Source organism: Ambystoma mexicanum, chromosome 1p (genome assembly GCF_040938575.1).
Source record: "Ambystoma mexicanum isolate Mex_15411 chromosome 1p, UKY_AmexF1_1, whole genome shotgun sequence".
Lineage (NCBI taxonomy): Eukaryota > Metazoa > Chordata > Amphibia > Caudata > Ambystomatidae > Ambystoma > Ambystoma mexicanum.
The window spans coordinates 75,234,695-75,523,052 of NC_090921.1; the positions used below are offsets into that span (position 1 = coordinate 75,234,695).

General features: G+C 47.0%; 1 protein-coding gene across 3 annotated transcripts; it reads left to right on the top strand.

The window, feature by feature from the left end:
* Positions 1-44,853: 44,853 nt before the first annotated feature.
* On the top strand, positions 44,854-178,092 carry LOC138566243 (protein SPT2 homolog). 3 transcript variants are annotated; one of them, XR_011301879.1, is made up of 4 exons: positions 44,854-46,435; positions 174,401-174,474; positions 174,816-174,974; positions 175,241-178,092. XR_011301879.1 is itself a non-coding variant. In XM_069643323.1 (2 exons), exons 1-2 carry the CDS (start codon positions 45,053-45,055, stop codon positions 151,943-151,945), a joined length of 1,473 nt encoding a protein of 490 aa, XP_069499424.1. In that variant the 5' UTR covers positions 44,854-45,052; the 3' UTR covers positions 151,946-155,286. The 3 variants fall into 3 exon arrangements, 2 of the variants coding, with proteins under 2 accessions (XP_069499424.1, XP_069499434.1); XM_069643323.1 differs by lacking the exons at positions 174,401-174,474; positions 174,816-174,974; positions 175,241-178,092 and adding an exon at positions 151,877-155,286 and having other exon boundaries at positions 44,854-46,456; XM_069643333.1 differs by lacking the exons at positions 174,401-174,474; positions 174,816-174,974; positions 175,241-178,092 and adding an exon at positions 151,877-155,286.
* The last annotated feature ends 110,266 nt before the right edge of the window (positions 178,093-288,358 follow it).

The window sequence follows — 288,358 nt, forward strand, 5'->3', positions numbered from 1 at the left end:
CGCTATAGGTTCTGTTGCTTTGGCCGAATAGTGCATAGGTAGTGTCTCTTTTGCATCATCACCTCACAGACCCCTTTTACTAGGTGCTGCACCGCCACCCCAGTATGCCTCAAACCTGTGTCCTGGTCGATGGTTGCTGACTCATCAATGAAGAGTGAATCCCCCCTTCGAGTGGGATGTCCCCTGCTTGCAGCATATTGTCCTCTTCTCCCTCAAGTGTTACACAATCGTTAATCACAAGATCTTCCCCTGTGCATGGTTCTGTCAAAAAGGTGGCGGGGTTAACAGTTTTACACTTCACTATATGAATGTTTGGGCTGGACAAGATGATCTCATATGCGGTTGCCCATTGTGTAGTTAGTGTTGATTTGGAGCGCTCAAAGATGGTAAATACTGCATGCTCTACATACAATGTTATGGAACACCCCATAACAATTGTGGAACTTTTTTCGAATTGCAAATGCAGCCGCAGCAAGAGCCTGCTCACATGGGAACTGGCCCTGCATCACAGAATCTTGCACCCCTCTGTAGTAGGCCAATGGCTTCTGGCCTATCGTGCTCTTTTGTGTAAGTACCGAAGTCATCAACTGGCCATTGGAATGAGAGAACAGATAAAACTCTTGCATCTAATCAGGGGTCACTAGCACTGGGGTCGTTGATATCACCCTCTTAAAATCATTGAAACTACTGACCATATCCTCTGTCCATACAATGTTATGGTCTTGTTGCTGGGCCTCTTGAGGCCCTGTAGCAGGGCCCTGGTGCACGCTGCATAAGTTCCATGCTCTACAATAGTTACACAACCCTAAACATTTCTGCATTTCTTTGACTGTTTTGGACTGCGGAGTACTGCGCACTGTGGTAACGCGGTCAGGTATATTTTTATTCCCATGACCGAATATCAATTGACCTAAATAGAGTACTTCTTGGAGGCAATATTGCACCTTCGGCTTGTCTACCGTGTACCCCTTGGACCCCAGCAGCTGCAGGAGGGTGATAGAGACCGTCCAGCATGCCTGCTCACTATCACTGCACACCAAGAGGTTGTTGCATGCACTTTTCTGTTGCAGAGGCTGGGGATTTGCAGTACTCCTGATGCAATCTCGTGTGCTCAAAATGCATCCCCCATAGTGTAAACATAGTGAGGTACTGCAAACCGGTGTGCAATGGTATGGAGAAGAAGGTTAAGATCCACCACAGTGAAATGGGTCTATTCTTTGGGAATGCCGCACAGTATCATTGCAGGGTTTGGAACCACCAGAAATTCTGCCTGAACAATGTCATTTAGGGGACAAAGGTCTTCGATCATTCTCCAACTCCCCCCTTTTGCCTTTTTTTATTGGATAGATAGCCGTGTTGCATGGAGAGATGGAAGGCACTATTATTCCCTGGCTCAGGAGGCCCATGGTGGTGTCCCGTATTCCCTCCTCTGCCTCTATAGATAACTGATATTGCTTCGCTCTGTGCAACACTGTGCCTAGCTTGAGTGTTATTTGCACAGGCTCTACTCCCTACAAGAGCCCTACATCCTGGGCATTGGTTGTCCATAACCTCTCTGGGACCTGCTCCAGGTCTGTCTCTGTGAAGGGGGTGGAGCAACAAGGGCCATCAAGGTACATTGCACCTTACGCTACTGCACCATGATGTCACAGAGTATAGAGATTGCTAACAATCTCTCCATCATCAATCCTGTACTCAAACAACTCTGCATCTGTCATTTCCTTCAGGGACACCATTGGGTCAATACACAGCACCATCCGCCATTCGCACCATTGGATATCTGGCCCGACCACAAAAATCCTTTTGGCTGACCCAACCAAACCCTGCAAGTTGAGGGACAGTATTGTACCTGCCACGAGCTCTGGTGTGACCACAGGGTGAAAGATTACATCTTTGGGTACCTGCCAACAAACCTTACCAAACTGGGGCACCACATCAAGCAGTACTATTATTCAATAGAGAAACATGCCCGGGTTTACGGGGATGCTGCGGACCACCCTCTCCCCTCCTCGGGTCTGAATGATGATGATGATTGACCTTAAGGCACACATGCCTGGGTTGGCACATACCACCCCGCTGTCCGTGAAGGAAATGGTCTTGTTCAACTTACTTAACAGATCCCCTCCAAAGAGGTTTATGGGGAAACTTCTGAGTATAGTAATGGTGCATGCACCACTTTTAATTCTAATTGGATAGCTACGTCTTTTGTATAGGGAACCATCATGAAAGCCTCAGAGAATGCTTGTGTGTCAAGAGTTTCACCTGATAGCGGGAAGTTTATCTCACGATGCATGATTTAGTGGCACCCATGTCGACCATAAAGATGATTTGGTTGTTACCTATCTCAGAGCCCACCAAGGGTTCTTCGTCGGGGTGGGTAGTCATGGACAGGAATGGGCACGCAAGAGCTTCCTATGGGCTGTCCTAATTAGGGTAGGTGTTAGTACCTGGGAACATGAAAGGATTTCCCCCCATGACACTGAACCCTCGATACAGTGCTACCATTCCGTTTGGCATTGGATGTGGGTATTTGGCCCCTGTATAAGGTATTCCATTTGGCCATTTGTGGTTGTACATTAGGCAGTGCTTGTGTCTGCATGTGTGGTTTTTTTTTTGCCATAGCTGGGTGTAAGCCTGGTGTATTTCATAGAGGATTGAAGTAAACATCAGGGGTGGGAGGGGACACAGCTGTGGCTCCTCAGGGGCCGGTTGGTTGTACGGTTATATCCTACTCCCTGCCTACTTCTACACTCTCTTGCAAAATGTCCCCACTTCCCACAGCTCCAACACTGAGAAGGTCCCATGTCACCAAACCCTGCTCTGCCCCCCGTAAACGCCCCTGCTCCCTTGGAACCCTCTGCTTCCCCGCTGCTGACCTTGGTGCCATTCAGAATACTGAGATTGTGGTCCACTGCCCAATTTCCCCTGTCCTCCACCTGGCCAGAACGCTGTTATTCTCACGTCGGGCCGCATAACAGTCTGCTCCACCTAATCTGTTTCTGCGCTTGTTGTCACCACCCCTTCAAGTGCTATTTTAGCGAGCTTTTTCTGTACTCGTTTTGCTTCCTTGGCCTGCACCCTTTGAGCTGTTTCCTTTTCCCGTTCCTTAATTCTTTCACAATGGTGTGAAATTATTGTCTGATTTTTGACCCACACCTCCTCTACCCCAACTATCTTATCGAGTGCTTTCTGAACTTCCTTTGGTACAGCCCTCTTAATGACAAAATAGAAAAGGGGAACTGATCGGTACCACTGGTTACTCATCTCCACTCTCCACATCTCCTGCACTTTTAAAATGTACTTGGTGGGGTCTTCATCGTCACCCATAGTGTACTGCATTATGGACTGCAAGGTGGGGGGTACATCCACCATAGTGCATCCCACACTTGTGCTCTAATATTGTTAAAAGGGGCTCTGTTGTGCGCCTCATCATCTAGTTTTAACTCCTGGATACCCTACCTTGACTCACACGTCCCCAACCTGATCTCCTATAATTGCAACAAGTACGCCAGAGGAATCCCAGTTGTCTGTTTCTCAAAGGCATATATCCACTTCCCAGCTTTGGAAGTAAGGGGTGGGAGTGCTTTCATCAAATCATTTTTGTCCTCTGAGCCCATGGCACATAGTGCGGCCTTCCCAGTCCCTTATGCAATAGTGGCATTTGCTTGCTCACTCCTCGGCCCGCTCTCCACCACCCTTTTTCCTTGCCACAGCTACCCGCCCAAATCTATTCCCCAATCGTGGTCCCCCAAACTCTCAACTCTGGTGCCTCCTGGGCATCCATATCCTCCAACTCGCCCACAGTAACCCACTCCCCTTCCCACATTTCCACATCCCACTCTGACCTTATTGTCCCATAACCTACACTTTCTGCTCCGCGATCTCCCTCTTTCCACGTAAACATCGTTTATAGCGTTGCTATCCAGTCTGAACAAAATGTCCCCAACCCTGCACTCATCCAGGCTGCGTCCCAGTTTGCTCTCCCATTCCTTGACATCAGATGGGCCAGCTCTACTTGCAACGCCTCCTTCAACTCTTTCTGTGATTTACTGTCCCGTGGTGTAATGCTGTTTGGTACCAGCACATTTGGGGGTAGAGCAGTGGCACACAGGTGCACATACTTGGATTGGTGTACCCTGAGGCTGGCCGGGAAGTAAGTGGGTACAGCCTCTCCCTGGGCGCATGCTGTGGCGCATTCTCCGGTGCTGTTGCATTTACTATGCTTGAGGCAGCACTATCATCTCACCCAATGGTATCCTCTATGTCCACCACCATCTTCGACAAATCTAAAATCTCTTTTCGTTTCTGCAGTTGTTTTCCCCTATATTTAGCTGCTAGGAACATACGCATGTGCTCCAATATTTTTGTTATTAGTCCCTTGCTCTAACCAAAGGTGGGGCATCCCCCCTCGGTCTCTGTCACCCACTGAAAGTGATACTTCTCTATTCTATGCTTATACAATGGTAATGCACTATACATGTATTCTAACGCCATCACCCCCATATTGACAATCATATTTTCAAGAAAACACACTTTTTGTTATACGTCACACACAATATTTGTACGCCAGTCACTACTAGTCCTCTGGTCCCACCTCCCAAATGCCCCCTGTCCAGTCTCCTCCCGTACACACTGCTGCACTCCTCACTGCACGCACTCACAACACTTCCACAGGACCTCCTTCAAATTCCACTAAATTCCCATTAATAATTCAATACACTAAAACAATAAGCTAAAATAATATGTTAAAACAACCACTATTTTGCCTCCTTACCCCACCGGGAATATAATGGGGACAGGAATCCAAGCTCTCTAATTATACAGAGCTCCTTCTTTTGTATTCGCCTTATCACAATAAAAATGGCACCACCTTCTCCCCTCACTCTGGGAGATTCCCACACTCCTGTTTTTATCTGTGTTATCGCCTCGATAATAATTATATTAAAAACAAACCCTTGCCACATGGCCTTTCACACTTACCTTGCACGCACATATACTGCACCCCCCCAATCCATCCCGTCCCCCGTTGTTGTCGCTCGTAAGAGGTGTACTTACATCAGCGTGTTCAACCGAGCTCCTCCATCACAGAGTCCCAATAATGGCCTGCACTGTCCTTGGATCCGCACCCTGCTCCTAAGAGCATACAGGAATTCTGTAAAAATGGCTCCTGTACACCACTGCGGGTTGCACGCTTGGAACTGGTCACTGTAGGTGGGCGCGTCCCCTCTAGGGATGCGGCATGGAAGCCTCTTTCTTTGTAGGGGTCAATGGGATCACGTCGGGGGTCACAAAAAATTTTGAGAAACAACTCAACGCCACACCAGAAAGAATGCAACCTGCTAGGGAAAAAGGCCCAGCACACCTCTTGCAAGGAGAACAAGGTTTATTTCCACAAAATTAGAAATGCGTCAGCAAAGCACGCTGCTGCCATGGAACGTTCTGTCGAAATCGGTACAAGCAACACGTTATAAAGGCAGACAGCGTCATCAGTGATGTAAACTGCATATTGTACACATCCAAATGACTGGTTGATTGAGACCCTATACATAGGCTACCGGCTCCATAAGGGATGCTAGGCGATTGGTCCCTGCCCCTTATGTCCATCTTCTTCCACATGGGCTCCTATGTGCGTGTCATCAGGCATAAAGTGGCAACTAATTGGCAATTATGTGAAGAAAAACAATACTGTCTCTATCTCTAACCTGATGTGCACCTGGTACGGCAGACATGGGCTAAGCGACGACTTTGAGGCCATCGCTTCTAACAAACTACAGCTCGATTCCAGATACGTTGGCACCCAACCAAAGTTCCCCACTCTTGTTTTGGTTATGTTGTTTTATCCCTGCCGACACCTCGAAGCACAAATTACGTGACCTATGGTGAAGGCAACTGATCCCTGTTTTTAGATCTTTTCTGATTCATTGGGGAGGGGGTTTACCAGTTTTATGGTCGGTGGTCTGGGACTGACTGTTACCTTTGAATGCTAAGGGTCTTGGGATGGGGGCATCTGAGAGCTATTACGAAGCACTGAGACGTGGAAGGTCGGAGGCTCATGCCCTTTTTCTCATTGGATCGCTTTTCACAGAGTGCTCTCAACCCCCTTGTGGCATTGCAGGGTGCATTCCTTCTGGGGTACGGATGCTGGCAACATGACACAATGATGGCTCCATGAATCTCTTTAGCCCTGGTCTTTTTCACTGGTACCCACACTACAATTTATTCCCTGTTCTTCGCATTCACACACGTATTTCCATGTGCATGTGGCTCGAGTCGCAACCCTGGCTGCGGTGCAGAACTAGGCCTCGATTTCAATATGGCTCCTACTATTTAAAATGTTTTGTTTCCTGGGTATAATAAAGCAAAAATATACACCTCCTTCCCCGAACTATAGTCCATGTGAATACCACCTCCCCCCTATACCCTTCCGGACTCCCTACTGCACACTGCAAGGCATCTAACTCATCCGAAATTGCTCTGGGGCCTGGTGCGTTCGTCCCTGGTCAACAAAACAAGTATACTTGCAGCTCACACCGTCATGGAGAGGCACATGATAATTGGCGACATTACATTCAGACATTCTTGCAGTTCCTGAAGTCCACCCCATGATAGCACCAACTTCTGTCGAAACCCAGACAAGATGACCCCCACCTCAGTCCCCACAAACAAGAAGAAAGAAGCGCTCACTGCATAGTAAGAAGAGGCGATCGAACAACCTGTCTGAAGTCTCTTCCAAGTATCGACTATACACCAAGACGGATGTCATCTTTGCCTCCCTCATGCTGCCATGGGTCCAGGCCACAGCCAATGCCAAATGGCTTCAAATAATAAGATGGAAAAGGATCCAATTGGCAAAACAACACCGAAGAAAGAATTGAACACGATCAAAAGCGAAATGTGGGTGATCTGGTTGATAACTCTCCAAAACAGATGTGTCTTAGATTTGCTGACGGCCATGAAACACTTGTGTACGAGCGCGATACAAATAAATTATCATATCATGTGCAAAGAAATTGGACTGACCTGTTGCACATGCATACCCTCCAACGATGCAGAGAATGGGTCCCTATCACACAGCATAGGTGCCCTGCACAAGCTAAAGACATGCATGGAAACTGAAGCAGGAGTCGAAGCGGTAGACTGGTCTGATAAAATGTTCTTGTGGGCACCATCATGGCTCGGAGCACTGGTGAAGATACTGTCCCTTATAGTAGTACTCCTGCTGGTGATGTTTTGTACTTGCCAAAAGATCATTTGGTGCTGCGTAAAAACTCTTGCGAACAGTGTAGTGATTCTTTTCGATTGGGGGTAAGTGGTTCATCTCCTAGTACAAAAAATGGGCATGCTCATACGGATGACCCTAAGAAACCTCATTTGGTGAGAATTGAGAGAGTCATAGACCCTCCAGGGATGGTAACTACAACCCCACTGGATCCAGAGAATTCTACAGAACATTGGGTCGACTTGTCAAGTGATGGGGGGTGTATTTATGTTACTTGTACCCCAGAACAATATGCCCAAGCAGTTGACAGCTTGCGTGATGTGTGTAAGGTATGGGTGCTTAAGTAAGGCTCCTGTTGAGCACGAGAAGCAGAGGAGTTAATGTAGGATTAAGTAAGAGGGGGATGTTGGGATGCATGTTCAGCTCCCCTATCCCCCAAAGTGATTAAGAACACAAAGAAGTAAAATGGGGTGACTGTAGGGGGCAGAGGAGTGAGCAATAGGTGAAATAAGGGTAAAGTGTGGGGCCAGACCGCAGGGGATTATGTGTCTTGAGAAGGCCCAAGGGTGGGGGCAAGGGGGGGGGTGTACATGCGTGTTTATATAACATAGTAATAAGATAACAAGAATGGTTAAGGTAATAGACAGCCCTGTTCTGGATCAGAAAACACTGTAGCACTTCCAGATTAAGATCGAGGCCCAGAGTGACACAGGCTGCAGTAAAGACAGTAGTGCATCCTGGCACCCAGCTCCGAAGCTGTTTCCCACCCCCACCTTCAGCCCAGGCGGTAGACGAAAGGGCCTTCTGACCAGATAGGTGGACTGTCCGTTGTCTCATGTTGCAGACCTGTGAAATCAGAAAGGAATGCGAATAGCCAAGCATGGGTAGGGCTGCGCCTATCCCCGAAGGACAATCTCCTGGGAGCAAGGTCAGACGTCTTGAGATGCCAAAACATTCCAACACATGATTAAGGGCACTAGCACCCCCGTGATAATGGTCACTCTCTTTGAACTGCCAGGTGCACACAAACAGCACCCCTACATCCCTCACAACTTGATTAATTAGTGTGATTCTGAAGAGATCCAAGTGAAGGCCCGGGTGGAGTTGCTGCTAAGGGGTGAAGCACAGAGCATGTTGTCCAGTGATTTTTACTACGAGGTGCATGGGGTGATGCCAACAAATGTAGTTCTCTAGGGGGTGCCTACATGTCTGGGATCCGAAGAAGCGCCTCTTCTCTTAGAGGGACAATTTGACCTCAAGAGTATCCACTGAGCTCATGTCCAATTACCAAGTGCACATCACGTCATTTGTCCATGGGGAGGCAAACAATATCAAATTACTCACCAATCATATTCACAGGACTCAAAGTGACAAAGTCGAAGACCACATGGAAGGGTATTGGCATAGAGTAACTAAAACCAATTGGCCGAGGGCCTAGAGGGAATGGGTGATATGTGCATAGGGGATAGCTAGTGCGGCTGGGGAATGAGCACTATATACTGTTTGCATCATGGGTGATGACATTGCCCATTATAATGTGTTGTTTTCATTGAACTAACCAGTGCGCTCTGTGGCAATCTGGATTAAATGCCCCTACTGACACGTTCTATCTTTTTTGTATCAGAAATAAAACTTGTTTTCCTTGCAAGAGGTGCACCAAGTGTTTTTCCTTACAGGATTGTTTTAATTATTCTGGTTGTTGGTGGTCCGCACTTACACTGCCATGTACAAATTAGGCTAAATGTGAGATAAGGCTAACTTGTACAATTTAGGCTAAATGTGAGGTAAGGCTACCTTGTACCATTTAGGCTAAATACAAGATAAGGCTACCTAGTACAATTTAGGCTAAATGGATAGGTATACGATATTAGGTAGTACGAGTGGTGGGGATTTACTGGAGTACAGTAATGGCTGTACTCCCCACCCAGACCACATTTACCTTATCAGTCTTTGCTGGTTGACTGAGGCAGGCTTCCCAGGCGAACACGGAGTGGAACTGCTTGGACGGGAGCTGCCCTTTGCTTTGTGGCCCTTAGCCGTAGACTGCCCAGGTAGGCAGCCCTAGCACAGCCGTTGATATGGAGCTTTCTGGTCCCAGCGACCAATCAGAATGGGGGCAGGGTGGGATAAGGGCGGAGTGGGGGGTGTGGAGGAGGAGCGAGAAAGGAGAACGTCTGGGCTCAAGAAGAGGGGTAGGAAGGGCACATTTAAACAAATTCGGCCGAAAATGGGGTTGCAAGGCCTCACCTGGGGTGGATGCAACAGGAGCTGCTCACTCGGTTTGCAAAGCTCAAAAGACTGAGCCTCAGCAAACATGCTGGCACTATGAGTCACTTTCTTTCTGAGGGCATTCTTAATGTGGTGTGTAGGGAATTTAACTTATTTACACATAATAGCGAAACTCTTCTGGCATAGCTTCTTATTAAAAGCAGCCATAACTCCCCCCTTCACATCTGAAACCAGACACTTAAGGCTGCCAACCTATTAACCTTTTGAGTTTTCAGGAAAAAAAAGGATTTTGTTTTTGCTGGATGAGACCTCCATTGACGTCTATGGATGGGAAGGGGGATTGGCAAGGGATTGAACTGACAATATGGTGGGTGTCAACCACCAAAAGCAGATGAGTTGACAAGTATGCTTAAGGACTAATGTGAAGATGGGTTGTCTCCTTTGACAGGTATCTAACATCGATTACAATTGTCGAAAATTGCATGTATAAGAAAGCCAGTTGTTGCTGACAATGAAATATTTTTAGAAGTAATTGATGGGCTTCACAGCCCCAAGCCCTGTTTATACACTTCAACGTGCTCTCACCTGCTGTGGTCAAGTCATTATCACCTAAGGTCAATTTCATGCATTTCAGTTCAGGCCCAAGCGGACACATTCAGTACACCAAAACTACACGCATCAAAATTCTCTGGAGCTTGCGTGCGCACACACACCATTTTTTTTATTGTGGCCCTTACCCAAATCGTCTATAAACACATAATTAACAGCAAGTTGAAGACACACATTTTAAATAACAGTTAATGATCTAAAAGTCCAAAGACTTTAATCTAAGAATAAGATACAATACATAAATTAATATCAATATAACAAAATGAAACCAATTTGACTCAAACACTTCAACGCAGCAATAGGAGCGTGGACTTTTGGCCACTCAAAGGTTCTCATCAAACAATGTTGGTTAATTATGGCTAAATCCTGTGGATCTACATGATTAACGACAGAATATTTTCACGAAGACCCTGTGATGTGTAATCTCCCATGTGTATTGCTCCTTTACGATGTGGGTCCCTCCCAATGTGTATTGACCTTTTAAGATGGGCCATGACCGGGTCATAGCCCAAGCTAATAAAAGGAGCCCCTGAAGGCACGTACATCAGAATGGATGACCTGCCATGAGCGACACCGGAAGAGTCTTCAGATAGTCCAGAACAAGGCCCTGTGGATATCGTCTGGAGCGCCAATCTTCACAAGGATAGCAGACCTTCACAGAGACCTGGACATCGAGATATTGGATGAACATCTAGGGAAGCTGAGTAAGAACTTCTGCCAAGGACTGGATCAGAACCCAACCTTCTGATCAGCAGACTCACTGCCACCACTGCAAACCCCTTCGACCACTACCCGCGGCCCATCACTGCGAAGACCCTATGAAACCAGCCCTACTGTGACAAGACGACACAGACCAAGAAGAATACAAACCCACGACTACATACTCATACCGAGAAGATGGAATAATGAGGCTCAAGCCTCGGTATCCAAAATCACAGCTGATGGATAAAAATCTATCAGCAAGAAGAACAAGCGCACGTATATCAGAACGTTTGCAGACTTCAGACTTCTAAAGAAGAACGACTGAGTCCACAATCCATCTCTTATTTCGGACTGCAGGCCCACACCTTGTGAGCACGGGTCTGCAGGCAATGATGTCGTGGGACCCTCGTGCCAGCAAGCTGGCTAGGGTCTGCATGTTCTGTGTATGACCCACCCTGCCCCACCACTTCAGGCACTGGGCCTCTACGGTGCTGATGTCTGTAGCACCAAGGGGGTCGGCTTGATTCCAGTAGCCGGCCCCCATAAAAATGGCAAAGAGGAGGAAGTGGAGCCCCTGCGATGTTTCCCCATCCCGCTGTCCCTAATTTTCTTTTTCTTTCTTTCTTTACTCAAAGAGAGGGGTTAGCAGGGAGAAAGGAGGAGGTGTCATCCGCCGGCCTGGAAAAGAGGGGTGGCTGCCTTCTCCCTTCTCGTGGCCCTCTAAGAGGAGGGTGCTTGTGAGGCCAGGGAGAGCGTCTGCCCACAGCCCCTGCTTCATTCACCGTGAAAAGTGAAAGTAACTCTGCAGCCGCTGATGCGTGTCACAAGGTGGGTGAAACATCCCCAGTACAAAGAGAAGCCTGCCGGGGAAAAGAAGGGAAGGTGAGTGGTTGCCCGCCTGGCCACCACAAGCGGCACCATCACCAGGTGTCCAGCAGAGCTGCTAGGCCCGCAGACAGTGCACAGTGTTACGGGTGACGTGTGACCCCCACGGCCCACCCGCACACACACTCGCACGCAGTCAAGCATGGACAGCCGTGGGACGCAATCTGCTCCTACGGGGTCCTGGCTGCAACTGGCGACTGGGACCTCTTTTATTAAACAAAGCATGCGCGAGCCATAACAAGGCTCGCGCATGTTCACATGGTGTGTCTACTACGCAACATTCCTCCTTTTCCCCCAAACAACAAACACATGTAAACTGTAGTAATGATGACCTCCAGTACTTCAGGTAGGTTCTTAGTATCTTTAATGTCCTTGTCCTGTACTCCTCCACAAGACACGGGGATGGTAGGGGACACAAGATCACAAGGGAAACACCGGGCTCACCCCAGACCCATCTTCTCTGCTCACAGCTTTCTCTCTCTCTGACCAACCATCACCCAGCAGAACACTTCCACCCAAACATCACACTAGCAGATGACCTCACACACACTGCTACAGACAGCTACTCTGTAAACCAGATTACTACACTTCTCCTCCCCTAGGAAACACATAAGCCAGATTACTACACCTCTCCCTCCATAGGGAAATACAAAGAATGACTAAGGTAATGTGACCAGCACCAAACCTTAAAATTCCAACACAACACAGTACCTGAAATTCCACAACACAGCGGCCGCCTATGCACAGAACCCCTGGCAACTTCAATTAATAGGAACCACACAAAAGGAAACCATTCACAGGGCAAACCGGACCAAATAGAAAAGGCCAACGGCACACTAACTGCACAACAAAACACACCCCTTGGTTAACACCTCGATACCTCAAAAATAATAAAAAGAGCACTTCAGCCTGTCCTGAGCTGCCCCTCAAGACCTAGGGCTGCCACCCCTAGACGCATTATTGTTAGACAACTCTAACACCACAACTTAACCAACTTACCCATCTTCGCAAAACACCTTCCACTCCGGTCTGCCACCCCGAAGTATCAGAGCTGCCCCTCTGAGCACAAACCAAACCACCCCCAAAGGAAGCAACAACAACCGAGGGACCCACGTTGCACAACCCTGACCGCAGTATAAAGAAGAACCGCATCCCAATACTGCTCGTCTCCCACAAAACCGTTGGCCATTCCTCTTACTAACAACGCACCTTTTCTAAAGCACCAGTGATGACCTGATTTGCCAAACTCGGAATCAGAAGGTAACTAGCAAAATTCAAACCCCAAACCCATAGAGACCAACCTCAGCCCTTAGACCAAACACTATGGACGACTCGAGAAATCCAACACAACTCAGGCATAGCGACCAGAAATGAAGTTAAACAAACACTATGAAATACACTGCAGCAAAACAACTGTCCCGAGAACAACACCCACGCCAAAAGTGACCTGCCCTGATAACCATCAGGCACTAATGATCACAACACCAATGCCATAACCACCATATCAACTCCAACCACACACTCAGGAATGATGCACAACTGGGACCAAACACCATAGCCACCTACCCTGGGACCAACCAGGCACTATGCACCCACAGATAAACATTTCCCTGAGATACACCACAAAAACATAAACACGGGCACTACAACTCAACCCATGACCATACACACAACGACCGCTACAGCACACATACCGGGCGCTAAGAACTCATTGCAGTAAACAAAACATGTAACCACAGGCGCGCCAAACTCCTTGTGTGCACCCATACACCGCACTCACCCCCAACACTGATAACATTAAGCATGCACAAAATGACATTCTGATAACATTGCATAATAACATGAAAGTTGAATGCAGGCATCATGAAAAACACATGTTCAAAGCTGAAAACATTGCATAATACATGTGAATAAATTGGATGATGACCCCCAGCACGCCCACAGATGCAAACCGGCATGAACTCCTGGGCACCACGAATGTCAAATTTGCAGGTAAGTCGGTGTTCCATATGACGAAAGTCATTTTAATACAATTTCTTCCATAAATAAGATCAAATCACACTTCTAGGGTTAACATTACCCAGGAACTAAGTTCCACCCATCCAGATGAGGCGACGCCCCGGTGTAATTGACACTTTACCAGGTTAGTGTTTTTGGCCGTATATGTGTGTGTGAGAGAGTCAGTATATGTTGTGGCCCATGTTAGAGGGATAGGTGCATGGTGTCCCCATTTTAGGTCCACTCTTTGCTCCAGGTCCGGGAACCATACCTTTAGTCTTAGGAGCGCCTTGGTGTCCCTTGTGCGCAAGGTGTAGCACCTTGGTCACCAAGGTACGCGGGATAATGATCTGGCGGCCTCGCAGCAGAAGGCTGTCCTCCGTTACCGAGATCTCATGGCGCACCCTCCATAGTGCCTGAAGGTCCTTCTGAGCTCCGGCCTCCCGTCTGGCATTGTTGGCGAGCACCTCCCTCCATTCGCCACTTTTCATCGACTCAATGATGACCAGGAATATTTTGTCCTCTCCGGAAGCATTTGCAATTTCCTGTCGCGCCAGGGCCGCCTCCACCACATTGTGCACCATCTCAATGCAGTCCACCACTTCAGCGGTGTCGTGGGGACGCCCGGCCCCTGGATGTCTGGACAAGTAGTCCGCCGGGTTGTGGCTACCCAGGCGATACAGCAATTTGACACTGTACTCCATCAGTGACAACATCGACCGCTCAATGCGTGGAGGTGGCTTGGAGGAGGCGCCCGCCATGATCAGGATGAGTGGCTTGTGGTCAGTGATCACCACAACTGGCTTTCCAAGGATGTACATCCTGAAATGTTTGCAGCCCCACAGAATGGCCAGGGCCTCCCCCTCGATCTGGGAGTATCTTTTCTCCGTTTCCGTGAGCGCCTTGCTGGCATACGCTATCGGGCGCATGAGTCCTTGTGAGTCCACCTGCATCAGCACTGCCCCTAGGCCAACTGGGCTGGCATCCACCACTATCTCCGACTCCTTGTTTGGGCTAAAGTAAGCCATGGTCTCCTGACCCGACAGGGCATTTTTCATCTCTGCAAAAGTTCTCTGCTCCTTGGGAGTCCATACCCACACAACGTCGTTCCTAATCAGCGCCCGCAAGGGCTCTGACAGCAAAGCCAGGTCGCGGATGAACCGTCCGCAGTAGTTCACCATGCCAAGAAAGCTTCTTACCTCGGCCGGTAAATCCGGGGGGGGGGGTGGGTGCCTCACGAATGTCCCTCACCTTCTCCGGGTCGGGCAAGATGCCCCCAGCATGGAATACGAACCCAAAGAACTCTATCCTGTACTTCAGAAACTCACACTTCTTCTGGTGTAGAGTCAGCCCCAGACTTTTAAGTCTTTCCAACGCTCTTTCCAATCTCTTCAGGTGTTCGGACTCCGACTGGGCAAAGACCAGGATGTCATCAGACATGTTAATGACACCTTTGAGTCCCGCCAGGGCTCCACGGATGACGTTCTGGAATACTTCTGCCGCTGACGAGACACCAAAACTAAGTCTTTTAAACTGATATAGCCCTTCATGGGTCATGAATGTAGTAATGTATCGCGACTCCGGATGGAGTTCTAGCTGATGGTACCCTGACCTCAGATCGAGCTTGGAGAAATCTTTCGCTCCCTTGAGCTCGCCCACAATTTCATCCAGCATAGGCGTGAGGTGGCGCTCCCTCTTGATGGCAGCGTTTGGCATTCTCATGTCCACACAGATGCGGACAGCCCCCAGTTGCTTGGGCTTTGGCGCCACAACTATGGGGAAGACCCACAGAGTTGGACCCTCCACTCTCTTGATAATGTCCAGGTCAATGAGTGAGTGGAGTTCCTTCTCCACCTGTGCCCTCAGATGAAACGGAATTCTGCTGTGCTTGAGAGCTGTCGGTCTCACTGATCCATCAATGTGGAGTCTAATGGGGTCACCTTTCAGCTTGCCCACACCCTGGAAGATGCTTTTGAACCGATGCAGCAGTCGATCAATGTCTGTGTGGTATACTGCCAGAGTGAAATGCACAATGTCAAGGGCCTTGGAAGCGACACAGCTCAGCAGGGAGTGCAGGCTCACCTGAGTCACAAAGAACCTGGCCTTGATTTTGTTCGCCCCATTTGACACGGGAGCCACAAAGACCCCTTGGATGGGCAGGGGCGTGTCCCCGCCAAAAGAGTATATCCAAGCTTTTGACTCCTCTAGCTTGGGGGTTCCGGGTAGCGCCTGATAGTGTTCAGGTGCCAGGACGCAGACCGACGCTCCTGTGTCAATCAAGACGGGGATGGGCACCTCACCAATGTTCACGGTGCATGTCGGTTGCCTGCTCTGCTTCACCCCCATGGCAATGCTGGAAATGAAGATCTCCTCTTCATCTTCCTCCTCCTCGGCAATGTCCAAATCCTGCACCCCTTGCTCTATCATGGACACGCTCCTCAAACGCCTGGGGTTTTCCCCCTACTGCTCTTGCTGCCCCCCTGGACGCCGCTACTGGAGTCGTGGCTGTACACACTCTCGCATAGTGTCCTGGCGTGCCACACCTTCCACAGACTCTTGTTTTTGCGGGGAACTCTCCCACATGTGGCAAATCGTATCCGCAGTACGGGCAGGACTGTTGATTACCAGGTGCTGAGTTACTGTCCGCTCTCTTGGGACCCCAACGTGACCTCCCTGTGGCAGAGCGCCCGACCGCAAAAGCGTCCTCACTTTCCCTGGATGCACTGCAGCGTCCATTTTCGCACCTCTCGACTCAGCTAGTTCATAGGCCCTTCCCGTGTCCAGGATTGCGTCAGTGTAAGGCCTGGTTCTCTAAGCACTTGCCTCCACAATTTCCCGTAAGTGCACCCCTGTATCAGTTGATTTCGCACCATCTCCTCCTCATTCACCCACCTGCAGGTGCTAGCGAGGCGCCTCAATCTTGCACAGAACTGGTCCAACGATTCTTCTGTTTCTCGGCACACATCACGAATCTGTCGAAATCGCCATTCGCCATGGGTAGGAAGTGATCCTGAAGGGCCTGTTTCACCGCATCATAGGTGACCACCTGAAGGTTAAGCAAGTCAAAAATCCGATGGACCTCTGGGCCAGCTGAGTACACCATCGTGGCCACCTTAGCGTCATCATCCGTCTCACCTGAGGCCCTGAAAGACATTTCCAGTTTCTTCACCCACAGTAGCCACTTCGGCCCCAGTTTGGATGGTGGGCCCGAGGTGTCAAATTCGGGCATGGGCGCCAGAGTGCTATGCATCCTACGTGGGACTGGCATGGTGTATTGCTCTCCCCTGAAAAGTGCACGGAACAACCATAAATCACCAATGCAATTATAGAGCAAATACTTCAACCCATAAACAGACAGACACAATAACTCTTTCGAAGCCACGCACTCTTTCGAAGATAATCAGCTCTTTACGGCTATTTATTCAAAGATTACAAGTACATAGAAATAACTCATAAAACTAATATGGACATAGAACACAGAAGAAGTAAAGAAGTCAAAAAGAAATACATCACCGTGAGCGTAATATAATTCCTCATCTCGTCCAGAAGCGGCTGGAAGACCCCGGGGACAGCCAGGCCGAGAGTGCCACAGCTCACAGGAAGGCCAGACTTAGCGTCCTTCTCTGGCTAAAGTCTCACCTGACCCAGCATGTTTGTCTCAGCACTGTGAATCTAACACTTCAGCAAAATGTGTGCAGTCTTTCACTGCAGAGTGAAGTAAATATCCAACATGGCTCTGAGCGCTCCCAGAATGCATTGCGCGCCCGTGCCATTTTGAATCGAGCATAAATCAAGCATAACAATTCCACCCTTTAGATATTTATCTTCCGTAACCTGGTGGCACTGGAACCGGTCTCTGAAACCTACGAAATGTTAAAACTAAATTGGGAATACATTGAATGCAACAACAACAAGCAATTATAATAGACAGTATAATAAAAATGCAAGCAAAAATGTAACGTAGTGTACCCCCAATATCAGGTATCGGTCACGATGCCTGCCCCCGGAAAGCCAGACCAGGCCCAGCAACCCCGGAAGCAGGCATCATGCCACTTGAAGCATGCCCAAAAACCCCAGTTAGGGGCTCTTTGGCTACAGTCCTGGCGCCTATGGCGCCAGGCTCATAAGAATTAAGTCAGTCCTGGCACCATGGGCGCCAGGCTCATTACAGAAATCTTACCTGTTGCAGACCATGCTGCATACCTACCTGATGCAGACCATGCTGCACGAAGCCACAAGCCAAATGAGGCTTAAAGGGACTACTTTACCTCAGGGACTCCTTTCCTCTCGGGTGGGGCTGTGGAAGAATACTTACCTGGGACTTCTTCCAAGGCTATTTAAGCCACACCTGGACAGCCACACGTGCTTCGCGTTATTCTGCTTGCTGCAGCATAACGCCCACCGTGTCTTCAGCAGCTCCAGTCTTCAGCCACGCCCGCTTCATCCCTGGAACACCTGAAACAAGAAAAGGAGAAGGAGAAGAGGTCAGAACAAAACCCTTACCTGAATCCTTGATCCAGCACATCGTCGATCTGGAAGAGAGAAGCCTTCTCAGGTGCATTGCCACGCACCTCGCAGAGCCGCGCTCAACTCACCATCCGGGGCTGCATTCCTTTACTCCATCGCGAATCCAGCATCTCCAGGCCATTCTTCAACACCTGCGGGAGACAAGAACAGATAGGTGAGCAAGGGCAATACAAACCACCCCCAAAGACTTACCTGATTTACCATAGGGGGGGTACTCACCTCATCTCGGGTCAGCGTAGTCAATTCCGCATCACCGCCGCACCCCGGCCCCTAAGGGGAAAAAACAAGGACAATACAAATCACCCCCAAAGACTTACCTGATTACCACAGGGGGGTACTCACCTCATCTCGGGTCGGCTCAGTCAATTCCGCATCACCACCGCACCCCGGCCCCTAAGGGGAAAAAACAAGGGACAATACAACCAAAACCCCAAAGACTTACCTGATTTACCACAGGGGGGTACTCACCTCATTTCGGGTCGGCGCAGTTAATTCTTCATCATCGCTGTACCCCGGCCCCAAAGGGGAGAACCACAATAGACTTACCAGGATCTTACCAATTGCCACTTGGAACTCTTCTGGTGGTTTAAATCCGCAACCTGCAAGGAATCTGGCAGAGTGAAGATCAGACTTTTGAACTCTTACGAACAATTGGACTTAGGGTCAATACTGGAACTCACCAATTCTCCCACGCCAGTGAAGTAACTGGTCGTCTACGCACCCCTGCGCTCGACGCAGGATGGAGAGCTCATCTTTCCAAATCTTCAGGTGAGATTAAGAGGGAACTTCAGGAGTGTTCTGTGGGCAGACAAGGGGAGTGGGAAGGCGGGTTAACGCTCAGATTACGGGAGGTTAATTCCCTTTCTCCATTGCAGAAAGATATTCGTACGAGTCCAACAAACGAAGCTAAGTGGGTCTGTCCAGTCTGTCATCTCGGCTCTAAGTGTTACTCTGGTGGAAGCAACAGTGGTCCAGTCCAGATCGACGCCCCCGTGGGAATCAGGTGAGTGTAACAGTATCCATGAAAATAACCAATCCCACCAGTTTTTGTTACGATCTTGAGACACTTGAGAAATGAGATCCCTCAAACCTCGAATATGACTTTCGATGGATCGTGAGTGGTCACTCAAATTGAAGCAACACATACTTTCAATGGCATTACACCCTACATTATGTTTCAGCAATAAGTAATCAACAGCAGCTCTGTTCTGTAAAGTTGCTTTTCTAATAACTTGACTATCAAGGAGTAATTCTTCTAAAGCCTGCGAAGTATGATTAAGACTTTTAACTACTAAACACGCTAATTTCATCAAAGATTTGTAACCTCCAGCAGCTAAACCCCAAACACCTACTAATGAAAGGGTTAATGCTAAAACCTCAGCTTCTGATAGCAAATGTACATGTGAATCACAGTCAGGAGATAGCCCTACAGATTCAAAAGTTGACCTTTTACCTCGAGTTATCGCTGAGTGTAAAGGAAACATCATTAGTCCTAATCGAGTTAAAGCACATGGACCTCCAGAAATGTTAGCTGGAATATAAGTATATGTAATGTTACCACATGAAAAGAGCCATCCTGTTGGAAGTTTCACATGATTCAAATGACTAGCAGTTATCACTGTATGATTGCAGGACATAGTGTTATTTACACTGGTGCTTTTGCGTGACATTCGTAAACACAGTCTCCTCTCGAATGTAGTATGATTGTATTGATCGGTCAACTCTATTTGTCTGCATTTACCAATTTCTTGTGCATTGCATGTCATAATGTAGCACACATCACCTTGGGTTATGTTGTACGTGATAACACGAGTCAAATTTCTCCATTTCTTGTCCGTCTCTTGGCAGAACCTACAGTATTCGTGGACTGAAAAAGATTGTCTAATGTCTGAGTCTTGAACTAAAGAATCATTATGTGTGACGGCGAAAATATGCTTTAAAACCGGAACAGGCGTTGGCACCGCTACTAAACATGTAGTCAATAAAGCTTCAGCATTGGGCACATCCGTAAAACAAAATGTGATATATTCAGTACTTGCTGTGCTAGATATATCCACATATTTTCTTCTTGAGTTATCATAAGAGAGTGTTTCCTCCTTCCTACAAAGGTCTCCTGCACGGCTGGCATCAAGGTTGTTTTCACTTGCTCCTGATGTGTTTGTCGCATTTCACGAATCCATGTCTTCGGTCTGGCTGGCTTTTCGGCACTGGCATAAGGCTGCTTGGGGACAACATTATTCATCACTATTAGTATCCCCTTGATCACTGGCACAGATGTGACATTTTTCGGTTGTAACAGCAGATCTCTTAATTCGCCCAAATGGAGTCCATTTAGTGCCACAGCTACACCAACTAGACCCAGGATCATCAAAGCAAACCCAGAAAAGAGATATCAGTGTTGCACATCACTCTCTCAGGTAACATTTGTCTGCGGGTACATATTGCCATTTCTTTCTACCAGGCTCCATAACTAAAACCACTTGATCTTTGCCTGATGCAATGACATCTGCTGGCACTGGTGGGCCACTTGGCTTTTCCACCCACACTTTTGCACCCGGTATCATGCTGTATGAAGAGCCAAAACCGCGATCCCCACGGGTAGTTAACAATGTAGGAGGCTCCCCTTTCTTAATCATGGACAACTTAATGGGAATGACTATCAATTGGGTCACTTGATCACCCTTGTGATTGATAACAATTGATCCCCACTATTCATTAGGATGACTTTAATCTCGCCTTGGTAATCAGCATCAATTACCCCTCCCAACAATTGAACTCCCTTCAATGCTAGGCCAGATCTAGGGGCAATCCATCCCATATGCTCTGGGGGAATCTGTACTCCAATTCCGGTTTCAATAACAACTATTCCTCTTGGGTCTAATCTGATTTCTTCATTGGAATGCAAGTCTACCCCTGCTGACTATGGAGTTGCCCGATAGGGAGCTCATGAACCTGGTGTGATTACCCAGTATAATAGTGTTTCTCTGACTGAATTGGGTTGAACCTGCAAAGTAGGAGTCATTAATCGCATCAAAGGAGTTTCATGTTCATACACAGGCCTATTGTTTAACACTTGCACCGCATCAAACACACGATCACGCCAGCCTGCCAAACTGCCGTCTCCAGATTTGCGCAACTGTTCTTTCAGTAACCCATTCATTCGTTCAATTAGCCCTGCTGCAGCTGAATGGTAGGGAATGTGATATATCCACTCAATGCTCTTTTCCTGACAAAACTCCTGGATTAGTATGCCTTTGAAATGTGAACCATTGTCACTTTGAATCTGCAAAGGCACTCCATAATGTAATATGATCTGATCTAACAACCTGATAGTATTCAATTGGGTTGCACGTTTGCACGGCAAAACCATCAAATATCCCGAGTATGTATCTACAATAGTGCATGCATACTGACAACCTCTGCTGATTGGCATAGGACCGATATAATCAATCTGCCAAATTTGACCTGGTAATTTTCCTCTTCTCAATGTGCCTCGAACAATTTGAGGTATCGGTCTATGTAATTGGTGTTGGCACACAGGACATTGCAAAATAATGGTTTTCACTAGTTCTAACGGAAGACTGATTCCTCGAGCTTGTGCCCACCTGATAGTAGCCTTTTCTCGAAGGTGCCCACATTTCTGATGGGCCCATTTGGCCAATCCCTCCATATTGTCTTCCCGAGCCTCTGTATCCACTGAGGAAATTTTGGTGTGTTCATCTGCAACTGAATTAAACCAACGTTCTAATGAATCTTTGGCACAATGTGCGTCCACATGATACAGTGACTTCACTTTGTAACAACATTTCTGCAATATCTTGCCACAGTTCTTTTCCCCACAACTCTTTTGAATTAATCTTCCATCCATTCTTTTGCCAAGTTGGCAACCACACTGCCAATCCATTCGCCACTGGCCATGAATCTGTGTACACATATCATTGACCAGGGGTCTCTTGTTTCAATGCTTGGTAAACTGTGTAAAGTTCTGCAAACTGACTGCTCTTTCCTTTCCCTGTCGTCGTCAACATCTTTTTTGTCTTGGGATTGTACGACACTGCTTTCCAGTACCGCTCAGTTCCCATGTATCGGGCTGAACCATCTGTGAACCAAGCATGCTCTGTTTGTGCCACAGTCAAATCGCTGTAAGGTACTCCCATTTCACGGGAGAATTACGTTTTTCAGGCACCTCCGGTGGTATGTAATCTGAGGGCGGTATGTTGGCTACTTGCTCATGTAATTTTGCCACTCCATCCTTTCCTGATTTGGCTCTGTCTTGAATATACCATTTCCACTTAATTATGCTGGCTTCTTGAGCATGTCCTATTCTATGTGTTTTAGGAGAGCTCAGTACCCATTGCATGATTGGTATTTCTGGCCTAATCAATACATCATGGCCCACCGTCATTTGCTCAGTATCAACAAGGGCCCAATAACATGCCAGCAATTGCTTCTCAAACGGAGTATATGAGTTACCAGCATCGAGCAACTTACGACTCCAAAACCCTAATGGCACACGTTTCCTGTCTTGTTTCAGCCACACACTCCAGTTAGCATAATTGTCTTGCACAGACACATTTAATTCCACTTCGCCTTACTTCAAGGGCCATAAATCAAGCACCTGCTGCACGGTGTCGTTTGCCATCTCAAAGGCTCTCTGCTGCTCTTCCTCCCACTGAAACTCATATTTCCTTCGTTTCACCTTGTAGAGGGCGGTCAATATCTGCCCTAAATGCAGAATGTGCTGTCTCCAAAACCCAAACAGTCCTATAAAATGCTGAGCTTGCTTTTTGTTCGTTGGAGTGGTGAATTCAAGCATTTTCTGTCGAGCTTTTGGCACCATTTCTCGATGCCACTGAATCCCTAGAAATATCACTGTTTCAGCTGGACCTTGAATTTTACTCGGATTAATCTCCCACCCTTCCTTTTTCAATCCTTCCATAAGGACATCTAACTGACTTTGCACGCTGTGCTTATCCTTGCCCTGAATCAAAATGTCATCAATGTAATGAGAAATTTGTATGTCAGGTTTACACGGTATCTTGTCTAAGTGCTCTGCCACCAGCCGGTGACAGATAGTCGGACTGTGCATGTACCCCATGGGTAGTCTCGTGAAAGTGTACTGACGTCCACCCCACGTAAATGCAAACTGCTGTTGACACTCATCAGCAATTGGCACAGAGAAAAATGCATTAGCTAAATCGATCACTGCATACCAAGTCCCCTCAAACTTTTGGACATTCTCAATCAAGGTAATGGCATCTGGGACTGCGGGCACTAAGGGAGGAGTGTGTTTATTCAACTCCCTGTAATCCACCGTCATCCTCCACGAACCATCCCCCTTTTTAATAGGCCAGAGAGGATTGTTCCATGCGGTGGTAATAGGGCGTAACACACCCGCCTCCACGTACTCTTTGATGGTATCTGAGATTTCCTTGTGCCCCCCAGGAATGCGGTATTGTTTCATTGCTATCCGCTTGGTTGCTATTGGCACTTGCACTGGGGGCATCTTCAATTTGCCTACAGTAATTTGGGTACAAATCAATGCACTCCCCCCAAACTGGTACGTTTTACCGCCAAGTCCCAAGGTTGGCCCTTCCAAAATGTCAAAGCCAATTATATACTCCGGTATCGGGACAATCAACACTTGGTATTTCTGCCTCTTTAAATTGCCTATTTTCATCTCCACTCGCGTTTGCACTGCGGGGGTCTCCTTTCCCCCTAAACCTGTAATCGTAAACTGTTTGCCTTTAAATTGTGTCGGATTACCATGAATAAAAGAGGCCTCCGCCCCGGTGTCTATCAATGCTCGTACCCCTTGTGTATTTCTTGGCCCCCAAAAAATCTTAACATCAACATGAGGCCGCCTATCCACTTTTATGCGGGCAGACGCTGCCGGAGCTTGGCCGAAGCCCTAGTCAAATTTCGAATGAGTGTGACTCGACTCTGCCTCTAACATCGCACTCACCACCTTTCTCAAATCAGCATATGTCGGCTGGTACGGGGAAGGTGTCCCCATAGACCCTTCTTCTTGTTCTTCCGCAGGGGGAGCAGAAGGTGAGGTATCCACCTGTGGCGTGTTGACTACTTGCTTCTTAACCTGTTTATAGCGCTCTTTTGCTGCAAGTCCTCGCTTTTTGTATAATTCATACATTACTCTGATTTCAATGCCATCAATTTCTTCATGTGGCACACCATCTTTTAACAAAGCCAAAAACATGTCTTTTCGGGACACGCGGGAGACTCTGCTATCTTGCCTCCTGCCTTCAGTTCTTCTCTCACTACGCCCTTCTCTCTCCCGTGGCTTATCATCACTCTTGTCCCACTCTCCCAAATCTGCAAGTTGCCTAATTGCATCTGCTACCTCATCAGTAGCCTTGCCCGTCATACCTACGAGCAAAGTCATAATGATACTTTTGTATGCGGGTGGCGCAGTTCTAATCACCATGTTGCGAGTTGAAACTGAGAGTGGCACGGCTCCCATGTGATCAGGAGCATCTATGTGAATCGCCTCTTTCATAGCGTGCTCTCTGACTTTTTGAATTGCTTCTCTCAATGTATACCACTTTGTTTCTTCACTAGGCCAGTCTGTGGTAATGGAGTATTTACGGTTGCATGCTTGGGCTATCAGGTGCAACAAAGACACCTGCGTATCTTGACCATTTGCATCAGGGGCGGCCCTGCTCTTAAGACCTCCTGTACATTGGTGTCAATTGACAGGGGTAAAAAACGTGGTGAATCAGTAGAATCTACCAACAACCCACCAGCACCCCCATCTAGCAATCTCACCATCCATGCCAATAAAGCTTCCCCTGATTTTTGCCTCAAACGGGTAATAATTTCCCCAACCTCCTGTTGTGTGTAATCTTCAAAAGTGCTTAAATCCACCATACCACCACCTGGATTCTGCTGGTGTGGTCTGGCTCGCCACCTTCTAACAGGCTTCGCCGCCACTGTTTTCTGTTTCACCTCTGGTTTGGGGTCAGACTCTTCTGCAGAACTACTTTCTAGACTGGTCGAATCAAAAATATCACCATCCCACTTGTCCGGATCCCAGTCTGCGCCAGCGGTAGCGATTACAGTTGCCACCTTTCTTTTGTTGACCCCTCCCCGTCTTTTCCTATACTTATAACGAGCTACTCTGACTGCTGCCCTCTCGGCCACCGCCTGATATGTGTTGGCCTTATCTTTAAACAGTTTCATTTGAATCTGCTGCATTAACGCAGTCTGCCGTTCTGCAGCTAGCTCTTTCTCTAATCGCAAAACCTCTTTTTTATGTCCAAATTCCTTTGATGTATTTTCCTATAAGCATGCAAAAGAACCCAACCTCGCCTGCCTAATGCTGCACATTCTTTACCACGTTCTACTGGAACTTGTTGCAAGCATGCAATTACATCAGCCGGATCGGCATCCCCCAATCCTTGATCCCAAGTCTCACTCAAACCGGCACCACATGCCCATGCCTGAGCCAACTTATCATATGGATTCTTAGTCCAGCCTGGAATGATAACATCAGAACATTCACCGCCAGCGGGAACACTCTTTTTCCTGAACAAACTATTAATTACTGCAAAATGGTACAAAACCTCTTTATATCTATTTTGTTTTCTTTTCTCACTGCAATCACTCCCACAAGCACGCACACACCAGCAAGGGGAAAAAAACAGCTTAACACAGTTCAACACTCACTGCCAAATTACTTTTGCTTGCAAGATAACCGAAGCCTATCTACGTTCAAACAGATTCTTGAATATTTGGAACACTTCATCACAAATACCCTGCTCACAGCACCAAAATGTATTGCTCTCCCCTGAAAAGTGCACGGAACAACCATAAATCACCAATGCAATTATAGAGCAAATACTTCAACCCATAAACAGACAGACACAATAACTCACAGCCACGCACTCTTTAGAAGATAATCAGCTCTTTACGGCTATTTATTCAAAGATTACAAGTACATAGAAATAACTCATAAAACTAATATGGACATAGATCACAGAAGAAGTAAAGAAGTCAAAAAGAAATACATCACCGTGATCGTAATATAATTCCTCATCTCGCCCAGAAGCAGCTGACAGACCCCGGGGACAGCCAGGCAGAGAGTGTCACAGCTCACAGGAAGGCCAGACAGAGCGTCCTTCTCTGGCTGAAGTCTCACCTGACCCCCTCGGGTTTCCGCATATATAGACACTCCACAAAGGGGAGTTAATGCTCGAGCCTTCTGGAAATTGCACCTGCGCAGTTGAGGAACAGCCGTCGGTTTCCAGCTGGGTCAATCGAGAGCTCCCCTCAAGGAACACAGGGCCTCCCTGCTCTAAAAACACGCTCCACGGAGAACAGTAGCAAGCCATAACAACATTAGCTTTCCCAGCAGAAATGGCCTTGACTGCATACCAGGTTTTAGAAAAGCATGTTTGTCTCAGCACTGTGAATCTAACACTTCAGCAAAATGTGTGCAGCCTTTCACTGCCGAGTGAAGTAAATATCCAACATGGCCCCGAGCGCTCCCAGAATGCATTGCGTGCCCGCGCCATTTTGAATCAAGCATAAATCAAGCATAACACATGGGTGCTCCCTCTTCTCCATCCTCTTCACCTATGGTGTCAGTTGGGGTGGAGTCCACTAACCTTTCCTGTGCAGAGAGAGATGCCTGCTGTCAGATGGCCCAGTCTGGTGATGTGGTGGGTCTGCAGCTGCAGTGGATGATGCCTGGGGGTCTCCCAAGTGGAAAATCCAAGGCTCCTTTAACTTTCAGGGTCCTGGAATGTCCAAATATGTACTCAGAAGTTGTGGATCACGCCCAGCGCACGAGAACCCATGTGGCCCACAACCGCCGTGATCCGTGTGTTCACAAAATGGCAGACGGCCTCCTGCGTAGGTCCGTGACTGCGTGGGGAGAGACACTCTCTCCGACAACCAGCTGGAGCAATGTCGGGTTCTCCGCCACTGCGGATCCTCGTCGCCAATGTTACGGGTGACGTGTGACCCCCGGGAACCCCCCCGCACACACACTCGCACGCACACGCAGTCAAGCATGGACAGACGCGGGACGCGTGTTGCTGGTACGGGTTCCCGGCTGCAACTGGCGACCGGGACCTCTTTTATTAAACACCGCATGTGCAAGCCATAATGAGGCTCGCGCATGCTCACATGTTTTGCGTACTACGCAACACGCAGTATCCCTCAACAGCATTCCCGGGCCTTCCGGCGGTGATATGCGAATAAGCTCCACGTCAGAGCGTTAACAACTAAATGCACACTGCCTTCTAATAACACTGGGCCACATTGGTGGTAAAAATAACGTGGCGCTCTGCCTAGAGCATACCCGGCCCGCCTGTGGTGATCAGAGCTCCATGTCGGCGCAAGTTATAGTAAATCACTCTCACGGGTCAGAGCCTTGGAAAGGAGATGGCCCGGCACAAATGAGAACCCGGGCCAGTGCTCCGGTGTCGGAGCTGTGAGCACAAAAGCTCCAGCAGCATCCCGGGCCAGGAGGCGGTGAATGCTTTGAAGTGCTCCGAGGCCGAGCAAATTGAAGCAAAAGCAGCTCCCAACGTGATCCCGGGACGCTGGCGGTGAGCTCTGTGCCATCTGGATCGTAGCGCTGGCAAATGATGCAGTGTTCACAGGTCCCAGTGAGAACCTGGGCTGACCAGACGGTGAAAAGTAAAGAGCTCCGTATCGGAGCAATGTAGAAATGTAAAGTGCCCTCACAGATCCCACCGAGTTGCTGGTGGTGAATTGTGATAAGCGTCACGTCGGAGCACGCAAAAAAAATAAATAGTAAAAGGGTCCTCTGCAAATCCAGGGCCCAGCAGTGATATAAAGCACAACATTTAGCACAAAGCTGCACAACACGCCAGTAATCCTGGCCCACCCAGTACCTGGTGTCTCTCAGTGGCACATCATACCAGTGCCAACAGCCCGAGACCAGCAAGAAGAAATGACCTGACAACCTGCCACCAGAGTAGGTTTGCTTCCTGTCCACACTCCTGCCTGGAAGATACGGGAGGGAGAGCCCTACCAAGACTCAGGACTGTGGGCCATTAACAATTGTGTACACACTCCTGCCTGGGGCAGAGAACTAGGCAGCAAGCGGCCTCAACGCCCTGCCATTTTTCTCGCCCAGCCTGCACAGTAGGTGGCCCTGCCACCCTGCCACCAGCGTCACTGCCCCCAGTGTTTCCCTGCCCTAGTGGATGCAGGAAAAGGAAAGAAAAGAGGTGTGAGATACCACAGATTGGAGAGAAGAAAGAAGAAAGTGCGGCGTGTCGGAGCGAATGTGCAAATGCTCAGACATTGTGAGATAGGAGGAAACCCGCGTCGTGTGTGCTCACCAGTGCTGGCAACCCCATGTCCCCCTGCCCCCCTGTAAGTTTGGGCCAAGTGGTAGTAACTATGAGTGGAAAGGCCTCATGATCGGACTGCGAATGGAAAACAAAAAGTCCAAGCACGCACTCTGCCAAGCTGACAGAGATATCGAAACGTAATTCAGTATTTCTGTGCTCCAGTTTTTCTGACTAGTGGTCTCCTGCAATCCGATGACTGGCAAAATCACTGCGCAGAAACCTGTGTGAGGGGGCATTGTCACGTCTGTCGTGGACCAAGCACTCACTCTCTTGCCAGCATGTCCTTGCCTCAGTTGACATTGTGTGCACCCGGCAGAGGCTCCTTCACAACACTAAGGGCCTAAACAGGGTGTCTCAAGAGGATCAGGTGGACTAGGTTCTGTCATTGTCATGCACTGTGCCTACCACTGCAAAGAAGAAACAACCTTAAGACACACCTGCCTGGGGGGGGGGCAAAAGAAGACAAAGCAGTGGCCCCAGCACCCTGCTACAGGTGGGCGCTCTCTGCTACTGGCAGCTTCCTGCCCACACTCCTGCCTGGGGGAGAGACCTAAGCAGCAAGTGGCCCCAACGCCCTGCCACTAGTATCGCATTTCCTGCCCTGCAGGTGGCCCTGACACCCTGCCACTAGTGTTGTACTGCCTGCCCTGAAAGTTGCCCTGACGCTAGTGTTATGTTAGGCAGAAACCTGTGCAGTTCCCTTAGGGAACACTGCAAACGATGTAAGACTACAGGTGGTTGGCAGTAAACCCAATTGGTAGCAGTCTGTACCAACCAGGTTTACCTGGTAGCTGTGGCTGAGCAGTCAGACTTCTCTCAAGAAGAGTTAGGCAGTATACAGAGTATTCACAATAGGTCAAAAGAACACAGTAGAACAAGCAAACACTGACCCGAGCTTGGTGTAAAAGAGATATAATACCTAATCCCCCACACTAGCGTGAGATGGGGGTTTAGATTCTATTAAAGACAAGGAGGCGAATATTATGCATTAGCTTTCTTTACTCTGACATACACAGCAGCAAAGAAATAAAACATTTTTATAAAACTTTTGAAAATTTTTGTAACACAACTTCAACAAATACATTTATAAATGTCCCATTCCAAAATGGCGGACAGGTCATACCCCTTTGGTAGCCAGTGGGCATGCAGCCCAGTCCATAAATGTCCCTTTCTCCAATAACAAATGCTCTTTCTGTTGCTGTCCTTTAAGATAATTCACTGCAGCCATCCTTCACACGATTCCCAGAACGAAGAATCCATGTACCAGGCGAACTTGAACCTTCTCCATAGAACCAGAGCCAAACTCCTTAAAGCAGGGCTTCTCACCCGAAATCTGAAACAACCAGAGCACAATTAGGGCGGGTGGGAGTTCTAAAATTCGCCTCCTTGTCTTTAATAGAATCTAAACCCCCATCTCACGCTAGTGTGTGGGATTAGGTATTCTATGGCAAGACAGGAGGCTTCTATTATGCAAGTTCAAAGCCCTTGCAGAACATTAACCGCTACGTGAGCAATGCGTTTATGATAAAACGTTTTGAAAGTTGACTCTCTTGACCTATCAGCTGCTTTAAGGATCTGTTCTAGGCTGCCGCCCAAAAAGGCAGCCTTAGAGGCCATAGCACCCCTAACAGAATGGGGACCAAAAGAGGAAGTGTCAACACCCGCCTCCCGCATAACCCATTTAATCCATCTGGCTAAAGTGCAAGGGGATACCGGTTTATGTGGTTTCCTATAGGAAATCAACAGCTGAGAGGTATTAGGAGGTCGCAGAGTTTCAGTTTTTAACTCAAAACATTTTAAACATGCTATAACACACAATTTATTGTTTTCAGGGAAGGCGGGATAAGAAATAGAGGAAGTCATACACTTTGTTCTTCTTGAAATGAAAAAGGTAACTCCCTGCGGGGTAAACATTTTGTTATCCACATCTAAAGCTCTGATATCGGACACTCTTTTAATAGACACCAGGCACAGCAGCATTGCTAATTTTGAAAAAAGTTGTTGCAAAGACAGATCTTCGTTTGGGGGCCAGGCTCCAAAGAGATCCAATACTAAATTAACATCCCAAAGAACTGAATATTTAGGCTTTGGAGGAATTTTAATACTAAAAGACTTGAGAGCTCTACGCACCAAGAAGTGTCTACCCACTGGTTCCCCTTTAACCAACAGATGGCCTGCAGAGATAGCGGACCTGAAGCCATTAATGGTCCTGTAAGCTTTACCTTCTTTAAATAAACCTACTAAGAAATTAACTACTTCTACAGGAGGGGCAGAAATAGGATTGAGGTGCCTAACCACACACCAGCTAGACCAGCGGTTCCACGCTGAAGAGTATCCCACTTTGGTAGAGGGGGCCCAAGAGTCTCTGATGACTGACATAGAGTCCTGCGAAAGGCCTCAGAAGCACCAGGAAGCGCTGAAATCTTCCACGCCATAAGGGAGAGGTGCCCCTGAAGGACCAACTCGTGAGGAAAACCCCCCGGGTTCGTTAGTAACTGAGGATGACAGGGAAGAAGATGGGGAATGTCCACTGAGAGCTCTAGGAGCGCCGGAAACCATATCTGGGAAGGCCAAAATGGGGTTAGAATCACTAACATGACCTCCTGCCTGCGTACTTGTACCAATACTCTGGCTATCATTGCAAAGGGAGGGAAGGCATACAGCCGCTGACCTGACCAATCCTGAAGAAAAGCATCGGTAGCTAGAGCGCCAGGATCTGGTCTCCAACTGAAGAACCTGGGCACCTGACAGTTTAGCCTCGAGGCAAACAGATCTACTGTAAACGGACCCCAAAGGCATTCTCTCTTGGAAAAGAGGTCCTTGTGTAACATCCAGTCGCTCTTGTCTTGGAGGTGTCTGGAGTTCCAATCCGCTACTTCGTTGTTGATGCCGGAAGGTACTCTGCCCTCAACACAATATTGTGGTCTAGACAGAAATGCCAGAACTGCTTTGCCAGATCCACTAGGACCTTGGACCTGGTTCCTCCCAGACGATTGACATATCTCACTGCTGAGACATTGTCCATGCGTAGGAGCACACAACAGTTCCCCTGATCTTTGAGGAAACTGCGGACTGCAAAAGAACCCGCTAACAATTCCAGGCAATTGATATGGAGATCCCTCTCTTCCTCTGACCATTTTCCCCCCGTGGAGACCTGACCTAGCCTGGCTCCCCAACCTGCTCTGCTGGCATCGGACTCCAGAACTACATCCGGGGAGGGACCAAAAATCGCTTTCCCATTCCAGGCCTCCATGTGTTTGAGCCACCAAAGGAGTTGCAACCTGGCCTCCGTGGACAGTTCCACCATCTGAGAGTAAGAGAGACATCCGCGCAGATGCTGAGCCTTCAGGCGCTGCAGCGCTCTGTAATGAAGAGGGACTAGGAAAATTGCTTGGATGGACGCAGACAACATCCCCACTATCCTGGCTAATAACCTGAGAGAAATGTTGTCCCTTCTGAGGATACCCTGGATCTCTTTCTTTATCTTGGACACCCTGCTGTCTGGGAGGAGAAGGATGCAATCTTTTGAATTTATATCGAAGCCTAGAAACTAGATACATTGCTTAGGCTGCATTATGGATTTTTTGACATTTATCACACACCCCAAACTCTGAAGAAGAGTTACCGAAAACTCCAGATGAGATAGTAAAACCTGAGAGTTCTGGGCCAACAGGAGCATGTCGTCCAGATAAACAATTATCCTTATCCCCTTGGACCTGAGAAGATCCATCACAGGTCTCATCAGCTTGGTGAAGCACCATGGGGCCGAGGACAGGCCGAACGGGAGGGATGCAAATTGCCAAATCCGACCCCCCCATTGGAACTGGAGGAACTCTTGGTGTGGAGGGAACACGGGAACCACCAAATAAGCGTCCTTGAGGTCCAGCTTGACCATCCAATCTGCCGGAAGGAGGGTGTCCCTGAGAAGGTGAATTCCTTCCATCTTGAAGTGGTGGTAAACCACAAAGGAATTGAGGGCTTTTAGATTTATCACTGGCCGGAACCCTTGATCCAGTTTTGGGACTAGAAATATGGTACTCAGAAACTGGGATGCCCTGTAAGAGGCTGGTACCACCGCTCCCTTGGAGATGAGGTCCTTGACCTCCACATCTATCAGTGACTGCTTTACACTGTCCAGAACCAAACGGGCGGGTATTGACAACTGGCAAGGAGGGGAATAGAACTCTATGTGATAACCTTGGACTGTCTGCAACACCCAGGGGTCCGATGTGAGGGATTTCCACTGTGGGAGAAACTTGGCCAGCCTGCCTCCTATACCTTTGGGGGAAGAAATATTTAACACTCGAGAAAATACCTGATGCACCTCTGGACCTCCTGGTACCTCTGCCACCACGTCCTCTCCAAACCGAATTCTGTTGTGGGAAGAATTGGGTATATGCACCTCGAGCAGAGGATGAATTGTGGGCGCCTCGTGAGGCAAACTGACGGGGGCGGGAATCTGCCTCGTCCGGCCCTGGGGAAAACCTTTTGGGTGAAAACTTTCTTTATATTGGCCTGGGCCTTATCCAAGGCTGTAAACGTATGGACATACGCAGACAAATCTTTGAGGAAACTCTCACCAAACAAAGTTCCTTGCGCGGAAGAGCCCACTTCCCTCTCTGACATATCCGCCAGCTTGGAGTCCAGCCTCATTAGCAGAGACTTGCGCCTCTCCTTTGACATAGCCGCATTGGCATTGCCGAGCAGGCAAACACTTCTCTGAATCCAACCTCTTAACATGTGCATATCGACGGGGGAATTGGAGGCTGCCGCCTCCTCAGCCATTTCAAAAATCTGAGTCACAGGACCCAGATAATCTAAGAGCTTGTCCTGGCAGCCGCGCCAGGCCTTATCCACCCCCTTCCTGGGGTCTTTGCCTTTCTGAGACAAGAACACTGCCATGGGCTGATCAGTCTCAGGAGTATACGCTACCTTGTCCTGCAGGACTGGCCTAGGGCATTCCGATCTCAACTTGCTCCTGTCCCCTTTAGGCAGTGGGCGCCTGATCCAGTACTCTAGGAACGAGGCAATCTCTGGAGAGGGTTGCCACTCTGTCGATCTGGGATGTGAAATGAGGGCCGGGTCAAAAAAGGGAACCCCATTAATGTCCAATACAGGACCTTCCTGTGTGGGAACGGGAGCAACTTTCCTCTTACGCCTCTTAGGGGGCGAATCAGAGTCCTCGGAAGAGTCTGAGGAAGAGACAGGAATAGGGGATATCTGTGCGGGGAGCTGCGCATAAGAAGGGCAAGGAGTTGAGGAAAAGGGCTGAAACTCATCCCGCTGGCGCTTTTGGGCTCTACTAGGGGAAGACTCAGGGGAAGTGACTGGGCGAGGACTGAGTTGTCCTGAAATATGCTTCACTTTTCTAGTACACTTTTTCGGGGCGTGGGGCTCTTCAGAGGGACCAGCACCTTGAGGAGGGTGAAAATCCGCTATGCAGTGAATTAGCCGGTCAAATGCTGAAGCCAGTGTGTTATTAAGGCCAGACAAGGCTGAATCAATGGATGACTGGATAGCTTGCTCCACTGTAGGCTGTAAATTCGCCTGCCACCCCCATTAACTGTTTTCTTGGAAGGGCGCACCTGTGTACTGGCATCCGCTAAATTAGGGGCAACATTATTACTTCCCATGCCAGACTTATCCATCATTGGTCACCACAGAATTGTAAAACTTCCAATCAAGACAGCCGAGCAGGCTGTGTGGGAGAAGCACCCAATTTAGCCGAGCAGGCTTAAACAATAAAAGCGTACACCACGCAGGGTGAGAAACTGGTGACAGCCGAGCAGGCTAAATACACCCGAGCAGGGTGAAGGAGTGGGTATAGCCGAGCTAGCTGAGCAAAAAAGGAGCACAAAAGGAAATAAAGGGAAACAGAATAAAATGAAACTTAACCCACTCCTTTTAGGTGCAATGAAAATAATGGAAATAATGGAATGCTCCTGCACCTTCACACACCAAGGCACAAACAGGCAGGCCTAGCCTGAGGGCCACCAATGATACGCGAGCAGCGTATAGAAACAAACACACACTTTGTGTGAAAGAAATGCCCGTAATTGCAAATGTAAATGCCGTGACCGTGTCAGGAAGAAACAATGCTTCAGTAAATAAACAGCAAGCTTCACTGGCCCGGCTGCCAGAAAGAGCGCGAAGCTCTAGAAGGCCCGGCTATGCAAACAAAACACCACTCATGAGGAGAAATTCACACACGCGCCGCTGCCTGGTTTCCTGGAAGGCAAGCGGCTAACCAATTGTAACAAATAGAACGGCGCAAACGCCCAGTTCAAATTAAAGGCAATGAAATAAATCAATTAGCAGGTGCCCGAATGTAACACTTCTGACCTGAGGACAGCGTTTGAACGAACGCAACTTATAAAGAAAGAAAAAATGAAATGACAATTTCACCAATGATACAAAACAACTCAATATGAAATGAAGTAACACCAATTAACACTCTAAAGTCTATAGAATGCACAGTAAGGCACGAGCTAGAGAGAGTAACTTAGCTGTGACAGTCAGCAGCAATGAAAGAGGATTTGTTATTGGAGAAAGGGACATTTATGGACTGGGCTGCATGCCCATTGGCTACCAAAGGGGCATGACCTGTCCACCATTTTGGAATGGGACATTTATAAATGTATTTGTTGAAGTTGTGTTACAAAAATGCTCAAATGTTTTATAAAAATGTTTTATTTCTTTGCTGCTGTGTATGTCAGAGTAAAGAAAGCTAATGCATAATAGGAGCCTCCTTTCTTGCCATAGAATTATTTATTTAAAAACACATCTAGTTAAACACACTGGCACTAATGTTAAGCAGTTCAGAAACACGGTCACTAAAAGATATACACTCCCTTCAACGATTATTAGACAAGTCTTAAGTAAGGCAACACTTATTTTCAGACAGCGGTGAGCGCTTGACGAAGATGGCACTCTAATCAATCGGTTTAAAAGGGAGAGAAAGGCAGAGCAAAGATAGAAACAGATCCCAACACTTTCGGAAGAACACAGTAGGAGAAGAAGGCAGGTTAAAACCGTAAAGTCAAAGTTAACAAGGCCGGACCCACTTTAAGAGGCTCTGGTCGAAATGTGTCCAAGGTCACACAGTTAAAAGTGCCCAAAAGTCTCGCAATAGTTTCAGAAGGAGTTGGATCAATAGAAAGGGACCAGTAAGATGGTCAAGGCAGCCAGCCCAGTCCAGAAGGTTAAGGGATCATTGTTACCTTGTAGCAATGTTTAGAAAGGGAGGCCTGGCGGACACGGTACCTTAAAATGGTGAGAACGCTCCAGCGGGGCAGTTGTTCCTGGCAGCGGGTGCAAGTCGGTGCTTCGTCCGGGGGAAGAGAGGATCTCGTCAGGGAGGAAAGCAGGAGTCCGTTGCACTGCCAGGGAAGAAACCAGCTGCGAAGTTCTCAATTAAAAGGAGCGGACCTTTTATTCGCGGTCCAGGGTTCAGTGGCTATCCAGTTGCGTGGGTGCTTGGCACGGGCAATTCGACCACAAGACGTCCTGGGATGCGAGCAAAGAAGGTAAACTGGTTGTGCCCACCAGTCAGGGGAAGAAGACTCTCCAGCAGGGAGATCTCCTCTGTCGTTGGGAAGTGGTGAGTCAGTTCAGCAGGGCTCCACCGGTGGTGTCGTCGTAGCAGGTCAGCTCAGCTTCTCCCTCGTCGGATTTTCAGGTCCTGTGGCGACTTCTGAAGTTCCAGTCCCAAAAGCCCTGCTTTTATGCAGAACACCCCCATTCACTCAGCCTAGCTGTCAATCAAACATGCTAAGTGGTGAGCCGGCCGGCTCACCACTTGGGCCGATCACACAAGAGTGCGACTTGAGTTGCCAAGGCAACTCAGTCCAGGGTGCCTAAACCCCCTCCCACACTCCCTGTGGTACCCAGACAGAGTGGCACCACTTTTGGAGGCTTCTGTGGAGAAGCCCGCCAAAAAGTGGAACAAAGGGCTCGACCTTTCGTTTGGAGTTACAGAGGCGAACACAAACGCCATTTTAAAACCGAGTTCTGGCAGAAAATACCAACCGGTGAATTAATATTAAATAAATAAACCGGCGGTATGTTAGAGGCTATGTTAAAAAGTATTAGCCTCGAACAATGGGAAAATCCCATAGAGATATATTCGCGGTTGAATATAAAAAGTAGTATCCACTGCCACCAGCCAAAACTCGACGAGGGGGGACGGGACAGTGCCCCCTCGAATAACAGAACTATGGGCAATCGAATTGCCCCTACCAGTACGTCCACAATATGATGGTTTGTACTGGTTCTGTTAGTAATTTGGGACTAGTAAAGCCAATGGTGACTTTACGTGCCCTGGGAGACAGTAGTCAGTCCCAGGGTATGGAGTCTATGGTGGGGGGTCACTATGACACCCCGGTGTTACTGCACGGAGGGTGCGGTGTAACACACATAGAAAAAACATATGAGACCCTATGGAGTAAAAGACCCCATAGCCCATGAAACACATTAATATTCAAAGGAACACCACAAAAGAGTGGGAGAAAGAGTCTCACTCTTGGCAGGAGAAAAACACAAACTCCAGAAATCCAGCAAAGCTGCTGGGGGACTCACTAGGTTAGGGAATTCAGCCTAAACAGAGAATGTTCTCCCTAACATGTTGCACTGCCTTCCCTGCAAGTGGCCTGGAACCCCTGCCATTAGTGTCGCCTGCCCGGGTCCACCATCCATGGCCCAGGCTGATGTGGCCCCAGGTGCTATTCCTGCCAGCCCTGAACTGGGACACAAACTGCCCAATTGTTCTGCCTGGAAGAAGGGAAAGGTGGACTGGCCTGGACTACTGCCCCACCAAGAGCAGTGACTCCTGTCTGGGGAGGAGAGGGTGTGGCCCAGATACCCTGTCACCTGTGTCCGGTCAACCAGCATCCTGTGGCCCTGACACCCATCACCAGAAGGAGGTGTAACAAGCAAGGAGAGTTGCAGCTTTTCACGAGTGCTTGTGCGCCCTCCTGTACCACTGCAATAAAGTGACACACCTGCTTGGGGGAGCGTAACCAAGAAAAAGGGGGGTTAGTAACATGCTTTCACCCCATGCCCTGTCAACATCCTGTGGCACAGCCTAGATGCCCTGCTACCAGCGTCTCGCTGCCTGCCCCAACGTCAAGGGACTTAGCCGATGTGGCCCCTGGAATCCCCAGGTGCGGCTTTGCCGGCCTTTGAACTGTAAGCGCACCTGGACCCGTGGTAGTGACTATCCTGAACGGGCACTGAAGCAAAGTGAACGGGTCCCCTGCAGTCCTGCAAGTGCTCAGAGAAGACTCAGTAGACATGCGTTTAGATGCTGGGGGTCTGCATGTAGATTGTATGCTTAAAGTCGTCCCAGTTAAATTAATGTGATGATGTGCTCCCATAGTTTCTAGGCATGTTCTAAATGGTGCCAGCAGCTAGCAATGGCGTAAATTCAGTGGTTGAATTTCCACTTACCCAGGTTAATAAAGGGTCTTATAAAATGTGGTAGAACTGCCAACATTTCACCGGCGGTCCGCAAACCGCAACTGTCACCCGCTGGTTATGTTTAGAGTGTGCTGATATGTGTTTTATGTCTGTAACTATGTGAGTCCCTATGTGTGTAGCAGTGGCATATCCTACTAGTCGTCTACCCTACAATTCCTAAGTGGTATACGTATTGTTGTTCTCTAACGGGGGGATCATTTTGTGTTTCAGCAATATTTTTTGTTCCTTATGAAAAAGGAGGAGTGTGATTTGTGACCCGCCCATGTTTATTGCCCCTTTAAGATCTGGGTCCCTCTCAACGTGTATTGACCTTTTAAGATGGGCCATGACTGGGTCATGGCCCAAGCTAATAAAAGGATCCCCTGCGGGCACGTACATCAGAATGGCTGCAGACTCCCAAAGAGGAACAACCGAGTCTCTCTCTCATTTAGGCCTGTAAGCCCACACCGTGTGAGCATGGGCATGCAAGCCATGATGTTGTGGGACCCTCATACCAGCAAGGTGGCTATGGTCTGCCTGGTCTGGGTATTGGCCGCCCTTCCCCCATGTAAGACAGGGTGTTCCCCGGCAACCCCCTGAGGCCTTGGGCCTGTACGGTGCTGATGTCTTCAGCACCAAGGGGGCCTGCTTGATGCCAGTACTAGCCGCCCCTTAACACCCCCACCCCTCATAGTTATTACCCTAACTTAACCCCACTGCATATATTTGTTGGAAATAAGTTTGAATAATTGTTGTAATGGTGTTCGATTAAATCTTCTGCGATGTAATTGTCAAAGCAATACCAATCCCGTAAATTGGAAGTATCGTTTTTTAGCTAACGCAGGACACTATGTCGGCGTAGGGTGTGCCAATGGGGCTGCGCGTGGCGCAGTAAATAAATGGAGGAGCCGGAGCGTTCTGATACGGCTCTTCTTTATTCCCCTTACACACCAACACTGCCCAGCCCGCCTCCCTCCACCCGTCACTTCCCTTTCCCCGACTGTCACTTCCCTCATCCTAAACACCCGCCCCTAGTAACTACAGACACATCAACTTGACATCTCCCCCCTTTTTAAACAGGTCCTTCACAACGGGTGAATGTCTGATGGGGTTTGCTAACCCATTTCCTCAATCCAACGGCGCGGCTTGTTTTGGGCCCGCTGAGGATGTGCACTTGCAACCTCTGGAGGGTTTCCACTAACCTCAGTCTCGGGGAATCCTCCCGGGTCCGACTCCTCCATCTCTCCCTGGTCCCTTTGATACGGATCATCCGAAGCATAGTTAATGGGGAGGGCCATGGGCCCGCTCAATGAGTGCGATCACAATAAGGGAGTTTCTTTGAAATGTGAAGAGTTCCGAGTGATGGGTCCTGCTGTGCCTTGTGCCGTGATCATAGATCCCTTCTGTGTAACCAGCAGGGACTCCTCCTGGAAGACCGAAGTGTGTTTGTGGGTCTGAGGTTGCTTTACAGCGACGACATCGACCACTTCAATCTGGGGTGCTCTCGCCCCTCGCCATTGATCTGCATATTCCTTCATGCGTTCCTTAGCGGTTGCGTCTCGTTCTCTTAGGTCCTTGTCAAGGTTCTCGGGTGGACCCTCTGGTCGGGCCTGCAGAATCCTTGTTTGAATGTCTCTTCCGAACATCACCTCGGCAGGGGTTCTCCCGGTGGTACTGTGGGGAGTGCCCGTGTAGTCTCATCAGCTGATTGAGCACTTGCTCGTAGGGCTGCCCCATGAATTAGGCTATTTGAAGGGCCCTCTTCAGGTTGGCCATGAATCTTTCCATCATTCCATTTGCCTGGGGCCATAACGGTGTTATCTTCCAATGATGGAATCTGAGGTAGTTTGCAAATTGTGTGAATTGATGGCCATTGAATGGGGGCCCGTTGTCTGTCTTGAGCACTCTTGGGATGCCATAGGCAGAGACTATGCAGTCAAGCGCTGGTATTACATGATGAGCTGCTATCGAGGATATGAGTTGTGTTTCTGGAGATCGGGAGTACTCATCCATCACCGCCAGGGCTTCCTTCGATGGGCCCAAAAAAGTTGCCGGCTACAGCTTCCCATATGCCTTGGGGAAGCTATGACATCTTTAAGGGTTCTGGGTGTCGGTTGAGCGTGATGAGGCTACACGTAGGGCATGAATTCAAAGCTTCCTCCAGTCGGGAGTCCATGCCGGGAAGCCAGACCTTCTGACACAGCATGCGCTTGGTCGACACCATCCCTCTGTGGTTCTCATATGCGAGCTCGATGACTTTCACCTGTAGGGATGGCAGGATCACCACCTTACAGTCTTTTAGGAGCAGGTGTTTGTTAGACGAGGCCAATTCGTCCTTCACCTGTCCCAGTCGCTCGACCTCGATGTGCACCTGATCCCCTGCAGCTCTCCCTCTTTCTCTGGCACTCCTCCACATGCCTGATTCAAGGCCTTAACAGATGATTTGGCAGGCCAGATTGTTTTCTGTCTCTCGAGCTACTGTCGCGATGTCTATCCCCTCTGGGGTAGTCTGATGAATGAGGTACCGAATATACCTGTCCGCTACAGAGGGTTTTGGCGGGCATCCCTCCCGGGGCCTTCTGGACAAGAAGTCTGCTGGATTCTCACCTTTCCCTGGCCGGTGCACGATTTTGAATGCATAGTATTGCAGTCGTAGCCCCCATCTGGCTATCCGAGGTGGAATCTTTTCCTGGGGGTTCCCATACAAGAATAGCAACGCCTGATGATCTGTGATGATTCGAAATGGTTTGCCATATAGGAAAAGGTGAAAATGTTTGCATGCCCATACCATAGCGAGGCTTTCCTTCTCCGCCTGCGAATATGCTTGTTCAGTGGTCGAGAGGCTCCAGCTGGCATATGGGACGGCATGCGTTCTTGAAGGGTCTTTTGGGACCACCTGAGCCAGGATGGCTCCCAGTCCTACGGGGCTGGCATCTACTGTCAATTCAGTTTGGCGGCTGGGGTCGTAGTATGACATGTTTTCGGCCTTCGCCACTCTTTCTCAGATGATCTCGAAGGCCTTTTGGCACTCTTCCGTCCAGCAGAAGGTGGCATCCTGTCTGGTTAAGAGTCTTAGTGGCTCGCTTACCGTCGCGATGTCCTTGATGTAACGCGTACAGTAGCTGGCGAGCCCTAGAAATGACCTCAGCTTGATACATTTGCGGGAGGTGTGGTGTCATTGAGCGCGGCGACCTTATCGGGATCTGGGGTCATGCCTGATTCTGAGAAGATAAGTCCAAAGAACTTCAACGTGCTCTTCCAGAACTCGCACTTATCCCGAATGAGCATGAGATTTGCCGCCTCCAGTGCTTTTCCCACTTTCATGAGGGCCTCATCATGCTTGTTGGTATCTGCGCCGAAGGCCAGGATGTCGTCGCTATAGTAGAGGCAGTTCGGTATATGCTTGATGACGTTGTGCACCACGGCTTGGAATATCTCCGCTGCCGCGGACACGCCGAAGCTTAGCCTTTTATAGCGCAAGAAGCCCAGATGCGTGACGAAGGTGGTGATGTTCCTGCTCTCTGGGTTTAACACGAGTTGGTGGTAGTTTTTCGTTAGGTCTAGCTTGGAGAATACTTTGGCCCCGTTCAAGAGATGAATAATGTCTGAAATATGTGGCGCCTGATGTCTTTCTCTCTGTATGACTTGGTTGGGGCGCCTCATGTCCATGCACAGTCGAAATGCTTCCGATCCTTTCTTGGGTACCGGCATTATGAGGGATACCCAGGTGGTGGGGCCGGTGGCTGGCTCAATGATGTCTAGCTCGAGCAATTTGTGTAGCTTGTCCTCTACATTCTTTTGAATGTTGACGGGATCCCTCATTAGTGTTGGGCTACGGGGCGCATGGAGTCGTCTATATGCAGCTTGATGGGCCTGTTCTTTAGTTTCCCTATGCCTTTGAAGATGTGTGGATAGAGGTTGTTGATCATTTAAACCGGGTCAATGTATTTGTGGACCATGTTGTTGTACAAGATGTGGATGAGTCCCATATCGGCCGCTGCCTTGAGCTCAGAACAGACCCACTGTCTGTTTCTGTTGCTAGGACGTGAATGGGTTTCTTCTCTTGTGTCCTTTGTATCGGCAGGTACCCCTCAAACTGTCCTAGACACTTGAGGGGTGTCTTGGCGCCACAGGCATATATGTCCATCGCTGCGGGGCACAGTTTTGGCTCTGAAGAATGTCTCACTGATGACATTGACCGTGGCCACTGTATCGATGAAGAATTCTGTGGGCTGCTCATTCAATTTGATGATCAGTGTAGGGCTGTGTGCTGTGGCAGTCGGGTTTCCTAGGGCATAGACATATGCCTTCTTCTTTTGATCACTTCCCGACGAGCTGGGGCCAGAGTCAGATGGTGATTATTCCACAAGATAGCGCACATGACGCCTTGCTCGCTCGCATCACATATTTCCTTCTTTCCCTCCTCTCCCTGCTTTGCCTGTCATCCCCTGATTCTCTTTCCTTGGAGTCAAGGGGCATTTGGTTTGTCTGTCCTGGCATGGATGTACCGGGGTGGTTCCCTGAGGAGGGGCTGGTTTTGGATTTGGGTCAGGATGACGGCTCCCTGATCCGCTCCCTACCTTTGTCGCAGAACAGTCTGCAGACCGCTTTAAAGTAGCCTTCTTCACCACACGTGGCACATCGTTCACCAATCGCTGGGCAAGTCACCTTCATGTTGGTAGTCGAACCCACATTTGTAGCAGAAGAGTTCCTCCAATCTTCTTTCCTGCTATAATCTGTGAATGTTCTCACCCGGTGTGGGATTGTTAAAACTCTCTACCTGGGAATCTATGGCCCTTTCAGCTCGAGCTAGCAGCAGAATTTCGTCCAGTGAGCGTTGCTTCTGCTGCAGCTTCCTCCTGAACGTCTGAAACTCACACCCAGCTATGATCTGGGATCTGAGCGCCTCAGTGTTGGAGTAGTTGGCGGAGCCGCAGTGTTTCATTTTTGGGCGGAGCTGCATAACATAGGCATCCATGGTTTCACCTGCGATCTGCTTGGTGCTGTGGAAAAGGTGCCTTTCGTAGTCCACGTTGGTATGGGGTGTAATATGCAGCCAGCGCATCCTTTAGGTCTTGGATGGAATCATTGGAGTCAGGGGGCATTTCGTCGATGATGTCACGTGCTGCAGAGCCCACTGCCAGCTTTTAAAAGACATATTTGGCAAGCATCCTCTATGGGATCTGTGGCACCCATGTAAAGGTCAAAGTCTCGAATCCATTTGGTCCATCTGGGACCCATGTTGCTTGTGCCCATAACATCGATCGCCCCTGGCATCTGTGCCGCCAGCGTGTCTGGCAGCCTATAAGGGACTTGATCCACCACCTGTGGGCCTTCTCCCGGTGCCTGCGCACCTTGAGCATTGTCTTGGCCTGACATGGTTCACTCCGGCCTCAGTGATGGGCGTGGTGTGCTCCCCTCTTTATGTCTCCGCCCTGAGGGATGGCAGCCTTACTTGGCGCAAAACACCATCAGTGTCCAGGCTGTCTCACTGGGTGCACCTCTGTCCCTCAGGGGACAGGGATGGCTGCCTCTAATAGGCATGAGCATCATCCGTTGGGTTTCCTGTGTCTATAGGGCGTTTTAGAGGTGCTGGGACCTTCCCTTGCTTCCTCACGTGAAAATGGCTTCTCTGCTGTTATGCTGTGTCGGTGCTGTGCTCCTTTCACAGCTGCGGCTCAGGATTGCAATGCCTGCAGAGTTGTCACTCGCCGTGACCCGGATCCTCTCTCTCCCCACGTGGGGATGGGCTTCTCATGTGCGCTCGGCATACATGCCAACATTCCGATGCCCCTGGTAGGGAGATTTCGTCAGGGAAATCGGGAGATGTACATTTCTCCATAGCAATACATTGGGGATAGAATGACTACAGGCGGGAGAACAAGAAAAATAGATTTTTTACCTTAAAGTCGGGAGTCTCCCACCTAAATCGGGAGGGTTGGCATGTATGCTTTGATGGAGGTCAACTGCCAGCTCCACCCCCTCTGAACTTTGCCTCCTCGGAACTCCGCCCCATCCTTCAAACTCTGCCCCCACCCCAGTCCTTGTGGGACCCCCACCACATTTTTCCATTTCCACCACTGTTCACATGTAGACTTGCACTGTATGCACTAGGTGCTCCTGCGCCACACACGAGCAGGCGCCAGCTGCTCGGCAGGCTCTCCTCATGTTGCAGAGAGGCCGCCCGCCTCGTCGCCAGTGTTGGGGTGTAGGGTGTGCCAACGGGGCCACGCGTGGCACAATAAATAAATGGAGGAGCCGGAGCGTTCTGATACGCATATTCTTTATTCCCCTTACACACCACCTCTGCACAGTCACGGCCTCCCTCCACCCGTCACTTACCTTTACCCTAACATAACTTCCCTCATCCCAAACACCCGCCCCCCGTAACTAGAGACATCAACGGGACACGCTAGACCTCAGCGCTGAGACAAAATTCACAGAGTATTAATCACCACCCACACCTTTGAACGAATACAGCCATAATGTCATTCGTTTTCAACAAATTGAGTCTAAGGCGCAGGAATTGGTCCCTCTGTAAAGTTAACTGTACCCTGCATAGATTTTCCCGACAGTACACCCTCCAAAATGAATTAGGGAATGTATGTAAATATGTAGGAATACTTTGTTTAATCATATTTGGGTAGACTATTACAGAGCCTAAAACACGCACATCTCTACTGCAGACATAAATGGGCAGCATTCAGCAAGACACTACACCAAATGTTCTCCCTTAAAATGTATTTGTTCTAATTTTGCTTTGTTACTTAATCATCAAGTATGTATGAGCTATTGCTCTTTATTTCTGAAATGTGTGCGCATTGTTGTTTACGGAAGTAAAGCGGAAGTCACAGCACCGCACGCTGCAATGTCCTTTCCTCTAATGCTAGGCACTGTTGCCCTGCGGGTGCCCAATGCCCGGTTCTGTTGTGTAGGGTTCTGTGATCCAGCTCTTGGCTGAGGGGCGCCCATTGACATTAGTGGCCGGGCCCCCTGAGCTGGAATAGGCGGCACCCCGACATTTCAGGAGACATTGGGCAGCAGTAGACCGCACCAGGGGGACGTCCAGCAACTCAGCATGAGGCGGGGGCCACCGGCCCGGAGCCGATCACCCCAGGGGGCATCCAGCAACAGTGGGCAGTCCTCCAGAATAAGCCCGTCTCCCCGGGGGGGCTGTAGCAGCAGGAGCCCGTCTCCCCGGGGGGCCTGTAGCAGCAGGAGCCCGTCTCCCCAGGGCGCCTGCAGCAGGAGCCCGTCTCCCCAGGAGGCATGCAGCAGGAGCCCGTCTCCCCAGGAGGCATGCAGCAGGAGCCCATCTCCCCAGGAGGCATGCAGCAGGAGCCCGTCTCCCCAGGAGGCCTGCAGGAGCCACTCTCCCCAGGAGCCATGCGGGAGCCCATCTCCCCAGGGGGCATGCAGGAGCCAGTCACCCCAGGAGGCCTGCAGAAGCCCATCTCCCCAGGGGGCCTGCAGGAGCCCGTCTCCCCAGGGGGCCTGCAGGAGCCCGTCTCCCCAGGGGGCCTGCAGCAGCAGGAGCCCATCTCCCCAGGGGGCATGCAGCAGGAGCTGCATGGGTCCAGAAATATCAGATACGAGGAACAGTCAGATATCTCCTGCGTCGGTGTCTGTTAACCAAAGTAATGGGAATGTAGCGAGAGCCTCTACAGCGTCCACAAGAGTCGAAGAACAGGCCATCGCACCTTCATCGCCTAGTCTTCCCGTGAGCTTGTATGCAGTGAAGGTACGTTATTTCGCAAAACACTTAAAAAATACGGACATAAAATCGTTTCTCACCGAAAAGTTCATGTTTTATGGAAAAGTGGTGTCCGTTACTGTCAATAAAAATGGAAGGAGTCGGTATGGCCTGGTTTTCTACAAGCAAAGCCATGAACGAGACAGAGCTTTGAAAGCAAACATAACTGGTCCCTCTGGAATTAAGCCTTTAATACTGCCATGGAATGGCCCGCCTCCGTGTATTTTTGGGATTAAGATTAAAAACATTGATAACAATGTGTCGGACCTTCCCGAGAGAATACAATCTGAGTTTGGTATATTTGGGGATATCGCCTTGGTTCAAGGCTACGGTCCATCTGAGAAACGTTTTTCCCTGGTGTTCTACAGATATCAAGAGGGACAGCAGAAGGCTCTTGCTTCACCTAACCCGTTCCAAACCTCATTCGGGAATGTTTTTGTGTCTCCTTGGAATAAACCACCAAAACCCGAGAAAGAAATGCCTTTTGCCATCCCACCTTCTCAGCAGGGGGCATCCAGAAGGCGCCCCTTTCCCCAGAGGGAATCCAACAGTATCTCAATAGGCCCAAAGATATCAAACACGAGCAACCGTCAGCTGTCCCCTACGTCGGTGTCCGTTAACCAGAGTAATGGGAATGTAGGGAGAGTCTCTGCAACGCCTACAAGAGCCGAAGAACAGGCCATCGCACCTTCATCGCCTAGGCTTCCTGTGAGTTTGTATGGAGTGAAGGTAGCTATTTTCGAAAAACAAATAACAAATATGGACATAAAATCGTTTCTCACCGAAACCTTCATGTTTTATGGAAATGTCATGTGTGTTACTGTCCATGGAAATGGTAGGAATCGTTATGGTCTGGTTTTCTACAAACAAAAGAATGAACGAGACAGAGCCTTGACTGCAGACATAACTGGCCCCTCTGGAATTAAGCCTTCTATAACACCTTGGGGTGGCCTGTCGCCGTGTATTTTTGGGATTGTGGTTACAAACATTAATAACGATGACCCGGATCTTCGCGGCAGAATAAAATCTGAGTTTAGTATATTTGGGGATATAACCTTAGTTCAGATCCGTGGTCCACCTCAGCAACGGTTTGCCCTGGTGTTCTACAAATTTCAAGAGGGACAGGAGAAGGCTCTTGCTTCACCCCGCCCGATGAAAACCTCACTCGGGAATGTTACAGTGATTGCGTGGAATAAACCTCCACCATCCCTATCAGAAATGGAGAATGAAGACTCCATCAAGATGCTTAGTTTTCATATTACATCCACGACTGCGCCCTCGAAGAAAGACGGTCAGGAGCCACCACCAGCTGCTATGTGCAGTGGGCCACCAACAGCCATGCCACCAGCAGCCACCCGACCCCCTGTGTGGCGTGGTCCACCTGCAGCCACCCGACCCCCTGTGTGGCGTGATCCACCGGTAGCCACCCGACCCCCTGTGTGGCGTGATCCACCGGTAGCCACCCGACCCCCTGTGTGGCGTGGTCCACCAGCAGCCACCCGACCCCCTGTTTGGCATGGTCCACCAGCAGCCACCCGACCCCCTGTGTGGCGTGGTCCACCAGCAGCCATCCGACCCCCTGTGTGGCATGGTCCGCCAGCAGCCACCCCACTCCCTGAGTGGCATGGTCCACCAGCAGCCACCCGATCCCCTGAGTGGCATGGTCCACCAGCAGCCACCCGATCCCCTGAGTGGCGTGGTCCACCAGCAGCCACCCGATCCCCTGTGTGGCGTGGTCCACCAGCAGCCACCCAACCCCCTGTGTGGCGAGGTGCACCAGCAGCCACCCAAACCTCTGTGTGGCGAGGTCCACCAGCAGCCACCCAACCCCCTGTGTGGAGTGGGTCACCGGGTGCCTCTGCACCACCTGTGTGGAGTGGTCCCCCATGGAGTGGGTCACCGGTTGCAGCGGCACCACCTGTGTTGAATGGGCCACCGTTTGCCACCGCAGCACCTGTGTTGAATGGGTCACCGGTTGCCACCGCAGCACCTGTGTACAGGCAGCCATCAGTAGCCTTCCAACCAGAGCGTGTGTCCTCTATAGAAAAGAAATACGAAAATAGTCAATTGATGTATTCTTCTTTAGCCAGATCCAACTCCCCCCATACTTCAAGTAGAGACAGCAGAAGTCCGTCACCTTTCTCCAGACACCCCAGGAGTAGGTTACGTGTGTCCGAAAACCCATCTCCCCATAGTAGAGCAAGGTACAGCAGAAGTCGGTCACCCTGTTCCAACCAGCTGTACTCGGAATGTTGGCATAAAGACGAGAAGGTTTCTGAACAGAGCTCACCTCAGAGAGAGCAAAAATCAGTGGGTCAGAGTGAAGTGTCGGCATCTCTTCACAACCCATCATTGATCCGTTGGATTGACGACTTGGAAGAAACCATCTAGTGCCGACTTCTGAGCTTCAAACCGCCTTTAAGCCTTTTGGGGAGATCGAGCAAATAAACAATTAAATAAGACTTTAGGACTAATGGTAAAGAAGTATTCGTGCAGTACAGTAGTCGCTCTAGTGACACTAGAGCGATTTGTCACATGGATGGCACTTTTATTTTGAATTGCAAACTCCAGGTAGAGTTTGCCTATCCCCAGCAAGCTACGAACTGTGGGTGAATGGTCTCCGATTTTTCCGATTTTTTCGTTGTCACAGAGCAGTATTTAAAATATGTTTTTGGGCATGTGCAAACATTGCTGCACGATCCGGGGAACGGCGCGGTGCTGGTGTTTTACATGGACACTGATTCAGCTGTAAAAGCTGTGGGCATGAAGACCATTGCTGGGCACTCTGTTGGGCTGGGCTTTGAGAATCGAAGATGCCAGCTTGACTTTTGCCATTCCATGGGATACTAGCACGTTCAAGCCTTCAATCAGATGTTCAAAGAAACGGATGTAAACCGCCTGGAAAGCAAAACAATTGTACTAACAACACCTAGTCATTTTGGTTGGGGGTGCTCATGCGGTCATATTTGATACCGTCATGTAAGGGGTGTGTGAGAGAAGTTTTGAACCCAAGTGTAAATGTTTAGCAAACTGCACAATTATCCATGTTACATTTTGGTTGTTGAATCTACAAATCTTGCATTTATAGAAGCTCAACAACTTATTTTCATATCTTTATTGAACAGTGTGGCTAGTGAGAGATCATCCCAACACCGACCGATTCCTTTTGTTAGGGTTGGGGTGACCGCATAAATGTGTATGCCGTGGCAAGGTTTGTTTTTCCCATTTGTTTTTTTTGTTGGTAGCTCCATTTGATTCAACTTGGGATTCTTTAGTGAATGTGCTTTGGAATAGCTAAATACGTGTGTCCTGAATCTAAGTCTTCGGGAGACTAGACGTTTGTAATCACAACTTCTTGTTAGCAAAACTCACTGGTCAGATATTAAACGTTATTTATAAGCCAGCTCTCGTTTGCCTGGAGTTCTTTTTAACTCACTATATTGCATATTCTGAAGATACTTTTTAAGTTGTGCAATCTTTTTCCTCTGTATTCTTTTATAGTTTGGCTGAAAGGTGACATTTAGGAAACCTATATTATCGGTGCAAAAGATGAATGGCATTCATAATGCATATCGCAGTCATTGGCCTGCCTTCACGTCCATTCCTTCTATTAGCCACACCCATCGCACAAGTATCTAAAAATCTTGCAGGACTGAGCATATCTGTCGTCGAGGACCAAGCTCAAGCCCGTGCACCGTAGAGCCTTTTTTCCATCCCATATGCGCTTCCCAGACCATGCTTTGAACCTCATTGCCTTCCTCGGTTACCCGTTCACCATCCAGCAATAATCCAAGGGTCGGTTTGCATCTATAATAGCATTCAACAAAGCCGACGTCAACAGGACATGACGACGCATACAAACCCAGATACCGTTGTCCAGACGGCGCGCAGAACAACCCTCGCCCTCACTGGAATACGTTGTTTGTATAGCTTTTGTTTAACATAGACCTCTATGGGAGGGGCATGCAAGAAAAAAGTCAATGACGACAATTTAAATATATCCGGTTTTCACCTGCCTATTTTACAGTCTTCCCACAGGTAAGCAGACGCATTTTAACTACAGTCTCACACTAGGTGTTGGGGGGGGTTTGGGAGGCCTGGATCACCAGGCCCCCACTCGCTCTGTATCCATGCAGAGGGGCGGACCAGAGGGGGCACCCTCCAGTATCCGAATCACAGGATGGAACCTGGCGGACCACAGGGAGCATCCTGCGGCCTCCTGGGCTCCGGGGCCCCGGAGCCAGACACCCATCAGCCCCGGCCCTGGGGGCACCCAGGCCGGGTCACCGCAATCGACGTGATCACACGGCAGCACCATTCAGTATCGGCGTTGTTGCCCAGCAGGGGCACCTTCTTCGTGTCGGGCCACGTGGCCGGCCCACGCCACGCTGCGTCGCACCAGCATGGTGCACAGAGATACAGGAGTCAGTTGGTGATCGACTGACGAGCCGGAAGCGGCTCGTCCTCTTATTTCCTTGATCACATGGTTACCCCCATGTGACCGTGACACACTCATGGGAGATACCATGTCCCCCAGAATGGGTGACATGCAACACTGGGTTGTGGACTCCTCGCAACATGGAACAGGAGCATATTGATAGTGTTAAAGCAGGTTGGCAGTATTTAGTCCAGACTATGGTTCTCGCAGGGCCTGTGCGGTGCCTGGTCCGCGTAGTTTTGTCAATCTACACAATGGAACCGTGTAGCTGAGCAAAGAAAGTGTGAGGCGGTACACTAAATCTCACCTGTCTGAGCCAAAACAGAAATATATATGAACCGAGCAGCATATTTGTTTATTATTTATAATGCGTGTCATACCCAGGGGTAACAGGGCGCAGCGGATACAGGAATATGCGAAGCTTAATTACACAAAAATTATACGAAAGGTATAGAAGACTTACATACACAACATTATACAAGATACAAGCATGTAGGAATTAAATACAAAGAGGTATATTTACATACATAATATACAGAGGACCGAAGCAGGAGATACAGATTAGAGTGGCTAGTTACAAGTTGGCCTGGTCATATAGGTAGACTTCACTGCTTAGGTTAGGAAAGTTGGTTGTCGAATCTTAGCCATATAATAGTGTTGGTTCTGAATGTGTGGTAGGTTTGGTTCATTCTTACACTAGGAGGCAGATTGTTCCATAATTTGGACGCTTTCACCGGGAAACTGTTGCCTCCAATTGTGGCCCGTTTGAAGCTGGGTATGACAAGACAGTCTTTATAGGCAAATCCTATGGGTCTAGTAGACGTCCGCTTGTAAAATTTCTCTGCTAGATAAATAGGTGCGGCATTATTGAGAGATTTGTGTGTCAGTGATGGAGTTTTTAGGAGGACTTTGTCGTGAGTTGGGAGCCAGTTATGCTGTCGACTGATCTCGGAAATGTGGTCCTTTCGGGACATGCCTAGGGCCGCTTTCAGGGCATTGTTTTGAAGGATTTGGATTTGTTTGATGATGGCTTTGGGGGATCCTAAGTAGAGGGCATTACAGTAGTCCAGACATGAGGATGATGGCTCTGGCTAGAGTAATGCAGCTATTATCTGAGAGGAATGGTTTACCAGTGCGTATCAATTTGCACATATAGACTGGAGGATGCTAGGGAGTTAACCTGTTTAGTGAATGATAATTGAGAGTCGAGGTAGCGGCCAAGTGTTTTTACCTCATGCTCTACTTTTATGATGTTGCCATCGATTGTGAATGATGAGTATTTGGGTCCTAGTTTTTTTAGGTTGGATTGGGTGCCTAGGATGATGAGTTCAGTTTTATCATCAATCAGGCATAGGTCGTGAGGGGCCATCCATGCCTGGATGATGATATACACTCTATTCACCAAGGCCAAATCCTTTTCATAATCCCCGGAAAGCGGGAGGAGGATCTGGGTATCATCTGCATAGTTAGTGTAGGTGACACCAAGATGATCCAGATCATCGAAAAGGGGCTTAGTGAAGATGTTGTAGAGTGTTGGCGAGACACATGATCCTTGAGGTACACCACAGGTGATGGGTATAGGGTCAGCGGCCGCTAGCAGCGAGAAGACCCTCATTGTTCTGCCATTTAAGAAGGATCTAATCCAGGGTGATGGCTTGATCGGAAAAGTGTGCTGCTGTATTTAGATGGTTACATAAGATGGAATGGTCGACAAGATCGAAGGCAGCTGAGAGATCTAGGAGGAGGAGTAGTGCTGATTTCCCCTTGTCTTTAAGCTCATCGATTTGGGTTTTTCAAATCGATGAGGGCAGTTTCAGTGCCATGGTGGGGACGGAAGCCTGATTGTCTAGCTCCTAGCAGATGATGATGTTCCAAGTGTTTTTGAATTTGGGTATAAACTACCTTGTCCAAAATGTTTAGAAGAAAAGGCACCGTAGTAATGGGCCTATAGTTGGTAGGTATAGATGGGTAGAGAGTAGGTTTTTTTTAGCAGTGGGAGTACCCACGACTGTTTCAGGTTGGTGGGAATAGTGCCAGTGGTGAAGGATGCATTAATGAGTTTGGTGAACAATGGCGATAGGTCACGGGCCGCATCCTTGATAAATTGTGCCGGGCATATATCCCCCTGACAGTTCGTCGGTTTAAGGGATAGAATTATTCTTTCCACTTCAATGACGGAGACCTTAGTGAAGTTAAATTGCGTGCCATCACCTCTACTGGTTTTACCCGTAATATTGGAGGCAGAGGGATCGGTTAAGCCAATTCGTTTGCAGGAAATTTTATTTTGTAAAGTGGCTATTTTATTAGTTAAGACGAATTGAATGTCCTCACACCATTTTTTGTCTTTTATACAAGTGTCAGGTGGTGCTATTGGGGTCGCTACTTCTTTAAGAATAGTGAACAATTCCTTTATGTTAGACTTGGCATTAGATATACGTGTGTCAAAGGATGTACGTTTCGCAAGGTAGATTTCTTTTTTTATACAAGGACAGTTTAGCAAGTTTGAGTTTATTGGCTTCAGATGGATGTTTGATCCATACGGCCTCGCATTTTCTATTTTGTTGTAAACTTTTTAGGAATGGTGTAAACCAGTTGTTCAGGTGAGTTTTTTGCTTGCTTGGTCTTAGTTTCGCAGGGGCAATCTGGTTCAAGGAGGTCGTCATGATTTTATTATATTCTTCAACCAAACTCTCAGGGTCGGAGTTATCATGGAAAGAGTTAAGAGTTAAGAGTTGGGAGTAGTATCGGTAGGAGTCTATCCACAGTAATGTTTTTTTTGTTTCTTGTTCGAGTGGGGGGAGCCCTAATGGCCCCAGTAGGTGGAGGTTTGTTGGTAGAGAGTAAGGACGACACTAAGTAGTGGTCCGTCCAGGCTAGAGGCAAGATGGATAGGATGTTGGCCTGGCAGTTATGGTCTGCCACTCCATCAAGAATCCTGCCTTTCTCATGGGTTGCAGTGTTACTTCTTTGGGTAAATTCAAGGCCTGATAAGGTGTTAGCTACAGTTGTGGCAAGCTGGTCTGATCGGTCATTGAAGCCCATGTTCAAGTCTCCAAGAAGAAGTACTTGTGAGGAACTTTTAAGGTTATTGGGCCTGGTGGACGGTATATCAGGTGGACGTTTAATGTTTGGTCGTTAGATAGGGGAACTTTAACTGAGAGTGATTCACAAGACTGGAGGTTGGACTGGGTGGCCAGTCTCATGTTAAGGCCGCATTTGTAGATAAAAGCCATACCTCCGCCTCTGGCATTCTGTCTGTCCTGTCCTAGGATGGAGAATCCCTCGGGGACTGCTGGCATGATCATAGGGCCTGCCACAGGGTGTAGCCATGTCTCGGAAATGGCGAGAAAGTCTAGATCCTCATTCAAGATCAGATCGGCTACATCAGTAGCATGTGCTGCCAATGATCTGGCGTTAATTAAGGCGCCTTTTACCTGGGGGCTGTAGGATTGAGAATGGGGGGCACGGGTATGTGTAAAGCTTTGGCTTTGCTGTGCTTTATTGAGGTTTTTTTTTAGAAGGATTGGGACTGCACAAGGGTGCCAGGGGCATGCTACGGGTCCTGGCGGCATAGGATATGTTTAGCGACATAATAAGAGGCTCATATATCTTGGCAAGTCTCGCTCTGAGACGTACATTTCTGTCTGAAGTTGGACATGGCTTGTAAGATAGGAGATTTATGGAGTCTGTCGGGTTAGGGAGGGACGCGGTAATCGAGCTTGGTGAAGTGGTAGGTGTCATAGATGGCAGTATCTTATTAGTAGTGATAAGTGCCATGGTGTGGAGCGTGATAGTTGAGGCAAGGGGTATCAAATAGAGAGTCTGGTTAATAGCAGATAGGGGCATGCTGATGCTGATACCGTAAGGTATAGGTAGTTTGTATGAGACTGGGTAGCAATAAAGTTTGATGAGCTATGGCATGTGTGGCACGTTGTCTCAATATTTAAAGTCAAGAGCTCTCATGGATTCGGTAAGCAAAATTCACAGTCAGTGTAGCACCAGGAATTAAAACCAACGATGTATGTATCAATATGCAATGTGCCCAGTCAGAGGGCTCCTAGATTCAAGATATATAGTGCAGGCTACCGGGCAATGCAGATGAGGCAAAATACAGTGTGAATAAGCAGTGTTACTGCTAAATTCGAATGTTTGCCATCCACAGTAAGGGACAATGTATAAGCGTCTCATGTGCGGTGATAATCATTCTTCATAAATAAGGGCATGCAGTGCAGTGCCTGCGACAGTAGACATTTAAGCTGGGGTCATGGAGTGCCTAGGTCACAAATATACATTGCAGGCTTAGCAAGCAGTATGAGTAAGTCAGTAAGAGGGGTACACAATCAATCGAGCAGCTAAATGTATGAGTATACCATACCGGCTGGACACAGTAACAGTAAAGAATACCATAGACAGTCATTATCGAATTGGACTGCTAGAAGAATACAGTACATCCCAGTAAAATCGGAGCGTAGAATAGTGTGGGCACTCGGTTAGCATATAGTTGGGCCATGCATATAGTGGGAGTATAGATTGTCACTGGACAGTATAATTCTTACCAGTCTAGGGTAGAGAAGAAAAATGTTCAGGCAGCTGAAGATCATGCAAGAGATGTCTTTCAAGTCCAAATACACGTATCGTGGTTGAATTGTTCGCAGAGCAATGTCCAACGCCGTGGCGCAGGTGCAGACAGGAATGGGCCTTAGTCGGAGTGGGCCTTGGGAGAGGTGGGCCGGCTTCCGCCTCCGGCTTACCTCGCTCCCTACGGCCATACGGCGAGGTGGTTGCGAGGCAACCAAAATAAACAAAAGCGGGCCACATCTTGACACTTACTTTGGGACGCATCTTGGATAGAGCATACACACAACTACATTGGTTAGGTCTATTCAAGGCAGCGTAGTAACACAGTTGAACATAAAACTAGTAAGACTTTTCATTTTCTTTAGTGCATAGGGATCATTAAATATACAGCACCACGTTATCCACCACAAACTCCAATTGGACCATCACTCCAGTCTCAATTCATCTATACATTCAGGAACATACATTTCATAATATCACGTATTATGGTGGTGCAGCTCTTCAGTGATTTTCATTAGATACAGCATTTGTATTAAGCACCCAGAACAAGAATGAGTATCAGAATGGCAGTGTGTAAAATGGATGCTCCCAAGAAGCCAAGAGAATTAGAGAAACAAGACTATAATGTTTATCCCTGGGTGTTCTAATCATGCTGGGCAGCCACAGTTTTGCATATGTGGCAGACCATATCGGAATTATGTATGCAAGCGTAGTTGTTGCCTTTTGATGCCAGAAGGGTGTCTTATGCCATTGGATTCTGCAGCACCATGATGCTACCTCTTCATGCGAGAGCAGTGAAAGAGATCAGGCAATATCCTTTTGCTTTTTCCTCCAGTAATACAAGCAATTTTGATAGTCGGTTTCATCCCAATCCAGGGATGGATCTATCCCATACCATCAATGAAACTCTCCCATCCGCAATCTCTTTTACGGCGCAGGAATAAAGGAAACCTTTTGGAATGACGTGTGGGGGCAGGCCCACCTCTTAAGAAGCGAGTGCACGCTTTGACCATAAAGTTTATTGTACAAATGGCTGGGAGGGGATAGATGACCCTCTAAGTCAAACTAACCCAAATCTCTCTGAACCACACAAGTTGACACATTATATACATTTTTTCAATAGTTAAAACACGCCCATAATTTTTATTACAAGCCACCCCCACACGATTGGTTAAAACCTATTTAAAGAAATTCCATCTTTCTCCAATTCCCAATTTTCATTGGTAGCTGTTATCTTAACTACCACCTTCATCTCATGTGTAGAACACATGTCTTTTTAGGATTTGTCCGTGGTAGGTCATGACATCATCATACAGTTATACATTCACATACAATCATAATTCATTACAAGTCCCAGCTGGTCTGAGACCTCTTAATCCTAAATGTAATTTGAACATGGTTTGCAAGGATACTTCAAACGACATGAGAGTGAGAGCAGAATAAACAGGTTCCCTTTAAACCTTCGATAAATGATCTCACCCGCCCCTATTTACTGGACGCATTGGAAATTTTCAAATCTAACGACTACCAATTCAGCACACATTGGCACATCCTGAAAACAATCGCAATACAGAGTATCGGTCAACCCTGGCCTCAGGCGTCCTTCACGCCATATTTATTGTTGGTCAGCAGCAAATGTTTGGATCCTTTGTGCAAGCCCCCATATTCTTGAAAAAAGAATATATCTGCCTTTGCGATACTACCAGGCCATAAAATCCCTGGCTGGTTTGTTAGCTGAGCTGTGATCTGCTAAGGTGGTAGGTACTCATTTACCCTTCCTCTGGCCTCAGAATGTGCAGAACCAGTTTTTCCAAGTCAATCAAAATTTATCAAAACTCAAGCCCGCGTCTCGGCGGGATCTAATAACTTGCCTGAACTCTTTAAAATCTGCAAGGAACTGGCAAATCCTGCTGCAGTCTCTACCTCTCCTTTCCCTTCCCAGGCCCTCTGCACGGCACTGGCTTCTCAATTCATCTCTAAAACCCAGGACATCTGTCCTCACTCTCCCCTCCCTCCCTATACCCCCTGCTCTTCCTCTGACCCTTCTGCAGCCACCCCTCCTTCCTCCTTCTCTGCCTTTCCCCTGTTCTCCGCAGACAAGGTTTCTAGACAAGTCTGATCTATGGAAGGCTCGTCAAAACAGGTTCACCCCTGTTCCTCCAAAACCACCAAGAACTACATTGACACCCTCCTGCTCTGGCTGACTTCTGCAACCACTCCCTCGCCACTGGAGTCTTCCCATCCCCCCTGAAGCACTCCCTTGTGCACCCTCTTCTTAAGAAACGCTCTGATGATCCCTCCTGCCTGGGCAGCTATCACCCAATCTCCATCACTCCCTGCCCGGGCAAGCTCCTGGAGAAACTGGCCATCTCCGAGCTTAATCTCCACACTGAATCTGTTGGTTGTCTTCATGACCATCAGGCTGGCTTCAGAGCTGCCAGAAGCACGGAAACTGCTCTCCTGAACATCTGTGAAGACCTGCTCTCCAACCTTGACTCTAACACCCTCTGTGTCCTCATCTTGCTTGATCTCTATTCTGAATTTGACACTGTCAACCATGCCATCCTGCTAAAGTGTCTCTGTGATAACCTAGGTATCACCGGGCAGGCCCTGGCGTGGCTGACCTCCTTCCTCTCTGACTGACCATCCCAGGTCCAACTTGGGTTCTTCATCTTTGCTATCTTTTTCTCTACCTGTGGTGTCCTCCTGGGGTCTAACCTCTCTCCCTGGCTGTGCAACCAATACCTTGCACTCCTTGCCCACCGCATTGCCACTCTCTGCCCCAACTTTTAGTGCTATGCGGATGACACTCAACTAATCTTCAGGCTACCTTCAGCCACCTCTTCCCTTCCCTCATCTCTGATTGTCTGTCTGCTATCCAAGAGTGGTGTGCCGCCAATGACCTCTGCCTTAATGCCAGTAAGACTGAGATTCTCCTCATCGGCACATCCACTCCTTTCCTGTAGCTCTCTGGCCGGCCTCTCTTGGCCCTCTTCCTGCCCCCACCTGCAAGGCTAAAAACCTGGGGGTCATCTTCGACTCCACACTCGGAGGTATTCTTCCTTTCCTCTGCTTCCCCCTGAAGCTCACTGTCTCCAGAGCTCTGGTTCTCTCCAGGCTGGATTACTGCAACATCCTCTTTCTAAATCTAACTGCTTCTACTCTACGTCCTCTGCCACTCATCCAGAACAGCACTGCGAGACTTGTTCTTGGTCTCAAGCCCAGGGATCGTATCTCTCCAGGACTGAAATCTCTGCACTGGCTCCCTGTGGCTGCGAGGATTAACTTCAAAACCCCTGCATCGTCCACAAGGCCTTCTGAGGCCTGGGGCCTCAATACCTTCAACTCTCTCTTCCTAAATATCTCCACTCTCAAGCTCTTCGCTCATCTGCCTCCAACTCCCTCAGGGTCCGTTGCTTCTCCAAGCAACGAGTTGGGGGGGTAGATCTCTCTCTCTTCGGCTGGGGCCTCTCTCTGGAACAGCCTCCCTGCCCCCCTGAAACTTGAGGAGAACCATCTTTGGTCCTGAAAGCACCTTAAAACCTACCTCTTTCGTTCTGCTTTCTACCCCCTCTCCACTGCTGAAGTCCTGGCTGACAATGAGACTGCACAGGTTCCTGGCCACCCATCTGAACTTGGGCCCTAGCCCTGCCAGTTGCACGCTTGTGCTGCCCCTCTAGCAACCCTGCACCGGGGGACTGTTTTCTGTATCCCTACATTCCCCTAACCAGCACTTATGTTTGCACTTACCCTGCACGTGCTACCAGCTGGCCGTTCTTTATTTTATGTGATTATTATTATCCCATGTACTGCACTCCACCCCCCCCTGCACTTTCTTTCCCCCTTCCGTTGCACTTGCGCGATCTGAATGACACCTGGCGTAGTAAGATCGTGTGTCGGTCTTCCCTCTATTCCCCCCTCCCTTGCCTCGTCGCGCCTTGAAACACTTGTGTATAGGTGCGTTATAAATGCCATATCATATATCCTATCTTGCGAAACTGTGACTGCCGAGTTTAATCCATTTATTAAAGAAATCACTACATGTAGATTCATAATTCCCTGTGTATGTGTATCAGTGTGCATGCATGTTTAATAACTGCCATGTTTTCTTCATAGTGGCTTCACTATGACCAGTCCCCTTCCTTAAATGTGCATTATGAAACTACTTGTTGCCCAGCTTCTAGGCACTTCATAGCACACCATATCTGGTTGGTGTTAGTTAATTTGGCGATTTTGACATTTATCTTGCTACGTGCGTGCAAATCTAATATGTATCAACTTGAACAAAAAGTAACACTTAAAGTAACACATCCCATTCTCATTTAACTACACTAAATACTGTAAGGAAGGCATGGTATCAATTGGGTTTGAAACACGCCTATCTAAACCTAAAACTAATATGGGAGCAAGCTATGACCAACAAATAAAAATGCAGTCCTAGTGGTTTCTTGTCAAAATAAAAGGGCCTATACTAATAAATCTATTGCGAGTCCTTACTTCTAAATACAAAATAGTGTGGGAAACAATGTTATGCAAAAGAAAAGTGTTTAAGAAATGATATGTCGGCATAATTGAACCGTTATCTTCCCTTCCCCGCGTTTTCAGCATGGGACAAGGCGGCACACTCGAGCTTAACACACACCCTGGCTTCTCCAGCACGAGGATGCAGTTCCAAAACAAAAGTATCAAGGCCTTATGTGCCAAAGTCTCTTTATCATTCAAAGTCTCTTATCTCAAAGGGCCTTATGCGACAAACATTGAAGGTCCTTTCCTCTCAAGATTTCACATGTACAACTTCTCAGGTGATTCACTGTCCTCCCTGGGCCCCCCTCCGCTGGGCTCAAATCCACGTTAACACAATGTTTTCAATTTCAGATGACTTCTCTTCTCACCCAGGGTACCCCTCTGCTGGGCTCAGACCCACTTTAATGCTATGGTTTCAATTGGTCTCCCTCCGTCGGGCTCGGACCAAATCTATCTCAAACATTTTTTACTGTATTAAAATCGAAGCCTTTCGACTGTGCGCAGGATTTTGCTTGACCCTTTGCAGGACCACTTCGATTCACAATTCTTTGCTTTCTTCTTAATACAACTCTTTAACTTTCACTTCGCTAGCTTCTCACCTGGATACCTTACAGAAACCTTCGATTGAGCGTGCATGCGGTGCTGGACCACTCTTTCAAAAGTATTGTATCTTTTTCTTTCAGAGTTCAAACACGCATCAGCAGTTTAACTTTACTTGCGTTTTTTATCACACGCTTTATAACAATGTTCATTCCAGTGCTCGCCATACAACGTTTCTGCTTGCAACCTTGGCTTTAGCACAGACCGGTCTTCTATCGGTATCCTCAACTCACTGGCTGTGTTGATATCACTGATGCAGCTTTGTTCTTGGAGCCAAGGACGGTACCACGGCGGCTGCTGCTTCACCCCGCCTTGACTACTGACGTGGGAGGGCCTCGGGTATCTCTGACACACAATGCAGAATTCTTCAGCCTGGCGTCCTGGTCTTGCGCTTTCCAATCTCGAGGGTTATTGAAAGTAACAGTTTCTTTTGAAAAGTCATGGAAATTTCCCTCCTTGCAATCCCCTTCTGTTGTGCCATCTTTCTTCTCTCATTCCGCTGCCTACTCGAAACTGCTGTTTCCTCGTGTGCTTTTATTCACTCATAGTGTGTTTGTGTACCGCCTTTTATCCGTGTGGGGAAATCTAATGGAAGTCAGGTGCAAGTAATTGTCAGTAATTGCCTGACCTCACCATACCAAGGCATTGGGACATGTCGGGTATACTGCTTGGGTGTTAGTCTGTTTTCTCCTGTGTGAAAATATTTGTGTTGGAAAAGAGGGGGTAGAGTTCCTACGTATCCTATCTGGTAGGATGGGGGTAAAGGTGTTGGAGTAAAGGGGATACCGCGTATCGCTATCCGGTGTCCCACTGCCCGAAGACCCCTCACCCACGTGATCCTCCCGCACTGGTCTACCCCTAGTAACTGGATCCAAAAGCGATGGCCCTATCCTTGCCACCAGGATGACAGATCCCCGGGGACTAGTGGGTGAGAAAGCTTCTGGTTTCTAACAATACATATCTAAAATTGCAACCGTGCGCTAACGTTGCCGCACCCGCAGTCACAAATATGGCACACGCAACATGAACCTTTCTATCTTGGCAGGACCTTTCCTGACCGCCCCAACTTCGTCTCCTTTAGTTAATACTTTAACTAATAACCTAATTCTTGTTCTTTAAAACCATCTTCTCGGAGGGAGGTGGGGAATGGGGGAAACCCTACCATCATCTGTCACATTGGTTCCAATAGGGGCATACTCCTCTGCTGGACAAATCCAACATGTCCCCACACCATATCTGCAATCTATCCGCTGCTCCACGCAATCATCCCAACTTGTTGGCGGACACAAAACAGCTTCAGCCTGAGTACCCATGTGATATGAAATGGTAGTGCTTCTAGCTTTGGACAGGGTCACAGCCATCATGGCAGCTGCTTTTGTTACCTGGGCAGAACAACTTTGTAATAGCATTTGACAGGAACAAAAGATAATAAGAAAAAAAGACCAACATTGGTACTAGAATTCTCACAACTAGGCTCATCCAAGACAGCACACAGGGAAAATAGGGAGTCATTTGTGATTCCTGCCTCATCCTCCATAAACACTCTGAGCTTATGCAAGGTGGCAATAGTTTGGGACCCATTCTCCAAATCATTGGGAGGCACAAACGTGCAGCATGTGCTCCCTATCTTCTTGCAAACTGCTCTCTCCATAGTTGTTAGGAGATCACGAACCTCAAGTCTATGAGCCTCTGAGCCTGCGGTTCTTCCTTGATGGCACTGAAAGCTTATTCTGAAGAATTGACAAACGGCAGCAGTTCGTACTGGATTACCTGGAGCCACTTGGCTTGGACGCCAGGTGCTAGTAGGGATGAAAAGATGGTCTCCGTGCTCTGCAACTCTTCACCCCTTGCTCCCATTGGCTATTGGTAATAATAGCCTCTTTTAAAACTCAATTGGAATCTTTGCGTACACCGAACATTCTTCTGCGCTTTACGATCTGCGCTGAACATTCTTCATCTACAGGTAAAATAGATGCTGTGACTAATTACCCTTTGAGCTTCCCTCCCACCCGCCACAAAGCTGGATGCATTAGACACTGTGCGTCTGCTAACTCATTCGGGATAAACGTCCTCGGGACACCATAAGAATGTGGGATGAGAGGGAAGATGTAGCAAAATCCTACAGATCTCTCCCCCAACCCTCCACATGTGGTTGTACCATATATTATCTGCTGCAAAACCATATGCATCTACTATTGCGTCCCCATTATTCACGAAATCAACATCAATATTCATTTTCGGCCTCAATAATATATCCTCAATTTTCATGATACTTGATACATTTAAACTATTCATATCCACATTGCAAAACAAAGGGGGTTCTAGGAATCTCTCTACCAGCACAAACACAGCCCAATGATCTGTTCTTGGGTGAATAACACCTGGTAGAGACTCTACCGAGTCTTTAGCTCACTGTCCCTTTCACAGAGAAGAAATGTCCCCGCATAGCAGTCTTTGTCCTGCCCAGAGGCAGTCCAGCACCGAAATGCTAGGCAGTTCTCCTCTGAACAAGAGTACCAACAGCAACCCCATACACATGTTTCAAGCCTTGTTGGGCATCATCAGAGAGGTGAAAACTGTGAAAAGGACAGTGAGTTTAAGACTTGGTAGAGTCTCTCCTCTCCCAGGAGGCATCCACCCAAGAACAGGTCATTGGGCTGTGTTTGTGCTGGTAGAGAGACTCCCCTTTGTTTTTCATATCCACATTGTTTGCCATCTCTGAACATGATGGTAAAAGAAACACAAAAACATGTAAACAATTATCCTAATATACAGTATTATTCTTTTTATCATTATATAGTTGAAACACAAATTCAACCTTTAATAAGTTACATTTCAAGTAATATAGTCTGAACATATATTAAAATCATTACTGTGGTACATTCCGTAACTTTCAGTACATTTCATATATCCATCAATAGATTTCATAAAAGCAACAAATCAATAGTAAACACATATCATTAAAACATACAGGATACATCTTCAGGGTTCCCAAGCGCACTAATAAGATAAAAATAATACAATAAAATACAGAAGCAGAGTCGGTCACAGACCACTACCTTCTACTCCAATAAAAAGTCTGCCAATTTCAGGGCTTTAACAAAACCTATTACATCAATTCCTATTGCTGTAGTTAGGAATTGATATTTTTCAGCCTGCAAGACAGAATTACCATATTTGATTGTTACATCCCCTATGTTAAAATGTGTAAACTTTCTAAAAAAACGCATAACGCAAGATTACCAATTTCTTACAGTACACCAACCACTGTTTAACTGACTCCGGATCTAAATTACAAAATAGACAAAGGTCATGAGCCACATCAATCCTACCGTAACAAACCAATACTTGCTTTGAGGCAAGTCGATTCCTACGGAATCAAAGAAAAGTTAATTGTACAAATCTATCAGGATAAATACTCAGGAAAGGTGCTAAGACTACTCATTTTTTTTGTTCACTCTACAAGTGCAACAATAAAGGATAAGAATGGATAAATTCCTGCGTATTCATCCAATCATACCTATATAGAATCAATTTTGCTCTCCCGGGAGCTAGAATCAATTCAATTATAGAGCTCCCAATGCTCGACAGTATCAACATACTTAAATCCTGGATATCTTTTATTCTTGGGAAACCCTAGGCCAGATAAATAGCATTAAAGTATTCATATAAAGAATTCTTAGCAGGACATATCTTTCTCAATAATGATGGGATCCTCCAGCGTGCTCTTTCCTTAAGTGAAACTGTTTCCCAAATCATATCTTATTGCATGCATGAGAAAAGAGGTCGGAATATTCAGAGTCCGTTTCCATATTTTCCCTTCCGAAACGGAGAAAATCCAGCATTTTAAGAGGATAGGTCTCTACCATATGCAATTTTGTAAAGACTTTTGTTTCATAATGTAGAAATGCTGGTTGAATAGCTGTGTCAACTGAATGGGTTTTCAACCACTGATAAAGGTTCACTCTACTAGGGCATGCGTTGATCAGAAAAACTAAATAAATAATTGATTGCACTATAGAGATTCTGGCCTTCCCAACAAACCAAATATTCTTAGTTTTTTTTCTAGATTTAGTTAGATGCATCATTTTTGTCTTTTCTGGATTGACCCTCAGCGACAGACTTTCCACACATTTCACAAATGCGTTGATCAGTCTCTAAAGGCCAACCCCAGTATTTTAATCTAGGCTACAATGATCCAGTGGACAAATATGCAACAATCATAGCCAACACCATCAGCGCATCTGGATTGACTCAAAAAGTAAACAATCCTACGCATATTAAGGGAAAAATATTAGACTGGGTAGCAGATCACTATTGTTCAGCAGATATCTCTTCTATCTTGTCCCAATCTTGAACAGATCACTCACTCATGTTCTTCAATGTTGCAACCACTAGATATACTCCCATGGCCCCACCTACCTATAACTAGAGATAAAAGGAACATGACAGTAGACAAAGTGGTCCTCGCTATCCTACCTACTCTAAATGCATTGCCAAACAACCTGGACCCTAGCACATTGGTCCATGAATACAACAAAATTATGCGTGCTACTATGGATGAAATTGCCCCACCTAAACTCAGAACAAGTAAACCCATAGCTCACCTAAATAAATGGTTTACGCCCAAACTAAAGAACCTACGTCTCATGAAAAGAAAATGTGTCACTGCATGGAGACAATGTCCTTCCAATGAGAATAAAGCTAACCTAATGTCCATCTCCCGGAAATATAAAAGTGAAGTTTGCCTAGCCAAACAGAACTCTTATAATGACCGTATTGCCACATCCAACTCAAGTATGAAATAACTCTTCTCCATACTGAAGGAACTGGAGACTCCTATTGCCACACCTGATACCTGCACTAAGGACAAGACCTGGTGTGCGGACATCCAACATGCGCTAGCAAATAAAATAGATATACTCCAAAATAAAATAAAACTTAAAAAAGACACTCTGAACTCACAGTACCAATCCAAAATCTCACCATGTACTGAGACATCTACTAGCCAAACTCATAAATTTTACTTCTCTAAAATGTCTGCCTTAGAGGTAGAAAAAATAATCCTATCTATTAAACCATCAAACTGTAAGGGTGACATTTGCCCTGGGCAGATAATAAAAGATGCAGCCAGAGATCTATCACCCTTCATTTCCAAACTGATCAACGCCTCTTTCACCTCCGGTACCATTCCTGCAAAAACAATCCTGGGTGCTTCCATTTATTAAAAAGCAGACATTGGATCCTCTCATCCCCACCAATTACCGTCCCATTACTACAGTACCATTCTTACTTAAAATACTGGACAAAACAGCTTAAGTCCAGATTCAAAGGCACTTCGAGCTACATAAGCTCCTAGGAGCTAGACAATCTGGCTTCTGCCCACTACATGGGACAGAAACTGCTCTAATCGATTTAAAAACACAAATTGACGAGCTGAGACACAAGGGGAAGACAGCACTACTCCTCCTACTTGAACTCTCAGCTGCATTAGATCTTGTGGACCATAAAGTCCTTTGCAAACACCTGGACCTAGCAGCTCACTTCTCCTCGGAAGCCATTAAATGGATTGAATCATTCCTGAGCAAGAGAACTATGAGAGTGTTCTCCCCGTCGGCAGCAGCAGATCCTATACCCATCCTGTGTGGTGTCCCTCAGGGTTCTTGCGTCTCCCCTAATCTATATAACATCTTCACCAACCCTTATTCGATGATCTGGACCTTCTGGGTATCACCTACACTAACTATGCAGATGATACACAGATTCTCCTCCCGCTTTCTGGGGATCATAGCAGGAATCTGGAGTTGGTGAACAGGGTATATCTCATCATTCAGGCATGGATGGCTACACATGGCTTATGCCTGAATGATGACAAGACAGAGTTAATAATCTTAGGCACACATTCCAACATCAACAAACTAGAACAAAAATATGCCTCATTCAACATCGATGGCAATATCATAAATGTATCTAGGGAAGTAAAAACCCTTGGCTTTTACCTGGATTCAACTATGACTTTTGACAAACAGGTGAAAACTCTTGCTTCAACCACTGCCTACACCTGCAAGTTAATAAGAGCAGGAAAGCCCTTCCTTTCTGATGACAGTTGCTTGATTCTAGCTAGAGCCCTAATCTTATCTAGACTTGACTACTGTAATGCTCTCTACAGTGGTGCCAGTAAGGCTACTATCCAGAGACTTCAAACTCTTCAAAATAATGCCTTAAGAGCTGCGCTTAGCATAAAAAAGAGTTCACATCTCCTCCACTAGACGCCAACACAAATGGCTCTCCACTGACGATAAAATTCAGCTAAGAATGATCTCCCTGACTCACAAAGCTCTTAATAATGCTGCCCCCAGCTACCTCATGAACAAATTCACCAAAAGAACATCCACTAGACCGAGATCGGCTAACACCAATTGTCTTGCAGTTCCAAGATACAGACTAAGGCTGGAGGCAACAGGTTCCCGGTGAAGGCTGCTAAACTGTGGAACGCCATGCCTCATAATCTAAGAGTAGACCAACCCTACCTACTCCTCAGAAGGAACTACATTAACTACCTCAAGACCAAAGATCCCTAGACACTTTCTTCTACACTTATACCAACACTGTTTTAGTCCGCTAGTCTAAGATTCATCTGTATAATTCCTGCATAAACTGTATATTTCCTGTATAGTTTGAAAGATTTAAGTATATTTCCCTGGCGCATATTTCCATGTAGTTATGGTTAAGTTGGTGTTTCCATAGAAGAGCACTTTTTGGGCGGCTTATAACGTTGCTCCCCCTGGACGAATCCACACCAAACTTTGCAAAAAAAGTATATGGCCCACTCTGGATTTCTTTGCAAAGTTTGGTGAGGATTCGTCCAGGGGGGGAAAGTTATAGGGGGGGGTCCCAAAATTTATTTTTTTCCCATAGACTGAATGGGAAAATTTTTTTGCTCGCGCCTACAGCCCAAACCGCTGGACGGATTTTCCCCAAATTTGGACCAGGAGCAGCGGCGTGGTCCCGAAAGCGTGCTTTTGCAAATTTGATGAAAATCAGTCCAGTATTTTTTTAAAAAATGACCAAAAAGTAGGTAAAAAAATGTAGTGATATCTGTGTTCGGTCCGCGGACACACTTCCCTGTTTGTTCCGTGGACAGTGTCCTGTTTGGCCAATCGGCTTGCGTGATGTCTGCGGACATGCAACGTGTTCGCTGATTGGACGGTGTTAAGCGTGAAGCACGTCAGATTTTCGGTAGCGCCCGCCATCTTGGATTCGCGGACGTCCGCGGACAGCGTGGTGAAATGTTTGTTCAAAATGTGTACTTAGTAGAGTGTGTTGGTGTGTAGAAGTGTTTGGGGGGATGGGAGGGTATGAGATAGGTTAAATGTTGTGCTTTTTTATGTGTTAGACGTTCTTTTTGTGTTCGATTTGTCTGCGGACATCACGAGTGTTCTGAAATTTTCTAAATAAACTGAATGGGGGGGTGTTCTGAGGACTCAATATGTGTCCGTCTTGTTCGCAAGCAAGCTGAAACTGTTCTAAGAAAACTCGCGGTGTCCTGAAATGTTCGCAAATAAACAAAATGGGGGTGTTCTGGGGACGCTGTCCGTATTATTCTGTGGCAAGTTGAATGTGTTCTAAGAACACTTGGGGTGTCCTGAAATGTTCGCAAATAAACAAAATGGGGGTATTCTGATGACGCTGTCCGTATTGTTCGTTGTCAAGTTGAATGTGTTCTAAGAACACTCTGGGTGTCCTGAAATATTTGCAAATAAACAAAATGGGGGTGTTCTGGGGACGCTGTCCGTATTATTCTGTGGCAAGTTGAATGTGTTCTAAGAACACTTGGGGTGTCCTGAAATGTTCGCAAATAAACAAAATGGGGGTATTCTGATGACGCTGTCCGTATTGTTCGTTGTAAAGTCGAAAGTGTTCTAAGAATTGTCTCGGTGTCCTGAAATGTTCGCAGGGGGTGTCCTAAAGACGCTGTCCGTATTGTTCGATGGCAAATTGAAAGTGTTCTAAGAACTGTCTCGGTGTCCTGAAATGTTCGCAGGAGGTGTCCTGAAGACGCTGTCCGTATTGTTCGGTGGCAAGTTGAAAGTGTTCTAAGAACACTCGGGGTGTCCTGAAATGTTCGCAAATAAACAAAATGGGGGTGTTCTGAGAACGCTGTCCGTATTGTTCCTTGTCGAGTTGAAAGTGTTCTAAGAACTCTTGCGTTGTCCTGAAATGTTCGCACATAAACAAAATGGGGGTGTGTTCTAAATAAACTGAATGGGGGGTGTTCTGAAGACTCAATATGTGTCCGTTTTGGTCGCAAGCAAGCTGAAACTGTTCTAAGAACACTTGCGGTGTCCTGAAATGTTCGCAAATAAACAAAATGGGGGTGTTCTGGGGACGCTGTCCGTATGGTTCTGTGGCAAGTTGAATGTGTTCTAAGAATACTCGGGGCGTCCTGAAATGTTCACAAATAAACAAAATGGGGGTGTTCTGGGGACGCTGTCCGTATAGTTCTGTGGCAAGTTGAATGTGTTCTAAGAACACTCGGGGTGTCCTGAAATGTTCGCAAATAAACAAAATGAGGGTATTCTGATGACGCTGTCCGTATTGTTCGTTGTCAAGTTGAAAGTGTTCTAAGAACTCTCGCGCTGTCCTGAAATGTCCGTAGGGGGTGTCCTGAAGACGCTATTCGTATTGTTCGATGGCAAGTTGAAAGTGTTCTAAGAACTGTCTCGGTGTCCTGAAATGTTCGCAGGGGCTGTCCTGAAGATGCTGTCCGTATTGTTCGATGGCAAGTTGAAAGTGTTCTAAGAACTGTCTCGGTGTCCTGAAATGTTCGCAAATAAACAAAACGGGGGTGTGCTCTAAGAACACACGCGTTGTCCTGAAATGTTCGTAGGGGGTGTCCTGAAGACGCTGTCTGTATTGTTCGATGGCAAGGTGAAAGTGTTCTAAGAACACTCGGGGTGTCCTGAAATGTTCACAAATAAACAAAATGGGGGTGTTCTGAGGACGCTGTCCGTATTGTTCGTTGTCAAGTTGAAAGTGTTCTAAGAAGTCTTGCGTTGTCCTGAAATGTTCGTAGGGGGTGTTCTGAAGACGCTGTCCGTATTGTTCGCTGTCAAATTGAAAGTGTTCTAAGAACACTGGTAATTTCCGCGAACATTAAAAGTTTCCATAGGCCATAGTTGAAATGTTTTACTCTATGGGTGTGATATGCTGCGGTGGTTGTAGCCAGGGCGTAGAGTGTTGGGTGCATGCCCGTTTGGCCATGCACCCAACACTCTATGCCCTGGCCACAACCACCGCAGCATATCACATTTATAGTTGCTTATAACTTTGGGTCAAAAACAAATTTATAAGGAACAAAGTTATAAGATACTGTGGGTGTGATATGCTGCGATGGGTGTGGCCAGGGCATAGAGTGTATAACATACTTACTGTTTGGTTTAGTAACTGGAGTACATGTTTTTCTTGTTAATTTCTGTGATAAAAGAAAATAGCATGTTAGTATTAGTATTTTGTAATGACTTTTTACATTGTATAATTAGCATTTTTTTTTGGGACCCTCATATTTAGTAGATTACAAACCAGAGTACTGTGCAATTTGCTCAGTGTCTGTGTTCGTTGCTAAAATCATTGGGTCTGTGGGAGAAAAAAAAACTATGTTGGATTTAAAAAAAAATCCTTTTTGTGTTATGCTACAGTTTTTGTTTGTTTGTTTTCAGTGTTCATTTGTTGTTTCTGGATAATGCTTTATAAATTGGGTTGTTGCCTTTTTTTTTAGCAGTAACATATTATTTATTTGTTTGGATATTATGAAATTTTGGAGCAGTTAGATACCAGTAGACGTATTCTAACTGTCTATTTTTTGATATATTTTAGTTGTATTGATTTATCTGTTTGGCTATTGTTAAATTTTGGGACAGTTAGCTACCAATTGGCGTATTCTAATAGTCTATTTTTTGCTCTAATTTAGTGGTATTCATTTATGTGATTAATTGTTGTAGAATCTTTGGGCAGTTAGATAGCTTTTGGAATATTCTAACAGTTTATATTTTTTACTACAAGTTTACTTGAGGTTTAAGTACAGTGTAGTTATAAAATTTTGGTTTTAAGAACATTAAATAAGCGTTTGTAAGATGTGCTGGTAATCAAACCATCCACTTTTCTTTTTTATATATGCAGTGTAGTGCCCTGAATTGGTTGTGGCTCCTGCGTGGTAGATTATACCTATTGTTGTGAAGGTTTTCTTACCAAGTGATATTTGACCATGTGTGAATCCAGTCAGCTTGCAGTTGTTTTTGGTACCGTCTGCATTGTAACGTAGAAGCATTAGTATTACGTATTTACTATGTGTTTGTATTACTAACGTGGAGCGATTATCTGAATTGCCGGTAGAACATAATCTACCATGGTTTGCATTTTGTACAAGTTGCTGAAATGGAATGGATTCACAATTAGGTATTGATATATATACGAAGTGTTCATTGGGGATTTCTTCTTGTGTCACATTGTTGCAGAGAGTGCATGTATGTTTCCACATGTATGAAATCTGGAAGATTTATAGGTATGTTTTTGTTTTCCAGTACTTGTAGTAAGTACATTAGAAATTCTTGTGGATCTTCCTGTGAGTGTATAGTGAATTTCACCATTCCAGCACAGTAGTCCAATTGTTGTCTTATTCCATAAACACTATACGGGTTGTCAGGATTGTTTGCTGCATTTCTGTGAAGTACTAACATTTGCATACACAATGGGTCTGTACTGTGTAAGTAAATGTTGTCAACAATTGGTGGTAATTGAAATAGAATATTCATTGCTACATTTCTTTTATAGCGTTTTACTTTTTGTGGAACAGAATATGTGTTTAGATGGGGAATGTACAGTGAGCGAAGTCTATTGTATTCTAAAATGCAAGGAATATCAGCGTTTATTTTACTTGCATCAAAGTTTAGAAATAGACCCTCAAGCGTACGTAAGCGTGATAGTTACCAATATCTATCATTGCTTTGTCTAGGGTAAGACCTTGTGATTTATGAATCGTGACTGCGTATGCAAGAGTTAGAGAAAATTGTTCTCTGCGTACATACATGTCTTTGAAGAGAAGGAATCGAGCTGTTGAGTGTCCTATCCTTTTAACTTCTGAAAGTTTGTCAAAGAGTATATTGACAAACTGAATTTTATTGTCACGTGGGTATGTTTGAAAGCCAACAACTGTACCCAGTGCTCCATTAACTAGTCCTTGGTCCACGTCAAGTTTACGTTTAAGCATTACTCTGCAATTTAAGGATAATTTTAATATCTTTTCTAAGCCTGCCATGTTTGAGATTGATTTTTCTAAACTATTTAGTCTTGTTGTGTCTTGGTCACAATAGGTAGTGTCATACCATGTACATCTAGCTTGTCTGTGGCGCTAATTTCCATTATTGGTTGCATTTCTTTACTTAACATTATTTAATTGAATTTGAAACAGCTTGCAAGAGTTGGCATTAAGGCCGTACAATTGACATTTTTGTGGGTTAATTGTTCCATAACATCTGTAGCACATGCATTATCGCCATAAAGTGTATTAATTTGCCGGGTTTTCAATATTGTTTCTGCTTCTTTAGAGAGTATACCAACTCTGATACTTTTTAAGATGTTGGCATAAGTGTGATCTGCAGATTGCCGCATGTTTTCTGTTAATTCTCTGTATTGGAAATGTTGCCAAAGGTTGACATTTCCAATGCTGCCAACAGTTTTATGGCAGAGTTTGTGTCCTAATGTTTTAAAAATAGGCTCACCTTTTACTGGTGTCAATTGAAGAAGAACAATAATGTGTTTTCCTGCAAAGAGCTCTTCATATTTTGTTTTCAGTACTTCTTGTAATCTGAGGTGAATCAAAGCCAACATTAGGTTGGAGACCATGCTCACTTCATCTATTAGTAGCATTTTCATTTGTTTCAATACTCTGCGTAGTTCCATTGCAGCTTCTGCAGAAAGTTTGTAATAGTCTAATTTGTTCTGGTGTTCTACTGGCAATAGTAGTAATCGGTGTAAAGTGACACCACCTATGTTGTAGGCAGCTAAACCTGTGGGGGCAGTGACAACAGCTGACAGTTTGTTGTTTGTCAATTGTTGAAGGAATTTACTGATGATTTTGATTAGGAATGTTTTGCCAGAACCAGCTTCACCACTGACGTACAGTAGTATAGATTTATAATTATGGCAGGAACATTCTTTATTTTCATGTTGTACACCATGTGCAATTTGTTTTGTTACTTCTTCAAAAATGCTACGTTGTTCGTTGTTTAGTTTTGATTGTAGTATAGTTAAGTCTTCTTTATCTTCATACTGACACATGGTGTTTTCTACTTCTATCATAGCTAATTCTGCCTCATTTATTATTAGTGGTTCTCCAAGTGGTTCTTGGCTTCCTCTTACAGAAGGTTGACTACTGTCAGGAGTGTCTTTATCTAGTTGGGCCTGGAGTTCTTCTTCATGTTGTTGTTCATTGTGCAACATTGTTTTGTATTGTGTAAAGTTTACATCAGTTATAGTGCTTTCATTTGCTTTGAAAGCATCTTAATATGAGTCATAGTTTTCTAGTATTTCTTCTTCTTTTCTCCCTGGTTTAAAGAGTTGTAGCAGGGACATGTAATATATTTCTTTATGTTGAGGAGTCTTCAATGACAATTTGATATGATTAATTAAATTTGGTTTAGTGAGTTTAACTAAGCTGCCTTCACAGTTTGTCACTCTGTATTTACCTTTTTTTTCATCAGGTTTTATATTATTTTTGTATGTGTAGTTTTTGGCTATGTGGTATAGACACATGGTTTCCAAAGTATTACTTCTGTTTGGGTAGTATGTGCCCAATAAATTGTTTTTTAAAATGTCTTGGCTGTTGGGATCATGTTTGGCTATTGTTTCTATATCTTTGTATGTTTTTAGAACTTTTTCTAGATTTAGCTGGACCAAGACTTAGCCATACCATATTTTCAGATTTACCATACAATGCAGTACCAGTTAAACGATCAGCTGCTTCATATGATCCACATTCTCTATGGGAGAGCATTTTGATGCCCAAGCTGTATAATTTCTGAGACACTGTTTTATCTGATGACGGCTCATTCCAGAGGTCTTGGAGCTCTTGTCTTTTCTGCTTTGGTTAAGTATGCTGTGACATATCGTGCAACTGCAGTAGAATTGCCTGCAATGTACTGCACATCTATGTTTGCATTCCATAAGTGGGCAATGATTGCATTATAATCATTGATATATTTTTCTTCTTCTTTTCTTTTTATGTAATATGTATTTTTAGGTGACTTACCTTTAACACTATGTCTAACTGAAGACATGAGGTTGTTCATTTGACCTGTATTTGTAACTGGTCTAGGGAAACCAAATCGGCATTTGGTGTAGTATTTCCCTTTGTTTTTGTATTTGCGACGACAATATTTGTCACATTTATGTCTTTGAAATTGTAAAATGTGTGCATGAAGATCACTGTTTGTGGATTCCGATGTAATTTCACAAGTGACATATTTTTCAATAAATTGTAAAACAGTGGCATCACTGTCTTGACCAAATTTAGGAGCATCTTTAATCCATAAAAGCATGTGGATATTTGGTGCTCCTCTGGCTTGGTATTCATTTCTCCAAAAGAAGTGTTGCACTTCTCTGAGGGGAGGAACAGTTTTATTACAAATAAAATGTAGCATAGCAATGAAGCAATGGTGAAAATATCTTGAAACATTAACAGGATCCAAAGAACAATGTGCGCCTGGTGTTAGTATATCTGTTTGTTTTGTTTTTATTTGATATGCGTAGGAAATCATGTAAATCTTGCCATGCATATTCTGCACAACTTAATGTAACAAACCAAGTGGGTGGGCCAAGGTTTCTGATCATACAATGTACATCTCCATGACGTCGAAACCAGTACTCTTTAGTACCACGTATATTTGCTAATAGATTTGTAATATTTGATTGTAAAACCTCATCCTTTTTGTTGCACTTTTTGTAATAATTGTGTAGCTGTCATATTTTGAAAGTGTGATCCTGATTTTAATATGTGTGCAACTCCGTAACATAAAGTTTCTAGTTCACTTTCAAAGAGTAGGTGGAATATGTATTGCACATTTTGTCTAAATCTGGGATCTTCAGAATACATCCGTAATGAGCGGTATTCTGAAGCTGATATTTGAATAGGTCTTTCATCATACCTTCCTCCTTTGCCATTAGGAAAAAGTAGAGGAAAAGCACGTGCTTCTATACTTTTTTCCCATATGCTGATTGGTGATCCTTTTGTTTGACGCATTTGGTATGTTTCCAGTGCATCTTCTATGGTGTCATTAGAGTGCAAAGGATGAATTGTATAATGGTCTAAAGTATTTGATATTGTAGCAGGATCTAGTAGCTCAAATTGACCAGCTTCTTGTGTTTCTTAAATTATTTCAGTTGTATCTTTCAAGTTTTCTTCAATATTAATTTCTTTGTAATATTCATTATTCTCTTTAAGATATTGTAAGGCTTGTCTAACTTTATGTAAATCTACCAGCTGTTGCCATATTTTTTTGTCTTTTGTAGGTACTCCATTTACTAAGATAATTAAAGATTGCTGCATTGGACGTTGCACTCCTAGAGTATGCACATTTTCTTTTAGATCTAATGGTAAATAAACTACTTTTCCAAGAATGCCTTTTACCAATTCAAAGGGAAGTAATTTTGCTGTTTTTGGTTGAAGGCGTATTATTGCTTGAAATGGGTGTACTGTTTGAATTATGATGCTCTCATATAAATTAAGTTGTTGTAGGGGATTTGGTAGTGGGTATAATTCCAAATTATTTGTGATAGCACGTAAAGGAGTTTGGTTGTTGTCAAGTTTTGTAGTGCAGTAACTGCAAAGTATTAAGGGGTCACTTATTTCGTATTTGTTTTCTGCTACAAGGTAGAGAGCTAATTCAAACCATTTAGAATCTTCATTGTCTTCTATTTTATATGATGGGTCTACAGTTTTTGTGTTACTTTTATAAAAAGTTCTGCGGCAACATACACATACATGGTTTGGTACGTCAGCTGATGTACTTTTACATTTTATTATTTCTTTTTTGTATGTGTTTAGCAAAAAATTGCCATGTGTAGAATTGTTGCTAATTTGGTTTAAAGCTATTTCATTCTGTAAATGGCTTTTACTTCCAAAATATTTTTTTCTGGATATAGTGAATTTCTTGAAGTAGGTCTTTCGCTGTACCATGTAGAAGAATGTTATTTAAATTTGTTAGTGCTAAAGAAGGACTTTTTGCATAGTACATCTTATAGACTAGATTTCCTATAGTTGAATGATGTGTTGATATTCTTTTGATATCATGGAAGGTGGTTTTACAAGTAGGTCCTGTAATGCAGGCCAATGAATGTCCTTGTAGTCCTGTGTATTTGCGCATTGGACAGGTATCCATATTTTGCAGTAGTTTAATTTTGATTTTGTCTTTGCTTTTTATATATTGATTGAGGAATTGGCGTAAAGACTTGAAAAATTGTTTGGGAATGTTACATATTGACGTGCATGGCCATTTGTACGCTAGACGTTCTGATTCAGTTGAATGGAGGTGTAATTCTAAGTTTTCAGGGCATATTTTTGTAAGGAGTACTTCTTGTTCCATTATGGTATTATTCACTTTTTCATAACCTCGACCACTGCTATGTATGGCAATTGTATTTGTTTGCTTTTGTTTGTACGCTTCTTCATTAAAGTATGGTTCTGTGCTCGTAGTGTGACTCCATTCACCTCTGCAGATACTTAAGAAGTTCTTTCTGTTGATTTATTGAGAAGTCTTTTTTGTAATTTAGTTATTAGTTTTGTTAGTGGTTTCATTTTGTTTAATAACTTTCTTTTGAGAAGAATTGCACTATCTATCAATGCTTCTAAAATTAATTTCCACCGATAGGTTTTAAGCATTGAACCTGATTTCTCTCCTGTTTTTATAAGATTTTGAAGGACTTTGTGACGGAACATTTTGGCTAAAATACTTTTCTTGGTATGCTTACTTTGCACTATATTAAAATTTAAAGAAGCAGTTTTATCTGTAGTGATAGCTGATTTTCTGTTAATTGTTTTTTGGTTTGTTTTACATTTTGATAGAGGAGGCAAAGTTTTTGTACTTGAAACTTCTTGTGCTTCACTAAATGACTATTAGCTGTTTTGTTTCAACTTTTATTTTACAAATTCTGCTAGAGATGGATGCTTATGTTGGACACTTTTATTTTCATTTGCTCTACTTCTGCGTTGCTTTCTACGGACTTGACATTTGGTAGGCATTCTTTAGGGTCTGTTGAAAAAAAATAAAGAAGGTATGGGTTGGGGTGTTCTGCAATGTATGTGTGCTGTGTGCATGAGTGTTTGAGTAAGATGATGTATGTAATGGTGTCTGATTTTGCATTGGGAACTACAACTAGTAGGGATGCGCATTCTTCAATTAATATGTACTAAACTCAGGTTCAGATGACAGAAAAAAATAAGCTAGTGGTGTGGAGAAGTACAAATAGTAAATCTAATGTATACAATAAAAACAGTTGTTTGTTCTATAATATGAAAATTCTAGCGGTTGAGTTGGGTAATTTGTGTGTCCAAAATTAGGAATTTGTGCGCCATTCTGGCTGTAAATCGCTGTTTAAGACATGGGGATTTTTGGACAGAATGGTGCACAATCTCTATTTTTAGGCACAGAAATTGCATGAATTAACTTTACAGTATGTTTGAGTAATAATACAAATATTATGGTGATATTCTACTTACTTGTTTTCTAAAATGAACAGTTTAATTCTTAGTTCTTCTTTGTTCTTGACATTCAGCTGCTTCTTTACAGGAGAATGGTCTTCACTGCAATTGTAAAAGAAACAAATTAGTAATTTTGTTTGTATATAGCACTGTTTTTAATTTAGATATTGATTTTGTTAATTGAAATCCTCAGCGCCTTCCTTAAAACCATTAAAACTATCTTATTCACACAAGATACGTCGCACCAGTTCAATACATATGATATGTTCTTAATGAACAAATTGTATTGCAATGAGTAACTGTAACAAACAAAATATCTTTAGTATGTCTTGTGAAATTCATAATGTACCACTGAATACCACTATTTCTGTAACTAAGCTGTTCTAGGTAATAGTGCCTTAATGTCATGCTTAAAGTAATCACATAAATAAATAAAAACAATGTAATTGTATAAGTATTATTTTTTGAGATTTGAACATAGAGTGTGCATGCATGCAATTCTGTTTGAATATATGTAGTCTATAAATTTCATTTAAAAAATGTTAGTTTAACATGATTTGATAGTGTGTGTATAAAGAAAGTAAATAGTATAAAGGTTTATAAGTGATAGTTGATTTTAGGAAATTGGAAAAAAGACAGTAGATTCATTTTACAGATTACACTAGCTAAAAGTCAGTTTGAAAATGTGTTCATGTACTGTACAGAAAATATGCATACCTGTAGTTTGTGTTCATGCATATGGATATGCATGGAGCTGCAAGTAGAAATCTTGGAGACTTGTACAGTATTTCTTGTAGATGGTGCTTGCCAATGATATGACACTTGTACTCAGAGAGATTCACAGTACATTTGCAGTGCTGATCTATGATGATGCAGTTAGATGTAGAGGTATTGAATGTGATTGGTGCATGGTCATGTGAGTTCTTAGCTACATCCAATGAGGTAATGGCACAGAGAGTGATGTGGAAATGGTAGAAGGGCTGTTCATGTTACGATATGTCCGCGGACATGGCGGTAGTTCGCTGACATCGGGAGTTACATCCGGGGATTTTTGGGTTCAGAAGTCATGCAAATGAGAATGAGCAGTGAAAGGGATTGGTCAGGAAAGTTTAGTAGGTGTGTTGTGCCAGGAGAGAGTTTCTCAGATACTCTTTATGCTGAGAGAACAACAGATAGCTATAGCTGTGTGTTTCAGAAAACAGATTGTTTGGATTTTGGGAGATTCGTGGATACATTGGTTGAAGGTGCATGCAGAAAGCTGTGGAGTAGCTGTAGATCTTGGATTTCCACATGTGGAAGTACACTGGCATGGAGTACATGGAATGACGTGGTTGGACTTGCTACCTCTCTGTGCTACTTTGGAAACAAAGCCACATCCAGACATAATTGTAATTCACTGTGGAGGGAACAGTTTAGGACATGTGTCTAGAATTTCTTGGGAAAGTCATGGACATGTTTCCTAATTCTCAAGTAATATTTTTACGGATTGCGCAGAGACAAATGTGGCTTCGTTCTTCTTCATTTGGTCCACAAATGGAAAAAGCAAGGCGCAATGTTAATAAGGCTTTTTGTGCATTGCTAAGAGATTTTGGTATGTCCTCTTTTAATAATGAAAATATTATGTTTCGTAGTACATACATTTTTCGCAGAGATGGAGTCCATGAAGCTGGACTACTGTAACAGCCTCTATCTTAATCTGCCTGCCTCCACTCTCCGCCCTCTGCAACTCATCCAGAACAGAACTGCGAGACTTGTCCTTGGCCTCAAGCCCAGGGACCGTATCTCTCCAGGACTGAAATCTCTACACTGGCTCCCAGTGGCTGCGAGGATAAAGTTCAAAACCCTCTGCATTGTCCACAAGGCCTTCTGGGGCCTGGGTCCTAAATACCTTCAACTCTCTCTTCCCAAATAACTTCCTTCCCGAGCCCTTCGCTCATCCGCCTCCAATTCCCTCAGGGTTAGTAGCTTCTCGAAGCAACGATCTGGGGGTAGATCTCTCTCCGCGGCAGGGGCCTCCCTCTGGAACAGCCTTCCTGCCTCCCTGAAACTTGAGGAGAACCATCTCCGGTTCCGGAAGCACCTCAAAACCTTCCTCTTTGCTTCTGCTTTCTCTCTCCCTCTCCCCTGCTGAACAGCTAATTAATTCTTCACTGAAACTGCACTTAACCTGCAACTGGACCACTCTAGATGGCCTCGGTCCTTGGCCCAGCCACTCTCCTCTTGCACTGATGCCCTGGAACCCCTTTGCACTGCGGGACTGTCTCTGTATCCCTACAGCCCCCCCCCCTTCCCCAGCACTTGCTCTGCACTTACCTCGCACTTGCCACCAGCTGGCCCTATTTATTATTTATTTATTACTTTACGCCACTTACCTTGTACTGCACTTGCCCCCCTCCCCCTGCACTTTTCCCCCTCCCCCACCCCTGCACTTGCGCGATCTGAATGACACCTGGCCTAGTAGGATCGTTGTCTGTCTCCCCTTGTCCCTCCCCTCCCTGCCTCGTCGCGCCTTGAAACACCTGTGTATAGGCGCGTTACAAATACCATATCATATCATATCATATCTTACTTATGTTGGCAATCAGATTTTTCTGAGAAAAGTACAAAATGCATTGCGACCTTTTATAGAAATACAGCATCCATTTTGAAGTAGGTGTTAAGTATTTATAATTTTTGACCACTTCCTCCCAGAGAAAAATGCAATGGTTACAATAGGGTAGCACCCCAATTTTTTTAATGTTTGCGAACTGTCCGCGGACTTTTAAGAAATACAAAGGGCCCTGCTTTATTTATCTTCACTTCTATTTTTTAACTGTGAAAGGCGGCTCTAAAAAGAGCCTTATTTTTTTTTATTTTTGTAATTTTGTATTCTTTTTTTATTTTTTAGACACGACACACTAGGAGAGGAGGGGAAAGGAGGGTAAAGGGGGGGACACCAACCACAGGGATAAGAAAGGGTGAGCTGAGAGAGGAAGATGTAGAGTGGGTTTTATTTATTTAGTCGCTCCCCCCTGCAGAGTACTGTGTCACAGTACATACATACAACTGTGACCCTCGAAAGGTAAGGGTCATCAGAATTCTGTATGGCCTGTGAGGCAGCTTGAGGAAGACGCTGTCCCACAGAGGTGGTTCTTGTGGTGACAGGATCAGAAACAGAGGATGAAGTAGAGGGAATTAACCTACTACGTTCTTTGCAAGGTACAACCTTGCGAATAGCCCCAGAGTGAAATGACCTAGGTGTCGCTTCATGGTCGTGGTCCTAAAGCTGAACGAACCATGCTTCCTGCAACTGAGTATCATTTTGCACTCATTGCAGATAACACGGTTCGCACGAGCCTTAGGACCATTCCCATAAATGGAAAATAACCGCCGCACCCAAGACTCACGTCTAGTGCGGGTAGTAGGGATTTCATCTACCTCATTCTTGTCATCCTCTTCTTCCTCCTCTGCATCCTCACTCCTGTTCTCCTCTGCAGGCCCTTGGGAAGGTGGTGGTGCTGGAGGGGGTGGGGGTGGTGCTGAAGCAGGTGCAGCACCAGGTGGCAGTTCTGCAGCCAGGGATGCCATCTCGATGGTGTAATCAGCAGGTTGCTTGCGAAATAGCTGTGCTCTGAAGAATAGCAAGGAACACAATGAGAATAAGCTCTAGGCCGTGGTCTTTTATAGGGGTGCTTGTACGTGGTTCGCGGACATGCACGCTGTCCGCGGACAGATCGAACACAAAAAAGGGTTCAAAAAGCTTCAGAAGATATGTAGAAACTCAGGATTACTATGTGGGACTTGTGCCATGATGAGTTTTTTATGGAAAAATTTTGTGGATTACTCGAAAATGTACTTTTAAATTGTTCGGGGACACGAACAGTGTCCGCATTCAGAACACGCGATCAGCATGGGTGCGGTCACATGATCCCTTCGCGAACATGTCCGCGAAGGAAGCTCCTGTCCGCAGGACACCAAATGCTCGGACATTGGTTTGCGCATGCGTGTTGATGTTCTACGGACAGTGTTCGGGTCCTGAATTAATTAAAAGTGCGTCACACATCAAACGAACATTTCTGGACATCGCGTGTGTTCTAGAACAGTTTAAACCTGCTAGCGAAGACTACGGACAGATATAGTGTTCTTTAGGACACTTCCATTTTCGTTTGATTACAAACTTTTCAGGACACCCATGGGTTCTTAGAACAGTTTGAACTTGCTAGCGAACAGTAGGGACAGGTATAGTGTTCTTTAGGACACCTCCATTTTCGTTTATTTACGAACATTTCAGAACACCCACGCTGTCCGCGGACATCTACATTGTTTTTAAAAAAATAAAAAAATGGGAAGTAATTACAACACAATATAAAAATGTAACTTTATATCACATATCTTAATAATTTATGACCGAGAAGGTGAGGCAGATACAGAAACAAAAACAGGAGAATTAGGGGTTTCAACATGATTGGTATCAGGTGAAGAAGGGATGGAAGTCTTATCAAAACGTTTTGGATTATGGAGCGGGTTTGGGGATAATTGACTGGGATATGGTAACGGGGACAAGTACATGTGGGACAATGGTATGAGGTTTTTGTTTTAAAATGATCCTCAACAAAAGTTTTCAAATTATTAAAATTGCTCAATAATAAATCAATTTTTTCTTTTAAGCTGTCAAGCGTGTTTTCCATAACAGTTTCTTCAGACATATTTTCTATTTTGGTATGCTCTGTACAAAAAGAAATATATATGTTAAAAATATATAAAATAATAACAATTAAATGGTTTATATTGTAAAGTGTGTACCATTAGCTTCACTATTTTCGGACATTTCGTCATGTGGGAAGTGCTCCTCTGGCCATTTCAGAGTACTAGACATTTCTGTGAGAAAAAAAAAATATATAATATTTTTTTTTTAAAATCTAACACAGAAAGTTTATAAAGATATGAGTAAAATGATGTACACTTAACTATTTCAGGTAAGATATGTTCTGAGTACTCTGTAGGTCTGGTCTTGGTCTTAGTTGTGGACTGTCTGTGAGGTAATTATGTTGGAAGCCTATTTATCTTCTCTTGGTATATTCCATTTTAGAATATATTGTATTTAAATGAATGGTTAGTGCGGTACATATATGGGTTACATTTCTTATGTATTACTACATATAATATGTATGTGAACTACTTTGTGAATTTTTTAAATGTTATCATGTTGTAATATAACAATTAAACATACCCCCCACCCAGACTTTTTATGTAGTGGTACTGTTGTCCGAATATGTCCGCGGACATCAAAAATGTTTGCAGACATTACATTCAGTAGAAGTGGTTCAGTATGTTCCATATTACATGTACATAAAGTCATAGTTACTATTGTTAAGCTTTGCTACTAAAAACCTATGAAATTCATTGAAAAAACTTTGTTAAAGGGACGTTACGGTTAAGTTGTGCTACTAAAATCCTATGAAATTCAGTGAAAAAACGTTGTTAAAGGGACGTTATGGTTCCAAGTAAAACCGAAAAACCCTTGAAATTCGCCAGTTATGGTAAGCTTTTCAACCATAACTCGCGCCACCACCGTGCACTGCTAAGACTAACACCCAGGTGATCAAAGATGACATCACAAATGTCATTGATGACATCACATGTGCATTTATCTTTCATGAAAAGTCTGTACAATGGTTTGTTATTGTAATGTTAATAAAAAAAATTGTCAAGGATCCTTGGAATAAATATCAAGTGCTAATTCGTCCATCCAGCATACTAAGGTGCTCATGTAGAAACATAGGCATTGTGTGCAGCATACATGATGGAGGTGCAATATTCATAAACCTGCCATGTTGAATAGTGAAATGAAAACTGTTTTCTTATTAGACTTTTGCATACTGTGAAACATGTGATAAGTAGATAATAAAACCCACTTACTACATAATTGCATTATTATAGACAAAACACAGAGACAACACCACATACAAATATGAGTATATACAAGGAAATTGAAGTAAGAAAAAAAACAGCAGTAGTAGCAAAAAGTGTTCATAACCTAACAGATTACCTTTTTGCAGAGAAATTATTGCTCTGTTTCAAACCTGCTACTTACCCATATTGCTCTGTTTCAAACCTGCTACTTACCCTATATATATATATATATATACATACATAGGGTATCACATGATGTGCCTGGACTCTAAGGAAAGTAGCGTGAATACAAGATATAAAAATAGGAACATATACAGGGAAAGTACAGTAATAAAAGACAACAGAACTATCAGCAAGTGCTGACAACGCTACTGATTATTTTAATGCACAGAAAGGATTGCTGTCTTTCAAGCTTGTGTCTTCCCCTATGTATATGTTTCATATGATATGACTGGACCCTAAGGGAATTATTGTAAGAACATACTTGAAGGATAAGTCTACAAATATACTAACTTTTCCACTTTTAATTCCTGACTGTTACTGAAGAAAACCATGTGGCCTAGATATGTCGGTAAAGGAAAAAAGGGGGAGCCAGACATGTGATGTCATCAGTGATGTCATCAATGACATTTGTGATGTCATCTTTGATGTCCTGGGTGTTAGTCTTAGCACTGCACGGTGGTGGCGCGAGTTATGGTTGCTTAGCTTACCATAACTGGCGAATTTCAAGGGTTTTTCGGTTTTACTTGGAACCATAACTTCCCTTTAACAAAGTTTTTTCACTGAATATATATATATATATATATATATAATGTGTACATATATATCCTGTATAGTCTGAACTTGCATTGTAGTACTGCTATAATGCCACATATTATTATCATATTACCTTTGTTGATTGTAAATGTATGTGCTTGGTTGTGCCTTATTTGTAAATATGTAAAAAGTGTAACTTGTAAGCTTTGCATCTTCTTACTGCTGCGCCCTTCTAACTCCGGGTCTCGGTGCGCATTAAAAATAAACAAACAAACAAACAAACAAACAAAACAAGTAAATTTAACTCCTGGATTTCTATCAGCACCCCTTTTTGCACTGGAATGAACTGCAAATCCTTGGGGCATGTTTAACTTTGAGGCTGCTCCTGTGCTGGTGAAGGGGTCCCAGTATCTCTTCGTATATCGCTTATGTGTATCCAGCTCTTGTTTTGCCCTCCACTTTCACAGCAGTCAGAGTCACATCAATCACACAGTGCTACCAATGGAAACGATGTTTATTCCAGCAGTGTTCAAAGGTCTGGATGTAAATCCAGTCTCCCAAGGATTACTAGTTGCTTGTGTTGATCGACGGTTTTCTTGCCGCTTCCTCCTGTAGACTGTTGGTGAGAAGACACTACTTGTGCAGATATAATCTTGACACTTTTGGTTCAAGCCTTAAGGTACTCCCTAAACTCCTCACCTGGGACGTCTGCGGTCTTATGTGCATCTAATGCAGTGCGTGCAGGTGAGAGCAGTGTGTGTAATCTATGCCCGTCACGATCTCTTGAGGGCTGAGGTGGTGCTCTTTCCCCGGCTAATTTTTCAACTGAAACACCACCAAAGGCAGGCTGTACAACCATAATTTTCTTAAATCATTGCACATCTTGGCCAGCCAAACCTTAAGGACACTGTTTAACCTTTCCACAATACTGCTGACCTGCGGGTGGTTTACTGAACACAGCCTATGCTTGATTCCCAAGTGCAAAGTAATTTTTGAGAACAGGGTATTAAAAAAGTGGGTTCCATTGTCAGAGTTCAAAACCTCACAAATTCCCACCTTGGAAATACCTCTTTCACCAGATATTTTGCTGCAGACCTGGCATTAGGGTGTACACCGGGACCAACCTCAAACCACCGGGAGAATGGACAAACTATCACAATAAGATACGGATGTGATTACATTTCATAAGCATATCAACAAAGTTTATATAGAGCTCCTGAAAAGGCCCAGAGGGCTTCAGCAAAACTCCCCTTACTGGCCCCATGGTGTTTCCAGGTTTGAATTATCTACAGACTATACAGTTTCCTACAAACCTACTGGTATAACCCATTCCTCCTGGAGCTCGGCTGCAATTTGTCATTGAGAAGTAAACAACGGGTAATGTAGTTGCTCTAGAGCCACAAGAAGTAGTTTTACAGGCATTGCTACCTTCCCAATCCTCTCCTGTCTCCACAGCAGATCTCTGGGCAAGAAGGCCCATCCTCTCTTTGCGAAAAGCTCCTAATCCTCTTAAGCGCTCTTCCTAGCATTTCTATGGTTTGAAACACCAGGACTGCAGTATATGGAGCTGGCAACTATGACTACTGGGACACGGCTTCCATTTTCGGGGAATCTGTAAATCCAAATATGCTGCCTCTTTCGTCGTACTGTCTGCAGCATCATTTCCATATGCTATGGAGTAAGTGCGATCAGTATGTGCAGCAAATTTTACAATGCATACCTCTGTGGACAGGGTTACTGCTTCGATTAGTCTGGATAACAGCTCAGCAGGCTAGACAGGGGTCCTGTCAGATCTCCTAAACCTGCTTCTCTACCACCTTGATAACCCTAAATGCACAGTGGAGGTTAGATACGCAGAGTCAGAATTAATTAGTGACTGCCTTCCTCTTACTCATTTCTACCGCCTCTATAAGTGCCACTAGTTCCACCGCTGGTGCGGAGTAATGTGGAGTCAACTGGAAAAGTCTGACCTGGTATTCCCCATTCACAAAGCCCACAATGGCTGCACTTGTGTGCCTCTCACCAATGTCCTGATTGATGGTTGAGGACCCATCAACAAAAGTACCTAAACTCCCTCCAAAGCATCCTCCTTAACATTTATCCTCTCTTCCTCATCTCCCTCATGTGTTGAACAAGCATGGACAATGTCATTAGGTCTCACTGGCTCAGCTACAAATGTCGCAGGATTGACTCAATGACACCATACAGGATGCATTGATGTATTCGATAAAATAACCTCATACCCCCAAACTCTTTGGGTTGTCAAAGTCGACTTGGATTTATCCAAGATCGCAAAGGCTGCATGCGCCACGTACGATGTCAGTGGGCAACCCATGGTAATGTTTGAAGAATTCTGAATTGCAACAGCGGCTTCCGCTAAAGCTTGCTGATAAGGAAACTGTCCCTGCATCACTGGGTCTAGGAGTCTGCTATAGTATGCTAAAGGTTTATGGCGGAGCAAGGTTTACTGTTTCAGGACTGCTGTCATCACCTGCCCGTTCGAGTGAGAAAACAAATAAAATGGTTTCTTGTAATCCGGGGTTGTCAGGTTCGGAGCATTGCTGATCGCCGCCTTGAATCCCGAAAGTAAGTTACCGTTTCTTCAGACCATTCTATCAGACCCTTCACCTTTTGTGTTTTCATAAGTCCCTGCAGTAAGGGACTCGCCTAACTAGAGTAGACAAAGATCCAAGTTCTACAATAGTTACAAAGCCCTCAAAACTGCTGCATTTGTTTCACTGTGACTCGCTGAGGCGTATTCTGAACTGTGGTGGCTCTCTCTGGCATTACCTTAATTCCGGCGGGCGATATCACTTGCCTCAAATATACTACCTCTATCTGACAGTACTGCAATTTTTCTTTGTCTACTTTGTACCCCTTCTCTGCAAGCAGGGTGAGGAACGTTATTGAATCTCCTCAACACTGCTCGCCTGAAGTGCTACAGACTAGCAAATCATCCTCATACTGGATTACTTTATTGTACACATGTAAATTCCCCAAATTCATTAAACCACCCTGTTGAAAACACTCACAGTAGCCCTGGGGCAACCTTGTGTGCTCAAATCTCTGACCACGATACGTAAACGCTGTGATTTACTGAGAATCGGGGTGCAATGAGACAGAGAAAAATGCGTTCTTCAAATCACTGTGAAGTGAGTCGACCCAGTAGGGCTATTACATATAATGATAGCAGGATTTGGTACTAATGGAAATCCTGCAATAATATTATTGATGGGGGTGCAAATCCTGGATTATCCTCCAACTGGACCCCTTTACCACCTTCACCGGTGTTTTGCTTTTCCAAAAAGTGCATGAACATTATCGTTCTCCCCAGCACACTAAGTGAAAAAACATTGTACATTTGAAAGGCAATGATTCTCACACACTCCGCTAGATTATAAAATGGCTCTTTATGGCTATTTATTACATTAATGAATACAACAAAATACTACATAAAAAGGTTAATTATATACCGCTGTTAAAGCACCATCCATCAGACTTCTCCTCATCTCTGCCAAAATCTTCACTGGGAAACTCCAAATCAGGTGACACAGAGAGATTTGTGCTTAACATTTCCTGAGAGGTTCAGTATGCATGGGCTGTGTGTACCAATCACTTGGCATGCAGCGGGGCCGCCCATGAGGTCATGTCAGCTCAGGAGTTCCGCGAGCCCTCCTGCTGGCGAGCGCTAATGGTAACTCCTCATAGGGCGCCAGCAGAGACGATAGGAAGCAGAATCTCCAGACATTCACGGAGGGCACCAACGCCCTCTGTCGAGTCAGGGACGCAAGCCCCAACCCATAGGCCGTCCACCTATCGGGGGGGATGGCAGTTCTCTCTCCCCCACCTGGGGTCGAGAGAGTGAATCCAAGTGAGAGCTAATGAGCACTTGGCAGGGATAACACGATCTGCCTGTGTCAACCCCGGTTAACACACGGGCAGTTTTTGGATGAGAGTTCTTGAGGTAATATTCACCGCTCCTCGCTGGTGACTCTGTGGAGTCGTGTGTCCTTACAGTAGCGCAGTAGGTGTGAGCACTCGGGCAATTCATGTGGTGCAGAGGTGGGTTTGAACGACCCAGGAGGACACTTCGCGTGAAGACCCATTGGTGCCCTGTAGGGGTTGGTCCACTGTTGAGGGGCCAGGGTCCCGCCATTCTCTTGGAGCCCGCGTCGACCTGTTGGGTCGTGAGTAGTATCGTTCCGCCTCTTTCAGTTGCCACCGCTCTGGGGGCAAGTATATATCTCGTCAGCGATTGGCTCTTGGCCTGCTCAGTGAGGGAGTAAGGTTTCCGCCAGGGTAGAGGAGGATCCAGGCCCGGTGGTGTCACGGTGTGAGTGTGGCGTTTGGGGCACTAAGATTCTCACCCCAGTGCAGGGAGCAGCTACCAGTACTGAAGGGATTTTGGCCCTACAGAAATGATTATTTATTTATCCAATGTGAAAGCGTTCATTCTCAGGTAATCCCTCTGACTGAAATTATTTTTTATTTATCAAAGGTGAAATTGTTTATTCTCAGGAAATCCCTGTGACAGAAATTATTATTTAGTTAACCAATGCAAAAGTGTTCATTATCAGGAAACCCATGTGACAGAAATGGCTATTTATCAAATGTGAAAGCATTTATTCTCAAGTAATACCTCAGATGTGAATGATTATTTATTTATCAAATGGGAAAGCGTCTGTCCTCAGGAACTTACTCATGACAGTCTAGATTAGTGCTGAACCTCACATGACTGTGCATGACTTCAGGTGCTCCCATGGAGATACCATCGTTTTTTTAATCAAATTTGAACGCCTTTTGCTCTTTGGAGAGCCCAATGCAAGGAATGCCTATTTGTTTATCACATGCCAAGCGCTAGTCCCCAGGAGATCCTCATGGATCCACATTATTATTTATTTAACCAATGTGTATACAATGCTACGTGAATGGAGTAAATGACAACTGTAAAGAATTGTTTCTTTCATGTAATAGCAGGGAGCAACTCTGTTAGGAGCCTAATGGTGTAGAAGTGATCCAGTGTATGTATTATTGGTTTAACATATTTCATTACATAAATTACAGCGTATCACGCTGAAAAAAGGATAAGACTGTTTGTTTATTTGGCCAAAGGTACCAGAGATGCTGTCTGTCCTCAAGGGCAAACCCACTGAGAGCTCTCATTAGGTCTCTCTCACATGGCCACCACCTTTTTTCCACCCTTGGGCTACCCATTAAGAATAAACTTAAAGGGAAAAATAACTTAAACGTTTTGGAGGCACTGCTGAGATCCCAAAAGGGGGAAAGAATCGCCCAACTGGGCGTTGTAAAAGAAAAAAAATACACTGAGAAAAATAAAATCACTATGCATTATATTTACACATAGTCAAGATGGCACAGCAATATGTGTTGCAATGGATTTGAGCTGAGGGAATTAGCCCTCAGGCCTGTTTCCTCATAGGTGCGGTTCCCTTACACGTTACCACAGATGAAATATTAGCCAGGACTGGTCCTTTAGAATCGGTCACTGGTAAATTGAAAAGTGTGGGCCGCATACCAGGGCATGATACCAAAGGTTATATGCTATGTTATGGTGGAGTTTCTATTGCCGGTAAAACCTTATCCACTGAAATTCAAGGCTGAGAACCCGTGTTTACCTGCCCGGTGTGGCAGCTAGACTCTTGGCCTGGAATACCTCCACACCCAGAAGGTACAAACCCCACCAAGGATGCCATTGTCATCGCTGCTGCGGTGGCTGAAGCCGTTAGGGTGACTATGGAGAGACAATCACTGTTGCCCATGATTAATGAACATGGAGCCTACACCCGGTTGGGCCCCTTTTCAGGCGGAAAACCGGTGCCCAAAAGAGAAGAAGGGTATGAAGTGTAGGCTGACCTCACTCAGCTCATGCTTCATGATTGGAAAGTGTCAGGTCAAGAAAAAAGGAGACCTGTGATAAAGGCATTGCGAGGACCTGCACTACAGACGGTACAGTCCCTGCACACACGGAGTCTGGATCCAACTTCACTGCAAGTGATGGATGCACTGGAAGGAGAGCTCGGCACTACCGAGCCTGGGGAAGATTTGATGATGAGGTTCCTTGCCACCTCACTGAAGCAGGGAGAGAAGTTATCTGAATTTCTTGTGAGGATTGAACAGATTTTGCACTTGGCCCTCCATAGGCGAGGAGTAGAGACTTCCCTACTGATCCGGTGTTGCTTGCAGCAGATCCTTATTGGGGCCAAAGATGCTGCCATACCCATCCTCCAACTGAGACTGCGCGGAAAGCTGGTCTCCCCTCCTCCGTATGAAGAGCTACTAAGGTCAATAAGAGCTTTGGAAGAAGAAATCGGCAGGTCAGTGCCCTGAGTCATCCTGTCCAAAGCAAGATCCCAGCTCCCAACTATGCCCTGTCTCAACAGAAACAGATTGAGGACATGCAACAACTGGTGAGGAAATTACAGACCCAGTTCCTACCAAGGGAAAATCTGAATGTAACTCCACAGCGGGGTAGATACTTTTTCCCCACTCATCACGTGACAGAGGACATCAAGTATTTAGACAAGCTCAAGAGCCTCGAGAATATGTTACCTCATTGTCTGCTCCTTTGCCACCTTGGAGATTTTGCCATTGATGTGGGGATGACCGCCACTGAACTTGTCAATGCCACCAAGACCAATACTATGCTCGAGTAGCTGCTCGATTTACTGGCCTGAAACCAACTCCAGCCCGAGCATTGGCGGGAAACACACAGGAGGTTGTAGCGGAGGAGCAGCTAGAACCTCGAGTACAGGAGTAAGCTCCGCTGACAATAACTCCTGTATATCTGTACGGGCATGAAATTCTGACGTGCTGACTACCAAGTACCCAGTTAAGGCTTAGGAGGTTCCCACAGCTGACCATCTCCGTTTAGTCAGTGAGCTCTGCAACACCCGGTAAATGTCACCAGCGTCATGCAACAGACGAACTCAGGCAAATTCTTCCAGAGGCATTCCTGAGGGCTTGATTGGACCACCCATGACAATCCCAGTTGAGCTTGAAGGGCTTAGGACTACAGCACTACTAGACAGTGGCTCCCTGGTCACCATTGTCTATGAGCCCTATTATCGCAAATATATGTCACATCTGCCCTTAGAACCACTGGAGGGGTTAAATCTGATGGGGGTCGGCGGCAATGCCGCTTGCCGCTATCTAGGGTACAATTGCGTGAAGATCCGCCTAGATCAAGAGGTGGCTGGAGTAAGCACCACTTTGACCGCGCTGGCATTAGTATGCACCCCCAAGAACCAGTATTCAGAGGTGCCCCTGGTCATGGGCACCAACTCCGCCCTGTTTGGTACCTTAGCCAGGATGTGTATGGAGATGGTAGGCCCGCAGTTTGCACATTCCTATCGATGCACCCTGCTTGCCAACAAGTCTACCTTAAGAAAAGTATGGAGAAGGTGGTGCACCCCGATGGTCCCGTGGGAGAAGTGAACACCACTAACCAGTCAACTTGACATATCACCTGGTCAGACCATCATGGTGCCTGGGTGTGTACGACTCCAAGGGCAAAACCGCTACCGAAGATTGGTGATGGAGGCTCACGAAGGTGAAAAACTGCTTGGAGGCCTGATGGTCCAACGCACGTTGAATGAGTGATACTGGAAGTGACCCACATACGAGTACCCATTACTAATGTCACTTATAAAACAGTTCATCTGCCCGGAGGTCGAACAATTGCGCAGTTACACATTGCTGACTCAGTGGCCCAGAGGGCTACAACCAGGAGCTCATATTGTACCTTGAATGTGGGAAAGATAAACTTTGGGGACTCCTCGTTGTCAGAACATGAAAAAAGTAATCTAAGAGACTAACTGGCCATGAGGGTAGATGTGTTTTCAACCAGTGACTGGGATTTGGGTGGTGCCAAGGGAGTGCAACACCACATCCATTTGAGCGATACCAACCCATTTAGAGAAAGGTCGAGAAAGCTGGCACCAGTGGATGTAGAGGACGTCCGGCGTCATCTCAAAGAATTGCTGCATGGCTCTGTAATCCAGGAGTTGAGAAACCCCTATGCGCGAAAAAAGAACCAAGATGTGCGGCTATGAATCGACTACCGGCGGCTGAACAGCAGAACCATGCCAGACCAATATACCACCCCCCGAGTGGATGAGGCCCTGGACTGTTTGGTTGGGAGCAAGTGGTTTTCTGTCCTGGATCTTCGGATTGGGTATTACCAGATTCCCATGTTATCTGAAGATAAGGAGAAGACAGCGTCCATCTGCCCGCTAGGATTTTACCAGTTTATCCGAATGCCACAGGGGATATTGGGAGCACCCCCCACATTTGAACACTTGATGGAATGAAAAGTGGGGGATATTAACATGCTTGAGATGCTAGTTTGCCTAGACTATGTGATCGTGTTTGTGAGTACACTAGAAGAACATTACCAAAGGTTGCTGAATGTTTTGGATGGTCTTCAACAACAAGGACTAAAGGTATCTCTAAATGCCAGTTTTTCACCACCAGTTGAAGTATATTGGCCATGTGGTGTCGGCTGACGGAGTGAGGGTGGATCCCACCAAGATGGAAGCCCTCGATATTTGGCTTTGCCCGCGGAACCTGCGAGAGATGAGAAGCTTCTTGGGGTGCTGTAATTATTACATAAAGTTTGTGCCTGGCTTTGCCAAAATTGCCCGTCTGCTCACTGAATTGGCCAAAGGTTATCCAGCTCTACAGAAGAAGACAACTCTCAGGGGAAATCAGTCCGCAGCCCTGTATTATCCTAAAGAGGTCTTTGGCCAGCGCTGGAATGAGAAGTGTGAACAGGCCTTCGCCCAGTTAAAAAAAGACTCTTATTGAGGTGCCGGTACTGGCCTACGCTGATCCACACCTACCGTATATCTTACATGAGAATGGCAGTTCCGATGGACTGGGTGCCGTATCAAGAGCAACAGGGAATTGTTAGACCCGTGGGGTTGCAAGTTGCAGGCTGAGCCCCGCTGAATCGAGCTATCCTGCCCATAAGCTAGAGTTTTTGACCCTGAAGTGGGCCATGTCTGAGAAATTGCCTGATTACCTTGTACAGAGCTGCTTTCACAGTGAGAACAGACAACAATCCACTAACATACATCTCAAGTCCGTCAAGTTGGATGTCACCGGCCACTGATGGTTAGCAGCATTGTCCACATGCAATTTCCAGCTAGGATATCGTCCTGGAGTCAACAACATAGATGCTGATGCACTGTCCGAGATAGCCTCTGTGGCTGCCATGAAAGCCATCCTCCAAATAGGAACTGGCCAGTACGCCGAACCAGCACGTTGTATGGACTGCTTAAGAGGGACTGAAGAAGGTGTTTCTGGGAGCTATTGTGATGCCTCCAGTCTAATGGCTCCGGAACTGTCGCACCTGAACCAGACGGAACTGAAACAAAAGCAGTTGCAAGATGAGGAACTAAGGAAAGTGCTGCTGGGCAAAGAGAACGGTGCAAGAGACCCACCAGAGAGCAGAAACCTGCCAAACTATCAGATATATTACAAAGAATGGAAGTAGCTGGTGATGGGGAGAGGGGTGCTGTACAAGGAGAGTCAAATCCAAGGGCGCCTGATACATAGACTTGTGGTGCCATGCTCATTGTGGCCCCTGGTCCTGCACACTCTGCATGACCAACATGGACACCTGGGAAGTGAACATACATTAGATTTGGTACAGAATCGATTTTACTGGCCTCGCCTAGGCCCAGAAGTGGAGGAGTATTGCCACACCTATGCACGATGCATCGCCCGAAAAACCCTCATCCAGCTGCATCCCATCAACACCTACAGAGCTCTGGACCCGTGGACCTAGTTTGTGTGGACTTCCTGAACCTTAAAACTGACAACAGGGGATTCCGAACATTTTGGTTGTAACTGATCACTTCACTCGCTATGCCCAAGCATATCCCACCAGAGATCAGAAGGCAATGACCATAGCAAAAGTACTCTGGGACAGATTTCCTGTGTATTATGGGTGGCCTACTCAGCTACACTCGGATCAAGGGTGAGACTTTGAGTCCAAACTGCTCAAAGAACTTAGGCAGTTGATTGGAGTAAAGAAAACCATAACCTCTCCTTACTATCCACAAGGAGATGCACAAGCCAAACTTTTTAATCGAACATTGTTGGGTATGCTGGGGACACTGAGTGCCATAGAAAAACTAAAATGGAGCCAACATGTATCCACTCTAGTCCACACCTATAATTGCACCAGGAATGACAGCACTGGATTCACTCCGTATCATCTAATGTTCGGCAGGGATCCCTGACTCCCCATAGGCTTAAGTTTTGGGGTCTCTTCTGATGGCACAGGGGTAGAAAGCTACCACAAGTATGTGAAGGACCTTCAAGACCAATTGCCCAGAGCCTTCCAACTAGCGCAAGCCTCTGCAGAACTTAATGCACAGCATAACAAAAAATGGTATGATAAGGTCGGTTCCACAACCTGCAACCCGGGGATCGGGTGCTCATCAGGAATTTAGGGACGAGAGGGCGAAACAAGCTGGGCGACCGCTGGGACTCGCAACCCTATCTGATTGAGCGACAGCTGACAGGGTTGCCCGTGTTCAGACTAAGAAGGGAGGGGACCCTGAGGGATGTGAAGACCTTCCACAGAAATCATCTCCTGCCCATAGGGGATGGTGTAGAAATGGATCCGACTGTTGCTGAAGTTCCTTTTTCCCCCCAGTAATAGGAACACCAGCGGTTTTCAACAGGCCCACCTACTGCACTGTCTGTAGCCTCCACGTCAGCAAAGAAGAAGGATGCAGAAGATATAGTGCCTACTACCATTGAAGTAGCCCTAAGGCCCTCAGACGGTTCAACTGGTACAGAGGAAGAGGAAGAAGATGAATGTGCTGAGGGTTTAAACTTTGGCTACTGGTATGGAAGCGAGGATACACATCCAGTTTCCTACGAACATTACGAGATAAGGAGAGAAGTATCATAGTTTGGGGACTCCGACACGGTCCTCCCCATTCAAGGGGAAAGCCAACCAAGGCCAGACTCGGTGACTACGGACCGATCACCTGCATCCATAGACTCTCAAGAAACAGCACCTGAGGATCATTCAGAGGTTGTGCATGAACTATGACGATCTCAAGGAGAAGTCAGGCCAGTCAGAATTTTGAGCTACGAAGCGCCTGGAACCCAAACTGGAATTTTCCGAATGGGACTGTCTGTTCACACAAGTGCATGGGCAGTTATGTATACTAATGGGCCAATGAAGTGTTCCAGATAATGGTGGACAAGGATTTTGAAGGAGAAGGGGGTGAGTGTAAACCCACATTTCCTGTGGGGTTCAGTATGTATGGGCTTTGTGTCCCGATCACTTGGCAGGCGTGTTTGTTTATAGTCCTTCCTTGTTGTCCGTTCCTCTGAACGGCGTGAGTTTGGGGCGTGCGCATAGTTGTGAGACCCAAAGATGGTAGGCTCCACCAGTAGAGGGGAGCGGGGCCACCCGTGAGGTGATTTCACCTCAGGAGTTGCGCGAGCCACCCTGTTGGTGAGCGCTAATGGTAACTCCTCATAGGGCATAACAGCCCGATGGAGTTCGTCTTGGGAGAGCGCCAGCAGAGACGATAGGGAGCAGAATCTCCAGACCTTGCAGGGCACCGAGGCCAATGGTCGAAGTGTACAAAAAGAATTAGTGGAGCTATGTTTCCTGCTTGCCTGAACCCACAAAGCACATCACCACGCGCCCTCCCACACACAATCCAAATCCCAAAACTCTTGCCCCTGCTGTTTAAGGGAACGTTCAGTGCAGTGCACTGAAAGTGCAAGCTGCAATGTCTTCCTACACTTTTATTTTAAAACGAACCCATTCCGGAATGGTTTCTTTTTCAAATAAAAGTATAGGAGCTGTAAAACGTAATTTAAAGAAGTAGAGGAGCACCGCTCCCGACCGCCAGGCCCTCTGTCGATTCAGGGACGCCCGCCCCGACCAATAGGCCATCCGCCTAGCGGGGGCTGGCAGTTCTCTCTCCTCCACCTGGGGTCGAGAGAGTGAATCCCGCGTCTGCTTATAAGAGAGAGGGGGAGCGGGGTCAGGAGCGGCGCTGCATTGTTCAGTCAGGTAGGAGAGGGAAGAAGTGAAACAGGGATACCACAACCTGCGTGTGTCAACCCAGGTTAACACACAGGCAGTTTTTTGATGAGAGTACTTGCGTTAATATTCACTGTTCCTGGCTGGTGACTCTGTGGAGTTGTGTGTCCTTACAGTAGCACAGTAGGTGTGAGCGCTGATGTAATTCATGTGGTGCAGAGGTGAGTTTGAACGACTCAGGTGGACACCGTTCGTGAAGGCCCCTTGTTGCCCTGAAGGGGTTGGTCCACTGTTCATGGGCCAGGGTCCCGCCCTTCTCCCAGAATTCACGTCGACCTGTTGGGTCATGAGTAGTATCGTTCTGCCTCTTTCAGTTGCCACCGCTCTGGGGGCAAGTATTTGTCCCGTCAGAGATTGGCTCTTGACCTGCTCTGTGAGGGAGTAAGGTTTCCAGTAGGTTAGAGGAGGATCCAGGCCCAGTGATGTCTCTGTGTGAGTGGGGTGTTTTGGGCACTAAAGTTCTACACCCCAGTGCGGGAAGCAGCTACCAGTACTGAAGGGATTTTGGCCCTACAGAAATGATTAGTTATTTATCCAGTGTAAAAGCGTTCATTCTCAGGAAACCCCTGTGACAGAAATGATTATTTATTTATCAAATGTGAAAGCATTTATTCTCAGAAATTACCTCCGACGGGAATGATTATTTATTTATCAAATGGGAAAGCGTGTCCCCTCAGGAACTTACTCATGACAGACTAGATTAGTGCTGAACCTCACATGACTGTGCATGACTTCAGGTGATCCCAAGGATATACCAGATTTATTTATCAAATGTGAACGCGTTTTGCTCTTAGGAGAGTCCAATGATCTGATATGATATTTTATTTATATCGTGCTCGTACACAGGCGTTTCAGAGCGTGACCAGGCAAAGGGAGGGGGAACAGGGGAGAACAAAAACAACGATCTTACTAGGCCCAGTGCCATTGAGAACGTGCAAGTGCATGGGGAAGGGAAAAGGGAGAAAGTGTATGGAAGGGGGGAGAAATTGGAAAGTGCAGAACGTAGGAGAGGACAAAATAAATAATAAATAATAAGTAAAATAAATAAATAAAGGTGATAAACGGTGGTAGTGCAGCCAGCAAGTGGCAAAGTGCTAGGTTAGTCAGATAGGGTGTATCTGATGAGTACAGAAGAGGAGTGGATTTGGGATTGTATGAGTACAGATACAGGCCCCAGTGCAGGGGGTGGCCCGGAGGCAGTGCAGGAGGGTGGCAGGGTGAGCAGGTACCTGGCCCAGAAGGACAGAGGGTGGCGAGGTGCACACTGCCGAGAGAGAAAGCAAATCAGCAGGGGAGAAGAGTGGCAAAGGCAGAATCGAAGAGGAAGGTCTTGAGGTGCTTCGGGAACCGTAGATGGTTCTCCTCAAGTTTTAAGGTGACAGGGAGGCTGTTCCAAAGGGAAGCCCCAGCCGAAGACAGAGATCTACCCCCAGCTCATTTCTTTGTAAAACGACTGACCATGCAAGGATTGCCTATCTGTTTATCAAATGCCAAGCGCTAATCCTCAGGTGATCCTCATGGATCCATATTATTATTTATTTAATCAATGTGTATCCAATGCTATTTGAATGGATTAAATGACAACTGTAAAGAATGGTTTCTTTCTTGTACTAGCAGGGAGCAACTCTGTAAGGAGCCTAATGGATGAAATAGTGATCCAGTGTATGTATTATTGGTTTAACATATTTAATTACATAAAAGACAGCATATCACGCTGAAAAAAGAATAAGACTGTGTCTGTTTATTTAGCCAAAGGTACCAGACCTGCTGTCCGTCTGTAGAACCTGATAATATAGAGGCCTGGTTTGTTATCAGTACAGAATCATTACACACCATTACCCATCATTACCTATTATTAGAGAACCATTATTTAGTATTACCCATTTAGGAATCATTCCATCCTGTTTAGTTATCCATCATATATTCTGATTAGTAACATTACACTATCCACTTATTAGACTGCCACTTTGTATGCCTTAGCCATTTGCTTATAGAATGACACACTGTCATATTTGAAATGCCATGTAGTGCCATTTAGAGACACGGTATATTTGTAGTTACACATGTAGAGACTGTTATGTATTATGTATGCATTGTAGAGACACCACGCACTGAGTGTGCACTTAGAATATGCATGAGTTGGCATTATGTAGTGCTTGGGTTTGCGAGAGAAAGCGTAAACGCTAGGTAGCTGGCTCCTAAGCCATTTTGAATGGAGACACACAGAAGCGCCACAGAGTGCGAAGTTGTTATGGTACACTGTGAAGAAGGAATTTGTAAACAGTTTGGTTGATAAGAGGTCACCTTTGCCTTAGTAGAGATGCCCTGGCTTAGCAGAATGGCTTGGGCTTGTGTGCTTCGCAGAGACAGAAAAGGTGGGAGGGAGGGAGGGAGAGAGGGAGAGAGGGAGAGAGGGAGAGAGGGAGAGAGGGAGAGAGGGAGAGGGGGAGGGAGAGAGAGGGGGAGGGGGGGAGGGGGGCAGAGGGGGAGAGGGGGAGGGGGAGAGAGGGGGGGGAGAGAGGGGATATGGAAAGGAATGCTGACGCTTGCATTAGGCTGCATTAGAATCACAGGCTTGCTTTGGAAGCCTGTAAGGCTTATAGTTATTGCATGGTAGATTTGCACCAAAAGCATAAAAGGTGCAAATTCGATATTTGGAAGATATATTATTGTTTGCATCATGCTTTGCTGTGCATGAATAAAAGTGTTATTATTGTTGAATCGATTCATGTGTTTTCTTTGTGTCTTATGTTATTGTGCCCATTGAAGGAGTAAGATAGGTGTATGTTGTTAGGAGTAATCTAGAAGTAACACAGTGCACATAGGCCCTGAGATACGAAAGAAGGGGGGGCATAGTGATCCACACCCCCCTAGGAGATTGTCTAGGGTTGGCTAGGGATGTCTAAGACCGGTACAGGTTGCTGAAGGGGGGCTAGATAATGATAGGATTTGTTTTAGGACTAACACGTCCTCAAGGGCAAACCCACTGAGAGCCCTCATTAGGTCTCTCTCACATGGCCACCACCTTTTTCCCCCTTGGGCTACCAATTTTCCTTGCACATGTGTGCAGTAAGGTATTATACTCCTAGACTCAGGTCTCCTACAGGTAACTACTCACTCATTCTTACAGAGAAGAATAAAATTAAAGGATGAAACACCTTACACTGGCAATAGAAAGCAATAAGTCTATCTTTTCCCTGAAGCTTCTTCTGAATCTTCTAATCTGGTGTTCTCCAATTTAAACCTCCCACAAATGCAGGATAGTAATTTGCCAGAAATTTCACCTGTTGCAAGCCTCCATGGGCAGTCAGCCGAAATGTTTTCTCCTCGGGGCGCAAAAGACAACTTTCGTCTCTTGCAACATTATCGGGCAAAACGGTCCTTGAAACACTGCGAACTAACATAGGCGGAAAGAAACATGTTTTTCTAGTGAGTCAAACAATGCAAATGGTATTCAGAGCTCACATTAAAATGCAGCCTTCACTGAACCTTGAGGAAAAGATCCATTGCTGCACCCAGAATGCATTTCAAACAGACTCCTTGTTTTAGTCAAAGATATGACATTTTTAAAGCATTACAACAGGATAGATGGCCATGTTACGCCTTCTTCACAGGGTAGATGGCCTTGCTACATGGAGACACAGAAGGTTGTATTATGCCTTGTTTCAACGTCATAATGGTCTCATAAATTCCCTCATCCGCCTCTCTAGACATGTGGTACTGCTTAACCTGTGGTAATATGGTACCAGGTTTCAATTTTATTTGCACTGCTCCAACACTCTTTAGCAGCCCCAAATCATGAGTATTGCTGGTCCATAAATGATCCGGCGCCTTTGCCAAATCCTCCTTCCAATATGGCGATGTATTTCTAACGATGAGCATGGTCTGTGGTACTTCTCTTTGCTCTATAATTATCTGGCAAGGCACACCAATCTCAAAAAACCATCGCTCTGTGTCTTCGAACCATTGCTCGTCGGACACCTCTCTTAGCAATAAGGTTGGATCGATACACAGAACCCTTTGCCATTCTCTGCCTTCCTCATCAGTGCAAGATAGAACCACCCTGTTCTTCTTGATCACTACTACCTCTAGGAGAATCTTAACAATGGTGCCCGGTGTTATCTCCTGCGGCGCAACAGGCCAAAACAAAAACCTAATCGGTACACGCCATGTCTGATCTCCCATTCCTGGGACCCATCTCAACAAAATCATTATTCCATAAAGGAACAAAGTTGAATGTACAGGCACCCCCCCTTATCACACGGTCACTACAGTATGCATGCAAACGTGCTGCTTCTCTTACCGGATGCAATCCTGAAATAGATCATACTATGCTGTCTTCTGTGTAAGCGATTGACATTCAAAACTTGCTCAAGAGATCTCTGCCCAAGAGATTTGCTTGTGTATCTGTGCAATACAACAAAGGAGCAGATGTTTTTTGTATACTTACCTTGATATGTAGATCTTCAGTATAAGGAACTGTCGGGATAGCCCCAGAGAATCCGTGTGTGTCCCTCATTTCACCTGACAAGGGGAAGTCGCCTTCCTTGATGCAAGATTGTGTAACCCCTGTATCGACCATGAATGAAAATGTTTGGTCACCTATCTGCACACCTACCTATCTGGGGTTCCTCTTCCAGATCAGTGGTAATGGACAGGCCTGCACACCTCAGAGATCCCTGTCGGCTGTCCTACGCCTGGTACATATTAGCACCAGGGAGCAAAAAAGGATTCCCTCCAAAAAAACTTGCTCCACTATAGTGAATTACTGTTCCTTGGGGTAAAGGATCTTTCTCCCATGTCTGTACTGGTGCCTGTGCTGGCATGATAAGTGGGTTCACATAGGCCTGTGCAGCCCTAGTCACTTGGTTCTGTTCAACCTGTACCTGCTGCGATTGCACAGAGTCTGGGACATATGGCATGGTCAGAGAATATATCTGCTGAACACCCACGTTAAAATACAGTAACCTGTCTCGACAATCTTGTGACATGTGTCACATCTTTCTGCACAACCAACACTGAATACCATACAACCCTACATAGTTATTTCTCATTGGCCGTTAACCCGGGCCCCATTCAGCCGAACCCGCCAAATGACCCACTTCCTCATAAAAATCCTCCACTACCGCTTGGAAACCCTTTCATTTGCCTTGGACCAGGAGCACACTCACCCATCCACCCTTGTCATACCTGATTCACCATGTCCCCGTTGTCCCAGTTGCCCCTGCTATCCTTCCATTTCATTGCCCCTTCTAAACAGCTTTTTGCTCACTTTTTGTGAACAAGCTTGACCTCTGCCTTTTGTGCCTGTTCTATAATCTCCTTTTTCTTCTCTTGCCTCCGCTTACAAAAATACACAATGTGTGCCAGAATTTCCAGGAATTCTGTTCTACAATTTGTGAAAACTATGCTGCCTTTTTTGCTTCTGTGTCTGCTGCTTCAATACCACAAGAAATTAAATCTGTGCCATTAGTATGGGCTGCACATTTCGCCACTGCAGCCGCCGTTGGGTGTGCCAGCACTTGGATCAATCTTTCTAATAATGCGGCATGCTGTATGGGCCTCCTATCCCTACTACTTTACCTAGCTCATGCTGGACTTCCTTGGGGAGTCCCTTCTTTAGCATGTGGAAAAGAAACACCACATTCTTATCCCACAATTCTCCCGTCTCTGCCCTCCACATCTCCTGAATGAACTGGATGTGAGTGGCAGGATCATGGTCCAACTTCATTGTTTTGGCTAAAATCAAATTTAAATACTGCGGTTCGGGATACATAATTGCAGGGCCCCTCATACCTGCACCCTGCAATTATTAAAAACTTCTCCATTGTGAGCTTTTGAGTCCAACTGAACTCTCAGATACCCTGCTCTCCTCCAAGGTTCATCTGACCGTTTTCTCCCATTAGAGTCTTGAATAAGGTTATCATATCCCCAATGCCCAACATTACACCAGCGGTGTGTTAATCTAATGCATAAATCCACTTCCCACCCCTGCAGTGAGTGAAGGGAGTGTCTTCATCAAATTATTACGGTCCATGTGTGACCACAGGACATAGTACGCCTTTCCCAAACCCTCTGGAGCAATGTAAACTGAGTTATACCCACTTTTACTTGGGCTTTCCCCTCCTCTCTCCACTGATACTTATTACGGCCATGCAAGTACCACGGCCTGTTCTACGATTCCATGTTATACTCTGTCACTGCAACTGGAGCGGGATGTGGGGCGGCTACTCCCTGCTCAAAATCAGATTCCCATTCCTCTTCATCTCCTACTCCTGTTATCACTTCCCTTGTTGCTTCTACAAGCATGGGAGCATACTCAGAACTACCGTAGGGTGCAGGCTCATGTGCTCCATGCCAGAACCCTAAACCCAAAGCAATATTTCTTTTCTCTGATAATCGATTCATCCAACCTAACACAAACTTGCTGATGCCGCCACTTTCCTTCCTCTATGTCCTTTGCCTGTCTATTCACTTCTTCCCGCTCTTCATTTCTCTGCTGCCATAACAGCACTACCTCTTCCTCCACTAGCCGCAGTGCTTCTTCCAATATTTCCTGTGCCTGTGTATCTACTGCCATTCACAACCTATCATCTATCCTAGCGGTAAATGGCATAATCTTGTCTTTCTTCCTCATTGTCAACCCATCATCTGCTCTTCTAGCTGCCAGCCTCACTCACTCTCGTACTACCACCCTTAATCTCTCTGCTAACCTAGCAGTCGGGGTAATTCTTCCCTTTCAGCTTTCCATTCTCAAACTTTCTTCAGTCCTAACCATTGAAGGAATTACCCTACCACTTTCCCCGCTATCCCACTTTCTAGGCATTGTAGCTGATGGAAGCATTACCTGTGTCCATCTTGCAATCACTGGAGTGGCCGCTGGAGAAAATAGAGGTCTGAACTCGGGGTCTGTATACCTCTCTGCGGGCAATAAAGAATAGCACCCATAATTGGGCGGTGCGGAAAAAGTTCCTGCACCCTCCTTTTTGGCACTTCATCTGAGACTTAAACATTATGGGCCTTCCTGCATTTTTCATACATTTTCCATAGCTCTAAGATGTTTAACCATTTCTATAACTCTGAACCATTGTGTCTTGTAGTTAAAGAAATATGCAGGTTTTCCAATATTTCCTTATCATGGGTCCCCTCAGTAGGCCAAGAATTGAGCATTCTACCCTTAGTTTCCCACAGCTATTCCTGAGGGTATTTTAAAATCTTCTTTAGGAATTGAAAAATAGAATTTAAAAGGACAGGTCAATGGTGAAAAAAAGTAACAAAAAAGTTTTTTATATTTAATACATTCATAAAACAAGTATTAAATCATTAAACATCAATTCAAAACATCTGTCGTCAAAAAGAATGTTTGTGACATATAGCCATTAAATGGCTAACCTTCAATTGGAGCGAAGAAAAAAGGCAGGAAATGATAAATCATTGATTGTTGTCATTAGTATCTTTACAATTAATGTTGATATTAAGGCTCTGTCATTATACAGAGACATCTAGTGTCGACATGTTTCAGTTCCAAACAGTCATATATACAGAACTTTCATCAGGAGGAAGTAATGTGCATCAAATTCCTATTCTGCATCCAGCTTTAGTGAAGGTGAACATAAACAAATAACCACGACCTGTCCAGGTTAAAAGAGAAAGAAAGAGATTCTGTAAGATAATACTGCTAATGTCAGTCCCTATGATTTAATAATTTAATACTTGTTTAATGAATGTCTTAAATATTTAAAACTTTTTTTCTTAAAAATGTTTCACCTTTGGCCTGTCCTTTTAAGTTCTATTTTTCAATTCCTAACGTCTATTCCTCCCCGGAACAGATAGAACTGCCACTATTAGCAGGTGCTTACACAGTGTCAACTGGGTTTGCTTCTATATCTTTATATATTTCAAAATCTTCACCTTATTTTATTTATTTTTTGCATTTATTACACGCTCAAACCCGGAGGTATCACGGCGTAGGTTACATAGGCTTGATTCTCTGGTTACAGGGTGATTACAATACAGGTAAGATAAGATGCAGAAACATTTGTTGCAAAGCAGAGGCTGGTAGTATGGATTTGAATGGATGGCTGCAATATAAACAATAGCATACGAACAGAGGGTGCCGAGTGTTCATTGAGGCACGGTGTGGTTACACCTGGTTAGAATTTGTTGAAAAGCCAGGTCTTGGTGAGGTTTTTAAAACGCTGACGTGAAGGTTCATTTCTGATATGCATGGGGTGGAGATCCAGATTTGGGGTGCCACTACAGGGAAGTGGACACCCCCTGCTCTAGAGCTCTTAAACCTTGGGACAAATAGGTGTGTGCTGGAGCTTGATCTGGGGGATCTGTTTGACCTTTTTTGGGAGACACAGTTGAGGTATGAAGGGGCATCATTGATGATACGTTTGTGTGTGATAGTGAGTGTCTTGAATACATTTTGGCTTTGATGGGTAAGCATTGTACTTCTCTCCTGATGTGCGAGATATGGTAATTTCTTTTTAAACCAAAAGCTGCTCTTAATGCTTTATTTTGAAACAGTTGTAGTTTGGCCAGATTCGTCTTAGAGGTTCCTAGAAGGAGGATGTTGCACTAGTCCAGTTCGATAGTATGAGGGCACAAGCAACAGTGAGGCAGTTTTGTAGGGTATGGAATTGGTGACTGAGTGCAATGAGTTTACTAGTGTACGCTGTAAAGAATGAGAGGGAGCTAATGTGTTTGGTCATTGTAAGGTTTGAGTCTATGTAGACACTCAATGTTTTAACCTGATTGAGTACTGGGATGGTTGTACCATCAATGGAAATGGCTGAGTAGTCAGTATGAAGTGATTTTAGTCAGGATGGGGGACCTAGGATGAGAATCTCGGTGTTTCCATTGTTGTGACATAAGCTGTTGGACGCCATCCTGTTTTGAATAATGGCATAGATCTTGTTAATGGTGTCAGAGTCTTGTTCATGGTCACCGGTAATGGGGATAAGGATCTGGGTGTCGTAGGCAAAGTTGGTATAGATGACACCCATGGAGTCAAGATCTGCAGGTAGCAGTTTAGTATATGCATTATATAGAGGGTAGGGGATAGGCATAAACCTTGGTGGACTCCTAGGGGACTGGGATAGGCTTGGCGGCTCTAGAAGACTCTAGAAGTTCGTTCAGAGCGGAAGGACTTTATCCACAAAGTAGCATCTGTGGAGAAATTGAAATTATCTGACAGGGCCTCGCAGAGTTTGTCATGGTCCACCAAGTCAAAAGCCACAAATAGATCAAGTAAAAGGAGGATGCATAATTTTCCACAGTCTTTTATGGTGTCCATTTGGATTTTGAGTTCTAGTAATGCTGTTTCTGTGTTATGCTTGGGCCGGAAACCAGACTGTCTGGAACCCAGGAGGTGGTTACTTTCTAGGTATTCTTGAACTTGGGTGTAAGATATTTTGTCTAGTATTTGTAACAGGAAGGGCACTGTGGTAATGGGTAAGTAGTTGGTGGCGGTGTCCAGTCATAATATGGAATACAAAATTTCGAATGGCAAAAAAGTTGAATCAAAAATGTCGAAAAAAAAAATGTCGAATTATTTTTTTTTTCGATATTTTTTTTTGGGCTCTAGTTAATATAAAAAAATAGGTAAAAACAAAAAAAAAAGAAAAAACGGGGGTTGGGGGAGGAACCCCCCCATTTCGAAAAAAAACGTCATAAAAAATAAATTCGACATTTTTGTTTTCGACATTTTTTTTTCGAATTTTTGACTTTCGACATATTTGTATTCGAGATTATGACTATAAACCGTTGGTGGCAATAGCAGGGTCCAGAGCAGGTTTTCTTAAGGAGTGGGCTGACCCAGGCTTCTTAAATACTAGCGGGACATTGTTGGCAGAGAAGGATACATTAATGAAGTTATTAATAATAGGTGCTAGGGTGGGGGCACAAAGTTTAACTAAGCATGCAGGAAAGCTGTCACCTTTACAATTGGATGGCTTCAACGTAGCAATGGTATTCAGAACCTGGTCTTGGGAGACAGCTGAGAATCTGAATTGGGTGTAAGTTTTTCGGTGCCATGGGGGGCGTACTCTTACCGGCTAATAGTTTCTTTTTCAATAGAATTATCTTGTAGAAGAGAATTTTAGAGGCTAGTGCATTCTGGATAGTCGTGCACCAGGTTTTACTTGAATTGATGGGAATGGAGGAGGGGACGTGGGCTTCCAGTTCTCTAAGTATAGAAAATCTTTCTTTGGTGTTGGTAGAGAAGGTATTGATACGTGTATTCAGGGAGTTCGCTTTGTGCGTTATGACAGCAGCTTTGTAGGTTTTGTTGGCTGTCACAAATGAGTTTGCCGAGTCCAGAGTGGGTGTCTTTTTGTGTGCATGCTCCAACGCTCTCTTGTTACGACGAAGAGCAGTGAGCTCCTCATTGAACCAGTAGTTTGTTTGTTTGGCAACTCTGGGTGTTTTAAGCATGAGCGGGGCTACTCCATCAATGGAAGATTTTAGACAGTTGTGATAAATAGAAGAAATACTCTCTGGATTGGTATTTATGACTGAAAAGGCCTTGAGGGCATCAGACAGGATAGGGTATAGATTTTCTACTGTGATTTTATGGGTGTTTCTGACTGCGATTAGGTGGGGTGGGGAAGGAGGAGAGCCCTGAACGGCCGTTGTGCCTATGTTGAAGCTGATAAGGTGGTGATCTGACCAGGAAATTTCAGAGGTGGATTCTAGTGAGAGGTTAACGTTTGATGATAGGATCCAATCCAAAATTCTACCTTTGGAGTCGGTAGAGGTGTTTATGATTTGTGTAAACTGCATTTTTGGAGGGCTGTGTAGAATGCTGTAGCTTTGAGGTCAAGTATATCATTAAATCTGAGATTAATGTTACCAAGAATAATTAATTTAGTCTTAGGTTTAGGAGGGGAGGTGATAAGTAGAGGGATGTCTGATTCGGGGTGGCTGGTATTATTTGGCGATCTGTAGATGATAAAAAAAAAAAGTCAATTGTGGTCTTGGGGTCAGTGGAGAGTTTGTGTAAAAGAAGTTTGTATCCGATCACTGGGTCTAGAGGGCAGGCTCTGAACTGTAGTTTGGTCTTAGCTATAATGGCTACTCCTCCTATGGTATCCTGGCGGTTAGCCCTAAGGATGGTATAGTCAGAAGGGATGGCCAGCGCCAGTAGAGGTCCTGAGGCTTTGTGTAGCCAGGTTTCTGTGATGACTATAAAATCTAGATGGTGGTCAAGGAGTAGATCATGTATGTCAATGGCCTGTGCTCCTAGGGACCGAGCATTTAGAAGGGCGCCTTTAAGGCTGAGGTTGGACTTTAGTGGTGGCGCAGTGATAGTGGGGGTGATATGCGGGCTGTGAGTTTTAGGCCAAATGTGATCTTGGTCGCACCATACAGTGGTGGTAGCTGTGGCCTGTCTCTTAGGCTGTGTAGATTTCTGGTGGAACTGTAAAGAAGGATAGGGGGTGATGGGTGGGAACCCACAAACTGATGCCTAGGGTGGTGGAGGCAGGTTCGGGAGTCTAATCTCGCAAGCCTTGTGATGCCGAGGATGGGGTGGGTAGAGGATGGAGGGGTTTTCTTGTTCTTGCTCTAAGGCGTTCGCGGCAAATGCTCCTACACACGGGGTCGAGGACTCTGGAGGGGTTGCAGAGTGGGTGGATAAGGTAGTCTCGGTGGGGCTGGCTGGGTGTTTGGGGCTTAATGCAGCTCTTGGGCTGAGATGAGGTTATGTCGTTGCAGGGTCAAGTTGCTAGAGGTGGGAAGGGAGAAGCTTTGGGGAGGAAGGGTCTCGGTTAAGGTAGTGGGTGGTGCCGGGGGCACCCCAGCCGAGCGAGGACATTTCCAATCTGGGCAAAGGTGCCTGTTGTGCAGGGCAGTGGTTTAGGCATGTTAAGGGCAGTGTAGAGTCTGTCGACAGTAGACTAGAAGCAACCTGAACAGGGTGCCAGTGACAGGCCCTTTGATCAAGGGATGGCTTCGTACTAACAAACAATGGGGGGCATGTTTTGTGGCGCTAAGGCCGGCACTAGCATTGTACACATTCTAGCAGTAGCCGTTCCGCTATAACTCGAATAAAATGCTAGCTAATGAGCAATATGCGACATAGTAAACAATAGCTGAGCAATTCCTTATAACCAGGAAGTACCCGACACCTCACAGCCTCTAAAATAATAAATTAGGTAAAAATATAGAATTTAGACACCCCCATTACACTAGAGGAGCTGGAAATAGTGGTCAGACAACTACCAACGAGCCTAGCCCCGGGGGCGCACTGGCTCCCCAATGAGTTCTATAAAACATACAAGGCAGAAGTACTCCCACCTCCCCCGCTACTAGCGATGCTGAATGAGGCCTTCAAAAGAGGGAGACTACCAAATTCTCTGAGAGAGGCAATAATTATCCCTCTTCTCAAACCAAACAAGCCCAATACGGATTGCTGATCATACAGGCCGCTATCCATGTTAAATCAGGATAGTAAAATACTCACAGCGTTACTAGCAAACAGACTTAGATTGGTTATAGACAACCTCATAAATCACGATCAGAACGGATATGTTCCGCACAGGAGCATAGCCGATAATCATAGACTGCTCCACTGCGTCATAGAACAGACCGAAGGAGATGCAAACGAAGTGGTGATAGTCTCACTAGACACTGTGAAAGAGCCTTTTATTCAGTGAGGTGGCCCTGGTTGATGGCAGCCCTGAAAGAATACGGAATGGGGCCTGGGTACCTGAGATGGGTGAAGATGTTGTACAGCTTGCCACTTGCTAGAGTCAAAAAGGGAGCGATCATTTCGGATGAATGGCTGCTCAGTAGGGGCACTAGAGAGGGCTGCCCATGGTCACCCATGCTGTATATCCTTGCACTGGAACCCCTAGCATTATATTCAAGGCAACAATACGAAGAGGTAGGCGTCTACACTAGAGAAGGCCTGCACCTAATATCCCTGTATGCAGACGACATGCTGCTGTATCTGAGATATCCAGAAGAAAACCTGCAATACATCCTAGAAGTGATGGAGAGATTTGCATCATTCTCCGGTATAGCGGTTAACCCTAGGAAGTCGTGCATATTCCCCCTGGGGAGATAGAAAGGGATTGCTAAAAATAACCTGCCAGTCTTACAAATGCCCTAGGAGACTAGTACATTCAGATACGTATGGATCGATATCTATCACGATATAAAAGATGTACACAAATATAATACAGAGAAAGCAGTAGCCAACATTGAGAACAGCATGAAGTTTTGGGCCAAACTCCCCTTAGCCATGATGGGAAGGGTAGCATTGTTGAAAATGGTGGTACTTCCCAGGCTGTTGCGCTTTTTTGTGAACATTCCATACATGTTGCCCAAATGCGTCTTTAATAGGCTACAGAGCACATGCAGAAGTTTTGTCTGGCATAATACTAGGCTCTATGGAAGCTACATAATACGTACGAGAAAGGAGGCATAAGATTACCCAACTTCGAAATATACCACCTGGCTGGGCAACTACAGTATGTGGCCAAGTGGCTAACTGAAGATACAACAGCAGAGTCTAGACTGCTGAGATCTGAATGCGCACCCTTCTTCCTGAAAGAACTAATATGGCTGCCCAAGTCGGAGCTGAAAGGGAGATCTAGGTTGTTAGAACTGGGATGGCAGACATGGCGCAAGGCGTGTCGAGTCATGAAAAACACGTCTCCATGCTCCCCCCAAGTGCCGCTAGTGGCACTGAGGGGAGCGGATATACAACTGAGGAAGACGATCCGTAGACACTGGGAACCGGTGGGCATAGCAGCAGTTGGAGATGTGTGGCAGGAAGGAAAAGCACTAGAATTCACAACTCTAATGGAAGACACTGGCATGCACCTCGGGCAATGTATCACCTACATTAGACTGATAAAGCAGATAAAAGCCACTTGGTCGGAAGTATCATTAGAAGATTAACCAGATTTGGCCATAGAGACAATATATGATATCTCAGAAGGAGGGCATGAGGTATCCCGGATATACGAACTAGTAATGTCCAGGGTTGGGAAAGAGGTGACCCAATTGAGACCGGAATGGGAGGAAGATGCAGGGGAGCCTATGCAGGATGGACAATGGGAAAGAGCACAGAGGTACCATAAGAAGGTGTCCAGGAATGCGAGGTTACAACAGATCCAGCTATATGTGGCCGATAGAGCGCACATGACCCGATTTAAGAGCACCATGATACAAACATGCCCCAAACGTGGAGAAGTGAATGCGGGGATGACACACATGTTTTGGGCATGTCCGGAGGTTCGCAAATTCTGGGGGGAGGTCACCCACCGACTCGCTGAGAAGGGTATCATGCTGGATGTGGAATCAGTATGGGCGTGCATGGTGGGAGGATTCTCTAAATGAAGCATGTGTGCAAACTTAAGGACTTGGCTTATATCTTGGCCAAACGCAGAATAGCTATGGGGTGGAAATCGAGTCAGAGACCCAGGATAGAGGTGTGGTGGCAGGACCTTCTGAAATAGGTTGAAGCGGAAACGGCAATATGGTACGAGACAGCCTACGAGGGGGGGAGGAGGATGAAGTGGGAATACTAACAGCGTGGAGACAGCTAGTGGCTACACTAAGCAAACCCACCCAAACAGATCCAAGTGACCATGAAACCTCTAGGGGTATGGAAGGAATGGTACCCCTGCAAGGGATCACATAGAAGGCGAAGGAGTAAGCTTGAGTTAAGGGGGTGAGGGTATGGGAGGGTAGTGGTACACACACATTAATGCAAATGATGTTGAATATTGTAATGTTCACTTTCGGGTGTGCTGTGGAGTTTGTAAACAAAGAAAACAATAAAAATGTTTTATTATTTTTTTTTTTAAAACTTTTATTTTTGAACGGCAGAACTACACAAGGCACACACAAGGCAGTAGGTACATAGCATTTACATCTTGGAGCAACACATCAAAAGGGATACAGCAATCACAACATGAACAGCCGGGCGGTATCTGAGAGGGGGCATAGCAATCCAAAGACAAGGGAGCAAGGTGGGGGCTCACCCAGTGGGATCAGAGCCCGACGGGGCAGGAGACAGACCAGATTCGGGGGTGGCCTCGTCCCGGATACTAAGGTAGGTGTTGAATGCAGCCCAAATGTTCCTGGGGCGAGACTGGGCGGGGAGCATGGACAAGTATTCCTCTTTGCAATTGCGCGACCAGGTGAGTAAGCGCATCCATTTCTGAAAGGCCGGGGGAGCGGGGCTTTTCCAGCTCTGGAGTATGCACTTTTTAGCAATCATACAGCCTATGTTTAGGAACTTAGCTAGGCGCCTGGTTCCATCAGTTTTCCAGACCCCAAACAGAATCGACAAGGGGTCAGGATCAACCACAGTTTCAGCTATGTCAGAAAGCGTTTTCAAGATGCATTCCCAGAACCCAGATAGCTCCCTGCAGAACAGAAACATGTGCAGGTGATCAGCCCCCTCAGATCCACAGCGAGGGCACCCGGTCGCAGTGGCCCGGGCGAACGCCGAGGTCCTGTGTGGAGTATAGTAGAGCCTATTGAGAAGTTTGTACTGTATGGCTCGGTAGCGGAAATTGAAGGAGACTTTTTGAGTATGTAGACACATTGCGCCCCAGTCGCCATCAGACAACTCCAGTCCCAGCTCAGTCGCCCAGTCGTCACGCGCCCTAAGTGCTGGAGTTGTGATGGACTCCTGAAGGATCCTATATAGTGAAGAGACGACACTACGGGCGCCGCCTGAGTTGGCAATGTATGCGATCGCCGGGTTATCCGGGGGCTCATCGGGAAATGAGGGCCATGCAGTGCGGAACGCTGCCCGTAGCCTATAGTACTGGAGGGTCTCCAAGGCGGATCTAGTGTGGCCCTGTTTCCATGTTTGGGGGTCAATGAACTTGCCCTCCGGGTAGAAATCGGACAGCGCTTGATACCCCAGCATTCCCCAGTGTTGGGCCAGGGCGTTATCGTGTGTAGGTTCCAGAGCAGGCAGGCGCCACACCGGGAGCCATCTGTAGTAGGGAGGGGACCCGTCCGTCGGACTTAGCAAGCGTTCCCATGCGTGGATGGTCGTGGCGACGGGGTCAATGGGTGAATCAGGTGTGTAATGGCGATGTAATATAAGGGACATCATGTTGGTACCGGCGGCTGCTAGTCGCTCTAACTTGACATGTGGTCGCGTTGGGGAGCCCGGGTACCAATGGGTGGCATGTTGAGCCTGGGCCGCAGTCCAGTAGAGTAACAGATTCGGAGCGGTGAACCCCCCTTGTTTATAGGTGAGCGCCATGTCAGACCACTTCTTACGCACTGCACCGGAGTGCCATAGGAACTGAGCGCATAGTGTATGCAATTTAGTGAAGTAGGCCTTCCCGGGCCACACGGGAACGTTGCTAAAAGTGTAAAGAAGCTTGGGGAGCAGGATCATTTTAATTAGGGAGAGACGACCAGCCATGGATAGTGGGAGCGACCGCCACCTTACATCTTGGCCTCGGCAGTTTGCGCTGCGGTGGAGTAATTGTCGGTTATCAGAGTAGATTTGGTCAAGGATATCTGCACCCCCAGATATCTGACACCGTCCGGAGACCAACGAAGGGGGTACTCAGTGGTAGGTTGTTGGGTAGATTTCGTGAGCGGGAAGATATCCGACTTTGAGTAATTGATCGTGAAGCCAGAGTAGGTACCAATACGGGTGATGTCCCTAAGTATGGGGTCAATGTGGGTCGCGGGCTCTCTAATGTATAATAGCACGTCATCTGCATATAAGGATATGATTTCGGGGTCATCCTTCAGCCGTATCCCCTTGCGGGCATGCCGAGCACGGACATAATCCGCCATTGGCTCAATTGCGAGGGCGAAGAGGATCGGGGAGAAGGGGCAGCCCTGCCGGGTACCCCTGAAGAGTGTGAAGGGGTCGGATGTCAAAGAGTTGGCTCTGACCCGGGTCACAGGGGAGGCGTATAGTAGCTTAATGAACTCGATCATGTTTGGGCCAACTCCCATCGTCTCCAGCACCAGCCACGTGTAGTTCCAGGAGACCATGTCAAAGGCCTTCTGAGCGTTCAGAGTGACCGCCACGGCCTGGGCCTCTTGATTTATAAGAGACATGACATTGAACAGTCTTCTTATATTATGTGAGGTGGACCTGCCGGGAATAAAAATGTTTTTTTAAAAAAAACAAATAGGTAAAAATATAAACAAAAAAAGTTCCCTCCTTCAAAGCATTTGTCCTTTCAACCGCCGTAACCTCAGCTGACTTTATGCACCCACTCCAACTGTGCCCTTACAAAACCCCTTAAAGGAAAACCCTCTTTTTCCCCTATTTCCCCTCTTCCTTTACCCCCCAAAACGTGAACCCGAAGCACCCCCGAAGTGGTGCTCCGTCAATTCATCTTGCACAGCTGGATCAGGGTACTACACCTCCAGGGAACAGGCAGGCCTTTTACCAATATGGCTCCCATAAACCTCTCTATTTCACCGTAAACGGAAGACTGGTCCCCGCAGAGAGTAGTTGCAGCCGAGTTGTGCGGACAGGATAACCCCAATGTCTCGGAAAGCCTGTTATCCCTTTGTGGTCACGAAAAATGTAGGGGAGGGCCTCCAATCACCTTAACCCAGAGTAGGCCCACCTCTTACAAAGCAAGTGCATTTTTTGTCCATAAAGCAAGCTTATTGTACAAATGGTCGGGAGGGGCAAGATGACTCTATGGAGTCAAACTAACCCAAGTCTCTCTTAACCACAAAAGTTGACACATTCTATACATTTTTTCAAAAGTTTAAACACTCCTATATATTTTATTACAAACAACCCCCTACGTGATTGGTTAAAACCTATACAAAGAAATCCCATCTTTCTCCAATTCCCCCATTTTCATTGGTAGCCGTCATCTTAACTGCCATCTTCATCTTATGTGTAAAACACACCTCTTTTTAGGATTTTTCTGTGGTAGGTCATGACATCATCATACAGTTATACATTCACATACAAACATAATTCTGAGACCTCTTAACCCTAAATGTAATTTGCACATGGTTTGCACAGATACTTAAAACGACATGAGAGATAGAGAGAAGAATAAACAGGTTCCCCTTGAACTGTCCATAACCATCTCACCCACCTTTACTTACTGGCATCATTGGAAAATTCTAATCTGACTACCAATTCAGCACACATGGCACATCCTTAAAACAATCGAAACACAGGGAGTATCAGTCAACCCAGGCCTCCGGCGTCCTTCACGCCACTTTGGTCAAAAGCAAATGTTCAGATCCCTCGGCAAGACACTTAACAAAAGGTTACATCTGCATTTGCACTACTACAGGCCATGGAAAGCCTCGCCAGTTTGTTAGCGGGGCTGGCCATCTGCTAAGGTCGTAGGTACTCCTCTAACATTCCTCTGGCCTCTGAAACTGCAAAACCAGTTTCTCCAAGACAGTTAAAATTCATCTTTTGAAACACTGACTGCTAAGTTTATTCCATTTGTTTTTAAAAACACTCCATGTCGATGATGTATTAGTCCCTGTGTATGTATGTCATTGTGCATGCATGTTTAATAACTGTCAAGCTTCTTCACAGTGGGTTCTCTATGATCAATCCCCTTGTTTGCATGTGCATTATGAAACTCTTTACTACACTATATCTGGATGGTCTTTATATTTCATTTGGCGATTTTTACATTTATCTTGCTATGCAAGTGCAAATCTAATATGTATCAATGTGAAAACAAAGTAACACATCACCTTCGCGTTTAACCACACTGGATCCATATATGAAATTGCAACCTTGCGCTAACTTTGCTGCACACTAGTCACAAATATGGCGCGTGTAACATGTACCCCCTTTATCTTGGTAGGGCCTTTCCTGACCACCCGTACAACGTATATCAGGCAGAACATATCCCATGTAAAAACGTCCTCCCCAGTCATGGGTAACCATGAGTAGGCATTGACCCCACAAATTAAAGATTTTCCTTTTGTATGTGGCGTACCCCAACATCAGTGAATGGGAATTCTTTATCAAAGATGAAAGTAACATTGTTGATGCAAAACCCAGCAAGAGAAACCTACCAGAAAAGCTTTGAGTACAACCACTAATGTACTCCAGGAAGAAAGAAATAAAGCACGTTACTCTAATCACCTGATATCCCATAACTACCAGCATTTGGCTTACTCACATAGGCTAGCCTTATCCTGCATGTAAGTAACCTAGCTGTGTAAATTAGCCACCTCTACAACTTTTTTCTATTTTTTGTAGTTTGTCAAATTTAGATAAGTGAACATTTTTTAAACGTGCAGAGACAACTATTTCTGAAGAAAAACAATCAACTGTTACTTTGGAGTTATTTTGAAAAACAAATGACTATGTTTTCCAAAAATATAAGGAGTAACCCTTGTAACATGGGTAAGCATACAAATATTTTCTCCTTTCGTAACAAAACATTTCCTTTGATTGTGAAACTAGCTAATACAAGGTAGGCAATGCAATGCATACCAAAAACTGTACTGTCACAAGTATTAGACTTTTTTACCATTTTCTTTTTGATTTATTCAGGCACAGTAAATGAATAGAATTGAATAGCAAGAAAATCTCTCCTGATAATCCATTCTATAACGAAATCGGATGGTGAAACACGTGTAGAGAGACTGAAATAAATGCATGTTAAACAGAAAACAAAAAAAGACCTGAACTACTTTATTTATCCGCTGAATTTGAATTTCAACAAGCAAAGGAGCCTAAATAATAATAGTTGGCGCAATAACAATTTATCCCAACTCTGCACCACCTCCACAACTACCCTTATGTGTAGGCTAGCCACATTCTGTATCTAGTCTAATGATATGCCATTTATAACACGGCTGTACACAAGTGTTGCTGGGTGCGACGAGACAATGAAGGGAGGACAGAGGGAGGACAAAAAAAGCGATCTTACTAGGCCTTGTGTCATTCAGATCAAGGAAGTGCCGGGGGAGGAAGGAGGAGAAGTGCTAGGGGGAGGCGGACAGGAAAGTGCAGGTAGCTCAGTAGTGCTGCCGGTAAGTGGCTCATAAGTGCAGAGAATCAGGGGCCTGTAGGGTTGCAGATACAGACCCTTAAGTCCTTGGGAGCCCTGGAGGCAGTGCAAAGGCAACTGGACATGCAGGTGCCTGGACCCGAAGATCAGTGGGTGGCCAGGTGACCAGTGTGCGGACATCAGCAAGGCAGAGGGAGAGAGAAAGCAGAAGCAAAAAGGAAGGTCTTCAGTTGCATCTGGAACGGAGGTGGTCCTGCTCAAGTTTGAGAGAGGCAGGGATGCTGTTCCAGAGGGAGGCCACAGCAAAGTAAATAGATCAAGCCCCCACTCTCTGCCTGGAGAAGCATCTGACCCTCAGAGAGTTGGAAGTGGATGAGCGGAGGGCTTGAGAAGGAAGATGCCTATGAAAAGAATGTTAGAGGTAGCATGGGTCCGGCCCCAGAAAGCCTTGTGGACAATGCAAAGGGTCTTGAACTTCATCCTTGCAGCCACAGGGAGCCAGTGGAGAGATTTCAGAGCTGGAGAGATATGATCCCTGTGCTTGAGGACGAGGACAAATCTCACTGTCCTGTTCTGGATAAATTGTAAAGGTCCAAGAGTATAGAGGCAAGTAGATTTAGAAAGAGTCTATTGCAGTAGTCGAGCCTAGAGAGGACCAGGGCTCTGGAGAGCTTCTGGGGGAAAGTGAGAAAAGGAAGAATACCTCTGAGGAGGTGCAGTTGATAGTGTGACTTCTTAGAGATGTCAGAAATGTGAGGAGAGAAGAAGAGGGTGGGGGTCGAAGAGGACACCAAGGTTCTTAGCCTCACAGGAAGGAGCCAGAGTGAGAGAGGAAAGGAGGGAGCAGGTGTCCCAATGAGGATGATCTCAGTCTTACTGGCATTAAGGCAGAGATCATTGGAGGCACGCCATGCCTGAATTGCGGACAGGCAGTCTTGTATGAGGGAAGGAGCAAAAGTGGCTAAGGGGAGCCTAAAGGAGAGCTGGGTGTCATCCGGACAACACTGAAAGTTAGAGCAGAATGTAGAGATGCGATTAGTGAGAGGTGCCAGATAGTGGTTGAAGAGCCAGGGAGAGAGGTTAGACCCCTGAGGAACACCAAAAATAGAAAGAGAGATAGAAGAGAGGGAAGACCCAAGTTGGACCTGGGAGGGTTTATCAGTGAGAAAGGAGGTCAACCAGGGCCTGATCAGAGATACCAAGGTCGTCCCAGAGGCAATTGAGCAGGATTGTGTGGTTGACCGTGTCGAAAGCAGAGGATAGATCAACAAAAATGAGGACAGGAGGAAGTTTAGAGTCAAGATTAGAGAGCAAGTCTTCACGTGTGTTTAGGAGAGCAGTTTCCGTGCTTCTGGCTGCCCTGAAGCCAGACTGGTGGTCTTGGGGTGGCAGTGCTGGGGTGAGGTTAACCTGAGGGGTAGAGAGACGGGGGTGGAAGGAAAGAAGAAAGTGGTCACTCCAGGAGAGAGGAGTGGTGAGAGGGTTGGTGAGAGGAAGGTCTGAAGAGATCAGAACATCCAGGGTGTGCCCTGCAGAGTGAATCGGGCCATAGGGAAGAATATATATATAGAGAGAGAGCAGATGTTGCGAAAGAGCCCCAAAGAGGGGCTAGTAGCATCCAGGTGGATGTTCAGGTCTCCAATGAGGAGAAGTTGAGATGTAGAGGCCACGAGGGAGGAAGAGAGGTCAGCCCACTCAGAGAGGAAGACGGCGACCTGGCCAGGCGGCCTGTAGATGGTGGCCACAGTGAGAGAGGCCAGGAGAGATGGAGAGCCTGCAGACCAGGCATTCAAAGGCGGAGTGGTCCAGTGTTGGAATGACAGAAGTGGGATCTACTCTGGAAAAATCAGGGTGTCATGGGTACCAGGCATGCAGCTGGGGCAAGCTGGGTGGAGGCCTGGCAGGCCTGGCATAGGCACACAAAAAACCCATAGCAGACACCTTTTAATTCATTTCTGGTGTTTGTGATAACTTCCTGGTTACCACTTCCCATTGCATTACTGTCCATGAGCTCTCTAGTGTTTGGGTGTGGCTGGCTATATAAGCCACACCCAAGATCTTTCTAGTGCTTTGTGTTGCTTACTGTGAGCTGCATCAGCAACACACTCGTAGAGCTCTGGATCAACCTGCTTCTCCTTACCTGCTCTTGATCATCCTGCTTCTGCTCACCTGCTCTGGATCATCCTGCTTCTGCTTACCTGCTCCGGATGAACCTCTTGCTTTCTCCACACCGCAGCTTTCTCCAGTCAAAAGGGGACTCCTACACCGGCACCTGTAAGCACAAAGAGAACTGCATTAGCGTGCGCACTTCAGTAACGCTGCGCATACTCACTGAATCTTTCCGCTACGCTGGAATCCTCCAGGTCAGTCGTCCGAGAACTCAAGGTCCTGCTAAAGAAAGCATGGGGACTTTATTCACTACGCTCCCTCCAATAATGCGGTGCATACTTACCTAAACCTCTGTGCATACTTACCAGATCACCGAGTCTCCAGTAACGCTGACTCCAGACTCGAGGCGCTAGTACTCCATAAGCAACACCTGCAAGGGGTAGGAGAGACATTATCAGGTGCGCTTAAATCAATGACGCTGCGCATACCTACCAGCGGCTGACTTCTACACGCAGCCCTACTCACCCACAATTACCATGGCAAGTAAAGACAATACGGACATTCTGGACACTCAACATCCTCCGCGCAACGTTCACTTGTGGAAAGGACTTTCTAGCTAGTGAAGAAACAGGCACATTGAACACTTTGCCTCGCTGTGAAGGCATATAACAGCGTGTGGCATCAGACCTCTGCCAACAGACATTGGCATCAACCCTACGAGTGAATCGCGCCCCTGCGAATGCAGGATGGAGTGCGCACCCTATTAAAAATCAAGGTAAGCCCTTAGGGGATATCACAACAGACAGTAAAGAGAAGGGAAAGGCCCAGGGGAATCAGGTGAATTCCGGTCTGAGTGTACATCTTGTATTTGACAGGTACCCCTATGGGCGAAACAGGGGAAGTGGGAACTCGGGGTCAAAGTAGGCACACCCATCGCTCCTGCAGAGACACAGGTGAGTGTGACACAGGGCTACACCCCGCTGGGATGGTTGGTTCCGGGTTCTGAGAGGATGTTGTAGCCATCAGGAAGGAGAGGCTCAAAACCTGTGACAAAGCTGGCCATGAACCAAATCTCGGTACAACTGAGTACATCCACATCAAGCTCTTACAGGAGACGTCAGAGGAGTGTTTGACAGCGGAGCAAGAGTTAAGGATAGCGATGTGGAACATATTGCCAGCTTTGCAGGACTTACGTGGAGGGGTACAGTCATGAGGTACGCCCTGCGGAAGTGTTAGAGGTGCCAGAGAATAGGCAGAGGAGGAAAGAAGAGATGGCAAGGTAGTCGGAGAGGAAGAAGAGCATGGTGGAAAAGGTGGCGGAAGGAAGAAGAAACAGGGTGATCAGAAAAAGCAGCGAAGGGTGCCAGAGAGGTGACGGAGGAAGGAGGCAACAGTGCTGCCAAAGAAGCAGCGGAGGGTGCCAGAGAGGTGGCAGAGAAAGCAGGCGGCAGACGAGCCAGAGAGAGGTAGATATGAGTAGCAGGAGAAGAAATAAAGTTGATCAGGTGCAGGAAGCGTCTATCAAAAAGGAGGAGATTGGGCTGAGGGCCCTGGACCAGGACGGTACCATTTAATAGTCATTAATGATGGTCTTAGAGGAGTGGAAGGGGGTCAGGTGGGCCTACCACCGGGTTCCACCATTAAGGGGAGGGGAGGAAAAAGGAGAGAGAACAGAGACCATATGGAGGGTCCATAGGGCTGAAGAGGGAGCAGCAAAGAGGATGTCGGTAAGGGTCTGTCTGAAGGGAGCACTGATGTAGGTATAAGCGATAGGGAGGCCTGGGTTGGACACCAGGATGTCCCTTTTGAGCTTCTTCCTGTAAAACCTAGTGAGAGGGATGGGATAGTCGATAGAATAGCAATTAGAAGACAGGGGAGACAGAGAGCACCATAGAGGGTGCAGGTGGAAAATATGGAGGGTGGGGGAGCATAAGCAGGGGGTGGGAGGGCCACACGCTTGGGGAAACGGGAGTGAGGCACAACAGGGGGAACAGAGAGATCCTAGCGAAGGTGGAGAGACAATGCAAGCAACAATAGTAACCCAACAAAGCACAATGTCCTGCATCCTCCTGGATCAGCTGCTCCTCAACTCTTTCATCCTGCCTTGTGGTGCTGCAGGCACTCGTAACTTCTGATCAGCTGTTTGCATGTGAGTACGGTGGCCCATATGCTTGCAGCGTGCATTTATTTCAGCCCTGCTCAGCTTCCTGCGGAAAGCCCCTCTGGACCACGCACTTGCAGCATGCACTTTTACTAATTTTGGATCAGCTGCTCTTTGAAAGCCTTCCTGGTCCGTGCGCTCGCAGCGTGTATTTTCACATTTACAAATCAGCTGCTCCTCTGAATGGCTCAGCAGACCTCGCGCTCGTAACACTTACTCAATCTGAATTCTGGATCAGCTGTTCCTGAAGATTTGTTTTTTGTTCTATCCTGCAGCCACTTTCTGTGAAGGTAAGCCTCATGGCTAATTGCTGCTTCCACAGGCCCTGTGTACCTTTTCACTTTCAATATGTTTTTAAGGCAAATTTTGATGTGAAGATGTGAAGATACTTGAAGGTTTTCTCGGCCAGTCACCATTTATTTAAAGCAACCACTGCCACACATGTTTTTCCCTGCCATCTAAAATCGTGTGTGCACTTTAATCTGTATGTGTACAGTTCCATTGGGCAGCATTGCAGCAGCCATTGATCAATTCCAAGATGGCTGCCTGCTTCTTCAGTGGCTCTCTGTAGCCTGGGCCTGCCCCACTCCCATTGGCTAATCCCTCATTTATTTCCTGAATAGCAGGACATGGAGGCGGGAGCCGGCCCTTTGTTCAAAGGCCCATCTCTAAGGTTCCTATCAGCTTCCCGTACGCTACATGGTGGTACTACAACAGCCAGACCCTCCCTGGAGTTGCCATCTCCCTCAGCTATGAAACTGGACTTCCAAGACACTCTTAATTCCCTCACTACTGGCTGTTTCCTTCCTTCTGCCTACCCTTTTCGATTTCATTAATTCACCTTCACTCTACCTTCTTCTTGTTTACAACCTGTCTTCCCTCCATGCTCTCGTCTAAGCACTCACCTATAATCCAACCTCATTTCTCTTACCTATTGGTGCCTTAGCAATTGCCTTGAAAGTCAAATTTGGGTGTGTTTGGGAAAGTCAAATTTGGATGTGTTTGGGAAAGTCAAATTTGGGTCTGTTTGGGAAATTCAAATTTGGGTCTGTTTGGGGAAAGTCAAATTTGGGCGTGTTTCTGTAAATCCAAATTTGCTGTGTTCTTTTTCTCACCTTACGTAGGCCCTCACTTTAACCTGCTAGCACAGTGACTGCTCCATACCTCTGATCTTGTATCTCTCTCCTACTGCCTCCTCTCTGTATTTTCGCATGGCGTTACCTGTTTCTCTTTTCTATTCGAATTCTTTCTCTATCAACTTTCCTTCCCTTCTCACTAAGTCTGGTAAGAAGAAATTCAAAAAGGATATCTTGGCTTCCAACCCTGGGTTCCCCATCGCTGATACCTATTCCAGCACCTCTGCCAGACAAACCCTCACTGACATCCTCTTTTTCGTTCCCTCACCAGATCTCTGGACCCCTCATATGATCTCTATGCTCTGTCCTGTCTCCTCCTCTCCCATTAGTGGTGGCACCCGTTGGGAAGTCTGTATGGATCTCTTTGACTCCTCCAGAGTCTTCATTAACGTCTATCTAAATAGTACTGTCATGGTGCAAGGCCCTCAGGCTAATCTCCTCCTCTTTGATAGGTGGTTCCCTCGCCTCATCAACTTCCTCTCATCTCCAGCTGTCCCCTACACTCTTCACCTGGCTACTTTGCTGTCCTCTACATCCTCCTCTGCCCCATTTCAAGCTCCTTCCACACCTCCACAGGGCGTACCTCTGATCTGTACCCCTCCCCGGAAGGTCTTTAAGGCTGGCAACCTTCTCCATCTCGCCACTCTCAATTCTCGCTCTGCTATTAAACACTCCTCTGATATCTGTCACGGTGTCCAGTCAAATGGTCGAAAACAAAGGATCGAATGACCATTTGATCGACAGTCAAATGGTCGGAAAAAAAGGGCGAATTTTTTTATTTATTTATATATATTTTTTAGTTTGGGTTGGTAGAAAAATGTTTTTAATAAAGAAAACCGGGGGTTGGTGGGGTACCCCCCCATAAAAAAAAAATTGACCCTTTTTTTCGATCATAACTGTCGATCAAAAGGCATTCGATCCTTTTGTTTTTGACCATATGACCTACAACCATCTGTCACCTCTTTAAGAACTCGACCTTGATGTCCTCGGTCTTACCGAGACGTGGTTCACGGCCAGCTCTGTCACAAGTTTTGACATTCTCCTCCCCGACGGCTACAAGATCCTCTCAGCCCCAGATCCAAGCGGCCTGGAGGTGGTGTAGCCCTGATCTTCCCTGAAAGGATTCCTGCATCTCTCATTCCCACTCAAGCGTACTCCTTTGAATGCCTAGTCTGCAGGCTCCCTCTCGCTCCAAGCCACTCTCTTACAGTTGCTACCCCCTGGTCATATCACCTATTTTCTCTCCAAGTGGGCTGACCTTTCCTCTTCCCTCTTGGCCTCAACCACTCAACTTCTTCTACTTGGTGACCTCAACATCCATCTTGATTCTACCTGTCCCACAGCTGCACTCTTTCTCGACCTCTGCAATTCACTCTCCCTCTCTATCCTTCCCTCCGGCCCGACTCACTCTGCTGGGCACACACTTGATGTCGTGATCTCATCCGGCCTCCCCCTCTCTATCCCTTAATCACTCATCTATCCTGGAGTGATTACTACCTCCTCCCATCTTTCCATCTCCTCCCCCCAAGCCAAGCCTACTCCTAGATTGCCACCCACCTTCTCGTCCCATGAAGCGTGTGTCAGTTGAGGCCTTTGCTGTAACCTTATACCCCCCTCCATCACCCCAGGCTGACTTACACCTTGACACGGCCCTCTCTCTTCTACACTCCTATATTTCTGCCACTCTTGATACTCTTGCCCCGTCATGAGAATCTGTTTGAAGTCCAAATCCAAGTGCAATTCTTGGAATGACTCTGACCTAGCTACACTTAAAGGGAAGTGTAGGGCGACAGAGAGGAAATGGAGGTCTTCTTGCTCATCCTCTGACAGACTGGCCTGCCGCCTACTCCAAAGGCAATACCGACTCGCTGTCTGCACTACGAAGAGAGTCCACATACAAGCCCGCGTCTCTGCGGCATCCAGCAGTTTGGCTGAACTCTTCAAAATCTGCAAGGAGCTGGCCAACCCTGCTGCAGTCTCCACCCCTCCTCTCACGGCTCTTTGCAATGCCCTTGCCTCTCACTTTATCTCAAAAACCCAGGACGTTTGGTCCACCCTCACCTCCTCTCCCCCTCCACCTCCCTCTCCTTCTCGTCTTGCTGACCCTCCTTCAGCTTCCCCTCCCCCTTCATCCCCCTTTGTCCCTCTCTCCTCCTTTCTCCTCCTTTCCTCTTTTCTCCCCTGATGAGGTAGCTAGACAAGTCTGATCTATGAAAACCTCATCAAAACAGGTCCATACCTGTTCCTATAAAACCATTAAGGACCACATTGACACCCTTGCTCCGTCCTTTGCCAATTTCCGCAATCTCTCTTTTGCCTCTGGCTCTTTCCCCTCCCCTCTTAGGCACCTCCTTGTGCACCGTCTCTTCAAGAAATCCACTGCTGATCCATCATGTCCAGCAAACTACCGCCCAATTTCCATTACTCCCTTTTTGGGTAATCTCCTGGAAAAGCTGGCCATCTCTCAGCTTAATCTTCATTCCGACTCCGTTGGCTTCCTCCATGACCACCAATCTGGCATCAGAGCTGCCATAAGCGCAGAAACTGCTCTCCTGAACATCTGTGAAGACCTACTCTCCAACCTCGATTCTAACATTCCCTATGTCCTCATCTTACTTGATCTCTCCTCTGCGTTCGATTCTATTTCCCTCTCCACATGCGGTATCCCCCTGGGGTCTAACCTTTTGCCCTGGCTTTTCAACCAATACCTGTCAAACCTCACCTACTGCATCTCCATTTTCTGCTCAACTTTCCAGTGCTATGCTGATGGCATGCAACTAATTTTCAATCTTCCCTCAGCCTCCTCCTCTCCTTCACTCATCTCTGATTATCTAATCGCCGTTCAAAATTGGTGTGCCGCCAACGATCTATGTCTAAATGCCAACAAGACTGCGATCCTCCCTATTGGTACACCATCTCCATCCTTTCCTCTCACTCTCTGGCCGGCCTCCGCCTACCCCCACCTGCGTGGCCAAGAACCTCAGGGTTATCTTTGAGTCTACACTTTCTTTCTCCGCACACATCTCTGACGTCTCCAAAAAGTCAAACTTTTTATTGCACCTCCTTAGAGGTACTCTGCCTTTCCTCTTCCCTCAAAAGCTCACTGTCTCTCAAGCTCTGGTTTTCTCCAGACTGGATTACTGTAACAGCCTCTTTCTAAATCTACCTGCCTCCACTCTCCGCCCTTTACAACTAATCCAGAACAGGACTGCAGACTTATCCTTGGCCTCAAGCCCTTTGACCGTATCTCTCCAACCCTGAAATCCCTTCATTGGCTCCCAGTGGATGCAGGGATTAAATTTAAAACCCTCTGCATTGTCCACAAAACTTTCTGGGGCCTGGGCCCAAAATACCTTCCACTATCCCTCTGTAAATACCTCCCCTCTCGAGCCCTTCTCTCCTCTACTTCTAACTCCCTACGGGTTAGTCGTTTTGCAAAGAAACGAGCTGGGGGTAGATCTCTGTCCACTGCTGGTGCCTTCCGGCCACCTTGAACTTTGAGGAAAACCATCTCCGGAAGCATCTCAAGACTTTCCTCTCTGCCTTTGCCCCCCTTCTCCCCTGTTGATCTGTTTCTCCTATTGGTATCGTGCACCTGGCCACCCTCTGTCATTCGGGCCCAGGTACCTGCTCACCCTGCCACCTGCACTGCCTGCAGGCCACCCTTTGCACTAGGGTTCTGTATCTATACCCATACAGTCCCCTCCCACTTTTCTTCTGCACTTCTCAGATTTACCTTATCTGAACAACTTTTACCTGCCACTTGGTGGCTGCACTACCATGGCTTTATCACCCTTATTTATTTATTTAATTTAACATTCATTCTGTTTTTCTCTTCTCTGCTCCGCACTTTCCACTCCCCCCTTCCATGCACTGCCCTCTTTTCCCTTTTCTATGCACTTGTGCTTTCTTAGATATCACTGGGTCTAGTAAGATTGTTCCCCTCCCTTTTTGCCTGGTCGTGCTCTGAAACACTTGTGTACGAGCACAATATAAAAAAAATATCATTTCATTACAACCACTGGCAGACCAAGGAACCTAGAAGTAAGGAAGTAAGGAAATACAGCACTTGTTGAATAACTGTAGTAACCCAGCAAAGCACAAACAACACAACCACTGGTAAGCCAAGGAAACCTAGAAGTAAAGGAAATGCAGGCAATGCAATGGGATGACAATACAGTAGAGAAATATGGTATTGACGAAAAATATAGTTTAAAAAAAAAAAACAAATGGGTGAAAAGATCGGATTTCGGCTGTACCAAAATTACACACAGTCGAAAATGCCAAACATTTCAACCATTCGGTTTTCATTATAGCGAATTATAGTCAACAAGGGAAGCAGGAGTGTCCTCCGCAGCCAAAACAACAACGTTTTTGAAAGAAAAAAAAAAAAGGACCCTGCAGCGTCAATTCCCATCCACGGAAGTGAAGTGAAGGGAACTGGTGCTGCAGGGACTCAGCGGCACACAGCGAAGTGTGCCGCCAAAAGGTAAGTAAGGAGTGTGTGGTGCAGGGTCTACAAAGACTATTTAGCTGTGGGAGGCTCATTATGAATACGAACATTTAGAATTCAACATTTTCGTCTTCGAAATGTTCGAATTCGAAATAATCATGTACATCCGAGAAATACAACACACACATGCACAATACACAACAATGGTAGTCAAAGGAACCTAGGAGTAAAGGGAATGCAGGCAGTTCAATGGAATGACAATACAGTAAAGAAATACAACATTCACATGCACAATACACAACAATGGTAGTCAAAGGTACCTAGAAGTAAAGGAAGTGCAGGCAATGCAATGGAATGACGATACAGCAGAGAATACAAACAATGGAATGACCGGGGAAAATCACAATGGAATGAAAGTACAAAGGTCAGAGAACAAAGGGGTGCAAGGATGTGAGAGACGTTCAACAATGAACTGGATGCGGCTCAGGGGATCCTGAGTGGAAGGAGAGGAGGGGCCGGGTCGGGAATGCGGGGTAGCAGCGTGTGAGAAGGGTGCGCTAGGTTGGGTAATTGGGGACAGGTTGCATAGGGTAGAAAGTGAGGGAGCGGACATGGCCTAAGTTGCGGCAGAGCACACGCGGCCTGAGTTGCGAGGGAACACACACAGCTTAAGTTGTGAAGGAGCAACTGCTTCCTATGTCCTGTCTTGCAGATTTACTGTTGAGTCTTTGTGTTTGTGTTCCCAGTGCCCTAATGCCTGCGGGCTCCTGTGCTATATAAATAAATAAAATTTAAAACATTTTTTAAAAAGCACACACAGCCTTCGTTACGAGGGAGCACACGCGGCCTAGGTTGCAAGGGAGGGTACGCGGCTTGAGTGGCGAGGAAGCACACACGGCCTAAGATGTGAAGGGAAGCCAAGTGGAATGGGGAGATGAGCGAGCGCGCAGCCAGAGGGGACCGGTTGCAGGGGGAACAAACGCATGTGCAAGAGGGAGAAGTGGCACACCGTGTGGGGGGGGTTGCTTGGAGTGTAGTAATGCTAACTTTCCCCGCACCTTCTTACTTTGCGGCCGCAGAAAGGAGGGTGAAGTCGTCCGCGCTCACAATCTGCGCCGCTACTCCATCGCCGCCAAACACCTGCGTCGCCCAGCACTGCAGCCTTGTCCTGCGATGGCTTTGCTGCCCATGGTCCATACCTCAGTTCTTAAAGGCTCAGAAGCATGGACGTCGCATTGCGTGTAATCGGGCAACATCTCCTGCGCACCTGCGTCACTCAACACCATGGCCTGGTCTTGTGAGTGATTTACCACAGAGGGTCCATACCTAGGTTCTTAAAGGCTCGGAAGCGTGTGTACAAGAGGGCAGAGCATCCTCTGACGGGCCCATAGGTCAGAGCTCACCCTCAGGTACCTGTAAGACAAGATAGCTGCACCTTGAGGAGGATGGGATGCAGGATTCACTTACTCCAACACAAATCAATAAGGACAACTCAATGGTTTGGCAAAGGGAAGTCTGTTTAATAACAAGTACAAGAAACAGGGAAACACATGGAAATCAATGCACGCAGGACTAGCGCGCTGGAAGAGGAGGGGCTACCTCCAAGCGGACGGCATGCCAGTGCAGCACGCAGCCTTATTGGACAGGCTGATCAAGGCACTACAGCTCCCAGTGGGCATAGCGGTCGTGAAATGTGCCGCCCATACTCACGGGACAGATTCCGTGTCACGTGGAAATCACGCAGCAGACACGGAAGCCAAGCGTATGGCATCAAAAAATGAGACGATCATGGAAGTAGAAGTGCCACGCACCCATGAACGTATGATGATAGCTCGAGCCACACCAGAGGCCTACAGTAATATTGGGCAAACTCAATTGATGGAGCTTCAAGGGGAGGCACCACAGGATGAAAAGAATTTGTGGAAGCGTAGATGGTGTTCTTTAAACCCCTCAGATGGATTGTGCAGGCAAGACAGCACTGGTAAACCAGTAATGCCTGTAGCCCTACTAAAGATAGCATTGGAGCAGTTACATAACCCCTTCCATATGACAAAAGAACATCTAGCTGCAATGCTCGCAGAAGATTGGTTTATACCAAATTTAGCAGAGCATGTTGCATTCTTTCTGGTGAACTGCATAGTCTGCCAGCAGTTCACCGCTGGGCACACATTAAAAGTAGTGAGAGGATTCATCCCCCGGCCAAATGGGCCATTTCAGCACTTGCACGTCGATTATGTCGACATGATTCAAGTATGTAACGGGTACAGGTACTTAATTGTAGTGGTGTGTCCATTCTCCAGATGGATAGAAGCAGGTCCCTGTACACACCCAGACTCAACCTGTGTTGCCAAATTCCTGGTGAGGGAAGTGTTCCCTAGATGGGGGGTGTGTGAGGTAATGAAATCAGATAATGGGGCCCACTTTGTAAACTCGGTCTTTGAACAGGTCAGCTTGTTGCTTGGTATAAAGCACAAGTTCTCGTTGGCATATCATCCAGAGGGAAATGGCATATGCGAGAGGCTCAACGGCTTGTTAAAGGAAAGGATAGCCAAGTTGAAGCTTACTCTAAAGAAGGGATGGCTGCACTGTCTACCACTGGCATTGTATGCTCTTCAGAACCAACAAGATAGTCATGGGAAAAAGAATGAGGGCCCCCTTAACCCTCGAGATAGAGCTAGATGTGATGCCCAGTCCACCCAAGAGGTCCGCGGAACCGAGTTGTCGGAATATCTGAACTGCATGACATCAAGCCTTGCTGTCATTTCAGACTGCCGAAAAGGTTGCAGCACAACACCAGACCCAGCCAAGATTCAACGGCCCGTTCATCGTAGAGGACTGCACTCCCTCAGCTGTCAAACTGCAGAACAGGAGAGCTTGGATCTTCCTAAATGACAATAAACCTTATATCTGTGAGATCCCTTTAGCTGCACCCCACCGCGAAGAACAGACAATGGGGAAGACCCTCAGTACGTGCAGACCAGATCCATGGCGAGGAAGAAGGACGCATGAGAAATCAAAAGCCAAGAAAAGGAACTCCTGTGCAAATTGTGGCTTAAAAACAGGGACAGTTCCCACCGGAAAAAGGGGGAATAAGGACATAATACGGACACTCTATGCATCATAGTTGTAGGGTGAAGAGAATCGCGCATCTAAGCCATTGCACACTGACAAAACAATCTTTTGAATCAAGCCATCCTTAAGCATTGCTGAAAAACAAGACTCTGATAGACTGTGAGCAAAATACTTTTCCAGTTATAAGCAAAACAGTGTCCTGAAGCAGCCAATACCAAGACTTTGCTTCACAGAATACATGGTATCACCCGGCAGAAATCTCACATGGGATGTATTGACATACTTTCAGTTAGTGGTAATTTCATATCCGTCACTTGTAGGGAGAGTCTCGTGTCACAGACTTTATTCAAGATCCTGCTAAAAAGAAAGTAATCTGGCAACATCCTGCTAATAAGAAAGTAATCTGGCAACTACTGACTGTCATCGCGGAAGCCCTCGCTGAGTTGCCCAAATACAGTAATAAGGACACACATGCTTCCACCATAAGTGATCATCGATGAACTGACATACACGCTTTTCGTACGCATTATAGAGGAGTGCCCAGGACTCATCGGGAGAACCACAGATACACTAACCTACATTAGAGATCCAAGAAACAATGAATATCTGAACCAACTGTGGATCAAGCTCAACTACGTGGTCGCAATCTACGCCACAGGAAAGTGCAAAGACTGTTCACGCCAAAAGAAAGGCCTGTGACCCAGAAACCCACCAAGCAGGACAAATGTCCCTGTCACCCGAGGACAGCCAGCTTGCGCACAATGTCCTGTTTCGTCTAGTCACTGACTATCCAGAAATGGTGGGAAGGCCTGCAGAGCTTGACATCATCACCGTCCTCAGAGATCCGGCCAACACTGCACACATGGGAACACTCCTCCATGGCATCATGCTCCAGCTGGAGCTATCCAACGTTCAAAGAGAGTACCTAAGGAGATTCCAGTGAAGTCTTCCGCCGCGGGACAGATCCAGGAGACAGAGACACTGTTCATCTTTCCGCCGTGGGACAGTTCGAGAAGAGCAGAGAAGAGGACTCCACCGTTCTGTTTTATTTTTGATTTTTACATTTTTATTTTTTGTTTTTATTATACTTTTCTATTTTACCACTTTTTCAATTTTTCGCATTTGAACAGGTTTCAGCATGTCCTTCCGGAGTGAAGCAGATTCGGGGAGTGCATTGGGAATTGACCTATTTCGAATATGCATAATGAACGTGCCTCACCAAATGTCTTAGTCTAACCTTTTTCCATAGTCTAGAAAGGGAACTCTATTCCATAACCAGAGACGATCATCGCCCACAAGAGGGGGGACACTTACGAAGCGCAAGACACTTTATGTTACAAACTTTCTGAGAAACAATAACGGAGTGAGGAAAAGAATTAAAACTCTGACATTTGACTCATGATCGAAATGGGGGCCCAAAACAGTTGCTTGGTCCTCCCGCAATCAGAGGGGCGCCCCCACTTTCCTGGAAGAAAATGTTGCAAGTTGTCATATCGAACAATAATGTGCATATGTATAGTGATTATTATTGTTTTTCTGTCACTAGCAATTAGAACTGCCTTTTTCATTGGTGCACGAAGTGTCCCACTTTCAGTGCACCCACCGAATTAGGTACACATGAGTCCCACAAAGGCACCTAGACCCTATATAGTTATTCCAGTCCCAAGAAAATCTGATGATAAAGTTAATGAACTAAAATTGAATGTAATTAGCAGTGATTCATACACACATGAGGTAACGAATGAAGAGAAAAGCTGAAGACAGGGTCAGCACGAAATGAATGAAAACGTAGCACGGAAGATATACACACACGCACATACACGCACACGCACGCACACACACCTGCAGAACCTCGAACAAGGACGGCTGAGAGCACACGGCTGCCTATCGAACGATCAGTTCCCGAAAATATTAAAGGTAAGGTGTCCAAGAAGAAGCAAGCGAAAAGCAGACAAAGGAAGATTTCACAAAAGCATTCCAGAAGACAGACGCAGCTACAAGATAATTCACTGCAAGGACACAAATGTTGATAGACAATGTATTCCCGTTTATAGCTACAGCAAAGAAGCTACATGAGGAACTAAAAAATAAAACCATAGAGACTTTAGAGACAAGCACCAGGCCCACAATGTGATCATACATTGGGCAGAGGTCAAATGAATGGTGGTTGAAGGAGCGCTACGAGAGAATACAAAAAGAGAAGAAAAGAAGCACAGAACCTTCTCCTACCACAGCGATACAGATAATGGAACCTGCTCCACCGATCAGAATGACCGAGAGTTCCTCAGCTGGGAAACGTCACACCGACGCGTTCCGAGAGGTAGTCATAGCTAACTACAAAAAGACACTAAGAATCAAGAGAAGCACACATGAAGATAACAGCAAATTAAATGATTACCTGGACAGCACAGCACAGCACATCTAGGAAATAACATTTGGTATCAACACATGAAAGAGGTCGGAAGAAGAAAATCAGAAGGAGAATGCTTCGTCTGTGCACTACTACCATACAGCATGGGACATTCCAAGATCTTTGTGGCTGTAGAAATTGATGTCCCTACAGCACACTGTGTGTCACACATAGCAATGTGCAACACCAGGGGACATTTTATGGGGAAAGATGCTCATTGATATGGGCAACTGAAAAGGATTACCCAGATGAAGACGGTTACGTCCAGGATATCAAGACAAGAAACTGCGCATACCAGGAATCACGTGATTAGGTATACAAAGCCAGAAGCACAAGGAGCAGGAACAAGATGGGAGATAAACCCGAGACTGAACGTCCAAGGAAAAACTCCAAAAGAAGCAAACGTTTGGAAAAATAGAGGCCAGATGCAGATTTGGGGAACATTTGGGGAAGCAATAAAGAACTCACAAAAACTGTGCAAACCTCTATGGCCAAAATTGGTAAAATTACTTACGTGGGCCGAAGACAGAGGTGGACCCCTGCAGATAGTACCACTGGAGAGCCCAAAATTAGGCTTCAGAAGCAATGGCACTAGGAAGATGGGAGAGAATTAAAACTGCGGATGAATCTTTGAAGCTCCAGGGATGACTCAAGGAACCGCAGTAATTATGGACCATTACTGGGTGTGTGGATCCAAGACATACATAAGACTGCCGAGAAACTGGGGAGGCATATGCACAATAGTAAATGTCCACGTTCCTGCACTGGTGATCCCAAAAAGAGACCTGAGTATTGGCAGTTTCCCAAAAGCAGACGCTCACCTAAGGAAAAGGAGGTCTGTGGAACTGGTATCTCGAATGAAGAGAGAGAACTACTTTTCTGTTAAATCAGAAGAAGCATTTTATGCAATCCCATATGAACACAGGCTGTTTAGCCTCACCGCAACAGTTTTCACAACACTACCCTTGCAGCACATCCAAGTTGGAGTAAACACTAAATGGTTGCAGATGGGAGTTATTGAAGACCATCAACACCACCATAAAAGGATTCAACGCAATCAAAGAAGAATTAAGTGCAATCCGATTGATGACCCTCCAGAACAGATATGTACTTGACATGATCACAGCAATGGATGGAGGTGTTTGCGCAAAAATCAGAGAATCATGTTGCATATTTATACCTTCACATGAAGAAGGAAATGGAACCTTACAGAAGCCATAAGTATGCTGACAAACTTGCAGAACCAGATGACTGATGAAACTGATGAAATAGAAGAATTAGAATTATTCTCATGGGTCCCACAATGGATGGCGGACATATTCAAGTTTCTGGGAGCCCTTCTGGGAGCCCTTCTACTGATGATACTATTAGGATGTTATGTTATCAAAATAATCACCACAGAGTGCCAGAAAACTGCAAAGAAAGCCATTGGGATGAAGATCATGGTCGATGTCGAACCAGGATGGAAGCCCCGAGACCTGAAATAAGAGACCTTGTGAAGGGCAGCAAATTTGTGCCAAAAGGAACAAAGTTTGCATATCCCAGTAAACGAAGAAATTATGAAGGAAAATGGATCTACTGTAGCCCAAATGGACAATGTCAGCTCATGACCTGGAACAAAGACGAACATGTAAAAGCAGCAGGAAGCTTTTAAGGTGTGATAAAGATATGGACTCCAAAGAAGCATATGTTCACACCATCATGTTCGAACCCAGAAGGTGATGAACAAGATACAGAAGAGCTAAGTAAGACGAACCAAAAGGAGGAAGCAGAAGTGGTCGATGATCCGACCAGAGGGGGGAGTGAAGAGGAGGTCCCACTAACTTTTCCTGATAAGAACTACAGTTTCGAGGCCATCCTCAGCCAACTAATTGACACATAGCCCTAAAGGTACTGATTGATGGAAGGGAGGCAGGGTGAAACTTGGGGCACTCCGCATCTGGGTGTCCATTCTGCATGCTGATAATTAAAGTGGAGATTTATGCCTAGGGGTGTAACCCACCCAATCACAATGGACCAAATAATCTAGGGTCCTATAGCTTGTAGAAACAATTAGACGTCGTGCATGTGGTGATGTCTATCACGAGTGACGTAGTGGGAAGGGCATGGACGCCCACCCGATAAGAATTATCCAATCCTAATGCTTTATTACCATATACAGATATAGCACCTATGCTTAAGTTACCTTTCCCAACCAATAGAATTGCATGACAAACTTATGAGTGTTACACGTCAATGATGACCAATTCTGCCTATAATAAGTGCTGTTCGAATGAACGTCACATAGGCGGAGTCACTGTACACCGTTACTTCCTGGTCTGCATGATCTCAATGGCGAGTATTAATGCCAATAATTCTGCAGCCTGTGCTGAATAATGAGATGGTATTCGTGCACCAACGAGTACTTGAAACTCTGTTTGCTATATGTTTCATTACGGCAACGCCTGTATATCTTTGTCCGTCTTCTTGGTCAATTCTTGAAGAACCATCAATGAAAACGATCTCGCCTCCTGCCAGGGCATTTTCTTTCACCCTGGGGATTTCATCATAGAATTCTTCACAATTTGCGCAGTCATGTATCAGCTCTCCTTCAGTGACTGGCTCTGCTATGAACTTGGCTGGGTTCACTGTTTTACATCGAACAATTTTGATCGATGGATTTGATATAATCACCTCATAGGCAGAGGCCCTTTGAGATGTCGGTGTACCTTTTGGTTTCTCTAATATGGCAAATGAGTGCTCGACGTATAAAGTCATGGAGCATACCATTACAATAGTTGTTGTCTGTTCTACGCCAAACGCTGCGGCAGCTAAACTTTGTTCCCATGGGAAGTGGCCTCTCATGACTGGGTCAAGAACCCCACTGTAGTACGCCAGGGGCTTGTGCCCCAACAAGGTTTTTTGAGCAGGTACTGCCGTCATAACGTTGCCATTCGTGTGCGAGAATAGGTAGAATTCCTCTGCATAATTAGGAATCCCGATATCTGTGGCCGTGCAAGTTGCTCTCTTGAGTTCAGTAAACCCTTTGTCCATAGCATCAGTCCATTCAATTTTTTCCTTTGTCGCCTGGGCCTTCTTTAGGGCCTGGAGCAAGGGCTTGGTATACGAGCTGTAGTCGAAGACCCATGCTCTAACATAATTGCACAGGCCTAGGAATCTCTGCGTTTGCTTTATCGTGAGCAGCTTTGCCGTGTTCATGATAGCTTCAGCCCTTTCTGGGGTTACTTTTTTCCCTTCATGTGAGTTCAGCTGGCCTATGTCTGCCTATGTATGCCTCTTGTTGACAATATTTGTCAACCTTATATCCTTTCTCTGCCAGTATGGTCAATAGCTGGATCGAATCGCGTCTGCATTGCTCTTCAGTGGTGCTGCAGATCAGAATGGCATCCACATACTGCAAAACAACACTGTCTACCGCAATGTTGCTTAGGTCCATTTGCAGGACTCTGTTGAAAATGGACGGGGACTCACAATACCCCTGCGGCAACCTCATACTTTTTAGGTGCATTTGTCTGAAAGTGAATGATGTCAGATCTTGTGAGTCACGGTGCAGCGGGATTGAGAAAAAAGCATTTTTCAAATCAATCAGCGTGACGTATTTCGCCTCAATCGGTATGTTACACAAGATCGTAGATGTATTAGGGACTATAGGGAACTCGGCTTCAACAATATCGTTTAATGCTCTTAAATCTTGATGGGGTAAATCACTGTATAGCAGGGTGATTCTGACGTCACAAGGATGCCCTGCCCTGCTCCTTCATGGTGGAAATTGTCTTTGCGATCCCTTCATCCGCTTCTCTGGACATGGGATATTGTCGTGCTCTTGGTAAAATTGCTCCTGGTTTCAATTTAATTTTCCCTTCTCCTGCCCCTTTCAGGAGGCCCACGTCATAGGGTCCTGTAGTCCATACTGAGTCCATACTGAGACAGGTACCTGGGCCATATCGTCTTCAAAGTATGCGGGGCGGATCAGCGCCAACATCATTCTCTGAGGCACTTCTCGTTTGATCATTTTGACTCAGAATATGAGACTTACTCCTACCCTGCTCTCTTCTAAGTCAGGGTGCTATTCGAACAGATCCTCATCGGTGACGTCAGTCACTCGGTACCCTTCTTCAATGGCGATAATTGCACACCATTGTCTGCCCTCGTCATTGTACCCTTTGACCAACGCTACTTTCCCTCGTACTGCTGCAGTATGTATCATCAAGGGAAATACTTGTCCCTCCTCTTCGTGCATAGGTATTCTTGGTCTGAATAGAAACTCATCAGGGGTTCTCATAGTTCTATCTGTGAGGCCTGGCAATCCTGCCATAGCACACGTATGCCATATAGCTCATAGCTGTGTGTCCTGAGTAGGCCCTGATCATTTCGCACACGTTAGAATAATGCATTCCTGGAGTGGAGCATACTATGCCCTCCTCTGTGAACGATATAGTCATATTCAACTTTGTCATTAAGTCTCGACCCAGAATATTTACTGGGGTCTGGCGTAAATATAATGAAGGTACATTCATTTCGCACTCTCCTACGGAGACTGGGAGATTGTCCGTAAAGGGAACTCGACTATGAGCTCCTGTAAAACTCTGACTATCTATGGCCTGGCCGGACAAGGAAAACTTGCCTTCTCGTATGCATGAGCATGTTGCATCTGTGTCAACTAAGAAGGAATATTCTTTCCCACCCTGAGACATTCACCCTTGGTTCCCTGTTAGGGTCTGGCGTCATTGATAGGATAAGAGCACATCAGAGTTCCCAGTGAGCTGTCCTATTTCATGTATAAATTCGGTCCACTGTATACTTGTGGATTTCCTCCATTTCCGGGGTTGACTCCCCCTGCTGGGTTTGTTCCCTGTGATATTTGCGGCGGTAACTGTTGGGCTTGCCCCTGTGGCAAGTTCCCCATGTTCGAGGGTTGAACCCCTTGCTGTGCACCTTGCTGCATGCCTGGTGCTTGCTGCTGCACTGTGTGATTCTGTGCACCGCGATGTTGCGGGAAGACAGGCTGGCTCACCATGCCTGTTCGCATTCCTTGTCCATTTTGCCACGCGCCTTGGCTTCTGCACGCGCGTACCACATGTCCTGTCTTTCCACACAGCGAACACACTGGCGGTGGTCGGGCCATCTGTCCATTTGGCATATCTGGACTGCCCATTTGCATGTTTAGAAAACCCCCTTGATTATTCTGAAAACCTCCCGGATTACTTTAAACCCTCCCTGATTACTCTGCCATCCTCTTCCTCTAAATCCCCTTCCCCTCGGGTAAAATCCCACGTTACTCTGGTTATTCTGCTATGGGTTAGTCGCTTGTTGTGCACTCGGTTCAGCCGGGCTTGTCAACATGGCTCCTTCCAGAGCATACTTTGAGAGTTTCTTTTGCACCAGCTTTGCTTCCTCACCCTTACGAGTTGCCTCCTTTTTTCGATTCTTTTCTTGCGACAATCTACAGTAGTGTGCAATTGTCAACTGTATTTCAGCACAAGGTTTAGCCTCTATTCCTACTAATTTCTTGAGCTGTTTCTGCACTGGTTCTGGTAACCCTTAGCACAATATATGGTAGAATACAGGGATGGAATGTGTCCAAGATTCATACGTATTGAGCACCCACGCGTCTTGAAAATTCTGGATATAAATCAACAGATCTTCTGACTCTTTCATTTTTCGAGTCATTATAGCTCCCATATTGGAAGTGTCTGGGTACAGCACTCGTAGCACTTTCCACACTGCTGCTCTACAATTATTAAATGGCGCTCGTCATGGGTAGTGTTAATTATGTTTACACCAGGGTACCCAGCTCTTTTCCATACATCGTCTGCCCTTTCACCAAGTATGGCGATCAGGAGACCCTTAATGTCCCCTAGTGTTAACGTGCACCCCCTGTCATTTCTTCCAACTCGTGTATCCACTTCCCGGCTCCTTATGTGAACATTGGAAGCTTGTTTTTTAGGTTCTCTCGATCCATGTGTGGCCATGAAATATATTGCAGTCTTGCTCCACCCTTTTCTAAAAGCAGGAACTGGAACACGCAGTCTTCCTTCTCTTTCCCCATAGCTCTTCTTTCTATCACTGGGGTAGCATTCCCGCATCACTGTCTACTTGGCAATGTCCTTAATCTGTCTACATAGGTGGGTGCTGACACCCCCCTCTGACCGCGGGGTGTTCCCTCATGTCAGCCAGGCTGCGCGGCGGACTCCGATGCCCTAGGTTCCCTAGGTGCGGACTCGCTAGCATCTGACCATCGTACCTCTTGGTCCCTTGGGAGCCGCTTCTCGCGCCATCTCCTATCTTCGTGTGTCTTGTCCTCCGTATCCACAACGGAGTCGGACGCTGATTGTTCCCAGTCACGCAACTCCTTGCACCTTCTTCATTCTTACTAATTTCTAGCCTGTCCAGGGACAGTCCCCTGCTCCCACTACTTCGGGTGACATCCTCAGTGTCATATAGTTGAGTGCTTTCCAAGCGCTCGTCTTCCCTTCCCCCTTGGGGAATTTGTTCCAGACCCATTTCATTGTATATTTTATCAATCGTTTCCCTGATGCTTCTGGTGTCGAAGTCATCTTCAATATTAACCGAATCCGTGCCTGACACTGACTCGTTGGCAGGGAAGAATTCTTTAATGTCTTCCCATTCTACAATAGGACCGGGTTTCTTAACTTCCCGCTCCAGATATTCGAAATCGCGTGCTCTCTGTCTACGCTTACGTTCAATATCATCATCAAATTCTTTGCGCTTCCTCGCCTCTTCTATGACTTTATCTTCTTCCCTTCTCCTCTCATTTCTACGTTCATCTACCCTTTGATTTTCCTCATCCTTTCGCCTCCTTATCCTTTTCTCACATACTCTTTGCTGTTCTTCCAACCTTTTCTGATTCTGTCTGTACTGATCATAGGCTGCCTTCTGTTTGCGATTGACCTTTTTTTCTTGCTCTTCGCGATATAGCTGTTCTCGCCTCAGCCTATCTCTCCTTTTTGTCCTTTCATCCCTTATTTCCTTATCCCTTTCTTTCTCTCTTCCTCGTGTTTCATCAGACCTCTCTCTCGGTCTCACATCATCACTTCCCTCTCCATCAAGTTTCAACAATATCTGTCCTCCCATCCATTCATCTTTTGCGAATGCTATCTCATCAGCTCTATCTTCATTTCCTTTCCATCCTGTTCCCTATCTCTCTTTATTGAGGGGTTCACTTGTCTGTGCCTGATCCTTCCGTTCATCATCACGTCTCTCCTTATCCCTCGGGACTGCGGAGGTAATATTAACTACCTGCTCCTTCTCTTTGATTTCGTCACTCATACGCAGGATTACTATATCCCGTAGCCACCTTTAGCTCTATTAGCGGGTATAGTCCCTCTGTTTTACTTCCCTCGATTCTGGCTCAGGCGGGGCCGGCGGCGTGGTAGGTGTCTCACCCCCCTCCGTGCATATGTTTAAAATCCAGTCTGCGGGAGGCTCTTTCTCCTTTGGCTGTTCGAACATTTTCCACAGTTCTAGAACAGCAAGACGTTTCTCAAGTTTTTTGCCCGTATATGTGGCATGTAAATAAGTCGTCATATGTTGTAAAACGGCTTTAGATAAAGACCCGTTCTGTGGCCAAAGCATAAACATTTTGTGGGCGGTACCCTTGACCCATTCTGCACTATACTTTTTAAGCTTTGGTGCATGTTTGGGCAATTGCTTGCACAGATGAGCGAGTGGGGTTATCTCTTCCATGCTTGTACTCTGGTTCTAGCAATATTTTCACGCACATTCACCACTCCTGACAGTATGAGCGAGCACCAATACCGCAAGCCCCAATCCAATCTTTTTTCATCAAATTTTATACCATTAATCTACTTCAAGAACATCAATCCGTGCGCGATTCCCTCTCAGCTTCGGAATCGCGTAAAACCCAACTTCATTTCACACAATCAATGATTCAGTTCTTTACATTGGACATATTACAGGACACGCAGGACAGACATTTGACAGACTAGACGGACACTAGCTGGACACACATATACCTGCCTTCTAATCAATACCCCGACATGGAGTTTAAACGAACCCCTTTAATGCCATCTTTAATCGTCACCGTAGTCTAATCGTCCCCTATTATATGGGCTCTGAGTTCACGTTTCTTCTGACCGCTGTATTAAAGCGTAGGAACTAGGCAAATCCTCTTACTTTTTATATCAGGTGTCCCTCCTGGTATCCTTCTCGTTTTCTCTCAGGTGTCCCCCAGGTAACCACTTGTTTTTCTCTCAGGTGTCTATCCCGGCAACCACTATTTTTCTCTCGGGTGTCTATCCCGGTAACCACTTTTTCTCTATTATACTCGAGTCATTAACCCCCCACAATGTTGAATTTATTGTTTCAACCACCGCTCGCATCTTTCCTCTCTGGATCCTCGGGATCGCGGCCTCTCTTTTACGCCTCCTTCAGCCTTTTTCGTCCGATAGGCTGCCCGTAGGAATGAGAAGGGTTAATGCTCAGTAAGGCAGGTTCCTTCAGACCCACTGCAGTTTTATGGGTTATATATCATTGTCCACGGGAAGTTTCTCAGCCTACTTCGGCCGAATGACGAAGGACTCGGGATATTGCCGAAGACGTAGGGTTGCTTCGTGTCGACGGGTCAATAGGTGTCTTAATAGTTAATCAATAGTCGATGGTCACAACCGTCCTCACGCTACCAAGTGTGCAAGAGGGCGGAGCGTCCTCTGATGGGCCCATAAGTCAGAGCTCACCCTCAGGGACCTGTAAAACAGGATAACAGCACCTTGGGGAGGTTGGGGTGCAGGATTCACTTACTCCATCACAAATCAATAAGTACAGCTCAATGGTTCGGCAAAGGGAAGTCTATTTAATGACGAGTACAAGAAACGGGGAAACACATGGAAATCAGCAGTGTTGCGATCGCCTTTCTCGCTTCAACTCCTAAATTCTTCATTCGAACAACACTTATTATAAGCAAAATTGGTCATGCAATTCTATTGGTTGGGAAAGGTAACTTAAGTATAGGTGCTATATCTGTATATGGTAATAAAGCATTAGGAATGGATAATTCTTATCGGGTGGGCGTCTATGCCCATCCCACTACGTCACTCGTGATAGACGTCACCACATGCACAACGTCTAATTAGTTCTACAAGCTATAGGACCCTAGATTATTTGGTCCATTGTGATTGGGTGGGTTACACCGCTAGGCATAAATCTCCACTTTAATTATCAGCATGCAGAATGGACACCCAGATGCGGAGTGCCCCAATTTTCACCCTGCCTCCCTTTCATCAATCAGTACCTTCAGGGCTATGTGTCAATTAGTTGGCTGAGGATGGCCTTGAAACTGTAGTTCTTATCAGGAAAAGTTATGGCATCCTCGGGTTCTGGGTGACATCAGACATTGGTACCTCTTTGCCCTTGGCTGGTCACATGTCTGTTCACCGTGAATCTGCTTCATTTTCCCTCTTTTCGCCTATTTAATTCTTCCATAGCCTCGCCACGTGCCTGGGGCCTCCTTATCACGACCTTCACTGGCTGGCTGGTATGCTCTTAAGTTTCGTTTCTCCGGAGATACCGCTCTCCTCCCTTCCTGGAGTTGACCTCGATTTCCTAGTCATTGAGCTGCTTCTTACCGAGTTTCGACTCTGCTCCTTCCTTCGGCTTTGGCTGGAATATGAATCTTGGCCTGTTTGCCCCTTGCAGCCTGGGCTGTATTCTGCTTTACAAAATGGAGTCATACTGTATAGTGTACTTCATTGAGGTAGATATGTAATTGGTGCTTGCCTCTCTATTCTTCTAATAAGCATCGCAAGCAGTACCGTTTTCTTAGCTTCTTGCGTTCACAGCCTATTTACATGCATTCAGTCAGTTGCACAATTCGGTCCTGGTTACATTCTTTGTGCTGCAATGTTGTATCTTCTTATACGTCTATCACATCATTATTCTTTACATTTCGTCCTTGTGTATCATCTTTTGCTCGTCGTTTTATGTACGCCACGTCCGTCTGGGTTCTTATGTCGTCATCATTTGCCTTCCATTAAGGCTCTGTGTGCCTCTTCGGGGACTGTCTGTAAGTAGTCTTTGTTTCATGTCAGCTGCTGGTATGGTTGTCTCAACGGATACTGTACAGCCCATGGTTGTCTGGTGATAGGTGCTTCACTAGTTATACATGTCCTTCTGATAGGTACTGCACAGTGCCCCACTGTGTCACTCTTTTGGTTTATATGCTCCTTATACGTCACATACCTTGGCGAATATGCTTTAGGTACCTCAAAATGCAGGTCTGGGGTGCAGGCCATTTCTGGGACCTCCTCTACACATGGACATAGCGATGCGTGCTACTTGTAATTGTGCAGCGTCTCCTGCGTAACTGCGCTGCTCAACTCTGCGGCCTTGTCTTGCGACAGCTTTGCTGTAGAGGGTCCGAACCTCGGTTCTTAAAGACTCGGAAGCGTGACGTAGCATTGCGTGCTACATGTTATCTGGCAGTGTCTACTGTGACCCGGGTCGCTCAAAACACTGCCGCCATTGTCATGCGAGGGCTGATAGTATAGCTAAGCCTTATGCTCCCTGCTGCACTCTGAGACAGGCATTATGTAACTTCTGTATGGGTTAATTCAGATGGACTGTGTGGGGTGGAAAATGCATCACACGTCGATAGGCTGTTTGGGGCAGGAAATCTATCACACCCGGATAGATTGTTTAAAGGTGAGGAGTGTGTCGCATCGTGATGGATTGTGAGGGGTGGAAGATACGTCACACGTGGATGGGCTGTTGGAGACGAGAAGTGTATCACACTTGGATGGAGTGTTGAGGGTGGGAAGTATGTCTCACATGGATGAACGCTTAGGGGAGGGGTATGTATCGCACTTAGATGGAATGCCAGAGGTGAGAAATGACTTGCACTTACAAGCATTGGTTAGGGGTAGAAACCGTGCTGCACAAGGATTGAATGCCGGGGACAGGGAATGGATGAATTGCTGGGGGTGGTTAACACATTGCACTAGACACCTGAGGTAGGGTTCAATTATTTACACACACAAACAAACCCTCAGCATCATGGTGCTGTGGTCAACCAGTTACATGCAGCCCAGAGGCGGTGAAATACATACACAGTAGATACATATAGTTACGCATCACGATTAAATTACATCAGCTATAAAGTGACAACAGATTCTTACATGCTGAGCAGATTACATGCAAAAAGCCAGGTTTTGAGGGCTCTGTGGAAGGCCAAGTAGGATTCTTGGAGGCAATGACTGGAAAGCTTGACCCTCCAGCTTTGGCGCGTTAGAACTTAGGTTGTACAAGTCTGTGGGTATAAGGGGTTCTGGTAGGTCTAGTTGTCTGATTCTTTGCATTTTCCTGAGCAAGATAAGGTGGGGCGGATTTGGAGCTGCACCTGTGCATGATAGTTAGTGTCTTGAATGAGATCCTTTCCTGGATGGTGAGCCAGTGTACTGCTCTATGGGCAGCAGATATATGTTCTGATCTCGGAATGTTTAAAGTGTCTCGCATGGCATTGTTTTCAATAGTCTGCCAATTTTGTAGATTGCAGTAGTCCAGCCTTGCGCCAACCAGTGTACAAGCGATCGTTAGGCAGCTGTCTACAGAGAGATAAGGTCTGGCGGGCATTGAGGAGTTTAGTAGCAGCTAAAGAGGATATGGCATTTACTTGGCATTACTATGGCATTTACTTGCCGGGTTAGGTAAAGTGTTGCATCAAGGGAAATTCCTAGAGTCTTTACCGCTAGTGAAACTGAGATCAGCGTGCCATCAATGTTGAAGGCTGAGTATTCTGGTTCCAGTTTTTTTTAACATGCAGGGGGGCCCAACGAGGAGAAGTTCAGACTTCTCTTTGTTGAGGCAGTGGCCATGGATCACCATGGTATAGGTTGAGTTCAGCGATGCAGCTTCCTTAGTGTAGTGCCAAGGAGGGGGAGGAGAATTTGGGTGTCGTCAGCATAATTAGTGTATGCCATGCCCTGGGCATCTAGGAGGTCAAAGAGAGGCTTTGTGAATATATTGTACAGAGTCGTTGAGATGCATGATCCCTGGGGTACTCCACAGCTAATAGGGTAGGACGCAGCACAGGCATTTTCCGAAATATTTTCATTACTCTCTCTTCTAGGAAGGAGACAATCCAAGATGCTGCTGGGGAGAAGGATGCATTCTGTATGCTGGCGCTCCATGCATGGTATTTGATCAAGGTGGATGTTTGGGGAACTGGGGCTTCCAGTTCCCCAAGGATGGCGAATAGTGTCCGTGTTGGCGTTTGGTATTCTAGTGGTAGCTTAGGCTAGGATAATGTTTGTTTTGTATTGTTTAGCCAGGTTAGAGAATTTCTGTTTAAGGGCATTGGAGGGTTTATTTCTCCAACTGGTTTCCGCAAGTCTTTTTTTCTTTAGATCTAAGGTCAGATAGTTCCTGGGTGTACCAAGAATTGGTGTGAGCTGCTGGTTTGGCGTTTTATGGGGCTATGAGGGGCGATAGTATCAATGGTACTAGTTAGTATTTAAGTGCAGGGCAATAGGGAGCAAGAAGGTGGGTTATTGACCAAGGACAAGGGGTATTGGACATACCTGAGTTATAGCAGTTGAGGTCCTATTCAGGATGTGCCCTTTAATGTGCGTAGGGTTGCAGACGCGCTGTTTAAGGCCTAGGGCGGTTAGAGAATTTGCTTGAGAGAGAGCCTGTAGGTCAGTATGGTCATTAAGGCCAAGATTGAGATGCCCCAGGAGAGTCACTTGCAAGTGGGGCTTTACATTTTGTCCTAGGGTATGATGTAGGTCTTCCTCAAATGTCAGGATGGGGGCCCGGCGGGCGAAAGACCAAGTGGTTTGTAGAAGTGTTGGTGGGGGAGCTGGTCAGTTTTAAAGAGAGGATGTCACAATTTCCGTTGAGCAGGTGTTGGATTGTCTGATGCAGCAGTGTTCTTTGGCTATGAGGGTGACTCCCAACTCCTCTGGAGTTCAGTCAGTCTGCCTTTCCTGAAGATGGTGAAGATTGGTGGGGTGGTGAGAGATAAGATCAGGTCTGATGCCAAGATTGGTGTAGCCAGGTTTCTGTGATGGCAAGGGCATCGAGATTGCCTACAGTCGGGAGGTCAAGAGCATGAGCAGGAAGAGAGTGGGTGTTGATCAGGGCTAGATTGAGAGCTGGACCCAAGGGTTTTGTCAATACCTATGAATAACTGGTGAGGGACTTTTTGGTTGACACCTTTTGTGAGTAACTCGCGTTCTGATGCAGCTTGTGTTGGAATATTTTTTTTTTATAAAAAAAAATATTAATGGAAGATCCAATGTCGCATCCGAGTAAGCTACTACGGAGACATACAGACCCTCAAATCCGTTGGTTCAAAGTAGTATGGGTTGGGTGAGTTTACAGTTTTCGATGCGCCGAAAAAGAAAGAGATGAGAAAATCTTTTTTTTTTTTTTTTTTTTTTTTTAAACTTTGGTTTTATTGGCATTTTAAAGAATATAACAAGCAGGCAGTGTTTGTAATCCTCAGTTGTTCACGATGCACTTGCCCAGCAAACTCCCCCCCCCACCACCCAACCGCCCCCCCTTGAAACCCCCCTCCCCCCACCCCTCGTTTTACCAACTCGAACCATGACATAGGGAGATTTGGACTTTTCTTTTGCGTCCATTACTTTGGTAGTGAGTGTGAGCGTCGGCATTCTCTGGTGGCCGACGGCCGACCGAATGTCCCCGGGCCGTGGGCGCCCATTCCGTCCATGGGGTCCCTGGTACTTTATGGTACAGTCTTTCGGCTTAGTCCCCCCGAGCCCCGCTCGGCCCCCCCTCAGGCATCAGTGCACATCCCATCCCCAGGCCTCCCTTACCCCCTGCCAATTTTCAAGGAATGACCCAGAATCATTGTTCACCATGGCCGTTAGTTTGTCCATTAAAAACAAGTTTTTCAATTTCTTTAGCCAGTCAGCCTTGGACGGGGTCTCCGGGCTCTTCCATTTCTGTGCCAATGCCACTCTCCCCGCCCGTAGCATCGTTTCCCACATTCTGGAGTACCTGTAGAGGTCCGAGGTCTCTGGCGGGAGGCCCAACAGCACCGTCAGGGGGTCCTGGGGAAGCAGTTCCTCTGTGACCTCAGCCATCCAGCCCCTCACCTCTGCCCAGTATGCTTGCACCTTCGGGCAGTGCCACCACATGTGGCCTCGTGAGCCCCTCTGGCCGCAGCCCCTCGGGCAATCGGGGGACACCGCCGTAAACATTTTAGACAGTTTCACAGGGTCCCTGTGCCATCCCTGCAGGATCTTAAAGTTATGTTCCATATCTGCCGTGTACAAATTACTGTGAAAAGCAATTTTGAAGATCCTTGCCCATGCGTCTTCCGAAATCACCTCCCCTGCGAGATCGTTCCAATATGAGCAAAAGCCCCTCCGTTCTACCAAATTCACAGTGTTGAGGATTCTATACATTCCGGAGACGGCTCCCTTTCTTGAGGTCGCCATATCAAGGAACTTCTCAAAGGGGGTCAACTGCCTCCTCAAGTTCTCTCCCCATGATTGGTCGCCGAGGATTCCCTTCAAGCGTAGATACTCAAACACGGAAAGAGACCCCCGCCCAATGGCGTCCCTTAGGTCCTCATAGGGCAGGAATTCCCCCTCCCGGAACAGCTGTCCCACCCACTCCAGACCCGAATCAGACCATGCCTGTGCCTTGGAAAAACCCCTGTTACCTAATCTGAACGGGTGTCCCCAGAGAGAGGACATTGGGGATGGCCACGTCGTTAGGTGCGCCGTCTAGGGCCCTCCCTCCAGACTGCCCAAAGGACGCCCAAGGTGGGATGGGATTTCAATCTGTTCGGGATGAACTTGTGTGGCGCCCAGAGAAGATCGCGTACCTTGAGGGGGTGAGCGTCCATGTCCTCCAGGTAAGACCAGTAGGTGCCCATCCCCTCCCTCATGTGCTCCAGGAGGACTCGCAACTGGGCGGCTCGGAAATAGAGCTGGAAGTCAGGCAAGCCGAACCCTCCCTCCTCCCTCGGCAAGGTCAAGACCGCCCTCGCAGTCCTCGGGGTCCTACCCTGCCAGATAAACTCTCGGACCGCATTCTGTAGTGTCCTCATGAGGTGGTCGGGAATGTTGGATGGGAGAGAGGTAAAGAGATACAGCAGGCGCGGCAGCACGTTCATCTTTACTGCCGTCATGCGGCCGTACCAAGACAAGATCATAGAGCTCCACCTCCTGAGGTCCCTGGTAATGCTAGCCAGGGCCGGGTGATAGTTAGCGGGGGACAGTTGGGATAAGTCTCTGGTGAGGACTCCCAGGTAGCGTATAGAAACCCTGCCCACTGTGATCCCATGAAAAGTTCCCACGGGGTCCAGAGCCGGATCGTTTACCCGCATGGGGAGAAGGACCGATTGGAAGCGTTAATTTTTAGCCCCGAGAAGTGCCCAAATGCTTTCACCAGGGACAGGAGGGGGGGGGAGGGAGACTCCGGGGTCCACCAGGTACGCCAGGATGTCTTCGGCGAACAGGGAGAGCCTGAATTCCACCTCCCCCCTCATTATCCCTCTGATCTCCGGGTGCGACCTCACCGCTATGGCCAAGGGTTCCATCGTAAGGATATACAACAGGGGGGACAGTGGACAACCCTGTCTCGTGCCCCGAGAGAGGAAGAAGGGGTCCGACAGCCTGCCGTTCACTTGTACCCTGGCCTTCGGAGCTCTGTAAAGAGCCGTCACCCAACCCCTGATGTGTGCACCGAATCCCATTCTCTGGAGGAGTAGCTCCATATATCGCCATTCGACCCGGTCGAACGCTTTCTCCGAGTCCAGAGAGAGGAGGCTTGCGTCAAGATCGGAGTTCTGGGCGTGGTGGATCAAGTTTATAGTTTTACGGATGTTGTCTGAGCCCTGCCTACCCCTTACAAACCCCACCTGGTCTCCATGGATCAGTGTCGGCAGAATCTTCTCCATCCGTTTCCCAATGATTTTGGCAAGGACCTTGACATCAATGTTTAGTAGAGACATAGGGCGATATGAGGAACAATCAGTGGGGTCCTTACCTTCCTTGGGAAGGACGACAATTATGGCCTCCATCATGGAGTCCGGGAGGGTCTCCCCCTCTAATACTGCATTGAAAACCTTTGCTAAGTGTGGGGCCAGAGTAGAGCGGTACCGTTTATAGAAGGACACTGTGAAGCCATCTTCCCCAGGGGAGGTCCCCGCCTTCATCCCGCTAATAGCATTGCCCACCTCCTCCTCGGTCACCAGCCCCTCCAGTCCCTCGGCCATCTCCCCGGACAGGGCCGGTATCTCCTCGTCCCGCCCGTCACATTCCGAGGTATAGAGTTTTTCATAATATCTCCGGAAGGCCTCTCCTATGTGGGGAGTGTCATGGCCCATGGTCCCCTCCTCACTCCTCACTGCCTTTACCATTCTTTCCCTCTGGACCTCCCTCAGTTTCCAGGCTAGGATTCTGTCCGCTTTGTCCCCCTTTTCGTAATACTTCTGCTTGACCAGTTGGAGGCCTCGCTCCGTTTTGTGTAGGAGGAGGTCTCGCAGCTGGAGCCGATAGTCGGCTAGTGATTCGAGCCGACCGTGATCCAAGGGGGCCGCTCGGGGCCCCACCGGTTGCAGTTGGGCAATTTTCCCCCTCAGGGCTTTCTCCTGGGCTTCCCTCACTCTTTTGGCCTGAGCGCTCATTTTAATGAGAGAGCCCCTTATTGTGGCCTTGAAGGCGTCCCATAGGGTGTGTGGGCCCACCTCGCCATTGTCATTAAATTCAAAGAATTCCGTAATAGCCTCTAGCACCTCCTGGGCACGGACCTCATCTTTCAGCAGGGAATCGTTACATCTCCATCTCCCTCTGCGGTCACTTAGCCAGCCCCTTGCAATGGTGGTTCGAACCAGGTCGTGGTCCGACCAGGGGACGGGGTCGACTTTGTGGCCCGAGACATACGAGTGCAGGGACTCGTCCACCAGAATGTAGTCAATTCTAGAAAAGGACGAGTGGGTGGACGAATAATATGTGTAGGAAGGAGTACCCGTTCCGGGGGAGGGGAGTGTGTCCACCAAGCCCAGCTCTGCGTTAACCTTCCGGAAGGACCGGGCCATGTGGACATCCGTGGGCCTGGAGAGCTGAGGGCCAACACGCCTTCTGTCTAAGTCGGGGTCGATTACCATGTTGAAATCACTGCCCACCACCAACCCCCCCCGGACAAAGAGCTTGAGTTTCTCCGCCACTCGCTCCCAAAACTGGGCCTGGCCCTCATTGGGACCGTAAATCCCCGCCAGGGTGAGCGGTGAGCCCTGTAGGGATCCTCGCACCAGCAGGAATCGGCCTTCCGGGTCTTTCACTATTTCCTCTTTTACAAAGCCCACGTTTCTCCCCAGAAGGATGGCCACCCCCCTCTTCTTGGACCTGTGGGACGCGCAGAACACCTCTCCTATACCTCCCCCCCTCATTGTGGGTTCCTTTCCTCTTGCCCAGTGAGTCTCTTGCAGGAAGAGGATATCAAGACCGGCCCTTCTGAATTCTCTAGTGACCAGGGACCTCTTCGTGGGGGTGTTCAGGCCCCGTACATTGAGAGTGCCCACCCCCAGGGCCGGCAGACCCTCAGCCGTCATCTAGCTGCTCCGCTCTCCGTGTCGGCTCACCTACACCACCTATGTTTGGATACTCCCATGGTTGGATCCTTTGCACCCCCCCCCTCCCCACCCCTTCCGGGGGGCCTGTAACTATTCCCCAACTGCCCCCCGGACCCCCCCCAAACTGAAACCCCCCAACTCCCGCGTTAACCCCCTCCCCCCTCCCCGGCGTCCAGCCAAGTTGTCCCGCCATATCTGGCTTTTGGCTGAACCACCAGCCCGCTCCCCTGGCCGGGCCGATCGTTTTGGAAGCTGTTCCTCCTGAGCCCCCCGGGCCCCCCAGGGCCCCACCCCTTCAATACATCCCGTATACTTGCTGTTCGTCGGGGCGTAGGAATCGGTACACCCACATGCACCTGACTGAGCTGTCCCAACCTGTGTGCAGCGATCCCTTTCCTAGTCATCCGGGTCTCTCCTCTCCCCGTCTTTAGCCGGTGAAGGCGTATTCATTTTTCTGAACTTTCGTGCGCCGGTTCGCCTCCTCCTTTCCCCCGACGGGCCGGGTCCACTAGGTCCTGCCCTCTCCGGCCCCGACGGGCCCCTCTGGTCATTCGTGTCCGTCGCATACTCCAGCAGGGCTCCCCGGATGTCCTCTTCAGTAACCAGGGTAGTTCTTTGGCCCATGTATTCGAAAGTCAGGGAGAAGGGGTAGCCCCATCTGTATCGCACTCCCTTCTCCTTGAGTAACTGCGTGAGCGGGCGACACATTCTCCGCTTGGCTAGCGTGTAGGCGGAAAGGTCTTGGAATATTGAGACCTGAGCATTGTTGTAGGTGATATTTCTGGCCTTCCTGGCTTCCTCCAGCACCTTCGTTTTCTCCGAGTAGTAGTGGAACCTGACCAGTATCGACCGGGGGCCCCCCGGTCTGCCCCCCGCCCTATGCACCCTGTCGAACGTAGGTTCTGTGGTCATCTCTTCGGCGAATAGGAGGGTGATGATGTCCTGCACTGCTCTGATGACGTCCCTCTCTGTCTCTCCTTCCAACTCCGGCACCCCGAAGATTCTGAGGTTATTCCTTCTCTCCCTATTCTCAAAATCGTCCATCTGTCGGGCTCTCTCCTCTTCTCTCTTTTCCAGGGCCTCCAGCCTCACCTTAAATTGTATGTCTTGGGTCACTGATGAGGATTGATTGGTCTCAACCTGGAGTAATCGGTCTTCGACCTTTTCCACCCTCTGGTCCATTTTCTCGAGTTTTTGGGCTATGTCAGAGCGCATGTCCCTGATTTCTTGTAGGATCGAGGCGAAGCCCCTCTCCATAGCTGACGGGGGGGGGGGGAGCCGCATCCTCCGACTGGGCCATGGTTCTTTTGAGGCCCAAACCGTTGTTGCCCCTCTTGGCTTCTTGAAAGCGGTACCCCTGCAAAGTCTCTCTCCAGCTCATCCGGTGTATGACCCGAGGGCAGGGGGTCCGCCTTTTGCGCCCCCCTCGGGGGGGGGGGGGTGGGGAGGCCTCCCCGGCACGGGCCGCAGGCGCTTCCGTGAGATGGGCCCCGCGCCTCGGGGAGCAGGCTTCACCTCACTGAGGGCGGGCACACGCCCCACCGTCGCCCGGCGGGGGCCTCACACCCTATATCGGGGTCACTGTGGCCAGCCGGGGCCCGTCCTTTCTTCTTCTTTTTTTTTTTTTTTCCCCGCGGACCCGAGCCCTGGGACCCTCGACGGGGGGGTTGCAGCTCCTGTCCCCCTTACACTTAGGATTGATCCCCACAGTGGGGGGGGGATCCTTCCGGGCGGGCACTCGCCCCACCGTCCCTCGGCGGCGGGGGCCACTCACCCGGGTAGCAGCTAGAGGCAGGAGGGGGGGGCGGTGCTCGAGCGCACCCCCTCACCTCCGATCCCCGGCACGAATCCACAGCCTCCCCATGGGGGCCCGCTCCCGCCGCCCGCGGATCCTCAGCTTCGGCGGGGGAGGGGGGGCCCGTCCTCTGCAATGGCCGGGCCCGGAGGCGCGAGAGGGGCACCGGCGCACCCCGACGGGGGTTTGCTCAGGGACCGCGTCGTCCCGTCTCCGCTCCCCGCTCCCAGCGCTGGTCTCCGGCTCCAGTCGGGGGTGGCTTGCACTCCGCCCGCCTCTGCCGCGTGTCGTCCGGAGATACGCCGGAAGGCTGCACTGCCCTGCTGGTTCTGCGGCGGGGCGGGCCGCGTATCTTGTCTTCCCGCGGCTCACGCGGGACTCGATCTCGGGCTTCCCGGGGTCCGCAGACTCCGTTCTTTTGCTGCGGGGGTGCCCGGGGGTCAATCGACTGGAAAATGCGGGTGGGGCTCCGGGGGGGGCACGGGGGGGGGCTCAATACCCTCTGACAGACCGGATCCGGCGGGAGCGATGCGATCAGGCAGCCATTGCCTGTGCGCCCCCTGGTGGCCTCGATGAGAAAATCTTGATGTGTTTTTTTTTTTCTTTGGTGATTCTTTTTTTTTTTTTATTAAACGTATTGGAATTATAGCCTTTATGAATGACATGTGTTTTGGCAGGTTTACATTGCCTTTTTTCAAATCCAGGCCTTATTTGCTTAGTTAAATATCTGCATAATGCAAGGAAAACAGTGCGTCCTGGGTTCAATCCCACCTCATAAAAATGTGTCCTCCGTGTGCCGGGTGGTACACGGAGGACACATTTTTATGAGGTGGGATTGAACCCATGATGCACTGTTTTCCTTGCATTATGCGGATATTTAACTAAGCAAATAAGGTGGTTGGTGGAATAGTTGCTGAAGTTGGGGGTCCACTTGCAGCATAGGCCAGTTCCTTTGAACTATCCTCTTAATTCTCCCACTTTGGGTCGACAGTGTGGTCACATAGACTAAGGGTTCTCCCAGTTTAGGAGGCTTGGGTATTAAGTGTGTCTCTCTGTCTATTGATCTTACTTTCTCTGCGACCCCCGAGTTGAGCGTGGGGTTGTTGCTTCTTGCTCTGAATTTCATCTCCAATAGAAGACTTGACATTCATATTCAGGGGACTCGGAGATGTTTATTCTGTAGCAAAGGAATTGGCTAATGGTACACTGTCAATGGTTGTTTGTGGATGGAAGTTGGTTGCTAGAAGGAGGCTATTTTTGTCTGTAGTTTTGGTGTAGACTCTGCTTTCCAACTTCTGTCCCTTGCTGTAGATTTCAACATCAAGAAAATGAATCACTGATTCATTGGTTTCTGTAGTGAATTGAATTCTTGGATGCATTTCATGCATCATGCCAAAAAAGCTCTGTAACTCATCAGATGGTTGAGTCCAAATTGTCATCGATGTACAAGACATAGTGGGAGAGATGACGCATCCATCTGGGAGAGGAGAGTACGTGCTCATATGCAAGAAAATACATAGATGGTTTGGCATAGCATGGTGCCATCGCGGCACCCATACTCGTGCCTGATATCTGTAAGAAAAATCTAAGAGTCTGTCACCTTGACACTTATTCGTTTTCAATAGTAGCCTAAATGAACATAGAAGAACAATTATGGTACTACAACCATTTTTAGGTTATTCCAGTAAGAATTATATGGAACTAATTATTTCCCAACAGGCTTGACCTTGCACCACCATAATATGGGCCAGAATGTCAGTACTATTTGTTACACATTTGTATAGTTATAAATACTATCTATATTCTTCCCCGCAGGTGTCTACAAGCAAAATACTACAACCCATAGGAACAAATAGCTCACTTGCCTTGAAGATGGATTATTAGGAATCCGAAACGCGTTAGCAACATAATAATCTGAAAAGAGCTATTTTGGATTTTTCGAAAAAGCACCGTAGCACTGAGAGAAAGTGCACCGTCAAACAACGTCAGTGAAGAAAGATGGCAATCCCACTTCGAATCCTTATTCCAAAATCCAACAAAATCGGGTACGATCCTTCAGGATGACACAGAAACATCCTGGGAAGATGTCTCGAGTGAAGAGGACATTACATTAATCATACGCAAGCTAAAAGCATCAAGACCCCCAGGACCAGATGGGGTCACAAACGTTGACCTTAAAAATTTCATATCAAAGTGGACGCCTTTTATCAGCTCGGTCTTCAACAACTGTTCGAACCTAAGAACGATCCCAAGATCATGGACTTCATTGACAGTGGTGCTAATCTACAAAAAAGGAGACAGAGCAGACCCATGAAACTACCGGCCAATTGCTCTCCTAGATACAATCGGGAAAATGTACGGGATGCTTCTATTAAAGAGATTTCAAAATGGGCAAAGTCAGCGCCTTGTGCCGATCCCTTTCACGCCGGCTTCAGAAAAAACTCAGCCACAACAGTGAACATCATGCTGCTCAGCATAGCCAAAAGCAAAATCCACGAAGGTCCATCAAGAGTGTTCTTGGCGTTTATAGACCTAACGCAAGCTTTTGACCTAGTGGATAGAGCGAAGTTGTGGTCTAAGCTCCGGACCTGGAACTGCCCGGAAACCATTCTTGCCCTGATAAAGGCTCTTCACACCGCCACAACAATGAGGGTCAAACTGAACAAAAACGGTCTTCTGTCAGCAGAGATACCTACGTGCCGAGGAGTAAAGCACCTCCTCGGCACCTACACTATTCATCGCATTCATCAGTGATTTCAAAGACTCGTGCTTGACCATCAGAGCTTTCCCTCCAAAAATTGGGTGTGACCCGGTGTTGCGACTACTTTATGCCAACAACCTCACACTGCTGGACCAAACTCAGATAGGCCTACAAAGGCAACTGAACAATTTGTCAGAATACATTGGCCAGATGAACTTGGAGATAAATAAGACAAAAACAAAGATCTTGATTCTGGAAAGGAATACCAAAAGGTCTAACAGTTTCCACTGGAACCTTGAAAAGGTCCAAATTGAAACCATGAGCAACATCAGATACCTGGGAGCAATGATCGACAGCACCAGATCCGAACTGAGTATGCAAAGATACCTCTGGACAAAAACCTGCTCCTTGACAATGCGGGCCCATGTCCTAGACAAGAAATTTGGTCGCTTCTCTTTAATTCCAATAGTTCTACAAAGCAAAAGTCGTCCCTGCCTTAACATACGCCGGAGACGCTATGCCAACAATCTCTGACAACTTCCTGCAAAAAATAGAGGGACACTTCTGGAGATCGGGGATTAATCTGCCAAAATCAACCCAGATTGCAGCCATCAGAAGAGAACTAGGCCTGCCCTCTCTTAAAGCCACAGTCGAATTCAGCAGCATTTCCCTATTTAGGAAAGCGATACTTCCGGAAGCCCTGACCCTGTACAAACGGATTGACAATGAAATAAAAGGAGGAAGCTGCAAAATGTTAACAAACTGGACAAAACAGAAAAAAAACAGCTTGACTTAATTGCGTGCACGGAAGTCTACTTCATCTCAAATCCTCTTAAAATCAAAAAGAAACTAGCATAGCTGGACTGGATTACCACTCTGGAAAATTGCAAAGAAAAACAACCTCCTTTCTTACCTGCCATCTCACACCACGAAACTGAATGAAACAAGGCAATTTCTCTGGAGATTCCCAAACAAGCCATTGAGGCACATCTTTTTAAGAGCGCGCCTTAATCTCTTGCTCACAAATGAAATTCTCCACGTCAGAGGCCAATAGTCCACAAAAACCTGCAGGCTATGCAAAAACAACGACCAGACTGAGTCGGTTCGTCATCTTTTACTGACCTGCCCGGCTATTTCTCAGATCAGACAAGCATACCTGCGCCCGGTGCTAGCAGCCTACACTTCTAGAGAAGAAGAAAAATGGTGGCCACGGCTGATGAGTCGGGAAAAATCTTCTTGGACAATTGCCACGGCAAAGATCTTACAAGCGGCACTGGCGGAATGCAATAAAATGAACACAAACCACGAAATCAACTCTGCTTGAGAAAAGTCCGTGGACACAACACAGATCAACTTGAAATCTTGACTCTGTAACCACCCAGCTCATAAAACGAACCAATCAGCAACCAACGAATCAAATGGAATATGGAAAGGACGGACACTTTGAGACCAACCTTGTAAAATCAAGTCCTCTTGATACACACAAGTAAAAATTCAAATACACATTTAAAAAAAAATCTGAAAGGAGCTATTTTGGATTTTTCGAAAAACTTGTGGTGTATGACCACAAAGCTTGTATAAATGTTGTAAACACAAGTTTTTTTAATGTTTTGAGATACCCTGATGCACATGTGAACAAACTGTGTTATTTACACTATGGTTCTTTCCTTAGAACCCTGTACTTTTGCTACCTCATTGTGTTTTGTACTGATATTTCTCCAATTTTGATGTGATAAAGTGTTTACCTTTTGTTCACAACAACAGAAGTCGAGTTATTGTTATCTAATACATCAGATTATTTATTGTTTTTTGAACAGGCTTTACGACATTTGATTGCTTGAATATATATCTGGAAAACGTTTTGGACCATTATTGAATGTAATTGTGTACTATATTGGTTTACGTGTGTGCCTTCCCGCTGTGGGTGACCCAGATTACAGACCACTGGATGCTGTTTGGGACAATATTTCCCCCAAGGAGTGCATATTAGGGATACCGGGTGGTGACATTCGGTTTCGTTCTGTAAAGGGGAAAACCATGGGTGTAATTATAGGGCGGACAGGGGGTTTTGCCCCCCACCAACTTCTGTGGAATGCCTTTTTGTCCCCCATCTTTTGGAGGGATGGCAGGGGGTTCCTCACGTTGCTCTGTATCAACAGAACATTAATATGTGGTCCATAAAACACATTAAGGGATGGAGGGTGAAATTACTATTAGCAGGGACGTTTGTCCCTTTAGAAATGTGAATGGGAGGGAGTGATCAGAAGTGAGAAGGGTGCACAATGTTGCCTGCTTTATGAAATAATGACAATGCCTTTAAAACCCAAGGGGGATTTGTTAGGCTCACATTAATCTACATGATGATATTATGATTTAAGCCATACTCCCATTGCTCAACATATTTCTATGACAATGAATACAGTGTATGGTTAGTTGAAAGGCTAGTTTATTATGTAATGTGGTTTACTTCCAAGGCATTGCTATAAATATTTATTTAAGCACATGCAATGTATGCAAAACCTTAATAAATATCTATATTAACTAAACCTGGAAAGATGTGCGCGGTCGTTTAAATTATCCACATCCCAGTTTCACCATTTAACGAAGTGTGTGATCCTGAGCAAATTATTTAATCACATTGTGCCTTTTATGCAGATCTGCAAGTGATTCTGATTCACTTCAAAGCTTATATTAATGTATCATGGTATTATAATGGAAAAGCCCAATGACTATAGAGTTGCTCCACATATAACTATAGTGCAATTTAGGTATTTTGCACCACAAAGTTATTTGTCACTTGGCTTATTTATGGAAATTTATTCTAAAGTCACTTCCATGGTGCCTCCAAGTATCAAAGACTGATGATGCTCCTTTCAATGTCCTTTTCTGTGAAGTCACTTCTGTTGGTGCAATCCATATAATAATTAGGAAGTTTGCATGTATTTTGCCTCAGAGGGCTTGGACAGAGCTCTAATAGATGAGGTTTGTGCATCTTAAATGATCCTGCAGTTTTATTTTTCTTGTTGTGTGTTAAAATGCCATCTTCCACTATGGTTACCAAAAAAGTAGATTGGGCCAGGGGTGGGCGGTTTGGGAGTGCCAATGAGACCATGTGAAATTTCACACACTGTATTTCTGTGCTCATACCCCCTAGCCGCCCCCCCCCCACACCCTCCACACACTCTTACAATTCTGGACACTCCCCTGCTTATTTTGGTAAGTGAATCAGTTTTTGGTGTCCTGTAACCTGAACCATGACACTCATTTACTCATTTGCACCAAACTGTCCTTAAAAAGAGTCTGCAAAACTCAAAATACTTTTTGCCCGTTTGGTGAAGATCATTATTGGCGGCAGGGGAAGGCCTCTTAAACGTGTGCTTTTAACGCAAAATCCCATACAGTTCCTTCTGCGCACCGAGAGCAAAAACTGCTTAACAAAAGTTCACCATGTTTGGAAGGCGTATAGCACTCAGCTTCATTTCACAGAATTTGCAGAGTACGATAGTTTTGGGTCACAGGCTTTCTCAGCTGGACTCTTTCCACTCTACTTGGGGAGGGCGCACCTTTCGCCAACTTCATTTTGAAATTAGGATGTTGGTGCTTTAGTAGCATCTGAAAAGGGGCAAGACTAATTTTAGAGGCGTTGTAGAGCTGTGGCTTGCCACAGAGAATGCACCATTTGTTATTGTGTGTGTGTCTTCATTCCTGGGGCCTTAATGTGTACTGTGAGCTCTGCTCACATTGTCCAAGTGTGACATGCGCCCTCACTAGGGTCAGCCAGCAGCCCAGCCCCCCAACAAACATACACAAACACAATTAAAAATGATAAAAAAAACAAAAAAAAGTACCCCAGCTCGGCTTTCAAATGCCGCCCAGACCACGTCTCATGTTACACCAACCTAACCTCGCACCCACGCACCTCCAGACGCAGCACATCCCACTGCCCTGAATGTGATGATTGTGGCCCCCCAGCACATCCAGGCAGAAACCAGCCAGCTGAAGGAGCCTCCTAGTTCCTGTCTTTGTGTCGCACAAACACAAAGCCGGAAAGCGATTATCTGTGCTGCGGCCCCTGGAGGTGCTGCTGCTAGTGTGGCAGCACAGACGCTACACCCTGCAACAGCCAGTTCAGCAACCTGGCTGCTGACTTTGAGTCAGGCCAGACAGGGTGAGGGACCTGACATACGTAGATGGTAGTTTTGGAGGTGATTCCTTACAGGACGCTTCAAGTATCAAATCTGGTAATGCATCAAGAATTTAATAGCCTTGAAAAAGACATCATGTCGAAACACGTGTTGGCTGGTCTTTTGCACAAGAAAATAAACTGGACTTAACAAGTCCACTTAAGACTACATGAGCCTCATTACAAATCAGGTGGTTCGGAAATAACGGTGGCGGTAAACCCACCGCCACCGTTGTTTCCGGACCGCCTGATCCCGATTCCTGCAGGCTGGAGGTGATGTTCCCGCCAGGTTTGACCTGGCGGGTTTAACACCGCCCGCCTGCAGGCGGACGAGGAAACACCGGCAGCATTACGAGATGCTGCCGGTGTTTCCATGATCCCCATTCCCACTGAGTCCCACAGGACTCAATGGGAATGGGGATTAACACCATTCCGCCTCAGTTATTCCCGGAAAACCGGGGTTGTAATGCCCCGGTAATTCCGGGAATCACGGAGGCGGAATGGTAATACGAGTCCGGTGGTAACCAGGCGGTTTTACCGCCGGACTCGTAATGAGGCCCTATGACTTTTAACTCAAGCGTTACTAAAACCGAATAATCTTTTGGAAAACATGTTGTAGAGCTGCATTTACCAAGCGAGAAGTGTGAGGGGTTTTCTTCTTTCTATTGGAATTAAGTTTGTGAATGTTATGTTGTCATTGGGTGCATGGCAGGCCGACTGAAGATGTGTGGGGGCCCAATTGAATTTAAAAATATGCCACCAGTCTTATGAAAGTTATAAAAGAGCGTCAGCAATGGACTCTTGTGTTGTAGTAGTTTAGTGTTATCGCTCAAGGATTTAGGTTGTTTGACCGAGGTACAAAATCACGGCGGAATTGACCATAGTCATTTTAGCTGCAAATAAGTTTTACCTCGGTACAAACAACCAAACCCATGTCCCCCCAAACCGCCAGTACACCCATAACCCCCCCTACTTATCTTTTCCCATTCTGCCACTTCTCGTGTACCCTGCAGCGTCAGATCCATCCATCTAACGTAGGTTGTATCTGACGCTGCAAAGTCCCTTTTTCTTCTTGTTTTTGTTGAGTCCCCTGCCACCAATGCTGAGGAAGCTGGGAACCACCAAAGCCAAAACATACCGAACATGGAGAGCGGGGACACACACCCGCAACCCCAGCTCTTCATGTTCAGTATCTTCGGCTTCGAACTAATGGTGGTGACCGAATTCAGTCAAATCTACCATTCGACCAAATTCTTTCAAACAATTTGGCCGAAACGATCCCTAAGAGCCACCACCCGCCCGCCCTCTCTCCACCCCACCCCTGTCCCCCCCAAAATTTTCAGCAAAGTTACTCCACTGGGGAAAACACAGCCACAACCTGTAATATAAGGATAGGTTAACACAAATATAGCATTAGGCAGTTCTTCAGAATCGATCCCTAACTTAAGCAGTCCAGCCCTACGAAGTGGGGAGCTTTGTGCTCAAAAGTACAGTAGTGCGTTGAAAACGCACAGTCATGCGTAATGAAGGAAAGTGGGTCCTCTTCAGGGAGTTGTAGCAGTTCAGGAAGGGGCTTGAGGCAATGAAGGACAGTGTCCCACTATTCTAGGAGGGTCTACCCTTGCAGGCAGAGCGAGTTTCGGGAATAGCTAGGGAGCACAGGCTAGCCCAGCTAAGGTGAGTATCTTTTTAGGGATTCTCATGCGTAAAGAACAATGGCTGTGCCAGGGGGCCACTGGTAAGTGATGCAAGTACTCACCGACCCATGAAACAGTCTGGGCCAACCTTTGCCAGTCTAGGCCAGGTCGCTTGTAGGTTCAACCTCTGCAGTTGCGCATTGCTCTGGCTCTAAGGGGCTGTAGGACAGGACAGTCATCCGTGGCGGGACAGTAGCCTTTTCTCAGCTCACGATGAAGAAAAGAGGACAGTTCCAGTGCAGTCAATCTCAGGGCACAGGGGGCCAGGCAGGCAGGGCTCCTACAATGACCGTTACCACAGCTGGGCGACACAGGGACCGCCAATGCCCGTGGCATGGCTGACTCTCTGAAATCGCAACCCAGAGGATCTAGGACTATGAAATCTGGCGGTAAAGGGCCCAGGACCACAAGCTAGCAATTCCCCAAGTCTCGAGTGCCAAATCGGGACGGCAGCTCTCCTATACAATACTCAAGTTTCAAGCTGGTTAGTACTTTGGATGACCCAGGAACACTTCCGATGAGGCTCTTTTGGAGGGCAATCAGGAGGTGCCGAGAGTAGTTGTTCCAACTACTCCAAAGGGTCAAAGCGCCCTTGCAGGCCTTCACTGATCGATGCAAAAACAAAGTTCCGACGGGACAACAGCGGGCTCAGAGTGCCAAACCTTCCAGCACGTCTCTGACGGTTCCACTAGTCTGCTTTAGCATTTTGCGATACTTGGCTCCTTTTGTAGTTCGTAGAGAACTTCCATTTATTCACCTGGAATGAATGCAGAGCCCTTTCTCTTATCAAATCTGGGCTAGCCAATGGAGGATCTGCTCTCTTGCATGCACACCAGACATGGACCAATTACTGTCCACGGTGGTCCCAGTCATTTAGGCATACCAGACATACTGGCACCAGTAGTGTGTATTGGGACCAGACAGCCCAATCCTCTTCCTGGGCACTAGCACACGTGACATGCAGGAGCCCGTGAAAGTTGCGGCTTTCGTGGGAGGCTGGATGTCCAAATAAGAAATTCCCGGGTCTGCTCGACCTGGGGGAAGGCAAAGGATCAAAATGGCCAAAGAACAGAACAAAATAATTATTTTGACATGGCCCTGCTCGGCACTGGCCACAGTCTTGAGCCAAACACGGTAAACATAATATTGTTCATTAAAAAGAAGTACCAATACTATAAATGTAAACTGCTGCCACCAGTTCCTCCTAGGCACACTTGTACAGTAACCAAAAATTCCTTAGAGGGTGTCTAGGGCCATAAAACAAAAGGACCTCTATGCTCGGTGCTAAATCCCTCAAGAGACAAACTAACGCTGTGGCCTCGGCTTCAACCTATACATGCAAACTTATCACTGCATGCAGACCCTTCCTCACCAACTGCATCATCCTGGCCAGAACCCTCATTATGGCCAAAATCGACTACTGTAATGCCCGTTATCTTGGGACCAGCCAAAGGAACATTAACAAACTGCAAGTAACACAGAACAATGCTATTAGAGCTTCTCTTAACATTCCTAGGAAACTTCACATTTCCAACACTAGGCGCAGTTTACACTGGCTCCCTGTTGCTCATAGAATATCCCTCACAACCCTTGCGCTCACCCATAAGTGCCAGTCCAACCTGGCCCCTGCCTATCTAGCCAACCGTTTCATCCTTCACTCCTCATCCCGTCCGCTGAGATCGGCCCAAGCCCACACCTTATCCATGCCCAGATTCAAGCTGCAAAAAGCAGGCAGGTCTAGCTTCCCAGTCCTTGCTGGCAAATTATGGAATACACTTCCTAACTCACTTAGAGCTGAACCGTCTTATCACTCATTCAAGAGTAAGGCGAAAATCTGGCTCTTTGCGCAGGACATTGTTCCCACATGCATCTAACATGTATCACCGTGTAAATTTACTGTATAACACTTGTATCCTACGATAAATGTGTGCATTGTATGCACACCCACTTTCTACTTATCTTTCATTCTCGTATTACCTTGTCTATATCTATGTTGTATTGTATGTTATTTTTTACCTGCCCTCCTGTACCCGTGTATACCTGTATTTCAGCCTGTACACAGGGCGTTACCTGCCACCCTGCACTTTTTTGTCTTCTGTAACTATGTACCTTTGAGAAATGCGCCGAGATGCCTTTGGGCCAGGTGCGCTATACAAATAAAATAAATACAAATACAAAAACAAATAAGGTGCTTGGCACGTAGATAAAAAGTTACCCAGAAATGGCAACATAGTCGAAGACTAAAGGAAACATAGTTTCCCAGTACTGACCGTCTGAAGAACGTGTCAGTTTCCTCATAACAGATGAGCAAAAGCCCAGAGAAGCGCAGCTGAAGGCTGTGCTCCACTGGAAAAAGTCAGGTTAGGTTAGCCAAAGAAAAGCAAAAAGTTTGGGGTGTCCATAAATGGAGGGGAACTTGCACCTAAGGGAAATCTTTCCTAACAGCTAGGTCTCTAGAGGGAGTAGTGCAGGTGTCATCAGGTGGAGCTGCCACCCAAAATGGGCCCAGTGTGGACTTCAGCTGAAACAGTTTTGGGAGCAAAATTAGCAGCATTGGGAGGAGCTGCAGCGCAAATGGGCATGGTATTGGTAGCAAGAGGTAGCAAGAGGGGTAATTGCAGTCCCTATAGGCACATTCAGCCCTACAGATAAGGTGTGTATCAGCCACTTGTACTCCCTAGAAATAGGCAAATACTCCTCAAAAATGAAACTAGGGAGTAAAAATACTCCAAACACAACAAAAAAAGGGAAACAGACACTAATTACCTTGTGCTCCATGGATATGTTTGGATGAGCAGTGCAACGTAGTAGCAATCGAAGAAACTACTATTATTACTGCCCTATTGGAAGACGTAAACATGTATCTTTTAATGTGTATGAATAGCTAAGTGCAAATAAATAATTATTACAAAAGCATTTAAATTTCCCAGTTAATACATATTTTTTCTCGCTTATAAAATGCTCACAATGGGAATTGGTCTTACATTTTTACTCCCTAAAAAATCATTTTACTCCCAACTTTAAAAAATAGGGAGTAAAATACACTTCAAAATTTTATCTGGAGCACTGGACACAATATTTGGAATGATAAGTATTGTGTCCTTACAAGGGGGAGTGTTGTTAGGGGCAGCATCACCAATTTGAGGCATAGCTGTCATGATGCCCGCTCCCGGGGAGCCGGTTCAAGCCCGGCGTCCCCGAAAGCGGACATCTAGTCCCCAAGGAAGGACCCAGCAACCCCATATAGGGGCCCTTTGGACAGTGTCCTGGCGCTTATGGCGCCATAGGCGCCAGGCTCATTATGGGAATGCTTGGGTGCACTTACCTGATGCAGACCATGCTGCAGGATCCCGGCCTCCTTGAGGCCTGAAAGGAACTACTTTACCTGTGGGACTACTTTACCAGCCGGGCGTGGTCGGGGAAAGATACATACCTGATTGGAGGAAGGATACATACCTGGAACTTCTTCCAAGGCTATTTAAACCCCACCCGAACAGCCACATGTGCTTCGCGTTGTTCTGCATCTAGCAGCTGGACGCTCACCGTGTCTGCTCCTGCATCCTGACTTCTGCCACGCCTTTCACCATCCTGGATCACCTGCAAAGGAAGAGAAGAGGAGAACAGAAGAAGGAAAAGTCCTTACCTGCTAAATCCGCATCCCGGAGATATCTCGCCGACAATCCTGAAAAGGAAGACTTTAATTTAAAAGCTCATTGCGTCGATCGCTGCAGCGCCGCATTCCACTCACCTTTACAGGGCGCCTCCATGTTCAGCAGCGATCATCCGGATTCGCAGTCACGTCCCAGCGCCTAGGGAGAAAAAGACCAGAACAAAAGGTGAGAGAGAGAAGGGAATAAGGAAAGCTAAATCTCCATGTTAAGACTTACCTGTTGATTCATTCCCTCTTCATTTCGGGTCCGTGCCGCATCCTGGCATTTCCGGACCCCGGCCCCTAAGGGGAAAAAGAGACATCAGCGTTAATGAGCGAATGAAAAGACATTACCAAAAAACGCTCATTAAAGACTTACCTGATTTCTACAAGGATTTCACCTCTCATCTCGGGTCGGTGCCTGTTCCCCGGCATTCCGTACTCCGGCCCCTATGGGGAAAAAGACACTAGCATTAGTACATTAATGCTTGGACACAAGGGGAACCTCTTATCAAAAAACTTACCTGGAAGCCAAGCAAGTTTGGTTCTCACCAATCCGAAAATCCAGTGAAGTAACTGGATACCAATGCGCCCCTGCATCAGAAGCAGGATGGAGAGCTCGTCCTTCCAGACCCTAAGGTGAGACGCTACGAGAAATCACAGAAGGGTTTGAAGGAGGGTGAGAGGGGAAGTGGGAGGCCGATTGCATTACCCCGCAGACAGTTAATCCCCTATTTTCGCCTACAGAAGGATACTTCTGCGAGCCAGACAAGCCAGATTTGGGGGCCCGGTCCAGTCCGTCTTCCGAACCCTGCGCATCACCTTAGAAGAGGTCACAGCAGCGCGAACCAGGCCAGCGCCTCCGTGGGAGCCAGGTGAGCGTAACAATAGCATTAATGCGTGAAATACTAGTTACCCCGCATAAGGTGGTGGTATGGGCGTAATTTGTGACAGTTTCATAGCAGACAAGGGCAGCACACATGGTAGCCATTTTAGCATTAGTCGTCACAAGTGACCCGGGCATGGTGGCAATGATGGCAGCTTTGTAGGCAGCAGTTAAGCAAGTGGGGGCAATGATATTACAGATGGAGGTTCCCACGGTTAATGCATACATCATAGGCACAGCAGTATACATAGCAGAGAGATGTTGGTGCATCCTTCGGCGCAGATTACAGTTTTTTACGGCAGTCTTTAATGGCAATCAATGCAACTGGTGGGTACTGTCTATAGCGTGGCTGGTTGTGTTGGGTATCCAGCAGTGGCTGCTGGATGGGCGGTTCTCGATTGGCCGTGCTTCAGGCGTGGAGCAGGGAACAGTTGGCCCATTTACCTTTTACTTTAAAACTTTACTTTTAGAGATTTATTACGTGCATCCATGGACCCTGGGGCTAGAGGGCGCAACAAGACATATACAACATAAAAACAAGTAGGCCCTGGGGAATCCTATATTCAGCTGGCAAAAAAGGCTGCCTATGTGAACAGATGAGTTTTCAGTTTCTTGTTAAATGTTTCAGTGCACTGCAGGCATCTCAGCTCTGGAGGCAGACTATTCCATCCTTTTGGGGAAATTGCCGAGAAGGCTGTGTTGGACACTCTAACAGTACGGCATTTGGGAGTAGTTAGAAGATTCTGTTTATTAGATCTTAATAATCTGTCATAGGATCTTGTGCCCAGTAGTTGTTGTAGATATCCTGGCATCTTATCCGATCTACACCTCTGTACAATGGTTAGGATTTGAAAACGCTTCAGTCGGTAGCCAGTGTAGAGAGCGTCTGGCCAATGTGACATAGTCCCTGTGTTTGAACTCCATCACTACTCTGACAGCTCCATTCTGACAAACCTGGAGTTTATTCTGGCTAGTTTTATCAATACCTATGAGTAAACTGGAGCAGTAATACATTTTTGCCCCGATGATTGCTCTAGCCATCGTTTCTGCATTGTCTAAGCCGATCGAGGGTCTTAAGTGAGCCAGCAACTTTATATAATATGCGCATGATGACACCAGGCTGCTTACAGATGGTCTCATGGTAAGATGCTGGTCAAGCACTACTCCAAGAGTTTTCACATTCTTCAGAAGAGCCATAATTTCTGTCCTTATGTGAAAACTCTCATATGCCATTCCTAGTTTCTGTCCATACAAAAAATTGCAATTGTCCGTGGACAAGTACAAACCCTCCTAACATTTGAAATATGGATTGCGCTTTTAAGTGCCACACAATCCCTTCCAATGCGGAAACTGCTTAAAGGATGTGATCTAGACAAAGAACAGTTTTTGTTACATTTTATTTTAAAAAAATGTTTTAGTCTTTATTCATAAACTAATTATAATCATCATGAAAATACATACACCAAATAAGAGATAAGAAACATTTGCAAGCAATTTTAAAAGCCAACTATAAAAAACCAACTATAAGAAACACACCTCACCAACCAATGATCTCATATCTCACACCATTCATCACATCTACTTTCATCCCCATTCATACCAAAAAACATTTGTACTTGTGCAATAACCGCAATATCTATTAGTCTGTTCTACAACTGGAACATCTATCTATATCATAGATTTTTCACTAATAGACATTGTTTATTGTCTGCTAAAGTGCATCGACATGCTTTTTCTTCAAAGTGGTATATGTTGTCAAAATTGCTTTAAACCTATATTGATTGCCAAATTTTTCTATGTAAACCCAAGTCATGGCCAACTCAAGGTGGAGTGGGATCTAAAGTTATGTCTTACAAATTCCATCCAGTGCACCTCATCAGGACATGTACTTATAGAAATACAATTGTTGACAATGATTCAAGTTGGTGTGTGTTGAATTCTCTTATCCAATAATTATTATGTAAGATCTCGCAGATTTTAAATTCCAAACTTCTGTGAGTCAGATGGATTACCATTAACTTGTAGTTGTGGAGCAATAAGTATGCCAAAAGTTCATCGCCATTTGATAGGGAAATTTCTGTGCCATTTCCCAGGCCGAGGCCTCACGGCAGATAATAGTTCCTTTGCTTGAGACTCTATTCCATCTCGCAGAATCGCCTTGTCTACTTCAAGGTGAAAAACCTCAAATGGGAGACCAAAGGAGAAGGCGACGGGGAGATGGTGAATCAATCACCCAGATATGTTTGCCGAGTAGATATGCTGCCAAGCTTCCTATGGTATTCTGCCCACTCTGCCGTGATCCCGTTAGCTGTGCTGCATCCGAATGTTTTTTTCACGGAGGGACGCCACTTGATGCAGTTTCCTAGTTTCTGTAGCATACGAATAGACCCAATTACCATCAGCTCGGTCATCCATGACTCAATGAGGTTTAATACTTTGTTAATTTCTGTTTTATCCAATTCATAATTCCCGGTAAGGGGGACGACACATTGCGTGTTGTCGGCATAATTCGTAAAAACTACACCCTCATGCTCCAGCCTAGCAAACGGTGGGACAGTGAAAATATTATAATAACACGTTGAGGTGCATGCCCCTTGAGGGACCGCATGACCAATATTAACTGGTACTGATTCAGCTTCTCAAAGGTAAACCCTACTTTCGCGATTGCCAAGAAAAGATGACACCAATTGAATAGCAATTGGTGAAAAGTTTGCAACTTCAGTTAACCTGGTGGACATGATTGAATGGTCCACCAGGTCAAAAGCAACCAATAGATCCAGCAACATTAGTAATGAGGCTTCATTCCTGTCCATATAAGTAAGTAGATTAGATTTAAGCTCAAGGAATGCAGTCTCAGTACCAAACCCCACTCGAAAGCCCAATTGATGGTCATTAAGGACGGGATGGGTTTTAAGATGGGCTGAGATTTGTTCGTACGCCACACGATCTAGGATTTTCAGTAGAAAGGCGGTATTAGTAATAGGCCGATAACTACTAGGCAAATCGGGTGACAATCCAGGGTTTTTCAGAATTGGCATCACCCATGCCTTTTTTAGATCCTGGGGAACCATACCGGTTGTCAGAGGTATTAATAAATGTACATATTGCTCCTAACAATGTGGGCGGGCATGATTTAATAATCATTGTTGAGTACATCTCATTTTTGCATTTGGTGGGTTTGAGCCGTTTAATGATAGTATCCAGTTCATTTAGTGGGTTTTGTTTGTTTCTCTTGTGGCAGATCATGCAGGTTTTCGGGTATGACCATGTCACAGTGTTATGGGGTGATTTTGTATTTCGGTGTTCACGTTTCTCACAGTGCAGGGCTTTACTGCATGTGGAGGTAAGCATGGCTGCAGCGCGGCAAGGGGTGGGAGCTTCTAGGTCTATTCTGCGGATGATGGGAGGGTGGAAGGGGCTCCATTTAGGTGGGTAACAGGTTCTCATCTGCATGCAGCGGTTTCTTCTAAATATGGGGAGGGGCTGGTGATGTTGGGGCAGACCAGCTGTTGGGTGGAGGAGGCCTTATAGTGATAAGCTTTGCTGGATTAGTGATTGGGATATCCTTTTTTGGCAGGCAATGCCTTGCTGTCTGGCCTGCGGAAGCTGGGCACATGTGGACAGTGTTGAGCGGGGTAAGGAAAGGTGAGGGCTTGGGGAGGTTGGTCTGGGATGCTGCAAAGGGTTGTGAGGTAGAGCTTAACTGCTGCGTGCCATAATTGGAGTGCAGTCCGGCTAATACCACAGGTAGTTTGCAAGGCTTACCTTGGAAGTAGAATATTAGTGCAGTATTTGGCGGGATATTCAGTTGGGAGGCCCTGGAGTGTGGCGCTGGTACTGGTGTCACGCAGTAGAGACATTCTCTGGCCTTAAACGGCAGCCCTCACGGCAGAATTTTGCTTCCTGTTTAAAAATGGTGGTAGCCCAATTAGGGATTTGCAGGGAGCCCGGCATGGCATTATGGATCCCTAGTTCCTTGGATATTATAGCAAGGGCCATCTTAGTCGTTGCAACCTTGTTGTTTCTGTTCTTCATATCCATAGGCTGTTGCAGGCATGAGGGTCAAGGTTGGGGCTACGGGGCTAGTCAGTTTATGAGGGGCAGGTTTGGATTTGATAATAGCCATCATTGATGTGATGGGTCTTCGCCAAGATGAACTTTCAGACACTGCATTGGTATTCACGGATGCAGAGAAAGCGTTGGATAGTCAATTGGTAGATTTTGCAAAAAATGGGTTTTGGGATTAATTTTCTCCAGGCTGTTAGTTGTCTACATAATGCAACAAAGGCCAAGATTTGGGTGAATAATGTCTTATCTGACTCATTCACTCTTACGTGAGTTTTATTCAATATTGCTTTGGAGCCATTTTCGGCTTATATTCTATGCGTGCAAGGTATTAGCGGTTTACAATTCGGGGAAAATGTCAGAAACTGAAGTAGTGGATCCTGTAGGAGTGAAGCTGGCCCACCTAGCCCCCTAAGCCTGCCTGCTCAACAATCCAGCTTCTTTAAAACTATTGGCCAGGCAAACCCAAGGGGAAAGGGGAATGGAGAAAACAACAAAAGACAAGAACTCCCACTGCAGGTACTTCAGACTGTCTTTTCGGAAAGTTTTTGACTCAGATGGGATGTTCCTAAAAAGGAAATACAACTTTTAATAATCAATCTTCTAATCATTACTGTTGACTCTCTATATTATATTTCCTCCATTTACATTTACCTGTTGCCTATGCTTGATTTGCCAATAGGCTGCTTCTGAAAGGTTTATGTTGACTGTAGATACTCTAGCGATATCCCTTCTCTTTGTCTTTCTGCTCTCTTGCTCTCCTTAGTATCTGGTAATCTTTTTTCTTTAAAATAAAATTAATATTGTTGTTATTATTGTCTATTATACCTTTTGCCGGATGCTCTAGGAATCATATACTCTCTATAACTATGTGTAAGTAATTACCTTCTGTATTCTGAAGAACCTTTGTAAAATATTCTGCTGTAAACTTTTATACTCCAATTTCACATACAGAGTGCTTTTTCAATAATGTCTCTTGCTACTCGTGTATTTCTTCTGAATTCTTTCTTTATCAGGGAGAAAAACTATTGCTCACAAAAACGCTGCGTAATCAGGATACTACGCTGTCCTTAAATCGTTTTTCTATTCCGTCACGAACAACGGATAAAAACGAGGAAAACATTGAAAGTCCAAAAATGGCCGCGACGCATGAGTTACATCGTTAGGTCCTTTCCTCAAAACCGCGCTTGCGAATCCAAGGAAAAGCACGGCGCAGGCTTGAAAACAAACAAACCTGAAGTTAGTTAAAAATATATTAGATGTTATGTTAAAGGTTTTAAAAACACGACGATTCGAACCGCGCGCCTTATTAGTATTAAAGATAAGATAAAATGTACACAAAAATGAATTGCTGAATCTTCTTATATATTGTCCATTAAAAATTCATTGCCCAATTTATTATAATACTATTAGGATTCTATTGTTCCAAACAAAAATGAAAAGCTCAATATAAAGTCTTTGAATTATTAACATTTCAAAAATATTTAATCTTCACTTAAAAATTCAGAAGTCCACTTAGCTGTAACGCTCACCTGATTCCCACGGAGGCGCTGATCCCGGCTGGGCTGCTATCGTTTCTTCAATTGAGAAGCGTAGAGCTCGGACGACTCTCAGGACTGGGCTTCCTCTTATCGAATGTCTGACTTGCAGGGTAAGTTTTCTGCAGGTGGAAGAAAAAGGGTTACATACCGTTTGATGGGATTCCTTCTCCCACCAATCGCCAGTTTCTCCCACAGCCTAGCTTTCTACTTGTCTCGGCGAGCTCTCACCTTAGGCGTATAGGTGCTGAGCTCTCCATCCTGCGTCTGGTGCAGGGGTGCGTGGATTCCAGTTACGTCACTGGATGAGTTCAGTGTTGAGGCTCAAGTCTTTTGCGGCCTTAGTTGTGGCACTGGTGCTGGGATGCCGAAGAGCGATGCCACCGTTACTGCACGAGCGGATGCCTGTAAGTATACTGTAGTCTTTAGGCTTTAAAAGATGGGCACCTCAATAATGTCCCTTTTCCTTTGTTTCAGGCCTCGGGATGCTGTGGGCGTAGTTTTACGTTGCCGCTGCACGTGCCGATGCACGTCAGTATAATGTTCGTTGGCCGCTTTTAATGGCACCTCTAATAATGTCCTTTTTCTAGTTTTCAGGTGCCGGGATGCTGCGGGCTTTATATCCGTTGCCACTGCACGTGCCGATGCACGTAAGTATAATGATCGTTGGCCGCTTTTAATGGCACCTCTAATAATGTCCTTTTCCTAGTTTTCAGGTGCCGGGATGCTGTGGGCTTTATATCCGTTGCCACGGCACGTGCAAAAACTGGTAAGTTAAGATGAATGCGACTGCCTTCACCCGAACCCCTTTTTAATTATGTCCTTTGCCTTTCAGGTGCAGAGAAGCTGCCAAAGAGAAGGCCGCGGTTAGCACCGTTGCACTTTTCTAACCTTATGTTTATTCTTTGCAGGTTTTGCCGGTGACTGGATTCCGGGATCTGGTAAGTATTGTTCTGTGTCTTTCTTCATCCACAGGTTGCTGCGCGGAAGCTGAAGATGGCTCTGGACCTGGAATGCAGGAGCCGACTCGGTGAGCGTCCTGCTGCTGCTGCAGAATAACGCGAAGCACGTGTTTTCCATCGGGCGTGGTTTCAATAGCATAGAAGTGCTTCCAGTGTGTGTTCTTCCACCGGTTCCACCCAGGTAAGAAAAGAGTTCCTGAATGGAGGGAATAGTTCCTGATGGCTGGGGACTTCAACCAGACTGGTTTGTTCTTGGTAAATATGCAGCATGGTCTGCCTCAGGTAAGTCCACCCAAGCATTATTACACTGTTTATCAATATGAGCCCGGCGCCTCGGGAGTAGCGCCCATGACATTAGCTTATCAATGTTCATGAAGCTGGAATCTTCTCTGGCTCAGCAACTGAATCTCACTGGAATTCCTCTTCTGCAGACTTCTTCTCTTGTTACTCAACTAATATCAATACTATATTTTTTAGAACTCTTAAAAGGATATAACACTCCTTTAAAATGGAAACTTTAAATGAATTTTACTGGAGCTAACTAATATATGACCTACTCTGATACATACTTTAATGAAAGGCAGTTGAGAATTGTTATTAACATTCTAATGACATCACAATGCTGCATGCTGAGAACTGAAACCAATCATTGTTGTGAAAAAGTTCCACCATCTTGGCTTGGGGGCATTTCATCTTTCTAATTGAAAGTTAGTTAAGGGAAATTGAACAAACTAAAATAAATGCTCTATTCACTAAATTGAAGTTATTTAATATTTCAACCACCTTCCCTTTATAGCTTTCCTGGAATGGTATTTGACATACCCTATTCTCCTAAGAACCTTGTCCAATTGAGGTACAAAATGTGAGAATCTGACAGAAAAAGAAGTCAAAGTACTTTCTTATGCTTGTTTCTTTGTTTATTTGTTTATTTATATAGCGCTCCACACCCAAAGTTATGGGGGCGCAAGTTTACATGTTACACTTGAGATACATTGCTCGCAGGTTACAGTTATAATATAAATTATTTCATATTACAATGATCAAGTACATATGGACAACGATGGTACAGTAAATTTTAGCCTTTACAAGTTGGCTGAACTCTTCAATGTGCAAGTTATGGTGATATAGACATCAACTTTTTTTTTACTTTGTTTTTATTGCAGTTTTAACACATCAAAAACATCAACATTGGGAATAGAACTGTGGTATAGAGCAAAACTTCCCCTTCTCCCCCCTCCCTCCAAAGTCGTGCCCTTATCCTGTACTACTTTTCTCCCTCCCCCGTTGAACGGTGTCTTCTACAAAATACCACAATCGACAGATCTTTCGGTTGTGGTGTGTGGATAGTCTTTCCTTTTGTCGGTAGCTAATGTCTTTGGCCGCCTCTAGGCAGGCTTCCTCTAAATTGCGATAATATCCAGCTGGGGCGGACCCTACAGCAGGTGAGGTTAGTAGTATACTCTGATACCTTTCCTCATCAAACTAGGCTTGACAGGTTTCCATGCCCCTTTTAGGGCTGGATATCCGGTCCCTATGATGTCATATCCGGGGCGTGGCCCCCTAGGGTTTCCCCCGGAAGTTCCGCCTGGGCAAAATCCCACCCCGGAAGTGATGTATGTGTGTTTAACAGGAACTTGGTCTTTAGCGGGGGTATCCACCGGATGTGACATCATGGGGGTTAGTAGGAAGGCCCCCCCAAAGGCCTGGAGTCTGTAGGGGCCCCAAGGGTGCTACCCCCGGATGCCCCCACAAAGAACCGGAAGTGTGGAGCTGATGTCTGAGCGGCGGCCATCTTTTGGGGGTGTAGGGTGTATATATACAGCAGGGTTTTGGGCTGTAGGTACAAGCCAATCCTGAGGACCGGGGGAAACTCTGATTAAACAGCATCAGCGCGAACGGCAGGTGTGGCAAGGTATACATAAGATTGAAACTTTGGGCATTGACCAGGGGCGGTTGTGCTAAAGAGGGTATTTAGTATAGTGTGGCCATGTGTCTACACTTATAATAAGACAGGTAAGAATTAGAAGGAAAATAAATTCGAAAAATGCAAAAAATTCAAAATATATATTTAAATATATAAAAATTGGAAAGGGGAAGCAAGGCCCCGGGTCTCTGCAAGGGTCTCTGTCCTTTCCAAGGCACCCAGGCAGCAAAATGGCATGCACAATAGCCTGCGCAAGCCATGTTCACCCCACACCTCTGACAGCCTTCTATATATATAGAGAGCTCAAAGGCAGCTGTTGGGCACAGCCACATGGTAGCTGTAATTCAACAGGAAGAGGCCCAGAGAGGAATTACGTAGCACTGAGCTCAGCTGATGCAACACAGCTGGCTCTCTGGAGTTGAGCCCCCCGCAGCACTTCCCCTCCTCTCCCAACAACCCCGCTACATGATGGGGGGAGGACGTACGTAGCACTGAGCTCAGCTGATGCATCATAGCTGACTCTCTGGGGTTGAGCCACCCCACAGCACTTCCCTGCCTCCCCCAGCATCTCCTCCACATGCTGGGGGGAGTAAGTACATAGCACTGAGCTCAGCTGATACATCACAGCTGAACCTGGGGGGGTTGAGCCACCCCACAGCAATTCCCCTCCTCCCCCAGCATCCCCTCCAAATGCTGGTGGAGGAGGGGAAGTGCTGGAGGCAGGCTCAGCCCGCAGGAACAGGTGTGATGCATCAGCTTGAATTGCCGGCCGACAAGGCAAGCAGCTCTAGTCGCAAAACACTGGGGTGTGCAATGTCTTGAATGGACAAAGATGTTGAGCATCCGGGTTAATTTCGCAGCTGTTTGCAAAAGCCCACCAGATTTAAAAGCCTATAAGTTCAGTGTGAGGTTTAGACAAGATCTCTTGAGTTTGTGGTGAATTTGTGTGAAGCCGTTCTGACGCTGCCCGGGAAAATGCCTAGCCAGACCAACTCACAAGTAAGGGCCTGTATAATTTATGTATAGATGTAGCATAGGGCAGACTTAATTATTTACAGGAAATATATCCAGACCTTTCACTAGGGGATGTGTTAGGATTTATCCCGGTTCCAGGTACTATTTTACATGTTAACTTGTTTAAAAATATATATATGGGGCTAGGCCCCAATGTTTGTTTGTCATGTGCTGGGGGTAAAAAACGGGTCTGGAGTACTTTCACAGATCCCCTCATTGCGGTTATAAAAAATTAAATATCAAAAAAGCAGGATGCCGTGCGTATATATTCCCAGGGCGGCCCGCACCCGCAAAAAGTTCGGGCCTCACTGGGAATATATACGGATGGCATCCTGCTTTTTAAAACAAGCCTGAAGCGGTCTTTGGGAGGTCCAGTGACTCATATGCAGCCTGCACCATGGGCGTGGGTGGGCGGCCATCTGTTTGTTTGCAATGGAGGGGTCTGGGAAATCAGCCCCCTCCATTACAAATGATCAGATGGGCCCATTCCCATGTTGCAGGCTGCATCCAAGACTCTGTGTCCCCTCTGCAGCCCATACCACGGGTATGGGAGGGGCTGCCATATGTGCAGAGGTGAAGGGGAATATGTGAAACGAAGTTCACAGATCCCTGCAGTTTTTTTTGTTTAAAAAAAGAAAGAAATGCATCCCATCAAGATCCACGCGGCAGCCCTTTTTCGTTGCTCGTGTTAATGGGGCCCTGCAGGGTGAGTAGAGCGGGGTGTCCCCGCTCTACTCACCCTGTAGGGCCAAAAGAAAAAGAAACAACGCAGAGGGCCCGCACCAATAAGGTGACAAGGGCCCCAACGAACAGGGGGGGGGGGGGCTACAGGGTGGGCGGATGGGGTGTTGGTCGCCCTGCTGCCCCATATAAAAAAAATGAAATAAAAAAAACAACGGGTGCCGGGTGGGCTGCGGAGTGGATGCGTACCCTGCTGATCCCCATTTAAAAAATAAAATTAAAAAATAGAAACAGCACAGGAGCCCATACATATGGGGGTCCCATCAGCAACCATGCATTGTTAAATAAATATGTTTTAAAATACAGAAGTAATCCCACAGCTGCAATTAGCGGATGGCTATTTCTGTATTTTAAATCGTGTTTATTCTGCAACACAGTGCAACACTACAAGCCCCAGCGTCAGGGCCTACCTGGGGCACAAAAATGTCCCGGGCACCAACGAGAAAGGGACCGCGACTGTATATGGTATTTTATGCCTTTTGTGACATTGTTTGAATGGTACCCCAGGGGTTATTTCTGATAAAATGTGATGCAAATTGTACATTTGAAGATTATTTATTTAACAATCATGGTCAAAACTATTAGCCTCACAGACCAGTACCCCCGCAAGTTGATCCCCAAGGGTCCCAAGCATGGTGTGCTGTGTTTCTTGTGCGCTAATGCGTCTGTTGCCCCAAAGTTTGGGCATTTGCATTATGGGAGGGAAGAGGCTTATTTATTTATTGTTTCTAGCAGATGAATATGCTCCATGGGATGCCGCTTTGGAGGATGCGTGTATCAATTCCAAAGCAATTATCGACCTCTTGGCAGAATATGGAATTCCTACTATAGATACCTCTGGTGTGTACTTAACACAGAGGCTACTATTAACTGGAATTAATATACATAATGTAGTTTTCTGGCATTAAAACAAGATGATTATCGTTATTATTTAATATTGGGTATTTACAATAACATATGCTGTTTCTTTATTTTCTAGCGGTGACGAGCCTTATGCAGGATCTGAGGGCGCCACTTCTGCGGATGGGCGAGAGGCATTGGGTCTTGTAGCAGGTAATTATTACTGTCACTTTAGATATGTTCATTAAAGGTTGAACCCTGTAAAGCATGTATATTTTTATAGGGTGTCTGATGCTTTCCACAAATTGAGACTTTAGTGTAAAATCTGATTATGTATTTGAAGCATATGTCAGCCATGCGACTCTTTGGTATTTGAAGCATAGGTCAGCCATGCGACTCTTTGGTATTTGAAGCATAGGTCAGCCATGCGACTCTTTGGTATTTGAAGCATAGGTCAGCCATGCGACTCTTTGGTATTTGAAGCATAGGTCAGCCATGCGAATCTTTGATGTAGAACCTGGTAGTAAATGTTTTCATTGATTTTTTTATTGCAGATACACCCATTGTAGGACCAACACCGTCACTGCCCCCATCCGTTCCCCAGGCCGCTGGACCATCAACATCTGATGCCACACACCGACCCCACGCCGGATACCCAACACCTGCGGCGAACCCTTCATTAAAAAGGAAGCACCCTGCCTGGGGTACAGAATGTAAGTATACATAAATTCTCACTGAGAACCCCTCTTTTTTTCTTTTCCATAGCAGGGATTGTTAATATTTCATTGTGTCTTTGTAAAACCCATAACGGACTGTTCATGTTATTCTAGAATGCTGCGCGGGACACATTTTTTTACCTACCAGGTTCTTTAATATTTTAATGGGGATCGTAAACCTTGAGGTTTACCTGAACAATGTATTGTAAAGTATTGCTTGGCCTTTAATATAAAACTAAAACTGTTTTTTTCTTTTATTTTAGAGGCATACGTTACTGCTGAGGAAGAGGTTATAGCGCAACCGTCCTCTGTGACTCCGACAGCTGAACCCCGCCAACTGCAAGTCAGCCGACTACACAGCCTCTGTACAATGCCAGTATTCATAACTCTGTGTTAGATGGGGCAGTAAAGTTCCTTTTAAATAAAAAGAGGCGCTTATCGCTTAACAAGGGGCGGGTGTCTCAAGGGTTTGCAAACGTTGTAGTTCCCATTAACCCAGAATGTGTTATTGTTCCCAACAACCATATACCCCAGACTATTGAATCACCCAGACCTGTAGCAGCTGTGAATGCTAGACCGCCCCAGGAGACACAGATCGGGGGTGTGATTACACCGGGCCCGGAACTCCCAGTAGTGGGCTCCGAAAACCTTTTAGACAGAGGTGGGTTAGCCCGCTGTGGTGAGATCACACCACCTGATTTGTACTCCCCAATTTTCCCCAACCGCATAGGCTCTGGTAATCAGATACTGTGGGCCCCCAGCTGTGGAGAGATCACATCCCCCTGTGCATACTCACCTACGGTCCCCAACCCTGAGATATCTGTTAGTACTTCTGAAGATCTAGAACGTGTGGGCGTCGTCCTAGAGGAGGACCCTATTATAATAATTTCAGATTCCCCCATAAAAATAGAGTCTCAAGACTTCCTATACGCATCTATCATCCATGTATCAGGATATTCCCCAAAACCCCTTGATCTGTCCTACAGGGGCCCCAGCGGTATAAACAAATGATGACGTACAACAGTCATTTATTGTATAGAGTCTAATATACAACCCTTAAATACTCCAACGCCTGTGAATCTCAATACAGCCAACGGCTTTGTAAATATTCGTGCTTCTAAAAGGGGTAGCATTGTAAAACAGTTTTTTCGGCCCCCATGTTTAAAAAAACAGAGAAAGGAAAAGCACTTTTCAGGACTGCATGACAACTCTATATTATGACGCCAGGCCTGGAACCTGAGACATCGATTCGGTAAAAAAGATCTAGCAGATATGCGTAAGCACGTGTCTAAGGCCAAACATGTCCTTTTCACTAGGGATAAAAACATGGTAAACACCACAGCTAAAAAAATGATGAAAAAGTACAGGTCCTCAACTCTTAAAAACAAACTTGAAAAGAAACAGGGGCTTCAAAGCATATACAACACAGGCCTGATTTTGCCGAACCCCCTGAGCCTTTAAGATCAGGGGTGGACCCCGGGACGGGTACAGCCGAGACCTACTTAAATGCAGCGTCTGAGACACAGCGTCTAGTGTTGGAAAACACAAACACCCCCTCAAACCCTGTTAAAAAATGAGGTACTGCTTTAAAAGATTTACTGGCACGCCGTTTTAAATGGCTAGTGTGACAGATGTATCAGGGTGACAGACGATTTTTCATGGAGGCCTTTGAAGACGCTACCCGTAAACCTTATGGCTACTTATTGGTGGATTTAAAGACAAACACCATAGAGGACTACCGATTGCGCACGGGTATTTTTTATCTGGATTTACCGGTCATTTACATATAGAAGCCCTCTAGAAAAACCCGGTGACGATAAAGCAGACCTCATTAGTACCCGCGACTGACTATCATGACAGCACGTATACGTCGGAACTACGCTCTCCTTAAAATGCTAGTAAAGCACCGCCCCAGCAACGCTCGGCTTCTGATGATTTAGTATCGGCTATAGCCGAGATTGCCTTCAATACCATCCGGGGGAATGTCCCGCTATCCGGCCGTCAATTAGGTGTCTTAAAGAAGAAGAAGAAGCTAATCCTCAAGAAACTGGGTTACAAGCGGGCATCCATAAAAGTTAAAAGAAAACTTTTAAAACGATCCGGAGGTTTCATAGGAGCGCGCTCCTAGGCCTTGCATTGCCGCTGATCACCAGGCTTCTAGGGGGCAGTTAATGGAGCACAGTCAGAAGATGTATCTGGTTGACAAGCATTGGTTGGATGGTCTGAGCACACATAACCGGGAAGAGCCTGATATTCGAAAATCAGCAACCCTCTGGATCGATTCTGAAATGCAAAATGTCCCACGCAGGCATGATTTATCAGACTACTACAAAGTTACCATCTATTCTCCAGAAATACTTAACACATTTTAGAGAAGCCGACAATGAGAAGAACAAACTAATAATGTACATGCCCCCTGAAGAGTCCATGAGTCTCAGCAACACAAGTCCCGGACACCCCCTTTCTGATCCCCTGGTAGCTGAAATCCTGAACACCATTAACCCCCGCTATCGTAAGAATGCTGAACTATTGTTGAACAAGATGACCGGTGAGCAGGGTCTGGTACCCTGGAAAGCAAAGTGGGAGTTTGTATATAAAGGCATGACTGTCAAAGGTTCAAGCGTCCATGATTTAGTTCGAAGCATAACCAACCCGCAGGCCTTTGGAAGACACACAAAACCTAGAGACTGGGATCTGTTCATGCAGTCTGCTGCGGACTTAAACATTCCTGCCACTTTAGTGGGAAATATGGGGCATCGCGAACTGCTCGAGACATTGAAAGACACTGGTGTTAAAACCCTGTCCGAGGATGTTGAGTCCCTAGATATTTCCTTAAAAAGAACAAAAAAGAAAAAGGAACCCAAACGCGAGGCCTGGTTTAGTGTGAAACTGTGTTTTCTCTTAATTTTAAGAACCGTGTTTAACCAATGTAGTGTGTCTATGTATATGGGATTATGTATCTGGTTTTATAAGTATGCTCGGACCTGTTGATTAAACAAATGTGCTGTTTGTAATAAAATATGTGTTTATGTAAATGCTTTTATATCTATACCCCATACAGCCTGTATAAACAAAAGTTCTGCTTGTAATAAAATACCATTATTATTTATACCAACCACACGTATTGCGTGTAATTATTTCAAGCATGTCTAGCACAACATTTTGTTTTAAAAAAAAATATAAACAGTACACAAGTAAGAAGGAGACTGTTGTTTAAAAGTACAAGATGTTTTTATTTAGCCCTTTACACGGATCTACTGGTTATTAACACACTTACATTTATGACTAAAACTATATACATTTACAGGTGGCCGGCGATATTTACATTTGTTCACAAAATCCGTCACCATCCGATCATTTTGTCTGAGATCAAGAGAATAGGTTTGCATTACAGACCGCAGGGACTGTTTCTCAGACATTTTAGATACAAAGTAGCAAGCGTGCTGCCCACATGTCACGGCTTCAGAATGCTGCACCTAGGCTCTATTATAATGTAATATGGGGGCTATATGTTTAACATAGTCCAATAGATCACCGTCATGTATAGGGTGGCTTGGAAAACACCCTAGACTATCAAAAAGAGTTATTGCACCCGCGTCTATAAACATAGCTATCCAATGTGTGCCTTCTTGATGCTGGGGATCAGCGTTCACAACAAAGATGATGGGCAGCTCACCAGGTATATTCACACAAATACATGCCTCAAAATGTTTTCACAGCATGTTTGTCTTTACGCAGGATACGCACAATCTGGTAGGTATCCATTACATATCGTACAGCACCTGTCACTGGTTGTTGAGTTCTATGACAGAGTCAAATAGGGCCATAATAATGAGATTCACAGTACTTGGTAAATTTGCTGGAAACCGTACCTCAAGGCGTAAATTACCATTCATAATCAGATTATAATGTCCTGATGATGCATTATCGCGTCTCAAATCAAAAGCCAGCAATGTGTAGCCACCATGGTAGTCGTCACGTGGAATCACAAATCCTTTATCGCGCATGTGCTTGCCGCTGATGGATACTAGTCCCAAATTCTCCCTTATTGTATTTTTCTGTTGAAAACTAGGGCTGTAGGCTTTGGCGGGTATGACGACCCCATCCTTAAAAAGAGCGGCGTAGTTAATGTTGTAATGTTTAAAATTTAACGGATTGTTTGTGTCATCCCCTGAAAAAGCGATGTTATCCACAAAGCCAATAACGATTATTTTAGGTAGCTGTACCAAGAATAAGTTATCTTGACCGGCGACACGGCTACCCGCTGGTAGACTGAAGATTTTCAAGGAGGTCCTCTCCACAGGGTATTTCACGTTAGATACTTGTAGAGCATCAGCATTTGCGAGTCAGACCGTAGGTGAAACGTTGACCCTTTTATTGAATAAACTTGCTAATACTATTACCAGTTTGTAGGCTTCCTGCCCCTCATGTCCCCAGCCCTCCAAGATGTCAGGCTGGAGCCAGGCCACAATCACCTATATGGCCCTCAAGGGCCTCTCCATCCCTCCAAAGACCCACTTGGAGTCAGACTTGGCACTTGTGGCACCAGACTCTTGGCACTTGTGGCACCAGACTCTTGGCACTTGTGGCACCATAGGATAACATTGGGGATTGGACTTGTAGTGCATTGATGGGGACAAGATAGATGCCCCCACATATTTTGGTTCCCAGAACTGCATGTGCAGTCTAGTCTTTTGGGTGTGGTTCAGGTCAGAGACACCTGGGATACCCAGAGACTATTTAAGCCACGCCCAGGCTGAGAAACATGCTTTGTGTTTTCTGCACCTGCAGCGTGACACTCACGGTGTTCGGATCGGTCTCCAGTAGGACTGCATCTTTCTTCTGCGCTCAGCTCCTGCAAGAACAAGAACACCGTTAGTAACAGCCTTACCTTGCGGCGCTTCTGCCCATCATTCATCGCTCCTTCTGTTCTACGGGCATCTTCGGCGGTGTCATTCCCATCCCGGCACGCTGCTTCCTAAGGAAAAGGGAAAATAACAGAAAAAAGGCATTAGTAAGCATTCTGCAAATCTTTGCTTATTTTTAAATACTGCACAAGCTTCAAACGCTTACCTGAATCCCAGCCGCTCTGGGGGAACTCTGTCTCCGGAACTTCTCATCCATCTGCAAAAGGGAAAAGACACTCCAGGTTAGCGTGGAAACATCTAGAGGCGCTGCATACCGTGCTTACTCACCGCATTTGTTCTTCATAACCAGCATCCACGCTGAAAACGTTGCGGCACCTAAAAGATACAGGAAAAGAACTCCATCAATACAAATACGAAAGGGGTGCATCGCGCTCTCACTCACCTTCAGCGCTACTCATCCCAGCAGCACGCCGCCATGCCCGGACGCCGGCCATCATCTAAGGAAGGAAAGAAACGAAGTTAGAGAACTGTTCAAAAGACTCATTATACTTACCTGTCGGACTCTTGCCAGTGAAGTAACTAGGCAGCAACGAGCCAGCATCAATCAATGCACCCCTGCGCTGAAAGCAGGATGGCGAGCACACTATCCAACAAAACAAGGTGAGCTGTGGATCAAAGGGAAGGGTTGGACCCTGGGGAAGAAGGGGTTCAAGCACACAGAGACAATAGGGAGTTAAACTCTACCAATCCTGTGTTTCAGGCCCAGTCTCCAGTCGAATAGCCTCCAGGGAAGGGTTCGAGGTCGTAAGAGGTCAGAACAGACTGAGTGACGTCCTCGTGGATACCAGGGGAGCGTTACACTTCTGCATCATCACTGTTCAGACAGAAAGCGTCTTTATTTTGAGAGACTTTAATTTTCAGATCAACACCATTCACCATCAGTAAATCAAAGTTTCTGCTACCTGTCGTATACGATGATCTCTTTATAAAGCCCTTGTTATTCCATCTAGAGCATAATCCACCATATGCCCCGCCGTGTCCTTATAAAATAGCCCCGCAGTGAGCTGTGTGTCCAAAGTGTCATTGCTGTAGTTCAGAATGCTTTCTATGTACGCTCTATAGGCATACATATTGTCACTCTTTGTAATCATGCGATCACCTAGAGTGATGTCCACCTGGTTAAAAAGGGTGGCCACCGGATAGGCAATCGTGGCCACCTTCGCTGCCACTCCAATAGCCGTTCCATCTTCTTTTGTTATTCTGCAGGTTAGGTAGAGTAAGTTATCATTAAAATCCAGGTACGTCTCCATTGAGCCCAAGATGTAAAACTCGATGGGAGCTAATGGTGATAGTGCCGCTAGGGGTGCAACTTCCATGAAAAAACTGTTTTCGATGCTTGTCTGTGTCGGGGGCACGAAAAACAGATCTAGTTCCGATTTCACACATTCCCCCGAGGCACAGTGGCTAAAGGCCATCTTTTAGAAAATATTGATGCAGGGTCTGTTTTTATTTAGCTTTTCCCGTCTGTTCTTTGACATGCGTTTTCTGTTCTGAGCGGCTTTAGTTGTTGATCCTCCTTTTTAATGCGGCTTCGGAGGCCCCTGGCTGCGCGAAGTTCGCCTTTTTCTTTTTGCAGAGCTTTTACCCAGATAAACCCGACCAGAGCCCTCTTGTGCTGGTTGGTTGAAACGATTTGCAATGGAAGTTGTTACAGTAGACACCACATCCTTAGCAATGCTTGTAGCAGCTGTTTTCATATGCGGCTTGGCTAATTCAAACCCTTTGCGCAGGAAGGGCATGGCTCTCCGAAAAAGACTTCTGAAAATAGTGCCTAGACCCTCACCATACATCACAGCCGCACCTTGGAAGTAGGGTTGATTTCCATAACCGGCCTGTCTGCGGTAATAATCCCTAAAAGCATGCGGCTCCCCGTAATTCTTCATGATCACCATGTTCTAATTGTCTCTCTCGCATCTAGGGTGCACATGTAGTTTCACCAGGACCTTCCCGTATTTAAATGAGACCAGATCACCCTGATCGTCCCTTATCTGCATGTTGATGGTGTCAAAATGACACTTAGAAATAGGAATATAATCAGGCTTCATGTATTGTATATTAACAATGCCGTTATTTTCACCCTTTACTTGTGCGGTCCGCATCAGGGGTGCGTAAGAGTCACCAACCCTTTGGTATTCTACTATATCATGTAGATCATGAGGCTGCAAAATCCACCCTCAATATATGCATGTGTTTTGTCCGTATTTTTAGTATTATTTTGTATATGCTGAAGATTGCCCAACACAGTCGAAAGTTTCCCGCTACATATAAACTCCACGGTAGGATAGGGTGATCTTACAAATACTTTCCGGCGTGAGTTATTTAGAAACAGCTGTATATCTGCATAGCGCTCGAGACTCGCAATCGTTTTGTTGGTAGTATCTAGCAACGCTTGTATTGTGGGGTAGAAGCTGTGAGGAAAACCCACATTGATCAATTCAGCAGGTTCTCCACGTCTGATGGTATACCAGGAATCTCTTCTGAGCAGGGTGTCCCACGTATGGGGGTACTGAATCTCCATCAACCCCGCTTCCCTCTGACCTTGTAAATTAACGGGTTTAGCCATTTTAGCAGAATAATCCGATATTTAGTTTTGGGGAATATATCTAAAGAGGCGTTACTGGGCAAGGTGATATATAAGCTGGTGTTTTCCATCTTCTTCTTCTTCTTCTTCTTCTCAGGGAGCATCTCTGTTTTTTTAGATCCTCTTTAGATGCCGCATTGACCCTACTATTGAATTTCTCAGGCCATCCCTGCCATTTAACCAGATGCTGTTTCTTAGACCCTTTACCTTTATTCTGAATAATTTGCTCAACCCTATAAAGACGCTGGGGATCGTCAACCACCTTTAACTCCTCTGTGTAGAAATTACCGCTTACAACTTCACCAGCATAATCAGTCAGCTGATATATGTATACACCTCTTTCACGGCTGCTTTTGCCACTATGAAAATTTCGTCGGTAAAGGACTGATGTTAGCCTTTTGTAAAGACACCTTTTAACTTGGATACTCAGAAGTGGTACCCTACGCGGAAGGCTGTTTTCTTGATCTTCTCCAATATCCGTCCAGCATATAGGTTTCGCCACGCTGATAATGAGTTTTCAGAGGTTACAGAACTGGGAGGCATTCGAATAGCCCAGTGGCAACTGTCATTATACAGATCGATAAAAGTCTGTAATATATCCACATAGTGTTGCGTATTATGGGCTGTGAAATATATCCATAGTTTAGATTTCAGGGTTCTATTAAAAGGTTCAACAACCGCTGCTTTAGCCTCTGTGTGTGTTATAAAATGATGCACGCCTTGTTGATTTAAAAGGTTTTGGAGGGGCCTATTCAGAAATTCCTTACCGGCATCAGTTTGTAATTTTACAGGTACGCGGCCCGTGCTGAAGATATGCTCGAAGGCCGCAGCCACTCTTGCACCAGTCTTATCCCTCAAGGCCTCTGCAAACGCATATTTTGATAAAACATCTATCACCATCAGAATGAAACATCCCCAGGTCTGCCTGCCACTGCGTGTCTTCCGCTGCGACAATGGTCATTCTTCTTTTAAAACTTTTTCTAGCATTTTTATGGAGGGTATACGGCTCCTGGCTGGATAGCCATGTCTTAACAGTTCCGCGTGTGATGGGGAGTTTATCACGCCGTAATTTTAGATAAAGCGCATCAACACCCCATAACTCCCAACACCACATTTACCATTATAGCTTTTGTGCAATCTTGAACGTGTTTTGTTATCCATTGATACACCAACCCTGTGTCTGGTTATTTTTTTGTAGTGTATGACATTTTCTTTTTTTTATACTGGTTGATATACATGTACGGGATGCCGAACCGTTACCACCCCTGATATTTCACTGAACGCATCATCAGCACTTTGGCGTAAAGCGCTATATAAACCTAATAAATACAAATACAAATATAACAAGCTATACACATCAATGTAGTTGTCCCATCTGTAACTCTGTAGAAAACAGATACTCGTAGCATTTAACAGTTCAGATAGTTCAGAGGCTTGTAAAATACGACCTTTAAGGCGTAGGAATCTTGCATACATTTCAGCCACGTGGTGTTTCAACACGGTTCTAGGACCCATGTATAAAGAACCCACGTTGTATCGGTATACAGAACCGTATTCATCACACCGGCATCTTGATGATGTTACAAATGGCACTTATACAGATTACAATTTCACAAATCCGCGCATATCGAAGTCTCGGCACATAAAAACGCCCAACAGGTGTGGGCTGTTTACAGCTGTTCTCGCCCTCAGCATAGCGTATAAAAGATATTTCCCGACACATACGCCCAGGCGTCAGGTAGCCCTCCACACGATCGGCTTGTCCTCCAGAAATGTTACCCTAGAAACAACGGTACACATATAAGGATCAGGTTTATTGTATTTTCATCTTTTAAAAAACAAGCTTTCGCGGTACCGACACCTCTGCGGGTTACTCCTAAGACTGTACAGGTGAGAAAAGTCTCTCTGCATTAAACAGGCTATATGGTTTCTAAAAAGCACGGGTTCTGCCAGTCGTAAAGATTTCATTTTTTTCTCAGGTTTGCGACACAGACCCATGCTTTTGTAAACACTTTTAAGCATCTGATAAATCGCCCGTATTGCTACCTGCTTCAGTTTGAGTAGGCAAGTTCCCATTAGACGAGAGGACCTTTCTGCCTCTCCAGGTCAGTGGGCCGTTTTCTAATGTGAAATTGCTGCTTCAGTGTGAGTGGGCTAGTTCCTATTAGACGAGGGGACCTCTCAACCTCTCCAGGTTGGAGGGACGTTTCTCTAATGCAAAATAGCTGCTTCAGTGGGAGTAGGCTAGTTCCCATTAGACGAGAGGGCCTTTCTGCCTCTCCAGGTCGGAGGGCCGTTACTCTAATGGGAAACAGCTGCTTCTGTGTGAGAAACCTAGTTCCCTTTAGACGAGGGGACCTCTCAACCTCTCCAGGTTGGAGGGACGTTTCTCTAATGCAAAATAGCTGCTTCAGTGGGAGTAGGCTAGTTCCCATTAGACGAGAGGACCTTTCTGCCTCGGCAGGTCGGACGGTTGTTTCTCTAATGGGAAAAAGCTGCTTCAGTGTGAGTAGGCTAGTTCCCATTAGACGAGGGGAACTTTCTGCCTCTACAGGTCAGAGGGCTGTTTCTCTAATGGAAAATAGCTGCATACGTGTGAGTAGCCTAGTTCGCATTAGACGACGGTGTGACCTTTCTGCCTCTTCAGGTCGGAGTGACGTTTCTCTAATGGGAAATAGCTGCTTCAGTGTGAGTAGGCTAGTTCCCTTTACACAAGAGGACTTCTCTGCCACTCCAGGTAGGAGGGCCGTTTCTCTAATGGTAAATAGCTGCTTCAGTGTGAGAAAGCTAGTTCCCATTAGACGAGATGCCATCTCTGCCTCTCCAGGTCAGAGGGCCGATTCTCTAATGGGAAACAGCTGCTTGAGTGTGAATAGGCTAGTTCCCATTAGACGAGAGGACCTTTCTGCCTCTCCAGGTCGGAGGGACGTTTCTCTAATGTGAAATACCTGCTTCAGTGTGAGTAGGCTAGTTCCCATTAGACGGGGGGACCTCTCTACCTCTCCAGGTCAGAGGGACATTTCTCTAATGGGAAATAGCTGCTTCAGTGTGAGTAGCCTAGTTCCCATTAGTAGCCACTTCAGTTGTAGTAGGCTAGTTCCCATTAGATGAGAGGACTTCTCTGCCTCTCCAGTTAGGAGGGCCGTTTCTCTAATGGTAAATAGTTGCTAAATTGTGAGTAGGCTAGATCCCATTAGCCGAGAGGACCTTTCTGCCTTTCCAGGTCAGAGGTCCGTTTCTCTAATGGGAAATAGCTGCTTCAGTGTGAGTAGGCTAGTTCCCATTAGACAAGAGGACCTTTCTGCCTCTCCAGGTCGGAGGGAGATTTCTCAAATGGGACATAGCTGCTTCAGTGTGAATAGGAACTTTCTGCCTCTCCAGGTCTGAGGGCTTTTCCTCTTATGGGAAATAGCTGTTTCAGTGTGAGAAGGCTAGTTCCCATTAGACGAGAGGACCTTTCTGCCTCGCCAGGTCGGACAGTTGTTTAATGTGAAATAGCTGCTTCAGTGTGAGTAGGCTAGTTCCGATTAGACGAGAGGACCTTTCTGCCTCGCCAGGTCGGACTATTGTTTCTCTAATGGGAAATAGCTGCATAAGTATGAGTAGGCGAGTTCCCATTAGATGAGGTGACCTTTCTGCCTCTTCAGGTCGGAGGGCCGATCTCTAATGGGGAAGAACTGCTTCAGTGTGAGTAGGCAAGTTTCCACTAGACAAGAGGACTTCTCTGCCTCTCTAGGTAGGAAGGCCGTTTCTCTAATGGGAAATAGCTGCTTCAGTGTGAGTAGGCTAGTTCCCATTAGACAAGAGGACCTTTCAGCCTCTCCAGGTCGGAGGGTGATTTCTCAAATGGAACATAGCTGCTTCAGTGTGAATAGGCTAGTTCCCATTAAACAAGAGGAACTTTCTGCCTCTCCAGGTCAGAGGGATGTTTCTCTAACGGGAAACAGCTGTTTCAGTGTGAGAAGGCTAGTTCCTATTAGACGAGAGGAGCTTTCTGCCTTGCCAGGTCGGACGGTTGTTTCTCTAATGGGAAATAGCTGCTTCAGTGTAAGTAGGCTAGTTCCCATTAGACAAGAGGACCTTTCAGCCTCTCCAGGTCGGAGGGTGATTTCTCAAATGGAACATAGCTGCTTCAGTGTGAATAGGCTAGTTCCCATTAAACAAGAGGAACTTTCTGCCTCTACAGGTCAGTGGGCTGTTTCTCTAATGGGAAACAGCTGTTTCAGTGTGAGGAGGCTAGTTCCCATTAGACGAGAGGACCTTTCTGCCTCACCAGGTCGGACAGTTGTTTAATGTGAAATAGCTGCTTCAGTGTGAGTAGGCTAGTTCCCATTAGACGAGGGGACCTCTCTACCTCTCCAGGTCGGAGGGCCGTTACTCTAATGGGAAATAGCTGCTTCATTGTGAGTAGGATAGTTCCAATTAGACAAGAGGAACTTTCTGCCTCTCCAGGTCGGAGGGCTGTTTCTCTAATGGGAAACAGCTGTTTCAGTGTGAGGAGGCTAGTTCCCATTAGACAAGAGGACCTTTCTGCCTTTCAGGTCAGAGGGCCGTTTCTCTAATGGGAAATAGCCGCTTCAGTGTGAGTAGGCTAGTTCCCATAAGTAGCCACTACAGTGGGAGTAGGCTAGTTCCCACTAGACGAGAGGACCTTTCGGCCTTTCCAGTTCGGAAGGCCGTTTCTCTAATGGGAAATAGCCGCTTCAGTGTGTGTAGGCTAGTTCCCATTAGACGAGAGGACCTTTCTGCCTCTCCAGGTCGGAGGGTCGTTTCGCTAATGGAAAATAGCTGCTTCAGTGTGAGTAGGCTAGTTCCCATTAGACAAGGGCAACTTTCTGCCTCTCCAGGTCGGAGGTCCATTTCCCTAATGGCAAACAGCTGCTTCAATGTGAGAAAGCTAGTTCCCATTAGACGAGAAGACATCTCTGCCTCTCCAGGTCAGAGGGCCGGTTCTCTAATGGGAAACAGCTGCTTGAGTGTGAGTAGGCTAGTTCCCATTAGAAGAGAGGACCTTTCTGCCTCTCCTATTCAGAGTGTTGTTTCTCTAATGGGAAACAGCTGCTTCAGTGTGAGCAGGCTAGTTCCCATTAGACGAGAGGACTTTCTCCCTCTCCAAGTTGGAGGGCCGTTTCTCTAATAGGAAACAGCTGCTCCAATGTATGTACGCTAGTTCCCATTAGACGACAGGACCTTTCTGCCTCTCCATGTCAGAGGGCCGTTTCTCTAATGGGAAATAGCGGCTTCAGTGTGAGTAGGCAAGTTCCCATTAGACGAGTGGACCTTTCTGCCTCTCCAGGTCGGAGGGCCGTTTCTCTAATGGAAAACAGCTGCTGCAATGTGAGTACGCTAGTTCCCATTAGACGAGAGGACCTTTCTGCCTCTCCATGTCAGAGGGCCGTTTCTCTAATGGGAAATAGCTGCTTCAGTGTGAGTAGGCTAGTTCCCATAATAAAAGGGGACCTTTCTGCCTCCCCAGGTCGGAGGGACATTTCTCTAATGGGAAGTTGCAGCTTCAGTGTGAGTAGACTAGTTCCCATTAGATGAGAGAACCTCTCTGCCTCTCCAGGTCAGGGGGCCGTTTCTCTAATGGGAAATAACTGCTTCAGTGTGGGTAGGCTAGTTCCCATTAGACGAGAGGACCTCTCTACCTCTCCAGGTCGGAGGGCCGTTTCTCTAATGGGAAACAGCTGCTTCAGTGTGAGTAGGCTAGTTCCCATTAGACGAGATGACATCTCTGCCTCTCCAGGTCAGAGGGCCGTTTCTCTAATGGGAAACAGCTGCTTGAGTGTCAGAAGGCTAGTTCCCATTAGAAGAGAGGACCTTTCTGCCTCTCCTGGTCGGAGTGTCGTTTCTCTAATGGGAAACAGCTGCTGCAGTGTGAGAAGGCTAGTTCCCCTTAGACGAGAGGACCTTTCTGCATCGCCAGGTAGGAGGACCGTTTATCTAATGGGAAATAGCTGCTTCAGTGTGAGTAGGCTAGTTTGCATTAGACAAGAGGACTTTCTGCCTCTCCATGTCAGAGGGCCGTTTCTCTAATGGGAAATAGCTGCTTCAGTGTGAGTAGGCTAGTTCCCATAATAAAAGGGGACCTTTCTGCCTCCCCAGGTCGGAGGGACATTTCTCTAATGGGAAGTTGCAGCTTCAGTGTGAGTAGACTAGTTCCCATTAGATGAGAGAACCTCTCTGCCTCTCCAGGTCAGGGGGCCGTTTCTCTAATGGGAAATAACTGCTTCAGTGTGGGTAGGCTAGTTCCCATTAGACGAGAGGACCTCTCTACCTCTCCAGGTCAGAGGGCCGTTTCTCTAATCGAAAATAGCTGCTTCAGAGTGAGAAGGCTAGTTCCCATTAGACGAGAGGACCTCTCTGCCTCTCCAGGTCGGAGGGCTATTTCTCTAATGGGAACTAGCTGCTTCATTGTGAGAAGACTAGTTCCCATTAGACGAGAGGACCTCTCCAGGTTGGAGGGCCGTCTCTCTAATGGGAAACAGCTGCTTCTGTGTGAGAAACCTAGTTCCCTTTAGACGAGGGGACCTCTCAACCTCTCCAGGTTGGAGGGACGTTTCTCTAATGCAAAATAGCTGCTTCAGTGGGAGTAGGCTAGTTCCCATTAGACGAGAGGACCTCTCTGCCTCTCCAGGTCGGAGGGCTATTTCTCTAATGGGAACTAGCTGCTTCATTGTGAGAAGACTAGTTCCCATTAGACGAGAGGACCTCTCCAGGTTGGAGGGCCGTCTCTCTAATGGGAAACAGCTGCTTCTGTGTGAGAAACCTAGTTCCCTTTAGACGAGGGGACCTCTCAACCTCTCCAGGTTGGAGGGACGTTTCTCTAATGCAAAATAGCTGCTTCAGTGGGAGTAGGCTAGTTCCCATTAGACGAGAGGACCTTTCTGCCTCGGCAGGTCGGACGGTTGTTTCTCTAATGGGAAAAAGCTGCTTCAGTGTGAGTAGGCTAGTTCCCATTAGACGAGGGGAACTTTCTGCCTCTACAGGTCAGAGGGCTGTTTCTCTAATGGAAAATAGCTGCATACGTGTGAGTAGCCTAGTTCGCATTAGACGACGGTGTGACCTTTCTGCCTCTTCAGGTCGGAGTGACGTTTCTCTAATGGGAAATAGCTGCTTCAGTGTGAGTAGGCTAGTTCCCTTTAGACAAGAGGACTTCTCTGCCACTCCAGGTAGGAGGGCCGTTTCTCTAATGGTAAATAGCTGCATCAGTGTGAGTAGGCTAGTTCCCATTAGACGAGAGGACCTTTCTGCCTCTCCAGGTCGGAGGGACGTTTCTCTAATGTGAAATAGCTGCTTCAGTGTGAGAAAGCTAGTTCCCATTAGACGAGATGCCATCTCTGCCTCTCCAGGTCAGAGGGCCGATTCTCTAATGGGAAACAGCTGCTTGAGTGTGAATAGGCTAGTTCCCATTAGACGAGAGGACCTTTCTGCCTCTCCAGGTCGGAGGGACGTTTCTCTAATGTGAAATACCTGCTTCAGTGTGAGTAGGCTAGTTCCCATTAGACGGGGGGACCTCTCTACCTCTCCAGGTCAGAGGGACATTTCTCTAATGGGAAATAGCTGCTTCAGTGTGAGTAGCCTAGTTCCCATTAGTAGCCACTTCAGTTGTAGTAGGCTAGTTCCCATTAGATGAGAGGACTTCTCTGCCTCTCCAGTTAGGAGGGCCGTTTCTCTAATGGTAAATAGTTGCTAAATTGTGAGTAGGCTAGATCCCATTAGCCGAGAGGACCTTTCTGCCTTTCCAGGTCAGAGGTCCGTTTCTCTAATGGGAAATAGCTGCTTCAGTGTGAGTAGGCTAGTTCCCATTAGACAAGAGGACCTTTCTGCCTCTCCAGGTCGGAGGGAGATTTCTCAAATGGGACATAGCTGCTTCAGTGTGAATAGGCTAGTTCCCATTACACAAGAGGAACTTTCTGCCTCTCCAGGTCTGAGGGCTTTTTCTCTTATGGGAAATAGCTGTTTCAGTGTGAGAAGGCTAGTTCCCATTAGACGAGAGGACCTTTCTGCCTCGCCAGGTCGGACAGTTGTTTAATGTGAAATAGCTGCTTCAGTGTGAGTAGGCTAGTTCCCATCAGACGAGGGGACCTCTCTACCTCTGCAGGTCAGAGGGCTGTTACTCTAATGGGAAATAGCTGCTTCAGTGTGAGTAGGCTAGTTCCCATTAGACAATAGGACCTCTCTGCCTCTCCAGGTTGGAAGGCTCTTTCTCTAATGGGAAAAAGCTGTTTCAGTGTAAGAAGGCTAGTTCCGATTAGACGAGAGGACCTTTCTGCCTCGCCAGGTCGGACTATTGTTTCTCTAATGGGAAATAGCTGCATAAGTATGAGTAGGCTAGTTCCCATTAGATGAGGTGACCTTTCTGCCTCTTCAGGTCGGAGGGCCGATCTCTAATGGGGAAGAACTGCTTCAGTGTGAGTAGGCAAGTTTCCACTAGACAAGAGGACTTCTCTGCCTCTCTAGGTAGGAAGGCCGTTTCTCTAATGGGAAATAGCTGCTTCAGTGTGAGTAGGCTAGTTCCCATTAGACAAGAGGACCTTTCAGCCTCTCCAGGTCGGAGGGTGATTTCTCAAATGGAACATAGCTGCTTCAGTGTGAATAGGCTAGTTCCCATTAAACAAGAGGAACTTTCTGCCTCTCCAGGTCAGAGGGATGTTTCTCTAACGGGAAACAGCTGTTTCAGTGTGAGAAGGCTAGTTCCTATTAGACGAGAGGAGCTTTCTGCCTTGCCAGGTCGGACGGTTGTTTCTCTAATGGGAAATAGCTGCTTCAGTGTGAGTAGGCTAGTTCCCATTAGACAAGAGGACCTTTCAGCCTCTCCAGGTCGGAGGGTGATTTCTCAAATGGAATATAGCTGCTTCAGTGTGAATAGGCTAGTTCCCATTAAACAAGAGGAACTTTCTGCCTCTACAGGTCAGTGGGCTGTTTCTCTAATGGGAAACAGCTGTTTCAGTGTGAGGAGGCTAGTTCCCATTAGACGAGAGGACCTTTCTGCCTCACCAGGTCGGACAGTTGTTTAATGTGAAATAGCTGCTTCAGTGTGAGTAGGCTAGTTCCCATTAGACGAGGGGACCTCTCTACCTCTCCAGGTCGGAGGGCCGTTACTCTAATGGGAAATAGCTGCTTCATTGTGAGTAGGATAGTTCCAATTAGACAAGAGGAACTTTCTGCCTCTCCAGGTCGGAGGGCTGTTTCTCTAATGGGAAACAGCTGTTTCAGTGTGAGGAGGCTAGTTCCCATTAGACAAGAGGACCTTTCTGCCTTTCAGGTCAGAGGGCCGTTTCTCTAATGGGAAATAGCCGCTTCAGTGTGAGTAGGCTAGTTCCCATGAGACGAGAGGAACCTTCTGCTATTCTACGTTTGAGGGCCGTTTCTCTAATGGGAAATAGCTGCTTCAGTGTGAGTAGGCTAGTTCTCATTAGACAAGAGGACCTTTCTGCCTCTCGAGGTCGGAGGGTCGTTTCTCTAATGGAAAAAAGCTGCTTCAGTGTGAGTAGGCCAGTTCCCATTAGTCGAGGAGAACTTGCTGCTCCTCCAGGTCAGAAGGACGTTTCTCTAATGGGAAATAGCTGCTTCAGTGTGAGTAGGCTAGTTCCCATAAGTAGCCACTACAGTGGGAGTAGGCTAGTTCCCACTAGACGAGAGGACCTTTCGGCCTTTCCAGTTCGGAAGGCCGTTTCTCTAATGGGAAATAGCCGCTTCAGTGTGTGTAGGCTAGTTCCCATTAGACGAGAGGACCTTTCTGCCTCTCCAGGTCGGAGGGTCGTTTCGCTAATGGAAAATAGCTGCTTCAGTGTGAGTAGGCTAGTTCCCATTAGACAAGGGCAACTTTCTGCCTCTCCAGGTCGGAGGTCCATTTCTTTAATGGGAAATAGCTGCTTCAGTGTGGGTAGGCTAGTTCCTATTAGACAAGAGGACCTCTCTGCCTCTCCAGGTCGGAGGGCCGTTTCTCTAATGGGAACTAGCTGCTTCAGTGTGAGAAGGCTAGTTAACATTAGACGAGAGGACCTCTCCAGGTCAGAGGTCTGTTTCTCTAATGGCAAACAGCTGCTTCAATGTGAGAAAGCTAGTTCCCATTAGACGAGAAGACATCTCTGCCTCTCCAGGTCAGAGGGCCGGTTCTCTAATGGGAAACAGCTGCTTGAGTGTGAGTAGGCTAGTTCCCATTAGAAGAGAGGACCTTTCTGCCTCTCCTATTCAGAGTGTTGTTTCTCTAATGGGAAACAGCTGCTTCAGTGTGAGCAGGCTAGTTCCCATTAGACGAGAGGACTTTCTCCCTCTCCAAGTTGGAGGGCCGTTTCTCTAATAGGAAAGAGCTGCTCCAATGTATGTACGCTAGTTCCCATTAGACGACAGGACCTTTCTGCCTCTCCATGTCAGAGGGCCGTTTCTCTAATGGGAAATAGCTGCTTCAGTGTGAGTAGGCAAGTTCCCATTAGACGAGTGGACCTTTCTGCCTCTCCAGGTCGGAGGGCCGTTTCTCTAATGGAAAACAGCTGCTGCAATGTGAGTACGCTAGTTCCCATTAGACGAGAGGACCTTTCTGCCTCTCCATGTCAGAGGGCCGTTTCTCTAATGGGAAATAGCTGCTTCAGTGTGAGTAGGCTAGTTCCCATAATAAAAGGGGACCTTTCTGCCTCCCCAGGTCGGAGGGACATTTCTCTAATGGGAAGTTGCAGCTTCAGTGTGAGTAGACTAGTTCCCATTAGATGAGAGAACCTCTCTGCCTCTCCAGGTCAGGGGGCCGTTTCTCTAATGGGAAATAACTGCTTCAGTGTTGGTAGGCTAGTTCCCATTAGACGAGAGGACCTCTCTACCTCTCCAGGTCAGAGGGCCGTTTCTCTAATCGAAAATAGCTGCTTCAGTGTGAGAAGGCTAGTTCCCATTAGACGAGAGGACCTCTCTGCCTCTCCAGGTCGGAGGGGTATTTCTCTAATGGGAACTAGCTGCTTCATTGTGAGAAGGCTAGTTCCCATTAGACGAGAGGACCTCTCCAGGTTGGAGGGCCGTCTCTCTAATGGGAAACAGCTGCTTCTGTGTGAGAAACCTAGTTCCCTTTAGACGAGAGGACATCTCTGCCTCTCCAGGTCGGAGGGCCGTTTCTCTAATGGGAAACAGCTGCTTCAGTGTGAGTAGGCTAGTTCCCATTAGACGAGATGACATCTCTGCCTCTCCAGGTCAGAGGGCCGTTTCTCTAATGGGAAACAGCTGCTTGAGTGTCAGAAGGCTAGTTCCCATTAGAAGAGAGGACCTTTCTGCCTCTCCTGGTCGGAGTGTCGTTTCTCTAATGGGAAACAGCTGCTGCAGTGTGAGAAGGCTAGTTCCCCTTAGACGAGAGGACCTTTCTGCATCGCCAGGTAGGAGGACCGTTTATCTAATGGGAAATAGCTGCTTCAGTGTGAGTAGGCTAGTTCGCATTAGACAAGAGGACTTTCTGCCTCTCCAGGTTGAAGGGCCGTTTCTCTAATGGGAAACAGCTGCTGCAATGTGAGTACGCTAGTTCCCATTAGACGAGAGGACCTTTCTGCCTCTCCAGGTCAGCGGGCCGTTTCTCTAATGTGAAATTGCTGCTTCAGTGTGAGTAGGCTAGTTCCTATTAGACGAGGGGACCTCTCTACCTCTCCAGGTTGGAGGGCCGTTTCTCTAATGCAAAATAGCTGCTTCAGTGGGAGTAGGCTAGTTCCCATTAGACGAGAGGGTCTTTCTGCCTCTCCAGGTCGGAGGGCCGTTATTCTAATGGGAAATAGCTGCTTCAGTGTGAGTAGGCTAGTTCCCATTAGACAAGAGGACCTCTCTGCCTCTTCAGTTTGAAAGGCCGTTTCTCTAATGGGAAAAAGCTGTTTCAGGGTAAGAAGGCTAGTTCCCATTAGACGAGAGGACCTTTCTGCCTCGCCAGCTCGGACGGTTGTTTCTCTAATGGGAAGTAGCTGCTTCAGTGTGAGTAGGCTAGTTCCCATTAGACCAGGGGAACTTTCTTCATCTACAGGTCAGAGGGCTGTTTCTCTAATGGAAAATAGCTGCATAAGTGTGAGTAGCGTAGTTCCCATTAGACGAGGTGACCTTTCTGCCTCTTCAGGTCGGAGTGACGTTTCTCTAATGGGAAATAGCTGCTTCAGTGCGAGTAGGCTAGTTCCCATTAGACAAGAGGACCTCTCTGCCACTCCAGGTAGGAGGGCCGTTTCTCTAATGGTAAATAGCTGCATCAGTGTGAGTAGGCTAGTTCCCATTAGACGAGAGGACCTTTCTGCCTCTCCAGGTCGGAAGGACTTTTCTCTAATGTGAAATAGCTGCTTCAGTGTGAGAAAGCTAGTTCCCATTAGACGAGATGACATCTCTGCCTCTCCAGGTCAGAGGGCCGATTCTCTAATGGGAAACAGCTGCTTGAGTGTGAATAGGCTAGTTCCCATTAGACGAGAGGACCTTTCTGCCTCTCCAGGTCAGCGGGCCGTTTCTCTAATGTGAAATACCTGCTTCAGTGTGAGTAGGCTAGTTCCCATTAGACGGGGGGACCTCTCTACCTCTCCAGGTCAGAGGGACATTTCTCTAATGTGAAATAGCTGCTTCAGTGCGAGTAGGCTAGTTCCCATTAGACGAGAGGACCTCTCTCCCCCTCCAGGTCGTAGGACTGTTTCTCTATTGGAAAATAGCTGCTTCTGTGTGAGTAGGCTAGTTCCCATTAGGTGAGAGGACTTCTGTGCCTCTCCAGGTCGGAGGGCTGTTTCTCTAATGGGAAATATCTGCTTCAGTGTGAGAAGGCTAGTTCCAATTAGACGAGCGGACCTTTCTGCCTCTCCAGGTTGGAGGGCCGTTTCTCTAATGGGAAATAGCTGCTTCAGTGTGAGTGGGCTAGTTCCCATTACACGAGAGGACATTTCTGCCACTCCAGGTCGGAAGGCCATTTCTCTGATGGGGAAATAGCTGCTTCAGTGTGATAAGGCTAGTTCCCATTGGACGAGGGGACCTTTCTGCCTCTCCAGGTCAGAGGGCCGATTCTCTAATGAGAAATAGTTGCTTGAGTGGGAGTAGGCTAGTTCCCATTAGACAAGAGGACCTCTCTGCCACTCCAGGTAGGAGGGCCGTTTCTCTAATGGTAAATAGCTGCATCAGTGTGCGTAGGCCAGTTCCCATTAGACGAGAGGACCTTTCTTCCTCTCCAGGTCGGAGGGCCGTTTCTCTAATGTGAAATAGCTGCTTCAGTGTGATAAGGCTAGTTCCCATTGGACGAGGGGACCTTTCTGCCTCTCCAGGTCAGAGGGCCGTTTCTCTAATGAGAAATAGTTGCTTGAGTGGGAGTAGGCTAGTTCCCATTAGACGAGGGGACCTTTCTGCCTCTCCAGGTCAGAGGGACGTTTCTCTAATGGGAAATAGCTGCTTCAGTTTGAGTAGGCTAGTTCCCATAAGTAGCCACTACAGTGGGAGTAAGCTAGTTCCCATAAGACGAGAGGACCTTTCTGCCTTTCCAGGTCGGAAGGCCGTTTCTCTAATGGGAAATAGCTGCTTCAGTATCTGTAGGCTAGTTCCCATTACACAAGAGGACCTTTCTGCCACTCCAGGTCGGAGGTCAGTTTCTCTGATGGGGAAATAGCTGCTTCATTGTGAGTAGGCTAGTTCCCATTAGTCGAGGAGACCTTTCTGCCCCTCCAGGTAAGAGGGACGTTTCTCTAATGGGAAATAGCTGCTTCAGTGTGAGTAGGCTAGTTCCCATTAGACGAGAGGACTTTCTGCCTCTCCAGGTCGGAGGACCGTTTCTCTAATGGGAAACAGCTGCTGCAGTGTGAGAAGGCTAGTTCCCCTTAGACGGGAGGACCTTTCGGCATCGCCAGGTTAGAGGACTGTTTATCTAATGGGAAATAGCTGCTTCAGTGTGAGTAGGCTAGTTCCCATTAGTCGAGAGGACTTTCTGCCTCTCCAGGTCGGAGGGACGTTTCTCTAATGTGAAATAGCTGCTTCAGTGTGAGTAGGCTATTTCCCATTAGACGAGAGGACAACTCTGCCCCTCTGGGTCGGAGTGACGTTTCTCTATTGGAAAATAGCTGCTTCTGTGTGAGTAGGCTAGTTCCCATTAGAAGAGGGGACCTTTCTGCCTCCCCAGGTCGGAGGGACATTTCTCTAATGGGAAATTGAAGCTTCAGTGTGAGTAGGCTAGTTCCCATTAAACGAGAGGACCTCGCTGCCTCTCCAGGTCGGAAGGGCCATTTCTCTAATGGAAAATAGCTGCTTCAGTGTGAGAAGGCTAGTTCCCATTAGATGAGAGGACCTCTCTGCCTCTCCAGGTCGGCGGGCCGTTTCTCTAATGGGAAGTAGCTGCTTCATTGTGAGTAGGCTAGTTCCCATTAAACGAGAGGACGTCTCCAGGTCGGAGGGCCGTTTCTCTGATGGGAAACAGCTGCTTCAGTGTGAGATACCTAGTTCCCTTTTGATGAGAGGACCTCTCTGCCTCTCCAGGTCGGAGAGCCGTTTCTCTAATGCAAAATAGCTGCTTCAGTGAGAGTAGGCTAGTTCCCATTAGACGAGAGGACCTTTCTGCCTCTCCAGGTTGAAGGGCCGTTTCTCTAATGGGAAATAGTTACTTCAGTGTGAGTAGGCTAGTTCCCATTAGACAAGAGGACCTCTCTGCCTCTCCAGGTTGGAAGGCCGTTTCTGTAATGGGAAATAGCTGCTTAGTGTGAGTAGGCTAGTTCCCATTAGACGAGAGGACATCTCTGCCCCTCCAGGTCGGAGTGCCGTTTCTCTATTGGAAAATAGCTGCTTCTGTGTGAGTAGGCTAGTTCCCATTAGGCGAGAGGACCTCTCTGCCTCTCCAGGTTGAAGGGCCGTTTCTATAATGGGAAATAGATGCTTCAGTGTGGGTAGGCTAGTTCCCATTAGACGAGAGGACCTTTCTGCCTCTCCAGGTCGGATGGCCGTTTCTATAATGGGAAACAATTGCTGCAGTGTGAGAAGGCTAGTTCCCATTAGACGAGAGGACCTTTCTGCCTCTCCAGGTCGGAGGGACGTTTCATTAATGTGAAATAGCTGATTCAGTGTGATGAGGCCAGTTTCCATTGGACGAGGGGACCTTTCTGCCTCTCCAGGTCGGAGGGCCGTTTCTCTAATGGGAAACAGCTGCTTCAGTGTGAGAAGGCTAGTTCCCATTAGACGAGAGGACTTTTCTCCATCACCAGGTTAGAGGACCATTTATCTAATGGGAAAAAGCTGCTTCAGTGTGAGTAGGCTAGTTCCCATTAGACGAGAGGACTTTCTGCGTCTCCAGGTCGGAGGGCCGTTTCAATAATGGGAAACAATTGCTGCAGTGTGAGAAGGCTAGTTCCCATTAAACGAGAGGACGTTTCTGCATCGCCAGGTTAGAGGACCCTTTTTTTCTAATGGGAAATAGCTGCTTCAGTGTGAGTAGGCTAGTTCCCATTAGAAGAGAGGGCTTTCTGCCTCTCCAGGTCGGAGGGCCATTACTCTAATGGGAAATAGCTGCTTCAGTGTGAGTAGGATAGTTCCCATTAGACTAGAGGACCTCTCTGCCCCTCCAGGTCAGAGGGCCGTTTCTCTAATGGAAAATAGCCGGTTCAGTGTGAGTAGGCTAGTTCCCATTAGATGAGAGGACCTTTCTGCTTCTGAGGTCGGAGGGCCTTTTCTCTGATGGGAAATAGCTGCTTCCGTGTGAGTAGGCTAGTTCCCATAAGACGAATGGAACCTTCTGATGCTCCACGTCGGAGGGCCGTTTCTCTAATGGGAAATAGCTGATTCAGTGTGAGTAGGCTAGATCCCATTAGACGAGAGGACCTTTCTGCCTCTCGAGGTCGGAGGGTCGTTTCTCTAATGGAAAAAAGCTGCTTGAGTGTGAGTAGGCTAGTTCCCATTAGACGAGAGGACCGTCCTGTCTCGCCAGGTCGGAGGGCCGTTTCTCTAACGGGAAATAGCTGCTTCAGTGTGAGATGGCTAGTTCCCATTAGAAGAGAGTACTTCCTTGCCTCTCCAGGTTGGAGGGCAGTTTATCTAATGGGAAATAGCTGCTTCAGTGTGAGATGGCTAGTTCCCATTAGGTGAGAGGACTTCTCTGCCCCTCCAGGTCAGAGGGCCGTTTCTCTAATGGAAAATAGCCGGTTCAGTGTGAGTAGGCTAGTTCCCATTAGACGAGAGGACCTTTCTGCCACTCCAGGTCGTAGGGCCGTTTCTTTAATGGGAAATAGCCGCTTCAGTGTGTGTAGGCTAGTTCCCATTAGACCAGAGGACCTTTCTGCCTCTCCAGGTCGGAGGGCCATTTCTCTAAGGGAAATAGGTGCTTCAGTGTGAGTAGGCTAGTTCCCACTACACAAGAGGACCTTTCTGCCACTCCAGGTCGGAAGTCTGTTTCTCTGATGGGGAAATAGATATTTCAGGGTGAGTAGGCTAGTTCCCATTAGTCGAGGAGAACTTTCTGCCCCTCCAGGTCAGAGGGACATTTCTCTAATAGGAAATAGCTGCTTCAGTGTGAGTAGGCTAGTTCCCATTAGTAGCCACTTCAGTGGGAGTAGGCTAGTTCCCATTAGACGAGAGGACTTCTCTGCCTCTCCAGTTAGGAGGGCTATTTCTCTAATGGTAAATAGTTGCTTCAGTGTGAGTAGGCTAGTTCCCATTAGACAAGAGGACCTTCCTACCTCTCCAGGTCGGAGAGCCGTTTCTCTAATGCAAAATAGCTGCTTCATTGGCAATAGGCTAGTTCCCATTAGACGACAGGACCTTTCTGCCTCTCCAGGTCGGAGGGCCGTTTCTCTAATGGGAAATAGCTGCTTCAGTGTGAGTAGGCTAGTTCCCATTACACAAGAGGACATCTCTGCCCCTCCAGGTCGGAGTGCCGTTTCTGTATTGGAAAATAGCTGCTTCAGTGTGAGTAGGCTAGTTCCCATTAGACGAGAGGACCTTTCTGCCTCTCCAGGTCAGATGGCCGTTTCTATAATGGGAAATAGCTGCTTCAGGGTGAGTAGGCTAGTTCCCATTAGACGAGAGCACCTTTCTGCCTCTCCAGGTCGGAGGGACGTTTCTCTAATGTGAAATAGCTGCTTCAGTGTGGTAAGGTTAGTTCCCATTGGACGAGGGGACCTTTCTGCCTCTCCAGGTCAGAGGGCCGTTTCTCTAATGCGAAATAGCTGCTTCAGTGGGTGTAGGCTAGTTCCCATTAGACGAGGGGACCTTTCTGCCTCTCCAGGTCAGAGGGACGTTTCTCTAATGGGAAATAGCTGCTTCAGTGTGAGTAGGCTAGTTCCCATAAGTAGCCACTACAGTGGGAGTAAGCTAGTTCCCATAATACGAGAGGACCTTTCTGCCTTTCCACATCAGAGGGCCGTTTCTCTAATGGGAAATAGCCGCTTCAGTGTCTGTAGGCTAGTTCCCATTACACAAGAGGACCTTTCTGCCACTCCAGGTCGGAGGTCCGTTTCTCTAATGGGAAATAGCTGCTTCAGTGTGAGTAGGCTAGTTCCCATTAGACGAGAGGACTTTCTGCCTCTCCAGGTCGGAGGGCCGCTTCTCTAATGGGAAACAGCTGCTGCAGTGTGAGAAGGCTAGTTCCCCTTAGACGAGAGGACCTTTCTGCATCGCCAGGTTAAAGGACTGTTTATCTAATGGGAAATAGATGCTTCAGTGTGAGTAGGCTAGTTCCCATTAGACAAGAGGACTTTCTGCCTCTCCAGGTCGGAGGGCCGTTTCTCTAATGTGAAATAGCTGCTTCAGTGTGAGTAGGCTAGTTCCCATTAGACGAGGGGACCTCTCTGCCTCTCCAGGTTGGAAGGCCGTTTCTGTAATGGGAAATAGCTGCTTCAGTGTGGGTAGGCTAGTTCCCATTAAACGAGAGGACCTATCTGCCTCTCCAGGTCAGAGGGCCGTTTCTCTAATGGGAAATAGCTTCTTCAGTGTGGGTAGGCTAGTTCCCATTAGACGCGAGGACATCTCTGCCCCTCTGGGTCGGAGGGACGTTTCTCTATTGGAAAATAGCTGCTTCTGTGTGAGTAGGCTAGATCCGACTAGACGAGTGGACCTTTCTGCCTCTCCAGGTCGGAGGGCCGTTTCTCTAATGGAAAATAGCTGCATCAGTGCGAGTAGGCTAGTTCCCATTAGAAGAGGGGACCTTTCTGCCTCCCCAGGTCGGAGGGACATTTCTCTAATGGGAAATTGAAGCTTCAGTGTGAGTAGGCTAGTTCCCATTGAACGAGAGGACCTATCTGCCTCTCCAGGTCAGAGGGCCGTTTCTCTAATGGGAAATAGCTTCTTCAGTGTGGGTAGGCTAGTTCCAATTAGACGAGAGGACCTCGCTGCCTCTCCAGGTCGGAGGGCCATTTCTCTAATGGAAAATAGCTGCATCAGTGCGAGTAGGCTAGTTCCCATTAGAAGAGGGGACCTTTCTGCCTCCCCAGGTCGGAGGGACATTTCTCTAATGGGAAATTGAAGCTTCAGTGTGAGTAGGCTAGTTCCCATTAAACGAGAGGACCTATCTGCCTCTCCAGGTCAGAGGGCCGTTTCTCTAATGGGAAATAGCTTCTTCAGTGTGGGTAGGCTAGTTCCAATTAGACGAGAGGACCTCGCTGCCTCTCCAGGTCGGGGGGCCGTTTCTCTAATGGGAAATAGCTGCTTCATTGTGAGTAGGCTAGTTCCCATTAAACAAGAGGACCTCTCCAGGTCGAAGAGCCGTTTCTCTAATGGGAAACATCTGCTTCAGTGTGAGAAACCTAGTTCCCATTTGACGAGAAGACATCTCTGCCTCTCCAGGTCGGAGATCTGTTTCTCTTATGCAAAATAGCTGCTTCAGTGAGAGTAGGCTAGTTCCCATTAGACAGGAGGACCTTTCTGCCTCTTCAGGTCGAAGGGCCGTTTCTCTAATGGGAAATAGCTACTTCAGTGTGAGTAGGCTAGTTCCCATTATACAAGAGGACCTCTCTGCCTCTCCAGGTTGGAAGGCCGTTTCTGTATTGGGAAATAGCTGCTTCAGTGTGAGTAGGCTAGTTCCCATTAGACGAGAGGACATCTCTGCCCCTCCAGGTCGTAGTGCCGTTTTTCTATTGGAAAATAGCTGCTTCTGTGTGAGTAGGCTAGTTCCCATTAGGCGAGAGGACCTCTCTGCCTCTCCAGGTCGAAGGGCCATTTTTCTAATGGAAAATAGCTGCTTCAGTGTGAGTAGGCTAGTTCCCATTAGACGAGAGGACCTTTCTGCCTCTCCAGGTCGGAGGGACGTTTCTTTAATGTGAAATAGCTGATTCAGTGTGATGAGGCTAGTTTCCATTGGACGAGGGTACCTTTCTGCCTCTCCAGGCCGGATGGCCGTTTCTATAATGGGAAATTGCTGCTTCAGTGTGAGTAGGCTAGTTCCCATTAGATGAGAAGACCTCTCCAGGTCGGAGGGCCGTTTCTCTAATGGGAAACCGCTGCTTCAGTGTGAGAAGGCTATTTCCCATTAGACGAGAGGACTTTTCTCCATCACCAGGTTAGAGGACCATTTACCTAATGGGAAAAAGCTGCTTCAGTGTGAGTAGGCTAGTTTCCATTAGACGAGAGGACTTTCTGCATCTCCAGGTCGGAGGGCCGTGTCTCTAATGGGAAACAATTGCTGCAGTGTGAAAAGGCTAGTTCCCATTAAACGAGAGGACGTTTCTGCATCGCCAGGTTAGAGGACCGTTTATCTAATGAGAAATAGCTGCTTCACTGTGAGTAGGCTAGTTCCCATTAGGTGAGAGGACCTCTCTGTCCCTCCAGGTCAGAGGGCGTTTCTCTAATGGAAAAAAGCTCCTTCAGTGTGAGTAGGCTAGTTCCCATTAGACAAGAGGACCTTCCTGTCTCGCCAGGTCGGAGGGCCGTTTCTCTAATGGGAAATAGCTGCTTCAGTGTGAGAAGGCTAGTTCCCATTAGACGAGAGGACCTCTCTGCCTCTCCAGGTCAGAGGGCCATTTCTCTAATGGGAAATAGCTGCTTCAGTGTGAACAGGTTAGTTCTCATTAGAAGAGAGGACCTCCTTGCCTCTCCAGGTTGGAGGGCAGTTTATCTAATGGGAAATAGCTGCTTCAGTGCGAGTATACTAGTTCCCATTAGACGAGAGGACCTCTCTGCCACTCCAAGTCAGGGGGCTGTTTCTCTAATGGGAAATTGTTGCTTCAGTGTGAGTAGGCTAGTTCCCATTAGGTGAAAGGACTTCTCTGCCCCTCCAGGTCGGAGGGCCGTTTCTCTAATGGAAAATAGCCGGTTCAGTGTGAGTAGGCTAGTTCCCATTAGACGAGAGGACCTTTCTCCCTCTCCAGGTCGGAGGGCCGTTTCTTTAATGGGAAATAGCCGCTTCAGTGTGTGTAGGCTAGTTCCCATTAGACCAGAGGACCTTTCTGCCTCTCCAGGTCGGAGGGCCATTTCTCTAAGAGAAATAGGTGCTTCAGTGTGAGTAGGCTAGTTCCCATAAGTAGCCACTACAGTGGGAGTAAGCTAGTTCCCATAATACGAGAGGACCTTTCTGCCTTTCCACATCAGAGGGCCGTTTCTCTAATGGGAAATAGCCGCTTCAGTGTCTGTAGGCTAGTTCCCATTACACAAGAGGACCTTTCTGCCACTCCAGGTCGGAGGTCCGTTTCTCTAATGGGAAATAGCTGCTTCAGTGTGAGTAGGCTAGTTCCCATTAGACGAGAGGACTTTCTGCCTCTCCAGGTCGGAGGGCCGCTTCTCTAATGGGAAACAGCTGCTGCAGTGTGAGAAGGCTAGTTCCCCTTAGACGAGAGGACCTTTCTGCATCGCCAGGTTAAAGGACTGTTTATCTAATGGGAAATAGATGCTTCAGTGTGAGTAGGCTAGTTCCCATTAGACAAGAGGACTTTCTGCCTCTCCAGGTCGGAGGGCCGTTTCTCTAATGTGAAATAGCTGCTTCAGTGTGAGTAGGCTAGTTCCCATTAAACGAGGGGACCTCTCTGCCTCTCCAGGTTGGAAGGCCGTTTCTGTAATGGGAAATAGCTGCTTCAGTGTGGGTAGGCTAGTTCCCATTAAACGAGAGGACCTATCTGCCTCTCCAGGTCAGAGGGCCGTTTCTCTAATGGGAAATAGCTTCTTCAGTGTGGGTAGGCTAGTTCCCATTAGACGCGAGGACATCTCTGCCCCTCTGGGTCGGAGGGACGTTTCTCTATTGGAAAATAGCTGCTTCTGTGTGAGTAGGCTAGATCCGACTAGACGAGTGGACCTTTCTGCCTCTCCAGGTCGGAGGGCCGTTTCTCTAATGGAAAATAGCTGCATCAGTGCGAGTAGGCTAGTTCCCATTAGAAGAGGGGACCTTTCTGCCTCCCCAGGTCGGAGGGACATTTCTCTAATGGGAAATTGAAGCTTCAGTGTGAGTAGGCTAGTTCCCATTGAACGAGAGGACCTATCTGCCTCTCCAGGTCAGAGGGCCGTTTCTCTAATGGGAAATAGCTTCTTCAGTGTGGGTAGGCTAGTTCCAATTAGACGAGAGGACCTCGCTGCCTCTCCAGGTCGGAGGGCCATTTCTCTAATGGAAAATAGCTGCATCAGTGCGAGTAGGCTAGTTCCCATTAGAAGAGGGGACCTTTCTGCCTCCCCAGGTCGGAGGGACATTTCTCTAATGGGAAATTGAAGCTTCAGTGTGAGTAGGCTAGTTCCCATTAAACGAGAGGACCTATCTGCCTCTCCAGGTCAGAGGGCCGTTTCTCTAATGGGAAATAGCTTCTTCAGTGTGGGTAGGCTAGTTCCAATTAGACGAGAGGACCTCGCTGCCTCTCCAGGTCGGGGGGCCGTTTCTCTAATGGGAAATAGCTGCTTCATTGTGAGTAGGCTAGTTCCCATTAAACAAGAGGACCTCTCCAGGTCGAAGAGCCGTTTCTCTAATGGGAAACAGCTGCTTCAGTGTGAGAAACCTAGTTCCCATTTGACGAGAAGACATCTCTGCCTCTCCAGGTCGGAGATCTGTTTCTCTTATGCAAAATAGCTGCTTCAGTGAGAGTAGGCTAGTTCCCATTAGACAGGAGGACCTTTCTGCCTCTTCAGGTCGAAGGGCCGTTTCTCTAATGGGAAATAGCTACTTCAGTGTGAGTAGGCTAGTTCCCATTATACAAGAGGACCTCTCTGCCTCTCCAGGTTGGAAGGCCGTTTCTGTATTGGGAAATAGCTGCTTCAGTGTGAGTAGGCTAGTTCCCATTAGACGAGAGGACATCTCTGCCCCTCCAGGTCGTAGTGCCGTTTTTCTATTGGAAAATAGCTGCTTCTGTGTGAGTAGGCTAGTTCCCATTAGGCGAGAGGACCTCTCTGCCTCTCCAGGTCGAAGGGCCATTTTTCTAATGGAAAATAGCTGCTTCAGTGTGAGTAGGCTAGTTCCCATTAGACGAGAGGACCTTTCTGCCTCTCCAGGTCGGAGGGACGTTTCTTTAATGTGAAATAGCTGATTCAGTGTGATGAGGCTAGTTTCCATTGGACGAGGGTACCTTTCTGCCTCTCCAGGCCGGATGGCCGTTTCTATAATGGGAAATTGCTGCTTCAGTGTGAGTAGGCTAGTTCCCATTAGATGAGAAGACCTCTCCAGGTCGGAGGGCCGTTTCTCTAATGGGAAACCGCTGCTTCAGTGTGAGAAGGCTATTTCCCATTAGACGAGAGGACTTTTCTCCATCACCAGGTTAGAGGACCATTTACCTAATGGGAAAAAGCTGCTTCAGTGTGAGTAGGCTAGTTTCCATTAGACGAGAGGACTTTCTGCATCTCCAGGTCGGAGGGCCGTGTCTCTAATGGGAAACAATTGCTGCAGTGTGAAAAGGCTAGTTCCCATTAAACGAGAGGACGTTTCTGCATCGCCAGGTTAGAGGACCGTTTATCTAATGAGAAATAGCTGCTTCACTGTGAGTAGGCTAGTTCCCATTAGGTGAGAGGACCTCTCTGTCCCTCCAGGTCAGAGGGCGTTTCTCTAATGGAAAAAAGCTCCTTCAGTGTGAGTAGGCTAGTTCCCATTAGACAAGAGGACCTTCCTGTCTCGCCAGGTCGGAGGGCCGTTTCTCTAATGGGAAATAGCTGCTTCAGTGTGAGAAGGCTAGTTCCCATTAGACGAGAGGACCTCTCTGCCTCTCCAGGTCAGAGGGCCATTTCTCTAATGGGAAATAGCTGCTTCAGTGTGAACAGGTTAGTTCTCATTAGAAGAGAGGACCTCCTTGCCTCTCCAGGTTGGAGGGCAGTTTATCTAATGGGAAATAGCTGCTTCAGTGCGAGTATACTAGTTCCCATTAGACGAGAGGACCTCTCTGCCACTCCAAGTCAGGGGGCTGTTTCTCTAATGGGAAATTGTTGCTTCAGTGTGAGTAGGCTAGTTCCCATTAGGTGAAAGGACTTCTCTGCCCCTCCAGGTCGGAGGGCCGTTTCTCTAATGGAAAATAGCCGGTTCAGTGTGAGTAGGCTAGTTCCCATTAGACGAGAGGACCTTTCTCCCTCTCCAGGTCGGAGGGCCGTTTCTTTAATGGGAAATAGCCGCTTCAGTGTGTGTAGGCTAGTTCCCATTAGACCAGAGGACCTTTCTGCCTCTCCAGGTCGGAGGGCCATTTCTCTAAGAGAAATAAGTGCTTCAGTGTGAGTAGGCTAATTCCCACTACACAAGAGGACCTTTCTGTCACTCCAGGTCGGAGGTCCGTTTCTCTGATGGGGAAATAGATGTTTCAGGGTGAGTAGGCTAGTTCCAATTAGTCGAGGAGAACTTTCTGCCCCTCCAGGTCAGAGGGACATTTCTCTAATGGGAAATAGCTGCTTCAGGGTGAGTAGGCTAGTTCCCATTAGACGAGAGGAATTCTCTGCCTCTCCAGTTAGGAGGGCTGTTTCTCTAATGGTAAATAGTTGCTTCAGTTTGAGTAGGCTACCTCCCATTAGACGAGAGGACCTTTCTGCCTCTCCAGGTCAGAGGGCCGTTTCTCTAATGTGAACTAGCTGCTTCAGTGTGAGAAGGCTAGTTCGCATTAGACAAGAGGACCTCTCTGCCTCTCCAGGTTGGAGAGCCGTTTCTCTAATGCAAAATAGCTGCTTCATTGGGAATAGGCTAGTTCCCATTAGACAACAGGACCTTTCTGCCTCTCCAGGTCGGAGGGCCGTTTCTCTAATGGGAAATAGCTGCTTCAGTGTGAGTAGGCTAGTTCCCATTAGATAAGAGGACCCCGCTGTCATGACCACTGCTTCCAAGGAGTCAGGAGCAGCCCAACGTCCTTGGAAGTAGGCTCACAACATTCATTGCAGATGCCAGCAAGTCCCTTTAGGGACCTTTTGGGCCTTGTCCTGGCACCGGTGGTGCCAGGCTCATTGTGGGGACTGGTCCCGGCACAAGAAGCGCCGGGCTCATAGCAAATACAGAAGTGCTTGGGTGGACCTACCTGCAGCAGACCATGCTGCTTCCTTACCGACAAGATGATGTCTTCATCCTCTTCTGGCAGGAACTACTTTTCCTCTGGGTGGGGCTGGCACCACTCCCTAGGACTGGAACTCTTCTGGAAACTGGAACTCTTTTTCTTACCTGGGCGAGGCTGTGGAAGAAGACGTCTAAGCACTCCTGTGCACTATTTAAACCACACCCGATTGGTGCAACGTGCTTCGCGTTATTCTGCATCAGCAGCAGGACGCTCACCGTGTCAGCTCCAGGGAATCTTCCCTTCCGGCTCCTGTGAACGCGAAATCTCCAGATTTACCTGATGAGAATCCAACCTTCAGTCTTCAGCAGCATCTGCAAAACAACAAAAACACAGATTAGCAAAGTCAAGGTCAGCGCTTCAACTTACCCGATCCACCGGAGTGTTTAAGGTATTTGCCGCATTCTTTCTCCGCCATCGAGCCCTGCAAAGACAAAAGAACATTGGTTAGTAACGTTCTGTTTCTGAACGGCTTACCTGTGCGACATACGCTCCAAAGTCAGCTCGCACCGCACTCCGCCACCTGCAAGGCAAAAGAGAGACATTAAGGTGCGTTTAAAGGCCTAGAACAGACTTTCTACTTACGTGCCTTCATATGCTCCATCATCTTGTTCACTCTTCGGCACAAACCTGGGCATCATCTCCGGCGCCTTCATCATTCTCCTTCTGAAAGGAAAAGACATTAAGGTGCGCATTAAAGTACTGTGGCATTCTTTCGCCATCATTTCTTCTCAGTGAACCCTGCAGAAAAGGGACATTGAAAGAGAACATTAAGGACTTTGATATATGCAAAATACGCTCGTGCAATTAACGGCGGCATCGCTCTCTACTTACCCTCTGCAATCAAGAGGCTGATCCCAAATCCAGTGAAGTAACTGGACCCAGAGCCCCTGCACAAGACGCAGAATGGAGAGCCCGGCATTCACCTATTTAAGGTGAGCACAGTTAGCAACCAAGTACCACGGGAGGAGAGAGTGTGGGGGTAGAGACTTCATCCAACCTTCCAGCTACTAATCCCCTGATTTTTCCACTTGTAGACATCTCACCCTCCAAGTCAAGCTTTCGGTGAGAAGGGGACCAAACCAGGGAGCCAAACGAACCCTACGCCTAACATTGAAGACGGTTTCACCGCCCAGCCAAGACCCGCGCCTCCGAGGGAACCAGGTGAGCGTTACACCCTCTGTCTCTCCAAGTCGGAAGGCCTTTTCTGTAATGGGAAATAGCTGCTTCAGTGTGAGTAGGCTAGTTCCCATTAGACGAGAGGACATCTCTGCCCCTCCAGGTCGGAGTGCCGTTTCTGTATTGGAAAATAGCTGCTTCAGTGTGAGTAGGCTAGTTCCCATTAGACGAGAGGACCTTTCTGCCTCTCCAGGTCGGATGGCCGTTTCTATAATGGGAAATAGCTGCTTCAGGGTGAGTAGGCTAGTTCCCATTAGACGAGAGCACCTTTCTGCCTCTCCAGGTCGGAGGGACGTTTCTCTAATGTGAAATAGTTGCTTCAGTGTGATAAGGCTAGTTCCCATTGGATGAGGGGACCTTTCTGCCCCTCCAGGTCAGAGGGCCTTCTCTCTAATGCGAAATAGCTGCTTCAGTGGGAGTAGGCTAGTTCCCATTAGACAAGGGGACCTTTCTGCCTCTCCAGGTCAGAGGGACGTTTCTCTAATGGGAAATAGCTGCTTCAGTGTGAGTAGGCTAGTTCCCATGAGTAGCCACTACAGTGGGAGTAGGCTAGTTCCCATAATACGAGAGGACCTTTCTGCCTTTCCACGTCGGAGGGCCGTTTCTCTAATGGGAAATAGCCGCTTCAGTGTCTGAAGGCTAGTTCCCATTACACAAGAGGACCTTTCTGCCACTCCAGGTCGGAGGTCTGTTTCTCTGATGGGGCAATAGCTGCTTCAGTATGAGTGGGCTAGTTCCCATTAGACGAGAGGACTTTCTGCCTCTCCAGGTCGGAGGGCCGTTTCTCTAATGGGAAACAGCTGCTGCAGTGTGAGAAGGCTAGTTGCCCTTAGACGAGAGGACCTTTCTGCATCGCCAGGTTAGAGGACCGTTTATCTAATGGGAAATAGCTGCTTCAGTGTGAGTAGGCTAGTTCCCATTAGACGAGAGGACTCTCTGCCTCTCCAGGTCGGAGGGCCGTCTCTCTAATGTGAAATAGCTGCTTCAGTGTGAGTAAGCTAGTTCCCATTAGATGAGGGGACCTCTCTGCCTCTCCAGGTCGGAGGGCCGGTTCTCTAATGGGAAACAGCTGCTGCAGTGTGAGTAGGCTAGTTCCCATTAGACGAGAGGAACTTTCTGCCTCTCCAAGTCAGAGGGCCGCTACTCTAATGGGAAATAGAGGCTTCAGTGTGAGTAGGCTAGTTCCCATTAGACGGGAGAACCTTTCTGCCTCTCCAGATTGGAGTGCTGTTTCTCTAATGGGAAATAGCTGTTTCAGTGTGAGAAGGCTAGTTCCCATTAGACGAAAGGACCTTTCTGCCTTGCCAGGTCGTACAGTCGTTTCTCTAATGGGAAATAGCTGCTTCAGTGTGAGTAGGATAGTTCCCATTAGACGAGAGGACCGCTCTGCCTCTCCAGGTCAGAGTGCCGTTTCTCTAATGTGAAATAGCTGCTTCCGTGTGAGTAGGCTAGTTCCCATTAGACGAGAGGACCTCTCTGCCTCTCCAGGTCGGAGGGCCGTTTCTCTAATGAGAAATAGCTGCTTCAGTGTGAGTAGGCTAGTTCCCATTAGACGAGAGGACCTCTCTGCCCCTCCAGGTCGGAGGGCCGTTTCTCTATTGGAAAATAGCTGCTTCTGTGTGTGTAGGCTAGTTCCCATTAGACCAGAGGACCTTTCTGCCTCTCCAGGTCAGAGGGCCATTTCTCTAAGGGAAATAGGTGCTTCAGTGTGAGTAGGCTACTTCCCACTACACAAGAGGACCTTTCGCCCACTCCAGGTCGGAGGTCCGTTTCTCTGATGGGGAAATAGATGTTTCAGGGTGAGTAGGCTAGCTCCCATTAGTCGAGGAGAACTTTCTGCCCCGCCAGGTCAGAGGGACATTTCTCTAATGGGAAATAGCTGCTTCAGTGTGAGTAGGCTAGTTCTCATTAGTAGCCACTTCAGTGGGAGTGGGCTAGTTCCCATTAGACGAGAGGACTTCTCTGCCTCTCCAGTTAGGAAGGCTGTTTCTCTAATGGTAAATAGTTGCTTCAGTGTGAGTAGGCTAGTTCCCATTAGACAAGAGGACCTTTCTGCCTCTCCAGGTCAGAGGGCCGTTTCTCTAATGGGAAATAGCTGCTTCAGTGTGAGTAGGCTAGTTCCCATTAGATGAGAGGACCGCTCTGCCTCTCCAGGTCAGAGTGCCGTTTCTCTAATGTGAAATAGCTGCTTCCGTGTGAGTAGGCTAGTTCCCATTAGACGAGGGCACCTCTCTGCCTCTCCAGATCGGAGGGCCGTTTCTCTAATGCAAAATAGCTGCTTCAGTGGGAGTAGGCTAGTTCCCATTAGACGAGGGGACCATTCTGCCTTTCCAGGTCAGAGGGCCGTTTCTCTAATGGGAAATAGATCCTTCAGTGTGAATAGGCTAGTTCCCATTAGACGAGGGGACCATTCTGCCTTTCCAGGTCAGAGGGCCGTTTCTCTAATGTGAAATAGCTGCTTCCGTGTGAGTAGGCTAGTTCCCATTAGACGAGGGCACCTCTCTGCTTCTCCAGATCGGAGGGCCGTTTCTCTAATGCAAAAAAGCTGCTTCAGTGGGAGTAGGCTAGTTCCCATTAGACGAGGGGACCATTCTGCCTTTCCAGGTCAGAGGGCCGTTTCTCTAATGGGAAATAGATCCTTCAGTGTGAATAGGCTAGTTCCCATTAGACGAGGGGACCATTCTGCCTTTCCAGGTCAGAGGGCCGTTTCTCTAATGTGAAATAGCTGCTTCAGTGTGAGAAGGCTAGTTCGCATTAGACGAGAGGACCTCTCTGCCTCTCCAGGTCGGAGAGCCGTTTCTCTAATGCAAAATAGCTGCTTCATTGGGAATAGGCTAGTTCCCATTAGACGACAGGACCTTTCTGCCTCTCTAGGTCGGAGGGCCGTTTCTCTAATGGGAAATAGCTGCTTCAGTGTGAGTAGGCTAGTTCCCATTAGATAAGAGGACCCCTCTGTCTCTCCAGGTCGGAAGGCCGTTTCTGTAATGGGAAATAGCTGCTTCAGTGTGAGTAGGCTAGTTCCCATTAGACAAGAGGACATCTCTGCCCCTCCAGGTCAGAGTGCCGATTCTGTATTGGAAAATAGCTGCTTCAGTGTGAGTAGGCTAGTTCCTATTAGACGAGAGGACCTTTCTGCCTCTCCAGGTCGGATGGCCGTTTCTATAATGGGAAATAGCTGCTTCAGGGTGAGTAGGCTATTTCCCATTAGACGAGAGCACCTTTCTGCCTCTCCAGGTCGGAGGGACGTTTCTCTAATGTGAAATAGCTGCTTCATTGTGATAAGGCTAGTTCCCATTGGACGAGGGGACCTTTCTGCCTCTCCAGGTCAGATGGCCGTTTCTCTAATGCGAAATAGCTGCTTCATTGGGAGTAGGCTAGTTCCCATTAGACGAGGGGACCTTTCTGCCTCTCCAGGTCAGAGGGACGTTTCTCTAATGGGAAATAGCTGCTTCAGTGTGAGTAGGCTAGTTCCCATAAGTAGCCACTACAGTCGGAGTAAGCTAGTTCCCATAATACGAGAGGACCTTTCTGCCTTTCCACGTCGGAGGGCCGTTTCTCTAATGGGAAATAGCCGCTTCAGTTGTCTGTAGGCTAGTTCCCATTACACAAGAGGACCTTTCTGCCACTCCAGGTCGGAGGTCCGTTTCTCTGATGGGGCAATAGCTGCTTCAGTGTGAGTAGGCTAGTTCCCATTAGTCGAGGAGACCTTTCTGCCCCTCCAGGTCAGAGGGACGTTTCTCTAATGGGAAATAGCTGCTTCAGTGTGAGAAGGCTAGTTCCCATTAGACGAGGGGACCTCTCTGCCTCTCCAGGTCGGAGGGCCGTTTCTCTCATGGGAAACAGCTGCTGCAGTGTGAGTAGGCTAGTGCCCATTAGACGAGAGGAACTTTCTGCCTCTCCAAGTCAGAGGGCTGCTACTCTAATGGGAAATAGAGCCCTCAGTGTGAGTAGGCTAGTTCCCATTATACGAGAGGACCTTCCTCCATCGCCAGGTTAAAGGACCGTTTATCTAATGGGAAATAGCTGCTTCAGTGTGAGTAGGCTAGTTCGCATTGGACAAGAGGACTCTCTGCCTCTCCAGGGCGGAGGGCAGTTTCTCTAATGTGAAATAGCTGCTTCAGTGTGAGTAAGCTAGTTCCCATTAGACGAGGGGACCTCTCTGCCTCTCCAGGTCGGAGGGCCGTTTCTCTCATGGGAAACAGCTGCTGCAGTGTGAGTAGGCTAGTTCACATTAGACGAGAGGAACTTTCTGCCTCTCCAAGTTAGAGGGCCGCTACTCTAATGGGAAATAGAGGCTTCAGTGTGAGTAGGCTAGTTCCCATTAGACGGGAGGACCTTTCTGCCTCTCCAGGTTGGAGTGCTGTTCCTCTAATGGGAAATAGCTGTTTCAGTGTGACAAGGCTAGTTCCCATTAGACTAAAGGAAGTTTCTGCATTGCCAGGTCGTACAGTCGTTTCTCTAATGGGAAATAGCTGCTTCAGTGTGAGTAGGCTAGTTCCCATTAGACGAGAGGACCGCTCTGCCTCCCCAGGTCAGAGTGCCGTTTTTCTAATTTGAAATAGCTGCTTCCGTGTGAGTAGGCTAGTTCCCATTAGACGAGAGGACCACTCTGCCTCTCCAGGTCGGAGGGCCGTTTCTTTAATGGGAAATAGCTGCTTCAGTGTGAGTAGGCTAGTTCCCATTAGACGAGAGGACCTCTCTGCCCCTCCAGGTTGGAGGGCCGTTTCTCTATTGGAAAATAGCTGCTTCTGTGTGAGTAGGCTAGTTTCCATTAGGTGAGAGGACCTCTCTGCCTCTGCAGGTCGGAGGGCCATTTCTCTAATGGGAAATAGCTCCTTCAGTGTGATTAGGCTAGTTCCCATTAGACAAGATGACCTTTCTGCCTCTCCAGGTCGGATGGATGTTTCTATAATGGGAAATAGCTCCTCCAGTGTGAGTAGGCCAGTTCCCATTAGGCGAGAGGACCTCTCTGACTCTCCAGGTCGGAGGGACGTGTCTCTAATGGGAAATAGCTACTTCAGTGTGAGTAGGCTAGTTAACATTAGTAGCCACTTCAGTGGGAGTAGGCTAGTTCCCATTAGACGAGAGGACCTTTTCTGCCCCTCCAGGTCATGAGCCGTTTCTCTAATGGGAAATAGCTGCTTCAGTGTGAGTAGGCAACTTCCCATTAGACGAGGGGACCTTTCTGCCTCTCCAGGTCGGAGGGCCGTTTCTCTAATGGGAAATAGCTGCTTCAGTGTGAGTGGGCTAGTTCCCATTAGACTCGAAGACCTTTCTTCCTCTCCAGGTCAGATGGCCTGTTCTCTAATGCGAAATAGCTGCTTCAGTGTGAGTAGGCTAGTTCCCAATTAGGCAAGAGGGCCGCTCTGCCTCTCCAGGTCGGAGGGCCGTTTCTCTAATGGGAAATAGCTGCTTCAGTGTGAGTAGGCTAATTCCCATTAGATGAGAGGACCTTCATGCCTCTCCAGGTAGGTGTTAGGCAGAAACCTGTGCAGTTCCCTTAGGGACCACTGCAAAAGATTTAAGACTACAGGTGTTGGCAGTAACCCACTTGGTAGCAGTCTGCACCACCCAGATTTACCTGGTAGCTGTGGCTGAGCAGTCAGACTTCCCCCAAGAAGAGTTAGGCAGTATGCAACGTATACACAATAGGCACTCAGGTACAATAATACAAGCAAACACTGACCAGAGCTTTGGTATCAAAGTATATAATTATTTATTTAAAAACACACGGTTTGAAACACTCCAGCACTCTTATTGTAACATATTCTAAACACAGTTACTATTGTAATATATATACCCCTTTTTCCTTATCAGATAAGTCACTGTAAAACACCACTTATTTTCATACAGAGGTGAGCGCTTAACTAGATGGCACTCCAATAAGTTTGTGAGAAAGGGAGGGAAAAATACAGAATATGGAAAGGTACACCACTCTAAGGTTCAAGAAACACTGTTAGCAAGGCAGAAGAGCAAAAGTCACTGGTGAGTCAAAGTCCAAAGGCTGGGTCCACTCTTAGAGAGAGCAGAGCACAAATGCGCCCAAGATCACACAGTTACACTAGACTTAGAAAGTCTTGCAGAGGGTTCAAAAATAGTTTAGAGAGGTTTAGGAAAGTTTAGCCAGAGTATCCCAGGCTAACCCAGGTTCGAAAGCCAGGGGCTAAATCTACCCCGTACAGTCGGTAGCAAGGGAAGCCAGGCGGGACACGGTACCTTAAGTGGGAAGGATCCTCCAGCGGTGGCAGTTGTTCCTGGTAGTGGGGGCAAGTTGCGTCGTCGTCCAGGGGAAGAGAAGATCTCGACGTGGAGGAAAGATGAAGGTCTTTGCACTACCAGGGAAGAAACCAGCCGTGGAGTTTTCCGGTTAAAGGTGGTTCCTGTGTTTCACGGTTGTGGTAAAACGTGGTATCCCGGTTGCCGGGGTGCTTGGCACAGGCAAGGCGGCCACGAGGTACGTCAGGAAGGTGAAAAGACGGTGAAACTGGTTATCCCCACCAGTCAAAGGAAGAAGACTCTCCGGCGGGAGATCTCCTCTGTCGTTGGGAAAAAGTGGTGAGACGGTCCAGCAGGGCTCCACCGGTGGTGGTGTAGTGGCAAGTCAGCTCATCTTCTCCCTCGTCGGATTCTTAGGTCCTGTGGCGACTTCTGAAGTTCCAGTCCCCAAAGCCCTGCTCTCATGTAGCAAACCCCCATTCACTCAGCCTAGCTGTCACTCAAACATGCTAAGTGGTGAGCCGGCTGGCTCACCACTTGGGCCAATCAGGATGGAGTGCGACATGAGTTGCCTAGGCAACTCAGTCCAGGGTGCCTAAATTCCCCTCCACCCCTCCTAAGTACCCCAGACAGAGTGGCACCACTTTGGAGGGCTTCTGTGGAGAAGCCCGCCAAAAAGTGGAACAAAGGGCTCGACTTGGGTTGGAGTCACAGAAGAGAACACAAACGCCATTTTAGAATCAAGTTTTGGCAAAAAATACCAACCGGAGAATTAATATTAATTAAATAAACCGGCGGTATGTTCGAGGCTACCGCAAATAATTAAATAAAGATAGTAGCCTAAAACAATGGGAAATCCCATAGGAAAATATTCGCGGTTGAATATAAAAAGTAGTATCCACTGCCACCAGCCAAAACTCGATCAGGGGGGACGGAGACGTGCCCCCTCGACTAACAGACCCTGGAGCAATCGAATTGCCCCAGCCAGTACGTCCACAATATGATGGTTTGTACTGGTTCTGTTCAGAATTTAAGACTAGTAAAGTCAATGTGATTTTACATGCCCTGGGAGACAGTAGTCAGTCCCAGGGTATGGAGTCTATACTGGGGGGTCACTATGACACCCCTGTGTCACTGCACTGAGGGTGCTGTGTAACACATATCACAAAAACACATGAAGCCCTATGGGGTAAAAGACCCCATAGCCCATTAAACACATCTAGATCCAAAGAAACACATTCAAATCATGTCCAAGAGTGAGGGTAAAAGAGTCTCACTCTTGGCAGGAGAAAAAAATAAACCCCAAAAATCCAGCAAAGCTGCTGGGGGACTCACTAGGTTAGGAAATTCAGCCTAAACAGAGAATTCTCCCTAACAGTAGGATGGCCGTTTCTCTAATGGGAAATAGCTGCTTCAGTGTGAGTAGGCTAGTTCCAATTAGACGAGAGGACCTTTCTGCCTCTCCAGGTTGGAGGGCTGTTTCTCTAATGGGAAATAGCTGCTTCAGTGTGAGTAGGTTAGTTCCCATTAGACGAGAGGACCTTTCTGCCTCTGCAGGTCGGAGGGCCGCTTCTCTAAGGGGAAATAGCTGCTTCAGTGTGAATGGGCTAGTTCCCATTAGACGAGAGGACCTTTCTGCCTCTGCGGGTCGGAGGGCCGCTTCTTTAAGGGGAAATAGCTGTTTCAGTGTGAGTGATCTAGTTCCCATTAGACAAGAAGACCTTTCTGCCTTTCCAAGTCGGAGGGCCGCTTCTCTAATTGGAAATAGCTGCTTCAGTATGAGTGGGCTAGTTCCCATTAGACGAGAGGACCTTTTCGCCTTTCCAAGTCGGAGGGTCGTTATTCTAATGGGAAATAGCTGCTTCAGTGTGAATGGGCTAGTTCCCATTAGACGAGAGGACCTTTCTGCCTCTGCAGGTCGGAGGGCCGCTTCTCTAATGGGAAATAGCTGCTTCAGTTTAAGTGGGCTAGTTCTCTTTAGACGAGAGGACCTTTTTGCATTTCCAGGTCGGAGGGCCATTTCTCTAATGGGAAATAGCTGCTCCAGTGTGAGAGGTCTAGTTCCCATTAGACGAGAGGACCTTTTTGCCTTTCAAGCTCGGAGGGCCGTTTCTCTAATGGTCTAATGAGAAATAGCCTTCTCAGTGTGAGTAGGCTAGTCCCATTATTATGCAGGACTTGGCCATTAGGGGAGCAAAAAGGGACATTTCTCTAATGGGAACTAGCCTTCTAAGTTTGAGTAGGCTAGTTCCCATTATTATGCAGGACTTGGCCACTAGGGGAGCAAAAAGGGCCATTTCTCTAATGGGAACTAGCCTTCTCTGTGTGAGTAGGCTAGTTCCCATTATTATGCAGGACCTGGCCACTAGGGGGCAAAAAGGGCCATTTCTCAAATGGGAACTAGCCCACTCACACTCAAGCAGCTATTTCCCATCTGAGAAATAACCCTAACAACCGATGCTCCGTTTCTCGGATGGGAACTAGTATCAACCCACATTGATAAGGCTAGAGGACCTTTTTGCCTTTCAAGCTCGGAGGGCCGTTTCTCTAATGGTCTAATGAGAAATAGCCTTCTCGGTGTGAGTAGGCTAGTTCCCATTATTATGCAGGATCTGGTCACTAGGGGAGCAAAAAGGGCCGTTTCTCTAATGGGAACTAGCCTTCTCAGTGTGAGTAGGCTAGTTCCCATTATTATGCAGGACTTAGCCACTAGGGGAGCAAAAAGGGCCATTTCTCTAATGGGAACTAGCCTTCTCAGTTTGAGTAGGCTAGTTCCCATTATTATACAGGACTTGGCCACTAAGGAAGCAAAAAGGGCCATTTCTCTAATGGGACTAGCCTTCTCAGTATGAGTGGGCTAGTTTCCATTATTATGCAGGACCTGGCCACTAGGGGAGCAAAAAGGGCCATTTCTCTAATGGGAACTAGCCTTCTCTGTGTGAGTGGGCTAGTTCCCATTATTATGCAGGACCTGGCCACTAGGGGGCAAAAAGGGCAATTTCTCTAACGGGAACTAGCCTTCTCTCTGTGAGTAGGATAGTTCCCATTATTATGCAGGACTTGGCAACTAGGGGGCAAAAAAGTGCCATTTCGCTAATGGGAACTAGCCCACTCACACTGAAACAGCTATTTCCCTTCTGAGAAATGGCCCTAACAATCAATTCTCCGTTTCTCGGATGGGAACTAGTATCAACCCACACTGATAAGGCTAGAGGACCTTTTTGCCTTTCCAGCTCGGAGGGCCGTTTCTCTAATGGGAAATAGCCTTCTCAGTGTGAGTAGGCTAGTTCCCATTATTATGCAGGATCTGGTCACTAGGGGAGCAAAAAAGGCCATTTCTCTAATGGGAACTAGCCTTCTCAGTGTGAGTAGGCTAGTTCCCATTAATATGCAGGACTTGGCCACTAGGGGAGCAAAAAGGGCCATTTCTCTAATGGGAACTAGCGTTCTCAGTATGAGTGGGCTAGTTCCCATTATTATGCAGGACCTGGCCACTAGGAGAGCAAAAAGGGCCATTTCTCTAATGGGAACTAGCCTTCTCTGTGTGAGTGGGCTAGTTCCGATTATTATGCAGGACCTGGCCACTAGGGGGCAACAAGGGCAATTTCTCTAATGGGAACTAGCCTTCTCTGTGTGAGTGGGATAGTTCCCATTATTATGCAGGACTTGGCCACTAGGGGTAAAAAAAAGTGCCATTTCTCTAATGGGAACTAGCCCACTCACACTGAAACAGCTATTTCCCTTCTGAGAACTGGCCCTAACAACCAATTCTCCGTTTCTTGGATGGGAACTAGTATCAACCCACACTGAGAAGGCTAGAGCACCTTTTTGCCTTTCCAGCTCGGAGGGCCATTTCTCTAATGGGAAATAGCCTTCTCAGTGTGAGTAGGCTAGTTCCCATTATTATGCAGGACTTGGCCACTAGGGGAGCAAAAAGGGCCATTTCTCTAAGGGGAACTAGCCCTCTCAGTGTGAGTAGGCTAGTTCCCATTGTTATGCAGGACTTGGCCACTAGGGGAGCAAAAAAGGCCATTTCTCTAATGGGAACTAGCCTTCTCAGTTTGAGTGGGCTAGTTCCCATTATTATGCAGGAACTGCCCACTAGGGGAGCAAAAAGTGCCATTTCTCTAATGGGAACTAGCCTTCTCTGTGTGAGTAGGCTAGTTCCCATTATTATGCAGGACTTGGCCACTAGGGGGGAAAAAGGGCCATTTCTCTAATGGGAACTAGCCCACTCACACTGAAGCAGCTATTTCCCATCTGAGAAATTACCATAACAACCAATGGTCCGATTCTCGGATGGGAACTAGCATCAACCCACACTGAGAAGGCTAGAGAACCTTTTTGCCTTTCCAGCTCGGAGGGCTGTTTGTCTAATGGGAAATAGCCTTCTCAGTGTGAGTAGGCTAGTTCCCATTATTATGCAGGACTTGGCCTCTAGGGGGCAAAAAAGGGCAATTTCTCTAATGGGAACTAGCCCACTCACACTCAAGCAGCTATTTCCAATCTGAGAAATGGCCCTAACAACCAATTCTCTGTTTCTCGGATGGGAACTAGTATCAACCCAGACTGAGAAGGCTAGAGGACATTTTTGCCTTTCCAGCTCTGAAGCCCATTTCTCTAATGGGAAATAGCCTTCTCAGTGTGAGTAGTCTAGTTCCATTATTATGCAGGACTTGGCCACTAGGGGAGCAAAAAGGGCCATTTCCCTAAGGGGAACTAGCCCTCTCAGTGTCAGTAGGCTAGTTCCAATTATTATGCAGGACTTAGCCACTAGGGGAGCAAAAAGGGCCATTTCTCTAATGGGAACTAGCCCTCTCAGTGTGAGTAGGCTAGTTCCCATTATTATGCAGCATTTAGCCACTAGGGGAGCAAAAAGGGCAATTTCTCTAATGGGAACTGGCCTTCTCAGTTTGAGTAGGCTAGTCCCCATTATTATACAGGACTTGGCCACTAAGGGAGCAAAAAGGGACATTTCTCTAATGGGACTAGCCTTCTCATTGTGAGTAGGCTAGTTCCCATTATTATGCAGGACTTGGCCACTAGGGGAGCAAAAAGGGCCATTTCTCCAAGGGGAACTAGCCCTCTCAGTGTGAGTAGGCTAGTTCCCATTAGTATGCAGGACTTGGCCACTAGGGGAGCAAAAAGGGCCATTTCTCTAATGGGAACTAGCCTTCTCAGTATGAGCGGGCTAGTTCCCATTAATATGCAGGGCCTGGCCACTAGGGGAGCAAAAAGGGCCATTTCTCTAATGGGAACTAGCCTTCTCTGTGTGAGTAGGATAGTTCCCATTATTATGCAGGACTTGGCCACTAGGGGGCAAACAAGTGCCATTTCTCTAATGGGAACTAGCCCACTCACACTGAAACAGCTATTTCCCTTCTGAGAAATGGCCCTAACAACCAATTCTCCATTTCTCGGATGGGAACTAATATCAACCCACACTGAGAAGGCTAGAGCACCTTTTTGCCTTTCCAGCTCGGAGGGCCGTTTCTCTAATGGGAAATAGCCTTCTCAGTGTGAGTAGGCTAGTTCCCATTATTATGCAGGATCTGGTCACTAGGGGAGCAAAAAGGGCAATTTCTCTAATGGGAACTAGCCTTCTCAGTGTGAGTAGGCTAGTTCCCATTATTATGCAGGACTTGGCCACTAGGGGAGCAAAAAGGGCCATTTCTCTAATGGGAACTAGCCTTCTCAGTTTGGGTAGGATAGTTCCCATTATTATACAGGACTTGGCCATTAAGGGAGCAAAAAGGGCCATTTCTCTAATGGGACTAGCCTTCTCAGTATGAGTGGGCTAGTTCCCATTATTATGCAGGACCTGGCCACTAGGGGAGCAAAAAGGGCCATTTTTCTAATGGGAACTAGCCATCTCTGTGTGAGTGGGCTAGTTCCCATTATTATGCAGGACCTGGCCACTAGGGGGCAAAAAGGGCAATTTCTCTAATGGGAACTACCCGTCTCTATGTGTGAGTAGGATAGTTCCCATTATTATGCAGGACTTGGCCACTAGGGGAGCAAAAAGGGCCATTTCTCTAATGGGAACTAGCCTTCTCAGTTTGAGTAGGATAGTTCCCATTATTATACAGGACTTGGCCATTAAGGGAGTAAAAAGGGCCATTTCTCTAATGGGAACTAGCCCATTCACACTGAAACAGCTATTTCCCTTCTGAGAAATGGCCCTAACAACCAATTCTCCGTTTCTCGGATGGGAACTAGTATCAACCCATACTGAGAAGGCTAGAGGACCTTTTTGCCTTTCCAGCTCGGAGGGCCATTTCTCTAATGCAGGACTTGGCCACTAGGGGAGCAAAAAGGGCAATTTCTCTAAGGGGAACTAGCCCTCGCAGTGTGAGTAGGCTAGTTCCCATTATTATGCAGGACTTGGCCACTAGGGGAGCAAAAAAGTGCCATTTCTCTAATGGGAACTAGCCCATTCACACTGAAACAACTATTCCCCTTCTGAGAAATGGCCCTAACAACCAATTCTCCGTTTCTCGGATGGGAACTAGTATCAACCCACACTGATAAGGCTAGAGGACCTTTTTGCCTTTCCAGCTCGGAGGGCCATTTCTCTAATGGGAAATAGCCTTCTCAGTGTGAGTAGGCTAGTTCCCATTATTATGCAGGATCTGGTCACTAGGGGAGCAAAAAGGGCCATTTCTTTAATGGGAACTAGCCTTCTCAGTGTGAGTAGGCTAGTTCCCATTATTATGCAGGACTTGGCCACTAGGGGAGCAAAAAGGGCAATTTCTCTAATGGGAACTAGCCTTCTCAGTTTGAGTAGGCTAGTTCCCATTATTATGCAGGACTTGGCCACTAGGGGAGCAAAAAGGGCCATTTCTCTAATGGGAACTAGCCTTCTCAGTTTGAGTAGGATAGTTCCCATTATTATACAGGACTTGGCCATTAAGGGAGTAAAAAGGGCCATTTCTCTAATGGGACTAGCCTTCTCAGTATGAGTGGGCTAGTTCCCATTATTATGCAGGACCTGGCCACTAAGGGAGAAAAAAAGGCCATTTCTCTAATGGGAACTAGCCTTCTCTGTGTGAGTAGGATAGTTCCCATTATTATGCAGGACTTGGCCACTAGGGGGCAAAAAAGTGCCATTTCTCTAATGGGAACTAGCCCACTCACACTGAAACAGCTATTTCCCTTCTGAGAAATGGCCCTAACAACCAATTCTCCGTTTCTCGGATGGGAACTAGTATCAACCCACACTGAGAAGGCTAGAGGACCTTTTTGCCTTTCCAGCTCGGAGGGCCATTTCTCTAATGGGAAATAGCCTTCTCAGTGTGAGTAGGCTAGTTCCCATTATTATGCAGGACTTGGCCACTAGGGGAACAAAAAGGGCAATTTCTCTAAGGGGAACTAGCCCTCTCAGTGTGAGTAGGCTAGTTCCCATTATTATGCAGGACTTGGCCACTAGGGGAGCAAAAAAGTGCCATTTCTCTAATGGGAACTAGCCCATTCACACTGAAACAGCTATTTCCCTTCTGAGAAATGGCCCTAACAACCAATTCTCCGTTTCTCGGATGGGAACTAGTATCAACCCACACTGATAAGGCTAGAGGACCTTTTTGCCTTTCCAGCTCGGAGGGCCATTTCTGTAATGGGAAATAGCCTTCTCAGTGTGAGTAGGCTAGTTCCCATTATTATGCAGGATCTGGTCACTAGGGGAGCAAAAAGGGCCATTTCTCTAATGGGAACTAGCCTTCTCAGTGTGAGTCGGCTAGTTCCCATTATTATGCAGGACTTGGCCACTCGGGGAGCAAAAAGGGCCATTTCTCTAATGGGAACTAGCCTTCTCAGTTTGAGTAGGCTAGTTCCCATTATTATACAGGACTTGGCCATTAAAGGAGCAAAAAGGGCCATTTCTCTAATGGGACTAGCCTTCTCAGTATGAGTGGGCTAGTTCCCATTATTATGCAGGACCTGGCCACTAGGGGAGTAAAAAGGGCCATTTCTCTAATGGGAACTAGCCTTCTCTGTGTGAGTGGGCTAGTTCCCATTATTATGCAGGACCTGGCCACTAGGGGGCAAAAAGGGCAATTTCTCTAATGGGAACTAGCCGTCTCTGTGTGAGTAGGATAGTTCCCATTATTATGCAGGACTTGGCCACTAGGGGGCAAAAAAGTGCCATTTCTCTAATGGGAACTAGCCTTCTCAGTTTGAGTAGGCTAGTTCCCATTATTATACAGGACTTCGCCATTAAGGGAGCAAAAAGGGCCATTTCTCTAATGGGAACTAGCCTTCTCTGTGTGAGTAGGATAGTTCCCATTATTATGCAGGACTTGGCCACTAGGGGTCAAAAAAGTGCCATTTCTTTAATGGGAACTAGCCCACTCACACTGAAACAGCTATTTCCCTTCTGAGAAATGGCCCTAACAACCAATTCTCCGTTTCTCGGATGGGAACTAGTATCAACCCACACTGAGAAGGCTAGAGGACCTTTTTGCCTTTCCAGCTCGGAGGGCCATTTCTCTAATGGGAAATAGCCTTCTCAGTGTGAGTAGGCTAGTTCCCATTATTATGCAGGACTTGGCCACTAGGGGAGCAAAAAGGGCCATTTCTCTAATGGGAACTAGCCTTCTCTGTGTGAGTAGGCTACTTCCCATTGTTATGCAGGACTTGGCCACTAGGGGAGCAAAAAAGGCAATTTCTCTAATGGGAACTAGCCTTCTCAGTTTGAGTGGGCTAGTTCCCATTATTATGCAGGACCTGGCCACTAGGGGAGCAAAAAGGGCCATTTCTCTAATGGGAACTAGCCTTCTCTGTGTGAGTAGGCTAGTTCCCATTGTTATGCAGGACTTGGCCACTAGGGGAGCAAAAAAGGCCATTTCTCTAATGGGAACTAGCCTTCTCAGTTTGAGTGGGCTAGTTCCCATTATTATGCAGGACCTGGCCACTAGGGGAGCAAAAAGGGCCATTTCTCTAATGGGAACTAGCCTTCTCTGTGTGAGTAGGCTAGTTCCCATTATTATGCAGGACTTGGCCAATAGGGGGGAAAAAGGGCCATTTCTCTAATGGGAACTAGCCCACTCACACTGAAGCAGCTATTTCCCATCTGAGAAATGGCCATAACAACCAATGGTCCGATTCTCGGATGGGAACTAGTATCAACCCACACTGAGAAGGCTAGAGAACCTTTTTGCCTTTCCAGCTCGGAGGGCTGTTTGTCTAATGGGAAATAGCCTTATCAGTGTGAGTAGGCTAGTTCCCATTATTATGCAGGACTTGGCCTCTAGGGGGCAAAAAAGGGCAATCTCTCTAATGGGAACTAGCCCACTCACACTCAAGCAGCTATTTCCCTTCTGAGAAATGTCCCTAACAACCAATTCTCCGTTTCTCGGATGGGAACTAGTATCAACCCACACTGAGAAGGCTAGAGCACCTTTTTGCCTTTCCAGCTCGGAGGGCCATTTCTCTAATGGGAAATAGCCTTCTCAGTGTGAGTAGGCTAGTTCCCATTTCTATGCCGGACCTGGCCACTAGGGGGCAAAAAGGGCCATTTCTCTAATGGGAACTAGCCCTCTCAGTGTGAGTAGGCTAGTTCCCATTTCTATGCCGGACCTGGCCACTAGGGGGCAAAAAGGGCCATTTCTCTAATGGGAACTATCCTTCTCTGTGTGAGCAGGATAGTTCCCATTATTATGCAGGACTTGGCCACTAGGGGGCAAAAAAGTGCCATTTCTCTAATGGGAACTAGCCTTCTCTGTGTGAGTAGGCTAGTTCCCATTATTATGCAGGACTTGGCCACTAGGGGGGAAAAAGGGCCATTTCTCTAATGGGAACTAGCCCACTCACACTGAAGCAGCTATTTCCCATCTGAGAAATGGCCATAACAACCAATGGTCCGATTCTCGGATGGGAACTGGTATCAACCCACACTTAGAAGGCTAGAGAACCTTTTTGCCTTTCCAGCTCGGAGGGCTGTTTGTCTAATGGGAAATAGCCTTCTCAGTGTGAGTAGGCTAGTTCCCATTATTATGCAGGACTTGGCCTCTAGGGGGCAAAAAATGGCAATTTCTCTAATGGGAACTAGCCCACTCACACTCAAGCAGCTATTTCCCATCTGAGAAATGGCCCTAACAACCAATTCTCTGTTTCTCGGATGGGAACTAGTATCAACCCAGACTGAGAAGGCTAGAGGACATTTTTGCCTTTCCAGCTCGGAGGCCCATTTCTCTAATGGGAAATAGCCTTCTCAGTGTGAGTAGGCTAGTTCCCATTATTATGCAGGACTTGGCCACCAGGGGAGCAAAAAGGGCCATTTCTCTAAGGGGAACTAGCCCTCTCAGTGTCAGTAGGCTAGTTCCAATTATTATGCAGGACTTAGCCACTAGGGGGGCAAAAAGGGCCATTTCTCTAATGGGAACTAGCCTTCTCAGTTTGAGTAGGCTAGTCCCCATTATTATACAGGACTTGGCTACTAAGGGAGCAAAAAGGGCCATTTCTCTAATGGGACTAGCCTTCTCAGTATGAGTGGGCTAGTTCCCATTATTATGCAGGACCTGGCCACTAGGGGAGCAAAAAGGGCAATTTCTCTAATGGGAACTAGCCTTCTCTGTGTGAGTAGGATAGTTCCCATTATTGTGCAGGACGTGGCCACTAGGGGGTAAAAAAGTGCCATTTCTCTAATGGGAACTAGCCCACTCACAATGAAACAGCTATTTCCTTTCTGAGAAATGGCCCTAACAACCAATTCTCAGTTTCTCGGATGGGAACTAGTATAAACCCACACTGAGAAGGCTAGAGGACCTTTTTGCCTTTCCAGCTCGGAGGGCCATTTCTCTAATGGGAAATAGCCTTCTCAGTGTGAGTAGGCTAGTTCCCATTATTATGCAGGACTTGGCCACTAGGGGAGCAAAAAGGGCCATTTCTCTAAGGGGAACTAGCCCTCTCAGTGTGAGTAGGCTAGTTCCCATTTCTATGCAGGACCTGGCCACTAGGGGCAAAAAGGGCCATTTCTCTAATGGGAACTATCCTTCTCTGTGTGAGTAGGATAGTTCCCATTATTATGCAGGACTTGGCCACTAGGGGGCAAAAAAGTGCCATTTCTCTAATGGGAACTAGCCCACTCACACTGAAACAGCTATTTCCCTTCTGAGAAATGGCCCTAACAACCAATTCTCCGTTTCTCGGATGGGAACTAGTATCAACCCACACTGAGAAGGCTAGAGCACCTTTTTGCCTTTCCAGCTCGGAGGGCCATTTCTCTAATGGGAAATAGCCTTCTCATTGTGAGTAGGCTAATTCCCATTATCATGCAGGACTTGGCCACTAGGGGAGCAAAAAGGGCCATTTCTCTAAGGGGAACTAGCCCTCTCAGTGTGAGTAGGCTAGTTCCCATTATTATGCAGGACTTGGCCACTAGGGGAGCAAAAAAGGCCATTTCTCTAATGGTAACTAGCCTTCTCTGTGTGAGTAGGCTAGTTCCCATTATTATGCAGGACTTGGCCACTAGGGGGCAAAAAGGGACCATTTCTCTAATGGGAACTAGCCCACTCACACTGAAGCAGCTATTTCCCATCTGAGAAATGGCCCTAACAACCGATGGTCCGATTCTTGGATGGGAACTAGTATCAACCCACACTGAGAAGGCTAGAGAACCTTTTTGCCTTTCCAGCTCGGAGGGCTGTTTCTCTAATGGGAAATAGCCTTCTCAGTGTGAGTAGGCTAGTTCCCATTATTATGCAGGACTTGGCAACTAGGGGAGCAAAAAGGGCCATTTCTCGAATGGGAACTAGCCTTCTCAGTTTGAGTAGGCTAGTTCCCATTATTATACAGGACTTGGCCACTAGGGGAGCAAAAAGGGCCATTTCTCTAATAGGAACTAGCCTTCTCAGTATGAGTGGGCTAGTTCCCATTATCATGCAGGACCAGCCCACTAGGGGAGCAAAAAGGGCCATTTCTCTAATGGGAACTAGCCTTCTCTGTGTGAGTAGGCTAGTTCCCATTATTATGCAGGACTTGGCCACTAGGGGGCAATAAAGGGCCATTGCTCTAATGGAAACTAGCCCACTCACACTCAAGCAGCTATTTCCCAACTGAGAAATGGCCCTAACAACCAATTCTCCGTTTCTCGGATGGGAACTAGTATCAACCCACACTGAGAAGGCTAGAGGACATTTTTGCCTTTCCAGCTCGGAGGGCCATTTCTCTAATGGGAAATAGCCTTCTCAGTGTGAGTAGGCTAGTTCCCATTATTATGCAGGTCTTGGCCACTAGGGGAGCAAAAAGGGCCACTTCTCTAATGGGAACTAGCCTTCTCAGTATGAGTGGGCTAGTTCCCATTATTATGCAGGACCTGGCCACTAGGGCAGCAAAAAGGGCCATTTCTCTAATGGGAACTAGCCTTCTCTGTGTGAGTAGGATAGTTCCCATTATTATGCAGGACTTGGCCACTAGGGGTCAAAAAAGTGCCATTTGTCTAATGGGAACTAGCCCACTCACACTGAAACAGCTATTTCCCTTCTGAGAACTGGCCCTAACAACCAATTCTCCGTTTCTTGGATGGGAACTAGTATCAACCCACACTGAGAAGGCTAGAGCACCCTTTTGCCTTTCCAGCTCGGAGGGCCATTTCTCTAATGGGAAATAGCCTTCTCAGTGTGAGTAGGCTAGTTCCCATTATTATGCAGGACTTTGCCACTAGGGGAGCAAAAAGGGCCATTTTTCTAAGGGGAACTAGCCCTCTCAGTGTGAGTAGGCTAGTTCCCATTATTATGGAGGACTTGGCCACTAGGGGAGCAAAAAGGGCCATTTCTGTAATGGGAACTAGCCTTCTCAGTATGAGTGGGCTAGTTCCCATTATTATGCAGGACCTGGCCACTAGGGGAGCAAAAAGGGCCATTTCTCTAATGGGAACTAGCCTTCTCTGTGTGAGTAGGCTAGTTCCCATTAGTATGCAGGACTTGGCCACTAGGAGGGAAAAAGGGCCATTTCTCTAATGGGAACTAGCCCACTCACACTGAAGCAGCTATTTCCCATCTGAGAAATGGCCATAACAACCAATGGTCCGATTCTCGGATGGGAACTAGTATCAACCCACACTGAGAAGGCTAGAGAACCTTTTTGCCTTTCCAGCTCGGAGGGCAGTTTCTCTAATGGGAAATAGCCTTCTCAGTGTGAGTAGGGCTAGTTCCCATCATTATGCAGGACTTGGCAACTAGGGGAGCAAAAAGGGCCATTTCTCTAATGGGAACTAGCCTTCTCTGTGTGAGTAGGCTAGTTCCCATTATTATGCAGGACTTGGCCACTAGGGGCAAAAAAGGGCAATTTCTCTAATGGGAACTAGCACACTCACACTCAAGCAGCTATTTCCCATCTGAGAAATGGCCCTAACAACCAATTCTCCGTTTTTCGGATGGGAACTAGTATCAACCCAGACTGAGAAGGCTAGAGAACATTTTTGCCTTTCCAGCTCGGAGGCCCATTTCTCTAATGGGAAATAGCCTTCTCAGTGTGAGTAGGCTAGTTCCCATTCTTATGCAGGACTTGGCCACTAGGGGAGCAAAAAGGGCCATTTCTCTAATGGGAACTAGCCTTCTCAGTATGAGTGGGCTAGTTCCCATTATTATGCAGGACATGGCCACTAGGGGGCAAAAAAGTGCCATTTCTCTAATGGGCACTAGCCCACTCACACTCAAGCAGCTATTTCCCATCTGAGAAATGGCCCTAACAACCGATGGTCCGATTCTCGGATGGGAACTAGTATCAACCCACACTGAGAAGGCTAGAGAAACTTTTTGCCTTTCCAGCTCGGAGGGCTGTTTCTCTAATGGGAAATAGCCTTCTCAGTGTGAGTAGGCTAGTTCCCATTATTATACAGGACTTGGCCACTAGGGGAGTAAAAAGGGCCATTTCTCTAATGGGAACTAGCCTTCTCAGTATGAGTGGGCTAGTTCCCATTATTATGCAGGACCTGGCCACTAGGGAAGCAAAAAGTGCCATTTCTCTAATGGGAACTAACCTTCTCTGTGTGAGTAGGCTAGTTCCCATTATTATGCAGGACCTGGCCACTAGGGGGAAAAAAAGGGCCATTTCTCTAATGGAAACTAGCCCACTCACACTCAAGCAGCTATTTCCCATCTGAGAAATGGCCCTAACAACCAATTCTCCGTTTCTCGGATGGGAACGAGTATCAACCCACACTGAGAAGGCTAGAGGACATTTTTGCCTTTCCAGCTCGGAGGGCCATTTCTCTAATGGGAAATAGCCTTCTCAGTGTGAGTAGGCTAGTTCCCATTATTATGCAGGACTTGGCCACTAGGGGAGCAAAAAGGGCCATTTCTCTAATGGGAACTAGCCTTCTCAGTATGAGTGGGCTAGTTCCCATTATTATGCAGGACTTGGCCACTAGGGGTCAAAAAAGTGCCATTTCTCTAATGGGAACTAGCCCACTCACACTGAAACAGCTATTTCCCTTCTGAGAAATGGCCCTAACAACCAATTCTCCGTTTCTTGGATGGGAACTAGTATCAACCCACACTGAGAAGGCTAGAGCACCTTTTTGCCTTTCCAGCTCGGAGGGCCATTTCTCTAATGGGAAATAGCCATCTCAGTATGAGTGGGCTAGTTCCCATTATTATGCAGGACCTGGCCACTAGGGCATCAAAAAGGGCCATTTCTCTAATGGGAACTAGCCTTCTCTGTGTGAGTAGGATAGTTCCCATTATTATGCAGGACTTGGCCACTAGGGGTCAAAAAAGTGCCATTTCTCTAATGGGAACTAGCCCACTCACACTGAAACAGCTATTTCCCTTCTGAGAACTGGCCCTAACAACCAATTCTCCGTTTCTTGGATGGGAACTAGTATCAACCCACACTGAGAAGGCTAGAGCACCCTTTTGCCTTTCCAGCTCGGAGGGCCATTTCTCTAATGGGAAATAGCCTTCTCAGTGTGAGTAGGCTAGTTCCCATTATTATGCAGGACTTGGCCACTAGGGGAGCAAAAAGGGCCATTTTTCTAAGGGGAACTAGCCCTCTCAGTGTGAGTAGCCAAGTTCCCATTATTATGCAGGTCTTGGCCACTAGGGGAGCAAAAAAAAGCCATTTCTCTAATGGGAACTAGCCTTCTCAGTTTGAGTAGGCTAGTTCCCATTATTATACAGGACTTGGCCACTAGGGGAGCAAAAAGGGCCATTTCTCTAATGGGAACTAGCCTTCTCAGTATGAGTGGGCTAGTTCCCATTATTATGCAGGACCTGGCCACTAGGGGAGCAAAAAGGGCCATTTCTCTAATGGGAACTAGCCTTCTCTGTGTGAGTAGGCTAGTTCCCATTAGTATGCAGGACTTGGCCACTAGGGGGGAAAAAGGGCCATTTCTCTAATGGGAACTAGCCCACTCAGACTGAAGCAGCTATTTCCCATCTGAGAAATGGCCATAACAACCAATGGTCCGATTCTCGGATGGGAACTAGTATCAACCCACACTGAGAAGGCTAGAGAACCTTTTTGCCTTTCCAGCTCGGAGGGCTGTTTCTCTAATGGGAAATAGCCTTCTCAGTGTGAGTAGGGCTAGTTCCCATCATTATGCAGGACTTGGCAACTAGGGGAGCAAAAAGGGCCATTTCTCTAATGGGAACTAGCCTTCTCTGTGTGAGTAGGCTAGTTCCCATTATTATGCAGGACTTGGCCACTAGGGGCAAAAAAGGGCAATTTCTCTAATGGGAACTAGCCCACTCACACTCAAGCAGCTATTTCCCATCTGAGAAATGGCCCTAACAACCAATTCTCCGTTTCTCTGATGGGAACTAGTATCAACCCAGACTGAGAAGGCTAGAGGACATTTTTGCCTTTCCAGCTCGGAGGCCCATTTCTCTAATGGGAAATAGCCTACTCAGTGTGAGTAGGCTAGTTCCCATTCTTATGCAGGACTTGGCCACGAGGGGAGCAAAAAGGGCCATTTATCTAAGGGGAACTAGCCCTCTCAGTGTGAGTAGGCTAGTTCCCATTATTATGCAGGACTTAGCCACTAGGGGAGCAAAAAGGGCCATTTCCCTAATGGGAACTAGCCTTCTCAGTTTGAGTAGGCTAGTCCCCATTATTATACAGGACTTGGCCACTAAGGGAGGAAAAAGGGCCATTTCTCTAATGGGACTAGCCTTCTCAGTATGAGTGGGCTAGTTCCCATTATTATGCAGGACCTGGCCACTAGGGGAGCAAAAAGGGCAATTTCTCTAAAAGGAACTAGCCTTCTCTGTGTGAGTGGGCTAGTTCCCATTATTATGCAGGACCTGGCCATTAGGTGCAAAAAAGTGCCATTTCTCTAATGGGAACTAGCCTACTCACACTGAAACAGCTATTTCCCTTCGGAGAAATGGCCCTAACAACCAATTCTCAGTTTCTCGGATGGGAACTAGTATCAACCCACACTGAGAAGGCTAGAGGACCGTTTTGCCTTTCCAGCTCGGAGGGCCATTTCTCTAATGGGAAATAGCCTTCTCAGTGTGAGTAGGCTAGTTCCCAATATTATGCAGGACTTGGCCACTAGGGGAGCAAAAAGGGCCATTTCTCTAAGGGGAACTAGCCCTCTCAGTGTGAGTAGGCTAGTTCCCATTTTTATGAAGGAACCTGGCCACTAGGGGGCAAAAAGGGCCATTTCTCTAATGGGAACTAGCCTTCTCTGTGTGAGTAGGATAGTTCCCATTATTATTCAGGACTTGGCCACTAGGGGAGCAAAAAGGGCCATTTCTCTAATGGGAACTAGCCTTCTCAGTATGAGTGGGCTAGTTCCCATTATTATGCAGGACCTGGCCACTAGGGGTCAAAAAAGTGCCATTTCTCTAATGGGAACTAGCCCACTCACACTGAAACAGCTATTTCCCTTCTGAGAAATGGCCCTAACAACCAATTCTCCGTTTCTCGGATGGGAACTAGTATCAACCCACACTGAGAAGGCTAGAGCACCTTTTTGCCTTTCCAGCTCGGAGGCCCATTTCTCTAATGGGAAATAGCCTTCTCAGTGTGAGTAGGGTAGTTCCCATTCTTATGCAGGACTTGGCCACTAGGGGAGCAAAAAGGGCCATTTCTCTAATGGGAACTAGCCTTCTCTGTGTGAGTAGGATAGTTTCCATTATTATGCAGGACTTGGCCACTAGGGGTCAAAAAAGTGCCATTTCTCTAATGGGAACTAGCCCACTCACACTGAAACAGCTATTTCCCTTCTGAGAACTGGCCCTAACAACCAATTCTCCGTTTCTTGGATGGGAACTAGTATCAACCCACACTGAGAAGGCTAGAGCACCCTTTTGCCTTTCCAGCTCGGAGGGCCATTTCTCTAATGGGAAATAGCCTTCTCAGTGTGAGTAGGCTAGTTCCCATTATTATGCAGGACTTGGCCACTAGGGGAGCAAAAAGGGCCATTTCTCTAATGGGAACTAGCCTTCTCTGTGTGAGTAGGCTACTTCCCATTGTTATGCAGGACTTGGCCACTAGGGGAGCAAAAAAGGCAATTTCTCTAATGGGAACTAGCCTTCTCAGTTTGAGTGGGCTAGTTCCCATTATTATGCAGGACCTGGCCACTAGGGGAGCAAAAAGGGCCATTTCTCTAATGGGAACTAGCCTTCTCTGTGTGAGTAGGCTAGTTCCCATTGTTATGCAGGACTTGGCCACTAGGGGAGCAAAAAAGGCCATTTCTCTAATGGGAACTAGCCTTCTCAGTTTGAGTGGGCTAGTTCCCATTATTATGCAGGACCTGGCCACTAGGGGAGCAAAAAGGGCCATTTCTCTAATGGGAACTAGCCTTCTCTGTGTGAGTAGGCTAGTTCCCATTATTATGCAGGACTTGGCCAATAGGGGGGAAAAAGGGCCATTCCTCTAATGGGAACTAGCCCACTCACACTGAAGCAGCTATTTCCCATCTGAGAAATGGCCATAACAACCAATGGTCCGATTCTCGGATGGGAACTAGTATCAACCCACACTGAGAAGGCTAGAGAACCTTTTTGCCTTTCCAGCTCGGAGGGCTGTTTGTCTAATGGGAAATAGCCTTATCAGTGTGAGTAGGCTAGTTCCCATTATTATGCAGGACTTGGCCTCTAGGGGGCAAAAAAGGGCAATCTCTCTAATGGGAACTAGCCCACTCACACTCAAGCAGCTATTTCCCTTCTGAGAAATGTCCCTAGCAACCAATTCTCCGTTTCTCGGATGGGAACTAGTATCAACCCACACTGAGAAGGCTAGAGCACCTTTTTGCCTTTCCAGCTCGGAGGGCCATTTCTCTAATGGGAAATAGCCTTCTCAGTGTGAGTAGGCTAGTTCCCATTTCTATGCCGGACCTGGCCACTAGGGGGCAAAAAGGGCCATTTCTCTAATGGGAACTAGCCCTCTCAGTGTGAGTAGGCTAGTTCCCATTTCTATGCCGGACCTGGCCACTAGGGGGCAAAAAGGGCCATTTCTCTAATGGGAACTATCCTTCTCTGTGTGAGTAGGATAGTTCCCATTATTATGCAGGACTTGGCCACTAGGGGGCAAAAAAGTGCCATTTCTCTAATGGGAACTAGCCTTCTCTGTGTGAGTAGGCTAGTTCCCATTATTATGCAGGACTTGGCCACTAGGGGGGAAAAAGGGCCATTTCTCTAATGGGAACTAGCCCACTCACACTGAAGCAGCTATTTCCCATCTGAGAAATGGCCATAACAACCAATGGTCCGATTCTCGGATGGGAACTGGTATCAACCCACACTTAGAAGGCTAGAGAACCTTTTTGCCTTTCCAGCTCGGAGGGCTGTTTGTCTAATGGGAAATAGCCTTCTCAGTGTGAGTAGGCTAGTTCCCATTATTATGCAGGACTTGGCCTCTAGGGGGCAAAAAATGGCAATTTCTCTAATGGGAACTAGCCCACTCACACTCAAGCAGCTATTTCCCATCTGAGAAATGGCCCTAACAACCAATTCTCTGTTTCTCGGATGGGAACTAGTATCAACCCAGACTGAGAAGGCTAGAGGACATTTTTGCCTTTCCAGCTCGGAGGCCCATTTCTCTAATGGGAAATAGCCTTCTCAGTGTGAGTAGGCTAGTTCCCATTATTATGCAGGACTTGGCCACCAGGGGAGCAAAAAGGGCCATTTCTCTAAGGGGAACTAGCCCTCTCAGTGTCAGTAGGCTAGTTCCAATTATTATGCAGGACTTAGCCACTAGGGGGGCAAAAAGGGCCATTTCTCTAATGGGAACTAGCCTTCTCAGTTTGAGTAGGCTAGTCCCCATTATTATACAGGACTTGGCTACTAAGGGAGCAAAAAGGGCCATTTCTCTAATGGGACTAGCCTTCTCAGTATGAGTGGGCTAGTTCCCATTATTATGCAGGACCTGGCCACTAGGGGAGCAAAAAGGGCAATTTCTCTAATGGGAACTAGCCTTCTCTGTGTGAGTAGGATAGTTCCCATTATTGTGCAGGACGTGGCCACTAGGGGGTAAAAAAGTGCCATTTCTCTAATGGGAACTAGCCCACTCACAATGAAACAGCTATTTCCTTTCTGAGAAATGGCCCTAACAACCAATTCTCAGTTTCTCGGATGGGAACTAGTATAAACCCACACTGAGAAGGCTAGAGGACCTTTTTGCCTTTCCAGCTCGGAGGGCCATTTCTCTAATGGGAAATAGCCTTCTCAGTGTGAGTAGGCTAGTTCCCATTATTATGCAGGACTTGGCCACTAGGGGAGCAAAAAGGGCCATTTCTCTAAGGGGAACTAGCCCTCTCAGTGTGAGTAGGCTAGTTCCCATTTCTATGCAGGACCTGGCCACTAGGGGCAAAAAGGGCCATTTCTCTAATGGGAACTATCCTTCTCTGTGTGAGTAGGATAGTTCCCATTATTATGCAGGACTTGGCCACTAGGGGGCAAAAAAGTGCCATTTCTCTAATGGGAACTAGCCCACTCACACTGAAACAGCTATTTCCCTTCTGAGAAATGGCCCTAACAACCAATTCTCCGTTTCTCGGATGGGAACTAGTATCAACCCACACTGAGAAGGCTAGAGCACCTTTTTGCCTTTCCAGCTCGGAGGGCCATTTCTCTAATGGGAAATAGCCTTCTCATTGTGAGTAGGCTAATTCCCATTATCATGCAGGACTTGGCCACTAGGGGAGCAAAAAGGGCCATTTCTCTAAGGGGAACTAGCCCTCTCAGTGTGAGTAGGCTAGTTCCCATTATTATGCAGGACTTGGCCACTAGGGGAGCAAAAAAGGCCATTTCTCTAATGGTAACTAGCCTTCTCTGTGTGAGTAGGCTAGTTCCCATTATTATGCAGGACTTGGCCACTAGGGGGCAAAAAGGGACCATTTCTCTAATGGGAACTAGCCCACTCACACTGAAGCAGCTATTTCCCATCTGAGAAATGGCCCTAACAACCGATGGTCCGATTCTTGGATGGGAACTAGTATCAACCCACACTGAGAAGGCTAGAGAACCTTTTTGCCTTTCCAGCTCGGAGGGCTGTTTCTCTAATGGGAAATAGCCTTCTCAGTGTGAGTAGGCTAGTTCCCATTATTATGCAGGACTTGGCAACTAGGGGAGCAAAAAGGGCCATTTCTCGAATGGGAACTAGCCTTCTCAGTTTGAGTAGGCTAGTTCCCATTATTATACAGGACTTGGCCACTAGGGGAGCAAAAAGGGCCATTTCTCTAATAGGAACTAGCCTTCTCAGTATGAGTGGGCTAGTTCCCATTATCATGCAGGACCAGCCCACTAGGGGAGCAAAAAGGGCCATTTCTCTAATGGGAACTAGCCTTCTCTGTGTGAGTAGGCTAGTTCCCATTATTATGCAGGACTTGGCCACTAGGGGGCAATAAAGGGCCATTGCTCTAATGGAAACTAGCCCACTCACACTCAAGCAGCTATTTCCCAACTGAGAAATGGCCCTAACAACCAATTCTCCGTTTCTCGGATGGGAACTAGTATCAACCCACACTGAGAAGGCTAGAGGACATTTTTGCCTTTCCAGCTCGGAGGGCCATTTCTCTAATGGGAAATAGCCTTCTCAGTGTGAGTAGGCTAGTTCCCATTATTATGCAGGTCTTGGCCACTAGGGGAGCAAAAAGGGCCACTTCTCTAATGGGAACTAGCCTTCTCAGTATGAGTGGGCTAGTTCCCATTATTATGCAGGACCTGGCCACTAGGGCAGCAAAAAGGGCCATTTCTCTAATGGGAACTAGCCTTCTCTGTGTGAGTAGGATAGTTCCCATTATTATGCAGGACTTGGCCACTAGGGGTCAAAAAAGTGCCATTTGTCTAATGGGAACTAGCCCACTCACACTGAAACAGCTATTTCCCTTCTGAGAACTGGCCCTAACAACCAATTCTCCGTTTCTTGGATGGGAACTAGTATCAACCCACACTGAGAAGGCTAGAGCACCCTTTTGCCTTTCCAGCTCGGAGGGCCATTTCTCTAATGGGAAATAGCCTTCTCAGTGTGAGTAGGCTAGTTCCCATTATTATGCAGGACTTTGCCACTAGGGGAGCAAAAAGGGCCATTTTTCTAAGGGGAACTAGCCCTCTCAGTGTGAGTAGGCTAGTTCCCATTATTATGGAGTACTTGGCCACTAGGGGAGCAAAAAGGGCCATTTCTCTAATGGGAACTAGCCTTCTCTGTGTGAGTAGGCTAGTTCCCATTAGTATGCAGGACTTGGCCACTAGGAGGGAAAAAGGGCCATTTCTCTAATGGGAACTAGCCCACTCACACTGAAGCAGCTATTTCCCATCTGAGAAATGGCCATAACAACCAATGGTCCGATTCTCGGATGGGAACTAGTATCAACCCACACTGAGAAGGCTAGAGAACCTTTTTGCCTTTCCAGCTCGGAGGGCAGTTTCTCTAATGGGAAATAGCCTTCTCAGTGTGAGTAGGGCTAGTTCCCATCATTATGCAGGACTTGGCAACTAGGGGAGCAAAAAGGGCCATTTCTCTAATGGGAACTAGCCTTCTCTGTGTGAGTAGGCTAGTTCCCATTATTATGCAGGACTTGGCCACTAGGGGCAAAAAAGGGCAATTTCTCTAATGGGAACTAGCACACTCACACTCAAGCAGCTATTTCCCATCTGAGAAATGTCCCTAACAACCAATTCTCCGTTTTTCGGATGGGAACTAGTATCAACCCAGACTGAGAAGGCTAGAGAACATTTTTGCCTTTCCAGCTCGGAGGCCCATTTCTCTAATGTGAAATAGCCTTCTCAGTGTGAGTAGGCTAGTTCCCATTCTTATGCAGGACTTGGCCACTAGGGGAGCAAAAAGGGCCATTTCTCTAATGGGAACTAGCCTTCTCAGTATGAGTGGGCTAGTTCCCATTATTATGCAGGACATGGCCACTAGGGGGCAAAAAAGTGCCATTTCTCTAATGGGCACTAGCCCACTCACACTCAAGCAGCTATTTCCCATCTGAGAAATGGCCCTAACAACCGATGGTCCGATTCTCGGATGGGAACTAGTATCAACCCACACTGAGAAGGCTAGAGAAACTTTTTGCCTTTCCAGCTCGGAGGGCTGTTTCTCTAATGGGAAATAGCCTTCTCAGTGTGAGTAGGCTAGTTCCCATTATTATACAGGACTTGGCCACTAGGGGAGTAAAAAGGGCCATTTCTCTAATGGGAACTAGCCTTCTCAGTATGAGTGGGCTAGTTCCCATTATTATGCAGGACCTGGCCACTAGGGAAGCAAAAAGGGCCATTTCTCTAATGGGAACTAACCTTCTCTGTGTGAGTAGGCTAGTTCCCATTATTATGCAGGACCTGGCCACTAGGGGGAAAAAAAGGGCCATTTCTCTAATGGAAACTAGCCCACTCACACTCAAGCAGCTATTTCCCATCTGAGAAATGGCCCTAACAACCAATTCTCCGTTTCTCGGATGGGAACGAGTATCAACCCACACTGAGAAGGCTAGAGGACATTTTTGCCTTTCCAGCTCGGAGGGCCATTTCTCTAATGGGAAATAGCCTTCTCAGTGTGAGTAGGCTAGTTCCCATTATTATGCAGGACTTGGCCACTAGGGGAGCAAAAAGGGCCATTTCTCTAATGGGAACTAGCCTTCTCAGTATGAGTGGGCTAGTTCCCATTATTATGCAGGACTTGGCCACTAGGGGTCAAAAAAGTGCCATTTCTCTAATGGGAACTAGCCCACTCACACTGAAACAGCTATTTCCCTTCTGAGAAATGGCCCTAACAACCAATTCTCCGTTTCTTGGATGGGAACTAGTATCAACCCACACTGAGAAGGCTAGAGCACCTTTTTGCCTTTCCAGCTCGGAGGGCCATTTCTCTAATGGGAAATAGCCATCTCAGTATGAGTGGGCTAGTTCCCATTATTATGCAGGACCTGGCCACTAGGGCATCAAAAAGGGCCATTTCTCTAATGGGAACTAGCCTTCTCTGTGTGAGTAGGATAGTTCCCATTATTATGCAGGACTTGGCCACTAGGGGTCAAAAAAGTGCCATTTCTCTAATGGGAACTAGCCCACTCACACTGAAACAGCTATTTCCCTTCTGAGAACTGGCCCTAACAACCAATTCTCCGTTTCTTGGATGGGAACTAGTATCAACCCACACTGAGAAGGCTAGAGCACCCTTTTGCCTTTCCAGCTCGGAGGGCCATTTCTCTAATGGGAAATAGCCTTCTCAGTGTGAGTAGGCTAGTTCCCATTATTATGCAGGACTTGGCCACTAGGGGAGCAAAAAGGGCCATTTTTCTAAGGGGAACTAGCCCTCTCAGTGTGAGTAGGCTAGTTCCCATTATTATGCAGGACTTGGCCACTAGGGGAGCAAAAAAAAGCCATTTCTCTAATGGGAACTAGCCTTCTCAGTTTGAGTAGGCTAGTTCCCATTATTATACAGGACTTGGCCACTAGGGGAGCAAAAAGGGCCATTTCTCTAATGGGAACTAGCCTTCTCAGTATGAGTGGGCTAGTTCCCATTATTATGCAGGACCTGGCCACTAGGGGAGCAAAAAGGGCCATTTCTCTAATGGGAACTACCCTTCTCTGTGTGAGTAGGCTAGTTCCCATTAGTATGCAGGACTTGGCCACTAGGGGGGGAAAAAGGGCCATTTTTCTAATGGGAACTAGCCCACTCACACTGAATCAGCTATTTCCCATCTGAGAAATGGCCATAACAACCAATGGTCCGATTCTCGGATGGGAACTAGTATCAACCCACACTGAGAAGGCTAGAGAACCTTTTTGCCTTTCCAGCTCGGAGGGCTGTTTCTCTAATGGGAAATAGCCTTCTCAGTGTGAGTAGGGCTAGTTCCCATTCTTATGCAGGACTTGGCCACTAGGGGAGCAAAAAGGGCCATTTATCTAAGGGGAACTAGCCCTCTCAGTGTGAGTAGGCTAGTTCCCATTATTATGCAGGACTTAGCCACTAGGGGAGCAAAAAGGGCCATTTCTCTAATGGGAACTAGCCTTCTCTGTGTGAGTAGGCTAGTTCCCATTATTATGCAGGACTTGGCAACTAGGGGCAAAAAAGGGCAATTTCTCTAATGGGAACTAGCCCACTCACACTCAAGCAGCTATTTCCCATCTGAGAAATGGCCCTAACAACCAATTCTCCGTTTCTCTGATGGGAACTAGTATCAACCCAGACTGAGAAGGCTAGAGGACATTTTTGCCTTTCCAGCTCGGAGGCCCATTTCTCTAATGGGAAATAGCCTTCTCAGTGTGAGTAGGCTAGTTCCCATTCTTATGCAGGACTTGGCCACTAGGGGAGCAAAAAGGGCCATTTATCTAAGGGGAACTAGCCCTCTCAGTGTGAGTAGGCTAGTTCCCATTATTATGCAGGACTTAGCCACTAGGGGAGCAAAAAGGGCCATTTCTCTAATGGGAACTAGCCTTCTCAGTGTGAGTAGGGCTAGTTCCCAATATTATGCAGGACCTGGCCACTAGGGGAGCAAAAAGGGCCATTTCTCTAAGGGGAACTAGCCCTCTCAGTGTGAGTAGGCTAGTTCCCATTTTTATGAAGGAACCTGGCCACTAGGGGGCAAAAAGGGCCATTTCTCTAATGGGAACTAGCCTTCTCTGTGTGAGTAGGATAGTTCCCATTATTTTGCAGGACTTGGCCACTAGGGGGCAAAAAAGTGCCATTTCTCTAATGGGCACTAGCCCACTCACACTGAAACAGCTATTTCCCTTCTGAGAAATGGCCCTAACAACCAATTCTCCGTTTCTCGGATGGGAACTAGTATCAACCCACACTGAGAAGGCTAGAGCACCTTTTTGCCTTTCCAGCTCGGAGGGCCATTTCTCTAATGGGAAATAGCCTTCTCATTGTGAGTAGGCTAGTTCCCATTATTATGCAGGACTTGGCCACTAGGGGAGCAAAAAGGGCCATTTCTCTAAGGGGAACTAGCCCTCTCAGTGTGAGTAGGCTAGTTCCCATTATTATGCAGGACTTGGCCACTAGGGGAGCAAAAAGGGCCATTTCTCTAATGGGAACTAGCCTTCTCAGTTTGAGTAGGCTAGTTCCCATTATTATACAGGACTTGCCCACTAGGGGAGCAAAAAGGGCCATTTCTCTAATGGGAACTAGCCTTCTCAGTATGAGTGGGCTAGTTCCCATTATTATGCAGGGCCTGGCCACTAGGGGAGCAAAAAGGGCCATTTCTCTAATGGTAACTAGCCTTCTCTGTGTGAGTAGGCTAGTTCCCAGTATTATGCAGGACTTGGCCACTAGGGGGCAAAAAAGGGCCATTTCTCTAATGGGAACTAGCCCACTCACACTGAAGCAGCTATTTCCCATCTGAGAAATGGCCCTAACAACCGATGGTCCGATTCTCGGATGGGAACTAGTATCAACCCACACTGAGAAGGCTAGAGAACCTTTTTGCCTTTCCAGCTCGGAGGGCTGTTTCTCTAATGGGAAATAGCCTTCTCAGTGTGAGTAGGCTAGTTCCCATTATTATACAGGACTTGGCCACTAGGGGAGCAAAAAGGGCCATTTCTCTAATGGGAACTAGCCTTCTCAGTATGAGTGGGCTAGTTCCCATTATTATGCAGGACCTGGCCACTAGAGAAGCAAAAAGCGCCATTTCTCTAATGGGAACTAGCCTTCTCTGTATGAGTAGGCTAGTTCCCATTATTATGCAGGACCTGGCCACTAGGGGGCAGAAAGGGCCATTTCTCTAATGAAACTAGCCCACTCACACTCAAGCAGCTATTTCCCATCTGAGAAATGGCCCTAACAACCAATTCTCCGTTTCTCGGATGGGAACTAGTATCAACCCACACTGAGAAGGCTAGAGGACATTTTTGCCTTTCCAGCTCGGAGGGCCATTTCTCTAATGGGAAATAGCCTTCTCAGTTTGAGTAGGCTAGTTCCCATTATTATGCAGCACTTGGCCACTAGGGGAGCAAAAAGGGCCATTTCTCTAATGGTAACTACCCTTCTCTGTGTGAGTAGGCTAGCTCCCAGTATTATGCAGGACTTGGCCACTAGGGGGCAAAAAAGGGCCATTTCTCTGATGGGAACTAGCCCACTCACACTGAAGCAGCTATTTCCCATCTGAGAAATGGCCCTAACAACCGATGGTCGATTCCCGGATGGGAACTAGTATCAACCCACACTGAGAAGGCTAGAGAACCTTTTTGCCTTTCCAGCTCGGAGGGCTGTTTCTCTAATGGGAAATAGCCTTCTCAGTGTGAGTAGGCTATTTCCCATTATTATGCAGGCTTGGCAACTAGGGGAGCAAAAAGGGCCATTTCTCGAATGGGAACTAGCCTTCTCAGTTTGAGTAGGCTAGTTCCCATTATTATACAGGACTTGGCCACTAGGGGAGCAAAAAGGGCCATTTCTCTAATGGGAACTAGCCTTCTCAGTTTGAGTGGGCTAGTTCCCATTATCATGCAGGACCAGCCCACTAGGGGAGCAAAAAGGGCCATTTCTCTAATGGGAACTGGCCTTCTCTGTGTGAGTAGGCTAGTTCCCATTATTATGCAGGACTTGGCCATTAGGGGGCAAAAAAGGGCCATTTCTCTAATGGGAACTAGCCTTCTCAGTATGAGTGGGCTAGTTCCCATTATCATGCAGGACCAGCCCACTAGGGGAGCAAAAAGGGCCATTTCTCTAATGGGAACTAGCCTTCTCTGTGTGAGTAGGCTAGTTCCCATTATTATGCAGGACCTGGCCACTAGGGGAGCAAAAAGGGCCATTTCTCTAATGGTAACTACCCTTCTCTGTGTGAGTAGGCTAGCTCCCAGTATTATGCAGGACTTGGCCACTAGGGGGCAAAAAAGGGCCATTTCTCTGATGGGAACTAGCCCACTCACACTGAAACAGCTATTTCCCTTCTGAGAACTGGCCCTAACAAGCAATTCTCCGTTTCTTGGATGGGAACTAGTATCAACCCACACTGAGAAGGCTAGAGCACCCTTTTGCCTTTCCAGCTCGGAAGGCCATTTCTCTAATGGGAAATAGCCTTCTCAGTGTGAGTAGGCTAGTTCCCATTATTATTCAGGACTTGTCCACTAGGGGAGCAAAAAGGGCCATTTTTCTAAGGGGAACTAGCCCTCTCAGTGTGAGTAGGCTAGTTCCCATTATTATGCAGGACTTGGCCACTAGGGGAGCAAAAAAAGCCATTTCTCTAATGGGAACTAGCCTTCTCAGTTTGAGTAGGCTAGTTCCCATTATTATACAGGACTTGGCCACTAGGGGAGCAAAAAGGGCCATTTCTCTAATGGGAACTAGCCTTCTCAGTATGAGTGGGCTAGTTCCCATTATTATACAGGACCTGGCCACTAGGGGAGCAAAAAGGGCCATTTCTCTAATGGGAACTAGCCTTCTCTGTGTGAGTAGGCTAGTTCCCATTAGTATGCAGGACTTGGCCACTAGGGGGGAAAAAGGGCCATTTATCTAATGGGAACTAGCCCACTCACACTGAAGCAGCTATATCCCATCTGAGAAATGGCCATAACAACCAATGGTCCGATTCTCGGATGGGAACTAGTATCAACCCACACTGAGAAGGCTAGAGAACCTTTTTGCCTTTCCAGCTCGGAGGGCTGTTTCTCTAATGGGAAATAGCCTTCTCAGTGTGAGTAGGGCTAGTTCCCATCATTATGCAGGACTTGGCAACTAGGGGAGCAAAAAGGGCCATTTCTCTAATGGGAACTAGCCTTCTCTGTGTGAGTAGGCTAGTTCCCATTATTATGCAGGACTTGGCCACTAGGGGCAAAAAAGGGCAATTTCTCTAATGGGAACTAGCCCACTCACACTCAAGCAGCTATTTCCCATCTGAGAAATGGCCCTAACAACCAATTCTCCGTTTTTCGGATGGGAACTAGTATCAACCCACACTGAGAAGGCTAGAGGACATTTTTGCCTTTCCAGCTCGGAGGGCCATTTCTCTAATGGGAAATAGCCTTCTCAGTGTGAGTAGGCTAGTTCCCAATATTATGCAGGACTTGGCCACTAGGAGAGCAAAAAAGGCCATTTTTCTAAGGGGAACTAGCCCTCTCAGTGTGAGTAGGCTAGTTCCCATTATTATGCAGGACTTAGCCACTAGGGGAGCAAAAAGGGCCATTTCTCTAATGGGACTAGCCTTCTCAGTATGAGTGGGCTAGTTCCCATTATTATGCAGGACCTGGCCACTAGGGGAGCAAAAAGGGCCATTTCTTTAAGGGGAACTAGCCCTCTCAGTGTGAGTAGGCTAGTTCCCATTCTTATGCAGGACTTGGCCACTAGGAGAGCAAAAAAGGCCATTTTTCTAAGGGGAACTAGCCCTCTCAGTGTGAGTAGGCTAGTTCCCATTATTATGCAGGACTTAGCCACTAGGGGAGCAAAAAGGGCCATTTCTCTAATGGGACTAGCCTTCTCAGTATGAGTGGGCTAGTTCCCATTATTATGCAGGACCTGGCCACTAGGGGAGCAAAAAGGGCAATTTCTCTAATAGGAACTAGCCTTCTCTGTGTGAGTGGGCTAGTTCCTATTATTATGCAGGACCTGGCCACTAGGTGTAAAAAAGTGCCATTTCTCTAATGGGAACTAGCCCACTCACACTGAAACAGCTATTTCCCTTCGGAGAAATGGCCCTAACAACCAATTCTCAGTTTCTCGGATGGGAACTAGTATCAACCCACACTGAGAAGGCTAGAGGACCGTTTTGCCTTTCCAGCTCGGAGGGCCATTTCTCTAAGGGGAACTAGCCTTCTCAGTGTGAGTAGGCTAGTTCCCAATATTATGCAGGACTTGGCCACTAGGGGAGCAAAAAGGGCCATTTCTCTAAGGGGAACTAGCCCTCTCAGTGTGAGTAGGCTAGTTCCCATTATTATGCAGGACTTGGCCACTAGGGGAGCAAAAAGGGCCATTTCTCTAATGGGAACTAGCCTTCTCAGTTTGAGTAGGCTAGTTCCCAATATTATGCAGGACTTGGCCACTAGGGGAGCAAAAAGGGCCATTTCTCTAATGGGAACTAGCCTTCTCTGTGTGAGTAGGCTAGTTCCCATTAGTATGCAGGACTTGGCCACTAGGGGGGAAAAAGGGCCATTTCTCTAATGGGAACTAGCCAACTCACACTGAAGCAGCTATTTCCCATCTGAGAAATGGCCATAACAACCAATGGTCCGATTCTCGGATGGGAACTAGTATCAACCCACACTGAGAAGGCTAGAGAACCTTTTTGCCTTTCCAACTCGGAGGGCTGTTTCTCTAATGGGAAATAGCCTTCTCAGTGTGAGTAGGGCTAGTTCCCATCATTATGCAGGACTTGGCAACTAGGGGAGCAAAAAGGGCCATTTCTCTAATGGGAACTAGCCTTCTCTGTGTGAGTAGGCTAGTTCCCATTATTATGCAGGACTTGGCCACTAGGGGCAAAAAAGGGCAATTTCTCTAATGGGAACTAGCCCACTCACACTCAAGCAGCTATTTCCCATCTGAGAAATGGCCCTAACAACCAATTCTCCGTTTCTCGGATGGGAACTAGTATCAACCCAGACTGAGAAGGCTAGAGGACATTTTTGCCTTTCCAGCTCGGAGGCCCATTCCTCTAATGGGAAATAGCCTTCTCAGGGTGAGTAGGCTAGTTCCCATTCTTATGCAGGACTTGGCCACTAGGGTAGCAAAAAGGGCCATTTATCTAAGGGGAACTAGCCCTCTCAGTGTGAGTACGCTAGTTCCCATTATTATGCAGGACTTAGCCACTAGGGGAGCAAAAAGGGCCATTTCTCTAATGGGAACTAGCCTTCTCAGTTTGACTAGGCTAGTCCCCATTATTATACAGGACTTGGCCACTAAGGGAGCAAAAAGGGCCATTTCTCTAATGGGACTAGCCTTCTCAGTATGAGTGGGCTAGTTCCCATTATTATGCAGGACCTGGCCACTAGGGGAGCAAAAAGGGCAATTTCTCTAATAGGAACTAGCCTTCTCTGTGTGAGTGGGCTAGTTCCCATTATTATGCAGGACCTGGCCATTAGGTGCAAAAAAGTGCCATTTCTCTAATGGGAACTAGCCCACTCACACTGAAACAGCTATTTCCCTTCTGAGAAATGGCCCTAACAACCAATTCTCAGTTTCTCGGATGGGAGCTAGTATCAACCCACACTGAGAAGGCTAGAGGACCGTTTTGCCTTTCCAGCTCGGAGGGCCATTTCTCTAATGGGAAATAGCCTTCTCAGTGTGAGTAGGCTAGTTCCCAATATTATGCAGGACTTGGCCACTAGGGGAGCAAAAATGGCAATTTCTCTAAGGGGAACTAGCCCTCTCAGTGTGAGTAGGCTAGTTCCCATTTTTATGCAGGAACCAGGCCACTAGGGGGCAAAAAGGGCCATTTCTCTAATGGGAACTAGCCTTCTCAGTTTGAGTAGGCTAGTTCCCATTATTATACAGGACTTGGCCACTAGGGGAGCAAAAAGGGCCATTTCTCTAATGGGAACTAGCCTTCTCAGTATGAGTGGGCTAGTTCCCATTATTATGCAGGGCCTGGCCACTAGGGGAGCAAAAAGGGCCATTTCTCTAATGGTAACTAGCCTTCTCTGTGTGAGTAGGCTAGGTCCCAGTATTATGCAGGACTTGGCCACTAGGGGGCAAAAAAGGGCCATTTCTCTAATGGGAACTAGCCCACTCACACTGAAGCAGCTATTTCCCATCTGAGAAATGGCCCTAACAACCGATGGTCCGATTCTCGAATGGGAACTAGTATCAACCCACACTGACAAGGCTAGAGAACCTTTTTGCCTTTCCAGCTCGGAGGGCTGTTTCTCTAATGGGAAATAGCCTTCTCAGTGTGAGTAGGCTAGTTCCCATTATTATACAGGACTTGGCCACTAGGGGAGCAAAAAGGGCCATTTCTCTAATGGGAACTAGCCTTCTCAGTATGAGTGGGCTAGTTCCCATTATTATGCAGGACCTGGCCACTAGGGAAGCAAAAAGGGCCATTTCTCTAATGGGAACTAGCCTTCTCTGTGTGAGTAGGCTAGTTCCCATTATTATGCAGGACCTGGCCACTAGGGGGCAAAAAAGGGCCATTTCTCTAATGGAAACTAGCCCACTCACACTCAAGCAGCTATTTCCCATCTGAGAAATGGCCCTAACAACCAATTCTCCGTTTCTCGGATGGGAACTAGTATCAACCCACACTGAGAAGGCTAGAGGACATTTTTGCCTTTCCAGCTCGGAGGGCCATTTCTCTAATGGGAAATAGCCTTCTCAGTGTGAGTAGGCTAGTTCCCATTATTATGCAGGACTTGGCCACTAGGGGAGCAAAAAGGGCCATTTCTCTAATGGGAACTAGCCTTCTCAGTATGAGTGGGCTAGTTCCCATTATTATGCAGGACTTGGCCACTAGGGGGCAAAAAAGTGCCATTTCTCTAATGGGAACTAGCCCACTCACACTTAAACAGCTATTATCCTTCTGAGAAATGGCCCTAACAACCAATTCTCCGTTTCTCGGATGGGAACTAGAATCAACCCACACTGAGAAGGCTAGATCACCTTTTTGCCTTTCCAGCTCGGAGGGCCATTTCTCTAATGGGAAATAGCCTTCTCATTGTGAGTAGGCTAGTTCCCATTATTATGCAGGACTTGGCCACTAGGGGAGCAAAAAGGGCCATTTCTCTAAGGGGAACTAGCCCTCTCAGTGTGAGTAGGCTAGTTCCCATTATTATGCAGGACTTGGCCACTAGGGGAGCAAAAAAATGCCATTTCTCTAATGGGAACTAGCCTTCTCAGTTTGAGTAGGCTAGTTCCCATTATTATTCAGGACTTGTCCACTAGGGGAGCAAAAAGGGCCATTTCTCTAATGGGAACTAGCCTTCTCAGTATGAGTGGGCTAGTTCCCATTATTATGCAGGACCTGGCCACTAGGGGAGCAAAAAGGGCCATTTCTCTAATGGTAACTAGCCTTCTCTGTGTGAGTAGGCTAGCTCCCAGTATTATGCAGGACTTGGCCACTAGGGGGCAAAAAAGGGCCATTTCTCTGATGGGAACTAGCCCACTCACACTGCAACAGCTATTTCCCTTCGGAGAAATGGCCCTAACAACCAATTCTCAGTTTCTCGGATGGGAACTAGTATCAACCCACACTGAGAAGGCTAGAGGACCGTTTTGCCTTTCCAGCTCGGAGGGCCATTTCTCTAATGGGAAATAGCTTTCTCAGTGTGAGTAGGCTAGTTCCCAATATTATGCAGGACTTGGCCACTAGGGGAGCAAAAAGGGCCATTTCTCTAAGGGGAACTAGCCCTCTCAGTGTGAGTAGGCTAGTTCCCATTTTTATGAAGGAACCTGGCCACTAGGGGGCAAAAAGGGCCATTTCTCTAATGGGAACTAGCCTTCTCTGTGTGAGTAGGATAGTTCCCATTATTTTGCAGGACTTGGCCACTAGGGGGCAAAAAAGTGCCATTTCTCTAATGGGCACTAGCCCACTCACACTGAAACAGCTATTTCCCTTCTGAGAAATGGCCCTAACAACCAATTCTCTGTTTCTCGGATGGGAACTAGTATCAACCCACACTGAGAAGGCTAGAGCACCTATTTGCCTTTCCAGCTCGGAGGGCCATTTCTCTAATGGGAAATAGCCTTCTCATTGTGAGTAGGCTAGTTCCCATTATTATGCAGGACTTGGCCACTAGGGGAGCAAAAAGGGCCATTTCTCTAAGGGGAACTAGCCCTCTCAGTGTGAGTAGGCTAGTTCCCATTATTATGCAGGACTTGGCCACTAGGGGAGCAAAAAGGGCCATTTCTCTAATGGGAACTAGCCTTCTCAGTTTGAGTAGGCTAGTTCCCATTATTATACAGGACTTGCCCACTAGGGGAGCAAAAAGGGCCATTTCTCTAATGGGAACTAGCCTTCTCAGTATGAGTGGGCTAGTTCCCATTATTATGCAGGGCCTGGCCACTAGGGGAGCAAAAAGGGCCATTTCTCTAATGGTAACTAGCCTTCTCTGTGTGAGTAGGCTAGTTCCCAGTATTATGCAGGACTTGGCCACTAGGGGGCAAAAAATGGCCATTTCTCTAATGGGAACTAGCCCACTCACACTGAAGCAGCTATTTCCCATCTGAGAAATGGCCCTAACAACCGATGGTCCGATTCTCGGATGGGAACTAGTATCAACCCACACTGAGAAGGCTAGAGAACCTTTTTGCCTTTCCAGCTCGGAGGGCTGTTTCTCTAATGGGAAATAGCCTTCTCAGTGTGAGTAGGCTAGTTCCCATTATTATACAGGACTTGGCCACTAGGGGAGCAAAAAGGGCCATTTCTCTAATGGGAACTAGCCTTCTCAGTATGAGTGGGCTAGTTCCCATTATTATGCAGGACCTGGCCACTAGGGAAGCAAAAAGCGCCATTTCTCTAATGGGAACTAGCCTTCTCTGTGTGAGTAGGCTAGTTCCCATTATTATGCAGGACCTGGCCACTAGGGGGCAAAAAAGGGCCATTTCTCTAATGGAAACTAGCCCACTCACACTCAAGCAGCTATTTCCCATCTGAGAAATGGCCCTAACAACCAATTCTCCGTTTCTCGGATGGGAACTAGTATCAACCCACACTGAGAAGGCTAGAGGACATTTTTGCCTTTCCAGCTCGGAGGGCCATTTCTCTAATGGGAAATAGCCTTCTCAGTTTGAGTAGGCTAGTTCCCATTATTATGCAGCACTTGGCCACTAGGGGAGCAAAAAGGGCCATTTATCTAATGGGAACTAGACTTCTCAGTATGAGTGGGCTAGTTCCCATTATTATGCAGGACTTGGCCACTAGAGGGCAAAAAAGTGCCACTTCTCTAATGGGAACTAGCCCACTCACACTTAAACAGCTATTTCCCTTCTGAGAAATGGCCCTAACAACCAATTCTCCGTTTCTCGGATGGGAACTAGTATCAACCCACACTGAGAAGGCTAGAGCACCTTTTTGCCTTTCCAGCTCGGAGGGCCATTTCTCTAATGGGAAATAGCCTTCTCATTGTGAGTAGGCTAGTTCCCATTATTATGCAGGACTTGGCCACTAGGTGAGCAAAAAGGGAAATTTCTCTAAGGGGAACTAGCCCTCTCAGTGTGAGTAGGCTAGTTCCCATTATTATGCAGGACTTGGCCACTAGGGGAGCAAAAAGGGCCATTTCTCTAATGGGAACTAGCCTTCTCAGTTTGAGTAGGCTAGTTCCCATTATTATTCAGGACTTGGCCACTAGGGGAGCAAAAAGGGCCATTTCTCTAATGGGAACTAGCCTTCTGAGTATGAGTGGGCTAGTTCCCATTATTATGCAGGACCTGGCCACTAGGGGAGCAAAAAGGGCCATTTCTCTAATGGTAACTACCCTTCTCTGTGTGAGTAGGCTAGCTCCCAGTATTATGCAGGACTTGGCCACTAGAGGGCAAAAAAGGGCCATTTCTCTGATGGGAACTAGCCCACTCACACTGAAGCAGCTATTTCCCATCTGAGAAATGGCCCTAACAACCGATGGTCGATTCCCGGATGGGAACTAGTATCAACCCACACTGAGAAGGCTAGAGAACCTTTTTGCCTTTCCAGCTCGGAGGGCTGTTTCTCTAATGGGAAATAGCCTTCTCAGTGTGAGTAGGCTAGTTCCCATTATTATGCAGGACTTGGCAACTAGGGGAGCAAAAAGGGCCATTTCTCGAATGGGAACCAGCCTTCTCAGTTTGAGTAGGCTAGTTCCCATTATTATACAGGACTTGCCCACTAGGGGAGCAAAAAGGGCCATTTCTCTAATGGGAACTAGCCTTCTCAGTTTGAGTGGGCTAGTTCCCATTATCATGCAGGACCAGCCCACTAGGGGAGCAAAAAGGGCCATTTCGCTAATGGGAACTGGCCTTCTCTGTGTGAGTAGGCTAGTTCCCATTATTATGCAGGACTTGGCCACTAGGGGGCAAAAAAGGGCCATTTCTCTAATGGGAACTAGCCTTCTCAGTATGAGTGGGCTAGTTCCCATTATCATGCAGGACCAGCCCACTAGGGGAGCAAAAAGGGCCATTTCTCTAATGGGAACTAGCCTTCTCTGTGTGAGTAGGCTAGTTCCCATTATTATGCAGGACTTGGCCACTAGGGGTCAAAAAAGTGCCATTTCTCTAATGGGAACTAGCCCACTCACACTGAAACAGGTATTTCCCTTCTGAGAACTGGCCCTAACAAGCAATTCTCCGTTTCTTGGATGGGAACTAGTATCAACCCAAACTGAGAAGGCTAGAGCACCCTTTTGCCTTTCCAGCTCGGAGGGCCATTTCTCTAATGGGAAATAGCCTTCTCAGTGTGAGTAGGCTAGTTCCCATTATTATTCAGGACTTGTCCACTAGGGGAGCAAAAAGGGCCATTTTTCTAAGGGGAACTAGCCCTCTCAGTGTGAGTAGGCTAGTTCCCATTATTATGCAGGACTTGGCCACTAGGGGAGCAAAAAAAGCCATTTCTCTAATGGGAACTAGCCTTCTCAGTTTGAGTAGGCTAGTTCCCATTATTATACAGGACTTGGCCACTAGGGGAGCAAAAAGGGCCATTTCTCTAATGGGAACTAGCCTTCTCAGTATGAGTGGGCTAGTTCCCATTATTATGCAGGACCTGGCCACTAGGGGAGCAAAAAGGGCCATTTCTCTAATGGGAACTAGCCTTCTCTGTGTGAGTAGGCTAGTTCCCATTAGTATGCAGGACTTGGCCACTAGGGGGGAAAAAGGGCCATTTCTCTAATGGGAACTAGCCCACTCACACTGAAGCAGCTATTTCCCATCTGAGAAATGGCCATAACAACCAATGGTCCGATTCTCGGATGGGAACTAGTATCAACCCACACTGAGAAGGCTAGAGAACCTTTTTGCCTTTCCAGCTCGGAGGGCTGTTTCTCTAATGGGAAATAGCCTTCACATTGTGAGTAGGCTAGTTCCCATTATTATGCAGGACTTGGCCACTAGGGGAGCAAAAAGGGCCATTTCTCTAAGGGGAACTAGCCCTCTCAGTGTGAGTGGGCTAGTTCCCATTATTATGCAGGACCTGGCCACTAGGGGTAAAAAAAGTGCCATTTCTCTAATGGGAACTAGCCCACTCACACTGAAACAGCTATTTCCCTTCTGAGAAATGGCCCTAACAACCAATTCTCCGTTTCTCGGATGGGAACTAGTATCAACCCACACTGAGAAGGCTAGAGCACCTTTTTGCCTTTCCAGCTCGGAGGGCCATTTCTCTAATGGGAAATAGCCTTCACATTGTGAGTAGGCTAGTTCCCATTATTATGCAGGACTTGGCCACTAGGGGAGCAAAAAGGGCCATTTCTCTAAGGGGAACTAGCCCTCTCAGTGTGAGTAGGCTAGTTCCCATTATTATGCAGGACTTGGCCACTAGGGGAGCAAAAAGGGCCATTTCTCTAATGGGAACTAGCCTTCTCAGTTTGAGTAGGCTAGTTCCCATTATTATTCAGGACTTGGCCACTAGGGGAGCAAAAAGGGCCATTTCTCTAATGGGAACTAGCCTTCTCAGTATGAGTGGGCTAGTTCCCATTATTATGCAGGACCTGGCCACTAGGGCAGCAACAAGGGCCATTTCTCTAATGGGAACTAGCCTTCTCTGTGTGAGTAGGATAGTTCCCATTATTATGCAGGTCTTGGCCACTAGGGGTCAAAAAAGTGCCATTTCTCTAATGGGAACTAGCCCACTCACACTGAAACAGCTATTTCCCTTCTGAGAACTGGCCCTAACAACCAATTCTCCGTTTCTTGGATGGGAACTAGTATCAACCCACACTGAGAAGGCTAGAGCACCCTTTTGCCTTTCCAGCTCGGAGGGCCATTTCTCTAATGGGAAATATCCTTCTCAGTGTGAGTAGGCTAGTTCCCATTATTATGCAGGACTTGGCCACTAGGGGAGCAAAAAGGACCATTTTTCTAAGGGGAACTAGCCATCTCAGTGTGAGTAGGCTAGTTCCCATTATTATGCAGGACTTGGCCACTAGGGGAGCAAAAAAAAGCCATTTCTCTAATGGGAACTAGCCTTCTCAGTTTGAGTAGGCTAGTTCCCATTATTATACAGGACTTGGCCACTAAGGGAGCAAAAAGGGCCATTTATCTAATGGGAACTAGCCTTCTCAGTATGAGTAGGCTAGTTCCCATTTTTATGAAGGAACCTGGCCACTAGGGGAGCAAAAAGGGCCATTTCTCTAATGGGAACTAGCCTTCTCAGTATGAGTAGGATAGTTCCCATTATTATTCAGGACTTGGCCACTAGGGGAGCAAAAAGGGCCATTCCTCTAATGGGAACTAGCCTTCTCAGTATGAGTGGGCTAGTTCCCATTATTATGCAGGACCTGGCCACTAGGGGTCAAAAAAGTGCCATTTCTCTAATGGGAACTAGCCCACTCACACTGAAACAGCTATTTCCCTTCTGAGAAATGGCCCTAACAACCAATTCTCCGTTTCTCGGATGGGAACTAGTATCAACCCACACTGAGAAGGCTAGAGCACCTTTTTGCCTTTCCAGCTCGGAGGGCCATTTCTCTAATGGGAAATACCCTTCACATTGTGAGTAGGCTAGTTCCCATTATTATGCAGGACTTGGCCACTAGGGGAGCAAAAAGGGCCATTTCTCTAATGGGAACTAGCCTTCTCAGTATGAGTGGGCTAGTTCCCATTATTATGCAGGACCTGGCCACTAGGGCAGCAAAAAGGGCCATTTCTCTAATGGGAACTAGCCTTCTCTGTGTGAGTAGGATAGTTCCCATTATTATGCAGGTCTTGGCCACTAGGGGTCAAAAAAGTGCCATTTCTCTAATGGGAACTAGCCCACTCACACTGAAACAGCTATTTCCCTTCTGAGAACTGGCCCTAACAACCAATTCTCCGTTTCTTGGATGGGAACTAGTATCAACCCACACTGAGAAGACTAGAGCACCCTTTTGCCTTTCCAGCTCGGAGGGCCATTTCTCTAATGGGAAATAGCCTTCTCAGTGTGAGTAGGCTAGTTCCCATTATTATGCAGGACTTGGCCACTAGGGGAGCAAAAAGGGCCATTTTTCTAAGGGGAACTAGCCCTCTCAGTGTGAGTAGGCTAGTTCCCATTATTATGCAGGACTTAGCCACTATGGGAGCAAAAAGGGCCATTTCTCTAATGGGAACTAGCCTTCTCAGTTTGAGTAGGCTTGTCCCCATTATTATACAGGACTTGGCCACTAAGGGAGCAAAAAGGGCCATTTCTCTAATGGGACTAGCCTTCTCAGTATGAGTGGGCTAGTTCCCATTATTATGCAGGACCTGGCCACTAGGGGAGCAAAGAGGCCAATTTCTCTAATAGGAACTAGCCTTCTCTGTGTGGGTGGGCTAGTTCCCATTATTATGCAGGACCTGGCCATTAGGTGCAAAAAAGTGCCATTTCTCTAATGGGAACTAGCCCACTCACACTGAAACAGCTATTTCCCTTCGGAGAAATGGCCCTAACAGCCAATTCTCAGTTTCTCGGATGGGAACTAGTATCAACCCACACTGAGAAGGCTAGAGGACCGTTTTGCCTTTCCAGCTCGGAGGGCCATTTCTCTAATGGGAAATAGCCTTCTCAGTGTGAGTAGGCTAGTTCCCAATATTATGCAGAACTTGGCCACTAGGGGAGCAAAAAGAGCCATTTCTCTAAGGGGAACTAGCCCTCTCAGTGTGAGTAGGCTAGTTCCCATTTTTATGAAGGAACCGGGCCGCTAGGGGGCAAAAAGGGCCATTTCTCTAATGGGAACTAGCCTTCTCTGTGTGAGTAGGATAGTTCCCATTATTTTGCAGGACTTGGCCACTAGGGGGCAAAAAAGTGCCATTTCTCTAATGGGCACTAGCCCACTCACACTGAAACAGCTATTTCCCTTCTGAGAAATGGCCCTAACAACCAATTCTCCGTTTCTCGGATGGGAACTAGTATCAACCCACACTGAGAAGGCTAGAGCACCTTTTTGCCTTTCCAGCTCGGAGGGCCATTTCTCTAATGGGAAATAGCCTTCTCATTGTGAGTAGGCTAGTTCCCATTATTATGCAGGACTTGGCCACTAGGGGAGCAAAAAGGGCCATTTCTCTAAGGGGAACTAGCCCTCCCAGTGTGAGTAGGCTAGTTCCCATTATTATGCAGGACTTGGCCACTAGGGGAGCAAAAAGGGCCATTTCTCTAATGGGAACTAGCCTTCTCAGTTTGAGTAGGCTAGTTCCCATTATTATACAGGACTTGCCCACTAGGGGAGCAAAAAGGGCCATTTCTCTAATGGGAACTAGCCTTCTCAGTATGAGTGGGCTAGTTCCCATTATTATGCAGGGCCTGGCCACTAGGGGAGCAAAAAGGGCCATTTCTCTAATGGTAACTAGCCTTCTCTGTGTGAGTAGGCTAGTTCCCAGTATTATGCAGGACTTGGCCACTAGGGGGCAAAAAAGGGCCATTTCTCTAATGGGAACTAGCCCACTCACACTGAAGCAGCTATTTCCCATCTGAGAAATGGCCCTAACAACCGATGGTCCGATTCTCGGATGGGAACTAGTATCAACCCACACTGAGAAGGCTAGAGAACCTTTTTGCCTTTCCAGCTCGGAGGGCTGTTTCTCTAATGGGAAATAGCCTTCTCAGTGTGAGTAGGCTAGTTCCCATTATTATACAGGACTTGGCCACTAGGGGAGCAAAAAGGGCCATTTCTCTAATGGGAACTAGCCTTCTCAGTATGAGTGGGCTAGTTCCCATTATTATGCAGGACCTGGCCACTAGGGAAGCAAAAAGCGCCATTTCTCTAATGGGAACTAGCCTTCTCTGTGTGAGTAGGCTAGTTCCCATTATTATGCAGGACCTGGCCACTAGGGGGCAAAAAAGGGCCATTTCTCTAATGGAAACTAGCCCACTCACACTCAAGCAGCTATTTCCCATCTGAGAAATGGCCCTAACAACCAATTCTCCGTTTCTCGGATGGGAACTAGTATCAACCCACACTGAGAAGGCTAGAGGACATTTTTGCCTTTCCAGCTCGGAGGGCCATTTCTCTAATGGGAAATAGCCTTCTCAGTGTGAGTAGGCTAGTTCCCATTATTATGCAGCACTTGGCCACTAGGGGAGCAAAAAGGGCCATTTCTCTAATGGGAACTAGCCTTCTCAGTATGAGTGGGCTAGTTCCCATTATTATGCAGGACTTGACCACTAGAGGGCAAAAAAGTTCCACTTCTCTAATGGGAACTAGCCCACTCACACTTAAACAGCTATTTCCCTTCTGAGAAATGGCCCTAACAACCAATTCTCCGTTTCTCGGATGGGAACTAGTATCAACCCACACTGAGAAGGCTAGAGCACCTTTTTGCCTTTCCAGCTCGGAGGGCCATTTCTCTAATGGGAAATAGCCTTCTCATTGTGAGTAGGCTAGTTCCCATTATTATGCAGGACTTGGCCACTAGGGGAGCAAAAAGGGCCATTTCTCTAAGGGGAACTAGCCCTCTCAGTGTGAGTAGGCTAGTTCCCATTATTATGCAGGACTTGGCCACTAGGGGAGCAAAAAGGGCCATTTCTCTAATGGGAACTAGCCTTCTCAGTTTGAGTAGGCTAGTTCCCATTATTATTCAGGACTTGGCCACCAGGGGAGCAAAAAGGGCCATTTCTCTAATGGGAACTAGCCTTCTCAGTATGAGTGGGCTAGTTCCCATTATTATGCAGGACCTGGCCACTAGGGGAGCAAAAAGGGCCATTTCTCTAATGGTAACTACCCTTCTCTGTGTGAGTAGGCTAGCTCCCAGTATTATGCAGGACTTGGCCACTAGGGGGCAAAAAAGGGCCATTTCTCTGATGGGAACTAGCCCACTCACACTGAAGCAGCTATTTCCCATCTGAGAAATGGCCCTAACAACCGATGATCGATTCCCGGATGGGAACTAGTATCAACCCACACTGAGAAGGCTAGAGAACCTTTTTGCCTTTCCAGCTCGGAGGGCTGTTTCTCTAATGGGAAATAGCCTTCTCAGTGTGAGTAGGGCTAGTTCCCATCATTATGCAGGACTTGGCAACTAGGAGAGCAAAAAGGGCCATTTCTCTAATGGGAACTAGCCTTCTCTGTGTGAGTAGGGTAGTTCCCATTATTATGCAGGACTTGGCCACTAGGGGCAAAAAAGGGCAATTTCTCTAATGGGAACTAGCCCACTCACACTCAAGCAGCTATTTCCCATCTGAGAAATGGCCCTAACAACCAATTCTCCGTTTTTCGGATGGGAACTAGTATCAACCCAAACTGAGAAGGCTAGAGGACATTTTTGCCTTTCCAGCTCGGAGGGCCATTTCTCTAATGGGAAATAGCCTTCTCAGTGTGAGTAGGCTAGTTCCCAATATTATGCAGGACTTGGCCACTAGGGGAGCAAAAAGGGCCATTTCTTTAAGGGGAACTAGCCCTCTCAGTGTGAGTAGGCTAGTTCCCATTCTTATGCAGGACTTGGCCACTAGGAGAGCGAAAAGGGCCATTTATCTAAGGGGAACTAGCCCTCTCAGTGTGAGTAGGCTAGTTCCCATTATTATGCAGGACTTGGCCACTAGGGGAGCAAAAAGGGCCATTTCTCTAGTGGGACTAGCCTTCTCAGTGTGAGTGGGCTAGTTCCCATTATTATGCAGGGCTTGGCCACTAGGGGAGCAAAAAGGGCAATTTCTCTAATAGGAACTAGCCTTCTCTGTGTGAGTGGGCTAGTTCCTATTATTATGCAGGACCTGGCCACTAGGTGTAAAAAAGTGCCATTTCTCTAATGGGAACTAGCTCACTCACACTGAAACAGCTATTTCCCTTCGGAGAAATGGCCCTAACAACCAATTCTCAGTTTCTCGGATGGGAACTAGTATCAACCCACACTGCGAAGGCTAGAGAACCTTTTTGCCTTTCCAGCTCAGAGGGCTGTTTCTCTAATGGGAACTAGCCTTCTCAGTGTGAGTAGGCTAGTTCCCATCATTATGCAGGACTTGGCAACTAGGGGAGCAAAAAGGGCCATTTCTCTAATGGGAACAAGCCTTCTCTGTGTGAGTAGGCTAGTTCCCATTATTATGCAGGACTTGGCCACTATGGGCAAAAAAGGGCAATTTCTCTAATGGGAACTAGCCCACTCACACTCAAGCAGCTATTTCCCATCTGAGAAATGGCCCTAACAACCAATTCTCCGTTTCTCGGATGGGAACTAGTGTCAACCCAGACTGAGAAGGCTAGAGGACATTTTTGCCTTTCCAGCTCGGAGGCCCATTCCTCTAATGGGAAATAGCCTTCTCAGTGTGAGTAGGCTAGTTCCCATTATTATGCAGGACTTGGCCACTAGGGGAGCAAAAAGGGCCATTTCTCTAATGGGAACTAGCCTTCTCAGTTTGAGTAGGCTAGTTCCCAATATTATGCAGGACTTGGCCACTAGGGGAGCAAAAAGGGCCATTTCTCTAATGGGAACTAGCCTTCTCTGTGTGAGTAGGCTAGTTCCCATTAGTATGCAGGACTTGGCCACTAGGGGGGAAAAAGGGCCATTTCTCTAATGGGAACTAGCCCACTCACACTGAAGCAGCTATTTCCCATCTGAGAAATGGCCATAACAACCAATGGTCCGATTCTCGGATGGGAACTAGTATCAACCCACACTGAGAAGGCTAGAGAACCTTTTTGCCTTTCCAACTCGGAGGGCTGTTTCTCTAATGGGAAATAGCCTTCTCAGTGTGAGTAGGGCTAGTTCCCATCATTATGCAGGACTTGGCAACTAGGGGAGCAAAAAGGGCCATTTCTCTAATGGGAACTAGCCTTCTCTGTGTGAGTAGGCTAGTTCCCATTATTATGCAGGACTTGGCCACTAGGGGCAAAAAAGGGCAATTTCTCTAATGGGAACTAGCCCACTCACACTCAAGCAGCTATTTCCCATCTGAGAAATGGCCCTAACAACCAATTCTCCGTTTCTCGGATGGGAACTAGTATCAACACAGACTGAGAAGGCTAGAGGACATTTTTGCCTTTCCAGCTCGGAGGCCCATTCCTCTAATGGGAAATAGCCTTCTCAGGGTGAGTAGGCTAGTTCCCATTCTTATGCAGGACTTGGCCACTAGGGTAGCAAAAAGGGCCATTTATCTAAGGGGAACTGGCCCTCTCAGTGTGAGTACGCTAGTTCCCATTATTATGCAGGACTTAGCCACTAGGGGAGCAAAAAGGGCCATTTCTCTAATGGGAACTAGCCTTCTCAGTTTGACTAGGCTAGTCCCCATTATTATACAGGACTTGGCCACTAAGGGAGCAAAAAGGGCCATTTCTCTAATGGGACTAGCCTTCTCAGTATGAGTGGGCTAGTTCCCATTATTATGCAGGACCTGGCCACTAGGGGAGCAAAAAGGGCAATTTCTCTAATAGGAACTAGCCTTCTCTGTGTGAGTGGGCTAGTTCCCATTATTATGCAGGACCTGGCCATTAGGTGCAAAAAAGTGCCATTTCTCTAATGGGAACTAGCCCACTCACACTGAAACAGCTATTTCCCTTCTGAGAAATGGCCCTAACAACCAATTCTCAGTTTCTCGGATGGGAGCTAGTATCAACCCACACTGAGAAGGCTAGAGGACCGTTTTGCCTTTCCAGCTCGGAGGGCCATTTCTCTAATGGGAAATAGCCTTCTCAGTGTGAGTAGGCTAGTTCCCAATATTATGCAGGACTTGGCCACTAGGGGAGCAAAAATGGCCATTTCTCTAAGGGGAACTAGCCCTCTCAGTGTGAGTAGGCTAGTTCCCATTTTTATGCAGGAACCAGGCCACTAGGGGGCAAAAAGGGCCATTTCTCTAATGGGAACTAGCCTTCTCAGTTTGAGTAGGCTAGTTCCCATTATTATACAGGACTTGGCCACTAGGGGAGCAAAAAGGGCCATTTCTCTAATGGGAACTAGCCTTCTCAGTATGAGTGGGCTAGTTCCCATTATTATGCAGGGCCTGGCCACTAGGGGAGCAAAAAGGGCCATTTCTCTAATGGTAACTAGCCTTCTCTGTGTGAGTAGGCTAGTTCCCAGTATTATGCAGGACTTGGCCACTAGGGGGCAAAAAAGGGCCATTTCTCTAATGGGAACTAGCCCACTCACACTGAAGCAGCTATTTCCCATCTGAGAAATGGCCCTAACAACCGATGGTCCGATTCTCGAATGGGAACTAGTATCAACCCACACTGACAAGGCTAGAGAACCTTTTTGCCTTTCCAGCTCGGAGGGCTGTTTCTCTAATGGGAAATAGCCTTCTCAGTGTGAGTAGGCTAGTTCCCATTATTATACAGGACTTGGCCACTAGGGGAGCAAAAAGGGCCATTTCTCTAATGGGAACTAGCCTTCTCAGTATGAGTGGGCTAGTTCCCATTATTATGCAGGACCTGGCCACTAGGGAAGCAAAAAGGGCCATTTCTCTAATGGGAACTAGCCTTCTCTGTGTGAGTAGGCTAGTTCCCATTATTATGCAGGACCTGGCCACTAGGGGGCAAAAAAGGGCCATTTCTCTAATGGAAACTAGCCCACTCACACTCAAGCAGCTATTTCCCATCTGAGAAATGGCCCTAACAACCAATTCTCCGTTTCTCGGATGGGAACTAGTATCAACCCACACTGAGAAGGCTAGAGGACATTTTTGCCTTTCCAGCTCGGAGGGCCATTTCTCTAATGGGAAATAGCCTTCTCAGTGTGAGTAGGCTAGTTCCCATTATTATGCAGGACTTGGCCACTAGGGGAGCAAAAAGGGCCATTTCTCTAATGGGAACTAGCCTTCTCAGTATGAGTGGGCTAGTTCCCATTATTATGCAGGGCCTGGCCACTAGGGGAGCAAAAAGGGCCATTTCTCTAATGGTAACTAGCCTTCTCTGTGTGAGTAGGCTAGTTCCCAGTATTATGCAGGACTTGGCCACTAGGGGGCAAAAAAGGGCCATTTCTCTAATGGGAACTAGCCCACTCACACTGAAGCAGCTATTTCCCATCTGAGAAATGGCCCTAACAACCGATGGTCCGATTCTCGAATGGGAACTAGTATCAACCCACACTGACAAGGCTAGAGAACCTTTTTGCCTTTCCAGCTCGGAGGGCTGTTTCTCTAATGGGAAATAGCCTTCTCAGTGTGAGTAGGCTAGTTCCCATTATTATACAGGACTTGGCCACTAGGGGAGCAAAAAGGGCCATTTCTCTAATGGGAACTAGCCTTCTCAGTATGAGTGGGCTAGTTCCCATTATTATGCAGGACCTGGCCACTAGGGAAGCAAAAAGGGCCATTTCTCTAATGGGAACTAGCCTTCTCTGTGTGAGTAGGATAGTTCCCATTATTATGCAGGTCTTGGCCACTAGGGGTCAAAAAAGTGCCATTTCTCTAATGGGAACTAGCCCACTCACACTGAAACAGCTATTTCCCTTCTGAGAACTGGCCCTAACAACCAATTCTCCGTTTCTTGGATGGGAACTAGTATCAACCCACACTGAGAAGGCTAGAGCACCCTTTTGCCTTTCCAGCTCGGAGGGCCATTTCTCTAATGGGAAATATCCTTCTCAGTGTGAGTAGGCTAGTTCCCATTATTATGCAGGACTTGGCCACTAGGGGAGCAAAAAGGACCATTTTTCTAAGGGGAACTAGCCATCTCAGTGTGAGTAGGCTAGTTCCCATTATTATGCAGGACTTGGCCACTAGGGGAGCAAAAAAAAGCCATTTCTCTAATGGGAACTAGCCTTCTCAGTTTGAGTAGGCTAGTTCCCATTATTATACAGGACTTGGCCACTAAGGGAGCAAAAAGGGCCATTTATCTAATGGGAACTAGCCTTCTCAGTATGAGTAGGCTAGTTCCCATTTTTATGAAGGAACCTGGCCACTAGGGGAGCAAAAAGGGCCATTTCTCTAATGGGAACTAGCCTTCTCAGTATGAGTAGGATAGTTCCCATTATTATTCAGGACTTGGCCACTAGGGGAGCAAAAAGGGCCATTCCTCTAATGGGAACTAGCCTTCTCAGTATGAGTGGGCTAGTTCCCATTATTATGCAGGACCTGGCCACTAGGGGTCAAAAAAGTGCCATTTCTCTAATGGGAACTAGCCCACTCACACTGAAACAGCTATTTCCCTTCTGAGAAATGGCCCTAACAACCAATTCTCCGTTTCTCGGATGGGAACTAGTATCAACCCACACTGAGAAGGCTAGAGCACCTTTTTGCCTTTCCAGCTCGGAGGGCCATTTCTCTAATGGGAAATACCCTTCACATTGTGAGTAGGCTAGTTCCCATTATTATGCAGGACTTGGCCACTAGGGGAGCAAAAAGGGCCATTTCTCTAATGGGAACTAGCCTTCTCAGTATGAGTGGGCTAGTTCCCATTATTATGCAGGACCTGGCCACTAGGGCAGCAAAAAGGGCCATTTCTCTAATGGGAACTAGCCTTCTCTGTGTGAGTAGGATAGTTCCCATTATTATGCAGGTCTTGGCCACTAGGGGTCAAAAAAGTGCCATTTCTCTAATGGGAACTAGCCCACTCACACTGAAACAGCTATTTCCCTTCTGAGAACTGGCCCTAACAACCAATTCTCCGTTTCTTGGATGGGAACTAGTATCAACCCACACTGAGAAGACTAGAGCACCCTTTTGCCTTTCCAGCTCGGAGGGCCATTTCTCTAATGGGAAATAGCCTTCTCAGTGTGAGTAGGCTAGTTCCCATTATTATGCAGGACTTGGCCACTAGGGGAGCAAAAAGGGCCATTTTTCTAAGGGGAACTAGCCCTCTCAGTGTGAGTAGGCTAGTTCCCATTATTATGCAGGACTTAGCCACTATGGGAGCAAAAAGGGCCATTTCTCTAATGGGAACTAGCCTTCTCAGTTTGAGTAGGCTTGTCCCCATTATTATACAGGACTTGGCCACTAAGGGAGCAAAAAGGGCCATTTCTCTAATGGGACTAGCCTTCTCAGTATGAGTGGGCTAGTTCCCATTATTATGCAGGACCTGGCCACTAGGGGAGCAAAGAGGCCAATTTCTCTAATAGGAACTAGCCTTCTCTGTGTGGGTGGGCTAGTTCCCATTATTATGCAGGACCTGGCCATTAGGTGCAAAAAAGTGCCATTTCTCTAATGGGAACTAGCCCACTCACACTGAAACAGCTATTTCCCTTCGGAGAAATGGCCCTAACAGCCAATTCTCAGTTTCTCGGATGGGAACTAGTATCAACCCACACTGAGAAGGCTAGAGGACCGTTTTGCCTTTCCAGCTCGGAGGGCCATTTCTCTAATGGGAAATAGCCTTCTCAGTGTGAGTAGGCTAGTTCCCAATATTATGCAGAACTTGGCCACTAGGGGAGCAAAAAGAGCCATTTCTCTAAGGGGAACTAGCCCTCTCAGTGTGAGTAGGCTAGTTCCCATTTTTATGAAGGAACCGGGCCGCTAGGGGGCAAAAAGGGCCATTTCTCTAATGGGAACTAGCCTTCTCTGTGTGAGTAGGATAGTTCCCATTATTTTGCAGGACTTGGCCACTAGGGGGCAAAAAAGTGCCATTTCTCTAATGGGCACTAGCCCACTCACACTGAAACAGCTATTTCCCTTCTGAGAAATGGCCCTAACAACCAATTCTCCGTTTCTCGGATGGGAACTAGTATCAACCCACACTGAGAAGGCTAGAGCACCTTTTTGCCTTTCCAGCTCGGAGGGCCATTTCTCTAATGGGAAATAGCCTTCTCATTGTGAGTAGGCTAGTTCCCATTATTATGCAGGACTTGGCCACTAGGGGAGCAAAAAGGGCCATTTCTCTAAGGGGAACTAGCCCTCCCAGTGTGAGTAGGCTAGTTCCCATTATTATGCAGGACTTGGCCACTAGGGGAGCAAAAAGGGCCATTTCTCTAATGGGAACTAGCCTTCTCAGTTTGAGTAGGCTAGTTCCCATTATTATACAGGACTTGCCCACTAGGGGAGCAAAAAGGGCCATTTCTCTAATGGGAACTAGCCTTCTCAGTATGAGTGGGCTAGTTCCCATTATTATGCAGGGCCTGGCCACTAGGGGAGCAAAAAGGGCCATTTCTCTAATGGTAACTAGCCTTCTCTGTGTGAGTAGGCTAGTTCCCAGTATTATGCAGGACTTGGCCACTAGGGGGCAAAAAAGGGCCATTTCTCTAATGGGAACTAGCCCACTCACACTGAAGCAGCTATTTCCCATCTGAGAAATGGCCCTAACAACCGATGGTCCGATTCTCGGATGGGAACTAGTATCAACCCACACTGAGAAGGCTAGAGAACCTTTTTGCCTTTCCAGCTCGGAGGGCTGTTTCTCTAATGGGAAATAGCCTTCTCAGTGTGAGTAGGCTAGTTCCCATTATTATACAGGACTTGGCCACTAGGGGAGCAAAAAGGGCCATTTCTCTAATGGGAACTAGCCTTCTCAGTATGAGTGGGCTAGTTCCCATTATTATGCAGGACCTGGCCACTAGGGAAGCAAAAAGCGCCATTTCTCTAATGGGAACTAGCCTTCTCTGTGTGAGTAGGCTAGTTCCCATTATTATGCAGGACCTGGCCACTAGGGGGCAAAAAAGGGCCATTTCTCTAATGGAAACTAGCCCACTCACACTCAAGCAGCTATTTCCCATCTGAGAAATGGCCCTAACAACCAATTCTCCGTTTCTCGGATGGGAACTAGTATCAACCCACACTGAGAAGGCTAGAGGACATTTTTGCCTTTCCAGCTCGGAGGGCCATTTCTCTAATGGGAAATAGCCTTCTCAGTGTGAGTAGGCTAGTTCCCATTATTATGCAGCACTTGGCCACTAGGGGAGCAAAAAGGGCCATTTCTCTAATGGGAACTAGCCTTCTCAGTATGAGTGGGCTAGTTCCCATTATTATGCAGGACTTGACCACTAGAGGGCAAAAAAGTTCCACTTCTCTAATGGGAACTAGCCCACTCACACTTAAACAGCTATTTCCCTTCTGAGAAATGGCCCTAACAACCAATTCTCCGTTTCTCGGATGGGAACTAGTATCAACCCACACTGAGAAGGCTAGAGCACCTTTTTGCCTTTCCAGCTCGGAGGGCCATTTCTCTAATGGGAAATAGCCTTCTCATTGTGAGTAGGCTAGTTCCCATTATTATGCAGGACTTGGCCACTAGGGGAGCAAAAAGGGCCATTTCTCTAAGGGGAACTAGCCCTCTCAGTGTGAGTAGGCTAGTTCCCATTATTATGCAGGACTTGGCCACTAGGGGAGCAAAAAGGGCCATTTCTCTAATGGGAACTAGCCTTCTCAGTTTGAGTAGGCTAGTTCCCATTATTATTCAGGACTTGGCCACCAGGGGAGCAAAAAGGGCCATTTCTCTAATGGGAACTAGCCTTCTCAGTATGAGTGGGCTAGTTCCCATTATTATGCAGGACCTGGCCACTAGGGGAGCAAAAAGGGCCATTTCTTTAATGGTAACTACCCTTCTCTGTGTGAGTAGGCTAGCTCCCAGTATTATGCAGGACTTGGCCACTAGGGGGCAAAAAAGGGCCATTTCTCTGATGGGAACTAGCCCACTCACACTGAAGCAGCTATTTCCCATCTGAGAAATGGCCCTAACAACCGATGATCGATTCCCGGATGGGAACTAGTATCAACCCACACTGAGAAGGCTAGAGAACCTTTTTGCCTTTCCAGCTCGGAGGGCTGTTTCTCTAATGGGAAATAGCCTTCTCAGTGTGAGTAGGCTAGTTCCCATTATTATGCAGGACTTGGCAACTAGGGGAGCAAAAAGGGCCATTTCTCGAATGGGAACTAGCCTTCTCAGTTTGAGTAGGCTAGTTCCCATTATTATACAGGACTTGGCCACTAGGGGAGCAAAAGGGCCATTTCTCTAATGGGAACTAGCCTTCTCAGTTTGAGTGGGCTAGTTCCCATTATCATGCAGGACCAGCCCACTAGGGGAGCAAAAAGGGCCATTTCTCTAATGGGAACTGGCCTTCTCTGTGTGAGTAGGCTAGTTCCCATTATTATGCAGGACTTGGCCACTAGGGGGCAAAAAAGGGCCATTTCTCTAATGGGAACTAGCCTTCTCAGTATGAGTGGGCTAGTTCCCATTATCATGCAGGACCAGCCCACTAGGGGAGCAAAAAGGGCCATTTCTCTAATGGGAACTAGCCTTCTCTGTGTGAGTAGGTTAGTTCCCATTATTATGCAGGACTTGGCCACTAGGGGTCAAAAAAGTGCCATTTCTCTAATGGGAACTAGCCCACTCACACTGAAACAGCTATTTCCCTTCTGAGAACTGGCCCTAACAACCAATTCTCCGTTTCTTGGATGGGAACTAGTATCAACCCACACTGAGAAGGCTAGAGCACCCTTTTGCCTTTCCAGCTCGGAGGGCCATTTCTCTAATGGGAAATAGCCTTCTCAGTGTGAGTAGGCTAGTTCCCATTATTATGCAGGACTTGTCCACTAGGGGAGCAAAAAGGGCCATTTTTCTAAGGGGAACTAGCCTTCTCAGTTTGAGTAGGCTAGTTCCCATTATTATACAGGACTTGGCCACTAGGGGAGCAAAAAGGGCCATTTCTCTAATGGGAACTAGCCTTCTCAGTTTGAGTAGGCTAGTTCCCATTATTATTCAGGACTTGGCCACCAGGGGAGCAAAAAGGGCCATTTCTCTAATGGGAACTAGCCTTCTCAGTATGAGTGGGCTAGTTCCCATTATTATGCAGGACCTGGCCACTAGGGGAGCAAAAAGGGCCATTTCTTTAATGGTAACTACCCTTCTCTGTGTGAGTAGGCTAGCTCCCAGTATTATGCAGGACTTGGCCACTAGGGGGCAAAAAAGGGCCATTTCTCTGATGGGAACTAGCCCACTCACACTGAAGCAGCTATTTCCCATCTGAGAAATGGCCCTAACAACCGATGATCGATTCCCGGATGGGAACTAGTATCAACCCACACTGAGAAGGCTAGAGAACCTTTTTGCCTTTCCAGCTCGGAGGGCTGTTTCTCTAATGGGAAATAGCCTTCTCAGTGTGAGTAGGCTAGTTCCCATTATTATGCAGGACTTGGCAACTAGGGGAGCAAAAAGGGCCATTTCTCGAATGGGAACTAGCCTTCTCAGTTTGAGTAGGCTAGTTCCCATTATTATACAGGACTTGGCCACTAGGGGAGCAAAAGGGCCATTTCTCTAATGGGAACTAGCCTTCTCAGTTTGAGTGGGCTAGTTCCCATTATCATGCAGGACCAGCCCACTAGGGGAGCAAAAAGGGCCATTTCTCTAATGGGAACTGGCCTTCTCTGTGTGAGTAGGCTAGTTCCCATTATTATGCAGGACTTGGCCACTAGGGGGCAAAAAAGGGCCATTTCTCTAATGGGAACTAGCCTTCTCAGTATGAGTGGGCTAGTTCCCATTATCATGCAGGACCAGCCCACTAGGGGAGCAAAAAGGGCCATTTCTCTAATGGGAACTAGCCTTCTCTGTGTGAGTAGGTTAGTTCCCATTATTATGCAGGACTTGGCCACTAGGGGTCAAAAAAGTGCCATTTCTCTAATGGGAACTAGCCCACTCACACTGAAACAGCTATTTCCCTTCTGAGAACTGGCCCTAACAACCAATTCTCCGTTTCTTGGATGGGAACTAGTATCAACCCACACTGAGAAGGCTAGAGCACCCTTTTGCCTTTCCAGCTCGGAGGGCCATTTCTCTAATGGGAAATAGCCTTCTCAGTGTGAGTAGGCTAGTTCCCATTATTATGCAGGACTTGTCCACTAGGGGAGCAAAAAGGGCCATTTTTCTAAGGGGAACTAGCCTTCTCAGTTTGAGTAGGCTAGTTCCCATTATTATACAGGACTTGGCCACTAGGGGAGCAAAAAGGGCCATTTCTCTAATGGGAACTAGCCTTCTCAGTATGAGTGGGCTAGTTCCCATTATTATGCAGGACCTGGCCACTAGGGGAGCAAAAAGGGCCATTTCTCTAATGGGAACTAGCCTTCTCTGTGTGAGTAGGCTAGTTCCCATTAGTATGCAGGACTTGGCCACTAGGGGGGAAAAAGGGCCATTTCTCTAATGGGAACTAGCCCACTCACACTGAAGCAGCTATTTCCCATCTGAGAAATGGCCATAACAACCAATGGTCCGATTCTCGGATGGGAACTAGTAACAACCCACACTGAGAAGGCTAGAGAACCTTTTTGCCTTTCCAGCTCGGAGGGCTGTTTCTCTAATGGGAAATAGCCTTCTCAGTGTGAGTAGGGCTAGTTCCCATCATTATGCAGGACTTGGCAACTAGGAGAGCAAAAAGGGCCATTTCTCTAATGGGAACTAGCCTTCTCTGTGTGAGTAGGGTAGTTCCCATTATTATGCAGGACTTGGCCACTAGGGGCAAAAAAGGGCAATTTCTCTAATGGGAACTAGCCCACTCACACTCAAGCAGCTATTTCCCATCTGAGAAATGGCCCTAACAACCAATTCTCCGTTTTTCGGATGGGAACTAGTATCAACCCAAACTGAGAAGGCTAGAGGACATTTTTGCCTTTCCAGCTCGGAGGGCCATTTCTCTAATGGGAAATAGCCTTCTCAGTGTGAGTAGGCTAGTTCCCAATATTATGCAGGACTTGGCCACTAGGGGAGCAAAAAGGGCCATTTCTTTAAGGGGAACTAGCCCTCTCAGTGTGAGTAGGCTAGTTCCCATTCTTATGCAGGACTTGGCCACTAGGAGAGCGAAAAGGGCCATTTATCTAAGGGGAACTAGCCCTCTCAGTGTGAGTAGGCTAGTTCCCATTATTATGCAGGACTTGGCCACTAGGGGAGCAAAAAGGGCCATTTCTCTAGTGGGACTAGCCTTCTCAGTGTGAGTGGGCTAGTTCCCATTATTATGCAGGGCTTGGCCACTAGGGGAGCAAAAAGGGCAATTTCTCTAATAGGAACTAGCCTTCTCTGTGTGAGTGGGCTAGTTCCTATTATTATGCAGGACCTGGCCACTAGGTGTAAAAAAGTGCCATTTCTCTAATGGGAACTAGCTCACTCACACTGAAACAGCTATTTCCCTTCGGAGAAATGGCCCTAACAACCAATTCTCAGTTTCTCGGATGGGAACTAGTATCAACCCACACTGAGAAGGCTAGAGAACCTTTTTGCCTTTCCAGCTCAGAGGGCTGTTTCTCTAATGGGAACTAGCCTTCTCAGTGTGAGTAGGCTAGTTCCCATCATTATGCAGGACTTGGCAACTAGGGGAGCAAAAAGGGCCATTTCTCTAATGGGAACAAGCCTTCTCTGTGTGAGTAGGCTAGTTCCCATTATTATGCAGGACTTGGCCACTATGGGCAAAAAAGGGCAATTTCTCTAATGGGAACTAGCCCACTCACACTCAAGCAGCTATTTCCCATCTGAGAAATGGCCCTAACAACCAATTCTCCGTTTCTCGGATGGGAACTAGTGTCAACCCAGACTGAGAAGGCTAGAGGACATTTTTGCCTTTCCAGCTCGGAGGCCCATTCCTCTAATGGGAAATAGCCTTCTCAGTGTGAGTAGGCTAGTTCCCATTATTATGCAGGACTTGGCCACTAGGGGAGCAAAAAGGGCCATTTCTCTAATGGGAACTAGCCTTCTCAGTTTGAGTAGGCTAGTTCCCAATATTATGCAGGACTTGGCCACTAGGGGAGCAAAAAGGGCCATTTCTCTAATGGGAACTAGCCTTCTCTGTGTGAGTAGGCTAGTTCCCATTAGTATGCAGGACTTGGCCACTAGGGGGGAAAAAGGGCCATTTCTCTAATGGGAACTAGCCCACTCACACTGAAGCAGCTATTTCCCATCTGAGAAATGGCCATAACAACCAATGGTCCGATTCTCGGATGGGAACTAGTATCAACCCACACTGAGAAGGCTAGAGAACCTTTTTGCCTTTCCAACTCGGAGGGCTGTTTCTCTAATGGGAAATAGCCTTCTCAGTGTGAGTAGGGCTAGTTCCCATCATTATGCAGGACTTGGCAACTAGGGGAGCAAAAAGGGCCATTTCTCTAATGGGAACTAGCCTTCTCTGTGTGAGTAGGCTAGTTCCCATTATTATGCAGGACTTGGCCACTAGGGGCAAAAAAGGGCAATTTCTCTAATGGGAACTAGCCCACTCACACTCAAGCAGCTATTTCCCATCTGAGAAATGGCCCTAACAACCAATTCTCCGTTTCTCGGATGGGAACTAGTATCAACACAGACTGAGAAGGCTAGAGGACATTTTTGCCTTTCCAGCTCGGAGGCCCATTCCTCTAATGGGAAATAGCCTTCTCAGGGTGAGTAGGCTAGTTCCCATTCTTATGCAGGACTTGGCCACTAGGGTAGCAAAAAGGGCCATTTATCTAAGGGGAACTGGCCCTCTCAGTGTGAGTACGCTAGTTCCCATTATTATGCAGGACTTAGCCACTAGGGGAGCAAAAAGGGCCATTTCTCTAATGGGAACTAGCCTTCTCAGTTTGACTAGGCTAGTCCCCATTATTATACAGGACTTGGCCACTAAGGGAGCAAAAAGGGCCATTTCTCTAATGGGACTAGCCTTCTCAGTATGAGTGGGCTAGTTCCCATTATTATGCAGGACCTGGCCACTAGGGGAGCAAAAAGGGCAATTTCTCTAATAGGAACTAGCCTTCTCTGTGTGAGTGGGCTAGTTCCCATTATTATGCAGGACCTGGCCATTAGGTGCAAAAAAGTGCCATTTCTCTAATGGGAACTAGCCCACTCACACTGAAACAGCTATTTCCCTTCTGAGAAATGGCCCTAACAACCAATTCTCAGTTTCTCGGATGGGAGCTAGTATCAACCCACACTGAGAAGGCTAGAGGACCGTTTTGCCTTTCCAGCTCGGAGGGCCATTTCTCTAATGGGAAATAGCCTTCTCAGTGTGAGTAGGCTAGTTCCCAATATTATGCAGGACTTGGCCACTAGGGGAGCAAAAATGGCCATTTCTCTAAGGGGAACTAGCCCTCTCAGTGTGAGTAGGCTAGTTCCCATTTTTATGCAGGAACCAGGCCACTAGGGGGCAAAAAGGGCCATTTCTCTAATGGGAACTAGCCTTCTCAGTTTGAGTAGGCTAGTTCCCATTATTATACAGGACTTGGCCACTAGGGGAGCAAAAAGGGCCATTTCTCTAATGGGAACTAGCCTTCTCAGTATGAGTGGGCTAGTTCCCATTATTATGCAGGGCCTGGCCACTAGGGGAGCAAAAAGGGCCATTTCTCTAATGGTAACTAGCCTTCTCTGTGTGAGTAGGCTAGTTCCCAGTATTATGCAGGACTTGGCCACTAGGGGGCAAAAAAGGGCCATTTCTCTAATGGGAACTAGCCCACTCACACTGAAGCAGCTATTTCCCATCTGAGAAATGGCCCTAACAACCGATGGTCCGATTCTCGAATGGGAACTAGTATCAACCCACACTGACAAGGCTAGAGAACCTTTTTGCCTTTCCAGCTCGGAGGGCTGTTTCTCTAATGGGAAATAGCCTTCTCAGTGTGAGTAGGCTAGTTCCCATTATTATACAGGACTTGGCCACTAGGGGAGCAAAAAGGGCCATTTCTCTAATGGGAACTAGCCTTCTCAGTATGAGTGGGCTAGTTCCCATTATTATCCAGGACCTGGCCACTAGGGAAGCAAAAAGGGCCATTTCTCTAATGGGAACTAGCCTTCTCTGTGTGAGTAGGCTAGTTCCCATTATTATGCAGGACCTGGCCACTAGGGGGCAAAAAAGGGCCATTTCTCTAATGGAAACTAGCCCACTCACACTCAAGCAGCTATTTCCCATCTGAGAAATGGCCCTAACAACCAATTCTCCGTTTCTCGGATGGGAACTAGTATCAACCCACACTGAGAAGGCTAGAGGACATTTTTGCCTTTCCAGCTCGGAGGGCCATTTCTCTAATGGGAAATAGCCTTCTCAGTGTGAGTAGGCTAGTTCCCATTATTATGCAGGACTTGGCCACTAGGGGAGCAAAAAGGGCCATTTCTCTAATGGGAACTAGCCTTCTCAGTATGAGTGGGCTAGTTCCCATTATTATGCAGGGCCTGGCCACTAGGGGAGCAAAAAGGGCCATTTCTCTAATGGTAACTAGCCTTCTCTGTGTGAGTAGGCTAGTTCCCAGTATTATGCAGGACTTGGCCACTAGGGGGCAAAAAAGGGCCATTTCTCTAATGGGAACTAGCCCACTCACACTGAAGCAGCTATTTCCCATCTGAGAAATGGCCCTAACAACCGATGGTCCGATTCTCGAATGGGAACTAGTATCAACCCACACTGACAAGGCTAGAGAACCTTTTTGCCTTTCCAGCTCGGAGGGCTGTTTCTCTAATGGGAAATAGCCTTCTCAGTGTGAGTAGGCTAGTTCCCATTATTATACAGGACTTGGCCACTAGGGGAGCAAAAAGGGCCATTTCTCTAATGGGAACTAGCCTTCTCAGTATGAGTGGGCTAGTTCCCATTATTATGCAGGACCTGGCCACTAGGGAAGCAAAAAGGGCCATTTCTCTAATGGGAACTAGCCTTCTCTGTGTGAGTAGGCTAGTTCCCATTATTATGCAGGACCTGGCCACTAGGGGGCAAAAAAGGGCCATTTCTCTAATGGAAACTAGCCCACTCACACTCAAGCAGCTATTTCCCATCTGAGAAATGGCCCTAACAACCAATTCTCCGTTTCTCGGATGGGAACTAGTATCAACCCACACTGAGAAGGCTAGAGGACATTTTTGCCTTTCCAGCTCGGAGGGCCATTTCTCTAATGGGAAATAGCCTTCTCAGTGTGAGTAGGCTAGTTCCCATTATTATGCAGGACTTGGCCACTAGGGGAGCAAAAAGGGCCATTTCTCTAATGGGAACTAGCCTTCTCAGTATGAGTGGGCTAGTTCCCATTATTATGCAGGACTTGGCCACTAGGGGGCAAAAAAGTGCCATTTCTCTAATGGGAACTAGCCCACTCACACTTAAACAGCTATTATCCTTCTGAGAAATGGCCCTAACAACCAATTCTCCGTTTCTCGGATGGGAACTAGAATCAACCCACACTGAGAAGGCTAGATCACCTTTTTGCCTTTCCAGCTCGGAGGGCCATTTCTCTAATGGGAAATAGCCTTCTCATTGTGAGTAGGCTAGTTCCCATTATTATGCAGGACTTGGCCACTAGGGGAGCAAAAAGGGCCATTTCTCTAAGGGGAACTAGCCCTCTCAGTGTGAGTAGGCTAGTTCCCATTATTATGCAGGACTTGGCCACTAGGTGAGCAAAAAAATGCCATTTCTCTAATGGGAACTAGCCTTCTCAGTTTGAGTAGGCTAGTTCCCATTATTATTCAGGACTTGTCCACTAGGGGAGCAAAAAGGGCCATTTCTCTAATGGGAACTAGCCTTCTCAGTATGAGTGGGCTAGTTCCCATTATTATGCAGGACCTGGCCACTAGGGGAGCAAAAAGGGCCATTTCTCTAATGGTAACTAGCCTTCTCTGTGTGAGTAGGCTAGCTCCCAGTATTATGCAGGACTTGGCCACTAGGGGGCAAAAAAGGGCCATTTCTCTGATGGGAACTAGCCCACTCACACTGCAACAGCTATTTCCCTTCGGAGAAATGGCCCTAACAACCAATTCTCAGTTTCTCGGATGGGAACTAGTATCAACCCACACTGAGAAGGCTAGAGGACCGTTTTGCCTTTCCAGCTCGGAGGGCCATTTCTCTAATGGGAAATAGCCTTCTCAGTGTGAGTAGGCTAGTTCCCAATATTATGCAGGACTTGGCCACTAGGGGAGCAAAAAGGGCCATTTCTCTAAGGGGAACTAGCCCTCTCAGTGTGAGTAGGCTAGTTCCCATTTTTATGAAGGAACCTGGCCACTAGGGGGCAAAAAGGGCCATTTCTCTAATGGGAACTAGCCTTCTCTGTGTGAGTAGGATAGTTCCCATTATTTTGCAGGACTTGGCCACTAGGGGGCAAAAAAGTGCCATTTCTCTAATGGGCACTAGCCCACTCACACTGAAACAGCTATTTCCCTTCTGAGAAATGGCCCTAACAACCAATTCTCCGTTTCTCGGATGGGAACTAGTATCAACCCACACTGAGAAGGCTAGAGCACCTTTTTGCCTTTCCAGCTCGGAGGGCCATTTCTCTAATGGGAAATAGCCTTCTCATTGTGAGTAGGCTAGTTCCCATTATTATGCAGGACTTGGCCACTAGGGGAGCAAAAAGGGCCATTTCTCTAAGGGGAACTAGCCCTCTCAGTGTGAGTAGGCTAGTTTCCATTATTATGCAGGACTTGGCCACTAGGGGAGCAAAAAGGGCCATTTCTCTAATGGGAACTAGCCTTCTCAGTTTGAGTAGGCTAGTTCCCATTATTATACAGGACTTGCCCACTAGGGGAGCAAAAAGGGCCATTTCTCTAATGGGAACTAGCCTTCTCAGTATGAGTGGGCTAGTTCCCATTATTATGCAGGGCCTGGCCACTAGGGGAGCAAAAAGGGCCATTTCTCTAATGGTAACTAGCCTTCTCTGTGTGAGTAGGCTAGTTCCCAGTATTATGCAGGACTTGGCCACTAGGGGGCAAAAAATGGCCATTTCTCTAATGGGAACTAGCCCACTCACACTGAAGCAGCTATTTCCCATCTGAGAAATGGCCCTAACAACCGATGGTCCGATTCTCGGATGGGAACTAGTATCAACCCACACTGAGAAGGCTAGAGAACCTTTTTGCCTTTCCAGCTCGGAGGGCTGTTTCTCTAATGGGAAATAGCCTTCTCAGTGTGAGTAGGCTAGTTCTCATTATTATACAGGACTTGGCCACTAGGGGAGCAAAAAGGGCCATTTCTCTAATGGGAACTAGCCTTCTCAGTATGAGTGGGCTAGTTCCCATTATTATGCAGGACCTGGCCACTAGGGAAGCAAAAAGCGCCATTTCTCTAATGGGAACTAGCCTTCTCTGTGTGAGTAGGCTAGTTCCCATTATTATGCAGGACCTGGCCACTAGGGGGCAAAAAAGGGCCATTTCTCTAATGGAAACTAGCCCACTCACACTCAAGCAGCTATTTCCCATCTGAGAAATGGCCCTAACAACCAATTCTCCGTTTCTCGGATGGGAACTAGTATCAACCCACACTGAGAAGGCTAGAGGACATTTTTGCCTTTCCAGCTCGGAGGGCCATTTCTCTAATGGGAAATAGCCTTCTCAGTTTGAGTAGGCTAGTTCCCATTATTATGCAGCACTTGGCCACTAGGGGAGCAAAAAGGGCCATTTCTCTAATGGGAACTAGACTTCTCAGTATGAGTGGGCTAGTTCCCATTATTATGCAGGACTTGGCCACTAGAGGGCAAAAAAGTGCCACTTCTCTAATGGGAACTAGCCCACTCACACTTAAACAGCTATTTCCCTTCTGAGAAATGGCCCTAACAACCAATTCTCCGTTTCTCGGATGGGAACTAGTATCAACCCACACTGAGAAGGCTAGAGCACCTTTTTGCCTTTCCAGCTCGGAGGGCCATTTCTCTAATGGGAAATAGCCTTCTCATTGTGAGTAGGCTAGTTCCCATTATTATGCAGGACTTGGCCACTAGGGGAGCAAAAAGGGCAATTTCTCTAAGGGGAACTAGCCCTCTCAGTGTGAGTAGGCTAGTTCCCATTATTATGCAGGACTTGGCCACTAGGGGAGCAAAAAGGGCCATTTCTCTAATGGGAACTAGCCTTCTCAGTTTGAGTAGGCTAGTTCCCATTATTATTCAGGACTTGGCCACTAGGGGAGCAAAAAGGGCCATTTCTCTAATGGGAACTAGCCTTCTGAGTATGAGTGGGCTAGTTCCCATTATTATGCAGGACCTGGCCACTAGGGGAGCAAAAAGGGCCATTTCTCTAATGGTAACTACCCTTCTCTGTGTGAGTAGGCTAGCTCCCGGTATTATGCAGGACTTGGCCACTAGGGGGCAAAAAAGGGCCATTTCTCTGATGGGAACTAGCCCACTCACACTGAAGCAGCTATTTCCCATCTGAGAAATGGCCCTAACAACCGATGGTCGATTCCCGGATGGGAACTAGTATCAACCCACACTGAGAAGGCTAGAGAACCTTTTTGCCTTTCCAGCTCGGAGGGCTGTTTCTCTAATGGGAAATAGCCTTCTCAGTGTGAGTAGGCTAGTTCCCATTATTATGCAGGACTTGGCAACTAGGGGAGCAAAAAGGGCCATTTCTCGAATGGGAACTAGCCTTCTCAGTTTGAGTAGGCTAGTTCCCATTATTATACAGGACTTGGCCACTAGGGGAGCAAAAAGGGCCATTTCTCTAATGGGAACTAGCCTTCTCAGTTTGAGTGGGCTAGTTCCCATTATCATGCAGGACCAGCCCACTAGGGGAGCAAAAAGGGCCATTTCTCTAATGGGAACTGGCCTTCTCTGTGTGAGTAGGCTAGTTCCCATTATTATGCAGGACTTGGCCACTAGGGGGCAAAAAAGGGCCATTTCTCTAATGGGAACTAGCCTTCTCAGTATGAGTGGGCTAGTTCCCATTATCATGCAGGACCAGCCCACTAGGGGAGCAAAAAGGGCCATTTCTCTAATGGGAACTAGCCTTCTCTGTGTGAGTAGGCTAGTTCCCATTATTATGCAGGACTTGGCCACTAGGGGTCCAAAAAGTGCCATTTCTCTAATGGGAACTAGCCCACTCACACTGAAACAGGTATTTCCCTTCTGAGAACTGGCCCTAACAAGCAATTCTCCGTTTCTTGGATGGGAACTAGTATCAACCCAAACTGAGAAGGCTAGAGCACCCTTTTGCCTTTCCAGCTCGGAGGGCCATTTCTCTAATGGGAAATAGCCTTCTCAGTGTGAGTAGGCTAGTTCCCATTATTATTCAGGACTTGTCCACTAGGGGAGCAAAAAGGGCCATTTTTCTAAGGGGAACTAGCCCTCTCAGTGTGAGTAGGCTAGTTCCCATTATTATGCAGGACTTGGCCACTAGGGGAGCAAAAAAAGCCATTTCTCTAATGGGAACTAGCCTTCTCAGTTTGAGTAGGCTAGTTCCCATTATTATACAGGACTTGGCCACTAGGGGAGCAAAAAGGGCCATTTCTCTAATGGGAACTAGCCTTCTCAGTATGAGTGGGCTAGTTCCCATTATTATGCAGGACCTGGCCACTAGGGGAGCAAAAAGGGCCATTTCTCTAATGGGAACTAGCCTTCTCTGTGTGAGTAGGCTAGTTCCCATTAGTATGCAGGACTTGGCCACTAGGGGGGAAAAAGGGCCATTTCTCTAATGGGAACTAGCCCACTCACACTGAAGCAGCTATTTCCCATCTGAGAAATGGCCATAACAACCAATGGTCCGATTCTCGGATGGGAACTAGTATCAACCCACACTGAGAAGGCTAGAGAACCTTTTTGCCTTTCCAGCTCGGAGGGCTGTTTCTCTAATGGGAAATAGCCTTCACATTGTGAGTAGGCTAGTTCCCATTATTATGCAGGACTTGGCCACTAGGGGAGCAAAAAGGGCCATTTCTCTAAGGGGAACTAGCCCTCTCAGTGTGAGTGGGCTAGTTCCCATTATTATGCAGGACCTGGCCACTAGGGGTAAAAAAAGTGCCATTTCTCTAATGGGAACTAGCCCACTCACACTGAAACAGCTATTTCCCTTCTGAGAAATGGCCCTAACAACCAATTCTCCGTTTCTCGGATGGGAACTAGTATCAACCCACACTGAGAAGGCTAGAGCACCTTTTTGCCTTTCCAGCTCGGAGGGCCATTTCTCTAATGGGAAATAGCCTTCACATTGTGAGTAGGCTAGTTCCCATTATTATGCAGGACTTGGCCACTAGGGGAGCAAAAAGGGCCATTTCTCTAAGGGGAACTAGCCCTCTCAGTGTGAGTAGGCTAGTTCCCATTATTATGCAGGACTTGGCCACTAGGGGAGCAAAAAGGGCCATTTCTCTAATGGGAACTAGCCTTCTCAGTTTGAGTAGGCTAGTTCCCATTATTATTCAGGACTTGGCCCCTAGGGGAGCAAAAAGGGCCATTTCTCTAATGGGAACTAGCCTTCTCAGTATGAGTGGGCTAGTTCCCATTATTATGCAGGACCTGGCCACTAGGGCAGCAAAAAGGGCCATTTCTCTAATGGGAACTAGCCTTCTCTGTGTGAGTAGGATAGTTCCCATTATTATGCAGGTCTTGGCCACTAGGGGTCAAAAAAGTGCCATTTCTCTAATGGGAACTAGCCCACTCACACTGAAACAGCTATTTCCCTTCTGAGAACTGGCCCTAACAACCAATTCTCCGTTTCTTGGATGGGAACTAGTATCAACCCACACTGAGAAGGCTAGAGCACCCTTTTGCCTTTCCAGCTCGGAGGGCCATTTCTCTAATGGGAAATATCCTTCTCAGTGTGAGTAGGCTAGTTCCCATTATTATGCAGGACTTGGCCACTAGGGGAGCAAAAAGGACCATTTTTCTAAGGGGAACTAGCCATCTCAGTGTGAGTAGGCTAGTTCCCATTATTATGCAGGACTTGGCCACTAGGGGAGCAAAAAAAAGCCATTTCTCTAATGGGAACTAGCCTTCTCAGTTTGAGTAGGCTAGTTCCCATTATTATACAGGACTTGGCCACTAGGGGAGCAAAAAGGGCCATTTATCTAATGGGAACTAGCCTTCTCAGTATGAGTAGGCTAGTTCCCATTTTTATGAAGGAACCTGGCCACTAGGGGAGCAAAAAGGGCCATTTCTCTAATGGGAACTAGCCTTCTCAGTATGAGTAGGATAGTTCCCATTATTATTCAGGACTTGGCCACTAGGGGAGCAAAAAGGGCCATTCCTCTAATGGGAACTAGCCTTCTCAGTATGAGTGGGCTAGTTCCCATTATTATGCAGGACCTGGCCACTAGGGGTCAAAAAAGTGCCATTTCTCTAATGGGAACTAGCCCACTCACACTGAAACAGCTATTTCCCTTCTGAGAAATGGCCCTAACAACCAATTCTCCGTTTCTCGGATGGGAACTAGTATCAACCCACACTGAGAAGGCTAGAGCACCTTTTTGCCTTTCCAGCTCGGAGGGCCATTTCTCTAATGGGAAATACCCTTCACATTGTGAGTAGGCTAGTTCCCATTATTATGCAGGACTTGGCCACTAGGGGAGCAAAAAGGGCCATTTCTCTAATGGGAACTAGCCTTCTCAGTATGAGTGGGCTAGTTCCCATTATTATGCAGGACCTGGCCACTAGGGCAGCAAAAAGGGCCATTTCTCTAATGGGAACTAGCCTTCTCTGTGTGAGTAGGATAGTTCCCATTATTATGCAGGTCTTGGCCACTAGGGGTCAAAAAAGTGCCATTTCTCTAATGGGAACTAGCCCACTCACACTGAAACAGCTATTTCCCTTCTGAGAACTGGCCCTAACAACCAATTCTCCGTTTCTTGGATGGGAACTAGTATCAACCCACACTGAGAAGACTAGAGCACCCTTTTGCCTTTCCAGCTCGGAGGGCCATTTCTCTAATGGGAAATAGCCTTCTCAGTGTGAGTAGGCTAGTTCCCATTATTATGCAGGACTTGGCCACTAGGGGAGCAAAAAGGGCCATTTTTCTAAGGGGAACTAGCCCTCTCAGTGTGAGTAGGCTAGTTCCCATTATTATGCAGGACTTAGCCACTATGGGAGCAAAAAGGGCCATTTCTCTAATGGGAACTAGCCTTCTCAGTTTGAGTAGGCTAGTCCCCATTATTATACAGGACTTGGCCACTAAGGGAGCAAAAAGGGCCATTTCTCTAATGGGACTAGCCTTCTCAGTATGAGTGGGCTAGTTCCCATTATTATGCAGGACCTGGCCACTAGGGGAGCAAAGAGGCCAATTTCTCTAATAGGAACTAGCCTTCTCTGTGTGGGTGGGCTAGTTCCCATTATTATGCAGGACCTGGCCATTAGGTGCAAAAAAGTGCCATTTCTCTAATGGGAACTAGCCCACTCACACTGAAACAGCTATTTCCCTTCGGAGAAATGGCCCTAACAGCCAATTCTCAGTTTCTCGGATGGGAACTAGTATCAACCCACACTGAGAAGGCTAGAGGACCGTTTTGCCTTTCCAGCTCGGAGGGCCATTTCTCTAATGGGAAATAGCCTTCTCAGTGTGAGTAGGCTAGTTCCCAATATTATGCAGAACTTGGCCACTAGGGGAGCAAAAAGAGCCATTTCTCTAAGGGGAACTAGCCCTCTCAGTGTGAGTAGGCTAGTTCCCATTTTTATGAAGGAACCTGGCCGCTAGGGGGCAAAAAGGGCCATTTCTCTAATGGGAACTAGCCTTCTCTGTGTGAGTAGGATAGTTCCCATTATTTTGCAGGACTTGGCCACTAGGGGGCAAAAAAGTGCCATTTCTCTAATGGGCACTAGCCCACTCACACTGAAACAGCTATTTCCCTTCTGAGAAATGGCCCTAACAACCAATTCTCCGTTTCTCGGATGGGAACTAGTATCAACCCACACTGAGAAGGCTAGAGCACCTTTTTGCCTTTCCAGCTCGGAGGGCCATTTCTCTAATGGGAAATAGCCTTCTCATTGTGAGTAGGCTAGTTCCCATTATTATGCAGGACTTGGCCACTAGGGGAGCAAAAAGGGCCATTTCTCTAAGGGGAACTAGCCCTCCCAGTGTGAGTAGGCTAGTTCCCATTATTATGCAGGACTTGGCCACTAGGGGAGCAAAAAGGGCCATTTCTCTAATGGGAACTAGCCTTCTCAGTTTGAGTAGGCTAGTTCCCATTATTATACAGGACTTGCCCACTAGGGGAGCAAAAAGGGCCATTTCTCTAATGGGAACTAGCCTTCTCAGTATGAGTGGGCTAGTTCCCATTATTATGCAGGGCCTGGCCACTAGGGGAGCAAAAAGGGCCATTTCTCTAATGGTAACTAGCCTTCTCTGTGTGAGTAGGCTAGTTCCCAGTATTATGCAGGACTTGGCCACTAGGGGGCAAAAAAGGGCCATTTCTCTAATGGGAACTAGCCCACTCACACTGAAGCAGGTATTTCCCATCTGAGAAATGGCCCTAACAACCGATGGTCCGATTCTTGGATGGGAACTAGTATCAACCCACACTGAGAAGGCTAGAGAACCTTTTTGCCTTTCCAGCTCGGAGGGCTGTTTCTCTAATGGGAAATAGCCTTCTCAGTGTGAGTAGGCTAGTTCCCATTATTATACAGGACGTGGCCACTAGGGGAGCAAAAAGGGCCATTTCTCTAATGGGAACTAGCCTTCTCAGTATGAGTGGGCTAGTTCCCATTATTATGCAGGACCTGGCCACTAGGGAAGCAAAAAGCGCCATTTCTCTAATGGGAACTAGCCTTCTCTGTGTGAGTAGGCTAGTTCCCATTATTATGCAGGACCTGGCCACTAGGGGGCAAAAAAGGGCCATTTCTCTAATGGAAACTAGCCCACTCACACTCAAGCAGCTATTTCCCATCTGAGAAATGGCCCTAACAACCAATTCTCCGTTTCTCGGATGGGAACTAGTATCAACCCACACTGAGAAGGCTAGAGGACATTTTTGCCTTTCCAGCTCGGAGGGCCATTTCTCTAATGGGAAATAGCCTTCTCAGTGTGAGTAGGCTAGTTCCCATTATTATGCAGCACTTGGCCACTAGGGGAGCAAAAAGGGCCATTTCTCTAATGGGAACTAGCCTTCTCAGTATGAGTGGGCTAGTTCCCATTATTATGCAGGACTTGACCACTAGAGGGCAAAAAAGTTCCACTTCTCTAATGGGAACTAGCCCACTCACACTTAAACAGCTATTTCCCTTCTGAGAAATGGCCCTAACAACCAATTCTCCGTTTCTCGGATGGGAACTAGTATCAACCCACACTGAGAAGGCTAGAGCACCTTTTTGCCTTTCCAGCTCGGAGGGCCATTTCTCTAATGGGAAATAGCCTTCTCATTGTGAGTAGGCTAGTTCCCATTATTATGCAGGACTTGGCCACTAGGGGAGCAAAAAGGGCCATTTCTCTAAGGGGAACTAGCCCTCTCAGTGTGAGTAGGCTAGTTCCCATTATTATGCAGGACTTGGCCACTAGGGGAGCAAAAAGGGCCATTTCTCTAATGGGAACTAGCCTTCTCAGTTTGAGTAGGCTAGTTCCCATTATTATTCAGGACTTGGCCACCAGGGGAGCAAAAAGGGCCATTTCTCTAATGGGAACTAGCCTTCTCAGTATGAGTGGGCTAGTTCCCATTATTATGCAGGACCTGGCCACTAGGGGAGCAAAAAGGGCCATTTCTCTAATGGTAACTACCCTTCTCTGTGTGAGTAGGCTAGCTCCCAGTATTATGCAGGACTTGGCCACTAGGGGGCAAAAAAGGGCCATTTCTCTGATGGGAACTAGCCCACTCACACTGAAGCAGCTATTTCCCATCTGAGAAATGGCCCTAACAACCGATGGTCGATTCCCGGATGGGAACTAGTATCAACCCACACTGAGAAGGCTAGAGAACCTTTTTGCCTTTCCAGCTCGGAGGGCTGTTTCTCTAATGGGAAATAGCCTTCTCAGTGTGAGTAGGCTAGTTCCCATTATTATGCAGGACTTGGCAACTAGGGGAGCAAAAAGGGCCATTTCTCGAATGGGAACTAGCCTTTTCAGTTTGAGTAGGCTAGTTCCCATTATTATACAGGACTTGGCCACTAGGGGAGCAAAAGGGCCATTTCTCTAATGGGAACTAGCCTTCTCAGTTTGAGTGGGCTAGTTCCCATTATCATGCAGGACCAGCCCACTAGGGGAGCAAAAAGGGCCATTTCTCTAATGGGAACTGGCCTTCTCTGTGTGAGTAGGCTAGTTCCCATTATTATGCAGGACTTGGCCACTAGGGGGCAAAAAAGGGCCATTTCTCTAATGGGAACTAGCCTTCTCAGTATGAGTGGGCTAGTTCCCATTATCATGCAGGACCAGCCCACTAGGGGAGCAAAAAGGGCCATTTCTCTAATGGGAACTAGCCTTCTCTGTGTGAGTAGGTTAGTTCCCATTATTATGCAGGACTTGGCCACTAGGGGTCAAAAAAGTGCCATTTCTCTAATGGGAACTAGCCCACTCACACTGAAACAGCTATTTCCCTTCTGAGAACTGGCCCTAACAACCAATTCTCCGTTTCTTGGATGGGAACTAGTATCAACCCACACTGAGAAGGCTAGAGCACCCTTTTGCCTTTCCAGCTCGGAGGGCCATTTCTCTAATGGGAAATAGCCTTCTCAGTGTGAGTAGGCTAGTTCCCATTATTATGCAGGACTTGTCCACTAGGGGAGCAAAAAGGGCCATTTTTCTAAGGGGAACTAGCCTTCTCAGTTTGAGTAGGCTAGTTCCCATTATTATACAGGACTTGGCCACTAGGGGAGCAAAAAGGGCCATTTCTCTAATGGGAACTAGCCTTCTCTGTGTGAGTAGGCTAGTTCCCATTAGTATGCAGGACTTGGCCACTAGGGGGGAAAAAGGGCCATTTCTCTAATGGGAACTAGCCCACTCACACTGAAGCAGCTATTTCCCATCTGAGAAATGGCCATAACAACCAATGGTCCGATTCTCGGATGGGAACTAGTAACAACCCACACTGAGAAGGCTAGAGAACCTTTTTGCCTTTCCAGCTCGGAGGGCTGTTTCTCTAATGGGAAATAGCCTTCTCAGTGTGAGTAGGGCTAGTTCCCATCATTATGCAGGACTTGGCAACTAGGAGAGCAAAAAGGGCCATTTCTCTAATGGGAACTAGCCTTCTCTGTGTGAGTAGGCTAGTTCCCATTATTATGCAGGACTTGGCCACTAGGGGCAAAAAAGGGCAATTTCTCTAATGGGAACTAGCCCACTCACACTCAAGCAGCTATTTCCCATCTGAGAAATGGCCCTAACAACCAATTCTCCGTTTTTCGGATGGGAACTAGTATCAACCCAGACTGAGAAGGCTAGAGGACATTTTTGCCTTTCCAGCTCGGAGGGCCATTTCTCTAATGGGAAATAGCCTTCTCAGTGTGAGTAGGCTAGTTCCCAATATTATGCAGGACTTGGCCACTAGGGGAGCAAAAAGGGCCATTTCTTTAAGGGGAACTAGCCCTCTCAGTGTGAGTAGGCTAGTTCCCATTCTTATGCAGGACTTGGCCACTAGGAGAGCGAAAAGGGCCATTTATCTAAGGGGAACTAGCCCTCTCAGTGTGAGTAGGCTAGTTCCCATTATTATGCAGGACTTAGCCACTAGGGGAGCAAAAAGGGCCATTTCTCTAGTGGGACTAGCCTTCTCAGTGTGAGTGGGCTAGTTCCCATTATTATGCAGGACTTGGCCACTAGGGGAGCAAAAAGGGCAATTTCTCTAATAGGAACTAGCCTTCTCTGTGTGAGTGGGCTAGTTCCTATTATTATGCAGGACCTGGCCACTAGGTGTAAAAAAGTGCCATTTCTCTAATGGGAACTAGCTCACTCACACTGAAACAGCTATTTCCCTTCGGAGAAATGGCCCTAACAACCAATTCTCAGTTTCTCGGATGGGAACTAGTATCAACCCACACTGAGAAGGCTAGAGAACCTTTTTGCCTTTCCAGCTCAGAGGGCTGTTTCTCTAATGGGAACTAGCCTTCTCAGTGTGAGTAGGCTAGTTCCCATCATTATGCAGGACTTGGCAACTAGGGGAGCAAAAAGGGCCATTTCTCTAATGGGAACTAGCCTTCTCTGTGTGAGTAGGCTAGTTCGCATTATTATGCAGGACTTGGCCACTATGGGCAAAAAAGGGCAATTTCTCTAATGGGAACTAGCCCACTCACACTCAAGCAGCTATTTCCCATCTGAGAAATGGCCCTAACAACCAATTCTCCGTTTCTCGGATGGGAACTAGTGTCAACCCAGACTGAGAAGGCTAGAGGACATTTTTGCCTTTCCAGCTCGGAGGCCCATTCCTCTAATGGGAAATAGCCTTCTCAGGGTGAGTAGGCTAGTTCCCATTCTTATGCAGGACTTGGCCACTAGGGGAGCAAAAAGGGCCATTTATCTAAGGGGAACTCGCCCTCTCAGTGTGAGTACGCTAGTTCCCATTATTATGCAGGACTTAGCCACTAGGGGAGCAAAAAGGGCCATTTCTCTAATGGGAACTAGCCTTCTCAGTTTGAGTAGGCTAGTCCCCATTATTATACAGGACTTGGCCACTAAGGGAGCAAAAAGGGCCATTTCTCTAATGGGACTAGCCTTCTCAGTATGAGTGGGCTAGTTCCCATTATTATGCAGGACCTGGCCACTAGGAGAGCAAAAAGGGCAATTTCTCTAATAGGAACTAGCCTTCTCTGTGTGAGTGGGCTAGTTCCCATTATTATGCAGGACCTGGCCATTAGGTGCAAAAAAGTGCCATTTCTCTAATGGGAACTAGCCCACTCACACTGAAACAGCTATTTCCCTTCGGAGAAATGGCCCTAACAACCAATTCTCAGTTTCTCGGATGGGAACTAGTATCAACACAAACTGAGAAGGCTAGAGGACCGTTTTGCCTTTCCAGCTCGGAGGGCCATTTCTCTAATGGGAAATAGCCTTCTCAGTGTGAGTAGGCTAGTTCCCAATATTATGCAGGACTTGGCCACTAGGGGAGCAAAAAGGGCCATTTCTCTAAGGGGAACTAGCCCTCTCAGTGTGAGTAGGCTAGTTCCCATTTTTATGCAGGAACCTGGACACTAGGGGGCAAAAAGGGCCATTTCTCTAATGGGAACTAGCCTTCTCTGTGTGAGTAGGATAGTTCCCATTATTATGCAGGACTTGGCCACTAGGGGGCAAAAAAGTGCCATTTCTCTAATGGGCACTAGCCCACTCACACTGAAACAGCTATTTCCCTTCTGAGAAATGGCCCTAACAACCAATTCTCCGTTTCTCGGATGGGAACTAGTATCAACCCACACTGAGAAGGCTAGAGCACCTTTTTGCCTTTCCAGCTCGGAGTGCCATTTCTCTAATGGGAAATAGCCTTCTCATTGTGAGTAGGCTAGTTCCCATTATTATGCAGGACTTGGCCACTAGGGGAGCAAAAAGGGCCATTTCTGTAAGGGGAACTAGCCCTCTCAGTGTGAGTAGGCTAGTTCCCATTATTATGCAGGACTTGGCCACTAGGGGAGAAAAAAGGGCCATTTCTCTAATGGGAACTAGCCTTCTCAGTTTGAGTAGGCTAGTTCCCATTATTATACAGGACTTGGCCACTAGGGGAGCAAAAAGGGCCATTTCTCTAATGGGAACTAGCCTTCTCAGTATGAGTGGGCTAGTTCCCATTATTATGCAGGGCCTGGCCACTAGGGGAGCAAAAAGGGCCATTTCTCTAATGGTAACTACCCTTCTCTGTGTGAGTAGGCTAGTTCCCAGTATTATGCAGGACTTGGCCACTAGGGGGCAAAAAGGGCCATTTCTCTAATGGGAACTAGCCCACTCAAACTGAAGCAGCTATTTCCCATCTGAGAAATGGCCCTAACAACCGATGGTCCGATTATCGAATGGGAACTAGTATCAACCCACACTGACAAGGCTAGAGAACCTTTTTGCCTTTCCAGCTCGGAGGGCTGTTTCTCTAATGGGAAATAGCCATCTCAGTGTGAGTAGGCTAGTTCCCATTATTATACAGGACTTGGCCACTAGGGGAGCAAAAAGGGCCATTTCTCTAATGGGAACTAGCCTTCTCAGTATGAGTGGGCTAGTTCCCATTATTATGCAGGACCTGGCCACTAGGGAAGCAAAAAGGGCCATTTCTCTAATGGGAACTAGCCTTCTCTGTGTGAGTAGGCTCGTTCCCATTATTATGCAGGACCTGGCCACTAGGGGGCAAAAAAGGGCCATTTCTCTAATGGAAACTAGCCCACTCACACTCAAGCAGCTATTTCCCATCTGAGAAATGGCCCTAACAATCAATTCTCCGTTTCTCGGATGGGAACTAGTATCAACCCACACTGAGAAGGCTAGAGGACATTTTTGCCTTTCCAGCTCGGAGGGCCATTTCTCTAATGGGAAATAGCCTTCTCAGTGTGAGTAGGCTAGTTCCCATTATTATGCAGGACTTGGCCACTAGGGGAGCAAAAAGGGCCATTTCTCTAATGGGAACTAGCCTTCTCAGTATGAGTGGGCTAGTTCCCATTATTATGCAGGACTTGGCCACTAGGGGGCAAAAAAGTGCCATTTCTCTAATGGGAACTAGCCCACTCACACTTAAACAGCTATTTCCCTTCTGAGAAATGGCCCTAACAACCAATTCTCCGTTTCTCGGATGGGAACTAGAATCAACCCACACTGAGAAGGCTAGAGCACCTTTTTGCCTTTCCAGCTCGGAGGGCCATTTCTCTAATGGGAAATAGCCTTCCCATTGTGAGTAGGCTAGTTCCCATTATTATGCAGGACTTGGCCACTAGGGGAGCAAAAAGGGCCATTTCTCTAAGGGGAACTAGCCCTCTCAGTGTGAGTAGGCTAGTTCCCATTATTATGCAGGACTTGGCCACTAGGGGAGCAAAAAAATGCCATTTCTCTAATGGGAACTAGCCTTCTCAGTTTGAGTAGGCTAGTTCCCATTATTATTCAGGACTTGTCCACTAGGGGAGCAAAAAGGGCCATTTCTCTAATGGGAACTAGCCTTCTCAGTATGAGTGGGCTAGTTCCCATTATTATGCAGGACCTGGCCACTAGGGGAGCAAAAAGGGCCATTTCTCTAATGGTAACTAGCCTTCTCTGTGTGAGTAGGCTAGCTCCCAGTATTATGCAGGACTTGGCCACTAGGGGGCAAAAAAGGGTCATTTCTCTGATGGGAACTAGCCCACTCACACTGAAGCAGCTATTTCCCATCTGAGAAATGGCCCTAACAACCAATGGTCGATTCCCGGATGGGAACTAGTATCAACCCACACTGAGAAGGCTAGAGAACCTTTTTGCCTTTCCAGCTCGGAGGGCTGTTTCTCTAATGAGAAATAGCCTTCTCAGTGTGAGTAGGCTAGTTCCCATTATTATGCAGTACTTGGCAACTAGGGGAGCAAAAAGGGCCATTTCTCGAATGGGAACTAGCCTTCTCAGTTTGAGTAGGCTAGTTCCCATTATTATACAGGCCTTGGCCACTAGGGGAGCAAAAAGGGCCATTTCTCTAATGGGAACTAGCCTTCTCAGTATGAGTGGGCTAGTTCCCATTATCACGCAGGAGCAGCCCACTAGGGGAGCAAAAAGGGCCATTTCTCTAATGGGAACTAGTCTTCTCTGTGTGAGTAGGCTAGATCCCATTATTATGCAGGACTTGGCCACTAGGGGGCAAAAAAGGGCCATTTCTCTAATGGGAACTATCCTTCTCAGTATGAGTGGGCTAGTTCCCATTATCATGCAGGACCAGCCCACTAGGGGAGCAAAAAGGGCCATTTCTCTAATGGGAACTAGCCTTCTCTGTGTGAGTAGGCTAGTTCCCATTATTATACAGGACTTGGCCACTAGGGGTCAAAAAAGTGCCATTTCTCTAATGGGAACTAGCCCACTCACACTGAAACAGCTATTTCCCTTCTGAGAACTGGCCCTAACAACCAATTCTCCGTTTCTTGGATGGGAACTAGTATCAACCCACACTGAGAAGGCTAGAGCACCCTTTTGCCTTTCCAGCTCGGAGGGCCATTTCTCTAATGGGAAATAGTCTTCTCAGTGTGAGTAGGCTAGTTCCCATTATTATGCAGGGCTTGGCCACTAGGGGAGCAAAAAGGGCCATTTTTCTAAGGGGAACTAGCCTTCTCAGTATGAGTGGGCTAGTTCCCATTATTATGCAGGACCTGGCCACTAGGGGAGCAAAAAGGGCCATTTCTCTAATGGGAACTAGCCTTCTCTGTGTGAGTAGGCTAGTTCCCATTAGTATGCAGGACTTGGCCACTAGGGGGGAAAAAGGGCCATTTCTCTAATGGGAACTAGCCCACTCACACTGAAGCAGCTATTTCCCATCTGAGAAATGGCCATAACAACCAATGGTCCGATTCTCGGATGGGAACTAGTATCAACCCACACTGAGAAGGCTAGAGAACCTTTTTGCCTTTCCAGCTCGGAGGGCTGTTTCTCTAATGGGAAATAGCCTTCTCAGTGTGAGTAGGGCTAGTTCCCATCATTATGTAGGACTTGGCAACTAGGGGAGCAAAAAGGGCCATTTCTCTAATGGGAACTAGCCTTCTCTGTGTGAGTAGGCTAGTTCCCATTATTATGCAGGACTTGGCCACTAGGGGCAAAAAAGGGCAATTTCTCTAATGGGAACTAGCCCACTCACACTCAAGCAGCTATTTCCCATCTGAGAAATGGCCCTAACAACCAATTCTCCGTTTTTCGGATGGGAACTAGTATCAACCCAGACTGAGAAGGCTAGAGGACATTTTTGCCTTTCCAGCTCGGAGGGCCATTTCTCTAATGGGAAATAGCCTTCTCAGTGTGAGTAGGCTAGTTCCCAATATTATGCAGGCCTTGGCCACTAGGGGAGCAAAAAGGGCCATTTCTCTAAGGGGAACTAGCCCTCTCAGTGTGAGTAGGCTAGTTCCCATTCTTATGCAGGGCTTGGCCACTAGGAGAGCAAAAAGGGCCATTTATCTAAGGGGAACTAGCCCTCTCAGTGTGAGTAGGCTAGTTCCCATTATTATGCAGGACTTAGCCACTAGGGGAGCAAAAAGGGCCATTTCTCTAATGGGAACTAGCCTTCTCAGTTTGAGTAGGCTAGTCCCCATTATTATACAGGACTTGGCCACTAAGGGAGCAAAAAGGGCCATTTCTCTAATGGGACTAGCCTTCTCAGTATGAGTGGGCTAGTTCCCATTATTATGCAGGACCTGGCCACTAGGGGAGCAAAAAGGGCAATTTCTCT

Coding starts and splice junctions, on each gene's coding strand:
- LOC138566243 (XM_069643323.1), top strand. CDS start 45,053: ATGAGGCGGGGGCCACCGGCCCGGAGCCGATCACCCCAGGGGGCATCC. Junction 46,457..151,876: donor TGAGTTTGTATGGAGTGAAG/GTAGCTATTTTC, acceptor TCTTCCCCGCAG/GTGTCTACAAGCAAAATACT.